This window comes from Chionomys nivalis, chromosome 1 (assembly GCF_950005125.1).
Source record: "Chionomys nivalis chromosome 1, mChiNiv1.1, whole genome shotgun sequence".
NCBI lineage: Eukaryota > Metazoa > Chordata > Mammalia > Rodentia > Cricetidae > Chionomys > Chionomys nivalis.
Genome location: NC_080086.1, coordinates 1,391,708 through 1,680,065, shown reverse-complemented (window position 1 = coordinate 1,680,065; position 288,358 = coordinate 1,391,708). Strand labels below are relative to the sequence as shown.

General features: G+C 42.4%; 2 protein-coding genes across 11 annotated transcripts; both read right to left on the bottom strand.

Moving 5' to 3' along the window:
* Positions 1 to 143,040: 143,040 nt before the first annotated feature.
* Ipo8 (importin 8) lies at positions 143,041 to 213,738 on the bottom strand. 3 transcript variants are annotated; one of them, XM_057774370.1, is made up of 25 exons: positions 213,482 to 213,738; positions 204,979 to 205,060; positions 203,370 to 203,526; positions 200,156 to 200,314; positions 198,753 to 198,909; positions 195,038 to 195,127; positions 193,705 to 193,799; positions 192,664 to 192,748; positions 181,971 to 182,105; positions 179,225 to 179,324; positions 175,706 to 175,782; positions 175,294 to 175,410; positions 173,890 to 173,979; positions 170,107 to 170,272; positions 168,785 to 168,945; positions 166,865 to 166,990; positions 162,135 to 162,201; positions 160,426 to 160,551; positions 159,382 to 159,479; positions 156,144 to 156,239; positions 153,820 to 154,040; positions 151,484 to 151,689; positions 148,692 to 148,889; positions 146,041 to 146,157; positions 143,041 to 145,103 (listed from the first exon to the last, which is right to left on the bottom strand). In XM_057774370.1, exons 1-25 carry the CDS (start codon positions 213,563 to 213,565, stop codon positions 145,081 to 145,083), a joined length of 3,033 nt encoding a protein of 1,010 aa, XP_057630353.1. In that variant the 5' UTR covers positions 213,566 to 213,738; the 3' UTR covers positions 143,041 to 145,080. The 3 variants fall into 3 exon arrangements, with proteins under 3 accessions (XP_057630353.1, XP_057630363.1, XP_057630374.1); XM_057774380.1 differs by having other exon boundaries at positions 143,041 to 145,100; XM_057774391.1 differs by having other exon boundaries at positions 204,979 to 205,031.
* Positions 213,739 to 230,496: 16,758 nt separating this feature from the next.
* Caprin2 (caprin family member 2) lies at positions 230,497 to 278,815 on the bottom strand. 8 transcript variants are annotated; one of them, XM_057778884.1, is made up of 19 exons: positions 278,721 to 278,815; positions 277,605 to 277,795; positions 273,250 to 273,312; positions 266,274 to 266,360; positions 262,886 to 263,124; positions 261,832 to 261,914; positions 258,126 to 258,281; positions 256,064 to 256,107; positions 254,598 to 255,254; positions 251,481 to 251,603; positions 250,259 to 250,328; positions 248,981 to 249,045; positions 246,174 to 246,275; positions 244,176 to 244,289; positions 238,343 to 238,511; positions 236,345 to 236,512; positions 234,531 to 234,631; positions 233,608 to 233,671; positions 230,497 to 231,388 (listed from the first exon to the last, which is right to left on the bottom strand). In XM_057778884.1, the coding sequence occupies exons 2-19, from the start codon at positions 277,764 to 277,766 to the stop codon at positions 230,823 to 230,825; spliced, it is 3,033 nt and encodes a 1,010-aa protein (XP_057634867.1). In that variant the 5' UTR covers positions 277,767 to 277,795; positions 278,721 to 278,815; the 3' UTR covers positions 230,497 to 230,822. The 8 variants fall into 8 exon arrangements, with proteins under 8 accessions (XP_057634867.1, XP_057634875.1, XP_057634881.1 ...); XM_057778892.1 differs by having other exon boundaries at positions 236,345 to 236,506; XM_057778898.1 differs by having other exon boundaries at positions 251,481 to 251,552.
* Between the last annotated feature and the right edge of the window lie 9,543 nt (positions 278,816 to 288,358).

Below are 288,358 nucleotides of genomic sequence, written 5' to 3'. Positions count from 1 at the left end.
CAAGCAATGTGACCCAGCTTAGTCATAGCACATACAACATAAAGTATACCATTAACAGCAGAACATGTGTGGTTACTTTAACCATCACAACAATCCATGGGGGAGACCCTACTGTTGCTCCTATTTTATACATGAAGATATCAAGGTTTAGAAAGGTTCCATGATTCAGCCAGGCAGTGGTGGTGCAAGCCTTTAATTCCAACACCGGGAGACAGAGGTAGGTGGATCTCTGAGAGTTTGAGGTAAGCCTGGTCTACAAGAGTTAGTTCAAGGACAGGCTCCAAAGCTATAGAGAAACCCTGTCTTGAAAGGAGGAGGAGGAGGAGGAGAAGGAGGAGGAGGAGGAGGAGGAGGAGGAGGAGGAGGAGGAGGAGGAGGAGGGAGAAAGATAAGAAGAAGAAGGAGGAGGAGGAAGAGGAGGAGGAGGAAGGGAAAGATAAGAAGAAGAAGGAGGAGGAGGAAGAGGAGGAGGAGAAGGAAGAAGAAGAAGAAGGAGGAGAAGGAGAAGAAAGAAGAAGAAGAAGAAGAAGAAGAAGAAGAAGAAGAAGAAGAAGAAGAAGAAGAAGAAGAAGAAGAAGAAGAAGAAGAAGAAGAAGAAGAAGAAGCAGAACGGTTCCATAATTCACCAAGTCACACATGGTAAGGGTGACTCCGTGATTCTCCCTGACCCAATGCAACCCTACCTCCTCAGAATCCTGACAGGGTAACCACAGGACACAGTTGACTCTCAGGCCCAGGATATCCCTGACCTCAAGCCCTCAGCCATGAGAATAACTCAACATCAAGCCACAGTCAACAGAAAGTACTTACATATGACATTTTATCTGTAAGGCCACATGCTTCCCTCAGCTCCTGTTACTTGTCTTCCCCGAGGAGAGGACACATTTTCGTGAGATTTCCTGTCTTCTCACACACTCTGTCTGCTCCTAGCTGTGACCTGCTGGAATCTACAGTCAGATTCCAGTGTGCTCCACATTCACCTGGACTGCGAAGGTAACACCACCTGCTCTGGTCATTTTCTCAGAGCCTGGGCTAATTGCCATCTGTCCCCTGCTTCCTTCACCCACTTCTTTGCCATTGCTTCCCTCAGGGAACTCCCCGTCCATCCATTCTGAAGACACAGGGTCCATCCTTCTACAGCAGTTTCCACAGAATCCTCAATGACATCTCTTTGGAGCCTTCTGTCCAGCTCTACCTTGGGCAAAATAATATCTCTCTAACCCAGGCTCTCTCAAGTATATGACAGGTCTGGGAATATATTTTGCATCAGCTGCTGCCTCCCCGAACAGCAAGGGCTATCTGTTTACATCATGATTACCATTGCTGACCCAGCTGAACCAGCTCTGGGTTACATTTGACACTTCAGGAGAGAGGAGGTGAGAGTCCACAGAGATTGTGTGTATCTTCTCCAGCCAATAAGGCCGGAAGGTCACACGCACTCCTCAAGAAGAGTAACAGATCTTAGTCTCCACAGGATCCTACCATGTGACATGCAGACCTGAACAAGAGTAACTGATCTGACCCTGTTTGCGACCCTAAGACCTAGCCTATGCATCCTGTGGATGAACCCCTCTGCTGCTCCAGGTTACCAGGACTTTTTAAGTTTTGCTCAGTTTCCAAAACCTCCCACAGGGCTGTCAGTCAGCAGGCAAGTGACCTGTGTCCATGAATGAGAAAACCGTAAATTGCAAACTAAGCAAGACATTTCAAATGATGCATTCGCTTTCCATCAATGGAACAATCTGAGACAAATCGACCTGAAGGAGGAAAAGTATTATCACTCATGGTGTCACAGGTTCCAGTTCAGTGTGGCATGGTCTTGCTGCTCTTGGGCTAATGATAAAACATCACATCACAGCAGGTGTGAGGAGCATGGGAACCAATCTACCTCCCAGCAGCCAGGAAACAGCAAGAGGAAGAAGGAAGTACCAGAGTTCTGAGACCGTCTTCGAGGGCACACTCAAATGGCCTAACTTCCTCCTTCTGGGTTTCACCTCCTAAAAGTCCCATCCTCTCAGGCACGTCAAAGCCTCGGGACCAAGCCTTCAACACATGTATTATTGCAGAACATTTCAGATCCAAACAATCACCAGCTGAATTCAAAAGGAATTGAATCATCAATCTTTTCAACTGTGACACGCTCCCCATGACATTCATGATGGACTGCTGCTGTCGGTATTTTTATGATTTCTTATTTAAATTTATTTTGCTTTGATTTCAGCAGCAATTTGCATGACTATTTCCTCTTGCGCTGCTGTCTGCCACTGAAACTGTTATAATAGCTATCTCTAGCAATCAGATCCCTCTGCCTAGAGGCATCTCATGGTTTCATTACAAGCCCTTTAAGCTATACTGTGATTATGAGGATTACCTAAGACTCCAGGGTTCTCAATTTTGTGTTAACATTCTCAGAACATTATTTGGTGAATCTGTGTGAGTTTGGTTCCTCAGATGTATTTGGTTCATGTTACAGCATTAGCTTATTTAGGGCTAGTTAAAAATGTGCATTGGTCTCTTTCAGATTTGGAAGCAAGAATCTTTATATACAGTCCAGGAAGGCCTCAAATTTAGGATCCTCCTGCCTCAACCTCCCCAGTGCAGAGATGATCACAGGTACATGCCACCGCCACACTCAGCTACAACAGACACATTCCTTGTCTACTAAGTATTTGAAAAGGTATTTAGTTTCCTTGGTCCTCGGGGGAAACACAAGTCACAGCAATATGAGATGTGGCTGAAGACTCACGCTGTGACTAAAAGTCACAAGGCACTGATGCAGCTACGAAAGCCCAGAGGAAAATTTTCTTCTGGTGGGAATGTGAACTCAGACAAGGGTATGTATACAAAAGAGGCAAAATACACATTTTTAACTAGCCCTACATGAGCTAATGGGCTGGAGAAATGGCTCAGCTGTTAAGAGCACTGCCTGCTTTTCCAAAGGTCCTGAGTTCAATTCCTAGCAGCCACATGGTGGCTCATACCCATCTGTAATGAGATCTTGTGCCCTCTTGAGGAAGAGACCTGGTCAGTCATCCTCAACAACTTAGACCATGAAACCCAATATGGACAAGTTCAACAGAACCGTCATATAGAGGCTGCCCATGCCTGCTTCAGCATTGCCAGGGCATAAATTTCATCTTTCAACTTTAAATGAGCGAATGCTGTGACGTGAACCAAATACATATGAGGAACCAAGCTCATACAGATTCACCAAATAACGTTCTGAGAATGTTAACACAGGGCTGAGAACCCTGGAGTCTCAGGAAAATTATTCTTGATAATCTGGGAGAGTCTCCTTTGCTCTGTTGAAAAGCTTTAGGAATAAACCTGAGGTTTTCCACTGGAAGTAAACAGCTTTGCCTGAGGACCATTCCCAGCACCCAGCCAAGAGTTTCCAGCCAGCTTCATTCCATATAGGCTGTGTACTATAATCTATTAAGGATGCACAGTTATAAAAAAGTCCTCCAAGGCTTTGACAGGAAGTTGACTCTTAGGACTGGAAAGATGGTTCAATGGTTAAAAGTGTATACTGGTCAGGCGGTGGTGGCGCATGTCTTTAATCCCAGCACTCAGGAGGCAGAAGCAGGTGCATCTCTGTGAGTTCGAGGCCAGCCTGGTCTACAAGAGCTAGTTCCAGGACAGGCTCCAAAGCTACAGAGAAACCCTGTTCTGTTCTTGCAGCAGACCAGAGTGTGGTTCCCAACACGTATGTCAATTGACTTACATATACCTGTAACTCCAACTCCAGGGAGATGTGGTGCCTCTGGACTCCACATTACACCTGTACTCACACACAGACACACATGGACACATAATTTCAAAATAATAAAAATAAACATTTTTTAAAAATAAATCGACTCTTGTTACAAGCTATATTTAAGCATTTAAAGGTCACCACACATACTAACTTAGTGTATACAGAGTCATTGCTCTCTGGGAGATACAAGACTCAGCCCTTGCAATTCTCTGACCATAACCCTTCCAACAGCTGACCAACCCGCAATCTTGTTTTAAGTATATTTCTGTCACCTAAAAACATAGACTTATTAAAAATAATTGATTTCACAGCCTTTGAGTGATTTAAAACCAGGGTCTTTGGGGACATTTGTGCTCCATGGCATCATCACACAAGCTAGTCTTACATCGTCTGAAAAGCTGCTCCTCCATGAGACCCTTCTTCATCACTTTGGCAGCTGCTTTTGGAAATTTTCAGCAGATTTCTGATTTGCATAATCTTCCTCGCATGTCTGTGTCCCACATATCACTTGGCACAGCTTTGGGGGATATGTACGTCAGCCAGGGCTGGTCCCGGGGCTGAGCACTTGACAGACCCTGAGTCACACAGCTGAACTTACGTTTCTTTGCTTTGGTCCTTGATGCTTTTATTCATCATTATCTCAGAAATATACAAATTCAGCAAAATTTAAAATAAAATATTTTCCTTATCCACATCAAAACTTACAAATTTTATTTGTTTGCTTGTTTGTTTTGTCTTATTTTTGTATTTTCCTGATGGCTTCCTGTATGAAATTGTGTGTTTCTTCTTCCTATAGCGAGAGGAGATGTAACATTGACTCGTTAATATTCCTAATGGTGGCTAACACATGGACTGTCCCGGAAGGCCCAACACAGCCCTAGGTTTAAGAACACCAGAGGGAACTTAGCCCAAGGCTTACAATCCACTATAGAGAGTGAAATACTAAAAAAAAAAAAAAAAAAAAAAAAAAAAAAAATTAAACAAAAACTTTAAGAATGAGAAAGAAAACCATAAAAAGGCACTAAAACACAACACACACACTTATACAGCAAAAAAAAAAGTGCTTGTAAGTGTGAGAGGTGAAAAAGAAGGCAGAGTGAGCCAGACAGATATGGTGTCATGTCTATAATCCCAGCAGCAAAGAGTCTGAGACAGAGAATTAGAATTACAATAAACTCAAGGCTACCTTAGGCTACACAGTAAATCCTGCCTCAAAATAACTAAATACATAATTAAATGATTAAATAAATAAAAGTGAGGTAGACTATAGCCATGTCCAGCCTCCTCTGGGAATATTTGGGTCAGCCAACTCAAGTTTTTCTCTGTTCTATGATGTAGGAGGGCCTTCTGTATATGTGTTGCTTTTATTGGTTAATGAATAAAGCTGTTTCAGCCAATGGCTTAGCAGAGTAAAATCAGGTGGGAAATCTGATCAGAGATATAGAGAGAAAGTAGGTCTCATCAAAGAGACACCATGTAGCTGCTGAAGGAGGCAGGGACCAGGCTGAAAACTTACCGGTAAGCCACAGTCTCGTGGTGATACACAGATTAAAAGGAAGGGGTTAATTTAAGATATAAGAGCTAGCTAGAAAGATGCCTAAGCTATTGGCCAAACAGTGCTATAATTAATGTAGTTTTTGTGTGATTATTTGAATCTGGGCAGCCAGAAAATGAATGAGCAGTCTCTGACTACATCTCTATTCAAGAGTAACCTGAAAACACCACAAGTATCAATATAAAGTTTATAAAAAAAAAACATGGCGAGGAGTGGATGGATTACCACAGAATCTGGGTGTCAAGACAATATGCACCCATATACATCGTATGTGTTCATGACTTGGGGGGGATAAAGGGGTGGGGAGAGTGTTTGTGGGCCCACCACTCTCCTTTCCAGACAGCACCCCTCAAGTACCCTAGGAGACTTTTTCATTGAAATTCAGTATTGTATCAACGTCAAATAAATATTTGTGATTCAGCTGACAGAAATGTTCAAGTTTCATAAAACATCCTGGCATAAAATATGATGTTAGCGAAGGAGAGCTAAGTCATGGATAGCTAAGACGCATGTCTCACAAAGTGAGCTGTGTGCTGAGAGTCACCACAGGCAGGGCGATCTCATAACAGTGTGGCCAGGAGAGCGCTATTCACCCCTTCCAGTGCTAAGACAGGAGAGATTGCCCCAGCTCACAAAACCAGAAAGAAAAAACTACCCCAAGTGGGGAATTTCAGACAGAACAATCAGTACAGTTGATACACAATGCTACATTCATGGGCTAAAGCTATAAAGGCAAGGATCTCCTAGAAAAGATGAAATTCTGACTCAAGGGAGATTGGGGGGTCTTCTGAGGGTCTGAATCTCAGGATCATCCCAAAGGAAATCCTTGTGACAAACACTGATACACTCGTTTTGAGGGTGTTGAGAAAAGGTTCTAGTGGTTTGGTAAAAGCATAAGCATTGAAAGAACTTCTTCGCAATATGCATCCAGGCTAACAATGACTCTGAATTGAGAACTGCAACTCTCGGAATAACTACAACCCAATGCGATGCAGTAGATAGCATTAAGCTTCACGCATTTTTGTTATTATAAGAGCACCTGAAAATTACAATCATCTACAGTGAAATGACAATGCTTTTAAATGTAGATGAATTTACCCAACCACCTTAAGAAACGTCTCACAAGATAACATTGTTTAAAAGGATGTTGGGTGTGTGGCTGACTTTTCACGTGACTGTGATGAAATGGCTGACAAGCCAACTTAAGGGAGGGTTGGTTCTGGCTCCTGGGTTAGCACAGTCTTTCGTGTTAGGAAAGTCACGATTGTAAGGCAGCCCACGTGACATCTACCAGCGGGAAACAGAGAGACATGGATGCAAGGACTACGCTCACATTCTCCCTTTCTCCTCTCCATTCAGGCCAATACTCCGGTCCCTATGATGGTTCCCCGAATCCACATTCAGGGTTGATCTTTCCTCTTCTGCTAAACATCTCAGCAAATATCACAGAAGGACCCAGAGGTGCATCTCCCAGGTGATACCAAATCAAGTTGACAATGAAGACAAACCATGATATTGTGGTCTAAACACATTTATCTCTCAGAGTGAAGGAAGATGGGAGGTGGAGATAAATTTGAGAAACAACACCTTATATATGGTGTGTAAATCGAAAGCCTGGGGAAAAGCATCAAGAAAGAGCTTGGGGACACAGTACAAGAAGGACTGCAAGCCCAGCATGGTGGTACAAACATGGAATCCTTGCACTCAGAAACCAAGAAACCTGCAAGTTCAAGGCCAGCTTGAGCTACACCGTGAGATTCTGTTTCAAGATAACAAGAAAGAGAAGGGTAGGAAGAAGAAGATGAGAAAAAAGCCTCTAAAGATCTTTGCTTCCTGGTACGTGTGCCTTTATGTAGTTATGTCCCATAATGAATGAGGGACAGCAGGTGAGACTGGCAGAATATTATAAAAGTGATCGTCATGACTTTCAAGGTCTGAGCATAAAGGAAACCACCACCTGCCCAGCTCTGTCTGCTCCCTGTGGGAGAGCCAATTGCAGGGCTATATCTACACTGTTTTCCTGCAGGGACAGGAAGAGAAATTGTAAGTGTCTAAAATCGTTCTTCCGGGGCAAGAGGAATATTTATGTTATTTATATGTGCGTTTCCCCTCTTTTCTGATGGGTAATTTGACCAATGGAAGAACGATTTTAAAATATAGTTGAAAAGAGAACAGCGTGTTCTAGGGTAAAGAATTTAAAAGATACATATAAACATAAAGATAGGGTTTCGGGACATTTCATTTCAAACAGGAGGCATACAGGGACGTGTTTACCCTTTCCTCTCACTTGAATTAGCTGCCTGGATTTTAAGAAAGTTTATGATATACCAGTTCACCACCATAAACTTCTGCAGTGAAACCACTTTACCCACACTGAATGCTTGTGTAGACATGCATTCACTTCTAAAATCCTGGCCAAAAGCCTGTGAAGTAATTATAACCTTGAAAAAGATCCAGCCCTTACAAATGTTGCACATAATTTTTTTCCGGAGGAACAGAATGATGTTAAAAAAAATCCATAAGCTATTAGGACCCAGGTTTAATTCCTCAGTGAGTTAGCACTTTACAGTCAACAGAAAAAAAAATGCTTCAGGAGAAGGTGGAATGTGATGGAGTTCCCACTTTGCTCCTGAGTTCAGTGGAGCTTCTGGAAATTGCTACGCCCAAGGCCCTGCACTGTGAACTTTCTCTGTTCTCCAACGCAATGATGATGTGGGAGAGACTTCAGCAAATTTTCAGTGTCCATCGTGTGCCATATAGAGGCCAAATCCACTCAGGACCCACAGGATAAGGAGAAAACGATGCTCTTCAGGGCTGCTGTATTAGGGACTTTTCCTTCTTTTGTCTTGCAATTTGTCGGGGACCACTCGGCACTGTGGGGAAAGCATAGCAGCGTAGCTACAGCCCCAGTCATGAAGCAGAGCGAGATGAATCCTGGAGCTCAGCTGGCTTTGTCTTTTTTACTCCATCCAGTTCTCCAACCAATAGAACGGTGCCACCCACATTCAGGGTGGGCTTTTTTCTTCCAACCAATAGGATGGTGCCATCTACATTCAGGGTGGCAATAGAATGTTGCCACATACGGTGGTGGTGGTGGTGGTGGTGGTGGTGGTGGTGGTGGTGGTGGTGGTGGTGGTGGTGGTGGTGGTGGTGGTGGATCTTCCTTCTTTAGTTAAACCTTTCTGGAAACACCAGCACACTCAGAGTTGTGCTTCTATGGTGGTTCTGAGTTCTATCAGTATAGTGGAGGATTAACCATCACAACTACTGAACATCCCAGCTGTCACGGGCTCAATCTCACAAATACAGGGCTGACAACACTGAAATCCAGGGCTAAGTTGAAACACCTAAGCTTCCTATTTTCTCAGTATGTGATGCCAAGCAAATTATACAACGTCCTGGAACTCTGCATTTCCTAGAGCAAGTGTGACCGGTGATGACTTTCAGAGCTGTGTGACAGCTAGAAGCTTGACTTTTCTGGTTTAACACAGATATTCTTAAGCATTTTTCTTCTCAACAGTGACAGGGAGATGAAAATTTAGCCCCAAACTCTTGAGAAATTGAAGAATGATGACGTCATACATTCACTAGACATGAAGTTTACCTGGGACCTTACCTCCAGTTTCAGAAAAGCTAGTCAACTCCACGAAGATGATTGCTCAACAACAATAATGGCGTAACCTATTTCTATGTTTCATTCCGTTTAGAACTTAAATGGAGCTGCCTCATCAGGCTATGATCTAGTATTCTCATTTTTGGAGTAGTACATCTTCTTATAGATAAAACTGACGCTTGAACCACATACTTCCAACTAATCAGCAAGCAATACCACTCCACCCGATGAAAGAAAGATAAATGAAACTCCGGGATCGCTTGTATACATCAGGACAGCCTTTCAATCATTATGCAACTTCCTTATCTGAAAATTATACCCTGTTTCTCCCCCATACAAGCCTCAGTTCTAAAAGACATGACGCCATACACGTTGCTATATCATCCTGAGCAAAGAGAGCTCTTGATGGACAAGAGATGCATCCTGATGCTATACTGTGCTTGCTACTTCACCTAAAGCAAAGACATTGAATTTCAGAACTTTGTAAGGAGCACGCCAGAAAAAATAAATGTCTATTGCTTCTGCTTATTTTCTTGGCCAGGAAAGAGCAATCTCTAATCAATCGCCTGTTCTAGCACAACGTTTGCCAGCTACCTGGATGTAACAGGCAGGAGTTAAATCTCACATCATGCAATTAGCTGAGCATTACAGATCAGCCAGGTATACGAGAATGATGTAGCAGATGCAGGCGGGTGTGCGCTCAGTAGATGGTCCTTGTTCTAATCCTCACCAGCAGCATCAATGAGATGTAGGCCCTGTTTGCTTTCCCTGGTCAAAGGAATTCAGAGGCATCTTCATCAACACAAATAATCTGCTATTTCAATCTTAAAGTTATCAAGATAAGAAAATAGAGACTTTGGAAACCAGCTATGTGTGTTGAATACAGACCTGAGAGTAAGGACCTAAGACATCATGCCACGCGTTCATTTTGTTTCTAATTATTACATTGAAGGGGCGAATGTCTCTTGGAACCCAGGTCTCAGACCTCACTGGTTAGTACTCCCATCTTCCAAATGCATCCAGCTGTAATTTTTCAGAAATGATATAAAAATCTCCATTAATCTTCATGTTCTTTAGGAGAAAATTGAAGTTTTCAAACCTGAAATCAATTACTAGGTATGAGTGACAGCCCAGTTCCTCCATCCCGCAGGACATAAAAATCAATCACGCCACAAAGGCTCCTGACACCATCTTTTAAATATTAAATTCCTTCAAAATACAAATAGATATAAAGCAACTCAGTTGAGATTATCAATAGCAAACCTCTACAAGTATGCAGGACTCAAATACGGTTCCTAAAACCCTCAGAACTCTTGCTCTGTTCTTCTAAAAGATATTAACATTAATATGAAAAGGCTTGAATATTTTGAATCTTTGCATTTAAATATTAAATTCTTTCTAACATATAATAACCTTTTTTACATGGGAATAGAACTCTAAGGCAACCACAACTGTTGCCAAAGACAAGAGTGCTCTTGGCGCTGCATCCAGCTCCTCCACCTCCAGGCTTGACACTGCCTGCAGCTTCTCTACCTGCTCTGGAATATGATTGTGACTGTAACTATAAGATGTGTCACATTTGTTTATGCTTCATTTGTTTAATTATGTAAAGATGTATTCCTGTTTCACCTTGCCTGCATCAGGCACCTGACTGGTTTAATAAAAAGCTGAACAGCCAATAGCTAGGCAGAGGAAGGGATAGGTGGGGCTGGCAGGCAGAGAGAATAAAAGGAGGCAGAAAAAGAGAAAGATGCCCAGGGACAGTCAGCCAGGTAGCCGCTAAACAGATAGACACGGGTTAGGACGTACAGAATGAAAGAAAAGTAAAAAGCCCAAGACAAAACATAGATAAAGAGAAACAGGTTGATTTACATTATAAGAGCTAGTAGAACAAGCACAAGCTAAGGCTGAGCTTTTATAACTAATATTAAGTCTCCGTGTCATGATTTGGGAGCCAGTGGTGGCTAAAAGAAAGCCTGTGACATCTACCACCACCACGCTTGGCACTGCCTTCAGCTCCCTCCACCACCAGGCTCCTGTTCATCTCCCCATCACTCCGCCTGAGTGGCCACTGCCACAGTCATTCATCCCCTGTTATGCTGGTTATGGTACTTCCTGCCTGGAGCCTTCCCTTCCCACCTCCCTTTAGCTGACTGTTCGAATCTGCTCCAGCTAAGCCTCCCCCGTTAGGTGAGATCCTGTGGGCTGTACTTCCCAGCGCTGTGCTTACACTTTTATCATTATACTTTGTATGGGTACCATTTTCCCATTACTGGGTAAGCAGCCATCCAAACCAGGCAGTCAGTCTCTTGGGTTATGGTCATGTCCATGGGAGGCAGGAGTGTTCCTTGGGAGTTGTCTTGAACAACTGAGCTATCTTCCCAGACCCTGTACTTCACTTCTCAGAGAACCATGCAAAGCTGTGTTGGAGGCCACTCTGCACTTGCAAAATAGGAAAGCCAGTCTCTGAAGATAAAGGAAATAAAGACCATCCAGATAAGAGGCAAAAAAGAATCCTCAGAGCCTAGAGGAAGCGTAGCATGTATGAGACTTTGTCCTCTGTCTATAAACGAGCACCCCACATCCAGGTCCTGTGAGATCTGCAATCTTCCAGTGAATCCTAATTTTTGCTTACCAATTTTGAAAGCATTTTAGTTTCTAGCAAGGCATTAATATGCAGCAAGGAAGTGATGAGTAGCTGTGTCTTAAATGAATGATCAGTGACTGTCTTTTGACATTTTAGGTTGGAAGAAAGATGGCTTCCCAGATCCTAACACCAAGGAGAGCCTCCACGTTCTCGTCTGCTATGAGAAGAACAGCAATGTTTCAAAGAACTGCAGTTCCGCAGTTTATAAAAATTTGTAAGAATACCAGAAGGAACTATGAGGGTAGCTTAAACAGAAATGTCCTTCCATTGCTGGCATTCTCAAGATGAAAAAAGCAGAGAAACAAAACCCTCTGGCCTGAGGCTGCATAGACATGCCCTTCTTCCTCCCCGACCTAAAACCCCTCACACATTTAAGTCTATACAAACAGGGAAATGCCTGCACCAGGACACTGGCCTTCAGAAGAGCACATCTGAGTAGTCCTGACTCATGAAGTTTCTAGAAAGTAGCACTGAAGTTAATAAGAGTGGTCCTTAAGACATTGCAGTGCTCTTGGTTTCATCGTGGTAACTCCCCTATCTTCTGCGTCAAGAATAAGAGGGCCTCCTGGCCTCAGCGTTTCTCTGGTGGTTGTTCACTTTTTTTTAAAGCTATACATTAGGTGACTTAGCAAAAACTTGTTGGAGTGAGGCAAACTGTATCGGAGATAAAATTCTGCATAAGAAATCAAACAATCACACTAACCAAAATGTGCATGGTTCTCACAAATATAGCCCCGATCATAATTCCTCCCATACTTCTAAGAAAAATTGCTTTAAAGCTAAAAGATAAGAAGAAAATCTCTGACAAAGATTGAAGTTATACAAATCTCTATTGACAAAGCTCTATCTAAAACATATTGATAACTCATTTGGCTTAGCTGGGTCCCCAGGCCATAACGTCAATACAGGGTGTGGCACGTGGCATACAAAAGATATGGTAAAACTTACCTCAACAAAGCTTCCTGTATGAAAAATAGTTTATCTATCTAAAAATTGGCAAACTATGAAGGCAATGAAATAGCTGAGTAGGTCTTTGTCATGCAGGCCGACAATTCAAGTTCAATCCCCACGAGCCCTGTTAAGGTGAAGGGGGAGAACTAACTCCACAAAGTTGGCCTCTGACCTCCACACATATGCTATGGCATGTGCATCACCTCACACACACATACACACACACCAAAGATACACGATAATAGTAATAATTGATAATAATAATAGATAATTTAAAATTAGTAAAATATGTGATTTTGTTGTTCAATAAACAAAGTGATCCCTAACATGGACCTGGAATGTCCCCCAGAGCCCCACACACTGAAGGCTTGGTCCCCTACTTAGTGTTTCTGGAATGCAGTGGAGACTCCAAGAGGCAGTATCTAGTAGAAGGTCCTTCCAGCACTGGGTGTGCCCTTCAGGGGACAGAGGGGTCCTGCTCTCTCTTCTCCCTCTTGCTCACTTCTCTGCCACGAGGAAAGTGCTTTTGCTCCCACAACATATCTGCCGCCACCCCCACCCCCAGAATGTGTCACTGAGCCCCAAAGCGAAGGAGCTGGTCATGGTTGAGACGGTGACTACGTCTCTAAGACTTTGAGCCACAATAAACCTTTGTACAGTGATCATTCCAGGTATTTGCTGTAGTAGCAGAAAGCCAACTATGTAAGCAGAGCCTGAAGGAGAGAGAGTGAGAGGGGAGGGAAGAAAGTGAGAGAGGAAGACAGCAGTATTTTTAAGGGTGTTGGCCACAGAAAAAGAATAAGTACAGCGAATGTTTTCCTCATCCATTAGATAAGCACGCCCTTCAGGGAGGACCTGGCATAAACACAGCACCCTATTCTAAACAACACTGATATTTACGTTATCCCGGCACATCTTTCCTTTTATTTTATATTTCTTTATGCTGCTTTTGTTTCCTCTCAAATGCCAGGAGTTCATAAAAAAGAAAGCAAATAATTTATATCATAAACATATCAAGCTAAGACTTTACCATTTTATCTCTTAACTTAAAGAAACAGGAAACACTTTAGAGAGAATCTACTTCTCAGCAAGAGTTCCTCGACTGTCATAGGACCAAGACAGGAAACCCAAACCTGAACCCTGACGTGACTTTTTATATTATGGCACTCACTCCTCTCAGCAGTCCTGAGGTGCAGGTGGCAGTGTGTCTGCCATTGCCTATGTGAGGAAACTGAGGTACACAGAGCTTCATCAATTCACTCAAGATTATCTGCCTGGGGGCTGGAGAGATGGCTCAGAGGTTAAGAGCATGGCCTGCTCTTCCAAAGGTCCTGAGTTCAATTCCCAGCAACCACATGGTAGCTCACAACCATCTGTAATGGGGTCTGGTGCCCTCTTCTGGCCTTCAGGCATACACACAGAATATTGTATACATAATAAATAAACAAATATTAAAAAAAAAAAAAGATTATCTGCCTGGTAAGCAGGACCAGAGCTCAGCCTGCTTGGCATAAATGTGTTCATGCTCTTAGCGACTCTAAATATTGCCTGCTTCCTGGGCTTTTATAAGAAAAACAAATCACATACAAAATGGTTACCGTTCTCTTGACCATAACAAGCCAGCCTGCAGCAGCTGCAAAAGTCACCATGCTGGTCACTAGGTTGATATTTATGAGTCACAATGCATATTGATGAATTATTTATTATTTTTATATTATTATTTATATTTTTAGAATATTTTTATATCTACCATCTTATTTTCTTCCTGCTGGAAAAAAAATTGGCTTCTAAATAATTCTTTGAGACTGCACAGATTTCTTTCTTGGCTTAAAATTATGTTCTTATGGAGGAGAACTATTTATGTGTCTCCTGTGTTTTCTCAATACAAAAATAATCAGATTGATACTTTTTGCAATTGTAGTCTTCTACTAAAAACAAGGAAGGAAACACACATATGCACAAGCACGCACGCGCTTGCATACACACATGCACACACACGCACGCGCGCACACACACGTGCACATGCACACATGCACGCACATGCACACATGCCTACAGCAAAACCAGAAGCATCTGCATCCTACAGGATATCTTTCAATATATGTTCCTAGAGATATATTAGGAAGTAACGCTTAAATTTGATTAGTTCCAACTGAGAAGGGGAAGAGTTTATCTTCCATTGATGGAAACTCACATGAGGGATGAAAAATTGCCAAGCCCCATTCAATCTACGTGAAGCAAAATGAGCCAAGAAAACAGTAGCCAGAGCCTCTACCAGATGCTATTTGTGAGTTAAAGGAATTTTATCTCCTTCACATGTGATATATTTGGAAGAGCTTTTAGTGATATTTCTAAGTGAAGCCAAGAAGCATTTTATTGAAATGAGGCATTTCAGTGCTGAGTTCAGTCGAAGCAACAGCCCAGTTTCAAACAAGCATTCAGCTGAATGCAGCAAAAAAAAAAATCTGTGCTTTTCTACACACACTGGAGACTCAACTAAAAGGTATAGCTACAGTCTTTCATATACACACAGATGGTAGATGATGATGATAGATAGACAGACAGACTGATAGAAAGATCTCCCATGCTCATGGATCAGAAAATTTAACATAATAAAAATGACCAACCTACCAAAAGCAATCTACAGTTTCAGTGCAATCCCCATCAAAATCCCAACACAATTCTTCACAGATCTTGAAAGGACAATATTCAATTTCATATAGAAAAACAAAAACCCAGAATTGCTAAAGTAATTCTGAACAATAAAAGAACTTCTACCCTTCCCCCACCCCCATGCTCCTAACTTTTGCCCGGCAATCTTGTTTGCTTCCAATTTCCAGGAGGATCTATATATGTTTTTCTTTGATTTCACCTTGGCTTGTCTAGGCTTCTGAACTATAGGCTTAATGTCCTTTGTTTATGGCTAGAGTCATACTAATGATTGAGTACATACCATATTTATCTTTTGGGGTCTGGGTTATCTCACTCAGTAAAGTGTTTTCTATTTCCATCCATTTGCATGAAAAAGTCAAGATGTCATTGTTTTTTACCGCTGAGTAAAATATATACTCTAATGTGTATATATTCCACACTTTCTTTATCCATTCTTCCATTGAGGGGCACCTAGGTTGTTTCTAGGATCTGGCTATTACAAATAATGCTGCTATGAACATAGTTGAACAAATGCTTTTGTAGTATGATTGGGTGTCTCTTGGGTATATTCCCAAGAGTGGTATTGCTGGATCCTGAGGTAGGCTGATTTCCAATTTCCTGAGAAACCACCACACTGATTTCCAAAGTGGTTGCACAAGTTTGCATTCCCACCAGCAATGGATGAGTGTTCTCCTTACTCCACGTCCTCTCCAGTACAGGCTATCATTGGTGTTTTTGATTTTAGTCATTCTGACAGGTGTAAGATAGTATCTCAAAGTTGTTTTGATTTGCATTTCCCTAATTGCTAAGGAGGTTGAACATGACCTTAAATGTCTTTTGGCCATTTGAACTTCTGTTGAGAATTCTCTGTTCAGTTCAGTGCCCCATTTTTTAATTGGGTTAATTAGAATTTTAATGTCTAGTTTCAGGGAGAGAGGAAGAGGGAAGGGAGAAGGGAAAGACTCGGGAGAGCTTGGGGGACTGGGAGGGTGGAGATGGAGGAAGGACAGATAAAGGAGCAGGAAAGATATGGACATTAAGGCAGCCATTTTAGGGTTGGCAAGAGACTTGGCTGGAGAGGGGATCCCAGGTGTCCACGGGATTGTCCCCAGCTAGGTCCTTGGGCAAAAGAGGAGAGGGTGCCTGAACTGTCCTTGCCCCACTATCACACTGATGACTATCTCGAATATCACCATAGAATCTTCATCCTGCGATGGATGGACATAGAGATAGAGACCCTCATCAGAGCAAGGAATGAGCTCCCAAGGTCCAGTTGAAGGGCAGAAGGAGGGAGAAGACGAGCAAGGAAGTCAGGATTGCAAAGGGTTGGTCCACCCACTGAGACAGTGTGCCTGATCTAATGGGAGCTCACCAAATCCAGCTGGACTGGGACTGAATGAGCTTGCAATCAAACCGAACTCTCTGAATGTGGTTGACAATGGGGACTGACTGAGAAGCCGTTGATAAAGGCACTGGGACTTGTTTTTACTGCATGTACCGGCTTTTGGGGACCCTAGTCTATTTGGATGCAAAGCTTCCTAGGCCTGGATGTAGAGGGGAGGGCCTTGGACTTCCCACAGGGAAGGGTTCCCTGCCCTTTTTCAAGCAGGGAGGGGGAGGGAGGAGGGTGAAGGGTGAGTGGGGGAGCAGGAGGGGATTAGGAGGAGGGGAGGGAGTGTAAATTTTTGAATGGAAAAATAAAGAAAGAAAGAACTTCTAGAGGTATCACCATCCCTAATTTTAAGCTATACTACAGAGCTATAGTAATAAAAATATCATTGACCAATGCAATCAAATAAAAAGACTCAGATATAAATCTCACACCTACGGACAACCGATTTTTGATAAGGAGGCCAGAAAGACACAATGAAAACAAAGATAACATCTTCAACAAGTGGTGCTGGCCTAACTGGATGTCTGCATGTAGAAAAACGCAATTAGATACATATTCATAACCCTGAACAAAACTCAAGTACAAGTGGACCAAAGAATGTAACATAAAACCAGATGCCCTGACCCTGATAGAAGGGAAGTGGGGGAATAGCCTTGAAAGCATTGGCATAGGGTACACCTTCCCAAGCAGAACACCAATGGCACAGGCTCTAAGACCAACAACTAATAATGTGATCTCATGAAACTGAAAATCTTCTGTAAGGCAAAGGACACTGTCAACAGGACAAAATAGCAGCCTACAGAATGGAAAAGATTTTCACCACATCTGATAGAAGGCTAATATCCAAAATATATAGAAACTAGACATCAACAAACCAAATGATCCAATTTTAAAAATGGGGCACAGATCTAAGATGAGAATCCTCAATAGGGGAATCTCAAATGGCTGAGAAACACGTGAAGAAATGTTCAAATATTTTTTTTATTTTTTTATTTTTTAATTATTTATTTATTTTTCCATTCAAGAATTTACATTTCCTCTCCTCCTCCCATTCCCCTCTCCCACTCACCCTCCTCCCTTCCCCTCCCTACTTAAGAGAGGGCAGGGAACCCTGCCCTGTGGGAAGTCCAAGGCCCTCCCCCCTACAAACAGGCCTAGGAAGCTTTGCATCAGAATAGACTAGGGTCCCTGAAAGCCAGTACATTCAGTAGAAACAAGTTCCAGTGCCTTTATCAATGGCTTCTCAGTCAGCCCCCATTTTCAGCCACATTCAGAGAGTCCAGTTTGATCCCATGCTCATTCAGTCCCAGTCCAGCTGGATTTCGTGAGCTCCCATGAGAACAGGCACGCTGTCTTCAAATATTTAGCCATCAGGGAAATGCAAATAAAAACTACTTTGAGATTCTATCTTATGCCTGTCAGAAAGGCTGAGATCAATAACACAAGTGACAGCTCATGCTGGAGAGGATGTGGAGCAAGGAGAACACTCATCCATTGCTGGTGGGAGTGTAAACTTGTACAGCCACTATGGAAATCAACATTTCCTCAGTTCCTCAGGACAGGCAAAGGCCTCAGAAAGTTGGGATTTGATCTATGCCCAGTTATACCATTCTTGGGCATATACCCCAAAGATGCTCCATCCTACCACAAGGGCACTTGCTCAAGTATGTTTATAGCATCCTTATTCATAATAATAACCAGAAACTAGAAATAAATTAGATGTCCCTCAACTAAAGAATGGATAAAGAAATGTGGTACATTTACACAATGTGGTATTACTCAGCTGTTTATACAGAAGCTGGTGTCTCAAAAAAAGACCTGCTACACTTAGGTGCTTCTGCTTTTTATTTGTTGCAATTATTATTTATTATTATTAATTTTATACAAGGGGGATTTAAAACTCAGAGAACTTTTAACAGTTAAGTGATATTGTCTTGAGAAAGTCAGTGTATCACAGTTAAAAGCACTTGAGAACTTGTGACCAGACTGTGTGTGTTCAAATGTCAGCTCTGCCTCTTAGAAGCCGTGTGACCACAGGCTGATCACTAGACTTTCTATATTTTACTTTTCCTATCTGAAATAAGACCATAAAAATATCCAAAATATTTTATGATGTTAGAATATTGGAGACACAGTAATTACTAAGTAGCTGATCTTTAGTCAATGAACAGAAACATTAGTCATTACTATATCTTATATTTATGTTTATATTGGTACATAAACAAGAGCCTCCCCTTTCTTCTTTGCTGATCTTACTAATACTGTTGCAGAAGTCCAAGAACTAAAGACCTCCTGACCTGTTGTTTGTGACAGATTTATCAGGTGGAATCATGAATCTATTTGCATACATATAAAGTAAAGGACGGTTCCTTTTTCTGCAGCCCAGGGAGGCCGTGCTGGCTCTTAGTTTCTGTAGCCATGGTAGCCATGTTGATTCTGTAATCACTAATGACAACCGAGGGACACCATAACAGTACTAAAGACACCACAAAGCACTGGGTCCCTTTCCTGCAGATAGCTAATGGCGCACTGAGAGACTCAACTACAGAACCACAGTTAAGTGAGGTATGTGCTATAGTCATCTCATAACATTGCCATGAGCATAGGTACAGATACTTTCTGGCATATTGATTTTGTCTCCCTTGAATATTGTGTTGGCTTCTTCTCCCATTGCTGTGACTAAAATGCCTGACAAGAAGCAACTTGATAAGGGACAGATTTTGTTGTTGTTGTTGGCTCAGTTTGAGAGAATGCCATCATCACAGCAGGGAAGGCAGGGAGGCAGGACCCTCAGGTAGCATGTCACATGTTACATCTGTAGTCAGGAAATAGGAAGTGATGAAAGGTGATACCCAGCCTGCTTTCTTCTTTTTATTCAGCCTGGAACCCCACACCATGAGATGTTGTGGCTCATGTCTAAGGTGGGTCTTCCTCTCTCAACTAAACCTTTTTGGAAATGCTCTCAGACATACCCAGAGACATTTCTACGGTGATTTTAAATCTTGCCAAATAGACAAGATTTGTCTGATATATACTACACAGTAGGATCATTACTAGACCACGTTGTAGGTTTTCATTTTTATTTTTAAGGAATTAATTATTATTTTCCATATTGTGTTCCATAATGACTATACTAACCTATAATAACATTCTAACCAATTATGTGCAAGTACTTCACAACAGCCAAAATATGGAATCAACATAAATGGTTGAAGATAAAGAAAATATGGTATCTGTGTTTATAGTAGAACACTATTCGGTCTCAGGAAAGAAAATCCCATGGTTTATTGCATCCTGAATGAACCTAGAGGACACTATGCTAGTGAAATAAGCTATGTGTAAAAAGACAGACTGTGTGATTTTACTTATAGATGTAATCTAAGATCTAATTCATAGACACAGAGAGCAGAATGCTGGTTACCAGCATCTGGGGACAGGAGGTAAGAGAAACGGAAGAAGCTGGTCACATTGCACCTGTACTTAGGAAACAGAAAATGATGAATGCTGGTCAAATTATACGAAAATTTATCAAGAAGAAATAATTTCAAGAAACCTACCATAGTCCCCTACTCTCTATTAAAGATACAGCCCAAGCCTCCAATGGGTGCCTGAAACCATAGAGAACAGTGCCTACTGGGTACAAGTCCCTGCATACATACCAATGATAAAATACAGCTTTAGGTTTTGAGAGTTAATTTTTAAAACCAGTAGTAAAATCAAACGACTATAACAATTAACTGTAATAAAAGGACTGTAATCTCTCTCTCGAAACAGTCAAGACAAATGATAGCATTCCCAGATGGCAGTTGACTGTAGGTACTTATGACAGATGGAGCCACAGATAAGGATTTCCATACTGATAAAGGAATCAGTTATCCAAGAAACACAGCAAGTTTTGATATGTATTCATCAAGTTGCTGAGTTTAAACATACTGATAGAAGAGAAGCTAGGATGGTTTTGTTAGTTAGGCTGCTTTGTGCCCTTCACGGAACCAAATACAGATGCAAATTACTCTCCCCTGGGCATCCACCACCATTACTTTCCTGAGTCACCAAGTTGTGACTTAGCATCATCATCATAAGGCTTACAACTAGGCAGGAGGAGACCTTCTACCTCAGAAGGAAATTAAAATATTCATAGCCTCCTAAGTCTCATGACATCCTTAAACAAAGACATTTCACATGAAAAGATTGGAAAAGTAACTGTTAGCAACACAGAGAAGCCAGGAGGAGGGAGTGGGGCACAATCTTTCCTGAAGAATTTATAACTAGACCCCGTGTCAAGACACCCACAGTCAGGACAATGCCTAGGCTTTATTCAGAGTCTTTTCATGTGAATTAGGCCTGAACTCTCATGGGGAGATATTAAAGGGAAGGGAGTCATCACCTGAGCAGAGATAAGTTGGCAAATATCAATGTGACATGGTGCTGCCTTTACTATAGAGACTTATCCATCAACCTCACGCCTTGTTCATGCTGACAGACAGCAGCTAAATGATGTCCCGAACTATCCGTGTGAGTCCAGCAGACAAGGAGAGGTTTGAAATGAAAAGAAGCAAGGGCAAGTGGGCCATTTCCTTAGCCGAGAAAGTAACGCTGTGTGAGCACGGTGTGACTCAGTCAGGGCTTTCTTCTAGGTGCAAATCTTGCAGCACTCGCTCACCAAGTCTCTCTCATTCCTGTGGGACGCTAACATCCATCCGAAGTACTCTTAGCCTCTCAAACTTTTGTATTGGACGAAATTTTAATTTGCTTTCAAAGATTCAGCAACTCGAGAGTAACTTAGACAATGTCTTCTTTGGCGTAAAATGATGAAGCACAGGACCCCCAACAACAGAACAGGCCCTGAAAGAATGAATCACCCATCCCACAGTGCCAGTTAAGATACTTTAGAGTTTCCTCTAAGCTCTTAATTTTACAGACCTTACAATTTCATTTCTATGCCATGGATAAAACCATTCTCAACCCAGCCCTGGCCCAGGACTTGGCCCTACTTGACTTGTACAATGGCATGATAATGGGGACTTCTGAGACCCATTGGGTGTGTTTCATCCACACAGGCAGACCACAGACTCATCTATGTGTGCAGGATTTTGTAGTAATCTTTCATTTGCATTTTAATAAATAAAGTTTGCCTAAAGATCAGAATGCAAAACAGCCACACTAGTCAGCCATACAGACCAGGCAGTGGTGGCACACACCTTTAATCCTAGCAACCACACACTAGATAGCCACAGAGGTTGGGTGGGGGTGGTACATGCCTTTAATCCCAGCACTAGAGAGGAACATAAGGCGGGATGAGACAGGTACTCACTTTTTTTCAGTCTGAAGATTTCACAGAGGTGAGAGCTCTCTAGTGGCTTGGCTGCTTTGCTTTTCTGATCTTCAGGTAGAATCCCAATATCTGCCTCTGGGTTTTTATTGATCATGCTACAGGGCTTTGCCCTGTTGACTGTCACATTCTCCCCATAAAGGATGGCACCTGGTCCGTAACAGGCACTCAGTAAACCCTAATAGAAGAGGGAATATAAGCGAGCTCATAAAACAGGTTTCTAGAGCAAAAATAACAATTGCCAGGAATTCTCTGAGCCAAGAGTGTAATAAGGAAGTCACTTGTTCATTTCCTGGATGCCCAGACTCCTGAAATAACCACACAGAAACTGTATTAATTAAATTACTGCTTGGCCTATTAGCTCTAACTTCTTATTGGCTAGCTTTTATATCTTAATTTAACCCATTTCCATTATTTTATATTTTACCATGATGGTTGTAGCCTACTGGCAAGGTTCCCACACATCTGTCTCTGGTGGCGCCTCCCTGGCTTCTCCTGACTCCACCTCCTTTCTCCCAGCATTCAGTTTAGTTTTTCCTGCCTACCTCTATTCTGCTCTGTGCAGGCCCAAGACAGTTTCTTTATTAACCAATAGTATTCACAGAATGAGGGGAATCCCACATTACAAGAGCTGTTTCAATGAGTTATGTGCTGTTGATCATCAAAATGTGAGCACACACACATAAGAGGAACAAAAGAAATAATCCAGGCGTGGGGTACATGCTGGTAACCCCAGCACTTTAGGGGTGAAGCTGAGAGGATTGCTGCACACTCAAGGCCAGACAGGGGTATCTAGGGAGACTAGTTCACACACACACACACACACACACACACACACACCTTTCATACAATCATAGGGAAACCTGCTACTGCAGAAGCTCCCTAGAATATATACTATATTATATAGACAGACGAAAGTGTAGGTGGGGTTACCCTGTAACAGGGCAATAATGCCGCTTCAAAGCACCAAGGGCTATGAGACAAAAAGTCCAGTGCCAGGAATGGGTGCTTCTTTTGGGGCTCTAGTGACCAGTCAAGTGAGGCTACATAGACCCCTGACATTACGAGCTATTTCCAATGCTCTTGGTCTCCCTATTGCTGAAGGTTTCTTTTAAAAGCAAAGAATTGGGAACTGAGTCTTGGTGCTTCTAAGACCCATCCCAGCAGTGTGGTTCCTTCTACAGCTTTAAAAGTTTGTCGAGACAGAGCTCAGAAATAGAAGCAAAGGAAAAGTTCTCCAGAGATGGAATGAAAAGCAGAAAAAAATGTAGGTGACAATTAACAGAGTCTGTAGACACAGAGTACACTAAAACACACAAAAGGCTTAGATGATCTGGACTGGACCAGTGAATACCAAGACACAGAGGATATTAATTCATAAGGAAAGCTTCGAGGCTCGGGACTGGGCCAGCAGAGAGAACACTTGCTCTCATCCATTTGTCGGTGAGAAAAGTAGAATGAAATTGGAAGACAGTTTTGTTTTGTTAAATTAATAGACTTAATTTTCAAAGGCATTTGCAGATGCGTAGCAAAGCTGTGGACACTGAGTTCCCACTGACCTCTTCCCTGTCCTCCAAGCCCGCACACCTTCTGAGGGTCACTGAGAAGGGGCCTTACTGGGCAGAACAAGGCAGAGGAGACTCTGATACAGAAGGTTGACCTGCTAGTGTTTAAATCACACTTTATTGTTCCATTAACTAAAAGGAGAGAAGACAGAAGATGCAGCATGTGACCAAGGGTGCTTGTGCTGGTGGAATTTGGGTCCCGGGTCACATGGCTGTAAAATCTATGCCGAGCTTGGGTTAAAGTCACGCTGGAGCTTTCAACCAGTCAGGGGGCTCCTGGGCAGGGGATTTATAGTGACTGACAGAGCATCGCTGTTAAACCATCCCCAATTATCAACTTCACAGGCAGGAGGATGATTAAAATTTAACAACATATCCCAGCTTGTTGCCACCCGATAGGGTTGCTGCCATCCTCCTGTCAATGGGGATAAAGAAGTGGGAAAGTTAAAAAGGCGAATATTTTTAAGGTAAAAGTCTTCCCTTGACAGGGTTGGAGAATAAATCAGCCATGCAAAGAAAAAGATCAGAAGTAATTTTCCCTAATAATGACTGACTTCGATTCTGCATGTCAAATGGTTACTATTTATGGATGTAATGGGAGAGAAATTCTCAGCTGGTACTTTAACTTCTAATCTGCTTAGTCACGACGTTCTTGCCGATGCTCCACACATTAAAATGGCCTACAATTTATACCTTTATTAAGCGAAATGAACTACTAGAGCTGTGCTTCCATTTTAATTGTATGTATTAAAATAATGTAACAATTTGCCTTTGGGGTTCGAACGGAACATCTCTGTAGCTGCAGTGACCAGGTTCCCAATAGTGCAGTATTGGTAGCTGAAAAGGTCCCAAGGCAAGGGATGCCCTTTGATGTGGATCACCCCGCTTGCACACATGAACTAAAATTCAGGTAGCTGTGCAAATGGAGCTCTACCCTGAAACGGCATGGGGGCTCTAAGAAAGTCTTTGAAGTCACGTGCACAGGCTCTGGAGATTCGCAGACCTGTAGGCACATAGCATTATGAGCCAGAAGCTAGCACTGTGGGCACAGCACTGAGATTTAAACTATAAATTACCTCTGTGTGATCACGAGACATGACAAACGCAATCGTCTCCCCATCTCATTAATAACCCCAGAGCAGTGTGACCCCAAGTTGGCTCTTTTGAGGTCTTCATCCTGGTCGTCATAGAAACAGACATCAGGGCAGCATCTGCTATGGGGAGCTCTGGTGTGGGCAGCTCTCCTTACTTCCTGTGGCCTCAGATCATTGCTGCAATCAGTGGAGTAGCTCTGTTTTTCTCTTCCCCATCCTCTTTCTCTATCTTAGCTTTGTCTCTATTGCTCTGATGAAAAACCATAACCAAAAGCTACTTGGGGAGGAAAGGTTTTTTTTTTAACTTTATATCTCTCGGCCCTTAGTCCATCCCTGAGGGAAATCAAGGCAAGAACATGGAGGCAGGATGTGACACAGAAGCCATGGAGGCATGCTGCTTACTGGTTTGCTCCCCATGGACTTGTTCAACCTGCCTTCTTATACAACCCAGGACCACTGTCCCAGGGGTGGAACCACCCACAGTGAACTGGACCCTCCTGCATCAACCATTAATCAAAAAAATATACTGCAGACTTGCCTACAGGAAATCTGATGGAGACAGTTTCTCAACTGTGGTAACTCTATTTTATATCAACTTATCAAAAAATCAACCAGGACAATTTCCCTCTTGTTCTATTCTCATCCTGTCCCAAAAGGCTGTTGGTGACAGTGGCATACAGTTCCTCATTCACCTACCTCACACAGGAGCTGCAATTCAGGAGAAGATTGCAGGGCTGTTCAGTACAGTGCTGTTAAACCATCACTGTGGTCACCATGCCACACCAATTGCTGACAGCCATTTGACAAAAGGACCATAGTGTCAAAGTTGCCCCTTCCTAGAGTAGCCAACAGTCAATCAATGGCTGATCCATGAGGTGTATAAAGGTCTTCGTCTCAACAGTATTCTTTCAAAAGTACCAGACAAGAAAAATTTCATTGTAGATTCTTCTGTTACAAATCCAACTCACAAGGCTTGGTAAAAGAAGCCATCCCAGAAAACAGTCTTAAGATGGAACTTTAAGCTGGATCTTGATCATTCCTTGTTACCTAGCAACAAGGACCCTCTAGGTGGTACTCAGTGAAATTCAGAGAGTGCCTGGCATAGAATGGAGCTCCATTTTAAAGCTTTCTGCGGTGGTCAACTAGAATGATGCACAGTGGAAGGAAATGCATTGGTGGGTGTCTGCAATACACAGAGAAAAGAGGAGCCACTCGGTGCATGAGTTATGTGCCTCACTGCTGAGAGAAAATACATAACAAAGGCAACCTGAGGAAGAGGGGCTTATTTTAGTTCACAGTTTGAGGGTATAGTCCATCACATGGTAGGGAAAGCTTAAGGCTCCTGGTCACATTGTACCCACAGTCAGGAACAGAGAGAGATAGATGCATGCTGGTGTTATTAGCCCAGGATCCTAACCTATGGAAAGTGCCACCCTCCTTCAGGGTCTTCTCTCCCCAGTTAAACCTCACTAGAAGAATCCACACAGGCACCATCAGAGTGTGTCTCCTGGGCAATTCCAGAATCCACACAGACACCATCAGAGTGTGTCTCCTGGGCGATTCCAGAATCCACACAAGCACCATCAGAGTGTGTCTCCTAGGCGATTCCAGATTCTATCAAGTCGGCAATGAGGATTTACTGTCATGCAGGATGATGTAATTGGTTGGTTATTGCTTTGACAGAAACTGCACTGGAAGTAGGGATAAAGAGTACTCACAGCCAAGATATTCATGACTGAGATAGGAGAGCCAGGGAACGCTTGATCCTTTCCAGAGGCTTCATTCTCTGCAGAAGATGAATAAAGCTGAGGACAAGACCCAGGACTTAACTACCAGAAGGGACTACTCTGTAAAATATGTCAACTCCCATCCACCAGGCCTACACCAGACCTTGGGTAGGGAGAAACATCTGAGTAGATGGCCCCTATATTTTGAACCCTTAGATCAAAGTCCCAATTACACTATGGATGCTATAGGAGCCCACTCCTCCTTATCTGAAAATGACCCTCCCCATCCTTGCTGGGAGAACTACTGAAGTCCTCCCCTCCGGATAACATGCAGCCTCTCCTTAGTTGTCAGGCTGTGCCCTAAAGCTGCTTCGAGACAGATCACCCAGTACCCACAGCAAAAGTACACATGGAGCTATATCCTGAGGGCCCTGATAGATGAAATGAGATCATTAATCTGTGAACATTCCTCAGGGAAACAATATCCAACATGCTTGGGGAGGAAACAAAGAAAGAGAAGCTGTGACCTTTCTGCCTTCTAGACTCTTAAGAGACACAGAAAAGGTCTGCGACAATCCATGACATGCAAGATGGAAATGTAAGAATTAGCTAATTGGCCCTGGGAAATGTTGAGAGAAAAGGCAAAGCAGCAAGGATATACAATGCAGAGTCTGGGAACCTACCAGATGACTGTGCTCTTCAAGAATGCCTGAGGACATACTAAAGCATACCACATGTCTTGAAGCCAGGAGTGACAGGAGGAAAGACCAGCATCTGCTATGCTCACTGACTGCAACGTGGAACGCATTGTCTCAGAGCAGCAGAGGCCACTGGGTAGCAACCAGCTGTCAAAATCCAGCTGAGAGCAATTACCATAATGAGCACCAAGACTGGACCCTGAGAACCTGATGTAGTTAGGAGAAGAACGTGTCCAACAGGCTAAGTAGATGGGCAGCCAACAAGGAAACTATTCAAGTTTGTACCACCGGAATAATCCATGGCTTCTCAGGAGTCTGAGGAGATCGTCTTCTACCCCCCTCCAAAAAAGTCAAGAATCCTTGCAGAATCATGAGCAAGTTCTACACAGAACCTACTGGTGGAGAAAAAGAGCAAGTGTGCGGAGGGACTCTCTAACACCCCATGAAGTGAACTTTAAAGGCTCATCTTGAAAGCTTCTCCCCAGGCTCATGATGCTGTTTGATTTGGGAGTGAGGCTTAGCTTGTGGAAAAGGAGTGAGTCTTTGGTACTCGGCAGTTGGGCCCAGGATTCCTGCTGTGCTAGCTGCTTCCTGGCCATGACACTCTCCGGCCACCATGATGTCCTGCCCAAGCTCTTGGGACCAAAAATCCATGAACTAAAACTCTGAAGCCGCAAGCCACGAGCCTTTCTTTCTTAAATTGCTTGGATGGTATTTTGGTCACCGTGATGCATAGCAAGTACTTCACCCTGTAATGGCATGGTGGATGGAGAGAGGGAGGAGACCACACTGATCAGTGTTCATTTCCTTTGGAAACTGTGTTGAGGGAAGATCTAAAGATTTTTTTGACCCAATAGGCATGAAGCGAAGTTGGCATCCACATAGTCTATGTAGATTGTTACAAATGAGAGCATGGTGTCAAATGGAAGACTAGGACTACAGTTTAAGGTGGTTCCACCAGATCCCCAGAACTGCCCTCTGACCACTTTCAAAATCTCTGGATATACTACTATAATAAATATATGTGGTAGGTGGATCCGTTACTTCTCCCGTTGCTGTGACCAAATATTTGACAATACCAACTTAAGGCAGGATGGGTTTGTTTCTGTCTTACAGATCAAGGGTATACAGTCCCTCATGGTGGGTAAGGCACAGTGGCAGCAGGAGGCAGCTGATTACATCCACAAGCAGAAGGCAAAGAACAGACAGGAAGTGGTGCTAGGTTAGAAAACCTCAACTAATGCAATCTCCACCCCGTGATCACACACACACACACACACACACACACACACACACAGACCCACCTCCTCCAGTGAGGTTCCACCTCCTAACTGTTCCACAACTACCTAAACAGTGCCACCAGCTGGGGACCACATGCTAAAACACATTAAGTCTGTGGGACATTTCACACTCAAGCCACCATAATAGCGTACATGCTATGATTAGTGTAATCTAAACAGTCATGCCCCAAATTCTTCTATTCCTCGTATTTATCTAGTATGATCTATTTTTTTATATTATTACAACTTGGAATCAGCTTCGTGGTTCTAGCTCCAGATTGTATTTATGTGACTGAAAAGGCAAAAAGTGTTTGGGGCATGAATATAAAATGTTATTCTACCAAAAATGAAAAGTTATCTATCCCTCTCCTCCCTCCCCTCTTTCTGTAGCACATTGTCTCTATCTCTCTGTGGACATGCAGAAAATATCTTTATTTACCATCATATATTCTAAAAATAAATAAAAAGGAGGCCCTTGAGTGGATCAGCGGGTGAAGGTGATTGCTGCCAAGGGTGATGACCTGAATTCAATCCCCTAGACCTTCATGGTGAAAGGAAAAAAACTGGTTCCTCCAAGTTGTCCCCTGACCTCCATGTACATTCTATATCACACACACACACACACACACACACACAGAGAGAGAGAGAGAGAGAGAGAGAGAAATTTTAAAACATATTAAAAGTAACTAAAACCCAGCATTAACCCAGATGAACCCATCAGCCATGACCAGTTGATTTTTGGGGTGAGTGCTAACCACTGAAACAAGAGGGATCATTTACTGCTGCCTCTCTGCCTGTGAAAAATCTCCCAGCTTTGCCCTCTGAATTAACTTATGGTCAGGAAATAGGTGTCAAAAGTGTGACCAGTCATTTACAAATGGCCAATTGCCTAAATCTGCCACAGTTGCTCTGAGAGACAACAAGAACAGCTTGGCTGACCAGGCTGCTCTCCAAATACCCAGGGGCCCCATCATGTATGAGGACAGCCTCACTCAACCATCTGATTTCATTGTTATTTGCTTAATGCCAGACCCCGAGGTCACAGACAATTTAAATGGTGCACAACTGAGTGCTCAATTACCCATCTGCTGGGCTCCTTGATGCTAAAGCTCCGCAGAAAGCCCTGTCATCAACACTTACCCATCCACTGCGTCAAGAGAGGGCAAGGGCATCTGTGGAGACACATCCCGGTCACCACCTCTCTCACGGACATTTGCAAAGACAGCGGCCTGCAACAGAGAAGGGCTTCTGGTTGGATGGTCTCTGAGTCATTGTCCCGTCCCTGAAGGTGTGCAGACCAACCTCCACCCCAGTTTCAGCTCTTAACTGAAATTTCCAGTTCTAAATAAAAGTAGAAATAGGATTTCTAATTGCACTAAACTCTGAAAGCAAGATGAAATTCTTGACTAGTCTTCGCTTATCTACTCTTAAAAGATTAAAATCTGACCACGAGTGGTAATAGTGTCTGTAACCAAAACACCTGGGAGGTAGAAGCAGAAAGGTAATACGCTTAAGGTTAGCCTAGACTACATAAGTGAACCTAAGGCCAAAGCAGATATAAATAACTTTTTATTGTTATAATTTAGGCTTTGTAACTATTTTTCCTTGTATTTCATGATACTTCAAATTTGTGGTCCTTCTAACTCTGCCTCCTAACGCTGGGATTACAGACATGCATCATCCCATTGGTCCAAATATTCTCAAGAATGGATTTTTCATCAAGCATTGTGATGCAAGCCTATAATCCCAGACTCAGGCGGCTGAGGCAGCAGGATCACTAATTTGAGGACAGCATGGACTACATTAAAAAAAATGGTAATAAGAAAACAACTGAAGGAAGTTATGTGCTGCTGAATCAGAAAAGTCCCTGTGTTTTCTCTGGATAACCTAGATTTTTATAACTTGTTGTGTAACAGTTTCCTCTGAAATTGAAACATTCCATTCTTCAGAGAAGCTCCTTAAGCAAGAAAGTAAACAACTCAAAATAGCTTCAGGAAGTCCCTGAAACTGACCACATTCACTAGGCCCAGCTGAGAGTGCCTGTCATTCATGCCAAGCTGCAAAGAAGACTCTCACTCAAGCAAGGCTGTAAGGAAGGAAGACTGAGACCAGACCAGCTGCCTTCAAGAAGTAGAAGCCAGTTGAACTGCTTGACAGAGATTTAGGCCAGTTGAGGCACTTGGGAAGGATAGTCTCCAACCTGGTGAGCTGTCTGCAGGCTGTGCAGTGAGCTTTCTGTCTGCAGGCTGTGCAGTGAACTCTCTGTCTGAAGGCTGTGCAGTGAGCTTTCTGTCTGAAGGCTGTGCAGTGAGCTTTCTGTCTGAAGGCTGTGCAGTGAGCTCTCTGTCTGCAGGCTGTGCAGTGAGCTCTCTGTCTGCAGGCTGTGCAGTGAACTCTCTGTCTGCAGGCTGTGCAGTGAGCTCTCTGACTGCAGGCTGTGCAGTGAGCTGTCTGCAGACTGTGCAGTGAGCTGCAGGTTTCCATCTTTGTGAGCTGTCACCCAGGCTGCTGAGGTGGGCCGTGGTGATGCAGCTGTCTTTGAGTCATTTCTGCTCCTGTAAGTAAGCCTCACCCATATTCCTGTAAGTAACCCCAACAAAATTCATGGTTCATCAAGTTGAACTTTTGTGGTATCTATGCTTTGATCTGTCCTGGTTTCCCTACCTGGAGTTAGTAGACGTGTGTGTTGCATCTCCCCAGGAACAGTTTTTACACGCAACATGTCATAAATGTCATACTATAGCTAAGTATATTTAAAATTCTGGGCTTTTCATGTCAGCTTCTATAAAACTGAACAGTTTGAGTATGAGTGACACTGAGGAACGTATTCTCCTACTGAATTTGTCTTCATAAGTTCTCAGTGCTAGTTAGTTGTGTGCCTATGAATAAGATTTTATCCTGAGCTCCGTGAACCTGTGAGCTCTTACTAGATAATGAACTGCCTCAAGGCCTGATGGCTCTAAAATGAAAAAAGATGGAGAATATTCCTGGCACAGCATTGCATGGGCCAGCAGCTAGGGCTGCACTCTGCTGGGCGGCTCTTCCATCTCATCCTAGTCGCTTGTGCGTCTTTGGGCTGCTGCGAGATCACTATTGCTGACTCAGGTAGACTCTCTCACAGGTCTGAGGGCTCATGGAAGGCCATCCGTCGTTGCTTCACATGGCCTTGTATCTTCTCATCCTCTAGCAGAATATCTGAGCTTGTTCATGTGGAGGTGTCAGGAAGAGAGGAAAATGGAAAAAAAAAATCAAATAGAGGAAGAGGTGTAAGAAGATTCTTGTACCCCAGGCTTGCCCATCCTCACTTTTCTTTTCTCCCCATGGTGCTGCGAAGTGAACACAGGGTCTTGCACGTGACAAGTGAGCACTCCATGCTGGGCTATGCCTCCAGCCCAATCATCACTTCTCCTGCATTCTACTGGCCAGAGCAGTGCACAGTCTGGCAGAAACATAAAATCTAGGAAAATAAAAATATCTTTGTGGTAAGGAAAGAATTTGTGGTTGTTTTATAATGAACTGTTTGTCTTTATTGTCTGTAAAGATTTTTTTAAAAAATAATCTTGCTAATCATGTTATTAAATGGAATCACAGCCGGTTGTGGTGGCGCACACCAGTAGGATTTGCTGAAGGAGGCAGAGGCAGGAGGATCACGAGTTCGAGGCCAGCCTGGTTTAAATGGAATCACTTATAAAAAAATCACAGAGTATTTTGGTAACTTTCAAACCAAGGATATGGAGCCCAAAGCAATGAATGTCCTTGGATGTCTTGTAAATGCCATCTGATTAACTGAAGGTTTAAATGAGTGCTGTTCAGGGCTTACTTTGATTATCTAATAAATCTGTAGATAAATACATTACACTTGACGTAATTATCCCAGCACTTGGAGGCTAAGGCAGAAAGAGTCCTGTTAGTTCTAGAAGGGTCTGGCCGTAGGACAAGATCCTGTCTCAAAAGACCAAAAGCAAGAGTTTAATTTCATGCTTCCGTTGCTCTGTCACCTCCAACATGCCCCTCTGCTGCGCTGTTTCATGGCTGCCTCCTCAGAAATTTGATCAAGGGTCTACTCTGAAGAGTTCCTGTTTTTCACTTCATGGTGTAATTTGATTTCTCAGACACATTGTCTCTCTCCCCTTTCTTCTCCTCTCCCACCCTCCTACAAAGGTCTTCTCGACCCTGCTCGGCTGAGCCAGGCTCCACCTCCCACTCCACTCTGTCCTTTCATGGTGTTTCCATGGATTCTTCTCGGTGCCCGCGTATGCCGGAACCTTCAAAGGTCCTTTCAGTAACAGAACATCCCCTTAGCCGAGACCAGTAGAATCCTCAGTTTGTGAGATGATGGCTGAGCTTCCTGTGCTTGGGTGCAGTTCTCTCTTCACGGGCTTTGGCCTGGGAAAGTAGCAGCCAGCCCAGTTTGTCTTCACTATTAGCACAGATTTTCTTTCTTTCGTTCTTTTTTTTCTTTACTCCCTACAGAGTTTTATTTTGCTGACATTCCATCTAGGGGCTAATGGCACAGAATTGCAGACCTCTGCTGTGACTGTTGTTTCTCATACTATGAATTTCCTACTTTTGCTTCGATGCTGAGCATCTTATGCTTTCCACATGGTTGGTTTCACTAACCAAGATCAAAGTTCTATGATGGAGGAGTTACTTTCATTGGTTAATAAAGAAACTGCCTTGGCCCATTTGATAGGCTAGCCCTTAGGTGGGTGGAGTAGACAGAACAGAATGCTGGGAGGAAGTGAGAGGCAATCACCATACCTCTCCTCTCTGGGTCAGACACGATGAAGCTCCAGCCCAAGATGGACGTACTCCAGAATCCTTTCCAGTAAGCCAGCACTTTGTGGTGCTACACAGATTATTAGAAATGGGTTCATCAAGATGTGAGAGTTAGCCAATAAGAGGCTGGAGCTAATGGGCCAAGCAGTGTTTAAAAGAATACAGTTTGTGTGTTGTTATTTCGGGGCACAAGATAGCCAGGCGGCAGCGAACAGGGCAACAGGAACGCAGCCCACCGCTTTTTCAACAGTTCTAGGCAGCGAGCAGGGCAGCAGGAACACAGCCCGCTGCTCTTTCAACAGTTCTAGGCAGCGAGCAGGGCAGCAGGAACACAGCCCACCGCTCTTTCAACAGTTCTAGGGTGAGTTATCTCCCAAGATACCTGCTAAGATTCTAACCCTAAGAGTCTCAAACTATCATATTTTAAATTGCCCAGTTAAAGGTTTAATTAAAGTTAAACTAAAGCACCAGGTTGGTAAAGATGGACTCTGGTTTAATGATAGTTTCTTTACAAAATTTGGAGACAGATGCTCAGAGAGATAAGATGACAAGAAGACACACAGAGAGGTGGTTACATAATTGAAGTATCATCTAAAAGCCAAGGAGTGCCTGCCTGCCTGCCTGCCTGCCTGCCTGCCTGCCTGCCTGCCTGCCTGCCTGCCTGCCTGCTTGCAGCTGAAGAGCCGGGCATAGCACATTTACATCTCTGGCAATATGAGAATATGGTTCCATAAACAGTGTTGGGCTTTGTTGCTGTTGTTGTTTTTTCTTTTGACCTTCAGATCTGTGATTCAATACACTTCTGTGACTTTTTTTTTTTTTTTTGGCAACCCAGTATGTGATAGTTTATTATAGCAATCCTAATAAAATCCATACTGAAAGGGTTTCTTTTCTTTGGCATGTATGAATTGCCGGCACAGATTTTTCTATGGGGAGAAAACAGAAAGATATTATGTATACAAATTCCACTGGACCCTTTATCAAATTTAGAATCACCCCCTTTGAACTTTTCTCCTCGTGTGTTTCCTAGAATGTTTTAACTGTATGCTAGATTTGGCTGTTTAAAACTGGTATTTTAAAGTTTTCATTGCAAGTTTAATTCATTGAAAAGAGGCCACTGTAGGAACTGTAGTAGGTCCTGGTGTAGCAACATGAAACAGTGGTTTTACTCTTTCTAGGTGAGGCAGGAAAGCATAGTGTGTAGCACAATTCATAAAAACCCAGAGACAGAAATTAAAGTTTATCCTGAAGGTCAGGAAGGCAAAACAGCCAGAAATTGACTCTTACCTCTACCTCAGTCTGAAATGGTGATCCTGCCTCCAGGAATCTCAGAAGGGGACTGTGTGAGAGAGCTGTCTCCTCCAATCTTATATTCCTCTCTAGGGTTGGAAGTAAAGGTATGCACCACTACCACCTGATTTCTATGGCGAACTAGTGTGGCTGCTGGAATTAAAAGTGTGTGTCACCACTGCCTGATCTGTAAGGCTACCAGAGTGGCTGTTTTACTCTCTGAACTTCAGGAAAGCTTTGTGTATTAAAATACAAATGAAATATCACTTCAAAAGTGTAAGTTGGCAACCTGGGACTCTACTTGACTTAAATTACCCATGTTGAAGGAGCTGCGGGCTGCGTTCCCGCCTGGCTCCCAGGTGCCTGCCTAGCTTATGCCCCGAAATAAGAACACATAAATTGTATTCTTTTAAACACTGCCTGGCCCATTATATCTAGCCTCTTCTTGGCTAACTCTCACATCTCGACTAGCCCGTTTCTAATAATCTGTGTAGCACCACAAGGCAGTAACTTACTGGGAACAATTCTACCCTACGTCCATCTTGGGCCGGAGCTTCATTGCGTCTGTCCCCGAGAGGAGAGGCATGGCGATTGCCTAACTTCCCTTCTTTCCAACATTCTGTTCTGTTTACTCCACCCACCTATGTTCTAATCTATCAGGCCAAGCAGTTTCTTTATTAATTAACCAATGAAAGCAACAGATTGATATATGACACTCCTACATCATACCCAAGTTTTTTTCCCAACATGGAAGCCTCCCCTGCCTTCAGCTACACACCCCTCCACTTCACTGGGACCCTTCCCTGCCCATAGCTCTGTCCACGCCCCTCTGCAAGCAACTGAGTAATTGACTTCTCCTCAACAGCACCCTAGCAATTCACCTCTTACGTTTACTTTCCATTCAGAAATATCCGGTAGCATACCTGAGAACTAGGTAGAGGCAGGGGCGAATCCAGCCTGAACAAGTCTGGGATGCATGAGAATAAGGCAAATGTGTCCACCAACTGAACTTTTAGGATAAATCCCCTTTGAATCACCTTATGCCTATGCATGATTGGGCATGCAAATCATTAAAATTGGGATAATTGGAACTATGTGCAGGAACACTTACATTACCCAAGGTTATCAATCAAAACAGATAACCACACACACTTAGCAACCAACCCCTTCTGGACACCCAACAAAGGAAAGCCTCAAACAGTAACCAGTACTCGTGAGCACTCTGGCCCAAGTAGCCTGCTATACTCTTGCCTGAACTGTGCTATCTCTTTAAATAAAACCCTTGCTGATTTTCCATTTATGTGCAGTTTTTTAATCCTTTGAGCAAAAACTACTCAAGACAACAACTATTACTACTACTACTACTACTACAAAGATATTGTTAACACCCACACCCAGTGGTGTCTAAAGACAGTAACAACCAAAGCTCTTGCCCTTTGATTTATAAAAATGTAAACAACCTCATCTTATATCCCCTCTTCTCCTGGAATCCACATGTATTGGACAGTTTTATGTCAACTTGACACAAGCTAAAGTCTGTTGTCAGGGTTTCTGTCCTGCCTGGTTCCTGCAGTCATTAAGTCCCAAAGAAATCACACAGAGATCTACATTAACTCTAAACTGATTGGCCCATTAGCTCAGGCTTCTTATTAACTCTTATAACTTATATTAGCCCATTATTCTTGTCTGTGTTAGCCACGTGGCTCAGTACATTATTCAACGAGGCAGTCACATCCTGCTTCTTCTGTGGCTGAGCCAGGACTGCTGAGAGATGGGCTTCCTTCTTTCCAGAATTCTTCTGTTCTCCTTGACCCACCTCTACTTCCTGTCTGATTGCCCCGCCTATACTTCCTACCTGGCTACTCACCAATCAGCATTTATTTTATTTTTTTTTCAATCAGCATTTATTTAAAATATAATTGACAGAATACAGACAACTGTCCCACACCAAAAGTCATCTGAGAGGAGGAAACCTCAGTTGAGAAAATGCCTCCATAAGACTGGGCTGCAGGCAAGCTTGTACGACATTTTCTTAATTAGTAATTGATGTGGGGGGCCCAGTCCATTGTGGGTGGTGCCACGCCTGAACTGGTGGTCCTGGGGTCTATAAGAGAAAAGTCTGAGCAAGCCAGTAAGCAGCACCCCTCCGTGGGCTCTGCATCAGCTCCTGATTCCAGGTTCCTGCCTTGCTTGAGTTTGACTTCATTTGATAACGAACAGTGATATGCAAGTGTAAGCCAAATAAACCCTTTTGCCCCCCAGTTGTTTTGGCTATGGTGCTTCATCACAGCAATGGTAACCCTAAGATAACACATAACCAATGTCCCTCAACATCACTCTATTTTAGCATAACACCTTTCCTTTGCTTATTATTTATTTATCTATATCAAAGTATACATACGAGTTAATTTTTCTTTATAGGAAAAGCTATAAAGTGTTTAAAATTATTGCAGATTAAGTTGTTGTTACAATTATAACCAATACATAAATGCATTATGATTTTGTTAAATATAAAATATATACCTCTTAATATGATGGTTGTAGCTTGTTATCTTCATCCATTTGCATTGTTATAACAAAATGCCATAGATTGGGCAATTTACACATGACAGAGATGATTTCCTACAGTTCTGGAGTCTTAGAAGTCCATGGTCAAGGTCCCATCAGATTCGGTGTGTGGGTTCTACTTTCTCATGAAAAACATCTTCTCATTGTGTCCTCACAGGCTTTTTATATACATGAGTGTTTTTCCTATGTATATACTCATTTGCACTATGCGTGTGCCCAGTGTCTAAGGTGTTCCAAAGAGGGCATCTGGAACTGGAGTTATAGTTGTGAGATGTTGTGTGTGTGCAGGGAACTAAACACAGGCTCTCTGCAAAAAACAAGTGCTCTTAGTGCTAAGCCATCTTAGCTCTAGAATCTTCTTTTTTAAAGGTACCAATCCCACCAATACTCTCTACCATCAAGATTTAATTACTTTTCCCAAGACCCCCCCAATTTAACTTTAGAAGTTCAGTTCTGACACACTCATTTTTCAAAACTGGACATTCAGACCATAGAAGGCTGTTTTGAGCATTTGAGAGTTTGGGGTTTTTTGTTGTTGTTGTTTGTTTGTTTGTTTGTTTGTTTGTTTTTTGCAGGAAGGGGGTATAAAGTACTTACTCTTGTATCCCAGGTTATTTTTCCTTGTCGCTATGAAAAGAAATCATGAAGCACACACTCTAATCTTGTTTTGTCTTTATTGGTTGCTCATGTGAACCAGTGAGAATTAGGAGGAACTACAGCAAGTCTTTAAACTCTCCATCTCATCTACCCCCAAACTGCACAATGATCTGCATTCAAGTGTGCATTCGTTGACATACAGGCCAACAGCTCAACAATCTGTCCATCTTGTTGAAAGTACATAGCTGAAATCCACCACTCTTGCTCAGTAACTTGATACCCCATTCTTAGTGTTAGTCCCCTTCTCTATTCCTGAGAAGGCCATGGGAAGCTTGTTGAGATCTAATTAAACAGTGGTGCTTGTTTCTCTCATCCTTTCACTAAAAGCTATGAACAATTACCCTATGAACAATTCAGAGAAGGGAGGTGTGTCTCTGAACCTCTCCTGTGGGAAACACTGCATCTGGCTTCCAAGGCTGTTTTCTGTTTAAAGCTGGCCTTTATTAAAAATAAAAAATAAAGCTTGAGCTATAGATACCATGAGATAGTCACAGAAACTGCTCCCAGTTAAGGTGCTTTGACTGCATTTTCACAAAGTCTTGGAACTGTGAATTAACTCACTTGATTTATGGTAAATAGCTTAACTGATAAATATGCATAGACTTTATAGTCATGGCCAACAAGACTTCTTTCTGTTTGAAGGGAAAGATGGATGGATGGATGGATGGATGGATGGATGGATGGATGGATGGATAGATGATATGGGGTGTGTGTGTGCGTGTGTCTGTGTCTGTGTGTCTCTGTATGTGTATCTGTGTCTGTTTTGTTGGAGATCAAACCCAGCACCACGCACACAATAAACAAGCACTCTACCACTGAACTACACTTAAGTTCTCTTCTTTGTGTTTCTTATTTTGAGACAGGATCTCACTATGCTGCCCAGGTTGGTTTTGAACTTGCTCTGTGGCCCAAACTGATCTTGAACTTGGATTCTTCCTGTTCTGTCTCCAAAGTAACTGGGATGACAGGCCTGAGCCATCCATCCTGGTTTAATTTGTATCTCTAAGAATCCCTGTAACCACTAAGTCTCTAATATATTCCATTACTACCAAAGCTGTTGTGGGTTGAAAGCCCCACTCCTGAGCCTTCCTCTGTACGAAGTAAGCATGGGCAGGCGACAGCAGAACTGTGCTAGTGGCTGCTGTCTTGATGCAAGGTGTCCTGACTCCTAGATTTCAGAACCAGTGCTGGGGTGCCTCCATAATTCTCGCACTTATAGCACAATACTTTTAGAGAGAGCTATGTCTCTTGCTTACAAACTGCATGAAAGTTGACTGTGGAAGAAAGGAAAACAGGAACCATGATAACTTCATAATCACAGGTCCATGACCAAGCAGTTGTAGGAAAAGGAGGCTGAAGTTTTGAAAATACGTTCTTCACAAATGCCAAGCGCACATGTCCTTGTAAAGCCTCTCTGTACCCAGCAGGCTCAGCATTAGTTATCCGCAGGCATCCTGCATGTGGCATTGACTTCCTACTGCTACCTTGGCACATGATCCAAGGCAGGTCACACAGCCAAAACATCCACACTTACTTGGGACAAATAACTCTGCCCACAGCGCAGCGGTGCTTGGATTTCAGTAGCTCTAAATATGTACCGGTCACATCACTCTTTGTAGTTTGAAGAATACCATGCTAACTTTCTTTGTTACCCATCAAAGAATTCTACATTCAAAATACTGACAATATAAAGGAAGAGTGATAAAAATACAAATTTAGAACAACATGGTAGGAAACAGAAAGGATGCTTGCTGCTTATTCTGTCTAGGGTCTTGTAATTTTAGAATAAAAGCTACGGTTCTTATTCTTACTTATAAAGATAACAGCAGTTAATTAAAAAAGAGTGGGTCCTAAACACATGATACAGGCAATCTTGAATAATAATAATAATAATAATAATAATAGGAAGGTACTACAAATATCCAACTAATTATTTACAAAGATTTAAAAAGTACCTTGGGTTGGGGGAATTCTGATCATTTAATACAATTTCAATTAAAGTAAACATTCAATTCTGAAAGAAACACAAGAATGAATCAGCTTTTATTGTGTGTGATCATTTATTCTATGTTCTCATCATATTCATTGCTCTAGTATGTGAACAGACAGCACTGTGGAGGCCCAAAAATGTCTGAAGGTCGGAGTTTGAGCTTGCTCCAAGTTGTTGGCAACAACTGTGGCTATACACCCTGACCTAGTGTGCTTACTTGGTGTGTTGGACGTAGTGGTAGATCCACTCCACCCTGACCAAAGGTCAGAGAATTCAAGTATGCCTCTACTCCTTCTTTTGAAATAGGAAGTTTGGCCTAGGGAGGGATTGCCTTTAGGATGGTCTAGGGTGGGTTTACTGCTTAAACAACATAATGTTTTTCTCAAGAAATAATGACTCAATGTCTCAAGTATTGGGGCAAGTAACTGTTCTAGTTGTCCTTCGTATCATGTTAAAGCAATCTTTTGCCTTCTTTCCCCTTTCGTATTGGGGTATAAAAGTGTATGGAAAAATAAAAACTTGGAATTCAGCATGCAGGATCCTCTGAGTTGCCCTCCCGACCACCCTATGTCTCTGTGACTCTTTCTTATCTCTTTTCCTCCTATCTAACATTTCTAACCTTCACACCCCTACCCTAGAGTGTATGAACTCACCGTGGCTAGGACTGTGGCAAAAGTCACCCCCCAAAAAGTGGCTCCCAACATATGGCAGCCCAATGTGGCACAGTACTAAGGCAGCAGTAAGTCTAGGGTCTTTAAACCAGTTTGATCTCAGCCATATGCTTGCTCAAGAGTGACTAGGCAACTGGCATATGGTTCTTCCTCTTCAACCCAGATAAAGCACCAACAACCAACCAACCAAAGAAACACTCTACACAAGTCCAGCTTGATGACCTGAGAGCATACTGGGATTCCTCACAAGAGTAGGAATCCACAACAGCCACATCCCTAAAAAGCCCACCCCAGCATGGGTGACATGTCACTAGCCACTGCTTACTGATTTCATAACATTGACTAGGGAGACCTGGGGGGCGGGGTGGCTTGTGACCTTGTGAACTCTGCAGTATACCTGAGTCTTATAAGCTTCCTGAGTCTTAAGAGTTCTCTCCTGCAGAAAATAGTTACACAACAGCAATGTAGATGATATTAAGCATACAAAACTCATACCTTGAAACAGAACGTGTGATCCTTAAAGTTAACCGGTGCCCAAAACACCATGAACAGTGCAAAGGACATCTTTCTTTATAAACACAAACTACGCAATTAATAAATTAGCCGTAGGCAGCTTCTGTTGCTCCACGTGTCTGAACAGACAGCCCTTTACCCCGGTCCGCCTGCGAGACTCACAGCAAAGAGAGTGCAGCGCTGTTCTGAGAAATGGTTTATGAACGGCCCTAAGCATATGGTGGGCCAGCTCCTTTCATTGCGAGTGAAGGGGACCCCCACACAGCAGGGGTCTCCCTCCCAAACCCCAGATTAGGCACAAATCACACCCAAACACCTGTATTCAAGAGAGATTCTTTATTAAAGTTAAAATGGCAGCAAATGACTTTGTAGTTGTAATTTTTTTTTATTATTTTTATTGAGTTCTACATTTTTGTCTGATTCCCTCCCTGCCTTTCTCCTTCCCTTAAACCCTCTCCTAAGGTCCCCATGCTCCCAATTTACTCAGTACATCTTGTCTTCTTCTACTTCCCATGTAGATTAGATCCATGTATGTCTCTCTCAGAGTACTCATTGTTGTCTAGGTTCTCTGGGATTGTGTTTTGTAGGCTGGTTTTTGCTTTATGTTTAAAAATCACTTATGAGTGAGTACATGTGATAATTATCTTTCTGTATTTGGGTTACCTCATTCAAAATGATGTTTTCTAGCTCCATCCATTTGTCTGCATATTTAAAGATGATTCAAAAGATTCCATCTTACACCTGTAAGAATGGTCAAGATCAAAAACACTGATGACAACTTATTCTGGAAAGGTTGTGGGGTAAAGGGAACACTCCTGCATTGCTGGTGGGAGTGCAAGCAAGTACAGCCCCTTTGGATGTCAGTGTGGTGATCTCTCAAAAAATTAGCAAACAACTTTCCTCAAGACCCAGCAATACCGCTTTTGGGGATATATCCAAAGGATGCTCAACCGTGCCATAAGGACATGTGCTCAACTATGTTCATAGCAGCATTGTTTGTCACAGCCAGAACCTGGAAACAACCTAAATGCCTCTCAGCTGAAGAATGGATAACAAAAATGTGGTTCATTTACACAATGGAGTACTACTTAGCAGAAAAAATAATGGCATCTTGAGGTTGTAATTTTAAGAGGAGGAAAGGGGGGGTCTGTGTTAGGATAGGGTGGTAAACAAGATAGGAGAAGAGGAGGAAGAGGAAGAAGGAGGAGGAGGAGGAGGAGGAGGAGGAGGAGGAGGAGGAAGAAGAAGAAGAAGAAGAAGAAGAAGAAGAAGAAGAAGAAGAAGAAGAAGAAGAAGAAGGAGAAGGAGAAGGAGAAGGAGAAGGAGAAGGAGAAGGAGAAGGAGAAGGAGAAGGAGAAGGAGAAGGAGAAGGAGAAGGAGAAGGAGAAGGAGAAGGAGAAGGAGAAGGAGAAGGAGAAGGAGAAGAAGGAGAAAGAAGAAGAAGAAGAAGAAGAAGAAGAAGAAGAAGAAGAAGAAGAAGAAGAAGAAGAAGAAGAAGAAGAAGAAGAAGAAGAAGAAGAAGAAAAGGGAAAGGGGGTGGGAATATTTGTCCAGGAGAAACAAAGAACTGCTTCTGGATAGAGGAGAGAGAGAGACAGTCATGGCACATAGGCAAATGGCGGTTTATAAATGCAAAGGTAGAAACTGCATGTTAGGATGAGGTGTTTAATTTTAACTGGGCAAGTTAATAGGGGAATCAATGAGGCCTTCTGATTGCTGGACTTTGGTATCCAGCCTCAGAAGGAAGAAATGCCAAAATAAGGGAATTGACCTTGGTGGCTAGCTTTAGGAATGTAATTTAATGGGCTTTTAGCAAGACGGATGTGGGAGAAGAGCAAGGCTGGCCAGAGCCATACGCTCTGGTACACTTGTGTCCCTTCAGCAAGTGTGATGCAGCTCATTTGGGTTGGGAAGGCATGAAGGTTCCTCATTTCTGCCCTCTGACATTTTGCATATTTTAAGGATTATTCGTTTGCTTGTAGACAGGGTCACCTGGAACTCACTATGTAACCAAGGATGGGTCTCCTGCCTTAGCCACCCAAGTGGTGAAATGACAGGCATGTGTCACCAAGGTGATTGCTAAGCCTTGGTGAACATCGTCACAAATGGTCAAGCTGTCGTGATGAGAAGGAACCTGCTGGTCTCTTGAAGGATCTTGTTCTTCCCATCCTTGAAGCTGCTCCCAACCCCAAAAAAAGATGTCAAACCTAGAGGTCACTCTACCCCCATCTAAGATCAGGACTACATGTCCTCTTGTGCAGAAACTTAAAAGATCTTGGGTACCTTTGGGGTACAGCCCAAACCTGCACCAAAGTGGCAGGCACCAAGAGATCAACTGTCTTCTAAAAGGCAACTTACACACCTCTAAGAATTTGTTTTCCCTTCCCCTCTGATCAGTTAGTCTGAAGGCCTCTGTAAACATACATCAAGAAAGTAAGGATGAGAAAATGGCTCCATCCGGCATCTTCCATATAAAGAAGAGGCTGGGGTTCTCCTGGTTGTTACGGGGACACTGTTCCAGCCCCATATCAGGGTGACAGCTTAGAAAGGCCTATAGCAGAAATGGACTATGGGTGGGACCAGGCTGTGGTTCATGTCCCCCTGTGTTAAAGGTGGGAAAATAAAGTGCATTGTGTTGGCCACACTCTGACGGAGACCTCAGTGCAGACCCAAGGGGCTCGGGGAGAAGTCTTCACCATTGGTAGCAATCAAATGGTAGAGGTGGTAGCCTAGGCTCATGGGACTCAGAGAATTCAAGTGCCAGAATGGTCCATTTGTCACCCAGAATCTGTCAAGTCCACCCATACGTGAGCTTGGGAGGATCAAAACGGCGCTGTGATTTATAACGGGAGCAATGGGCTCAGGATCCTGCTCACATCAGCAGAGGCAGCAGGCTTGTTTTGTGCTGGTTTACAGAGTTGAATGTTAAATAATCAGGAATTTTGAAATCCAGTGGTTAAACACAATTAATACCAAAAATTAAATTATATCAACTTATAGTTAAGCACATGCATTAAAAACAAAGGTAAGAAAGCCTTAAATTTTATGTCATAGTTCGATTGAACATTTCACTGTTGCCTGTGCATTCTTTCATGTCTAGGTGACAAAAGGAAGCATTTCAAAAACCTTCCACCATTGCAGAATTTCTGTGAAACCCCGAAAGCTATTATAAGATTGCATAATTCAAGAATTTGTGCTCCTGGAATACAGGCTATCCAGTGCCAAGTTCACAGGCCCAGTCTGCCTTGGGAAGGTAGTGCTTTATCAGGCAAGAGTTGACAGCTATTCCAGCTCTCTGTCTGCTTTTGACGAAGGCAGAACCTCAGCAGTATCGCCATGCAGAGGCTCACAGCATGCCCGATTCCACACAACACAGAATGCATCCCTGACCCTCTACAAAGCAGGGTAGGTGTTGGGTAGATTGTGGCCATGCGGAATGCTGGTATCATGGTACACCGTGCAGAAGCATCCGGTTCAATAAACACTGTGTGCACCCAATGGCCTCAGAGGTTTGAAAAGCTCTCCTTTAGAGACCTCAGTGTACTGCAGTAATTCCCAGCGGGAGGAGTACAACCACTCAGGAAGACAATGAGTGGAAGCATGAATCGTCCCACTTCAGTGATCCTTCACGCCCCGTGGAGAATTTGCTAACTCCTGTCCCCCAAACCATGAGTCCCATACGCTTAAAGGTCTCCATCTACAGACAAGGAACAAAGCAGAGGATTCACTGGCCAGTAAACACTGCTGTAGTTTAAGAACTGTCAGTTGAGAAATGGAGTGAGCCTCCTAACCAAGTCCATTGGGCATGAACAGGATGAAGACAGTTTCTCCTATGCAATGAGGCAAGTGGAACACTTGTGAACCCAGTGACTCACTGGACTTCCACATGCTTATCTCTGCCCAGCATGACCACGAGTGGACATGCACAAAAGCCCTGGCCCGAGAAGAATATAGTGACAAAAAGCTAATGGGCTCTGTGTGCTACATACCATCTACATTGCTGTGTGTCTGTTTTCTCCTAATTGAAGCATTCCCTGCTGGGGGACGAGGAGGCTACTAAGACTCAGTGAGGTTTTGAATCATACTGTCAAGCAAGCCACCCATGCCTACAGAGCTGACAATTAAGAAGAAATAACAGAAAACTAATGACCTTGAGCTAGGTCAAAGTGCTGCAAAGAGCCACAGTATGGGGATCCTTGTCCATCCTCCCAGCATCCACTCTGAGCTTCCTCTCAGGAAGCCTGTGGGGGCTGTGGCATTTGGCTCTACATAAAGTAATGCATGGCTACACTAGTGAAGCCACAGTGTCACCTTTGTCACCTTTCTCACTCAGCTCTCCCTAGGCTACCATGGGAAACCTGAGCAGTGGCACTTTCAGGGTCTCTACAGAATTGCCCGGGTTACCTTCTTCCTGAACGTGCCAGCCAGTGACCCCACAATGGGAAACTGGGGTCTGGCTGCTCCTCTAGCTCAGGACTATTCCCAACTGGGTTTTTTGCCCTGGAGCTCTTCACTGAATTGGCTGCGATCTTCTCAGCTCTAGTGTGTCTGAGCCTCTTCTGTAGCCACACCCCTTCTCCTTTCACGGTAACAGGTATGGTGGTCCCTGCTTTTTCTGTACTTTCTTTCATATACCTTTTCTTCCCACAATGAAGCTTCTGCTCCAGATTCCATCTTAGCATCTACTTCCTAGAAATCCAAAAATGACTCTTAGAATCAACTGGCTCATAACAAAGACAGCATAGGAGGGGAAAGACCATATTTTAAGTAAATATTTTAAGATCAGTAAAACATGGACCCAAGTTCCACTCTACACATAGAAATCAGTTCTGCGTGGATTTTAGATCTAAGAATAGGGGGTTTTAGAAGTTATTTTAAATAGGGACAAGAAGAAATGAAAAGTCTGACACATGGGTTTCACTTTATCAAAAGTAGCTGCTCATGAAAAGACACCATTGGGAAAAAGGAAAACAATGTCCAAGTTCCTTTTCTGCTGCCGTGGTAAAATGCCATGACAAAAAGTGACTTCAGGGAGAAAGGACTTATTTTATCTCACAGTTCCAGGTGACAGTCCATCATTTCGGGAAAGTCACCGTGTCAGGGACAGCCAAGAGCAAAGAGAGCATGGATGCATGGGTTCTCTACTCTGACACAGTACAGAGACCACTAGAACTCGCCTAGGGAATACAGCCGCCCACAGTGGGCAAGGTCTTCCCACATTAGTTAACTTATTAAGAAAATGCCCCACAGATGTGTCCACAGACCAGTTCAGTGGAGACAATCCCTCACTGAGACACTCTTCCCAAGAGATTCCAGGTTGTGTTGAGTTGACAATTAAAGCTAACCATCACAGATCCTAAATGAAACGAGATATATGAAATGTATGTCTCCTACAGAGATCCTATATCCAGAAAATATTAACTGCTTTGAACTAAGCTGGAGGAAGACAACTCGGCTTCAGAGTGAATTCTGTTCCGAGAGCTACTTTGACAAAGTCCCACACACCTAGAGCTGTGTATCAGACTTCCTTCTCTCACACAGCTGGAGACAAGTCTGAAAACGTGCCAAAAACTAGAGTTACGCATTGACACCGCATTGATCCTTCCGAGGACTGCATAGAGCCAGTCCTGGCATCTCTCCACTTTGGGAGACTGATGGTATCTCTTTAAAAAAAAAAAAAGATTTGCTTATACAATATTCTGCCTGCATGTATGTCTGCAGGCCAGAAGTGGACATCAGATCTCATTACAGATGGTTGTGAGCCACCATGTGGTTGCTGGGAATTGAACTCAGGACCTCTTGAAGAGCAGACAGTGCTCTTAAATACTAAGCCATCTCTCCAGCACTGATGGGATCTCTTGATATCCCTCAGCCTCCATCTCTGTGGCCATAGCGCCATCTCTTCTCTCCATGTGGGGCCTCCCCATCTTACCCTCTCTTAAACAAACACACGTGAGGCTGCTGAGGTGGCTTAGTCAGTAAAGTACTTGCCTTGTAAGCATGAGGACCTGAGTTCAATCCCTACATAAAAATTGCCTGAAAATATATATACAAGTTATATTACACAGACAGAGCACAATATATTTAGGAAAGTATGTGCATACATAGATGCATATAACACCAATTAATGAAAAAAGAGGCCATGCGTTTTAAAAAGAGCAAGGAGGGGTCTATGGTGCACGTACCCACATACACACTTGCAGACATGCACACACACGCACACACACAGAAAATAGATGAATAAATAGATAGATAAATAAATGAATATAAAAAATGTTAAAGGTGAACAGAGCCCAAGGAATGGCATCCTAGGTTATCCCCTGACCTCTACATTCTGGTGCACATGCACCCCACACATATGCACCCATATACACACAAATATGCACACACATACAAACAACATACAACAACCGGATAGTCCTAATGCTAATTCTTCAACTCATCACCACCTTATCACTCCTTTTTCAAGTCTCCCAGGTGTCTTCAGGGCTGTGATGCAACCCACATGAGAGGAAAGGATTTGAATTCCACTTCACGCAGAGGGTGTTCAGATGGCAGTCTGTCTGTTACGCTCTTAAACCCCCTCCAATTCTAAACTCTGTCATTCTATAAAAACAAGTGTTGGTAGCGTCACACACGGTAACCACCACAAGACAGTCTTTATTGCTGTATTCTTTGGGGACAATTCAGAAAGTTTTAGCCGTGAAGCTTACTGTTAAAACTGAGGTGAGGAAAAGAGAAAAAAGAATGAACTAAAAGCAGACGCTGACTGAGAAATGGAGTCAGGGGAGTAAGAAACGGCAAACACGGGACATACCTTCAAGATTTTATCACAAGCCAAGCTCTACAAACTTCCCAAGATGCTACCGTGAATGAGTTCATTTCCCTATTAGAGGTCTGACCATTACTTAATGTGATAGAATCCTGAATAAGACCAAAACCCACCGTCCACTGCCAAGTGGTGTAACCATGAACATCCCCCTAGTCCCAAGTATGGCTCTTGGGAGGAACCCTTAGTTTATATGAAGCAAAACATGTGTTATGTAAGATCAGTTCAATACAGTACAGGGCCCCAGAAAAATCTCCCTTTCACCCCCACCTTTCTCCATTCCTCTCCATCTTTCTCTGAATCCCTTTCTCTCTCTCCCTTTTTATTTTCTTCTTCCAGATTTCCCATATCTTTCTCCGCTCCTTCCAGCTTCCTCTCCTCTCTCTTCCTCTTCCCCTGCCCTTCCTCCTCTCTCTTCCTCATCTTCCCATCAAGATCACACCACTGAAAGAATCTAACACTTAACATAGGTTCCTCCCCTGCCACAAACTCTCACACTTACAATCTTAGCACTCTGGAAGCTGAAGTTGGAAGACTGCCACAAGATCAAGACTATCTTAGGTTACATCGTGAGTTCTACAGTGTGAGGCACCGCCTCAAAAAAAAAGAAAAAGGAAAGAGATGGGTCTCCCTGTAAATGGGAAGGTGTTTCTAATGAGGACTGTGATTATTGAGTAGACAATTCATGGATTCTCTTTCAGGGCTCAGTAAATGGGAACAGGAAACATCCAGATATACCCCTGAGTCCACTCATAAGCATGCTATCCATCTTACTGCTGCTCCAGAGATCTCACTGCCTCCACAGAGTAGGTCAGGCCTGAGAGCTAATAAATCATGGTTAGAAAATGTGCCGGGTGAGATGGGTATTAAATAGAATACAGCTCATTTAGGTTGCTTTAATCTCTCCCATTAGATAGTGGGTAATAACTGAGGAGACTTTAGCACATAAATTCTCTGATCTGTAACGTGAGGCATGCATGTGACCTCAGTGGTGGCAGGTACTTGGAGTGAGGCTTGCTGCTGAACACCAAAACTCTCCACAGAGGACTCCCACATCCTCGAGTTGAAAACAGAGGGGAAAGGTCTGTGGTCTAGAACAAAGAGACACTGCAGACCTCGGAGCTGGGGAATCTAGGCTCTACTTCTGGACCTATGTGCCCCACATGTATGCCAACGTTTCTTTATCTGTGAATGACAGGCTGGCAGGAGAGGTGTGCAGAACTCTGCCTCCTCTGAAACTTGAAATTACTCTGTTCTCTTTTTATTAAACAAGGTCTTGGTATGCAACCCAAACTGGACTCCAGCTTGTGATGCTTTCAGCCCAGTCTCCCTAGTGCGGGGATTATAGGACTGCATCACCACATCCAGATGGATGATCCAAGGGTGACCAAGAAAAATGCAATAGTAACACACAGCTTGTGCTGTGTCCGTCATTGAGCACGGAAGGCTGTAAACACCAGAGGGAGCCTCAGGCTCCTATAAGGAAGAGCAGGAATGAAAGCAGAAAGGCCTTCTGGGATGACTCCTCTAGAGTCCCAAATGTCTGGGATCACAAAGGAATTAGAGATGCAGCAACCCAACTCTGATGTCACTGATCTCCTCTGCATCTGTGTGTTTCTAAGTCCCAAATGTGGCACCGCAGATTCTTCCCAACAACAGAAAGAATATGTTTCCATCAGGCTGGAGCTCTCTGGTGACAGGCATTCTTTGAAAACAAGCCAATCACGCAGTGTTGCTCTGATAAATCATGCCACCCCTAGCATTTTATTGTTATATTTCATATATTCTTAGGGGTAAAAATTTTGCTTTCATTAAGTCAAAGGCCCAACTCTTAGTCTTTAAAAAAAATAACAGAATACTGTGCCCACACCAAGTGAATGATAATTTTGTCTTAATTTTCAAAACAGTTTCAACACATAAAATCTATTTTCTCCATTCTTAATCCACTAATTCTAATAGAGTTGTTTCCGTTATTGCTGTTTCCCACCTGTCCTTCTGACCTGAAAGACAAACACTGCTAGACTCTAATAATTGACTGGGCAGGCTTCGTGTTTTCCAGTATGTGATATTTTGGTTTGTTGAGTTTCATTTTCATTCTATTTTGGCTGTGTCTAGATTCACGATGTGATTAATGACTGAACTCGTCTTGGTCTCCCTGTGATTGTCTTGGAAATTTGCTATAGCAGATTTATTCACTTACTATAAATGCAAAACAGAGATGTGATTCTCAATGCAAATGTTGCCCTTAAAACACACAGATATTTATTACCAACTGCTTTTGTAATCAACTTCTTGGATTTTGCACACAGTATCGTAACTATTAACTTTTAAAAATAAAATATTGTCTCTGATAATTACCCAACTCATAACATTGCAAATTGGACTCCTTCTAGCTGAAGACAGCATCACAGAAGAACAGTCCTCTCGCTGTGTACACCTTGGAATTATGCCTAATAAGGGCCATGTGCTTGACTGACAACTAGTTTCCCCTAGGGGATAATGTTAACTAGAATTCCAATAATAAATGGATTTATAAAATGACTCTCACAAATAAATTAACCTCATGTTTGACCTGAGTTGATCATCTAGATGACAGACCTAATAAAGCACTAGACTTCTTCCCTCAGAATTCTCTTGGCGAGCCATTGGAGCATTGTTCTCTGAGTCAACAAAGATCACTGACTTTCCTGAGTGAGCAGTATTAAAAACCCACCTTACTGTCCAAAAACCACAGTCCTCCACACTGGTTCTGAGCCTGGCTCAGACTTAAATTGACTGAGTAGCCCCTCTCTTCTGTCTACTCTGAATTCCAAACACACAGAGACATTTATCACTTGATGTGTTAGCCAGCTTTCATCACTGTGACAAAATGCCAGAGTAAAGCATCTTAAAACAGAAAAGGTTTGATGTGGGATTCCCCTCTGTATGCTGTGAATACGCTTGGCGAATTAATAAAGAAAACTGCCCAAGCCTGATGATAGGGCAGAACTTAGGTAGGCAGGGAAAACTAAACTGAATGCTGGGAGAAAGGAGGCATAGTCAGAGAGAAGCCATGTAGCCCCGCCAGAGACAGACGCCAGAATCTTTAGCCAGTAAGCCACAGCCACGTGACAATACACAGATTAATAGAAATGGGTTAAATTAATACGTAAGAGTTAGGCAATAAGAAGCTAGAGCTAATGGGCCAAGCAGTGATTTAAATAATATAGTTTCTGTGTGATTATTTTGGTTCTGGGAAGCCAGGATGAACAAGCAGTCTCTCCTTACAACAAAGATTTGCTTTGGCTCAGGTTCCTGGAGTTTCAGACCACAGTCAGCTGTTTCCATTGCTTTGGGTGTGAGGCAAGACAGAACGGGAGAGAATCCGTGATGAAGAGGAGTCATTCCACTCATGGAAACCAGGAAACAGAGACAGAGAGAGGAGGAAACAAAGAAAAGATACACTTTTCTGCCATCTACCAAAAGTGCCATCAGATTACAACCCAGTAAATTCGTGGGTTGATAAGTCAAAGCCCTCATGACCCAGTCATTTCCCTAAAGCCCTTGACATGTGCCCCTCTGGGACATTTGGAGGTGGTGCCCTGTCTGCCACTCCCTTTCTTCCCCCACAGTGGGGTTGGCAGTGAGACGCAGAGCACAACAGTCTAGTCAGACATTAGAGAAGTCTCAGTCCTCAAACCAAAGAGGTACAAACTTTTCAGTGTGGTAGAACATACATCTGACAGCTTGTAGACGCTAATGCTGTTTGAAATTCACTTACCTGTTCCTGTTTTCAATTTTCATTTAACTTTTTAGCTCAAGAAAGGTGATTAGTGGTTAACAGTACACCTCAAGCTGCAGCTAAGGTAGCTTGCTCTAGCTAAGAGGAAAAAGCCTCTGAGGTGCCTAAAGCTGCAGATGCCTCTAGTTTTCATGAGAGCTATGCTTATCTTGAGTAAAAACTTGCATTTTTTCACGGCTGTGAATCTTCTAGGTCCTTAGTACCAGGCCGGGACTAGGCATTTCCTAGTAGATCCTATTTAGTCCCAGACTAGGGTATCCAGCCTCATTGACTAAGCACCTGATTAGAACTTCACTTAAATTCTAGCCTTAAAAGGTATATTGCTCTCTTGCTTTATTATTGTGACCGAGTATCTGACAAGGAGAAATTTAAGGAAAGTTGGCTTATGGTTTTAGGGGGACACAGTCCATCGTGGTGGAGAAGGCTTGGCAATAGAAGCATGAGGTAGCTGGCCTTGCTGCATTTCTGTAAAGAAGCTGAGAGATGAACACTTGTGCTTAACTCTCTTTCTCCTTTTTATTTCTTCAGTCCAGGACTCCAGGCCAGGGCATGATGTGGCCCATATTTGGGATGGGACCCCACTTCAATTAAATATTTCTGGAAACACCCTCACAGGCATATCCAGAGATAGCTTTCCCTAGAGATTTTAGATCTAATCAAGTTGACAGTGAAGATTGACTATAATAAGAGGCAGAAATCAATTGCTCCCGAATCACAGTCATCAATGTTCACTGAATGCTTGCCATGGCGCACCTTGATTAAAGCCGGGACTTTCGGGTTCACCTGCTGTCAGTGACATACATGAAGAGAGTGGTGTGGGGAGTGATGTGACGGTTATATCTTACTCCTAGTTCTCATGCATGCGTGATCCTCTCTGCTGAACCATCAACTCGTGCTACAGACTTTGAGTGCCCACGTTTCCCATGATGAAACTGACTCTCAAAGTCGTGCACACAGAATGGGCGGGACAAGGATCTGAAACAACACTCTGTGATTCCACATCCTAACTGTCCCACTCCACAGACACCGTGCAACTCTCACCATTCTGTTCTGGATATAAAACTCCCTTATGCTACTCTGGACTGTATGGCTGTGGGCAGTACCATCCCATGCTACACAAGGGCATGCTATAGTACAATGTCTTATTCCACACTAAATGTGATATACCATCCCACAGCCACATCACCACCCACTGTGCTGCTTGGAGACTTCCCCAAGGAACACTGCACATGGAATGCGCGTCTTTGCCAAGGTACCTTCTAGTTGGTTTAATAAAGAGCTGAATGGCCAATGTGTAGGCAGGAAGAGGCTAGGCAGGACTTCTAGGCACAGAGAGGACTCTGGGAAAAAGAAGGGCAGAGTCATCAGTCAGACACAAGAAGGAAACAGGAGGCACAAGATGGAAGAGAGGCAATTTCACATGGCAAAATGTAGATTAATATAAATGAGTTAATTTAAGTTATAAGAGCTAATTAAAAACAAGCCTAAGTGAGCTGGGTGGTGATGACACATACTTCTAATCCCAGCACTCAGGAGGCAGAGACAGGTGGATCTCTGTGAGTTCAAGCCCAGTGAGTTCCAGGACAGGCTCCAAAGCTGTAGAGAAACCTGTCTCTAGAAACAAAAAACAAAACAAGAACAACAACGAAAAAAAAAAAAAAAAAAAAAAAAACAAGCAAAGACCAAACTTTTATATAAATAATAAGTCTCCATGTCATTATTTGGAAGCTGGCTGATGTGACAGAGAAAGACTCATTACACATGTAATGAGATGATCAGAGCTCTGGACGGGCTCGCTGACCCCTGATTCAGCACAACTCCATGATCCTTAGCTCTGGCTGCTTCTGCAAGAGTCTGGAGAGTCTGTTACTTGGGAAAGATTAGTAGTTTGCTTGGGGAAAGTCACAACACTTAGCATGTAGGAGAAAGAAAGCCTACCCCAGAGCCACATTAGACAACTCGGATACTCAGAGTTCTCTCTGTGTTTCATAATTTTAGAAGACTATATACACAATTTATAAGTAAACTGCATAAATGTTTTATGGTATCAGAGGAAACTGATCTAAATTAAGAATACTTTAACAAAGTTATTTTTCAATAAGTCAGGTTTTTGTTTTTCTTTCAGTTAGTGTCCAAGTTCATATTTTTGCATGGTAAAATAATATCACAGATGTAATTTTGCATTCAGTTTGCATTATTCCTGTTGTTTTAAAAAGGGAATTTTCAAAGACAGAAAAAAGAATGTTTCATAGTTGCATCAAAGAACTTGGATTGTGGAGATACAACAGCCAGCGGTTCCTTAAGTTGGGATGCTGTGCAAACCTAGCAATTTTAAACTACAAAGAAGACAATAGCCTCGCCTGATAGAGTATTTCGTTTAAGTCAACAGAATTAATGCTATATTTATCTTGCGAGTGAGGGGAGCCAACAGAGCACAGCTAAGGGTTCTCAGTTCTCATCAAGAAACTTTCAGATTTTCCAGCGCTAAATGTGAGCCATTTATATGAAACTCTTAGTCACTCAATAACCTGGTAATATTCATAAGACAGTCTGGGAGCTGGCCAAGGAAGGAGGCTAAGGATTAAAGCTCCTGCCAAGCAGAAAAGGCGTTCCAGTAGTCAAGTACATGAGCTAAAGGGGAGATGGAGTTTAGACAAAGCATATAATCATCCTTCCAATCTTCAATAGGCAGAAATGAATACATAAATGAACCTCTGCAGCATTCAGAAAAGGCTGCAGTTCAAGTGTGTGCACATATTGTACAACACACAGTCATATGTTGACTCTTTAAAAATAGAATTTTTTAAGTATGTAAAGTGCATTGATGGACTGAGGATGTAGTTTGGTTGGTAGAGTTCTTGACTAGCATTCACAACATATGAACACCCAGTATCACATAAGCCATGTGCGGTAATGCGTGCTTGTAAACCTTACCCTTGGGAGCTGGAGGCAAGAAGATCAAAAGTTCAAGGTCATCCTCAATTACATAGCAAGTTTGATGCCAGCCTGGATTATGTAAGACTCTATCTAAATATACTATTTGATAGAAGATAGATAGATAGATAGATAGATAGATAGATAGATAGATAATAGATGGATAGATAGATGATAGATAGATAGATAGATAGATAGATAGATAGATAGATAGATAGATAGAAAGACAGATAGACAGACAGATAGATGATAGATAGTAGATAGATAGATGATAGATAGATAGATAGATAGATAGATAGATAGATAGACAGATAGACAGACAGATAGATGATAGATAGTAGATAGATAGATGATAGATAGATAGATAGATAGATAGATAGATAGATAGATAGATAGATAGATAGATAGATAGACAAACAGATAGATATAGATGGTAGGTGGTAGATAGATAATAGGTAGATATATAATAGATGACAGAAAAATAGATGATTGATAGACAAAGATAGGTCGATGATGAAAATTAGATAGATGATAGATAGACAGAGAGACAGACAGACATACAGACAGATAGATAGATGAAAGATAAGATAATAGATGGTAGATAGATAATAAGTAGATATATAATAAATGACAGAGAGAGATGAATAGATGATTGATAGAGAGACATAGATAGGTAGATAATGATAGATAAATAGATGGATGGATAGAGATAGATAGGTAGACAGAGAGACAGACATACAGACAGACAGATAGATACATAGATAGTAGACATAACGAGAGAAGGAGAGAGAGGAAAAGAGAGAGAGACTAAAACTGCCTGTGATAATGGGGAGCTTGAATGGGAGTGGACAATAACTGACTTGGGGCTGTCAGAGCAACAGCATCACCCATGGGTGCTGGTATTGGCCCAATTAGAATTCTGACAGCCTCCTTAATGATCTGGAAAATGGAATGAATAGCTCATTAGTGAAATTCAGAAGCCAAGGGGGATGATGGGTTGGCTGCAAGAAGGTGTTAATAGACCAAGGTGCAGCTTAGGGAAATGTTCACTCATCTAATAAAGCCAAAAGTCACTATGTGAAACTCATTTCATGGGAGCTGTGTATCCAGAAACCACCACTGCATGCAGAGACCAGCCAGTGGCTGAAAGAGGCAGAAGCTGCATCCCTGTGATCAGAGGTTCTCTTTGGAAAAGCACCAGGATGTTCGGCAGATGCTCGCATGTCTCCTGACCAGTATCCTGCTATCAGTTCACCTTGCCTGGTGACCAGCCCAGACCTTGCATTTCTGGCTGGGGAAGATGAATCCAACAGCTTCCTACGGATGCTCTACCCTAGAAGTCCATAGTGCTTAACACCATGATGCTTAGGGGCAGTACTGAGGTCAAGGACAGGGTGTAAAGTCCAAGCCTGGGACTGATGTTTAAGTATTTATTCCTGGATAGGCCTGGGAATTGTGTCTTAATCTCTAGCCTCTGCCTGTTTCCAGGCTTACCGTGGTGACGTTGGAACCAACCAACATGCTCTAACTACTTTCTTTCCAGAATTTTGGGAAGTAGATTGTGGTCGGGGGTTGTTTGCTGTGTGTGTCACTATCCTTGATTAACAGCAAAGCCTAGTAAGTCTGAATAAAATGTGCACTTGAACACGTACTCCTGCATAACCCTATGCTGATCTGCTCTCGTTACCTTCCTCATTAACGGCTGCTCCCATGAGTGTCTTCAGCGACTGGCTGCTTACTTGTTACTAACACTCACTTTAGCTACAGAGTAAGGAAGCTGTAAAAAAAAAAAAAAAAAGTCAGTGGCTCCTATTACTATGCATAAACTCAGTCCTCAACAGAAGTAAGCAGAAATTGCCTGGTGGTGGTGGCATACACCTTTAATCCTAGCATTCAAGAGGCAGAAGGCAGAGGCAGGCAAATCTCTATGAGTTCAAGGTGAGCCTGGTTGACTGAACTAGTTTCAGGACAGTCAGGGCTACACAGAGAAACCCTGTCTCCGAAAAAAAAGAAGAAAGAAAGAAAGAAAGAAAGAAAGAAAGAAAGAAAGAAAGAAAGAAAGAAAGAAAGAAAGAAGGGAGGGAGGGAGGGAGGGAGGGAGGGAGGGAGGGAGGGAGGGAGGGAGGGAGGGAGGGAGATACCTTGCAATTCTTACTATTTCCATCAAGTCAAATCGATATACATTGGGAAGATGATTGACATCTTCATTTACAAGAAGCTTGAAAGACTTATTCAATTCAAAAGAGCTGACAGAGGGGCTCTTGACTTGGGTCTATCATGACCACCTAGAAGATGACCTCATACTCAGGTTCCTGTCCCACCTCAATGACAGATGTCACGGCTATTTGCAGCCCCGCTACTCAAGGAATGCACTGCTTCTGGGACTGTATTGGCTAGCATGGCCATGGATCCTGTTCACGGCTACAGCGCTGTGGGTTCCATGCCCCAGATATCCAGAGAACCTTCTGTGAACCCATACCTTCTGTGATTACAATAGAGAAGTCTCCACCAGCCAACACTGGGATTGAGGGGGACGGGTAAACTGGATGCGCTCCCTCTTCACCTCTGTGCATCAGGTGGGGAAAGTGCTCTAACCTTGCCCCAAAGCAAGGGGTCTTATCCATCCCCTCCAGGAGAATGAACTAATCATCCCCTGGGTAAGACATTGGAAAGTCTTAGTTATCACGACACCCCCATCCCCATAGAGACGTTCCTAAGTCGTCAGTCATGTGGCCATGAATCTTTACCCAAGTTTAGGGCTTGCGGTTTTGAAACACTTCAAAGGATGAATGTGAGATCTACTCTATTCCTTAAAGTAAAACACAATGCAAATACATGACTTTGTTGTTGCCTCCAGACACCAGAGAGCGCAAGGGTGTGGTGATATGCAAGAGTTGAAAATGATGGGATGAACCAGGGAGTGGACTGTTACAAGATTCCAAGACAGTCAAGAGGAAATGGCAAGGGTAGGCACAAGCGACAATTCCACGCGTGTTAAGTGAGACGGTGTCCAGCACTCTCTGGCGAAGATGAGCTTTTCAGCTCACTGATGGCCACTCCACACCAACTTGGGAAGCTGAGAGGTCTCCACATCCTCTAAATCCAGGCCTCTTTCCCTCAGGCCCTGGGAGGACCTTGGGTCTAGGACACACCCTCTTCCTGCTTTGTGATGTAGAAAGACCCCATTTCAGGAGCAGCTCCCCGAGATCAGTGATGCTTGGTGCTGGGCTGTGTCTGATCTGGGCCAGTCTCAGGGACTCGCCTCGGTGAAAGTTCTCCTGGTTCACTCCTGCTAGAAGCAGTGTCTCTTGTCTGATGTCACTAGATTCTAGTCCAGCCACTGCAGCAGTCCAGCCACTGCTGAGATTACATTTCATGTCACCCTTAATTAATCCGACTGGATACAGCCCCACCCCCAACCCAAGACTGAGAGAAGAGAGGCTCAGGGAAAGATAACAGAATGGGCTTTTATGTTCCTGGCTCTTCTGCAGATAAATGTCTCAAAAAATTGCTATTTTATCTCTTTTATTATTTCTGGTGCCTGAGCTCATGTTTTTGCAGCCCAGTCTTGTCAGCTCACCCACCAGCTTTCACAGGGTGGAGACCCTTGCAAGACTGGGCCCCCTCAGCACAGGCCAGTCCTCATGCCTGGATGTGGTAGCCTTCCTGTTCAGTCCTGCTCCAGCCAAAAGTGACAAGAACGCCATTGTGAAGAAACTTTCTAGAAATCATGTGTGTGTGTGTGTGTGTGTGTGTGTGTGTGTGTGTGCATATATGCATTCATGAGCTCCAAGGGGGATCAAGACACAGCACTGGAAGGAGCAAATGAGGCTTTTCTGATGAGCTGTTTTCTCTGTGGAGTCTAAGTCTGCAAAAACAGGAGGACTAAAGTCTGGTGCAGTGGCAGACTGATATATCCCCTCTCATCTATGGTAGCATGCTCGCCTAGCAAACACAAATCCCTGAGTTTGATCTCCAGTGCCACAAAACAATAAACACACAAACAAATCAGTCTTTTTACTTGCCCACTAATTCCCACCAAATGTCTGAATTTCATGTGTTGTCCAGAAGACGATATTGACAACCTAGCTAAAAAAAAAAAAAAAAAAATCAGACTGGCTCCTTTTAAGTTCAAATATGTTGAGTATTTTTTTTTACAGATACATAGCAGATAATAGCCTGTTGTTTTTCTGAATGAACTTTCCCATTACAAAGCAGAGAGAATAGCTTCTTCTAAATTACTTCAGGTGTTTTACACAGTAACTATGAAATGTCCATGATAATTCTAAAATCAAAAGTTAAATAAATAAACTGTTAGTCTGGTGGTTGTGGTACACACCTTTAATCCCAGCACTCAGAGGGCAGAAGCAGGCAGATCTCAGTGAGGTTGAGGCCAGTCAGGTCTACAGAGTGAGTTCCAGGACTGCCAAGGCTACACAGAGAAACCTTATCTTGAAAAACAAACAAACAAACAAAAACCTGTTTAGGGCTGTGAAGAAGGCTCGGTGGGTAAAGTGCTCACTGTGCAAACATGGAGATCTGAGTTCAAACCCCAGCATCCACGAAAGAAGCTGGATGTGGGTGGATGTGTCTGTCAACCCAGTGCTTGGGAGGCAATGATAAGTGGATCCCTGGGAGCTTGCTGGATACTCGGCCTTGCCAAATCAGAGAGCTCCAGGTTCAGTGAGAGACCCTGCCTCAGAAACTCAGGTGGGAGGGGGTACTCAACATTGACCTCTGTGCCCCTCGTGCACATAGTCACATGCATGTGAACCTATGGGGGGACCAGGTGGGGTACTGACCGTGGTTTCTGTCCTGCCCACAGTTCCTGCAGTCGTTAAGTTCCAAAGAAACACACAGAGGTCTACATTAATTTTAAACTGATTGGCCTATTAGCTCAGGCTTCTTATTATCTCTTATAACTTGTATTAGCCCATAATTCTTGTCTGTGTTAGCCATGTGGCTTGGTACTGTTTTTGGCGAGGCAGTCACATCTTGCTTCCTCTTTGTCTGGGTGATGACTGCAGACTGAAACTTTCCTTTTCCCATAATTCTCATTGCCCAGCCTCTACTTCCTGCCTGGTCGGCTTCACCCTGCCTATACTTCCTTCCTGGCTACTGGCCAATCAGCATTTTATTAAAAATAATACAAGTGACAGGATAAAAGACCATTGTCCCACAGCAGGGGGGCTTAAATAGCTGTTTGGAAAGTGACCAAACACTTTAAATTTCATCAAAGAACGTAGCAGGAAAACATTAAAAACAAAAACCTAGAGAAACTATATTAAATTTGGTCTTTCAGGTTGTTGAAGCCACGTTTTCTGCTTTCTTGCGTACAAATGTAAACTTTCTTCTAATTCTGTAATGATATGCTTATGTATAGTCTATAACTATAAGGCACTGAGCACAGACAGAAAATTCCAGAAATAAGAATGTCATGCCTGCTTGTAGAATTCACACCAGCTACTATAATCATGACTCAGCACTGGTTTCTGATTTAAATGGATTACTTAAACTCTGTAAGTAACAGATTGCTTAATACAGTGTTTTGAAAGGGCAGCTTGGGGGCTGGAGAGGCGGCTCAGCCATACTTGCTGCTTTTGCAGAGGAAGGACCTCTCTCTGATTCCCAGCATTCCCGTGGTGACTTCTGATCCAGAGGATCTGATGCCCTCTTCTGGCCTTGGCAGGCACGTGCACAAAATGAAATCTTTTTAAAGGGCAACCTGATTTGACTTTGAAGTACATATTCACACTACTGAGAAGTTTTGAGTTGATCGTCCAGACACTTACAAAATTTTACATTTTATTTTTAATCAGAAAAAAAATTAAATTATAATTATCATTAATAAAATCAGACTTTCAGAAGTTTCTGAGAATGTTTTAGTTGTTGTAGGACATGTGTGATCAGAATCAAAAGCTACCAGACGAGAGAAATCGAACTTTACTACAGAAATGATGGAGGAGGGTCTCTGTGTTACTTTCATTGGTTAATAAAGAAACTGCCTTGGCCCTGATAGGACAGAAAATTAGGTAGGCGGAGTAGACAGAACAGAATGCTGGGAGAAAGAAGCCGAGTCAGGCAGTCGCCATGATTCTCCCACCCGACACAGACGCAGGTTAAGATCTTTCCTGGTAAGCCACCTCGTGATGCTACACAGATTGTTAGAAATGGATTAAAGCAAGATGTGATAGTCAGTAAGAGGCTAAAACTAATGGGCCAAGCAGTATTTAAAAGAATACAGTTTCCATGTAATTATTTAGGGTGTAAAGCTAGCCATGCGGGCGGCCAGGCACCAGGAACGCGGCCCACAGCTCCCCACTACACAGAAATGCTATCCTTAGAAGGCAGAAGGATTTGTTTGCATCTTGAGGCAGGGTCTCATGTAGCCCAGGCTGGCCTCAAATTCACTATGTAACCAAGGCCTGCTTGAATTTCTGATCCTCCTGCTTCTACCTCTTGAATGCCTGGATACAGGTGCATCACTCTACTGAGCTTCAAAAATGTAACAAGATTTCTTTTTAAATTTGAGCAGATTTAGGCAAAGAGGCCTATGAATGGGGAGTGGATATCCTTGTCCTGTGAAAATATTCTTCTCAGTGAGATACAATTTTATTAGAAATACTGACAAGTGAGGGAGTATAGATCATGCCGGCTGTGTCATTATTGTCATAGATATTGAGAAGCTGACGCTTTTATAGAGGCCAACAAAGGTTAAACCAGGGAGGGAAAGAATTCTGGGAATTTGGACTATAGCAGCCACCACGGTTAACAGAAAATCCAACCCACTATTTCCTGGAAGCCAGGTAAAATTTACCTAGCTCTTACCTAAGACCTACACAGACACCCACTGAAGAAAGTCGAGCTTTTTTATAAATGGGAGAGGATTTCTATACTGGTCAATTTTTGTTAACCTGACACAAACCCAGACACACACACAATTAAAGAACTGCCTCCCTCAGAATGGCCTGTGGGCGTGGTCTGTGGAACATGCCACCCTGAGGCAGGTGAGCACAGACAGGATAAAAACAGTAGCTGGTCAAGCCATGGAGAGCAAGCCAGTAAGTAGCGTTCCTCCACGGTTCCTGCTTCAGCTCCTGCCTTTGGGTTCCTGCTTTGAGTTCATGCCCTGATTTCCCTTCATGATCAGTTGTAATTTTTGTAAGCCAAATGAACCCCTTTTTTCTCCCAAGTTGCTTTTGGTCATGGTGTTTATTACAGCAATAGAAAATCAAACAAATACAAGCATGTAAAGGAAATTTCTAAGATTAATCCCTAATATTTATGAAGTGTTTTATGATCCATGCATCCTGCTATTGTGGATGGATTGTTGAAAGGATGCACCCGTGAGACTATGAAAAGGAAGAAGGTGGGGGAACCTGGAGCCCCAGTCTGCTACACTCTGCATAGAAGGAGAATTCTTCCTCTGTTCTCTGTGTTCACATACTCTCCATGCTGATTTGACTTCTAAAATATGCTTCCATGTTGAAAAGTCAATTTATTTTATGAACTGTTAAAATGACTTTCTGGTAGACATTAAAATAACATGTATGAAGCCAATTCCACCAGGAGTCTGTTGCCTAGAGGATCTGGCCAATGAAGCATGAATGTTCCAGAACTATTTAGTCAAGAGAGACCATTTGGGGACATTAGAAAGATGGTTTTTCACTAGTCCTCTCCTGTCCCAGTTATGGGTTCAGGGGTTTGTGAATGTATATGGGTTACATTCACAATTCTTTCATTATAATCCCTTTAGTCTACACACTCGGTAACACTGTGTGTTTTATTTGTTTGCTTGCTCTTGGATTTTTTGAGACAAAGTCTCACTCTGTGGCACTAGATGACTTAGTACTCATACTGTAGCCTGAGATGACCTGAACTTAGGGCAATCCTCCTGCAACAGCATTGCAAGTGCCGGGATAACGAGCGTGCACCATCACGTCCAACTAACACTACCTTTTTTGAAACTTAGATGGAAAATGTTAAGATAATAGCCAACCGCCAAAGGAAGGAAAGAATTGTTCATTGAACAGATGACTTCCCTATGAGTCAACAAGAGAATTTTAACAATGGTGTTCTGACATGGTGTCCACAGCAGCAAAAGTCTTCATGTTTAAACACTAGACCCAGCTCTTCAACTACAGTCAACAGATTATTCACACATGCTAGCTAGCGCTCTCTCTCTCTCTCTCTCTCTCTCTCTCTCTCTCTCTCTCTCTCACACACACACACACACACACACACACACTACAATACTGAAAATCAGACCTAGGGGGCCATATTTATGCTACGTAAGTACATTACCATTGAGTTATATTCCCAGCTCAAAATAGTCTACGAGTAATTGATGAGAATCAATCCACACTTTTATTTCCCCAGCCAACAAATTATTCAAGCAAGAATCTGAACACAGACACCTTCACATAAAATTGTGAATGGTAAAATGAATGACACAAATCTCTGTAATGCAAATGTAAGAACAGAAGTGACTCTTCATATCTCTATTGGACAAAACCTCTGTGGTTGAGAAGCGCTTCTACAACAACCAGTTTTCTGTAAATTGTGGGATTGCAGCATAGCTGAAAACCAGCAAAATATACAAGCCCATAAAGAACCAGATAACTTCCCCAAGAGACCCCACACAACAGCAAGGTCTCGGTGCAAAGAGGCTACAGTTCTTTGCCCTCTTTAAAGCCTTTTACTTTTTTCTTGAGAATTTTAATTTCCAAATTAAAAGATTTAGCAAATACACATCCCTGGGATATTTCCCAACAAAACCCGATAATAACAAAAATATTTATCTACCTCTACACTTTTCTTCTGCTGCTGTCATTACTATATTAAAGCTAAGTATGAAAGTCTGCTCATTAAAATATTAAATCTACATCAGTGCCTCTCATCAAAAAGGAAATCTTACTTTCATTTGGCATCACCTGACATGATTTCTAATTATCGTGTTGATAGCCTGAAGCAAAACTGCACCTCCTTGCATTGGAGTTTTAACAAGCAGGCTAGAAGGAATAATGAATTATTTTCTACTAATTGGTCTATTACAGTCTTTATCCTTTTCCCTGGTTCTAGGTCAAATGGCAGTTCACAAGGCTGAGCAAGGAAGACTTAGCTCCAACCGTCCCAATAATGTTGGTACAATTTTCCTTCCTAAGGAGTCTGGCACTTGGGATTTCTCCAAATCCAGTCCAATTTAAGCATAAAATACAAGCATGACTGTGTCACAATTAGCTCAAATCTGGTTATAAATAGAACAACCTTTGGGGATTTTAAAGATCGCCTAATTTAATACCTCTGTGATCAAACACCTTCCTCATGATTTTCCTGATGTGTGACATGTTGAGTCAAGGGGCTGAGGGCACTAGTCCCCGGTTGGGTGACTGACTGGGCAGCAGGGGAGGACCAGAGGTTTGGTGGGATGAGTACCAAGGAGTTGCTTGGTGGATTTGTGGGAAAGGGTGGGCATGGTGGGCAAGTTACTGCCATTATGTAGCCCTATGTCTGGAACCTGTGAGGTGCAGATGTCTTCTGGTCTTTTCCAGAACATCAAAATTCCTTAGACTACAATCGTACTGTATTTGCACTGTTTTCTTCACAACTGAGGAATAAACAAGAATCACACCCAAACTATAGACTGGCTGGATGCTGGAAATGACTTTGTACTAATTCATTGAGTAACTAATCAATAACCAATGGATTTTTTGGCATGGCTTTCTCTGTGGTATTCTAATTTTATTTATAATCTCTACCCATCTAGTGCAGACTCAATTATTTTGACATAATTTTGCATGGAAATTAAATGGTTTTTGACAAGCAAGAATCATCTCTGATTCCATGCAATTGATATGATCCTGTGTCCTGCTGGTTTTGAGCTCACACACACCTGTGACAAAACTGTTCTCAGAAATCATAAGCTTGCCTTTATAGTTTCTTTCTTGTTTTTGTGGGTTGGCGGTGGTGGTGATGATTCAGGGTCTCATGTGCCATAGGCTGGCCTCAAACCCACGCTATAGTGAAGCTGGCCTTGGACTCCTGATCCTCCTGCCCCTGTCTCACAGATGCTCCGATTACAGGAATATACCACCATGATGGGCTTGGAAATGGTGTGGTTCTGTGCTGTTTTTTTCTCTGTATCCTGTTCATACTGAGGAACACAGAAATAAGCACAAATTAAATAGATTTTTTTCTCTTTCTCTCCTTGAATCCAACAACAGCTGGTGAACAAGAATTAAAAAGCCACTAAAATATTTTGTTTATGTTTTATAAATAATAAAGTGTGTGTTTGCTTGACAGTCTCCCTTGGTGAGTGATAACAGTCGCTGCCATGAAGCATTCACGATAAACAGGCTTTTGAAGTTATTAAGCATCATTATTATCAAAACCGTGAAGAGCTATCATCTTGTACTGAGGAAAGCTGATGCCCCAAGGTGCTCAAAGCAGCAAGCACACATCAGCACCTGTGTGTGCCAATGCATTATTCCAGTTCCAAATTCATATCTTACCTTCTCTCGTCCTGATTTCTATTCATAGTCTTTATGATATAGAGTTGTGCAGAGTAAGAGCTATAAAGGTTAGCCTGGTATTTTTCACATTAGGATGAGTGACAGGGCAACCCACAAATCATACTCCATACTATTGCCTGTGAAGCCCAGTTAATTGTGAAAAGAAAAATATTGGTGTTAACCCTATAATGTACTCTGACTCTGAAGCTCTCTTCTTGTAAGGCACTGGACAAAAACGTCCTGTCAGTAACTGTGCAACAGGAAAACATAGCATCCAAGGACATTTTTAGAAGGACGGTTATGATGGTTTGATGTCTGCAATCCCAGCACTTGGGAGGTGGAAACAGCAAGATGAGGGTTACAGGGTCATCCTCAACTGTAGAGCAAGCTCGTGATGAACCCAGGCTCCATGAAGACAAGTCTCAAAGCACAGGAAAGGAAGGAAGGAAGGAAGGAAGGAAGGAAGGAAGGAAGGAAGGAAGGAAGGAAGGAAGGAAGGAAGGAAGGAAGGATGGATGGATTTAGGGGCTGTAAAGATTGCTCAGTGGTTAAAGTTTACCCCCACAAGTGTGAGAATTGGAGTTCAGATCCATAGGACCCACACAAATGCCAGGTGGGCATGATGGTCTGTGATTCCTGCTTCAGAAGACACACAGAGAATCCCCAGAGCAGCAAGCTCCCTAGTGAGACTAACCATAGGGATGAGGTCTGGGTTTGACTGAGAGATCCTGTCTTGGTGAAAAGCATAGAAAACCATCAAAGGTGACTCTCACCATCAATCTTGGACCACCACATGCACAGGTTCACATGTGCAAAACACACACATGCACACACACACACACACACACACACACACCTCCATGTACACAAAAACACAGACAGAAAAGGAAATAGGTCATCTGGTATTTTCCCTGCAGTCTGACTGCTTGAGTCCATGAATGAGACCGTTCTCAGAGGAATGTGTCTCACAGCCTTAACATGAAATCATATTAAGTCTAATCTGTTATTTCATAAAGAAGACCGATTTGGGTCAAATAGGTCAAGTGGCAGACATCATTCTTAGAATGCGTAAGTTAAACTGGAAGTCTTATTAAAAATACTAATTGTATTATATGTAAATATATAGTAAAACCATTTTATTTTAAGGTATCCTACACATCTTAAAGTCTTACTTGACAAATAAACTATGATATTCCCATTAATAACTGATTCTAACTTCTTGGGTTAAGCAAAATATCTCTAAGAGAATAATGACTGTCAGAGAAAATTCCTTAGACAAGGCAAAGCCTGTCTGTATGTTTCCCAAAAACTGGAAAGGAAATAACAACATGTTTCCTTTTCATGTTTCAGAGGTGTCAGGCTGTCCGCTGGCCTCACTGTTGGAGAACTGCATGTTCTAAGAAAGAACACCACGGAAGGTGTGCTTCCCCAGTGAGAGAGAGGCAGGCTCTGGAGTCCAGCAGCTCCCGCCAAGGGACGCTCCTATTGCATAACCTTCACTAAAGGTTCTACCACCAACAGCACCACCCTGGAACCAAACCTCAAAACACTGCATTTGGGAGACATCCCGGGTCTGACCCATGGGCTAGAGAGATGGTTCATCAAGTATGAGTGCCCTCGTAAAGAACCCGAGTTCAGTTCCAGTACTGTGCCAGGTGACTTAGAACTGACTGTAATTCCAGATCCAGGATCTAATACCCTCTTCTGGCCTCTTCCACCAGCTGCACTCGGGTGCACAATACTCTCTCTCTCTCTCTCTCTCTCTCTCTCTCTCTCTCTCTCTCTCTCTCTCTCTCTCACACACACACACACATATACACACACGCATCACAATCAAAATATATATATATTTATCCAATCCATATTGCAGGGTGATAAATCATCTTCTGTCAGGTGAGCGCTGAATGTTTGCTTTTAACAAAACAATTGAATGATCAGGGACACAACACTGAAAATAATCACTATTGGTTCTGGCATACCAAAGGGAGTCTTAACTATGTCATAATTTCCCCCTTTTGAGTGTGAAAAATCTATGAAGCGGAAACAGAATGTCTCCTGCAACAGGTAAGAGCTATTCAGGCATAAGCAGCAACCTCCAAGGTGCACATCTACAATTAATATTTAATTATCAAACTCTGTTTAGTGTGTGTGCATATATGTGTAGTGAGTAGTTTGATGAACCTTCTGTTAATAATACAGGAAATGATAGACTTAATTGAATTTTTTGACATTTAAAGCCTTGCGGCTATGAGAAATTAGAATTCTCAAATTTATATACATATTTATAATGTTTGGAAACAGAGCCATTAATAAGAGAAGAGGGTTTTTAAGTCTTATTCACAGTGAGCTAAAATGCTGAGGGAAACTGAACAGACATACTTGTTTCAGGAAAAAAGGAAGAATGTAAAATATCAAAGATATTAAGAAATAGCTTCTGGGGGTTGGGAAGTTAGCTCAGTGGTAGAGCTCTTGCCTAGCAAGTACAAGGTTCTAGGTTCAGTTCTCAGAGAGAGAGAGAGAGAGAGAGAGAGAGAGAGAGAGGAGGAGAGAGAGAGAGAGAGCTCCTGGGGCTGAGGGGATGGCTCATTAGCTCAGGAAATAGTTCATGCTGTGTGTGAGGTCTGAGTTCAGATTCCCAGCCCCCACATAAAAGCCATCTGTAGGCCATGTGTGCAGGTTCCCCCAGACTGGAGATGGAGAGATAAAAGCAGAAAGTCTCTGGGGCTTTCTAGAAAAAAAAAAAAAAGAGAGAAAGAAAGAAAGAAAGAAAGAAAGAAAGAAAGAAAGAAAGAAGGAAGGAAGGAAGGAAGGAAGGAAGGAAGGAAGGAAGGAAGAAAGAAAGAAAGAAAGAAAGAAAGAAAGAAAGAAAGAAAGAAAGAAAAGAAAAGAAAAGAAACAAACACCACAAGCCCAGGTTCAGTGTCCCCAGAAATAAGACAGAGATGGAGAAGAATGTATAGTGTCCTCTTCTAGGCTCCTCACCTGTGTGCATGGGTGCCCACACCTGCTAGCACTCTCTCTCTCTCTCTCTCTCTCTCTCTCTCTCTCTCTCTCTCTCTCTCTCTCTCTCTCTCTCTCTCTCTCTCACACACACACACACACACACACACCTGTGTCCTCTTCTAGGCTCCTCACCTGTGTGCATGGGTGTACACACCTGCTCTCTCTCTCTCTCTCACACACACACACACACACCACACGTGTACACACCTACATACACACACACACCAGTGTCCTCCAGCATTCCCACCTGTACGCATGGGTACACACACTTGCACACACACACACACACACACACGGAAATGAAATAAATCTCTTAAAAGAAAAAGCAAGCGTCTTCTTGTCCACATAAACGAGGATGGGGGTGCAGTTCCATATCTCAGTGGATTTAGATTCCACTGGGTGCACTTAAAACAGAGATAATTAAGTTTTACCTTAAAATATCGGTATATGTGCTGAACTAAAAACACTTCTATTTAAAATTATGTTGCAAATTTGATCTAAAAGACAAAGAAGATTGTTGGGAGCTGTGAATCCCCAGATCCTGAATTTCTTGTAAACAACTTGTTTTCCCCTGATCTGAGTGCCTACAGCTGCTCTGAGCAGGAGACCCTCAGGAGTTCCTGATGGCAGGAGAGTGGTTTCTGGTGCGTTTGGCTGGGGCGTGGCTATCTCTATATAAGCTGCCCCTGAGAACAATAAAGGGGGCATTCTTGGGGCACTCTGGCTTCAAGGATGATCCGTGTCTCTCTCTGTGAGTCTTTGTGTGTTTCAATCTCCAGCCCCTTGCCGGGTTCACGAACAGTATGGTGGCGCATAGAGCGCAGACGGGCGTCGTGGGCCACAGAAGATACATACATACATTGTTTAAGTTCTTGGAGGAGAAACAGTGAGATGGCTCTGCGGCACAGATGGAGTTTTACAGTCCAATCCATTTCTTCTTTAAAGTCAGCATTAAAGCTGACAAGGGTTTTTGTTTTTTTCCTCCAGTTGGAAATCCATGCTTGCAATTGTTGGAGACAATTGTTACAAAACAACAGTAAAACCATAAGAGAGGACACAGGTAGCCAACCCACGTCAGTGCCCCAAGAGAGCATGGCGCTGCAGGCTGCAGGTAGCCTCTGGGAGAGTGATCACCGCTGACAGAGTTCAGGCTGGATTCTACCAGAAAAGAAGGTTCTATTTGCAACATGGACGGAAATTTTCCCATCAGCCTCTACTGCTGGTTGATAGGACTCAGGGCAACAAGATAACAGTAGCAAAGCAGTCTGCCAGCAAATACTTTCCCGGGCGCAGGATGTGACAGAAGCCATTTGCAACTGTACAAAGATGGGAAGGGTAGGAAAGAGTCAAAGTGAAACTAGCTAGCTACCTTTTGAACTGAAAGAGTAAGCGGCCCCTCGCTCCATCCAAATACTGCAAAAAGAGACAAAGGGAAAATGAAAGACCCAGTCTCATTTTAAGTATCTAGCCTAGGGACCATCAAGATGGTTCATCAGGTAAAATCTCTCCCTATACAAAGACTCACAGCCAAAGTCAGCTCCTCATAATTCACATTAAAAAGCTAGATGTGTTGGCATGCACCTGTAATTCCAGCGCTTCTATATGCTATGAAAGGATGAGGCAGAGTCACCTGGAGTAGGCAAGAAGGTGGAAGGGACAAACCGGCTCCCAAAAGTTGTCCCAAGCTTGCCACCCCATCACAATCCACCAATCAGACCTCGGTACAAAGTTCTAATCAGGGAGAGGGGGAAAGATGCATTTTTGTGGGAAGCACGATGGTAAATTATGCCCCTGTTTGTCATAATCACACTGATAAAGTCTTTGTGATGATGAGAAGATTCCACGCTTCCTCCATGCCCTGCATGTTTTCCTCACTGCTGAACCTTCTCAGCAGGAAATCTACCCCTCTTTGCCTCTTCAGTCTCTTCTTTCTCCTAGTGTGGACACCAAGGCAAGGTGACCAGAAGACAGTGAGAGGCACATATGCTTGTAGCATGAATAATAAAAACCCAAAGTTAGATAATGAGTTTCACCTGGAAACCAGAAGATCAGCTAAGCCTCTAGAGAAATCTTACTCTACCAAGGCTGGGCGACCACAGGCTAAACAGACTAAGCGTCTCTCTCTCCTCTCATTTTATATTCCCTCTAGCATTGAATTAAAGGCATACGACTCCCTAGTACTGGGATTAAAGGTGTAGGCTACCACCACCTGGATTTGTTTCTGCATTGGTCTTGTGTAGCCCAGGGTGGTCTTGAACTCACAGAGATCCGTCCTCCCCTATCTCTCAAATCCTGGGATTAAAAGTGTGTACCACCACTACCTGACCTCTACTGACTTGCTTTGCCCTTCTGATCTTTAGGCACACTTTGTTTAATAAAACATAAATAAAATATCACTGTATATGCTAATGCCGAAGACAGCAATCATCAAGCCTATTAAAATCAACAATTAAATCAACTAGAATTCCACAAACAACTTTTTAGTCATTTATGAGCTTCAAATTAAAGAATAGTTTTATTTTTGCAATCATTTTCATGAAAAAAATTAAGCCTCTGCATATACTTGTAGGTACTTCATGAAGAATAATTGAGATGTGTTAGAACACATTGAAATTTTCTTCCTCAGTTATACTCATAAATAGCAGCTATTTGACAACCAGATGTTCTTAATGGCGGCAATTATAAGGTCCTGTCTTTTTTAAAAACTCATTCCTTTTGTGATGAATTTACGCTGAGCCTTGATAGTCCAAAAAAAATTACCTTACAAAAAATCTGAGGTTTTTTTTTTTAATGTTCTGTGTTTTATGGTTCTTGATATGAAGATGCCAAGTGTACTGATGATTGGCAATGAGCTCAGACAAGTGAAGATATTCTGAACGTCTTCCTGCCTGGCAGATGATCCTTGGGCATTCTTCATATCGTGGGTCTCTGACAGCCCTCTGTGGGTCAGTGCAAGGAGCTCTTAGCACTCCCACAAAGGTTCATGTCAAATGTGGGTGTCACTGCAACGGCTGGGTTAGTGCCCTGAAATTTGGAGGATCCAAAGTCCTGGTCCTGTGATAACTGTAAAGCCTTCCTCAGCTTTAGAGAACAACCTGGAGATCCCTCTTGCTTCTAGCTTGCTTCTTGTGAATACCCTTCTGCTTTTCCTCACTGACCGCCAAAGAGCCTGACAGCTGCCTGCAGGTATGTCCTGCACACGGTGCCGTCAGAGCTGTCCTGCAGCTCATATCCATGTGGTCTCGGGACTCCTCCAGCAGATTCCTCTGCTCATTTCTCTCCTCTTCATCCTGTCACTGCCAAGCCACATTTTTCTCAAAGAGGATAATTGGCTCTTTTGTTCTCAGAATACCCTTCCCTGACCTTCCTAATAGGTTAGCAGAAGTTCTGCAAAGGAGCAAGACTGCTGTCCTATAGCTGAGAAAACCGGTAATTCCCAGCACCAACTTCTGTACCTTTCAAAACAGTTTGCTCTTATACCCTACAACTTCATATATGGGGATATTCTTTCATCCATTTGTTAACTCTTATTTTCTTTCAGTGTGTATTCTGTGCCTGGAACACTCTGCAGGAAATTACGGACAAATCCAAGAACAGGTTAGGAATGACTCCCACCTCTAAAGACATCCTAGTGTGAAGGAGAAGGTGTACATGTCTCAGGGGTCACAGCCATGACACTGCGGATGGAAGGTTCACACGTGTGATTGTATGATGCCAGACATACATGACGAGAAGACGGACGAAGGGCACATTGTGGTTGCTGAGTACTGACCACATGCTAGTCTGACATTCTATTCAAACAGGGACTGTGTCTGTTTCCATCTCACAAAGAGGAAACTGGACATCAAGAATAACTAGCCCGGGGCCTGACGAGGTAGCCCAGCAGTTCAAAGCAGGCATTGCTCTTCCAGAGGACTCCAGTTCAGTTCCCAGCTCCCCACCAGATAATCCATATCACTCCAATTACAGGGTTTGACATCCTCTGGCCGGCATCTGAGGACCTGAGTGTGTGCAGGACATGTGCACATAGGCACACACAAGTGCACATGTGCATGCACACACATACACACCATTTAAAATAAATTTTATTAGGCAGCCCGTGAACCTATAACAGTTGTGGTTGCCAACCTTAGATCAAGCAGTCAACACACCAGCATGAATGAGTGTAGAGATTGTTCAGCAGCTGATGGTTGCTGAGAGACAAAAAGTCCATTTTCTTCAGGAAAACACAGCCACTGGTAGATTGTGCATGCTCCAGGGGATGGCCCTACACCAGTGGATTAAGTGGGTCACCAAAAATTAGTAAAAAGGGGATATGAAGTAGAGAAGTGTAGAAGGAGCTGTGGGCTGGCCTGGGAGCTGCGGGCCGCGTTCCTGCCGCCCCAGCTCCTGGTCGCCTGGCTAGCTTATGCCCCAAAATAACAACACACAAACTGTATTCTTTTAAACACTGCTTGGCCCATTAGCTATAGCCCTTACTGGCTAATTCTCATATCCCGATCAACCCATCTCTAATAATCTGTGTAGCACCAGTCTTACCGGGAAAGATTCAGCATGTCTGACCTGGTGGCTTGCTTCATCGTGTCTGCTCTGGAGTACAGCGGCATGGCATCTGCCCCAGAGAGGAGAGGAAATGGCATCTGAGCTCGCTTCCTCTTCCTCCCAGCATTCTGTTCTGTTTACTCCACCCACCTATGTTCTAACCTATGAGGGCCAAGCAGTTTCTTTATTATTTAACCAATGACCTTCCTCCATCAGAGAAGGGATGTGGAGTGAGTGGGAGGGATAGCAGGGTAGGGAAGTGTAGATGTGCTCAGTTATTCTTTGAATTTGTATAAAGTCCCAAATAAGTTTTTTAATTAGTAAAAAGGAATAACCCACCTAAAGTGGCACCGGCAGTGAGGAATGGGGTCAGAATCCGGACCTGCGTCTGCATAACCTCTCATGCTGATGTCGTTGACCTATAGGCATTCCTGTCTCCTGTGAAAGGAACTAAGTCCATGATCAGAGGCCGCAAAGTCTGGGCTGCTCTTCCACCATGGAATGCTGTGACTGCACCAAAGGGTCTTTGTGTTTGAAGAGTCACATGTCCTTGGGAAAAGTAAGGAGGTCACAATCCATAGAGACTCCCCTTGCAGGCAGACAAGATCTGTGTTCCCTGTAGCAATCTGGGTGCCCCTCTGTCAGATCCAAACAACAGAATACGGTAAAAGTTCCACTGTTAGTTCCAGGCTCGAGTCTGGAGGGGCCAACAGCTTGCACTCTGTGTCTTCACCACCCAAGAGAGAGTGATCACCCCTCCTTCCTTATAAGAGGTCATGTAGCAGAGGAAACAGGATGGGAAGTATAGAAATGAGGTAGCAAGCCTCAGGGAGGAACATAAATTTTAAAATATGAGTTAATTTAAGTTATAAAAACTAGTTAGGAATAAGCCTAGCTAAGGCCAAGCTGTTAAAATTAATAAATAATAAGTCATCATGTCATGATTTGCGGAGTGGCAGTCCTGAAGAGAACATACTACTGCAGAGAGAGAGGACTATTTCCTCTGAACTTACCTGTCTACCCTGGAACCTTTCAACATCTTTAATTTTATAATTCAGTCTATAACAAAGTACAGCAATGTCAAGAAACAATGCCAGATGTCCTTCCACATGGGAGAAGCATCTTCTCTCTAGATGAAACTCAGGCTGCAAGAATGGCACAGAGTCAATTTTCCCCACTTCCTTCCTTCTCTTTTACTTTTGAAAATATAACTTTGATAGAACCTAACAGAATAAAGAAATGATTATATTCATTTCTTCTCTTTCCACCACACACTCATCAAATCTTTTTTAGATGGTGTCTTATGTGTAGCCTAAGCTAGTCTAGAACTCTGGGCCCTTCTACCTCAACCTCCCAAGTGCCAAGATTGTAAGTATGTGCCACCTAGTCCTGAATTTATCAAATCTTGATACATTCAACTTATTTTAAAATTACATATATTTGAAATCTTTTTCCACTCACTCTTCCAGCCTTTCTCCTAGAAGTAACCATCATCCTGAGTTTGTCCATTACCATGCCTACCCCATGTAAATATAGACACAAATAAAAAGTAGCGTGGCTTGACTTTTCAAACTTGGAATCTACATTATCTCTTTATTAGTTACTTTTCTATTGCTGTGATAAAGTACGACTAGCTGGATGTAGTGGTTCATGTGTTTAGTTCCAGCACTCAGGAGGCAGAGACAGGCAGATCTCTATAAGTTCATGGCCAGCCTGGTCTACATAGCAAGTTCTAAGCCAGCCAGGGCTATACAGCGAGACCCTAGGAAGAAAAAGGAGCCCAGTGTGACCAAGGCATAATATTTAACTGGGCTTACTTTAATTGGTTCCAGAGGGTTTGAGTCTATGATGGAAGCAGGAACAGCTGAGAGCTCATATCATCATAAACAGGAGGCAGGCAGCACATTGAGTGTGATGGGAGTCTTTTAAAACCTTAAAGCCCATCCCCAGTGGCACACCTCCTCCAACAAGGCCACACCTGCCAATCCTTTCCAAACAGTTCTATCAACTAGGGACCAAGTATTCAAATACATGAGAATAGTCCTATTCTTACTCAAATCACCACAATTACCATGCCCCCTCAAAGAACTAAAAAATGTATAAATTGTAAAATAAAAATAAATTATACCCCAGGGGTCCCAGAGCTACCCAGCTAGCAAAACTAATCAAAACAACGAGCTCTGAGTTTGATTGACCACTCTGCCTCAATGAATAAGGCAGAGAGTAATCCAGGAAGATTCCTGATATCAACTCAGGTGTATATGCAAACACGCATGTAGTCACATACACCTCCTCTAGAAAGAAAAAAAGCAAGAGAACCCCTCCCTTTTTTAGGAGCCACAGTTATAGTTTTCCCATGTCACATACTCAATGTGGCTCTAATGAGGTGTTGGGATGAATCATGTGCATGCGTGTGCATGTGTGTGAGGGTGTGTGTGTATGCACACGTGTGCACGTGTGTGAGTGTGTGTGCATGTGTGTGAGTATTGTGTGCGTGTGTGTATGCACGCATATGCATGTGTGTGAGAGTGTGTGCGCGCATGTGTGTGTGCTCACATGTGTGTGAGAGTGTGTGAGTATGTGTGTGCGCGTGTGTGTATGCACGCATATGCATGTGTGTGAGAGTGTGTGCGCGCGTGTGTGCTCACATGTGTGTGAGAGTGTGTGTGCATGTATGTGTGTGCATGTGTGTGTGTGTGTGTGTGTAGCCTGTGCCACCTCACAAAGCCCTCCTCACCTGGAAAAATGAAGCCCTGAGTCTTTGTGACCACTTCTGTTCCCACTGTTTTTTCTGCCGCTCCATTCCTCCAACATCTAAGATCAAATTTAAAAAAAAAAAAAAAAAGAATAGCAAGAAACACTCATCTGGCTTCAGGGTGCTGAGCTATGTTCTTGAAGCAAGTGTGCTCCTATTTCCCTGATGGAAGATACCCCAGCTGGGCTTAGAGAGCAGATGCTCAGCTTTGTGTGGCTACTTCCTCCCTGTTCTTGGTGTCTGGTATGAATTTATTATGACACAAATATGAGAAAGAGCCTGGGGGACAGAAGAGAAAGGAGATGATTTTAGGGCATGGGAATTTTCAAAGCCTTTGTAATGTTTTGCTTTCTTTGACTCCCAAATTCAGCAGCATCTTGTAAATTGGGTGTACAGCCATAGGCAAGTTAGTATTCTAATAACCACAGAAACTGTTTGTACTGTGGATATTTCTATTCTCATCTTCTGTTCAGTCCCAGCAAATGCTCTTCTCTGGGCCTTGCTCACAGTCATTCTCTGTCTGCCTGTCCATTCATATACTCATTCCAGCTCAGCTAATAGATGCCAAGTGTCCATAATTTCTCCAGCACTCTTGTAGAACCAGAGACATCATGGTGAACCATGGAGACAAGATGTGATTTCCTTTCCAGCTGAGCAAGACAGTGATGGAGTGTGAAATGGGAGACCACAAAACGGAGGGAGGTTCAGCCAGGTTGGGTGGACCTCACTGGGCAAAGTCTGAGCCAACACCCCACACCCTGTGAATGGCAGCCAGTTCTGCAGGGCCCTGCCAAAGGGCTCCTGATTTGAGGGCAGTGTACAGGTAGGGGGTGGGAGAAGGGTCGGGAGTTAGCCTTAAAGCCCAGTGAAGGTTTTCTCTGAGTGAAATGAGAAGCCTTGGGTTTGTTAAATTTTGGGGGTGCCTGCTGCTGACAACCTGAGCTCAATCCCTGGCCACTTGGTGGAAGGAGAGAACTGGTCCAGCAAACTGTCCTCTGACCTCCACAGTCACACAGATATGTACAATAAATAAGCGTAATTTCTATTGTAATAGTCAATGGCTGTTTGAAACAAGGAAGCAGGTAGTTATGATGCCAGTGAGAGATGAAAGATCCTGGGTCGTGACAAGGACAATGGGGACTTAAGGGTGCATTTCTTTTATGGAATGAAAATGATCCAATAATGGACAGAATGAGGGAGAAAAAAATTCCAGCGTTCCTGAGTGTGAGACTTAATTGTGTATATATATATATATATATATATATATATATATGAAAGACTAGAGAGAAATTTTCTGAAAAAGGCTTAAGAGATGAGAAACCTTCAAGAAGGCATGAGATTTGCAAGAAATAGCAGAGGATTTATGTATTTCCTCAGAAGGGTGGAGAAGGAGGAGAGGCATCAGTAGCTTGATGCTTGAACAATCCACACAGGCTTGTGTGTGAACACTTCGTGTCCAGGGTTTTGAGTTGGCCCACCCCAACATCTACCCCATGTATGACCTGCTGGAGCACATGAAGGAACTGGTCCTGTGGAACCATAGCAGCAGTGTCTTCATGAGTTGGGACAACAGGGTTACACTGCCAGCCTATTTACATGTATGTTACATATATGTTCTTGCTGTGGAATAATCCTTTTGTACACTGTAAAGATTTGTCATTTGAATTAATTCAATAGAAGACTGGCTGGTCTGTAGCTAGACAGGAAGTATAGGCAGGACAGCCTGACACAGAGAAGGCTAGGAAGGAGGGTAGAGTTGGAGGAGTTGTCAGCCAGATGCAGAGAGGCAGGACAAAATAAGGTAACAAGCCATGAGCCACATGGCAACACATAGATGTGTTGTAATAAGAGTGGCAGAGCTGTGATCCGCCACCCGGCTGCCTGCACGACTAGCTTATGCCCCGAAATAATTACATGGAAACTGTATTCTTTTAAACATTGCCTGGCCCATTAGTTCCGGCCTCTTATTGGCTAGCTCTTACATATTGATCTAACCCATTTCTAATATTCTGTGTAGTACCACGAGCTGGCTTACCAGGGAGAATCTTAACCTGCGTCTGTCTGGAGTGGGAGAATCATGGCGACTCCTGACTCGGCTTCTTTCTCCCAGCATTCTGTTCTGTCTACTCCGCCTACCTAATTTTCTGTCCTATTAAAGGGGCCAAGGCAGTTTCTTTATTATTTAACCAATGACCTTCCTCCATCATTTCCCCTTTTTCTGTTTAAACAAAAAGGGCTTTCACTTTAACATAGTAAAATTACATATAACAAAACAATTATAAAGCAAGAATTACAGTTACAATACTTATATCTATTTTATCTTTTATCATAACAATGGAAAACTGTAACTATAACTAACCATTCTTCAACTCCATCAAAGACTCCAGAAGGATATAATATTACCTAAGCAAACAAGAGATCCAAAACTCTAGAAATGACAGAGACATCTCGCTGCCTGGACAGTCACTCAAAGTTCCTCTGTACCGTTGGGGCATCCATCTTCAGCCTACAGGCCCATAGTATCCAGCAGACATTTCCATGAAGCAGGAAAATTCAAAGACAGTTCAGTCACTTTTTGCTGTGTCCTGCAGAATGTCTCGCAGACTCTTTTAGGAGTCAGGAACCCCAAAAAGCCATCTCACCTTTAGGCAAGTTCAGCAGTCCTCTCTGTGGGTTCTTTGTGTCCAGTTTATGCATCAGTCCAGGCAAGAGCAGTTTCTTGCCCAAATGGCTATAAAACTCCTTAAGGAGCCTCTTCGGTGCCCATCTTCCTCTTGAAGTAGATTGGTGCTGCCAGGAGCAGACGTGTCTCATTGTCATGAAAAGCCCTAAGTTATTAAAACATTAAATGCCATATTCTGCAGTCTTTGAAAGATATGAAGAATGCCTATCTAGCTGAAATATATCTATGCACATCTATAAAATCTAAATAACATGACTACAAGCTTGACTATTATTGATGATTATCCATTAATAACCTATATTTCCTATTTTACATTACATTTTTAAATGAACTACACAATCACAATACCTTAATCAAGATCAGAAATACATATACATATAACAAAATTGACCTTATAATCCATACCAATGCAAATTATTTATATCTATATCATACCCCCCTTTAAATGTAAAAGAACATTTATAAACCATATTTGGGAACATGGGCGCAGTTTTTCTCTCCAAACTGCTTCCTACTCCGCCTACCTAATTTTCTGTCCTATTAAAGGGGCCAAGGCAGTTTCTTTATTATTTAACCAATGACCTTCCTCCATCATAGATGAATAGAAATTGCTTGATTTAAGTGTTAACAGCTAGTTAGTGATAAGCCTGAGCTATTGGCCAAGTGTTTGTAATTAATATTAAGTCTCTATTTGGTAATTTAGGAGTGGGCTGATGGGACAAGAAAACTCATCTATATATTCTTCTGACTGACTTCACTTTTGCTGGATAGTAGCCAAAATACACAAAAAGCAAATGTTTTCATTTTGTTTTATTTTGTTTTCTTGGGACAGGATCTCACTCTGTAGCTCAAGCCTCCCTGGAATTCACTACGTAGCCCAAGATTACCTCAAACTAATAGACAATCCTCCTGCCTCAGCCTTCTTAGTGCTGGGATTACCAGTATGGGACACCATGCCTGTTTATAGTAAACAATTTTTTACTCAAAGAACTAACTCTAATAATTTGTGGATACTTCTCTCTTTTTGTTCAGTAGCCCACTCAGTAGCATCAGTTATATTTAATCAACAAACTCTTCTTGAATATTTATGACATGCTAATCACCATGCTAGGTGCTGGGAGCCAGAGCAGCCCACAGAACAAAGCACAGCTCTCAGAAGTTAGATAGCAATCACCACCAATTTGCTTAATTTTTTTTCCTATGTGGATGAGACATGGACTCTCACTCAGTGACTCTAAAAAGTCTTATAATTACCTTTACATACTCAAGTAAATCAAGACATTAAGAGAGGTTAGAGAGCAGAGAACAGCTTCATGCTGGGTACTAAATTAAAACCATAGGGTATTTAAAATTCAGGAGACTGAAGCAGGCCTATAAATACTGTGACCTTCACTGGTGGAAATGCTTAGCTGGTGTTTTTAAGGATCATTTTAACATTTCGTTTTCACAGGCCTTACCTTGAAAAAAAAATCCTGCAAGATTTGCATAGTCATGCTTAAAATATCCAAGGTGAGCTTCTGAGTTTTCAAGGCAAACATGGTAACTAAGGTTGGCAAAGTCGCTGATGTCAGCCATGTGTTAGTGTTGAGAGGAAATCGATGAATTTTTGCATGCTTTCCCCCATGGCTGATCCTGGGCCATCTCAGTCTCACTTGACTGTAACCTTCGATGAACTGACTATATGAACCAGATATGAGGGAGATGATAGAACCATCAGATATAGAAAGTATCCAATATTATAGGCCTGTGTTAGTCTAACTGATAACCACCTACCTTCCCCTACTGTCCATCATAAGTAATCAACCATCTCGGAACTCGGGTTAGCCAACAACCACCATGCTACTCTCATAGTTTCTGGGGTGGGGTGGAGGTGAGGAACTTAGAAGAGGTACCCCAAGGAAGCATCTTCTTAGCTCCACTGTCTGACTAAACCCCATCTATGATGGCTGTGTTGTGAGAGATAAACTTGCTGTTAATGGGTGTAGGTCACTTCCATATTCTTCACTGGAACGGGGATGCTAGTGTGAAATCACATCTGGGCTGAGAAGTAGAATGGCTATGTAGGGTATCTCTAAGATGGTGCTGTACAGTGTCCAGACTCCTTCTACAGTGCCTCGGTTCTCCGGAGCGAATGTCCCCAGCAAGTGCAGTGGCCACTGCTGTCTTAGTTATCATGCGTCTCCACAGCTGTGCTACACTGGCTTAGGCAGTCACGAGCTCACCACAGTGGAAGTAGACAGACCCTGCCTCTCCATGAAGGGGCATCAAAGAATCTACAGTCATGTTTCAATACCCACACACCCCATCATTTTCAATACCTTGATAAAAATTAAACCTAATAGATGAGTAGATACCAAAGGGAAGAGGGCCCGCCAGTTATTTATGTTTATTTTTTGCAATTGTGTAAGGGATTAAGATTCAATCAGGCTAGGCAAGGGCTTTACCACTGAACTGAACCTCAGCTTTGTACTGCTTTCCTTAGACTACATTTTTTTTTAATTTTGCAAATTCCTCTTCTTTTACCCTCAGTTCCTTTAGTGTTTTCTCACATGGATGTCCTTTGTTTAAGAATATTGGAGGTCTTCCTTTTCCTGTGTTGTAGGACTGTGTGGGTGTCTCACATAGATCTCACGGTGGCTATACCTACTGTAACTGGGATCTTTGGTGGAAGGAAAGTGATGATGCTGAAACCTGAAGACACAGCAACTTCCAGGCAATATTTAGCATCCAAGCAACTGTTTCCATTGCCACAGAGCAAGTTTATGTCATTTACACATGATTCCATCATCTGAATACACTTCCCATTTCCTCATACCCTTTCCAGATCTTCAGTTCCAAATGCACCCAATTCTTCTGCACCGTTTACAAAAATGCATCTGTTCAACTAAGAGGAATGAAGATGGCTTCTGCCAACACCTGGTGTCCTGGAATATAGACGAGACTAATGTGTGCTGAGACAGTGAAAGAAGAGTTGGATGATGGGAATATCTTACTGGGTAGGAGGACCAAATTCTCTTGTTTTGTCATAGAAGAGACAGAAATGATAGGGGCTATTGTAAACTATTAAAAATGGTTTGTATTAGTGTGGCCTTTCTGGCTTCTTTGTCTTTGTTTGTAAGAACCAATAGCAAACAGGATTGCAAAAAAGACAAGATCTCCTGAGTAAATTGGAAGTGTGGGGATCATGAGAGAGGGTAGAAGGGGAGGGGGGGGAGAAAGGGAGGGGAGCAGAGAAAAATATATAGCTCAATAAAAACAATAGAAAAAATACTGAGGGGGGAGGAAAACAGGATTACAGCTGGGTGGTGGTGGCACATGTCTTTAACCCCAGTACTTGAGAGGCAGAGACAGGCAGATCTCTGTGAGTTCAAGGCCAACCTGGTCTACAAAGCAAGTTCCAGGACAGGCTCTAAAGCTACAGAGAAACCCTGTCTCACAAAAAGAAAGAAGGGCCGGGCGGTGGTGGCGCATGCCTTTAATCCCAGCACTCAGGAGGCAGAGGCAGGCGGATCTCTGTGAGTTCGAGGCCAGCCTTGTCTAGTAGAGCTAGTTCCAGGACAGGAGCCAAAAGCTATGGAGAAACCCTGTCTCGAAAATCAAAAAAAAAAAAAAAAGAAGGAAAAGAAAGAAAGAGAGAAAGAAAACAAGATTGCATCCTACAAAGTTACCCAGACCTTAAGATTCTATATATTAATTGATTTACCCAAATCTGAATCTCAATTTGCAATTTGCTTTAAATGTGCAGAACTTTCACAGAGAGCTATTCCTTGTCAAGGCTACAAAGCTTGAGAGAAGTTTTAGGGAAGTTGACGTCACCGTCATTCCCTAACATTAGCAGAATATTTATTTCCTTGCTGAAGCGGTCCCAGAGAAGACACATCCATGTGTTTTCTGAAAGCCTATTGAAAATGGCTTTGATGGCTGAACTGAGCTCAATATTAAAATAGATCACCGTAATAAAAGTCCTCTTGGCTTCTTCCAGAACTCAGCACTAAAAGCCTCTTCCAGATAAATCACACGCTAAGACGCAAATTCCTTTTAATTTATGGACAGTAGTTGGCTGCTGGTGTTCTTGGATCACTTTGCTCAGAGTTGGTTGGGAACTGCTGCTTAGCAACCTTCAGGCCCCCACGCAAATCTCAATTAGAGGCTTCTCTTTCAGTCAGTGCTCCTTCAGAGACTGGGCAAGGGGTGGGGTCCACAAGAGCTTTTCAGCACTATATTATTGACTTTTCTTATTGCCGTGACCACCTATCTAACAAGAAGCAACTTGAAGGATGGTTCACAGTTCAAGGGATACTGTCCACCACATCAGGAATGGCAAGGAGGCAGGACTAGCCCCTGCCTGCAGTGGTAAACTTCTTGTTCACATCTCAACAGACCAGGAATCATTGAAACAAGAATGGGGTTCGGGTGGCTTTGTCCTTTTTCCCTTATTAAATCTGGGGTCCCAAGCCACATTCCTGATGGGTGTCATACACCACCACTTTAACCCTCTCTGACAACAACCATAGGCGAGCCTCCCTGCGTCCTAGGTATGTCTTAGTCAATCAAGCTGACCGTCAAAATCACCTTCACAGATGTGTCCTCAGAATGAAAAGTCTTCAGTGAACTGTCTGCCTTTGTCACTTGGCTGATCTTGCAGTGGCTGAGCAAAAGCAATAGTGGAGGAAATTGCTCTTGGCCCAAACCAAGGCAATGACAACCGTTGTGTGTCCTCACTGTCAGGAACTTGCAGGGGGAATGTTGGTTTTATTAAATCTCTGCCTCTAGTGTCTTTCATCTTTAGTGGGTGATATCAGATGTATGCACAAAGCACTCTCTTCACGGCTTCACAAGACAGGTGCCTGCAGAGGAAAACGCTCCTGGGGTAGCTCAGGAAAACCACACACTCTCCAGGAAAGTCTTGTTTGAAAGACTGGCTGGCGGATTAGCTACGCACTGTGTGTTGACTTTACCTTAGGGCTATTACATGGGGTTTGGTTTGACTTTTCGGGTCACGGTCTCGCTTGCCTGGGGCTCACTATGTAGACCAGGCTGGTTTAGATTTGATAGCATTTGCCAAGGAAATGGCTGACAGGTGTTCAAAGAAAACAGCTGATAGCATTTATTGACCAAGGCAAATTTTGTCCTTTCAACTGAAAATTAGAATCTTGGAAAATCTGCACCTGTACCAAGAACTTCCTAATCCTATAAATATTTTTTGGCAACATAGACTGAGTGCTAATGAACATAAACTTTGACTTTATGTAATGAAATGATTTATAATTCAGGGAATTTGTATAATTAAGTGAATCAATGGTTCACAAATGAAAGGTGACATAGCAGAATTGTGAATAATAAAAGAGCTAATATTTCAATATTACAGATGTCAGAGGTTCATTTAGTAGGGTTCCAGAGCCCAAATTTCCTCAAATCTTCAAGAAATGGCCATTCATCCAATCAGTGAAATATCAAAGAAAATACTTGTGTATTTGTTGAGACACAGTCTCATTCTGTAGGCACAGATGTCCTGCAGCTCATCATGAAGCCCAGGCTGATATCTGATCTTGCCTCAGCCTCCCAAATATTGTCTTATAGATGTGAACTACCATGTCTGGCTCAAGAGGTGAAATCTTTAAGAAAAATCTCCAAAGTCACTTTTTTTGCATAAATTTCTGCTCTAAGGTGATTCTTTTTAACTGATACTCATTTCCTAACTTACATATAAATTACTGCCATGTTTGGTGCAGATGTAAAAAATATTAAAGATTTGTATGGTCTACTCACAAGAAACAAAATTTGGAGAAAAGCAAAAATGTTCAATTGGGATTACTGGAGGCATTTTCACAGACTGTTTATACACGTGAATAGGCCAAGACAACGGATTGCTAGGCTTTCCTCTCAGGCATGCAGGGGAAAGGTCAGAAGGTGGTTACTACACTGGAGGAAGCTCCTGTGGAGAAGAATGCATTGAATGAGCAGGGACTGACACAGACTTCAATATCCTCCCCACCCCACCCCACCCCACCCCACCCCACCCCACCCCACCCCAGATTCTTAGAACCTAGTCTGTTACTAACAGTTTCTTCCCCGGCCTAAAGCATCTCCCAGAACCTGCCTCCCCGCCTTTGTACCTCTGAGAGTCCTGCTTTCCGATCCTGGTAGGGTGGCTAGAGATAATAAGTAAGTCTGACATTCAAGGGACGCTCTTTCTTCCAAATCTCACTGTAATTTCCACAAGAAACTATTTGTTTGTTTGTTTGTTTGTTTGTTTGTTTGTTTGTTTGTTTGTTTTGAGACAGGGATTCTCTGCAGCTTCAGAGCCTGTCCTGGAACTAGCTCTTGTAGACCAGGCTGGCCTCGAACTCGCAGAGATCCACCTGCTTCTGCCTCCCCAGTGCTGGGATTAAAGGCCTACGCCACCACCACCCGACTAAAACTATTTGATCTCTATAATCAGAGCTCTCATATTTTCACCATTCCTTCATAATTACATATATATATATATATATATATGTTGTGTGATGTTTTACTCTTTTGACTCTTTTGGGGAGTCCACCACCCAATTCCCAAATAAATCACACACAGAGGCTTATTCTTAGTTAGAAATGTCTAACCTTAGCTTGACTTGTTTCTTGTCCACTTTTCTTAAATACCTTTATTTCTTTCTCTGCTACTTGCTGTGTACTAGGTGGCCGGCCCCTGACGTCTTTCTCCCCTGGTTCTCTTGCTTGCTCCTCTTCCTCATTTCTCCTTCTATTTATCATCTCTGCCTGCTAGCCCCGCCTATCCTTGTTCCTGCCTGGCTATTGGCCATTCAGTTCTTTATTAGCCCATCAGGTGTTTTAGACAGGCAAAGAATCACAGCTTCACAGAGTAAACAAATGCAGCATAAACAAAAGCAGCACACCTGAAATCATTACCCAACACACACACATACATACACACACACATATATACACACACACATGTATACACACACACATATATACACACACACATATATACACACACACATATATACACACACACATACACACACACACATATATACACACATATATATAATGCACTTTGATATCCCACCCCCATTATCTCCTTGTTTCACACACACACAGCAAACCCCATTCTTTACCCAACAAATGCCCCCTTCATGCCTTTTTGTGGCCCTTTGCATTCCGTTAGCGTTGCTAAAATGAGTAGGGGTGGAAGGGCAGCGTCCAGTGACTGCACCTCTAAGGACTGTGATTCTATTCCACCCATAAACTGTTAACTGCTTATAAGTCCTTGGGAGAGGGGCTTCCTTTTCTCTTTCCTTCCTTTCCTTCTCTATCCCTAAAGACAAAGTCTCCAGTATCCCAGGCTGACCTTGAACTTTCTACATAACCAAAGGTGAACAGGAACTCATTCCTGATGCCTCCACCTCCAACTACTGGGATTATAGGTGTTTGCTTCCGAGCCCAGTTCATGCGGTGATGTCTGAAACCAGGGCCTCATGCATACTAGGTAAGCAGTCTATCATCTGGGCCACATTCTCAGATTGTATCACGTGGTTTTGGAAGCATTTTTAGATGACCCAGAACTGTGTCTGATTTTTCTCTTCCTTCGGAGCTGACGCTCAGCCACTCAGTCAGACGCAGACTCCTAAGTCAAATGGCTCTGCACATGACCACGCTGGTCTTGCAAAAGACCAAAAATTCAGAATGGAACTTATCTCCTTTTATAGGCAATATACCCTTCAGATTCAAGTCATTTCTTTCAGAAACCGCCGGCGTGTGGAGAAGACACAAATGCACCAGGGGGACATCAGTCTTCGGAAGAGATAGAATAACATTTCAACTGAAATATTGGGTTCTCCAAAACGGGATTTAGTGTTGGGTGTCCCCCACCACCAATGGCACTCCGTGTCCCATCGATGACGTGAAAGATCAAAATCTTCACACTCAATCACTTCCCCTCCACAGGTCTCAGCTAATTATTATTCAGGATGAGTAACATGTTCATAATACCTCGAATTTACCCCATGCATTATTTCATTAACAACATCATTCATGCCTTTCAGTTCTGCCTTTAGACAGCTTCATCACACTAATCTAAATGAGGACATTTCACAATTGGAAAAATAGGCAGGTTTAAATTGAGTTTCATAAAGGTTTTTACGTTGTCATTGATAATTTTAAAGTTTTTTTTATTTTTTATATTTTATATTTTATATTAATTAATTTATTTAATTATTAAAGATTTCTGCCTCTTCCCCGCCACCACCTCCCATTCCCTCCCCCTCCCCCAATCAAGTCTTCCTCCCTCCTCAGCCCAAGAGCAAGCAGGTTTCTCTGCCCTGTGGGAGGTCCAAGGACCACCCACCTCCATCCAGGTCTATTAAGGTGAGCATCCAAACTACCTGGGCTCCCACAAAGCCATTACGTGCAATAGGAACAAGAACCCATTGCCATTGTTCTTCAGTTCTCAGTAGTCCTCATTGTCCATTATGTTCAGCGAGACCGGTTTTGTCCCATGCTTTTTCAGACCCGGGCCAGCTGGCCTTGGTGAGTTCCCGATAGATCATCCCCATTGCCTCAGTGTGTGGGTGCACCCCTCGCGGTCCTGAGTTCCTTGCTCGTGCTCACTCTCCTTCTGCTCCTCCCTTGGATCGTGAGACTTCAGTCCAGTGCTCCAATGTTGGTCTCTGTCTCTGTCTTCTTTCATCGCCTGATGAAGGTTAATATTCAGGAGGATGCTCATATGTTTTTCTTTGGGTTCACCTTCTTATTTAGCTTCTCTAGAATCATGAATTATAGTCTCAATGTCCTTTATTTATGGCTAGAAACCAAATATGAGTGAGTACATCCCATGTTCCTCTTTTTGGGTCTGGCTTACCTCACTCAGGATAGTGTTTTCTATTTCCGTCCATTTGTATGCAAAATTCAAGAAGTCATTGTTTTTTACTGCTGAGTAGTACTCTAATATGTATATATTCCATACTTTCTTCATCCATTCTTCCATTGAAGGATGATGGAGGAAGGTCATTGGTTAAATAATAAAGAAACTGCCTAGGCCCATTTATAGGCCAGCCCTTAGGTGGGTGGAGTAAACAGACAGGATGCTGGGAGAAAGAAGCCGAGTAAGGAGTCGCCATGATTCTCCCACTCCAGACAGACGCAGGTTAAGATCTTTCCTGGTAAGCCAGCTCGTGGTACTACACAGAATATCAGAAATGGGTTAGATCAATATGTAAGAGCTAGCCAATAAGAGGCTGGAGCTAATGGGCCAGGCAGTGATTAAAAGAATACAGTTTCCGTGTAATTATTTCGGGGCATAAGCTAGCCATGTGGGCGGCTGGGTGCCGGGGACGCAGCCCCGCCGCTCATATTACAACAGAGTGGCACCCAACGTGCTAATGAACTCCACGTAAAACCTGAGAGGGCTTAAAAAGGACACAGAGAGAATTTAAGACAGCTTTTTGCTGTTTATGGGTTGCGTGCGGCAAAGAAATTGTCCTGACTCAGCAACAGGAAAAAAAATGGCTATTTTAAAATGCTGGCTTTCTGGGCTGTGCCGCCATTGCGATCTCTGTCTGGCTACTGCAGGAGACAGAGCTTTTGAATAGAGCATTTGGAATAAAGTGCTATGATTTGTTTGATGGCAACTAGACTCACTGTATGCCTCAAAGGAAGTCATTTTGTGCTGCGGCTCAGAGGCACAAGCAGCTCCACCACGCTACTGGTGCAATGTACAAGGATCAGAGGCATGAGTGGCTCCGCCATGTTGGACTGGGCGGGGCAAGCAGGCAGTACCTGTTTTTGACCTAGGAATGTCACAGCTTAGATTCTTAAGCGCTTAGCGATTTATAAGCACAAAACAAAGTGCTCCTGGATACTAAAAAAATTACAGATTCACAATAGTACTGATTCAGACACTGTTGGATAAATATACGTAGGCTTGAGAGAGACAAAAATATATATATAAAGAAAAAAGTTAATGTCTTAAAAAAAAGGGTAAAGTCTTTAAAGAGACAGAGTACAGATAGTTATAGACTAAAAGAAATAAAAAAAATAAGCCACGTAAAAATGGAAAATTCACAGAGAGTCTGGATTCTTTGTATTATTGTGTTTTCTTTAAAATTTTTGACTGTAAAGGAGCTAAGTGCAGAGAGACATTTCATTATATGGGCTGCCAAGCTAAACCAGAATGGATATAAGGGTATTATGATTTCAGAATATGGGTCTAAGGATATAATGCTTTGGAGAGGGTCTTCTTTTGTTTTCACAGAGGATAAGACTCTGTGGATTGCGTCTATCCCGATATGGTATGATAGACCACGCCCTCCTGAAAGGTTGCTCTGAACACCTTCAGAAAATTACTTCACTCAACTGCCGACTGAGATGACCCTGACACACAGGTTACACCATGAAAGATCTGAATACAGCGCCCCCATTCAGCAGGAAGCAGTTTGGAGAGAAAAAACTGCGCCCATGTTCCCAAATATTGTTTATAAATGTTCTTTTACATTTAAAGGGGGAAATGATATAGATATGAATAATTTGCATTGGTATGGATTTTAAGGTTAATTTTGTTATATGTATATGTATTTCTGCTCTTAAGGTATTGTGATTATGTAGTTCATTTAAAAATGTAATGTAAATATAGGTTGTTAATGGATAATCATCGATAATAGTAAAGCTTGTAGTCATGTTAGTTAGATTTTCTAGATATGCATAGATATATTTCAGATAGGCATTCTTCATATCTTTCAAAGGCTACAGAATATGGCATTTAAGTGTTTTAATAATTTAGGGCTTTTTATGACAATGAGACACATCTGCTCCTGGCAGCACCAATCTACTTCAAGAGGAAGATGGGCACCGAAGAGGCTCCTTATGGAGTTTGATAGCCATTTGGGCAAGAAACTGCTCTTGCATGGACTGATGCATAAACTGGATGCAAAGAACCCGCAGAGAGAGGACTGTTGAACTTGCCTAAAGGTGAGATGGTCTTTCGGGGTTCCTGACTCATGAAAGAGTCTGCGAGACATTCTGCAGGACACAGCAGAAAGTGACTGAACTGTCTTTGGAATTTCCTGCTTCATGAAAATGTCTGCTGGATACTATGGGCCTGTAGGCCGAAGATGGATGCCCCAACGGTACAAAAGAACTTTGGGTGACTGTCTAGGCAGCAAGATGTCTCTGTCATTTCTAGAGTTTGAAGTTTCTTATTTCTTGTTTACTTAGGTAATATTGTATCCTTCTGGAGTCTTTGATGGAGTTGAAGAATGGTTAGTTATAGTTATAGTTTTCCTTAGTTATGATAAAAGATAAAATAGATATAAATATTGTAACTGTAATTCTTGCTTGATAACTGTTTTGCTATATGTAATCTTACTATGTTAAAATGAAAGCCTTTTTTGTTTAAACAGAAAAAGGGGAAATGATGGAGGAAGGTCATTGGTTAAATAATAAAGAAACTGCCTAGGCCCATTTATAGGCCAGCCCTTAGGTGGGTGGAGTAAACAGACAGGATGCTGGGAGAAAGAAGCTGAGTAAGGAGTCGCCATGATTCTCCCACTCCAGACAGACGCAGGTTAAGATCTTTCCTGGTAAGCCAGCTCGTGGTACTACACAGAATATCAGAAATGGGTTAGATCAATATGTAAGAGCTAGCCAATAAGAGGCTGGAGCTAATGGGCCAGGCAGTGATTAAAAGAATACAGTTTCCGTGTAATTATTTCGGGGCATAAGCTAGCCATGTGGGCGGCTGGGTGCCGGGGACGCAGCCCCGCCGCTCTTATTACAACAGAAGGACATCTAGGTTGTTTCCAGGTTTTGGCTATTACAAACAATGCTGCTATGAACATAGTTGAGCATATACTTTTGTTGTATGTTTGGGCATCTCTTGGGTATATTCCCAATAGTGGTATTGCTGGGTCGAGAGGTAGGTTGAACCCGACTTTCCTGAAAAACCGCCACACTGCTTTCCAAAGTGGTTGCACAAGTTTGCATTCCCACCAGCAATGGATAAGAGTGCCCCTTTCTCCACAACCTCTCCAGCAGAGGCTATCATTGGTGTTTTTGATTTTAGCCATTCTGACAGGTGTAAGATGGTATCTTAATGTTGTCTTGATTTGCATTTCCCTGATTGCTAAGGAAGTTGAGCACGATCTTAAGTGTCTTTTGGCCATTTGAACTTCTTCTGTTGAAAAGTCTCTGTTCAGCTCAGTGCCCCATTTTATAATTGGATTGATTAACCTTTTACGGTCTAATTTCTTGAGTTCTTTATATATTTTGGATATCAGGCCTTTGTCAGTTGCGGGGTTGGTGAAGATCTTCTCCCAGTCAGTGGGTTGCCTTTCTGTCTTAGTGACAGTGTCCTTTGCTTTACAGAAGCTTCTCAGTCTCAGGAGGTCCCATTTATTCAATGATGTCCTTAGTGTTTGTGCTGCTGGGGTTATACGTAGGAAGTGTTCTCCTGTGCCCATGTGTTGTAGAGTACTTCCCACTTTCTCTTCTATCAGGTTCAGTGTGTTTGGACTGATATTGAGGTCTTTAATCCATTTGGACTTGAGTTTTGTGCATGGTGATAGATATGGATCTATTTTCATTCTTCTACAGATTGACATCCAGTTTTGCCAGCACAATTTGTTGAAGATGCTCTCTTTTTTCCATTGTATACTTTTAGCTCCTTTATCGAAAATCAGGTGTTCATAGGTTTGTGGGCTAAAGTCAGGGTCTTCTATTCTATTCCATTGGTCGACTTCTCTGTTTTTATGCCACTACCAAGCTGTTTTCAGTACTGTAGCTCTGTAATAGAGTTTGAAGTCAGGGATGGTAATGCCTCCAGACGATCCTTTATTGTATAACATTGTTTTGGCTATCCTGGGTTTTTTGTTTTTCCATATAAAGTTGATTATTGTCTTCTCCAGATCTGTGAAGAATTTTGATGGGATTTTGATGGGGATTGCGTTGAATCTATAGATTGCTTTTGGTAGAATTGCCATTTTTACTATGTTGATCCTCCCAATCCAAGAGCAAGGGAGGTCCTTCCATTTTCTGGTGTCCTCTTCAATTTCTTTCTTCAAAGACTTAAAGTTCTTGCCAAATAGATCTTTCACTTCCTTGGTCATAGTTACCCCAAGGTATTTTATGCTATTTGTGGCTATCGTGAAAGGTGATGCTTCTCTGATTTCCCTCTCTGCCTCCTTATCCTTAGTGTATAGGAAGGCAACTGATTTTTTGGAGTTGATTTTGTAACCTGCCACATTACCAAAGGTGTTTATCAGCTGTAGGAGTTCTTTGGTAGAGTTTTTGGGGTCGCTTATGTATACTATCATATCATCTGCAAATAATGAAAGCTTAACTTCTTCCTTTCCAATATGGATCCCCTTGATCCCCTTATGTTGTCTTATTGCTATTGCTAGAACTTCAAGCACTATATTGAAGAGGTATGGAGAGAGTGGACATCCTTGTCGTGTTCCTGATTTTAGTGGGATGGCTTTGAGTTTTTCTCCATTTAATTTAATGTTAGCTGTCGGCTTGCTGTAAATAGCTTTTATTATATTTAGGTATGACCCTTGTATCCCTAATCTCTCCAAGACCTTTATCATAAAGGGGTGTTGAATTTTGTCGAATGCTTTTTCAGCATCTAATGAAATGATCATATGGTTTTTTTCTTTCAATTTATTTATATGGTTGATTACATTGATAGATTTGCGTATGTTGAACCAGCCCTGCATCTCTGGAATGAAGCCTACTTGATCATAATTTTAAAGTTTTTATAAACATCATTTTACTTTATAACCTTTGACTGACTCTCCAATATTATTTTTTTTTTGCTCTTTCACTAAATCTCATTGAAATATTAAGGGAATGAGAAAGAATTTCTGCAGAGACTATATAAAGTTTAAAGAGTGGCAACATAGCATTCAGAAGACTGAGGGAGGAAGATAAGTAACCCCACTGGGCTATATGTCAAGACCTTACCAAAGCAAAGGAGAAGAGAAGAGGTTGGGGAGGAGAAAGCAGAAGGAAAAGGGGAAGAAATAAAGAAACAAGCATCTTTGCATTCTTCTCTGCTTCCATAATTCTCTTCATTGTTTCCAGAAGGACATTCCTCATCAGTTGCCATGTTTATGCCTCTAAACCTCACACAGTTTAGTTTCGTATGTTGCTAAATCGATGGCAGACTGATAGGTGGACAGGTAGGTAGACTATTGTAGTGTATTTTACTGTTTTGGCTTCTTAAGGGGCCCACCACCCAGCTCCCAAATAAATCACAAGGAGGCTTATTATTACTTATAAATACCCAGCCTTAGTGTGGCATGTTTCTTGCCAGCTTTTCTTGTCTTAAATTATCCTGACTACTTTTTGCCTCTGGACTTTTATCTTTCTCTATTTTTGTATACCTCTTTTCTTATTTCTTTCTCTGTGACTTGCTGTGTAGCTGGGTGACTGGGTGGCTGGGTGGCTGGCCCCTGGCCCCTGATGTCCTCCTCTCCTTGTTCTCTTGCTGCTCCTCGCTGTCCTCCAACTCAGGTCTCCTATTTATCCTCTCTGCCTGCTAGCCCTGCCTAGCCTTACTCCTGCCTCGCTATTGGCTGTTCATCTCTCTATTAGACCATCAGGTGTTTTAGACAGGTACAGTGACACAGCTTCACAGAGTTAAACAAATGCAGCAGAAACAAAAATCATACACCTGAAAATAATATTCCCCAACAGTAGACCAGTTTTCTCAGTTCGTGTTACACCCTGAGATTTACCTATATTATTTATGTAGCTTCAACAAATTACACTTCTGATGGTTGTACTCAACACATTTAGACTATACCATTTGTCTAGAGTCCCATAAATTCTATATATCTCTAATAATCAAGTCTCTTTTCACAGAAACACTCATGGGAGTGTTATTCAGCCACAATATTTCCTAACTTGATCACTCTACATATTACCCTACATCAGCTATAATATTTCATAACTTGATCCCTCTATATATTACCCTACATCAACAAAGAATGTGATAAGAGGTGTTGAAAATATGATGAAGTTTGGAAATATCACAAATCTGGCAGGTATAAAGCATTTTCTGGCTGTGGTTCTGCTTGTTATCAAGAATCCTGACGATACTGTGTATGTTTTCAAATGCTCAGCGTTGCCATCGGATCCACTTCTACATGAAGTGTGTTTTTCCTCTTGGCTTACTGATACACTAATGAAAATTCTTATTCCAAGAACTGGACAGTCCAATCCGTTGTTATAACTGCAGACACTCCCGTAACTTGCACAACCCAGAGAATACCGAATCTTCCTCAGTGTTCTCTTGCGTTCTTTACTTCGGTGATCCCATACTCCAGAAACAACCAGATTTCTATTCTCATGAATTTTACCTGTGTGAGAATTTCAGCTGAAATTGTATGGTATTGTTTGGTTTTGTTGTTTGATTAGTTTTGTTTTGAAATAGGGGCTCACTTTGTAGCCCAGGCTAGCCTCAAAACCATGACAATTCTCCTACTTCAGCCTCTCAAGTGCTGGAATTACTGGCATGAGCCGCTACGATAGTGACAGTGTACTCTTTAATTTCCTGCCTCTTATTACTTACGGTAAGAGTTTAATATTCCTTAGCATTGCTTCACATTGAGAATTTGATTTTTTTAAAGATTTACTTATTTTTATTTATTCGTTTAGATGCTTCGCCTGCATGGACGTCTATGCACCATGTGCATTCAGTGTCTGCGGAGGCCAGGAAAGGGAGTCAAATCCCACAGGATGGAAATAATACATGGTTGCCATGTGGGTGCTGGGAATGGAACCTCGGTCCTGGGAAAGAACAGCCAGTGCTCTTAACACTGAGCGTTCTCTCCAGCCTGAGAAAGTCGTTTCTTTCTAATTGTCTGCTTATCCATCTGTGTGAACACGCTGTTTTCAGTATTCAGCTTAGGTGACAAGGTTGCTGGGACACACTTGCAGCGTCTCCGTTGCCCTTCAAAAACTAATAACACAAAGTATGGCCTGTAGTAAGGAGGAGCGGGCCTCCTCCTGACACCTGGCTAGCTTACCCCTGAAATAATCACATAGAAATTGTATTAATTAAATTACTACCTGGCCCATTATATCTAACCTCTTGTTGGCTAACTCTCACATCTTGATTAATCCATTTCTATTAAATCTGTGTATCACCACATGATTGTGGCTTTCCGGCAAGATTCTAACCTACGTCCATCTCAGGCAGGAGATTCATGGCATCTGCCTGTCTCTGCTTTCTTCCTCCCAGAATTCTGTTCTGTCTTCCCCACCTACCTGAGTTTTGCCCTATCAACTAGGCCAAGGCAGTTTCTTTAATAACCAATAAAAGCAACACAAATACAGAAGGGCCTCCTACAATGGTCACCAACTGAATCAGAGTCAGGGGGCCATGGGAAGAACATAGGGTGCTGACTACTCATCTTGTACCCCTAATCTAAAACTACAGGGTTCTAATCAGAACTCACCTCCAAATCCTGCCTAGAAACAATTAACATTTGCCCATCAGAACTCTAACTATATAAGACCCAGCCAGTACCAGTTTATCCCGTAGACTCTTTGGCCCCCATCCCCTTTCTCTCTGTAGTATGGACACGGGAGGTAGACTTGGTCTGTATGTGCTGAAGTCCAACCTCTTATTAGTATTCCCAAATAAACCCTATGTTGGAGATTCCTCAGCAGAGGAATTATTCCAAGCTGACAGCTAATTCTAGCACTGGGACCAGTTCTGAGCTGGTTGTAACTGACCCTTTTCTGGACTGAGGTCTGTGTTTTCTTCCTTGGCCTGCAACATGGCCTCTGATCAGAGGCCAGACAGACTTCGTGAAAGTCACTTTGTTGGATGATGGAAATGTTTGGATGCTTTCAAACTGTCCTGGGCTTTTTTTCTACTATGTAGTTAAGTAATTGGGATAGTTAGCTGCTTCTAGGTCTTTTAGGACCTGGAAAAGTAGTTGGACATTCTGAAATGGTGCCCAGGCCATGAAATTAATTTTTCACTATTGAAATATCTCCTGAACACTTTTCCCAGTCTCTGGGATTTGTGAGTCTTTTTCCAGTCTGGCTGCTAGAAGCAGGCTTTATTCCCAGCCCTGCTTGGCAGTCTCTCCTCCCTCTATCCCTCTGGGGGTCCTTTCCCGTACAGTTTCTTCACTCTGCCCAAGTCTCTTAAGGGGCTCCCTCTTCTGTAAAATGTGTGCCATACACTTCAAGATCTGCAAACAACCTCCTAGGAATCCAAATAGGTCATACCAAGGAGATTTGAGGCCCAGGTTACTGACAAACATGAGGTGTGAGGTTCAACTTTATTGTCAACCAGAAAAATGGTTCCTCTGACTGCAGAAAAAAGAGTAGCTATAGACCAACTGACAGGCATCAGGATCCAGAGAAACAGGGACTTACAAGGGATGGCTGTGTCCTTCTCACAGGCCTTGACACAGACCCCAGCACAGTAGGGCAGGCTGGACATGGCATAGTGTATCAGAAGGTATGAGAGACTGTCCAGTTGTTGGGAAGGAGAGATGAATGAGAGAAGCAGAAAGCAACTACAAACTCCTTGCTTTACTAAAAGGAGGTGTCATTAACTCTAGATTGAAAAGCTTGTCTGCAAAAAGACCAGCCTGCTGATTACCCTTCTTGCAGCAGCTTAGGTCCAGATGGAGATTTTCTTGTGCTGTGTGGGCTGTACCTCGCCTCACCCCATTTTCTTCCTATTAATACTAAAAATATATTTTATGCTTTGTGGATAGCATATCATTAGAAAACCAGGACACTCTTATAAGCAAAGACACTAGAGAATTAAAGTTATTTAAAGCATTATTTCTTTTTTTAGGGAATCCAATTTTTTTTTTAAATTTTAAGGCCATTTGGAAATCGGGCAAGTGTCTACAAAAGGATCCCCTGTTTGTAACTCAGCATCTGAATTCCTCTGATAGTTGGGTGTCACTGCTTGCCCCTGCCCCGGGCTTTACTTTTATGCTTTCCTTTTGGAACTCTGTGACATCTTTCCTCGAAATTTTCAGCTCAATTGTTGTGGATTGATGAGACGTGTTTGGGTATCATGAGATGTTTTCATGATGGTTAATTCTGATGGTGAAGCCGATTGAACTAATGATGTGGGAGTCTTCTGTTTTGTGTTGATTTCATTGGTTAATAAAGAAACTGCCTTGGCCCTTTGATAGGACAGAAAATTAGGTAGGCGGAGAAAGCAGAACAGAATGCTGGGAGAAAGAAGCCGAGTCAGGCAGTCACCATGATTCTCCCATTCCAGACAGACACAGGTTAAGATCTTTCCTGGTAAGCCACCTTGTGGTGTTACACAGATTATTAGAAATAGGTTAGATCAATATGTAAGAGTTAGCCAATAAGAGGCTGAAACTAATGGGCCAGGCAGTGTTTAAAAGAATACAGTTTCTGTGTAATTATTTCGGGTAAAGCTAGCCATGCGGGCGGCTGGGCGCTGGGAATGCAGCCCGCAGCTATTACTACAAACTAAGAAATGCCTAAGTTAGGGTTCCGGACTGGATAAAAGGGAGGAAATGAGACTTCCAGTCACATGTGGACTAACGCCTCTCCTTCCTGATCTGCGTAGGTGTGAACAATCCTCACGCTTCCATCACTACAGCGGGGGGGGGGGGGGGCGACATGGATGACACACACGCACCCCCCCACCGCCACATCTGCCTGCCACACCACAGCTGGGAACCCCTCCCCCACCATGTCTGCCTACCCCACCATAGCCGGGAACGCCTCCCACCACCACGTCTGCCTGCCCCACCACAGCTTATGGCCATGCTGCTGCCGAACTGACCTGCATCCAAACTGCCTTCCTTTTTTAACTTACAGCAACAACAACAAATTAGTTAATATACCAATGTATTTGGGGTTTATTTTTTTTTGGTTTTGGTTTTGAAAGATTTATTTATTTGTTTGTTTGTTTATTTATTTATCATGCATAAAGTGTTCTGTCTGCATGTATGCCTGCACACCAGAAGAAGGCACCAGGTCTCATTACAGATGATTGCAAACCACCATGTGGTTGTTGGGAATTGAACTCAGGACCTCTGGAAGAGCAGCCAGTGCTCTTACCCGCTAAGCCATCTCTCCAGTCCTGTATTTTGTTTTACATGGAAGCACACTGCCTGCTCTCTCACATCCCCTCGTGCTCCTGCTTGATGATTTCTACATGAGGCAGGCAGCGTGCTAAGCACGTTGAATGAACTATTACACCTCCTCTCCATCCATGTCACTCTCTCCCATGTTGCATTAAACAGAATGAGGCTCGGAGAATTTGAGAGACATTTGAACAAAGACATAAAGAAAATGAAGGAATTAGCCATGTGGGTACTTGGAGAATGTATTCCAAGTAAAAGGAAAATAAATACCAAGGCCCTGAGTTGTGGAGAACATTCCAGTTGTGGAGAACAGCAAAGAGACTGCCACAGCTGGTGGAGAGTGAGTCATGGCTGGGTGTAATGTCTGGAAGTGTGCATGCATGTGTGTGTGTGCGCACACGCGCATGTGTGTGTGCGCACACGCGCATGTGTGTGCATATGTACGCATCTGAGTGCATGTGTATATGTGTGTGCATGTGTATGTGTGCATGTGTATGTGTGCATGTGTACATGTGTGTGCATGTGTATGTGTGCATGTGCATGCATTGTGTGCATTGTGCATGTGTGTGTGCATGTGTGTGCATGTGCATGCATGTGTGTGCATGTGTGTGTGTATGTGTGTGCATGTGTGTCCGCATGTGTGTATGTGTGTGTGCATGTGTGCACATGTGCATGCGTTGAGTGCATTTGTGCAAGTGTGTGTCCATGTGTGTGTGCGTGTGTGTGTGTGTGTGTGTGTGTGTGTGAGAGAGAGAGAGAGAGAGAGAGAGAGAGAGAGAGAAAGGAAGTCATGAGAGGGAAGAGGTCTAAAGGGCGGGGAAAGAGAAGGAATGGAATACAGGTGGTATCAAAGCATATGTGGACTCAGCAGGGGAAGGAAAGGAACAGCAAAAGATCTCAGAGGAAGAAGGGAATGCAGTGGGGTGGGGGTGGGGTGCTCAGGTAAGAACAAAGTGTAATGATATAGATACAAAAATGCCATCATGAAACCTATTACATGGCATGCTAACTTAAAAATTAATTTAAACATTTTTAAAGAGATGGAGGCTGCTCCCAACCTGGGCAACCTTGGCTCTCCGTTACCCACCTGCCTCCCCTCCATTCCTTCTCTGGATACACCAGGGCCAGATTCAACTTTACTGGATGCAGAAATGTGTTTAGAAATTCACTATTGAACTAAGTCCATTGTCAATAATGAATTTTAAGATGAACTAATTTGCTCTCGATGCTTGTGATTAGAATAATCACCCCAGTGGAAGGTAAGCACAGCAGACATAAACAGTATTTAAGCAGTGAGGGCTGCTTATTCTATTTTCTTGTGAGCGGTTAGTTTACACCCAGGAGGAACACAGGCTGAAGATGTACTTGAGTTTCCCTCCTGGCTCTTTCAGAATTAAGCTGGACGAGGCATGCTGTTTTGCAATAAAGGTTGACATAAATCAGGAAAATAGCCGGCCCAACGTTGATTGTTTAAGAGAATTAATGCCATCGCTTCTATTTTTTACAGTTCCATGCCTCTGTGTTCTGTAATATAGCTCCCCTGCACCACTAGAAGCCGAGTCACTGAGCTTTATTGATGAGCAGTGTGTTTGGAACTGACTTCCATCACATGCTCACGGACTATCTTGAGATGAGGTGTGCCTGTAGATGCAGAGCCTTGGATGAGGTTGTGGGGAGAGAAGATCGGGCTTGCCTGGTTATGACCCTACATCTCTCTGACAAAGATCACCAGACAGACAGACAGTGCTTCCCTGGGCCCAAATACATCTTAAAGAGAAAATGAAAATAGAATATAGAGTGCTATTATTTTATCTGTTGTTTAAAATATGAACTTCGTGGATGAAAGGAGCACACATTTATTACCTACAGCCTCTGTGGGCTAGGAGTCTGGGCACTGCTGCGGGAGGACCTTCTGCTCCTTCAGCCAATGGGCTCGTACTTCAGCGGCTATTGGCTGAAGGAGCAGAAGGTCCTCCTGCAGCAAGGCACAGTTATCTGGGTCTATCTGCAAGGCTTTGCATTGGTCAAAGGCTTGGCTGGGATGGTCTGACTTCATTCACTTCCTGGTAACATTCATGTCCTTGCTGCAAACTAAGTCCCCAAAGTCTTGCCAACTGCTGTGCTGGGTCCCTCTCATTGGTGACAGCCTTCTTCCAGTTCCTTACTACACAGGCTGTTTTACAACAGGACAGCAGCCTTCTCCAAAGCCAAAAAAGAGACATCCCCTAACAGGAGTCCACAGTACCCAGATGAAAACTCACACAGTATGTGGAATCAGAGGAACAGAAACTTTCTCCAGAGGCTAAAACCTAAGAAGGAAAAACACAAAGATAGGGACAATAGGAGGCAGGGGCCTTAGGTGACAATGGGAGTCAGCTAAGAGTCTTTTCACCCCACTGCTGCAAGAGGATTCCTTATTTATTGCTTTAATAACTCATCTTGATCCAGAAAGGATTGATGACAGATAGATAGTTCAATAAAACAGGCCACTGTACTGCAAAAGTGTCGACAAGAAAGTGAAGAGGAAGCTGGCATTACTGCCAATCCAGAGAAATCACTCTCAAAGCCTAGTGGAATAGGCACCATGCTCCAGTGTACAGAGAGGAAAGTAAGGTTGCGTTTGGGAAAGTGAAGCGGGAGAGCATCGAAGGGATCTGCAGTGGCACCACTGGTACTTCCCCACTCGCTCCATGCACCACGCTCTCCTCCCCTTCCTGAACTCAGCAAGAATATTAATTATAAACTGCTTGGTCTATTAGCTCAGGCTTATTATTAACTAGCTGTTATAGCTTAAATTAACCTGTAATTCTTATTTCTGTTTAGCCACATGGTTTGGAATCTTTTCTCAGGCATTCTCATCTTGCTTCCTCTGTTTGACTGGTGACTGACTCTCTGCCTTTCCTCTTCCCAGAATTCTTAGTCTGGTTGTCCCAGCCTCTACTTCCTGCCTGGCTACTGGTCAATCAGCATTTTATTAAACCAATACGAGTGACAAATCTTTACAGCATACAAGGGCATTCCCCACAGCACTCTCCCTCATGGTTGCTGCTGTGATGCAGACTAACTCAGCTTCTACTTCTCTTCCATGTGGGCTCCCTCCTTCTACTCACAGCTGCCTGTGTCAGGGGCACCCTTGCCACTGCCACAACCATCCTCCCGCCTTTTCCCCCTTGCTCTGTAGACAGCGGTGTCACGCCATCGTCTTTCATCTCAAATTCCCCTTTCCCCCATCACTCTCAGCCGATGGCTTGGCTTTCTGTTTCACTGGGAATGGAGACAGCACACTCCCACCCATAGAGCTCCCTGCTCACCCCCGCAGTAACCATCCACTGAGGAAAGCAGGTGACGATGAAGGGTCAGGAATTGTCGCACCCATGTCTCAGCTCTCCTGGCCTCACAGCACTGACCCCTGAACAAGCCAGCCCACAGTGACCAGACACAGTCCCTCCCGCTTGTCACTGGCTGCTGCTGAGCCTTCACAGAAGAGACTTCAAATTAACACTAACAGTCAGATACAGCGCTAATATCTGTTATCTCAACACTTGGGAGGCCAAGGCAGAAGGAGTTCCATCAATTCAAGACCATAAAGCTGCACAGAAAGACCCTGTCTCAAAGGTTTTATCTGTTTTAATTAGCATTAATTACCCACACAGACAGCCTCTGCGGCTTCTACCCCTAAGTGACGGGTAAGTATGATTTAGGAAGAAGCCTATGTGGGGGCATTCCCAAGGGGCAGAATAAGACTGGAGTGAGATGAGAATTAAGAACAACAGCAACTAATTTGAGTTCCTACAAGCAAGCTGGGGTGGCGTGGGCCATCCCACACTCAGTGCTGAGTGGAGCGTTGACATGCGGCTCCCGAAAGTGGCCCCAAAGTCTTGCATGAGTGCTTGTCAGTCACCTCAAGTTTCCTGGACATGTCACCCGCTGGCTTTCTGCCCTGGTGTTGTAGGTCTCGGTCATGACTCATTGCCTTGTGAGCAGACCCAGGAAATTGCCTTCCCACAAAACCCTGCTCCCTGGCTCAGACACTCAATAACTCCACATGCCCAGGAGATAACATCTTTCCTCCACACTTGGTCTTTCTTTCCGGTGATTTATTGGCACGCATACTGTACACATTACCTCAGAGCCACCGCTGCAGCCTTCAGCTCAGGGACTGTGTGGTGGTTTTCCAATCCCCCTTTCCAGATACTGCCTTTGAATGCTTAGTGTATTTACTGTGCCTGCTGCTTTTCTTCCTTTGCTTCAGAAAGGAAGGGGATACATATTCCTAAGAAAGCTCTAGGAACCTGCCCCTCCCCAGTTCGCAATCCAGTGTGTCACTTTGCGATTGATTTCCTGCAGAGTTCCTTTTTGGATACTGTCCTACTTTTATCTCTGCTGCTGTGGTAAAATATCCTGGCAAAAAGCAAGTTAGGGAAGAAAACATTTAATTCCACTCACAATTCTAGGTCATGATTCATCATTAAAGGGAAGTCAGGGCAAGGACTCAAGGCAACCCGTCTCATCATATTCAAGAACAGACAGCCATATCCATTCAAATACACACCTCCCATTCCTTGAGTCCCTTCTGCATGTCAGTCTCCTCTAGCCCTGATTTCTCTCTTCCCGCCTTCATTCCCAGCAGTGTGTGTTTCCTTGGTTACAGAGTAAAGGAACTGGATTGCTGGCCAAGAGCCCTTCCAGCTCTGCAGGAAGCAGACTTCATCTACCAGTGTCCCCAGAAAGACACCAGAAAGCGAGTTTACACCAGCTCCCTCTTTGATGAGCCCTGGTGTGCGTAGGGGGAGAACTGCCTCAACTCAAGATCTAGGTCAAATGTCCTGTAACTGGAAGGAGGGGAGGGAAGGTCTGAGCTGGAGGCCAGGCTCTGCAGCCGGCCAGTGGTGTGAGCTCCCGGCCCCCAACCTTTCTATACCATGCTGTGAGGTCAGAGAAGGGTATGCCATGCCTTGGGATGCTCTCAACACAGTGGCCTTCATGGTGTGTCAGGGGAGCACTGAATACACACCCGCTGCTCACAGAGTCTGGCTGTGATCCTTGTCGTGGTCACAACCTCCTCAAAGGGCCACAACTCAACTCCAGGAACACATCTTTACAAATGCCAGGAAAGCAAGAAGGAAGGCAGCCCAATTGGTTAGCCTTTTAAATTGTGAATTTCAAGATCCAGATGTGATCCAAATATACATGTGGTGGTGAAAATTAGCACAGTGCCTTCTCCTCCCCCAGTTTGGATCCGACAACATGAAACCCTATCCTGAAACTCAATACTGATGGCATACTTTGAGTTTTGATTCTTATGCTTCAGTTGGGATGATAATATGTACAGATGTATGTAGTGGGAGCTGCGGGCTGCGTTCCTGCCACCCGGCTCCTGGCTACCTGGCTAGCTTATGCCCCAAAATAACAACACACAAATTGTATTCTTTTAAACACTGCTTGCCCCATTATATCTAGCCTCTTCTTGGCTATTTCTCACATAATAATTTGGCCCATTTCTAATAATCTGTATAGCACCCCAAGGTGTGCTTACTGGGAAGATTCTAGCCTACGTCCATCCTGGGTTGGAGCTTCATTGCATCTGCCCTGGAGAGCAGAGGCATTGAGTCTAAGCTCACTTCCTCTTTCTTCCTCCCAGCATTCTGTTCTGTTTACTCCACCCACCTATGTTCTAACCTATGAGGGCCAAGCAGTTTCTTTATTAGCCAATGGCCTTCCTCCATCAGATGTAACAGAAGGACAGGATGATATCAAACCTTCCTGTTAGAGCTGAAATTCTGATAAAGTGTTACAGAGTTGAGGGCCCCCAGGAAAAGACCACCAGACTTAATTTGCTTTATAATTACTCAAAGTTATTAAAAGTTGTAGCAGGGCCACAGTCTCTAAGCCAAATCAGAAGTGCGCTTAGTAAAGGGGGCTGAGGGGAGGGTTCTTAAAGGTGAAACACAGAGAGATCTTGAGTACCCATACAAGCAAACCAAGAGCTGTTCTGCTCTGCCAAGCTTGGATAGAGAAGGCAACCTCAAAATAGTCTTTGGCTGTCTGCATAGGCGGGTTTCAAAAGCCAAAAGAGCAGGTGGTCAGCTCTACATTTCTGGGTGGGGGTCACTGACTCAAAGTTACTGGGGACTTATCGCTTTGTCAGAGATAGAAGACCTGTGGGTGTCAAGATGGATGACTAACATAGCATGGAGTTTCTTTAGTCATCTCACAGAAGGGTTGCGCTTGCAGGAGGCCCTGGGTTCTACACAACAGCACTCAACATACACAGCTCATGAAACCAAGAATGGGGAAAATGCAGTGACTTCCCTGAAAAACAGACTTGCAGTCTCTGAGTACACGCACAGAGGGAGGTATTGTTTGTATTTTTTAAAAAGTATAAGTTTAAGAAAAAAACAACCAGGAGACAGGAATGATGTAGCGCGCCACGGCGCTGTCATGTTCTCAGGGTCTGGCACTAAGCCCATTGCCGTCATTTGCTAGTTGTCCCTAGTTAGTAAACAACTTCTGCACACGCTCGCCTCTGCCCCAAGAGTGGTTTGAATTCCACCAATCAATTGCTCACACGTCTTGCTCACGCGATCGCCTCAGTGTGGGCCGAGCCAATCAAGCAATGACACATCATAGGCGGACCAGGCACTGTATATATTCCCCCAACCACCCCCCCACCCCCACATACCACCCCCCCACCCCCCGCGCGGTCGGGCTCAGGGTCTTTTCGCCTCCATCTAATCTTCAGTCTTCTGCGTTCCAAGAAGAATCCTGTTGTGGTAGTCTTCTCTGCTGGCGGAGTTGCGCGCCACAGAATGAATCAGTCTGGGGTTTATCATCAGATCTGTTACAGGTTTCCCAAACCCCTCAGTCATAGGTCCCAAGCAAAATGAACACTAGAAATTCAGCTTTGCATTCCTGAAAGGCAGAAAGTCTGTAAAGTGTTCCTTTCCATCAACAGTGAACAGGAGGTCATCAGTGAGATTATTCTCCTGTCTGGGGCTCAGCCTTACGCAAATCCCTCTCCTAAGGCTCTGCACAATACGGCATCCTAGAACCTGGAGCAGCACAGCACGCATTTATTATTTATTTATTTGGATTTTTTTTTTTTACTTTTTTATTTGACTTTATAGATATTTTCAAAGTTTCTAAAAACTGGGTGGTTTGTGTGAACTGCCTCTCCTGTGTCATCCTCACCCCTCGGCCATAGAAAACTTATTGGCGCTAACACTGAGTTACAACCATGTGTGTTAATTAAAATCACATCTACAGCCAGCTGATTGGTATAAACATAGCTTACCTGGTGTCTATGCCCTCGAGGGCTGCCACGGCATTTCCAAACTGCTGTCAAAATACCAGGGTCAGAGGTTTATCAGGGTGAGGAGTGTCCGGAGGTAATTTTACACCCATTAATTTGGTAGTCGTCAAACTGGGGACACCATCACCCTTGGATGGAAGAAAGTGGAGACTGGTCAGGGCCATGAGCTAGCTCATCAGCCTCCCTGCACTGAACCCAACCCTGCCTGGTCTCCATCCTTCCTGAGGCTCTGAGCCCAGTGTGACTGGAAGAGAAACCATTCCTCGGTGGAGATGTATAATCATTCTCAGACACCCTTCTGTGTGAGGCAGGGGAGGACAGCCATTAGACAGAGCAGGGACTGTCTGAGCTTGCAAGAACAGATGGTGTAAACCTCACTTTGTACTTGTTTGCTAATAAATATTTGTACTTCCAACTGCATTTTATTCAAGTCTTGATTTCTGCGTTACAGCCCATCTGGCTCCCAACACCACTGACCAGCAGTGTTTGTGAAGGTCACGCATCTCAAGGCAGCCAGGGCAGTTTAAGTGAATTCCCAACATGAGGACTCCAGTATTTGGGATTTACAATAACCCAGTGACAGGACTATTTTGTAAATCAAACTTCCAGGACCACTGGAAAAAAAAATCTAGTCATTCAAATCTACTAAAATTGCTTTTGACATTAGTAAATTTACCCAGTGGACACTAATCATCTATGTAAAGATATTACATAAAGATACAAACCTTGCCGGGCAGTGGTGGCGCACGCCTTTAATCCCAGCACTCGGGAGGCAGAGGCAGGCGGATCTCTGTGAGTTCAAGGCCAGCCTGGTCTACAAGAGCTAGTCCCAGGACAGGAACCAAAAACTACGGAGAAACCCTGTCTCGAAAAATAAAAAAAAAAAAGACACAAACCTTATTTGACAGGGAGGGGAGTTCTTTGGTTCTTTTTCTTTCATTCATTCATTCTTTGTCTGTGTAATAACTCAATGCCATCCAAGTGTTGAAATTTTTCAGTTTTTTTCCTTTGCTTTTAGTCAAGCATGTTTGTTTCTACCATCTTGAAGGAATTTCTATGAAAATTTTTATGAAAAAAAACCCTCACGGTGTGTTCAGTTCTCATTGCCTCTTTATCGTGTCTTAAAACTTCATAGGGATTGTGTAAAGTTGCCTCTCTTAATACATTTTAACATTTAATTTGATACCTTTTCATGGGACCAGGCAACATGGCTCAGTGGCTAAGAGCACTTGCTGCTCTTACAGAGGACCCAGGTCAGTTCCCAGCACCCACATCAGGTGGCTCACAACTGTCTGTAGCTCCAGCTACTCTTTCTTATTTTTTTAAGTAAATAATTTTTAGAGTGTTTTTTAATTTGTTTTTTCCTTTGTGTGTATAAGTGTTTAGCCTGCACATGTCCCTGGTATCCATGAAGGTCAGAAGAAGGCATCAGATTCCCCCGAAACTGACGCTATAGATGGTTCTGAGCCACCGTGTGGGTACTGGGACTTGAACTTGAATCTTCTGCAATAGCAACAAGACTCTTAGCCACTAAGCCCATCCAGCCCTCTTTCTAATAAACCCCCTCTGGCCTCTGTGGCCAACTACATTCATGTGCATATACCTTAGATGGAGACATATGTATACACATACCACAAAAAAAATAATTTTTTTTCAAAAAGTGATAGATACTAATTTATAGACGTCTTTTTCTGGGGCATCTTCCATATCTTTGATGTCATGTGTGGTTTTTTTCTTTGTTGCCACATATAACATGTTATGAATCAGTTACAATCCGTCTGAAGTGAAGAGGTAAGCTGCCCTCATACATGCTTACTTTGATGGAAGTGAGTTGTTCTTATAGCAATTTGTGAAAGTAGCTTGCTTGGTTTCATTTATTTATTTATTTACATGGGTTCTTTGGTCCAGGCTGGCCTCAAACTCCCTCAGTAGCTGAGAATGACCTTGAACCTCTGATCCTCCTACCGTGCCCAACTTAGGCAGCATTGGAATTGAACCCTGAACTTTCTGCAGGCTGGGCAAGCACCCTGTCAACTCAGTTCCCTCTCCAGGCCCTACAAGGACCTTCTTAAACTCTTCTTCAAATGTCACATAATCGACAACACTTTCATTACCATGCATCTCAGTTGTAAGACACAAGGCTTTGCCCAAAGAGAGGCAACACGTTTTGATTACAGATTTTGTTTTGCGTGAATACAGTTGGACAGCAGTAATCAAGTCCACTATGAAAGTGCCTTTCCCAGAAGTCGTTTACACAAACATGTCTTTATCTCCTCTTTCAACCATTAAAATGGAAACTTTCAGGATTTATTGTTTCTTTCATGTGGCTTGAAGTAAGCCAGGAATTAGCATCTTGTTGCTGGAAAAGATTTGTGTAACTGCAGTGAACATTTGGAAACCCAGTTTTTAAAGGATTTATGTCATTTGGGGTAGTTTTTCCTTATTAATTTCAGATTGCAAAGCTAGTACACTATTTTCTATGTGGTAGTCAATAAACAGAAAAAATGAGGTGTGTTTGGAAACATAAGTAATCTGATTTTAATTTGCATCTGTTGTAATCTCTTGGAGGAAAAGTTTGGACTCGGAAAAGTGTTCTTTGGAATTGTCTAAAACAACCTCCCGGGGTCTACTTTCTCATTTAAACTTTGTCAGTCAAGTTTAGAGCCAAATCAGGCCATGAGCCCCAGGCATGGTACTCTGCTATGGAAACCTCTAAGCCATCATTTCTTCCAACTCAACTTTGTCCTGTCGCTTTGGGAATACATAATATGTGGTCCTCCACAGCTCTGTGTTTGAGCCAGGTGTGGCCTGTGCTCACGTGGCTGTGTAGACCTAAACGTGGGTCTCAGCCAGAGGCACAAGCATTTAGCTGTGGCGTGAATAATCTAACTTCCTAGAAGGAGTGTCCGACTCTTTAATCTGCTGCCTCTGCACGGCAGTCTGAGTATTCCAGTTTATACATTTGCATCAGCCTGTTAATCTGCATCTCTCTTTGCTTCCTTGGCTGTATGCCAGACTCTGGAGGCTGAGCTACATGGAAGACAGATAAAGGAGCTTCCAGGACACCAGGTGTGGACGCTATGACTCATCTCTGGTAATCTGTAGCCTGAGAAAGGCTGCTGCTCTCCTCTGAGCTATTTAGCAACACGTGTGACTCACTCACACTTGGTCGCCTTGGAGACAGTAGCAAGCATGCTGAGAGAAAAGGTCAGCCCCTGGAGGTTCCTGGGGATGCCTTCCTGTAACCTCCCAAGGAAGAAAGGAAAGTTCAAGCCCAGCATTCCAGCCACAGGGAAAACACTAGCACCTTCCAGCTCTAGCTTCATCTCTGCTTCTATGTTAAAACATTTTGGCCAAAACCAATTTAGAGGACAAAAGGGGGGGGGCGGGTATTTCGGCTTATGGCTCAAGGTCCATCACTGAGGGAAGTCAGAGCAAGAACTGAGGCAGAAGTTTGAACAAAAACCAGGAAGGAAAGGTCTTTGCAGGCTTGCTCATGGCTTCGTGCTCAGCTAGGTTTCTGACACGGCCCAGCACTGCCTGGCCAGGGAATGGCACTGCCCACAGTGAACTGGGCTGTCCTATGTCCATCACCAAGAAAATCCCCACAGATGTGGTCATAGCTCAGTTTGATCTGTTCAATCCTTCAATTTGTAATAATAGCAGTAAAAGCCCAATAAAGGAAAAAAAAATCCTTCTTGTCAATAAAATAGAACCTCTGGCCAGACAGAGATCTATTTTTTTTCTATTCTTTCCTTCCCAGAATCCCATACCCCTGGCTACGCCAGCACAGTCCCTATAAGCCACCAAGGAGGCCCAGCTAGGTCTGTCCACCTTTCTGAAGCCTGAGTCAGAAATGCAAAACCTTTCTGTTTTCTCTCATTCTTTCGGGCGCTGGCCAGGACCTAAGTAAGCTTTCTCTGATACTCTAGGCTTCCAAATCTCTCCTAAGCCTCCCTCCCTGCCATATAACTGCTTATCAGCCTGTGTCTGGCTAGTTTAGAAAGCATGACCTTTTTCCCTCTCTCCTCCACACAGTTGCTGAGATTTACAGCTTGCCTGGATCAGGGTAGGAGTTCTTTTAAGCTGATTAAAAATTATCCTCAAACTTCTGTTTGAGGCCATGTTTTAAAAAAATTGACGTGTGTGCACGTGTGTCTGGGTATGTGAACATGTATGTGTGAATATACAAATGTGTTCCCACGGAGGACAGAAGGTTCTAGATGCCCTAGAACTGGAGTTACAGGCAGTTGTGAGCCACCAGTGTGGGTGCTGACAACTGAAGTCTGTTCCTCTGAAGGGGCACCAAGTGCTGAGCCATCTCTCTAGCCCCTGGGTGTCCTTTTATTAATTAATAATTAGTAATTCTTTTATTAATGAGACTAAGAACCCCAGGAGGGACCTTGCTTTTGTGTTTTTAGAGGTTCTGGTCCATGATCAGATGCAGCAAGGCAGCAGACTAGAGAGAAAAGTCAATGCTGTAGAGTCCACTCTTCGTTGTCATTTGACAAGACTTAGAATCGCCTGGGAGACACCTGTAGGTGTGGCTGTGCCCCCTACAGAGGTTCACTGAGTAGAGACAACACAAGTGTGTGGCACCCCCATGGGCTGGGGCTCCAGATTCAATGCTCCAAAAATTCAGCTCCAAATACACAGATTGGTCAAACTTTGGGGTAGGGTGTTTGCAAGGTAACCAGTGTTGGATGAAGTTATAGTGAAATCTGTAACTTTGCCAGACAAGGAAGACAGACAAGCTACAGGATTGCTGTATTATGGAACAGCAAGAGGGACAGCAAGATGCTGGCCCCGTGTATCTTTGGGGCTTCCAGAATCATGAGAAGGTGTTTTCTTTATATTTTACCCAGTCTGTTGTATTCTGTTGTGGCCATAGAAAATGACCCAGGATCTCACTGTTTAGTCCCAGGGTCAAGACTTTTATTGGTAAAATATATGAGAATGATCCCTATTTCTGGTGACAAGAGCTGCCTTGCAGGCGTCCTCTGTGAAAAGGCAGGCATTATGACATGTTCACTCCATTAACTGAGGCCCTAATTTTAATCTAAGGAGACATAAAACTTCAGATCTTTTCCTCGGGATTTTAGCTATATTTCAAATGACCAACATGTCTTACAGTTGAAAAAGTTGAAATGGCAAGAAACAGCAGAGAAGCAACAGATTCTGATGAAACACCCACATGTTATAAGACAGTTCACTCTTTCCGGTATTAAAGAGGAACTTCAGGGCTGGAGAGATGGCTCCAGCTGGGAGGCTAACCACCGCCTGTAACTCCAACTCCAGGGAATCCTGGGCCTCTCATCTTCTGCCAGTCACATGCACTAACCACACAGAGACATACGCGCGCACACACACACACACACAGTTAAAATAAATCTTTCAAAGGAGAGAGGAAGATGATGCTGAACTAATAACAACACAGTGTAGGTTGGAACAGGGAGAAAGTCAAATTTACGAAAACAGATGTCATGACTTAGAAAAGAATTTAGACTAGCAGAATGCAGACAAAGAGCTTTTGTAAATATTTAGGGAAAGAGGAAAAACTAAAAATAGTCACCATGAAGAGGGGTGGTTCCTACCATGGGGCTCCAAAAGTGAAGACACTTGAAACATAATGAATTTTAAAATTATTATATTAAGTCAATAATTTAATTTAAATTATATCTTCAATAGAAAATAACAAAGAAATTTTTAATTTAGTTTAATTACTGCCATATTATGGAACAGCAAGAGGGCAGCAAGATGCTGGCCCCATGTATCTGTCTTTGGGGCCTCCAGAATCATGAGAAGGTGTTTTCTTTATATTTTACCCAGTCTGTTGTATTCTGTTATGGCCATAGAAAATGACCCAGTATCTCACTGGCCCCTTGTATGTATGGGCATCTTGTTGCCCCTCTTGCTGTTCTATAATATGGCATTAATTTAATTTAATATAATTAATTTCTTTGTTATTTTCTATTGAAGATAAAATTTCTAAAGATATTTATCAACATTAAATGAAAAATTATGGATGGGGGCCTCCCTGAAAAGGCAGCCCTGGTGTTTCTTTCTTGAGATAAGACATGAGGAATGCCACACCTGGCATGTGGGGTTCATTTTGCATCTGCGTGTTAACCTCTGCTATCTGGGAGATGTAGAAAAAAATAGTGAATTAAGAATGAGCCCAGTTTTTGTCAAGGTTAAAATCAACAGGGAGAGTTTTCATGTGATCAGAAACCGAGTTTGCAAATGCGGCCCAAAGAATGCCAATCTGGTTCTTTACCTTGGAAAATAATTGGGATTTGGCTCACTGCCACACTCTGATCTATAAAATGAGGGCCAGTCTTCCACCCTGAATGTTGTTTGAAGGAAAGGACGGCTGTGGACTCTCAGTTCTTGACAGGGTTCTGCACATCTGTAACCAAACGGAAATTAGCAGACAATGTCATGGATTCTTCATAAAGCTAATTTGTGCAGTTTCTAAATTATTAAATTATGTTTGTTTCAATTTAGTGCTACGAGAGTGTTGTTTCTCTTACAAAATAATAATGAGGGTAAATGATATAGTTGCTTTATTCATTGATATCCTTACATGACAAAATTAAGATTAAATAAAATAATGATTTAAATCTTTTCGTGACAACACTCGTGTTCTCTCTTCCTCTTCTCTCTCCTCCCTTTCTCTCCCTCTTCCTCTTCTTTCTCTTTCTCCTTCTTCCCCTCTTCTCCCTCCTCCCTTTCTCTCCCTCTTCCTCTTCTTTCTCTGAGTCCCCGGGGTAACTCAGGGCAGAAGGAGGCCTCCTGTGACACAGTGCTCTCTAAAGGGGCCACGGTGGTAGGAAGAAGTAGTCTGAAAGCCACAGTGTAGGCTGCACTGGGAGGCAAGGGGTGTCCTGATCAGGATAAGTTCACCTGGATGAAGACCAGGGGAAGCATATGCAGATGGGATATGAGCTCCAGCCAACCAGGGGGTGCAAGGTAAGCACCACCAGAGCAAAGTTCAGGAGGCCCAGAAGTTTAGCAAGAGGCAGCTTGGCTGCTAAGAACAGGCCAAGGTTTACCAGCTGACAAAACGTCACCGGGTTCCGGAGCTGGACCATAGCCGGATGGTTAAACAAATAAAAACTTCTTAAAATAAATAATATCCGACAGAGAAGTTGCCTTTTTAAGAACATTTTCAGAAAATCTTAAAAAGCAAATGATTACCCTCTAAATTAAATGAATTGGGTAAATCATAACCGTACCAGGCTTTTTTCTTTTGGGTCACCAACCAGCTCCCACATCATGACACAGAAACTTATTAGTTATGGATGCTTGGCCTAGCTTAGGCTCGTTTCTGGCTAGCTCTTTTAACTTAATTTAACCTGTTTCTCTTTACCTACCTTTTGTCTCAGGACTTTTTATTTTTCTTTCCTTCTGTATCTCCTACCTTCACTTCTTTTCATGTCTGGCTGGCTAGTGACTGCCTGGTGACTGCCTGACCACTCGCCCCAGGCCTATCCCTCAATTTCTCCTCTCTTCGTCCTCTCATTCTTCCCACCTAGATTATTCTCCTATTTGGTCTCTCTGCCCACCGACCTCACCTATCCTTTCTCCTGCCATTCAGCTATTGGGCATTCAGTTCTTTATTAGACCAATCAGGTGCCTGAGGCAGGAAAGATAAAACAAATACTACACATCTTTTCATAATTAAACAAATTCAGCAGAAACAAATAAAACACACCTTTACACAGTTAGAGTAATATTCCACGACATAAACAAATGTGACACGTATTTACATAGTTAAATATTCCAAAATACGTAACTGTCATGAGTGGGGTTTGCTCTATACATATTCATGAAACTTGTCTTGTTTCATGGACACTGAGCTGGCAGAGTGACAGTCCCCAAGTTCACAGCTACCCTCTTGGCTCCACCTCTGACTACACCACACCTGAGAGACAACAATAGTCACCTGACATTTATTTCAAGTACTCTGATTACAACCCTGTAAGGTACGAAAACACTATGTCCTCTTCTCATCTGGCATCGGATGCCTGGGTTGGTTTGGCCAAAGCCAATAATAATACTATGAGCTAATTGTAAAGCATTTTTACATTCCTACTTTGATGACTCTATTTCTAAATTTTGACGAACTGTAACTGGAGGTTTCTCTCCTGCCCACCAGTTCTGGAACAACCACTCTGAGGCTTAATATTAATTTTAACTGTTTGGCCTATTAGCTCAGTGTTATTATTAGCTCTTACAACTTATATTAACCAATTTCTATTATTCCGTTTTTTACCATGAGACTCGTGACTTGTTACCTCACATTTTGCAGCTACTGTTATCTCCCCAACTCTGCCTTCTTTTTCCCTGTATCTTTGCTTGAATTTCCTGCCTAGCTCTATTCTGCCTGGCTATTGGCCAAATCAGATTATTTATTAGCCAAGAGGGTATTCCACATCAAAGAACCATCACACTGTCTTCCTTAGTGACCATTTCACAGTCTTTCCAAGAGAGCACACAGCTTCTAATTTTTCTGTATCTCTCACCGATAGCACTTGTTACTTTCTGATCATTAGAGTTTTGGATCAGTACTGGTTTTATGTTTGTTTTGTGACAGTGACCATCCTACTGGCTCTTTTTATTTCTATAGTTTTATTAAGGTATCATTCTCATATTATATAGTTTACCCATTTAAGTCTCAAAGGCAATGACAGTTCAAGCAGTCTAACTCTGCAGCTACTGTTGTGTCTTGTTCCAGAATATTTTCATCTCCACCTAAAGAGTTTCCACAGCAGCCACCACTCTCCCTGTACAGGATAAGTTAATAACTATCTTCTGTCCATAGACTATCTATTCTTAGAAATTCATCTGAATAGAATATAGGAAATACAGAAGCATGGAGCTGACTTCTTTTGCTTCATGTGTTTTCAAGATTCCCTCTCCTTATAGCATAACCTCAACACCTCATCCCTCTTCATAGTTAAATAATATTCTGTTGTGTGTATGGACATACCATGTTTTATTCATCAGTTCACAGATGTTTGGGTTCTGTGCATTTTGGGGCATCATAAGGAAATGAAGGCTCACGAGAAAGAAATCTTTACTTTTATACACAGCTCTGCAGGAATAGGGTAGACAAAAAAGATTTAATGATAATAAGATCTCCACATATAGGCAGAATTTCCATCACAGGAAGATCTTCAGGGTATATCAGAGAGTTCCATTCCTGGTTTCATGACCTGATTCATGAAGAGAGGAGCAGAGGCGAGAAAGGCTTCCCACTGCCCTCTCAGCCTCCTCTGTTTCTAATAAACAAGTCACAGGAAAGACATGTGAGTGCTACAGAAGCTCACTCCCCCTACTCACAGCTGGGTCAGTCGCTCTAGTTAGGTGGTCTGTTTAGTTGTTTACTTTGGTTTAGTTGGAGGTGTTGTTTGTGATAGAATCTTGCTATGTAACTCAGACTACTCTAAGGGATGTTGTTCTGCCACTCCATGCTTTAAAGACATCTTTAAAGCTTTGCTAAACTATGTTGATTTGGATCACAGTTGTGCAGGAGATGCAGAATCTAGTGGTGAGTTGTCAGAAACCATCATGTTAATAACTGGGGTCATCACAGTCAGAGGCCCCTTGGAAATGTACCTCAGCCATGTGCCCCTCTATTGAACTGAACTGGAGCCCAGCCTGTAGCTTGCCAGGTTTTGGGCTGTCCGCTGTCAGTTTCAAGTGGCTCCTCTGTAAAGTCTCTGCTTGGCAGCAGGTTCATCCATGGACCAGGATGGAGGAAACTGGCCTCTGGCTTGATCTCCATGGAGACCAGAAAAGTACCTGGTCTCTCAATCTGTTCAAAAGAAGGCTGTGCTGTGCAGGTCACTATGGTGAGAGCACATCTCAGCTCACCCATGTACGTCTTTTCAAATGGCCAAGCATCTTAGATCCTTAGATGTTCTGATCATGTTTTTCGGTAACTGGATCCTTACCGTGGTTCCAGCTCCAGCACAGCCACTTTATGTGGGCTCCAACTTCCTTAAGTGATGGCAGTGGAGACAATCACAGATGACAGGGTCCCCTTCTTCTCTAAACTTCTCTAAGGTGTCTTAATATGGATCTATTAAATTTATTAGAGATTCCTCACATGAGGCACCAAAACACGTTGGTTAAAATGTTAAAGACAGAGGCACCAAAATGTATTGTGGGCACTAAGGAAAGAAAGCTCATCACATCCCCTGGGATTAATTTGACCCAGGGCCAGCACAAGTTTGAATTCTCAGCTTCACTCCCTGTGTTTTCCATCTGTCTGTAGCTTGTGTTTTCTCAACTTGTCTCTAGTATATCTGCTGTGTGTCTGTCTATGCCTGCCTGGTGTCTGACTGTCCCTCTTCTGTTTGTTGAATGCTAACCCTAACAAACGGTTTTGCTCTGAATTTGTTGGGCAGCAGGAAAACAAGACATGGGGCATATGTTAGCGATCGTTTACAGAAATCTTTAACAGAGTTTTCCAAAAAATTAGGCTATTTACTCCAACTGACCCTAACTTGTAGGCGGAGGGTGCTTGTTCGTTCCTGGCTGCCCAGACCCGAATAGTAACACAGAAACTATATCAATTTCAACACTGTTTGGCCAATAGCTTGGGTATATTTTTAGCTAACTCTTACATTTTAAATTTATCCATTTTTATTATTTTATGTTTTACCACGAGACTCATGGTTTACAGTCAGGTTCTGGGGTCTGTCTTCTTCGTCAGCTATATGGCATCTCCCTGACTCCGCCTACTTTCTCTCCGCATTCAGTTTTCCCACCTGGCTCTATTCTACCCTGCCACAAGCCAAAGCAGTTTTTTATTAACCTATGGTAATAAAACATATTCACAACATACAGAAGGGAAATCCCACATCACTAACTGACCCTGAAGCATTCAGTATTGCAAACATGCCATTTATCAAGCAATATCTGTATGCAGGATCCAGCATTTACAGTGGGTACTTGTTGTATAAAGTTACTTGCACTAGGTTACAGCCATCAGTAATCCCCCTTTCTGTCCCCACAGTTTGGTCTATTCTGTACCTTGATATACTGAAATATATAGTGCGTTTGGTTTCCTCTGCTCAACACATTTTCTGGGTTCATCTATGTTACAGCACATATCAGTACTTCATTCCTGACTGACCAAATAATGCTCCATTGTGTGGATACCACATCTTTATCCATCTGTTGGTGGACACCGGAGTGCTCCCACTGTTGGGCTACTATGGATACTGCCTCACGTCAGAGTTTTGGTATAAATGCCCTTCTACTTCTCTGGTGTAAGTGTCTAGAGATAGAACTGCTGGGTGTACCATTTTGAGGAGCTACAAAACTGTCTTCAAAGTGGCTCTCTCTGTAGGTGTTCCCCAGCGTTCTGTAGGTGTGGCTTCCACTGTAGGTGTTCCCCAGCATTCTGTAGATACTCTGATTCCTCACATCCTCTCAGGCACTGCTCCTTGTCCAGCATTTCACTGCGGCTGGTCTAACCGGCCATGTATCACTGTGTTTCTTGTGGAGTTTGTCTAGTGAGCATCTTCTCATGAGCATTCGGCCATCCATACTTCTTGTCTCATGAAGTGCTCACTTACATCTTTTGCTCCTTGTTTAACTGGCTTATCTTTCTCCATTGCACTGGAAAAACCCTTCACGGATTTTAGAGGCTATTATCAGATACCTGATTTGTGATAATTTTCTCCTGGAACCAATATTTTGTGAGCTATCTTTTCACTTTCTTGATAGGTATCCTTTAAAGCACAAAAATTTAAATTTCTGTGAAATCCAATTTTCCATAACTCTGTCTTTCTTCTTGAGCTTTTGATGTCACATGTAAGAATTCTTCACCAAATACCAGATAGGGAAGAATTTTGTGTGTTTTCTTTTAAGCCTTCTGAAGTGTCATACTTCATCTCTATGGTCCACACTTAGTTCACTTTTGCCTGAGGAATGAGTTGTGTGCTGGAATTTTTAGTTTTGTGACTACAGGTGTTATTATTACAACACAACATACTGGAAACGTTATCCTGGTCAGGCAACATGGCTCTGGTAAAGGCACTTGCCATTAAGCCTGACAACCTGAGTTTCATCCCCATCAACAATCACGGATTATTGGTCTTTTGCTTGGAAACCTAGCTAAGTTGACTATTTGTAATTGAGTTGTACTTGTTGAATTGCTTATACAATACTGGCATTTTTTTTATATTTTGAAGCCATCTGTAGATAAGGACAAGTTCACGTCTGCTTGTCAGTGTGCATAACTTTAAATTTTTCTTGTCTTGTCACACTATCTGGGGCCTCCAGTACAATGTTAAGTTGCAATATTTGCCTTTTTCCCAGTGTTAGTCTTTGACCATTTTCTTAGTTGATTCTGATTATTATTGAAATATAAAAGTGAAATATAACAACTTTATTTCTCATAGCTCTTAAGTCTGGGAAGACCAGTGCCAAAGCAGATTATATGTTCAGTGCTTTCTTGCTTATAGATGACTCTTGTTATGTCTTCACGGTGTAGGAAGGACAAACTCTCCTGAACTTCTTTATAAGGATGCTATCTCATTCATGAAATCTCTTTCATCATGACCTAATCACTTAATGGGCCTAACCTCCTAGCCCCTCTCCCAGGGCTTTCAGCTTATGAATTTAGAGGAAATGCAAAGGCTTGGGCTGTAGTAACCACAAAAGCTCATTTTGTCACAAATTTTCTGTCAATGAGCAGGAGTGTCATTTTCAATACTTTCCATCCAATCATAGAACGCTTTGGTATCAATATTAACATACATTATTAATGTTGTGTGAGCTTATATAAATTATACATAATAAAGTTAGAGAGACAGCTCAGGAGCTAAGAGCACTTGATACTCTCACAGAGGACTCAGCATCCACACGGCGACTCACGACCATCTGTAACTTCAGTTCTAGGGGATCCAATACCCGCTTCTGACCTCTACAGGTCATGCATGTAGTGCACATAGATACATGCAGACAAGACATTAATGCACATAAAACAAAATAATCTTTTAAAATAAATTTAATAACATTATTACATTTTCACACCTATACAATGCATTTCAATATATTTACCCCATTGTTCTCCCTTGTCCTCCTGCCACGTAATTCTTCCCAACTGGTCTGCCTTTGCTTCCATGTCCTTGTGTATATGAGCACGTGATTGATTAAAGTGGTTTGTAGGTCACAGGTCAGAGATTCACAGGAACACAGGCAATTTACCAGTTATGCCACTGGTAATTAGCTGTTTGTAGGTTGGGACTAACTTCCCCGAGTGTGCTCACCATGGACACAAAACTAGCATTGCCTCTTCTGCAGCCCACCCGTGCACAGCAAGTGATTGCTTCAAAGATTTGGCAAGTTTGAGAGAACTCAAAGCCATTGATGACAAGGTTGAGACTAAAATTACTGCCAGCTACTAGATGAGGTCATCTCCTTGTCAATGTCTCCTTACACAGAGGCATGGTCCACGGGGGAGAGTGACTTACTCCGCAGTAAGAGGAGCCTCCAGGCTGCCTCACAGGGCCCAGTAACGACCTGAAGCTTGACTCTCGGGACAAAGAAAGAATGACTGGCTTCCTTTCTGATTTCAGAACTGAGTAAAGTTTCTCTCACCACCAGCACGTGACTGGATGTACAACCTTCAGAGAATCCCCATAGATGGTGTCCGACTGACAGCATCTGCTCTGAAGAAACCCTGCGCTAGGTGTTACATGTCCACGTTATTTCCCAGGGATGTACTTAGAAAAGTTATTAGTTTATCTCCATAGTTTTGTTGAAGAAAGAAAAAGGACCCTATGATAGATCTGCCTGGCCTAATCTTTTTCAAATGAGAAACCACAGCCCAGGGAGTTTGTGTGGCCCTAACTCAGCTTTTAGAACCAGTTGATGGCAAGCTCTGGACTTGCCTGTCGTAAATAATCAGTGACTGTCACTGTCACCAGGGCTGCATTCAGCACTAATTCGCTTACAACATAATGATCCTATTATAGATTCCCAGCAACCAAACTCAAGATGTTCAGTTAGAATAATCCAGCTCCTAATCTAGTCATTTAGAATTAGTATGAAATTATATTTTAGGGACCAGCAAGATGGGTCAGTGGGGAAAGGCACCTGCTGCCAGGGCTGACATCCTGAGTCCCATCCCCAGGACCCACTTGACACATGAAGAGAAGTAGGTGTTACAAGTTGTCCTCTGACCTCCCTCTACACAGTGCGCCATCACAAATGAACACATGCTAAATAAATCAATGTATGTTTAGGTATCTCGCTGGTCCTTTAAATAAACAAAAGGTGAAAAAAACACTTGATAATTTTTTTAAAGAAAGTCAAAAGATATGTCTATAGAACATCTGATATTTTTGCATGTTCTTGTGACAGTCTGAGCATGAAAGGGACGCCACTTCCTTCTCTCTGCAGTGTGGATTTAGGCTGGAGGAGGGAGCCACAAAAAAGCAGGCATTCAAAAAAAATAGTCTTCCAGTTCAGATCTTTCCTGCAGATGCTGAGAGCTGACTGCCACCAAGTGGCTTGTGAGATCCATTTGATTCTCTAACCAGTGCTTCTTAAATCCTACTAAAGATGGTGTTAAGCCTCTTGTGGGGCTTAGAAGATAGTAAATGTTTGATTTGCAAGCAGGGGGACCTGAATTCAGCCCCCAGAATCCATGTTTTTTAAAAAGCCAGGCTTGGTGGCATCAGTGTGTAATCCCCAACACTCGGAAAGCAGAAACAAGAGCACCCTTGGGGCTCCCTAGCCGGTCAGCCTCCCTACTTGGCAAGTTCCAGTCCTGTAAGAGGTTTGTCTGAAAAGAGCAGGGATGACGTGTAAGGAAGGACAACTCAGGTTATCCTTTACACACCTGTACACACAAGTACACACACACCAGCACACACACATGCTCATGCATACATGCACACAGCACAACACCCTTGTAAGGGCAAGTTATCCAGCCACTTAAGCAGGCTGACAAATTTATCTATGAAAAAAAATATATAGGGGTACTTTAGACATCTTGAGACCTGGAGCTTGGACATCTTGAGAGAAGTAACCTGGTTGTGGAAAATTTTTTTCTATTTATTTTGTTTACAGTGTTATGTCTGCATATTTGCCTGCAGGCCAGAAGAGGGCACCAGATCTCACTGTAGATGGGTTATGAGCCACCGTGTCGTTAATGGGAATTGAACTCAGGACCTCTGGAAAAACAATCAGTGCTCTTAACCTCTGAGCCATCTCTCAAAAATTTTAAGTGCTTCAGGGAATTCCATAATGTAAAAGAAAAAGCCTAGGATCCTCCATTAGAGGACACTAGTCATAACCTGAGAGTCACTGGACACAGGGAACTACAAAAGTCTTTCTTCAAGAACACTGGGATTGCCCGGCAGTGGTGGCACACTCCTTTAATCCCAGCACTCAGGAGGCAGAGGCAGGGGAATCTCTGTGAGTTCGAGGCCAGCCTGGTCTACCAGAGCTAGTTCCAGGACAGGCACCAAAAGCTACAGAGAGAACCTGTCTCAAAAATCAAAAAAAAAAAAATTAATAATAATAATAATAATAATAAAATAAAAATAAAACACTGGGATTGACCAGACATGGCATGTGCCTCAAGAGGCAGAGGCAGGTGGATCTATGTGACTTAAAGGCTAGTCTAATCTACACAGTGAGTTACAAGACAGCCAGAGCTCTGTAATAGGGAATTTTAAAACCCCAAAACAAGATGGGAAAGATTGCTCAACAGTTAAGAGCACTTATTGCTTTTGCAGAGGAGTCAGATTGGGTTCCCTGAACCCACACGGTGGTTTACAGTCATCTGTAACTCCAGTTCTAGGGGATCCAACTCCTTCTTCTGACCTCCTTAGGCACCAAGACATACACGCAGGCAAAACAGTCTCACATAAAATGAATAAATAAATCTTAGAATTAAAATAAAATCCCTAAACAATTCTCCCCTCCAAAGCAAGGTTATCCTGGCATGCAAAGTTCAGAAATCTCACACTTAAACACACGACAAGTCTTAATATTCCTATATAAAACCAAATACTCAAGGAGGTCCTCCCGCCTCCCCTTTGAGACAGGAAGATGACATCTCTCAAGGTTTTGTGGGGTTTAATTATTCATTTGTTTTCTGTTTATAGTTGTTTTATCTATATATGTATGTGCAAACCGTGTAAGTGTCTGGTACCCACATATGTCAAAAGAGGGCATCAGACTTCCTGAACTGGAATCACAGACAGTTGTGGGTTGCTGTGTGGGTTCCTGGAATCAAACCTGGGTCCTCTGGAACAGCAGCAAGTGCTCTTAACCACCAAGTCATCTCTCTAGCTCCTTTCAGGGTTCCTTGGAGGTGTGGTTTTGGACTTTGGTGTTTATGGAGGACTCCAAGCATTTAAATTTGCTAACTTGTAAGAACATTACTCTATGAGACTTGATATAGAGACTTACAGAGTTCCATTTGAAGTGGAAATAAGGAATATTGAAAATACACCTCCTTAGCAAGGTTGGACTAACACCTGAGTCCAACCACGCTGTGTTCTAAGAGACATAATTTCAACCTTGGTTTCCTGAGTTGAAGATCCTTCCTTGGAACATAGAGAAGATTGTAGACTAGACACTGTCTGTGCAACTTAGAGACGCAGGAAGGTCAGGATAAGAAAAACTAGGTTCTAGGGGCTGGAGAGAAAACTCAATGGATAAGAGCACTTACTGTTCTTCCAGAAGGCCCAAGATCACTGGCAACTGCCTATAAATTGAGCTGCAGGAGAATCCTCTTCTGGTTTCTTTGAACACTGCACACAGTTTCTCTCTCTCTCTCTCTCTCTCTCTCTCTCTCTCTCTCTCTCTCTCTCTTTCTGTCTCACACATACACACACACACAGAGGGAATCTGAGAACAAGGAACAATCACCAATTTAAAGAAAAAATAAATCTAAAAGAGGGAGAGTGATGTGGGAGGGTCTTCTGTTTTGAGTTGATTTCATTGGTTAATAAAAAAAAACTGCCTTGGCCCTTGATAGGACAGAAAATTAGGTAGGCAGAGTAAACAGAACAGAATGCTGAGAGGAAGTAAGGCAATTGCCATGCCTCTCCTCTCTGAGCCAGATGCAATGAAGTTCCGGCCCATGATGGACGCAGGTCAGACATGCTGAATCTTTCCCGGTAAGCCACCACTTTGTGGTGCTACACAGATTATTAGAAATGGGTTAAGCAAGATGTGAGAATTAGCCAAGAAGAGGCTAGATATAATGGGCCAGGCAGTGTTTATATGAATATGGTTTGTGTGTTGTTATTTCGGGTGTAAAGCTAACCATGCGGAAGCTGGGCAGGATGAAAAACAGGCCTGCCCGCAGCTCACTACAGGAGAGGGAGAGAAAAACTCTGTTCCAAAGAGAAAAGAGGAAGAACTTCGGAAAGTCACAAGAGAAGTAACAGAACAGCTAAAAACTTCAGAGAAACAAATACCAAAAACAAGGAAACTGAGCCAAACAGATCTCCAGGGGGTGAGGAGAAACCAAAGATTCATAGAAAAGGTGATGTAAACATCCCTAGGAACAATTCACAACCCTCAAAGTCTTAATCCAGTTGTGGGTCTTGCTGAGATGGTGACTTCTCCAGCATCTGGGTCAGCCAGCATGGGGAGGGATACTCAAGGTTCAGAAGGCTGTGCCCACACCATCTTGAGAGGGAACCTATTTTTTGAGAACTTGGGTGGCAAGGAAATACAAAGTCAACATGCCACAGCCCAAGAGGAGAGACGACCCTAGGACACAGCCCAGGAGGAGAGACAACCCTGGGACACAGCCCAGGAGGAGAGACAGCCCTGGGACACAGCCCAGGAGGAGAGACAGCCCAGACACAGCCAGATGCTGACGGTTCCGGAGAACTGTATAGGGAAGAGGAGAACCCCACCCTCAGAGCTGACTCTCATCAATTAAGGATATATCTGGAACTGACAGCCTTGAGCCAGAAGCCAGCAAGCAGGCTGATACTGGAGATAGCTAGAAGCAGACAGGCCCACCACTGTGGAGTCTGAGGACAGTGGAGCTCCTAGTGAGTTCTTATCATCCCCAGATCCTTCCCTCCAGCAGGAGAGTTCACACCTAGATGACAATTCACACCTACTACCAGAACAGATATCAGTGCTGTGTGTTAGGTATATTCTTAAGACAAGCCTCTCCACCAACGCAAATAATTCCCATCAGACCAAATTAGATCCAATAAAAGATGCCCACGTTTAATGCAGCGCTCCCAGATGGCCTGAGAAAGCATGGCGAGGGGAAGAGAGCAGAAAAGATCACGCAAAATCAGAGACCACGTGTTCCTTTTCTGGGCGGCACCTAAATAGCCTGTGGGAGTGGTCCGGACCCTCCCAGGGGCAGGGTCACTGCTTGGTGGGCTTTCTAGGACGTGGAGTCCAGACCAAGGTGACTCCCAGGGAGGGGGCTTGAAATGGAGCCTCCTGCTCCATTGGCACTTCAAGGATGAATGCCAGGAGCATTTCCAATCCAAACATTGTGGTGGCTTCCTTCCCTTCCAAAACACTTGAAACATCCTATGAAGTACAATCTAGGGAGTCTCACGAGGGTGTGAGATGCATCCTATTGCTGGCTAAGTGTAACTAAGAGAGGTTCTTCCAGTTCAAAAGAAAGAAGATGCTAGAGTAAGGACTGGCAGACCTCAGACCTGTCCTGGGGAGCGGTGACTTCAGTTAACAATCATACAGAATACATTTGAAAGCAGAGAGATGCAGGTGCAACTTGATTATAAACCTGTAACTTTAAAACCAGAAATGGGCCAAGATCATGGCAACCATTACAGTCATCTCCCTGAGAAACTGCCAAGATCTGCACTTCACCAAACCCCACACAGTGCAGTTACAAAAAGTGTGAAGTCATTTTGGAAGAAAAAAAAACACAGTTTTCCAAATGTGTCATGGCAAATGGCTCTTGAGATGAACGGCCTGGGAATAAGCTTGCTTGGGTATCACAGCATGAAAATTCATAGAATCAAACTGAGAAAGCTCCCTCAGTTTGAGAATATGCTGCTGAAACCAGCCCTCTGGGGACCTTAAGAGAACGCTAGCTCTGATTCCAGTGCAGCCCAAGCTCTACGTAGGAAATGAGATCCAGGCAATGAGGATACATGGGTAAGATAACCCAAATGTGAAGATGAAAATTCACATGACCTGGAGAGTGGGTTTTTCAGTTAAGAACCAAGAGTCAAGGACACAACATCAGGAAAAGAGACCCCAAAGAGCACTGACTGAGGCAGAAATTCCTAGATGGTCACACTTGAGTCAGGGTAGAAAGGGAACTGTCTGACAAAGAAGAGCAGAAAGACCACACTGGAGTCCAAATTTGAAAATGACAGACAGATAAGAGACAGCCAAGGTAAGTCTATGGGGAAAGAAATGTTTGGGGTATTGGTGGATTGCTCAATACATTCTAACCACAAAAGCTGAGCTCAGTTTGTGGCAAAGAGTATGGCACAGGTAAAATCTACTGTAGAGAATTTCATGGGGTTGGTGGAGCATAAGATATTAAAACATAAAAAAGGTCAGAGAGGGGGTTTGCTGCTCAGTAACAAAGACCTGAGTTCAGTCCCCTGCACACAGACAGGACATCTCACAACCACCTGTAACTCCAGCATCAAAGAATCTGATGCCCTATTCTGGCCTCCACAGGCACCTGGAGACACATGTGAACACGAGAGCATACACACACACACACGGAGCGCACGGGTGAGGGGAGTGAGTGAAAAGGGGAGGGATTATCTCTAGAGCAGAGCCCTTGGGGCAGTGGTTCTCAAACTGTGGATTTTGACCCCTTCAGGAGTCAAATGATTCTTTAACTGGGGTCGCCTAAGACCATGCTGCATATCAGATATTTAGGATTCCCAGCAGCAGCAAAATTAGTTATGAAGTAGCAACAGAAATAACTTTATGCTTGGGGGTCACCACAACATGAGGGACTGTATTCAAGGGCTGTGGTATTAGGAAGGTTGAGAACCACTGCCCTAGAGGTCTGTGAAGACATGAGCAGTCAAAGTAGGTCAATGTGGAAGAAAGAAGGAAACAGGATCGAGTTTCAACCCTGATTTTTTCTTCCCCAATTGCACAAATAGAGATATACAGATATTTTTCCCAGTAAGGAAAAGCACACGCTAAACACTCATATGCCACCTCCTACTTACACAGGGCAGTCATCATTCTGCTTTGTTTCCTGCAAAAACTGTGGTGCCAGGCTCATTGGCAAGTATGTTGTTATATGTAACACTGTGATACCGGTAAAAATAATGTTTCAAGAGTTACTTAAGTTCCTTGGTGTTGGTCATTTAGATTCTTTTCAGTTTTAAATACATTTACATTGTGGGTTTCCCAAAGTCTACATTGAATTAATTTCTTATGACAGATTCCTAAAATTGAAATGCCTGAATAGACAGTATGAATATATTTCGTGGACTCAGGTTATTAGTTTGCTTCCAGGAGAGGGTACCGATTCCCACTCTCACTGTCAAGGCATGATGATTGGGTCTGCATTAGAACGGGACCTTTATATAGTGATGGCAGCTGGATTGTTTGAAGCGAGATAAATTGGATCTAGAAATCACATGTAGGATTTTCATAAATAGATTAAAAAAAGCAAACCAAGCCAAAGGGGGAAATGTTGGATTTGGAGGGAGTATTTCTTATCACAGGCTGTCCTCTGAGCCTCCTTCAGGTCTGAGAACCAATCATTAGCCAGCTTCTCGCAGTGATTCATAACACAAGCCGCTTGCTTCTGCCCCATAGTCTCATGCAATAATATTAAAAATAACAAAACTTTTCTGTGATGGCTGTCTGTCTTATGGCTGACTAGCCCCAAGTTTGTGAAGTGTTGGAAAACCTAGAAGAATTAACAGCTCATCTAATTGGATATTTTCCTTGAATGCATTTTGGTGTTTGTCTTTACCCAGCACATGGATAAAAAGAACATTGGGTCAGGTTACAGAAGTTTTCAGAGGTGAAGTCTTGCTGGAGAAGATATGTCACTGGGTATAGGGTCTGAGGATAGCTTCACCCCATTTCCTTCTCTCCCTTTATCTCTCTCTCTCTCCCCTCTCTCCCTCCCTCCCTCCCTTCTCCCCCCCCTCTCTCTCGTGTCTCTGTCTCTCTTTCCCTCCCTCGCTTCCCCCTCTTTCCTCTCTCTCCTCTCTCTTTCTCTCTCTCCTCTTTCTTCTCTCTCTCTCTCTCCTCTTTCTTCTCTCTCTCTCTCTCTCTCTCTCTCTCTCTCTCTCTCTCTCTCTCTCTCTCCCTCCTGTGTAAGGATGAAACATGGTCTCTGTTTCTTCCTGTCTCTGCCACCATGTTCTGCTTGCTCCCTCTGGAACTGTAAACTAAAATAAACTCTTCCTTAAGGTTCCTTTCGTTATGATATTCTACCACAGCAACATAAAAGCAACTAATACATTGTTCTTGAACTCACAGTAATCCTCCGGCTTCAGTCTCCAAGTGCTGGGATTACATGTGAGCCCTATACCTGGCCTCTTCATGGATCGTAAGAGTAGCTCTTTGCTCAATCAGTTTATACCTGTGAGAAAGAGAAAGAAGTCCAGTCGCTGGCAGCGCTTGTTCCTGCAACACTATTTTATGGGCACTCTTGAAATTGAAGCCATGGGAGAGATTATTTACCCCTAAAATGCATGATCACTCTGAATACTTTGTTACCTTTTCGTGGTCCCAAAAGTTGAAAACTGGACAGGTAGTGGCGGCACACACCTTTAATCCCTGCACTTGGGAGGCAGAGGCAGGTGGATCTCTGTGAGTTCGAGGCCAGCCTGGTCTACAAGAGCTAGTTCCAGGACAGGCACCAAAGCTACAGAGAAACCCTGTCTCGAAAAACCAAAAAAAAAAAAAAAAATTGAAAACTGTCCCTCAGATATCCATAAATGGAGCAAAACATTTTAGTTTAAAACATACAATATATGCCACACATTTAATTCCAGCAGTCAAAAGGCAGTGACAAGTGGCTCTACGTAACTTCCAGGACAGTCAGAGCTACATTTTTACATGTTTGGGAAATGAAAATTAAACTTGATAGTTTCACTATTGTTTTCTGTTATATTTTACTTCTTGAAGGTATGGTATTAGAGAGTTAATTTTAATGTATCTTTTCAGGAAAAATCAATTTCAATGTGTGGTGTGAACTGTGCTCTTGAAATCCCAGGTCTCTTCAGATTATTTTTAAGCTCTCTGTTGAAGAGATAGCATCGATGGTAACAGATGCAGAAGGTAAAGGTGACATTTAGATCTTGACAACACCTAATGTGAATTTCTAACACATCTTTATTCATGAGCTAGAGGTGTTATCTCTGAGAATGTGTTAATTTAATTTTCACTCTTCGTTCCCTTTTCATTTTTCTGGTTGAATACTCCATAGTAGCAAGTTGTCATCTAGTAATGAAAAATTCTCCGAGCATACTGAAGAAAACATTGCTGGAGGCTTATGCTGCCTCAATGCCTGGACTTGACCTTCGGAGTTACATGAGGAAGTAGCGGAAGTGTTGAATTAAGATAGAGTCTCAGGAGTTTAAAAATTACCAGTTCCCTTCCACCAACTATAATGTAAAAGTAAAAACAATTCTGGCAGACGATCTTTGTTTATAAATGTGTAGTGTGAAATCTACAGGCTTATGGCATTATTGTTCTTACCTGATTGGTAGTACAGATCAGGCACAGGGTGCTGTGTCTATATTCCTTTTCTGCAGAGCACAATGTTCTTTTGAGGAATAATAATTAAAGCCCCTCACCAAGAGGTCGGTGGTCTCAGGTGACTCACAACATGGATCTTTGACTTGCTTCCCATTGGAGCACATTGTCCTGCCTCAGGTTGGTATAAAAACACAGACCAAAGTGGCATAGACAAAATTAAAAGAACCTAGCTAAGTCAGAGCTACCCAGAAGGCTTCCTTAAAGGGACTCAAAACTTCCTCTAAAAAGCAAATTAATCCTGTGCAAGGTCTTAGATTCAATCTTGCCATGGTTAATTACTGTCCACGTGGCTGGATTTGAAGTCACCTAGGAGAAGCATCTCTGGGCATGTCTGTGAGGACATTTCCAGAGAGATTAAACTGAGGAAGGAAGGTCCAACCTAACAGGGGTGGCATTGTTCCACAGGATATGGTTCTTGACTGAATGAAAAAGAGGAAGAGGAGAGTACTAACATTCATCATCTACTTCCTGTTCTACCAACATGCAAGGACTCAGTCTCACAATCCTGCTGCCAGGGAGCCCCTGCCACTTTGCCCTCCCCAACATAATAGACCACATCTGCTCAAACCACAAGTCAGAGCACACTCTTCCTCCATTATGTGCTTGTTAGGTATTTGTTTGCAGCAAGGAGAAAATAATTCATAGAAAACTCCAGTTCTGCCCCCCCCCCAAAAAAATAAGAAAGAAGAAAGAAAAGAAAAACCACTTAAAAGTGAATTAATCAGCAGGGGTAGCACACTCCTGAGACTATGATTTAAGGGAATACAAGCACAGGCCACTCCTGCAGAACCCTAACTAGAGATGGGTTAGTGACGGGCCAAGGTTTCTGTTTATGTGTGAGGGTTTGAATTAGAAGAGATTAGATGTTGTCCTGTGACTTTTTAGGCTGTGAAAAGCCCAAAAGCAGGTAGATACTATGAACTAGCATAGTAGTTTATCAGCAAGAAGACAAATTTACTTGGTTGTTATGTGGTTCATCCAACAATGAGTTTGAAGCCTGGGAGACTCCCAGTTCCACATGTGAATGCCTCCAGGCTGCTAATGAACTGAGCTATAGATCGTTGTTTAATCTAACGTAGTCAGCCCGGTTCACTGTGTCTGTTAAACAACCATGAGTCCTGGAATGCCAAATCTTCCAGCTTTTCAAAAGGAGTCAAAAGGCTAGTTCCATGAAAAAATCTAATGTTTACAACTGATTTTAAAAGTTAATTTATGTTGCAAGCCAGACTAACTAACCACAGTACATTTATTTCTGTGCATTCTAACCTAGACAGTGTGATCATGGTCCAGTTCTTCCTGAAGAGATACACATCAATAGATATCACATGAGCTAAAGGCAACAATGCTGAAGTTCACAGTGGTGATGTGGGATTCCCCTCTGTATGTTGTGAATATGTTTCATTACCATTGGTTAATAAGCTGTTTCAGCCAATGGCTTAGCAGAGTAAAGCCAGGCAGTAAATCCTAACAGAGATATAGAAGAGAGTAGGCGGAGTCAAGGAGACACCATATAGCTGCCAAAGGTGACAAATGTCGGATAGTTACCAGTAAGCCACAGCCTCATGGCGATACATAGATTAATAGAAATGGGTTAATTCAAGATGCAAGAGTTAGCTAGAAATATGCCTGAATCATTGACGAAACAGTATTGTAACTAATAGAGTTTCTGTGTGATTATTTGAGTCTGAACTGTCAGGAAACGAATGAGCAGTCTCCGTCTACACAGAGGGACAGTGATGCCACTCACTCAGATGGACCCACTGGGGACCTGTGTCCTGCCCAGAGCAGGGGTGGGAGTAGGGGGAATCCAGGTTGGCCATTTCAAGAAGAGATTTTAGTGTGCTGCCAACACAGAGCTGTGGAAATGTGGCAAAGTAAGGAAAACACAAAAAACCTTATCCATAATCTTCATGAACTTCAGTGGGCCCACAATCTTTATGCTGACCGAGGTTTCTGTCCTGCCCAGTCCCACAGTCATTCAGTCCCAAAGAAACACACAGAGGTCTACATTAATCATAAACTGGTTGGCCTGGTCACTCAGGCTTTTTATTAACTCTTATAACTTATATTAGCCCATAATTCTTGTCTGTGTTAGCCACATGGCTTGGTATCTTTTTAAGTGAGGCAGGCACATTTTGTTTCCTCTGTGTCTGGATGACAATTGCAGACTGAGCCTTTCCTCTTCCCAGCATTCTCCTGTTCTTGTCACCCCGCCTCTACTTCCTACCTGGTCGCCCCACCTATACTTCCTGCCTAGCTACTGGCCAATCAGCATTTTATTAAAAATAATACAAGTGACAGGATAAAGACCATTGTCCCACAGCACTTCCCCCTCTTTTTTAAAAAAAAGAAGAACTGTGAATCAAATCTCCTTTGTTTAGCTTTTTGTCCAGGCCATTTTCCATAACTTCTTGTAACCAACACTCTAAACAAAGATAAATATCCATAATCCATTTTTTGGGAATATGGGCATAGTTTTCCAGGATACTTCCTGCTGATTTGGGGGTGCTGATAATCTTATGGGGACCTAAAGAAAATTCAGAATTATGATCAAGTCCTGATTGGAGTATTCTGTGAGGCTTGATAATCTCAGCCAGCAGTCTTGAGGCCATTCTGGACGTAGAACTCAGACATCTGGGTCATCCACTCAAATCAAAGATTTTTTCAGGGGGGTTTCCTTGATCAAACCTGATTTTTCTTAGCCTAGAATGAATCCACAGCCTCTCATTTCCTGTGGAAACAAAAGCAAAACCTCTTCTCCAAAGTAATATGCCTTTTGACTTAAATTTTGAAGTCTATATATGTTGGATTAATCCAGCAGCATTTATAATCTTGTTCCTTTCTCAGTCATCAAACAATTTAAAGACAACACAATAACATACAGTATCCAGACTCTCTGTGTCTTTCACTTGATGTGGCTTTATTTTAAATTCTATTTCTTTTATTTTTATTTTTAAATTTTGACTTTTTGATATACAGGGTTTCTCTGTGTATATTTGGTTGTCCTGGCACTCACTCTATAGACTAGGCTGTCCTTGAACTCACAGACATCTGCCTGCCTCTGACTCCCAAGTGTTAGGATTAAAGGTGTGTGCCACCAAACCCAACTACACTTTTTCTCTTTTATTTTAAGGACTTTATCCTTTTTCTTTTCTCTTACAAGCCTACATATATTTTTAAACACACTGTAAACCATTTAGAGGTTTTCTTCATTTGAATCTATCTTTAATGTATATTTCTCTTTTCCTGACCACATGAGTCTTTATTTTGCTAAGCAATATGGCTAGGACTAAAGCCGTGGCTTTGATAGCTGGATCCAACCCATTTTTTAGCTTTCTGAGAGCCTAGCTTCATAGTAGAGGTACTGGCTGGAGCCAAGTTTATTGCCACAACTCTATGGAGTTTCAGGGTCCCTCTACCACCAAGAAGCATGTTGTCAGCAGTTCATAAGCACCATTTAAGTGTTTGGTGGCAGGGCCTCTTAAAAGAGCTGCAAAGTTTCACAGCTAAAGCTGGGTCAGGAAGCCTCTCTTGAATGAAATGCACTTGCCTCTAGCAAAGAGAGCAAACCTGAGAAATTGCTGCTACCAAGAAGCCATGCTTAACACTGTTATTTTGTGTCTAGAATTACTCCCCAAACTCTCTCAGGTTTATGTGGATGCAGTTGTGCATGTGGGTACCATTTGTTGACAGAGGCTTCTGTCCCACCAGGTCCCACAGTTGTTCAGTCCCAGAGGAAGCAAAATGTGACTGCCTTGCCAAAGAAGGTACCAAGCCACATGGCTAACATAGACAAGAATTATGGGCTAATATAAGTTATAAGAGTTAATAAGAAGCCTGAGCTATTGGCCAACCAGTTTATAATTAATGTAGTAGACCTCTGTGTATTTCTTTGGGACTGAACAACTGCACTGTGGGACCAGGCAGGACAGAAACCTCTGTCAGCATCTTTATCACACACAGACACACACACACATACACAAAACCTTCATGAGATACACACATACACAGGATCTCCAAGGATGAATCTCAGTACAGATTTATGGAAAGATGACCAATAAGAACTATAAATAGTTGATGTGTATTGCATGAGGTCTTAGTACATGGTCAGATGTCTGTCTTAACCAACCTAATTGATGCTCAGTTACCTCCAACGCCTACCGCTGTTCTGGTTTCTTCTGTTTTCAGAGTGAGAATACTGGAAATGTGCTCTTAGTTTCAAGAATGCATATGTTAACTAGAGCAACCATGCTAAAGCCTCCAGAACTATTCATCCTGAGACACTGAAACTTTGTGCCTCTTGACCAACGTCTAGCCCTTCACCGAACCATCCCTGGAAACCACCACAATGCTCTCTAATTCTAGATTCATGCTTTTAAGTTCTGCAGTTAAGTGGGATCTGTAGCGTTGTGTTACACTTTAGGCTTGTGCGATTTACAGATGTTGTCATCCTTAAATGTCTTTTTGGTTCCAGCCCCAGGTTACACTCTGAAGAATTTAAACAGAGACAGGAAACTGCAAGTCTGGTCACTCGGTCAGATGGGAGATACGGCACAGCAAAGATAACACCAGTGTTGCTCTTTTGGGAATAGTTGCTACCTGGGGTCATCTTACCCATCAGGCAAAGTTATTCTTTTCTCAAAACAGAGAGCTGGGAGCCTTTACAACATTGACTGTGACCCTGAGCTGTCTCCTTCAGCTTCCCGTTAGAGGCATGTTCTTTGGGGACAGGCCTAATGACTAATCAGTTATCGTGAATCTTGCTTATCTCTAACAGCCTGGTGAGCAGACTACTTATCTTTGGGGTGTCTGTGGGGATAGTGCTCCCTTAGCTAAATCCAACTTTATGTGATCTAATGTCTCCTAAACAAATCTATTAGCAAATTCTTTGTAACACCAATTCTATTAAATTAGATTTCTCCTTCACCAATATCATGTTTTCTTTATGTGTTCATCCACAAGGGTATAGCTGAGCCTTTTCTATATCTTGAATCTGGCCAATGATTCCCATTAGCAGTTAGACTGCAGATCACTTCAGCATGGTGGTGCCTGTCCTTTAATATCTGCCCAGAAGTGGGGTTGCTGCACTATCTATAAGTCTAGCTCATCTTTCTTTAAGGAACCTCTGCATTTCCCATGGTGTTGTAAGAAATATCAAACATAAGTCTTTTCTATCAAATACTTTGTAAGACATTGATACAAATATTTCAATCCCCCACACACATACAAAGTAAAACCTTTATTTATATAAAATTCCACTGTTATATTCCAGGAATTTGATGTCTGGAACAGTGACCCCTTTTCTCCTTGGAGTACTGATTCCTTTCCCCACCCTTCATTTCCTGTGAGCCAATTTTTTTCATACTAGCCAACCGAATTAAGACTGTGAAGGCAGACCCCAGTCAATGGGGAAAAGACAGTCACCACCTGAGTTAGAATAAAAACCAAATGCACCTTCTGTCTCTCTATGTTCCCTCTTCTAAGTACAACCTCTTAAGACAAGAGTGGTAGCTCATACCTTTAATCCCAGCACTCAGGAGGCAGAGACAGGCAGATCTCTGTGAGTTCAAGGCCAGCCTGCTCTACAAGAGCCAGTTCCAGGGCAGGCTCCAAAGCTACAGAAAAATCCTGTCTCAAAAACAAACCAACCAACAAACAAAAGAGTGGTGGTCTCTTGTCTTTGCAGTCCTCAACTTTCTAACAGCAAGTAAGAAAGAGGTTCATTTCCACTAAGAAGGACATGGGTTCTCTTTCTCCATATCCTTGCTAAACATGACATTCTTTGATTTACAAGACAGGGTTCTCTGTGTAACAGCCCTGGCTGTCCTGGAACTTAACGCTACCCTTCAGACGGAAGGAATGATCCTGTTCTCAGACTGTCTCCTCAGACTACAAGAGCAATTCTCAGACTGCACTGAGCTCCTGTCTCCTCCCACCTAATATTCCTGTCTCCACCTCCCTGATGCTGTGATTAAAGGTGTGAGATCCCAAGTGCTGGAATCACCTTTGTGTGAGTTCTGTTTTTCTTTTAGACAGATTCAATCTCATGTAGCCCAGGGTGGCCTCGAACTAACAGAGATCCCTCTGTCTCTGTCTCCCGAGTCTTGTAATTAAAAGTGTGTGCCAGCACTATCTAGCTTCTAGTGGCTTAGCTCTACACTCTGATCTTCAGGTGAGCTTTATTTGTTAAACAAAATATCACTACATGTTTACAATTCTTTATTAAGCATTCCAGCATTGACTTTTCCTCAAGACTGTGTAATTGGAGATTTCTTTCCTGCCCATCATTTTCTGAATAAGCACTCAGAGGCTTATATTAATTATAAATGTTTGGGCAATGGCTCAGGCTTATTACTAGCTAGCTCTTATATTTAAATTTAAATTAACCCATATTTCTCATCTATGCTTTGCCATGTGGTTTGTGGCTTGTTACCTCATTTTCTACATGTCTTGCTATCCTGCCGTGTCATAGGCCAAAGCAGCTTTATCAACCAACGAGAGCAATGCACATTCTCAGCATACAAAATGATCATCCCACAGCGAGCTGTCATAAGAATATGAGAATCACAGAAGTGATTATACAGATTTCATAAGTACTGGGCTTCATCTTATGGGTTCCTATCTATCTTGATGAGACAGAGGATACAGTGAGTCCCTTGTCTATTTGAATCTCTAAAGTCCCTGTGGTTTCAGGAAGACTAGCAGAGCTGAGGGTGGCATTAAACACTGTAGGGGCACAACTCCACCTCTGCTGAATTTTAACACAAGACTTCTAGCCCATGCATGTTACTACACGCACAGAACAGTACTTTCTCCCTTCATTCCCCAAAACCTTCTGTCAGGGGTCTACCAATAAAGAAGTAAATCATTTCTTCAACATGAACAGAATGATAACTTACACTGCGGCTTCTTGCTACCAAAACTGCACTTCTGAACCTCTGAAGATGAAATCATGCTGCTTACCAGAAACAAGGCAAGATCTTCATTCCAATAAAAATGTTAGCACTATCAGCATCTTCCGGCTTCTTAAGGACACACTGAAATATTCTGAACTAAAGAACTCTTTGATGCCTCTTCAAGATTAGGCTCATCAAAGTGCTACAGACTTCCTTTAAAAAAAAGATAAGACATTTTCATGGCTTAGTGATCATTGCTAGGGCAGTGATTTCAAAGTCTTACGAAGTGAAGCTTCTCTTAGTGTGTGCGTGTATGTGTGTGTGTATGTTAAGAGCATGAATGTGTGGGCATGCATTTTGTGTTTATTTGTGGAGAATAACCTCAGGTATCATTTTCAGGGATAAAATTCACCTCCTTTAAGACAAGGTCTCATCTTGGCCTGGAGTTCACTGACTGGACTAGTTGGACTGGCTAGCTGTCAAACCTCAGGGATCCACCTGCCTCTACCTCCTCAGCACTGAGATTGCAAGCACACATGACCCATGCATCTTTTACTCATGTGTTCTGGGGACTGAACACAGATCCACATGCTTATGTAGCAAGCTGCTTACTGACTGAGCCGTTCGTACCCAAAATGAAAGTTCTAAATGACAATAACTTTGTGGTCCTAGAGGTGATGGTCCCAAATCCAGGTGTAGTCTGTTAGAACCTTCTGGTTCCATGTATCTCTCCTCATCTAGAACTCTGCCATCAATTTGTAAATTTCTCATTTATTAAGGTATAATACACACACACACACACCAATCTCTACATTTATGTTTACATGGCATTCTATTTGCTGCCAAATTTCTCTTTCATATAAGGATACCAGGCATTAGAATTGGTATGTTCCTCAGTAACCTAATTTCAACCTCACTCTCTGTGAGTCTTCTTGCCTCAATGAGATCACATCCTGAAATATTGGCTGAGAGGGCTTCAATTTATTTGGGAAGCAAAGCTTATCCCACAATAGTGTCCTATTTTGGCAAAAACTTATCATAAGCTATAAAAAGTTAATTGATTAATTGATGGCATCAAAATTCTACTGTTCAAAAAACACTATTGATCCAGGCACAGAGGTATGTACTTGTAACAGCAAACCTTGGGAGGTAAAGGCAGAAGGATCAGATTGAAGCTTGCCCGTATCAACATAGCATTTCAAGCTGTTCAGGGCTACATGGTGAGACTCTGACTTACAAAAAAGAAAAATAAATGTCACACTCAGGCACATATTTGATAAATAATTTGCATCTGTAATATGTAACGAAATCTTAATACTGACTAAATAAAATAACCAACACTACCAAGTGTGAATTTGAAGCAACTGAAACTCTCACAGTCATCTTAGATAGTGTCTGACTTCTTTCTCTGAGACTAATTGAAGAAAATCACCAAGAAACTACACTATTCTCCATGCTACTGATCATTTTTTTAAAAGATTTATTTATTTATTATGTATACAACATTCTGCCTCCATGTATGCCTGCAGGCCAGAAGAGGGGCCAGATCTCATTACAGATGGCTGTGAGCCACCATGGGGTTGCTGGGAATTGAACTCAGGACCTCTGGAAGAGCAGCCAGTGCTCTTAACCTCTGAGTCATCTCTCCAGCCCCTATTACTGACCGTTTTAAGTGACTTTCCCAACTCGTCTCTTACGCTGTAATCCTGAGTGGTGCTAGAGTTGTGCACTGAAGAAACAAGAGTCACAACCGCAGGCTGAAATTGTGGTACATGCTCCCCGTCATGCTTCTAAACACTAGAATTTGACAATGTCAGTCTTTTCTCATAAAGTTGCAGATCATTAGGCGTAAACTCAGTGGTAGCATCTCTAAAGACAGCTTCTCTGGGGTAAAAACACACAGAGTGACGGATAATTTTTTAACGGCACAAGCCCAAGTTTTGTGACAGTAGAAGGCACAGAAACTTGAATAGAAGTTTTTCAGAAGCAGCTAAGTTCAGCAGAATACTTCCGGACTAAAAAGGAAATGACAGGGTGATAAGAAGACAGAGGGCCAGAGCGGCCAACCCATCTCTGAAGGAGACCCTCTCCTCAGGAGAACTAGTCACAAAGTATCTTCCTGTCCTCCCACTTTCTAACGAGCCTGTCTATTAGTAGACCACTCTACCTCATCTTTGTATGTTACATGGAGGTGTGTATATGTGTGTGTGTATGTATTATGCAGAAAACCTCTTAGTTCTCATGTCTCTACATCAAAAATCAGCACAAACCATTTTTGCATGTGATGTCAATTATAAAATGATGAGACTTCAAGGATCTTGGGAAGAAGTGAATGTATTTTTCATGGAGAAGGGACTGGAGCTACTAGGGAGTGCCGACAATGGTGAATATTTACTGTAATAGCTCCCAAAAACTGCAGCAGCCTGTGCCCACACTCTTGCAATGTGACTTTCTTATTCACTCATCTTCTCTCTTTTGTCTGAGCTGGGCTTGGTTTGTATGGTAAATTATAGCATGAGTGATCCTTAGATGATGTAGGATTCCCCTCTGTATGCTGTGAATACCATTGGTTAATAAAGAAACTGTGTTAGGCCTGTGATCAGGTAGAGTAGAGCTAGGCGGGGAAAACTAAACTGAATGCTGGGAGAAAGAAGGCGAAGTCAAGAAAAGACATGTAGCCCCACTGGAGACAGACGCCAGAACTTTACCTGGTAAGCCACAGCCTCACGGTGATGTACAGATTAATGGAGATGGGTTAAAGTAAGATGCACAGTTAGCAAATAAGAAGCTAGAGCTAATGGGCCAAGCAATGATTTAAATAATATAGTTTCTGTGTGGTTATTTCAGGTCTGACCTGCCGGGCGGCCAGGAAACAAACAAGTGACCTCTTACTACACTTAGACGTCAGTGGTTAGACCACAACATGATGCAGCTTTTCAGTTTAGACTCCCTCAAAGCTGCTGTCACTGTGTGGAAATGTTTGGACAGGTAAGGTGGTACACACCTGTATCCCAACACTTAGAAAAAGTTAAGCAGGGAAAATTCTAGTTCCAGGCCAGCATGGACTACACAGTAAGACCTGTCTCAAAAGGGGGAGGATAAATGATCACAGGGAGAAAGAGGTGTAGCTGGCCCTGCTGATCCCACCCCCAGGAAGCCAAGTGGCTTCCTGCAGGTGTGAATGAGCCTGGATTAGGCAAAAGAACACCACCTAGCCAATTCAGAATGAATAAAAAGGGGTGATTTGTTTTTATTTTAATATTTATCTAGTTTATGTGCATAAGTGGCCGCATACATGTGTATGCACTGAGTGCATGCCTGGTGCCCCAGGAGGCCAGAAGAGGGCATCAGATTCTCTGGAACTGGAGTTACAGTTATGAGGCACCATATGGGTGCCGGGAACTGAATCCAGATCTTTGGCAAGAACAGTAAGCTCTCTTAACCATCTCTCTCCAGCCTGAAAATCTTACTTAAGCCATCAAATTAAACCGACTGACCGAAGCAATACATGACAAAATTCCCGTTTTTATAATTGGTACTTAGTTAAACCCTGCTTAAATTTTCAGGTTAATCCACAAATACTGCAATCATTAAAAACTGTTCTTTAAAAACCAAGGGGAAAATGTGCCATCCTATTCTCTTCTTTAATTGTATATATAAACAATGTATTTGTTATCTATAGCAGCATAACCAGTTGCCCTCAAATGTAGCCACTGAGACACCATTCCTGAGGGCTAGAAGTCCATGGTGCATGGTGTCTGATCATGATTCAGGGCTATACACTAAGCAGAGTTTCTGAACTCTTGACAAGGGACAAAACATACACCAAACTCCTGTGTCCATCAGCAGTAAGCTGATGACTTGAGCTAAATGGACTTCCTCATAGAGCTGCTTGTGACAAGGCTCCAATCAGAGCAAATTATACAACATAGAGACAGGGAGAGAACACATCCATCCAAGATGGAAGTCACAGGTTTAAATGACAGAATCTTTAAAATACTGCGCTGCAAAGCCTCCTGTTTGCCATTAACATTGCCGCAGAGATATAAGGCAATTGGACAGGATCATTGGCAGTCATCTTAGAGGCATGGGATCCATTCTAGAATCACAGGGTCTTAGGTCAGGGGACATCTTGAAGTCATGGAGGCAATCTTAAAGTTATGAGGGCCTGATGGGGAACCTCCTTCCGCCAATGGTCTTTGAGAGGCCAGACCAGGTTGGGCGTGGCCTTGGGTACCAAAAAGTGCACATTCAGTCTGCTTCCTCTCTCCTCCTCCTCTCTCCTTCTCAGTCTACAGATTGGCGTGCCAATGTGTGCCAGCTAAATCCACATAAAACTGAGAGCGCTTGGAAAGAAATTCTAGACACAGAAAAATAAAGTTTAGCAGAATTTTTTTTTCAGATAAACTCTGTTTGCTGGCAGCGAACAAGGGTGCTACAGCTTCTATCAGTATTAGCAGCAAAAAAAAGAAAGAAAGAAAGAAAGAAAGAAAGAAAGAAAGAAAGAAAGAAAGAAGAACTGTGGGGGCTTCTTGGTTCATGCTGCCAGCATGAATTCTGGATCTTTCAGGAGGTCAAAAACTTGAATGTGATAGCAAGTTACTTAGTGGCAGCATGGGCCAACTGCTTACCAGAGTTGAGGTGGTGAGCATGGCTCCCTCCTGGCCATCCCAGAGCTTGCAGTAAATTACCTCAGCCATGTTAAAAAGCTGTAAGAGGTGGAGCCAGCATCCAGGGCCGCTGCAAACAAGCTGCTTTCCATTTTAAAAGTGCTCCTGGCCAAAATAGATTACAGATACACAATGAAGACAGATTCCGACAGAAATAAACCGCTAAATGGGTCACACTGTGTTTAGAAAATGTACATAGGTTTGGGAGAGAGAAGAAAAAGAGTATAAATAGAAGTAAATCATTAAAAAAAAAAACCAAGTATTTAAAAAGACAGAGTGCAGACAGTCATAGATTAAAGGAGAAAAGAAAAATAAGGCATGTAAAGATGGAAACTACACAAAGAGTCTGGATTATGCATAATTTTGTGTTTTCATTGACTTTTTTGACTGTGCATGAGCTAAGTACAGAGGGACATTTCATTGTATGTGCTGCTAAGCTAAACTAACATATATACTTTAAAGGTATCTTGACTTCAAAATTTGGGTCTAAGGATATGCTGCTTTGAAAAAGAAGTTCTGCTTTTGTTTCCACAGAGGATGAGAACCTGTGGATTCCTGCCAGACTAATGTGGTTTGATGGACCAAGATCCCCCAAAAGGTCTCTGTGAACTCCCCCAAAAGAAAATACTTCACCCAACAAAAAGCAGGAAGCAGTTTGGAGAGAACTATGCCCAAATTCCCTAAATGATTGTTTATGAACATCTGTTTACATTTAAAGGGAGATATGTTATAGAGATGAATACTTTGCATTGGTATGGATCTTGGTCTATTGATACAAATTTAAGGTCAATTTGTTATATGTATATTTCTGCTCTTGATTAAGGTATTGTGTGTACAGCTCATTTAAAATTGTAATGTATAATTTAAAAATATGGGTTAATAGATAGTCATCTATAATAGTAAGCTTGTAGTCATGTTAGGTGTTTCTAGATATAAAGAGATATATTTCAGTTAGATAATCTTCAAGCCTTTCAAAGACCTATGGAGTATGACATTTAAAATGTTTAAAAACTTAGGACTTTTCATAATAATGAGACACATCTGTTCCTGGAAGCACCAATCTACTTCAAGAGGAAGATGGGCATCAAAGAGGCTCCTTATGGAGTTTGTTAGCCATTTGGGCAAGAAACTGCTCTTTCCTGGACTGCTTGATGCTATGCTATATGAACTGGACATGCAGGATGCACAGAGAAATAACTGCTGAACTTGCCTATAGGTGAGACCATCTTTCAGGGTTCCTGCTTCACAAAAGAGTCTGCCAGACATTCTGCAGGACACAGAAGAAAGCAACTGATGGACTTTGTCATTATAAGGCAGAACAGATCTTCAAATCTCCTGCTTCATGGAAAAGTCTGCTGAATATTATGGGCCTGTAGACTAAGACTAGATGCCCCAATGTTACAGAAGAACTTTGGGTAACAGTCCAGGCAACGAGATGTCTCTGTCAATTCTAGAGTTTTGGAAGTTGCTTACAATGCGCTTTCTGTTTACTTAGGTAATATTATATCCTTCTGGTATCTTTGATGGAGTTGAAGAATAGTTGTAATTATAATTTTCCTTAGTAGATATATATATATTGTAACTGAAATTTTTGCTTGATACCTGTTTTGTTATATGAAATTTTACCATGTTAAAGTTAAAGCCTTCCTTTTTACTTAAACAGAAAAGGGGAAATAGTGTAGGAAGTCCTTCTGTATATGTGTTGCTTTTATTGGTTAATGAATAAATCTGCTTTCGGCCAATGGCTTAACAAAATAAAGCCAGGTGGGAAATCCAAACAGAGATGTAGAGAGAGAGTAGGCAGAGTCAGGGAGACACCATTTTGCAGCTGCCAAAGTAGAAAGATGCCCAGGAACTTTACTGGTAAACTACAAGCCTTGTGGTAAAATATAAAATAATAGAAATTGATTAATTTAAGATATAAGAGCTAGCTAGCAATACTCTTAAGGTATTGGCCAAGCAGTGTTTTAAATAATATAATTTCTGTGTAATTATTTCAGGTCTGGGCTGCCAGAAAGAACAACCAGCCTCCACCTACAAAGGCCATCTTGGAATCAAGGAACATCATATAGTAGACAGCACATGCCCTAGCATTGGTAGTAGGGAAGACAAGCAGATACTCAGAGCTCACTGACCAGCCAATCTAGTCAATTGATGAGCTGTAGATTTAGAGAAGAGACAATGTCTTAAAAAATAAAGTAGGGATCAATTGAAGATCGCCAGTGTTAGCCTCTGGCTTCCACATGCGTATGTAGATGTGTACATGCATGTACATACACAAGTCTTCCAATGTGAACATGGAGCACCTTTCTACGTATGTGTCTTCAGTTTCTTTCATCAGTGGCTTATCTTCATTACAGCTTGCTTGCCTTCTCAGTTAAATTTATAGGTTTTGCATTATATTTATTTTTGTAACTCTTATTCTCTTGATTTTCATCTAGTTTATTATTCATGTATGGATAGGCTAATTTGATAGGTAATCTTACATTCTGCAACTTAACTGTCAGTCCTAACAGATTTTTAGTTGTGTCTTTTTAGATTTTTCTTCATAAGATCATTCTAAGCTCCCAACATAGCTCATCAGGTAAGGTGATTTCTGCCAAGCCTGAAAAACTGAATTTAATCCTAGAAACTTTATGGCAGGACACACACACACACACACACACATACACACACTAAGTATAACAAAAAAATATTCTAGGGAGGTTCTGGGAGGAATTGGAGGGAGAGAAAAGGCATAATGAGAATATACTACACTAAAAAATTGTCAAAAAATATCCTATAAAACTTAAAAATTAATGAATAAAAATTTAAAAACCATGCTATTTGCAGAGATAGAGTCCTCTTTCTGTGAACCTAGTACCTTCCTGGACAACACAGTAGAGCTGACCCTATTGATAGCGGTGACGGGAGCTGGCCCTGAGAATATGAACACAGACCTGGTCCCACTCTTCATTTGATGTGTGGTGGTGTGGGTGGGGAAGGACTGCCTCCCTCACCCCTCAACACCCGTGGCAGGTGGAGAGCTGTCCCTTCCCCTCATGGCCCGCAGCATTCTGGGAAATGGCCCCTGCACCTCACCTGGGCCTCAGTAGAACTGGTTCTGGACTTGTAGGTGTGGGAGAGCCAAACCTAATGACGTGAAAACAGTAGAACCGGCCCCGCCCCTTGCTCATCACTGCAAGGGATGAACTAGCTGGGGCGATGCTGCAGAGCTCATCCTGGCGGTAAAGACAGGGCAAGAGCTGGTGGGCTGACCAATCCTGCAACTATCCATGCCCAGAACCAGGGCTATGAGCTGGCCCATCCCAGCATCCACCCATCTGGATCTGCTGGAGCATGTGAAGGGGCCTGACCTGCAGACCCAGAGTTGCAGGATCTCCATGACACAGGGCAACAAGAGACCCAAGAGGAATCTGGTGGTGAGGGCCCAGCATCCACAGTGTAGCAGAAACCAGAGGCCTCCAACCAGACCAATGACTCTTTGCAATGAACATTTGCAAGTAAAGATGTATGGATAAAAGGGTTTACTGTGTGACTGTGTTGCACTACAGCTTCCACGATGAGATTTTTTTTAATTTTTTTTCTCAAGTTTTATTTTATTGGGGTGGAGGGTTGGTTTGCAAGGGCCGAGGGCGGTACAAAGAGGTGGGAAATGAATGGGATTGAGATGCAAGATGTGACAAAAAGTCACAAAAAATAAAAAGAAAGCTAATAATAATAAAGAAGAGTCCTCTTTCTGATCTGGGTGCCATTTCTTTCTCTTGCCGAATTTCTCAGAACTATAACAACAAAGCTAGAACCTTGTCTTATTCTAGTTCTCAGAAGGCAGGCTTTCAACTTTCCCCCATTAATATGGTGTTATCTGAATATATGAATATATTATATGTTATCTGAATATATATTATAATATAGTGTTATATTATATATGAAATTATGTTGAGGCGAATTCTTGCTATACCTGACTTTTAAAGTTTTTATTATTGGAGGATGCTAAATTTTATCAAATACTTTCACAATACTGTTTGAAATGACGACGGTTTGGTCCTGCAGGTATGTTTATATGTGTCAAACCATTCTCAGATCTCTTAAGATGAATTCTGTGTGACCACAGAGTATAATCCTTTTCTGGTGTGCTATTCAATTCAATTTTTAATATTTTAAATTCTTATACATTTATTTTTGAGCTAGTCATACATCACCCAGGCTGGTCTCTAACTCACCATGTAGGTGAGGATGGCCTTGAATGTATGATCCTCCCGCCTGCTACAGATACGTGTCACCTTGAACGGCTCTAAAATACAGTGTAGGATGACCTCAAACCCGTGATCCTCCTTTCTCGTCCTCTTTAGCATCTGCCTAGCAGGACGCACTCCCGTGGCCCGCAGTACTCTCACGCTCACACTGTTCACGAGGAGACCGCTCTCCCATCGATACCAACAGCCCTCTTGTTCCAGGTTCCTGGAAGTCAGGAAAACGTGCCAACGAGTTACCAACTCCACACCCCAGAAAACAGTCACACAGCAGCAGAGTTCAGTTGGTGGGAATTAGCCCACACTTTATTTTACAGTACATTCATGTAAGTTCCTGCATTTCCAAGGTAACCAGATCACATTCCGGTTAGCACTTCTGGTAATAAAATCATACAATGACTCTGGCTTCAAAAACAAGGTGTGGTGGCGTGCAGGAGTCTCTGTTCCCTTTACAACTGCAGATGACAATCCACCACAAAGCAACATCTCTAAAACCCATGCGCCCCCGAGATCCAGTGTGAAGGCATATTACCTACGTTACAATTAAACTGTATGAGACATGGGGGAAACCAAACAATTTCAAAGATCTAAAATCCCCCACAATGCAATCTTTCTCTTCTAATTGCTGGGGGTCATGAAGCTTTGGTGCCCTGAAAAACGAGGGGTGGGAAAATGCAGGGCCATTTCACTCTGAAACGTATGGCTTTTCAATACTTCTTTAAAAAAAAATTAAATAACCTAAATTTTAAAATAAAATATATGAGCAAGGGTTGGCAATTCAGGAAGCATCCAGAAAATTCTGCCAGCTGCTGATGGAAATTTACACTGTAGGCATTTCACAGAAACAAAATTTGTATCACATCCAGAAATACATCAAGTCCTGATGACATTTTCATTTTGCTAAATAAAAGCACTGTGGGGTTCATATTCGGCTTTTGAACAGTTCAGGAAAAAGTCATCTACAATACTGACATCACTCACCTGTAAACCCAGCTGACCAAAAGACCAACCCTTGGAGAATTTTTAAAAACCAACTGAGCCATAATAGAGAACAAGTTAAATCAGGCTGGAGAAATTTCAGACTCTGAGAAAGCAGGTAGTGAGATCTGCTGGGTCACCTGAAGTGGGCCATAACTCCAATCCCTGGGAAGCTGAGGCGGGAGGACTGCAGCAAGTCTGAGGCCAGACTAGGCTGAGGAGAATTCCAGTCCAGCCAGAACTGTGAAGCAAGACCCTGACTTAAAAAGTTAAAATCAGCTGGGCCTGTCAACAGCAGTCAAGAGGGATGCAACTTTGGGGCCAGCCTGAGTTGCATACAGAGCAAGACTCTATCTAAAAAGAAAGGAGGGAGGGCCAGAAGGAGAAAAGAAAAAGAAAAAAATTATAAAATGCTTTGGACCCTGCCCAACGTGGCTGGAATGGTAAGTAGCGACCAAGTCCTCCCCCAGAAATTGCCTTCTTAAAACTTTAATGTGCCTTCGTATTTGGATGCCCCCAACCAGTACAATATAGTTAAACATGTGATTCGTAAGAACTTCAGTCCTGCTGCTAAGCCCAGTGACTAACAGGCCCCTGCTGCTGGTGCCCAGAAGTGGGAAAAGCCTGAACTTAGCAGGTTACCGACGTAATCAACACATTTGTGATCCTGAAACATCACCCCATTCAAGAGGGAAAATGTGACGAAAAAGGGAATACAGCAGTTCTCTGGAAAGCCATGGATGTCTTATGAAGAGCCAGTCACGGCCTAAGCTCCGACCCCTGAAGAAAGTCGAAGGAGCAAGGGTGTTTCTGAAACCAGAGTTAGACTCACACTAACTGCCTGACAGTTGATGCAGAGGAAAATGAAGAGTGAAGTGACATACAACCAAGGTTTACAGGATATCTAGAAATATGTTTTGTGATTTAAAAAAATTGCAACACACTCCAAAAAAATTTGTTTCTGATAATTCATGTACAACAGAAGGCACTGTTATCTGCATAAATCCACTGATTCTGCAAGGCAAAAACCTGAGACCCATGCGCCGATTCCTAACTCTACCCTCAGTGTTTGGCCTTCAGACCAGATGCTTTGTCCTTTCCACTCAATGACTCTGCTTTTCTTTAATTTCATACATTACAGTAGGCATTGAAAAATACATACTCAAGGGAAGGGCGAGCGAGTCCGTGGCTGCCTGATGCCGACGACACGGCCCCTTGTTTCCCTCTTGGCCCTCACGCATTCCGTAAAAGCAGCAGCGGCGATGCTGGTCGGTGAACGGTGGACACGCCTTTCAGTTGTTGCTGGGCGCGACCCCAAAGTTAAACGCAGAGAAGATGCTCTTGTCCTCAGATGTGAAGCCTCCCTGCTACTGAAAAGAGGGAAGGGAAGACATAAAAGGGCGCTTAAGGCAAGAGCACTGATTAACTTTAAAGACTTTAGACTCACAAAGATAGGATAGATGATAGTGTATTTTTCTAATTTGCCAAATGTAAATGGACTAAATATTGTAACTACAATTCTTGCTTGATAACTGTTTTGTATATATAATTATACTATGTTAAAGTTAAGATCTTCCATTTTATTTAGACAGAAAAAGGAAGGTGATGTGGGATTCCCCTCTGTAGGCTGTGAATACCATTAGTGAATAAAGAAGTTGCTTTGGGCCTACTGCAGCGCAGAATAGGGCAAGGTGGGAATTCCAAGCAGACAGAGGAGGAGAGAGTAGGCGGAGTCGGGAGATGCCCTGCAGCAGCTGGAGGAGAGGGATGCTGGAACCTTGCTGGTAGGTAGGCCACAATCTCATGATGATGCACAGATTGATAGAAATGAGTCAACTCAAGATGTAAGAGCTAGCTAGAAATATGCACAAGCTAATAGGCTAAGCAGTGATGTAATTAACATAGTTTCTGAGAGATTATTTGGGTTTGGACTGCCAGGAAACAAACAAGCAGCCTCCACATACAAATCATCCCAGGAGAAGGAGCACATACCAGTAACTCTCGCACACACATACAGATCAAAATAGGAGGATTACAAGTTCAGGGAGGTCTAGGCTGCACAGCAAGAGCCTGTCATGAAATCAAAGCAAGAACAGCCACATGGCAATGGAATTCTTCATTATCATGAAGGGTTGCTCTTCAGCCAACCAAGCGAGGCGGATGGTGGCCCCCAGACAACCAAGCGAGGCAGATGGTGGCCCCCTGACAACCAAGTGAGGCGGATGGTGGCCCCCTGACAACCAAGCGAGGCGGATGGTGGCCCCGACAACCAAGCGAGGCGGATACAGTGTGGAAAGGGTGGCTGACCTCCCATCGCCCTCCGATGCTCCGCCAATGTGTACACCTCCTGCAGCTTTCTCTTCTGATCCTCACTGAGGGGCGCCACCAGCAGCTGATACCAGGCAGCATCCCGATTCTGCACAGCTATAGCATTTCAGGGGGTTTGGAGGAGAAAACGTAAGAAAGCCAGTGACCATTATTATCTCAGGAAAAGTAGGTGGTATGATCAAACCTTAATAAAATTATTCCAGACAATAAGAGACAGGGTGATGAAACTGATCATCACAGACAATTGTTTCAGACCCCATTTACCAACTAAAGTCCCCTTTACAAATCTGTGGTTTCCCCGAATTTTGAAGTTTTCCATCCTAAAATCCTGACCCCGGGAAACACCTGGACTCACTGTTACCATTCTCCTTGGACTCTTCCCTAAGACCTTCCACAATAGCTGTTTCTACACTGAGGATCGAAATCTGCAGCCTTGTGCAAAATCCTTCCCTTCTCTTCCTGGACTTTTCCAGCTAAACCCTTCAAATTTAACACAACTGAAACAAAGTTTAACATTTTCTTTCTAAATGCTCTCAACTTCCCATTTCACTTACTAGAGCTCTACTGGTCTCTCAGGAAACCACTGCGAAGCCTTCCCACCCCACATCAAACCCTCTGCCTGTCTCTTAAAGTCCTCCACCTACACACTCTTCTCATCGATTACTGTTCTACTCCTGATCTAACAATCTCACATTGTCTGGGATCCCGGAGATCTTGCACTTCAAACCTAATTACTCCCAGAAGTAAAATACCATAATAGGTCAGCAGCTTAGAGCCACTCTGCCCTGGGCAGAAAGAGCCCACGTTCACAGCAGTCGCCCGCAGTCCTATGTCCCCCTTCCCAGAACTCCTCAGAGGCTCCTTAGTGGTCTAGTCGAGTTTGTCAACAGATAGCTGTGCAACCCTCGAGAGAAGCGTCTCGACTGTCGAGCATGTTCAGGTTGTACGGACCCGAGAGTTCCTGCCGAGGTCAGGGTGCCCATCCTGGAGCACACTTTCCTATTTCTAGCTCCACGGCTGGCTTTGACAGCAATCCTGCACTGTCAGAACCAAATAATGCTGGTGTATTGTGTTGGCATTGCCTACTTGGCAAAAATAGGATGCACACATGAGAATTTTAAACATCCAATAGTAGAAATGAAAGAGGTCCAGTTGAAGGGCAGAAGGAGGGAGAAGACGAGCAAGGAAGTCAGGACCGCGAGGGGCTGGTCCATCCACTGAGGCAGTGTGCCTGTTCTAATGGGACCTCACCAAATCCAGCTGGACAGGGACTGAAGGAGCATGGGATCAAACCCGACTCTCTGATTGTGGCTGACAATGGGGGCTGACTGAGAAGCCATTGATAAAGGCACTGGGACTTGTTTTTATGGCATGTTCTGGCTTTTTGGGACCCTAGTCTATATGGATGCACAGCTTCCTAGGCCTGGATGTAGAGGGGAGGGCCTTGGACTTCCCACAGGGAAGGGTTCCCTGACTTCTCTCAAGCAGGGAGGGGAAGGGAGGAGGGGGAGTGGGGGAGCGGGAGGGGATTGGGAGGAGGAGAGGAAGTGTAAATTTTTGAATAGAGAAATAAAAAAAGAAATTATAGAACTTAAAGATAAATATAAAGGTACAGATATACAAATAAAGAAATTTTGTCTTAAAAAAAAAAGATAACATAATCACAGAACTACTATTTAACCATAAAGCAAATAACAGACATTAACTAAAAATTGTTTTCAGTATAACGGTTAGATTAATAATTTGCAAAGGATTTCATTCGCTTATTCTTTATTTTTGTAGGAAGCAACTGCAGCTCTGGATTGAATGCATGTTGTTGCCATGAGCTAAGTCAAGGACCCCAGTGCCTCGGTCCCATGGGAGTGGCAGTTTTCCCCAGATGAGGCTCGGAGAACGGCAAAACTTTCCTGGGGCCCATGTGCCAACACTGACAATGTGTGCAGACAGTGTCTACCACAGCTCCTCCCAACTCCTGCCACCCAGTGTTTACAGCCATATACAGTAACCCCTGGTTTTTTGAGACAGGGTTTCTCTGTGTAGCTTTGGAGCCTGTCCTTGAACTCAGAGAGATCAGCCTGCCTCTGCCTCCTGAGTGCTGGGATTAAAGGCATGCACCTCAACCAATAAAATCTCAGCTGTGAAAGAGAAAAAAAGGCCATTCTTGTCTGAGACCAAGCACAACATGTAGACACTTGTGCCTAAAATGACGTCTGTGAATATGGGTGGCAGGCTCAGCCTGATGCTGCTGCTACGGCAATGGGAGTTTAGGGGGGCTTTCGGGTTCCTGTTCTAACCTTTATGTGTTTGGATATTTCTAAAGCCAAAGAAAAAATCTTAAAGAGTCTATACCAATATGGGGGCAGATACCAAAACACCTTCTAACAGGAAGAAATTAAAGATGTTTAAAAAAAAGTCTTCAAAGCCAGGCGGTGGTGGCGCACGCCTTTAATCCCAGCACTCAGGAGGCAGAGGCAGGTGGATCTCTGTGAGTTCGAGGCCAGCCTGATCTACAAAAGCTAGTTCCAGGACAGGAATCAAAAAGCTACGGAGAAACCCTGTCTCAAAAAATCAAAAAAAAAAAAAAAAGTCTTCAGGTTTGAGGAACGGAGGTGGGGGAGGCGAAGACATACTCAGTAGAGCGTGTGTAAAGAACTGGTACTCGTCCACACTGTTGTTGAGGTCCAGCGGGGTGCTGAAGCCCTCCAGGGCCGTCTCCTCCAGCACGTCTTCATCCCAGTCCTCGTCATCCTCCTCCTCGCCTCTGCCGGCGTGCGACTGCATGGCTGTAGCTGTGACGTTCGTCTCCTCCTCCTCACTGGAGATCTCCTCTGGGGATCCAATCATATAAAGAGTGAAAACAAGGACAATGAAGTAATCCAGAAATTTGAAACTAGCACAGGATCTATCTAAACTCTCAACTTCTCCTCACGGTAGCAGACTGATTGCGTCTCCCTCTTAAACCCAGCAGCTCAGACCCTGCTGAACTGCAGACTGCCCTGTTCTTCTCATGGGAAGAAACGCAGAATGGTTCCCATTCACAATGACTTCAACTCTCAGGTCTGGGGTATCCCCAAGACCATACTAGCTATGAACCAATAAATAGGTAAGAAAGTAAGAAATTATAAAGAAGCAAAGATTCTTTACTGTTTACTCCAATGATTCTTCAATGATGGAGGAATTACTTTCATTTAATAAAGAAACTGCCTTGGCCCATTTATAGGCCAGCCCTTAGGTGGGTGGAGTAAACAGAGAGAATGCTGGGAGAAAGAAGCCTAGTGAGTGAGTCGCCATGATTCTCCCACTCCAGACAGACGCAGGTTAAGATCTTTCCTGGTAAGCCAGCTCGTGGTACTACACAGAATATTAGAAATGGGTTAGATCAATATGTAAGAGCTAGCCAATAAGAGGCCGGAACTAATGGGCCAGGCAGTGATTAAAAGAATACAGTTTCTGTGTAATTATTTTGGGGCATAAGCCATGTGGGCGGCCGGGTGCCGGGGACGCAGCCCCGCCGCTCGTATTACAACACTTCAAGGTCAAAGTACTTCTAGAAAAGTTATCACTCTAATGTCTACCCCAGATACAAAAGTACATCTTTCAGGAATCAGTTCCCTCCCTGACATGTGGGTTGTGGAGCCTGAACTCAGGTCATAAGGCTCGGCAGCAAGCATGTTTACCCACTGAAATATCTTGCCAGCCCTGTGATTCTTGACTGACTGAACTGCCTGCATTCATCCATTTTATGCTAAATTTGTTTAAACCTTAAACCTCTCGAAATTTTAATTTTTTAGATAAATTACCCAAGAACCATTTTTTTAAAATCTCTATAAAACTCTTATCCTGAGAGTGTACACCTAATCTAGGGAGTCAATCAGTTAATGGTAGCTACTTTCACTGAGCTTGTCAGTATATACAAAAAAGTAAGTCTTCAGGTGCTAACTCATGGTCAAGACCATCTGATTCTCATATATATGCTTTTCAAGGCAAAACAACACCTACGAGGCTTCACTTAGAAGTCACAGAGTTTTAAGCATCAAGGGGCACAGATCTAAACATACTCCACACGATAAAATCTGTAAGTCACGCAAGGCCCAGTATAAATGTGTCACAGGCCAAAGAATATCAATCTGTTTAATGATCACAAACAGGCTGAAATAAAGGAAGCACATTCCAATCAAAATCCAAGTCAGAAATGACAGTGCACACACACAGTCCTAGCACACAGGAGACGGAGGCAGGAGAATCGTGAGTTTAAAGCTAGTCTGAGCTACAAAGCAAGACCTGTCTCAAAAAACAAGAAAGCAGAGGCCAGTGAGATGGTTCAGTGAGTTAGGTACTTGCCTCCAAGCCTGAAGATCTGAGTTCAATCCCAAGACCCAGTAACCTGTTTTCTGACTTCCACACACATGCACACAAGTATAATTATAATTTTTTAACATTTTTAAAGCAGAATCTGGGGCTAAGCTCAGTGGTCCTCTTGCAGATGACCAAAGTTTGGTTCTCAGAACCCACATGGTGGTTCAAAGTGATCTAAATTCAGTTCTAGGAGATCCAACACCTCCTTCTAGCCTGGTTCACAAATGATCTAAATTCAGTTCTGTTGCTTTCATTGGTTAATTAATAAAGAAACTGCCTAGACCCATTTGATAGGCCAACCCTTAGGTGGGTGGAGTAAACAGACAGAATGCTGGGAGAAAGAAGCCAAGTCAGGTGAGTCGCCATGATTCGCCCACCAGACACAGACGCAGGTTAAGATCTCCCTGGTAAGCCACCAGATCATGGTGCTACACAAAATATTAAAAATGGGTTAGATCAATATGTAAGAGCTAACCAATAAGAGGCTGGAGTTAATGGGCTAGGCAGTGTTTAAAAGAATACAGTTTCCGTGTAATTATTTTGGTTCATAAGCTAGCCATGTGGGCGGCTGGGTGCCGGGGACGCAGCCCTGCCGCTCATATTACAACACAGTTCTAGAAGATCCAACGCCTCCTTCTGGTCTCGTTCACAATGATCTAAATACAGTTCTAGGAGATCCAATGCCTCCTTCTGGTCTGGTTCACAATGATCTAAATTCAGTTCTAGGAGATCCAATGCCTTCTTCTGGCCTGGTTCACAGTGATCTAAATTCAGTTCTAGGAGATCCAACGCCTCCTTCTGGCCTGGTTCACAGTGATCTAAATTCAGTTCTAGGAGATCCAACGCCTCCTTCTGGTCTCGTTCACAATGATCTAAATTCAGTTCTAGAAGATTCAACACTTCTTTCTGGCCTCCACAGATGCCAGATATATATAGTGTACACGACCATGCCTCCTGGCAAACACTCATGCATATAAAATAGTTTAATTTTTATAGTAACAAATTAATTATAAATTATTTTTACAAAGCAAAATCCACTATAGTACAAATCGTAAGCAGGCTTTACCATCTTCCTCCATGTCGGTTTTCTGTGCTTTTGCGGGATCTCCACGGCTGACCATCTGCCGTGTTGCACAGACCTGCTTCAGGCCGAGGAACAGGAAGAGGATGGAGGGCAGGATCTGTGCAGCCACGGCGTCCACAGCAGGAGGTCGGTTCTGCAGCTCCAAGAGGATGCTCAGTCCTATTATACACATCTTCCGGTCGTGGTGTCTGCGAGTGTTGAAAACCATGCAGATGCGGTCACACAGGGCAAACTCTAGAGGCATGGTTCTCAACCTTCCATAGTGCCGTGACCCTTTAGTACGGCTCCTCGTGTTGTGGGGACCCCCAAACATAAACTAATCTCACTGTTATTTCTTTTTTTTTTTTTTTTTTTTTTTGGTTTTTCAAGACAGGGTTTCTGTGTGGTTTTGGAGCCTGTCCTGGAACTAGCTCTGTAGACCAGGCTGGTCTCGAACTCACAGAGATCCGCCTGCCTCTGCCTCCCAAGTGCTGGGATTAAAGGCGTGCGCCACCACCGCCCAGCCTCACTGTTATTTCATAACTGTACTTTTCCTACTGTCATGAATCATTATTTATTATTTTGGAGATAGGGGTCAGTCAAAGAGGTTGTGAACCACTGCTCTAAAAAAACTAAAACAAGTAAAATCCTTATAAACCAAATTCTACAAACAAACCAATCAACCAGCTCTTACCACAAAAAAGTCTGTCAAGGAGGCAGGTGTGGTGGATCATACCTATAACCACAACACTGAGGAGGCTGAGGCAGGGGTACTGTAAACTCCAGATAAATCTCAACTATAGAGCAATTCCAAGGCCAGCCTAAGCTCTATAAAAAGACTTGATTTTTATAGGGGAAGGGCGTATAGGAGTCATCTTGCTTTAATGCCACTTATGATTAATGAAAGAACTGTATCTGAGGTTGTCAGAGCTATACAACGGGAGAAATGAAGGGCTCTCCAGACAGTGCTCTCTCTGCAGAGATGCTCCATCCACACCAACCCCAGGTGCCAAACCGTATTTCAAAGAGTCAGCATGCTAGGTGACTACATCTACCGACAGATAAGAAAATTATAATTCCAAAGGTAAAAATGATTGGTTATTTTATGTTAGACATATCTTTCTATGAAATTATTTCCTTTGTTTAAAGACATCAAAAATTAAGACAAAAGTTGGGTGGGGGGACTCAGTGTTAAGAGCAATTGCTGTTCTTCTAGAGGACTTGAGATTGATGCCCAGGACCCACAACACCAGCTCCAGAGGACCCAACACTTCTTCCGGCCTCTGAGGGTACCCACCCTGCATAGTATACACACGGTAAGCATCCACAGAGATGCACACATACACATGACTCATACACACGGTAAGCATCCACAGAGATACACACACACACGACTCATACACACGGTAAGCATCCACAGAGATACACACACACACACATGACTCATATACACGGTAAGTATCCACAGAGATCTCACACGCACACACACACACACACACATGACTCATACACATGGTAAGCATCCACAGAGATCACACACACACACACACACACAAAACTCATACACATGGTAAGCATCCACAGAGATGCACACACACACGACTCATACACATGGTAAGCATCCACAGAGATCACACACACACACACACACACACACGACTCATACACATGGTAAGCATCCACAGAGATGCACACACACACATGACTCATACACACGGTAAGCATCCACAGAGATGCACACATATACATGAATAAAACTGAATCTTACGAGCCCAGTACTCAGAAGGTAGAGGCAGGAGGATCAAGCATTCAAGGCCAGCCTGGGCACATGAAACCTGTCTTGAAAACAAAATTAAAAACAACTATTCTATATTATATACTATATAATGTATCTTTCCATCAGGTTATACTTCAAAACACATTCCTAATTTTCTGGATTAAAGTGATGGATCAGCAGGTAAAGGTGCTGGACCCACATGATTTAAGAACAAAATCACTCCTAAAAGCTGTGCTCAGACATCCTCTACACACACGCATGACACGTTGTACCCACACACATACACTGGCACAGATACAGAGTATCTTTTTAAATATTCCTAATTTTCAAAAATTTAAATAATAATACACTAAAAATAGTCCCCAAGATATAAATATATCCCTCAACACAACCCTGTTTTAAAAACTAAACTTCCCAAAACATCAAGGCCATGTAAAACCAACAGGGCACACACATACCCAAGGAAGTAATCCGTGTTGTTCATGTAAAACCAACAGGGCACACACATACCCAAGGAAGTAATCCGTGTTGTTCATGTAAAACCAACAGGGCACACACATACCCAAGGAAGTAATCCGTGTCGTTCATCCACTGGTTTATGAACTGCGAGGTGACAGGTCCCGGGTTGTGTGGCAGCTGGACTTGCTCCAGAGTGTGGAACAACAGCTCAGGGCTATAGTAGAGGGCAGCGATCGCCACCTGGAGACACATCGTACGCAGCTCGCTGGTCTTGACCCCACGGGTCAGTCTCTCCAGAACAAGCTGAACGAACAGCGGGATACACTGGAGGGTGGGACAGAAGCAAGAGTCACCCACACGCTGCAGCCAAGAGCCTTCCCGAAGGCTGATGCTGGCTGTGTCCCCAATAAATCTGTCTTTGTGACTAAATAAAGTGCTTATTTCAACTGGGTGTAGGATATTTAAAGACATATATTCCCAAACCAAGAGACTAAGTAGACAAAAAGTTGACAGTCTCATTCCCTTTTATGTCCACACTGCAGCCAGCAGGAAATAGCTTGTGAGCTTCACCTTTGAAACAGCTCCTTCACTCAGCCACTTCCATGTTCAAGGTAAATGACAAACGTAGGGTTGATGCCAATTTGGAAATAAATGAATGCGACTATGACATGATCCATTTGTCTCTTGAAAAACAAAATCTTACTGCTACACATGAAAGCTCAAAAATGATGGGAAAACAAAGACACTGTGGGTCCCTGACTACAATGCTAACTCGAGCATGTATTTCTCATTTGGACACTCACTGTTACTGGACTGGATTGTGTCACACATGTCTGATATCTACATTAGAATCACAAGTCATGGTGAAATAATTATTTAAAAATCAGTAAAATCACAAGGAAAGCCAGCCATGGTGGTGCATGCTTTTAATCCTAGCACTCAGGAGGCAGGGGCAGGGGGATCTATGAGTTGAGGCCAGCCTGGTCTACAGAGCAAGTTTTAGAAAAGCCCTGTCTCAAGAACCTCCCTGCTTAAAAAACAAAAAACAAAAAACCAACTTTCTGACATGTTTCAAAACTAAAGTTAACGAATTTACTATCATATGTAAAGCCATATGATAGTTAAAGAAACCTTTAGGTTTTAAAATTAATATAACAATTATCCCTTCCATTAAATTAAAAGAAGACTGGCGACTTAGGAAAATATATTCATAGAAATACATTATCCAATAAGAAACGAATAAATAAATAAATGAATGAAAGACCAGCAGCAGCAGCACTGGCATCCCAGAGGAGATACACCAACCCTCCCTCTAGCTGACAGGAAGCCCAGAGGAGCACTGTCCAGGCCTGGCTGAGGGTGCTATGCGGTGTCCACACCAACATTCCATCAACTACAGTCCTCAGCTCGCTGGCACAGTCATGAGCTTCCCTCTGCAGCCCAGGACTAGCACACTCACTGTATTACGCTGCAGACTCTCGCTGACTATACAAGGTTGGTCCAGATGAAGGCACTTATCCAGCTCCTTCCTACTTACCACACCCCTCCAAACTGAAGCTGTCACCCTTTCCCACCCAATACAACTCTCCTAAGTTCGTGATGAGATAGTCACCGGACAGAGGTTTTCACATCCCATCTTTCTATATCAAGACAAGTCCTTTCAAGACAATCAATAGGCCCTAGGGTTTAGAAAGCAAAACCATTCCACAGTTAACTTGGAAACAATATAAACCCAGCTTCCTAGACACTCTCCAGACAATCGCACAGCAATGGAATCTGTCGACTTTTGTGTGGCTCATCTTCCCTAGATTTGGCCCTAGAAAACTTGTTTAATGAACATCTATGACCACCTGCAGGCAGTAAGTGTGGGTAGCACGGGCCTGCTCCTACCTGCTGCTGCCCGTGGCCTCCTTACCCAGGACAGGTTCCGCAGGCAAACCAAGGTGTTTGCCCTTACCCAGCTCTCACCTAGTGCCTTCTACAGGAGCCCCTGCTGCAGATCCTGCTCTTCCTTTCCCACTGCTCTCCCCAAGCCTCCTCGCTCATCTACAGAAGACCCGCTCATTGGTAGCACACTCAGCAACCGAACCCCGGCCTTTGCCCTTGTCCTTTCTCTGAGCGAGGGCTCTGTTTAACTGCTCGGAGCAGGAGCTAGCCCACATGATCCCTACTCTCTATTGCATACGCTCTATTGCATTATTGTTATTGTAATGTTATTGTTATTGCAATGTTATTGTTATTGTAATGTTATTGTTACCATTGCCATGAATGTTTCTGAATCTTTTTTTTCTATCATTCAAATAGGATTTGCATCAGCAAACACACACTATGGCTGCCTTTTTACCTTTCCATCAAAATATGAGTATCAGTCAGGCATGGACATTTGTACATAAGTGTCCAGGAGAAGGCTTTTCTAATATGTATCACCTGGTCAATTCCCCTTCCTTTGCACTGGAGGATGATGACTTCCAGGAGTTTGGCGGCATGGCACTCGGCGTCCTCTCCCGAGTCTCCACACAGGACCTAGAGTGACAAGTTAGCTCAGCATGGGTGTCAGAGGAAGCAAACCCCTGTGAATTCAGACACAGAAATAAGCTTTTGTTGATTTTTGAGACAGGATCTCTATGCAGCCCTGGCTGGCCTGGAACTCACTGTGTGGACTGCCTGCATCAGACTCAGAGAACTCCACCTGTCTCTGCCTTTCAAGTGCTGGGATTAAGGGCCCATGCCATCAACCCTGCAGGGATCACAGTTTTTACAAAAGAAACTGGCTAGGCGGGTGTGGCAGTGCACACCTTTAATCCCAGCATTGGAAGGCTGAGGCAGGCAGTTCTCTCTGAGCCCAAAGCCTGTCTGATCTTTGTTTGCAAAAAAGGTAATTTACAAACAGGCTGTGGAGCCACAGAGTTCAAACTTGGATCAACACAGAAGCTCTGAAACCTGGTTACTAAGCAGCAGCCCAGTGATAAAAAGTGGGGTTCTCGAATGTCTTAGGGCTAAATAGGGTCAAAAAGCCCAGAATTGTTGCTAAGGAAGAGATATTTTCTTCATAGGTGTAGCCATTGGCAAGACGCCAGTGCTCGTGTACACAACCCTAAGAAAACTGACTGGGTCACAGAAAGGGGAGCAGGCATGAACGTTCAAAGGACTGAGGTGTGGGAGGACACAGGACACCAGTCTGGAAGAGAAGGAATCACAGGGAGTTGGAGCCAGACAAGCGGGGGCAATAATGAGCAATTATGGCTGACATACAAGTGCATGTATGAAAATAATGTTATAATGAAACATTACTATGAATAATTAATTCATGTTATCAAAAATATTTTTAAAAGAGTCTGACATGGTGTCACATGCCTTTAATCCCAGCATTCAGAAGGCAGAGGCAGGTGGATTTCTGTGAGTTCCAAACCAGCCTGGTAAACAAAATGAGTTCCAGGCCAGTCAGAGCTACACAGTAAAACCCTGTCCCAAACAGAATATTGGGGAGGGGGGGGGGACGGCCTACAGAGATGTCTCGGTAGTTAAGAATGCCCTGGCAGAGGACCAGAATTTGGTTCCCAGCACCCACACTGCGAGACGCATAACCACTTATGACACCAGCTCCAGGGGACCGGATGCTTTCTTCTGGCCGCCTTGAGCAGTACAGTCTGTCTGTCTGCCTGTCTGTCTGTCTGTCTGTCTGTCTCTCTCTCTCTCTCTCACACACACACACACACACACACACACACTTAAAAATAAATATTTTTAAAGCACACAGGAAATGCCTGATGCATTGCAGGAGTTCTTTAAATATGAGCTAGTATTAGAACTAAAAATGAGCTACATGTCACCTACTTGACAAGAACCTGCTGTGAACACTGCCTGGCCTTTGCTGCAGGAGCAGCTGAACTGCGATGGTACACACAACTGCTCTACTACAGCTCTCTGTCCCCCTTTCCTCAACACCCTACAACTGAGGGCTAAAACCTGAAGACCGACAGGTGGGAGTGCAAGGGGCTATCACAGAGCTACAGAAGGTTTAAAATCTCAGGATAGATAAGACATCTGTACAACTTTGTAAGCTCTTTATAATCTAGCTGGGACCTAAACCAGATACACTAGTTACCAGCTGAGCACTCTCTCCAGCCCCGAATACACCTCCCTGCTAATGAGAACATGGGCTACATTATAGTTATTTTCCCTCTAATTCTACAGTCAAATTTCTTGGTTTCTGACTAGTTGAACTTTCCACAATCTGCCTGCCAGCTTGATGTAACACAAGTTTACACAGACACACTTACCTAAAGGAGGTAAACATGACTTAGTCATCAAAAACTTCTTAGGATATAACCAAATGAGGATTAAGTTAACATAGTGGACAATTATATCTGTGTATAAGCATCAATGAATTATCACATACTGAACAAAGTATGCTCTTGTAACTTTTATCATTGTTTTATGGTGCTTATGTTCAAATTAACTACACATAGGTACACAGGTGGCTTCCAGTATACAATTAATTGAAGGTAAAGATTGGTACCATTCTGTCACAGGTTGGCAAACTGTATCGTTAGTTTTCCCATCACTTTAATTATCCACAAGTTTATGTTTTTAAATTTTCTTTTTATATTTATTTAATTTTATCTATGTAAGTGTATGGCTTTCATGTAAGTATGTGCATCATGTACATGTCTGGTGCCCAGAGGCCAGAAAAAGGCATTCAAATCCACAGGGACCGGAGTCACAGACGGCTGTGAGCTACCATGCGGGTGCTGAGAACCGAACCTGAGTCCACAGGGACTGGAGTTACAGATGCTGTGAGCCACCATGTGGGTGCTGAGAACCAAACCTGAGTCCACAGGGACCAGAGTCACAGACGGCTGTGAGCTACCATGCGGGTGCTGAGAACCGAACCTGAGTCCACAGGGACTGGAGTTACAGATGCTGTGAGCCACCATGTGGGCGCTGAGAACCGAACCTGAGTCCACAGGGACTGGAGTCACAGACGGCTGTGAGCCACCATGTGGGCGCTGAGAACCGAACCTGAGTCCACAGGGACTGGAGTCACAGACGGCTGTGAGCCACCATGTGGGCGCTGAGAACCGAACCTGAGTCCTCTGCAAGAGCAACAAGTGCTCTCAACCACTGAGCCATCTCTCCAGCACCCACAAGTTTATATTTTTGAAAGAAAAAAGAAATGGAAAGAAAAGTAGAGTGCTGGCCCTCCAAACCACAGGAGGTGGGTTCAGCCAATCCCAAGTCAAATGTTTTCTTAGAACTCGGATCTACACTAAATTTGTAGATTCTTTTGCTGTCCTGATTCTCTGGCCCACGTGGTGTAACGACTCTTCACATCACACTCTATTGTACTGGGTGTTATTATACAAGTGGGTTGAGATGCACGGTGGCTATGGGCAGATACCGTACTTGTCAGTTATGAGACTGGAGGACCAGAGTCTGACATCCACAGAGTCTCCATGGATACAGAGAGATGGCTGTATTTACTTAAAATTTTCAAAGTACATAAACACGGAAGTGACACTCATAAGTAAAACGTATAACACATTGTGAAACTAAAATTACAACAATCACAAACTAATTTTTAAAATGAAACTGACAAGTCTATTCCGGTAAACTAAACACCAGACGTTGCGAAGACTCACGTGACAGGAGAGGCTGCACCTACCTTCCTGCACATGGAGAACAGGACTTCCAAGTGCTTTGGATTGGACAGCAGCGTGTTGGTGTCTACTGTCACGTAATTATGCAGAAGAGGCATCATGTCTGGAGAAAGATCAGAAGCCCACTGAGATGTGTGCAACAGGAACAGAAATGAATGTTCCCACTGGGGCACTGCTGTAGCAGTCACACACCATGTCTCCCTCAGCATTGCTGCAGCACTCAGACACCGTGTCTCCTCAGCATTGCTGCAGCACTCAGACACCGTGTCTCCTCAGCATTGCTGCAGCACTCAGACACCGTGTCTCTTCAGCATTGCTGCAGCACTCAGACACCGTGTCTCCTCAGCACTGCTGCAGCACTCAGACACCGTGTCTCCCTCAGCATTGCTGCAGCACTCAGACACCGTGTCTCCTCAGCACTGCTGCAGCACTCAGACACCGTGTCTCCTCAGCACTGCTGCAGCACTCAGACACCGTGTCTCCTCAGCATTGCTGCAGCACTCAGACACCGTGTCTCCTCAGCACTGCTGCAGCACTCAGACACCGTGTCTCCTCAGCACTGCTGCAGCACTCAGACACCGTGTCTCCTCAGCACTGCTGCAGCACTCAGACACCGTGTCTCCTCAGCATTGCTGCAGCACTCAGACACCGTGTCTCCTCAGCACTGCTGCAGCACTCAGACACCGTGTCTCCTTAGCAGCACGACCCGACACGCTGCCAAGGTTCTCAGTGGTTGCCTTTAGTTCACCCTTGCCAACCCCCGATGACCCAAGAATGAAAACTAGAGAAGGACTCAGCTGTTCACTGCCGGATGGCTGGGTTGAGAGCAGTGCTTAGAACATAGCTGTGTTCAGAAATATTTACTCGATGAACACATGGATACATGCTCTGGCTGCAAATGAACATAAGAAACGAGACATACAAACCCACCTCCTCTGACTGTCTAAGGGCTGGAACAGTGCTATAAGCACCCCACGTCTGATTAGTACTAATCCCCGATTGCTAAGGGAAGCATGGCTAGAAAGAACTGTAGTGTGATCATTACGTACCTGTAAAGTACTCAAAGGAATCCTGCTGGAAAACTTCATATAAAATGCCCAGGAGCTGCCACATCTGCGGGGAGACGGCATGGCAGGTTAAACTGTATGCCAGGGAGAGGATTTCCTCATAGAATTCTAGAAGGGAAAAACCTCTCGTTAGAATGGGAGGAAACAGAGATCAAAGGGACCACACAGAGGACTGAAAACATTGCTCCCATGAGCCACAATCTTCCTGAACAGCTTCCTCAGGAGCATAAACGAGGCTGCCTTCAACTCTAAAATCAGTCCTCTACTCAACAAGGCAAAACGACAATCTGCTCATAGTACTGAAAAAACAACAACTTGGAATTTCTTTCTTTTTTTTTTTTTTTTTGGATTTTTCGAGACAGGGTTTCTCCGTAGCTTTTGGTTCCTGTCCTGGAACTAGCTCTTGTAGACCAGGCTGGCCCCGAACTCACAGAGATCCACCTGCCTCTGCCTCCCGAGTGCTGGGATTAAAGGCGTGCGCCACCACCACCCGGCTGGAATTTCTATTTTATAGTGGCCTGTAGTCCCAGCACTCTGGAGGCAGGGGCAGAGGCAGGCAGATCTCTAAGATCAAGGCCAGCCTGGGATACACAGCAAGTTCCAGGCAAAGCCGTGACAACCTGTGGAGAAGAAAAAGAAGTCAAATTTCAGTCAGGCATAGTAGCACACATCTTTAATCCCAGTACTCAGGAGGCAGAGGCAGATGGATGTCTGGAGGCCAGCCTGGTCTACAAAGAAGAGTTCCAGGATAGCCAGAGCTATATAGTGAGACCCTGTCTCAAAAAAACAAAAACAAAAAACCAATAACAAGAAAATCAAATTTCTATTTTATAGCATAAAATAGAATTTCTATCTGTAAATTCATATTGCAAGTATATAGGATAACTGTATTAGCATACCTCTATCATGTAAATTTAAAATGTATAAGCTATTAGTAATTTCTGGAGAGCTTAATGATACAGAGATAATATACATTACTATCTCGTTTATAGTTTTACTAATAATTATAAAAGAGCATTTTCCTCAAGTTATAGAACTTGCAGTTTGAGCAGTAATCTTTTTTTTTTTTTCCCTTCGATTTTTCGAGACAGGGTTTCTCTGTGGTTTTGGAGCCTGTCCTGGAACTAGCTCTTGCAGACCAGGCTGGTCTCGAACTCACAGAGATCCGCCTGCCTCTGCCTCTGGAGTGCTGGGATTAAAGGCGTGCGCCACCACCGCCCGGCTTGAGCAGTATTCTTTATTGACCTCAGAACACTTTATACCCACTATAAGAGGCCCAAAGAAATGTTATGTTTTCATACGCACTATCATGAACTCAGGCAAGTCCCACCCACATGGGGGTCTGTTGGTGCTGGGAACAAGTCCAGGGCTTCCTGCCTGCCAGGCAAGCCCTCCACCAACTGACCTGTATCCCCAGCCCCAGCCCAGTTCTGCTGAAAATGTAGACATTACATTCACCATCCTTTAAATTTCCTAAAAACAAAAATTCTTCTCTGGACACATTAGGAGTTCACCACTGAATGAGAATATACCTAGCTAATATCAGAAAGCTGAGCCTCAAGTTTAAAGAATGCAAGTTCCACTCTCTCAAAACTGTCTGCCCAAGTTTAAAGAACCAAAAGAGTACACTTTTGAGTTCATCAAATTGAAAAAAAATCTCAGTTTACCTCTTCTCTGACCTCTGAACTTACCAATGACATGCTTCTGTAAAACAAGATCGATGATTCTCAGGCAGATGTTCTCCAACTGCTGTGTGATCTAAAGACAAATTTTAAAGAATCTAAAATTTACTGTAGTCATTCTAAGGTTATTGTGTAAATTAATATTATATTAATAAAATATCCAGATATTTGAGAGAAGTTACAATCTTCATGTAAAAATTATATATGTAAAAATACGAGAGAATTCTGAAAGCAGACCAATGATAGGAATGAAAGTTAAATCCATGGAAAATTAGAATTAGATACGTCCCTACCTCATATTCTAAAGCAAATGATTCCTAATGGATCAAAGATTTCTATGTAAAAAACTTAATATAAAATGTACCAGAAAAAGTAAAAGAATTCTTGTATAACCCTAAGGAAGTAAAGAGAGTCACAGCCAAAGTAAGAAACCACCTGACTGCAACACTGTCAAGTACTTCCCACACAGGGGCAGGAGCAGATCAAGACAAAGGCACATAGACTGAAACAGTCCAGTGGTATCGCAAACAACATTAAATTCCCCTTATATACGAACTCTAACAACTTGACAGAAAAGCAGCTAAGCCTATAAAACAATAATAAAGAAGAGCCTCAAGCTCACGAAGAGACTGTCACCCTCACACATGACGACTGACACTATACGGCTGTGTCAGAAGTGAGGGGCAGGACGACAGGCGCTCTGATCTCAGGATTGCACACTCACATGCTTGAGTTTTGCAGTCAGGTGGTTTCTTACTTAGGTTGTGACTTTCATTACTTCCTTAGGGTTATGCAAGAATTCTTTTACTTTTTCTGGTATTTTTTTAAGTTCTAATTGGTTTTAATAAAAACTCTGAGTCAGATATAGGGATAAACGCTGAAAGATCAGAGAAGCAGAGCAGCCAACCACTAGTTCTTACTTCTACAAAATCTTCAGATTTTGTCTCTACAAGTCCTCAGACTGAATGCTCAGATGCCTTGAACTCCTGTCTCCTCCCGCCTTATATTCCTCTCTGCCCAGCCATATCCCGTCCTGTCTCTACCTCCCAAGTACTGGGATTAAAGGTGTGAGCCACTATCACCTGGTTGTATTTCTCTTTGACACTGGATCAATCTAGTGTAGCCCAGGGTAGCCTTGAACTCACAGAGATTTATTTGCCTCTGCCTCCCCGAGTGTTGGGATTAAAGGTGTGTGCCGCCATGGCCTGGCCTCTATGGCTAACTAGTGGCTAGGTATGCACTCTGAGCTTCATGCAAGCCTTATTCGTTAGATCACAAACACCACACATCTCCTCGAGGAAGTCACCACAGATACTTCTCACTCCAGTGACAGGCCATGGATAAGGCCATTCGGCGCAGCAATATCTGTGACAGCAACAACCAAATATCCATTTAGCAGAGAATGTCAGTATCTATTCGTGACGGGCTGGCTGTGTAAATGTGACACGCACACAAGAGAATACTATTAAAACTATATGCTTACTGACTGATCGGGAACAATCACGAGATACAATGAGTGGAACATGTCAGTTAAAACTACTGCACAATGTGTTGCTATGCAGCTCCACCTCCTGAGCAGAACAACTCCCACCTTCATCATCAGCGGTGTCTACAAGTCAAGAGTCCACCAGGAGTGGTCCTGCCAACTACCAACGTTCCTCAGAGGAGGGTATGTGGCAATCATTGGACCCAAACTTGAGAATCCTTCCCGTCTTTGCTTCCAGAGACTAGCTGCTGTATCAGATAAGACCCCTAAGACAGGGTCTTACTCTATCTCCAGTTGTTCCTGGAACTCACTCTGTAGAACAGGCTGGCCTTGAACTCACAGAAATCTGTCTGCCTCTGCCTCCCAAGTGTTAGGATTAAAGGTGAACGACACTATTCCTGTATGATACTATTTTGTATTTTTTTAAGTGAATAAAAGTTAAAATCAGTGGTGAGATATACTTTCATGTAAATTTATAATTCAACCTTAGAACATAGTCTAATACTCTATTTTAATTTCATTTTGGGTATTTTATTTAATTGAAATAATTTATAGGTACAGTTTGATAATCTGATATTTACTAAACTATTATTTTCAAGTTCAAATAATCCAAAATCTGGACTCTACCAATATCCTTAAAACATCAGATAAAAATGAACCTGTTTGAGTACCCATTCTGGATTTCCAATTTTGCCCTTTCTAACCAACAATAGGTGTGTTCTTCTTTGAGAGAAGTCTGGCTTCCAGAGTTCACCTTCACTACATGGAAGTTCAAAGTTAATGAATGGGGAAGGGGAGAGGTCTCAGCAGTCAAGAGTGTGTGAGAACTCCAAGGGTCCAGTTCAGCTCACAGCACAGATGTTGAGCAGAGTAACTCCAGTTCCTGGGGATTTGACACACCTATGTGCACATACGCACACACATATAACTAAGATATACACATACCCACGTGTAGACACACGCACACACAAATAACTAAGATATACACATACCCACGTGTAGACACACGCACACATATATAACTAAGATATACACATACCCATGTATAGACACACGCACACATATATAACTAAGATATACACATACCCATGTATAGACACACACACACACATATAACTAAGATATACACACATGCACGCAACAATTGATGAAAGAGAGGGGAGCATATGGGAGGGTCTGCAGGGAGGAAAAGGACCAGAGAAACGATAAAAGTAAGAACAGGTGACCAGGAGGCCAGATCGCAGCCAGGGTTGCCTCTAATTACGCTGAAGGTTTTATATTTTCATCTCTAGGCAGGAAGGCAGATGTGATTTGCTTAATGTGTCTCAACTTTAACTCATACCTCCTTTGATGATTATAGTTGTTAACTTTGAATGCTCAACATTACTTGAAGTTCAAAAATTAATATCAAGATCAAAAAGATTAAGCAAAAGACAAAGAGTTATTGTTTCTAAAATAATCCTGCGGTTTGCTCTCCTCACCATACCATACTAGGAAAAACTGGGTCAGTGACTTCCTAGGTCTCACGAGACTGAAAACACAGAGAAGGAAGTCTGGCTGGCCTAAGCACAGCTACGCTAAGTTAATTTGGTCTACCGCACTGTCACCAAGACGACCAGATTTTCAACATGAAAACACAAAATTAAAATACTGAATATGGAAATTAAAATTTTACATAAAGTCCTGAGGTGCAGGAAGGTCTAGCAGAGTAACACTGCACTGGTTCAGCAATCTGGGTGCCTTACGAGCATGGGATGAACGTGTAGTCACATGGCTAACAGTGCTTCCCAAACCCTCACTGAGCAGGACAGGAGGATCTGGAGTTCAAGGCCATCCTCAGCTACAGAGTAAGTCTGGGGTCAGCCTGGGTGGCATGACACACAGTCTCAAAAAGTTAATTCTATAGCTCAGTGATCCTCTGGGATCTGGATGTCATCAAGTTCTTGCTTACTCCTTCCCATCCTTACTGTACCTTCGGCATCACAACCCTGCTCCTTACTAACCCGCCACTGTAACTGAAAGTTCCATCCTTCTCCACAAAGATTAGACTGTGGGTTCCTAGAAGGCAAGTCCCCTGTTCTGTTCAATCTGGAATTCACAGAAACCTAGCCTGGCACACAGGAGATATGATGACCTAGACTCAGATTAATACAAAGGTGTATGCAGGTTACTTTCAATAAATGTGTAAGTTCCCTCCTTGATCATCTTAACACATTACTTTAAAATTTGAGAGAAATTCAATTTATTTGTTTGTGTGTTTGGACACAGGATTTCACTACCAAGTCCTGGTTCCTGTACAAATGCTCAATTATGAGGACAATTCTTTTTTTTTTTTTTTTTTTTTTTTTTGAGAAAAAAAGGGTTTATTTGACTTACACTTTCAGGTAACAGTCCATCACTGAAGGAAGTTAGGACAGGAACTCAAATAGGGCAGGAACCTAGAGGCAGGAGCTTATGCAGAGGCCATGGAGGAGTGCTGCTTACTGGTTTGCTCCCTATGGCTTACTCAGCCTGTTTTCTTTTCTTTTTTTTTTTTATAATTTTATTGATTTTTATTGAGAGCTCTACATTTTTCTCTGCTCCCCTCCCTTCCACTCCCCTCCCCCTTCAACCCTCTCCCCAGGTCCCCATGCTCCCAACTTACTCAGAAGATCTTGTCTTTTTCTACTTCCCATGTAGATTAGATCTATGTATGTCTCTCTTAGGGTCCTCATTGTTGTCTAGGTTCTCTGGGATTGTGATTTGGTGAGGACAATTCTTAAAACTTACCAATACAATAAATACAAATCTTTAACACCAAGACTTTAGGCTGGTGAGATGGCTCAGGAGGTAGAATCGCAATGGTTAAAAATGCTTGCTGCTTTTTCAGCGAACCTGGGTTCCCATCGCAGCACCCATATCAGGTGGCCCACAACTGCGGATAACTCCAGCTCCAGGAAATCCGAGGCCCTCTTCTGGCCTCTAAGGATACCCACATACGTGCATACATTCAGTATACACACAACAAATATATAAATTTTAAAAAAAATTAAAGGGAAAAAATCATTTACCACAAATGCCTGGCCACCTGAGTTCAGTCCCCAAAACTCACAATGGAAGAAGAAAACACAAAAGCTGTTCTCTAACTTCCATACACACGTGACGGTGAGCACACCACACACAGACACCAAACTAAAAAGACAAGAATTCATAACCACCAGTCATATAAATTTCAGTTAATATAACCACTATAATAAAACACGAGGAATCCCACCTCTTGATGATCTTCCACAACTGTTAGGATAGTGTCGATAGTATGCAAAATTCCCATAGCCATGACAGTTTTGTCTTCAACTTCTTCATATTCATCACTTTGAAGAACTTTACCAAATATCTCAGCCTGTAAAAATTACATTAGAATACTCACTAGCTGGTATCATTGCACCATGGCGGAGGGGCAGGGCAGTGCTGCACCCAAAGGCCAGCATTTCTCAGACACTACGTTCTACACTTTGTTGACTGAATCACCTTTTCTCTTGCAATGGTAGATCATGTCATGCTTATATGAACACCCTTCTGCATCCGTGATAGTCACTGACATGAACCACATATGAGCTATTATAGCCACTGACTAATATTTATTTAACTTCTAGTAATCTTTAGACTAAATCATGTTGCGGGAGGTCCTTCCGCTCCTCCAGCCAATAGCCGCTGAGATACCAGCCCATTGGGGCGTGGCCTCTCTCCCTTTAAAAAAGCAGCCACTTCCCTCCTCGTTCTCTCTTACTTCCTGCTCCACTTCCGGCGACTAGACTCCCTTCCTGATTGCGCAGAGGGCTGTTGTCTGTGACGGTGATCTGTAAGTTTTTTCCCTTTTAAATAAATAACCATTTTATTAATCATAATTCCAAACTGGTGTTTGTGACTTACACCTTCACCTTCAAAATCAAATTCTAGAAACACTGAAAATAAGTGTTTCTAAAAGGAAAGATATAACAGAACATTTAGAAGATGAAACCAAAGATCACTCGGAAGATGAAACAAAAACAGACACAGAAAAAAAGAGAAGAAAGCTATGGGAGGCCCCAGGTGCGGTCTGATATTCCACATCAGGAAGCACAGGAGAGGAGAAAACAGCAGGAACATTTTTATCAACAGAAGACACTCTCCTGGACTGGCAAGACGGTTCTGTGGGAAAAGGCACTGGCCACACAAGGTTGGTAACAGTTCAATGCCCAGGACACGCATAAAGGGGGAAGAAGAAAACCAATTCTATAGAATTGTCCTCGAGCCTCCACGTTCTGCATCACACACACACACCAAGAACGTATACAATAAAAATAAATTTTAAATTTTCCAAAGAAGGAAAATGAAATTCCAATTCCAAGTGCAAGAGTTCAAATGACTCATATCAAAAGTGTCGTTATGACATTTCAATACATTGCAGGTGGAAGGACTGTCCTGAATGGGGTTAAGGCTGATCAACCCAAACCCAAGAATACCTTATATTACTAAGGCAAATGCTGTCATGTTAAGATTTTATATATAAATAAAACTCAACTCCAGATTCTGGAGTTTAATTTATTTGGGAGGGTGGCCTTATTTAGACTCCTCAGGGCTTTTATTTTTAATGTGTATATATGTTTTGCCTTCGTGTATGTTTGTATGACAAACACGCACATGGCTGATGCCATCTGGAATTACAGACAGTTGTGAGCTGTCGTGTGGGCTGGGAGTTGAACCCAGGACCCCTGGAAGAACAGTCAGTGCTCTTAACCACTGAGCTATCTCTCCAGCCCCCGTTAAGGGTTCTTTACAAAACTAGTACACACTTAGCTCATTCTTACTGTTGCTATGTGGCTATTTCTTCTTAACGGGAGTGAAGGGAAGAGAAGATTCAGAAAGCAAACAAACCTTACAAGATTCACAGAACAGAATTCACAAAATTCTTAGGATTCACAAGGCTCTTCTCCAAATCATAACGACAGTAAGTACTGGGGAAGAGAGTGAGTTGCCTGGAAGTTACACAGGGAGCTCCAGAGATGCAGCTTCCAGTCACCCATGTCAGAATAGGCTTTTCAATGACACCGCTGCCTTGGACCAGCCACTCTCCTTTAAGTAACCCCAATAAGCTCACTGGTTCACTAAGCTAGGCTTGTCCGCACCTCCCCAGTGGAAGTCATCCAACACTTACCAAGTGCTGGGTGGTGTCGACAGCGATGGAGGTCACCTCATGACTGTACTCACAGATCATCTTCTGGATGACGTTGGTGACATCATCATTCTCCGTCTCTCTGACGATATGCAGCAGCTCCTGCATGATGGGCCTCACGTGTGGTTTCATGTGCTCCTTGGCTAATGCAGGCAGGTAAATGAAATCAGCAAGAGCTGGACACTCACACACTGTATCTCTAGATATGGTTCTAGATGCTGCTGTGTGTGCTGAGCCAATGACAAAGCTGTGACCCTCCTAGAGTCACACAGCATCAGGATGTAGTGCTCTGCCTAAGGAATTCTAGTTACACAAATGTTGTGTCATCAGCCTGACTGTGTACCCACGGACAAGTATGGGAACTCCTGCCCACAGACACCATGGTCAGCACTGATTGCGGCTGTCACTGTTCTGACCCATCTCTACCCAGAGATTCTATGGTCAGCTCTGATGGGGCTGTTACTATCCTGACCCATCTCTACCCACAAACACCATGGTCAGCTCTGATGGGGGCTGTCACTATCCTGACCCATCTCTACCTACAGACACTATGGTCAGCAGTGATGGGGGCTGTCGCTGTCCTGACCCATCTCCACCCACAGACACCATGATCAGTTCTGATGGGGGCTGTCGCTTTCCTGGCCCATCTCTACCTATAGATTCTAGGGTCAGCTCTGATGGGGACTGTCGCTGTCCTGACCCATCTCTACCCACAAACACCATGGTCAACACTGATGAGGGCTGTCGCTGTCCTGACCCATCTCTATCAATCCCATCCCCCAGCAGATCTTTACACCTCATCCAGTCTTCCCACTAAAACAGGACACAAGTTCATGTTCTCATGAAGCTGAACTTAATTGCAAAGGTTACTTAGATCTTTGTGAACAAAAAATACCTATGTCACTGCCCACTGGAAATATTACTTGCTAATTTCTGAACTGGTAGAACCATAGAGACCCTAGAGCTGAATCTTGGTGCTGTCCACACTAACTTCTTAAACTGAGACAGGATAAAGGTTTAGAGCCTTGTCAACTTTGTTAAGCTTCAGAGAGAAGCCACCAGATGCCTTCCCCACTTCATGCAGCCAGACAAGAGAGCACCAAAGCTGGTCCAGGTGTTTTAAGACCCAGCTTACCCCAGTATCCACAATTTTTAACTGGAAACCACACTAACAGAGCTCCTAAAACAGGTAGAATAAGTACCTATAAAATTCAGAATGGGACAAGAAATCGAAACTGGATCCTCAGACTTAGAAATCTCCTTCTTTAAGGAAGGAAATGAATGATTTAAAAAGGCAACATCACCTTGGGTCTGGTTAGAGATCAGGGACTGCAGTGCAAGCGCAGCTTCGACCTTGACGGGCATCTCCTCATCTTCAATCAGGCTCTTCTTCGCTAGTTCAACAGCATTTCTGAGGTTGAGCTCATTATGAAACTTCAGAGAACTAAATGCGTGCAGCACCCAGCAGGACTGCAATGAAAGAAGGGGTAGAGACTGGGGTGACGGTACTCTGTGACAGTGTCAGGACAGAGACGCGGTGACGGTACTCTATGACAGTGTCAGGACAGAGACGAGATAACGGTACTCTATGACAGTGTCAGGACAGAGACGGGGTGACGGTACTCTGTGACAGTGTCAGGACAGAGACGCGGTGACGGTACTCTGTGACAGTGTCAGGACAGACAGGATAACTGTACTCTATGACAGTGTCAGGACAGAGACGGGGTGACGGTACTCTGTGACAGTGTCAGGACAGAGACAAGATAACGGTACTCTATGACAGTGTCAGGACAGAGACAGGGTGACGGTACTCTGTGACAGTGTCAGGACAGAGACAGGATGACGGTACTCTGTGACAGTATCAGGACAGAGACAGGATGACGGTACTCTATGACAGTGTCAGGACAGACAGGATGACTGTACTCTGTGACAGTGTCAGGACAGAGACGCGGTGACGGTACTCTATGACAGTGTCAGGACAGAGACGAGATAACGGTACTCTATGACAGTGTCAGGACAGAGACAGGGTGACGGTACTCTGTGACAGTGTCAGGACAGAGACAGGATGATGGTACTCTATGACAGTGTCAGGACAGAGACAGGGTGACTGTACTCTATGACAGTGTCAGGACAGAGACGGGGTGACGGTACTCTGTGACAGTGTCAGGACAGAGACAGGATGACGGTACTCTATGACAGTGTCAGGACAGACAGGATGACTGTACTCTATGACAGTGTCAGGACAGAGACGGGATGACGGTACTCTGTGACAGTGTCAGGACAGAGACGGGGTGACTGTACTCTATGACAGTGTCAGGACAGAGACGGGGTGACGGTACTCTATGACAGTGTCAGGACAGAGACGCGGTGACGGTACTCTGTGACAGTGTCAGGACAGAGACGAGATAACGGTACTCTATGACAGTGTCAGGACAGAGACGGGGTGACTGTACTCTATGACAGTGTCAGGACAGAGACAGGATGACGGTACTCTATGACAGTGTCAGGACAGACAGGATGACTGTACTCTGTGACAGTGTCAGGACAGAGACGCGGTGACGGTACTCTATGACAGTGTCAGGACAGAGACAGGATGACGGTACTCTGTGACAGTGTCAGGACAGAGACAGGGTGACGGTACTCTGTGACAGTGTCAGGACAGAGACAGGATGACGGTACTCTATGACAGTGTCAGGACAGAGACAGGGTGACGGTACTCTGTGACAGTGTCAGGACAGAGACAGGATGACGGTACTCTATGACAGTGTCAGGACAGAGACAGGGTGACGGTACTCTATGACAGTGTCAGGACAGAGACGGGATGACGGTACTCTGTGACAGTGTCAGGACAGACAGGATGACGGTACTCTATGACAGTGTCAGGACAGAGACAGGGTGACGGTACTCTGTGACAGTGTCAGGACAGAGACAGGATGACGGTACTCTGTGACAGTGTCAGGACAGAGACGGGGTGACGGTACTCTATGACAGTGTCAGGACAGAGACGGGGTGACGGTACTCTATGACAGTGTCAGGACAGAGACGCGGTGACGGTACTCTGTGACAGTGTCAGGACAGAGACGAGATAACGGTACTCTATGACAGTGTCAGGACAGAGACGGGGTGACTGTACTCTATGACAGTGTCAGGACAGAGACGGGGTGACGGTACTCTGTGACAGTGTCAGGACAGAGACGGGATGACGGTACTCTATGACAGTGTCAGGACAGAGACGCGGTGACGGTACTCTGTGACAGTGTCAGGACAGAGACGGGATGACGGTACTCTATGACAGTGTCAGGACAGAGACGGGGTGACGGTACTCTGTGACAGTGTCAGGACAGAGACGAGATAACGGTACTCTGTGACAGTGTCAGGACAGAGACAGGATGACGGTACTCTATGACAGTGTCAGGACAGAGACGGGGTGACGGTACTCTATGACAGTGTCAGGACAGAGACGAGATAACGGTACTCTATGACAGTGTCAGGACAGAGACAGGATGACGGTACTCTGTGACAGTGTCAGGACAGAGACGGGGTGACGGTACTCTATGACAGTGTCAGGACAGAGACAAGATAACGGTACTCTATGACAGTGTCAGGACAGAGACGGGGTGACGGTACTCTGTGACAGTGTCAGGACAGAGACGGGGTGACGGTACTCTGTGACAGTGTCAGGACAGAGACGGGGTGACGGTACTCTGTGACAGTGTCAGGACAGAGACTGGATGACGGTACTCTGTGACAGTGTCAGGACAGAGACAGGATGACGGTACTCTGTGACAGTGTCAGGACAGAGACAGGATGACGGTACTCTGTGACAGTGTCAGGACAGAGACGGGGTGACGGTACTCTGTGACAGTGTCAGGACAGAGACAAGATAACGGTACTCTATGACAGTGTCAGGACAGAGACGGGGTGACGGTACTCTGTGACAGTGTCAGGACAGAGACGGGGTGACGGTACTCTATGACAGTATCAGGACAGAGACGGGATGACGGTACTCTATGACAGTGTCAGGACAGAGACGGGGTGACGGTACTCTGTGACAGTGTCAGGACAGAGACAGATAGCTGTACTCTGTGACAGTGTCAGGACAGACAGGATGACTGTATTCTGTGACAGTGTCAGGACAAAGACAGGATGACGGTACTCTGTGAAAAGTGTCACCCATGAACAGGGCACACATGAACAGTATCGCCCATTAACAGTGCACACATGAACAGTGTCGCCCATTAACAGGGCACACATGAACAGTGTTGCCCATGAACAGGGCACACATAAACAGTGTTGTACATGAACAGTGTTGCCCATGAACAGGGCACACATGAACATGGCACTCATGAACAGTGTCACCCATGAACAGTACACACATGAACAGTGTCACCCATGAACAGGGCACACATGAACAGTACACACATGAACAGTGTCACCCATGAACAGGGCACACATGAACAGTACACACATGAACAGTGTCGCCCATGAACAGGGCACACATGAACAGTGTCACCCATGAACAGGGCACACATGAACAGTACACACATGAACAGTGTTGTACATGAACAGTGTCACCCATGAACAGGGCACACATGAACAGTGTTGCCCATGAACAGTACACACATAAACAGTGTTGTACATGAACAGTGTTGCCCATGAACAGGGCACACATGAACATGGCACTCATGAACAGTGTCACCCATGAACAGTACACACATGAACAGTGTCACCCATGAACAGGGCACACATGAACAGTACACACATGAACAGTGTCACCCATGAACAGGGCACACATGAACAGTGTCACCCATGAACAGGGCACACATGAACAGTACACACATGAACAGTGTTGTACATGAACAGTGTCACCCATGAACAGGGCACACATGAACAGTGTCACCCATGAACAGGGCACACATGAACACATCACACATGAACAGTGCACACATGAACAGGGCACACATGAACACATCACACATGAACAGTGCACACATGAAAAGTCTTTGACCAAATCATCACACTTCACAAACTACACTACAGGTGAGATCTTAAGATTCATAACAGGTATGAGAAGAAGAAATACTTACTCTAGCTCGCAGATATCCCAGGTTAGACAATAATAATGGAAATACATGGTTCTGTAGGAATAGCTCAATTTGGTCCTTGAATAAACTCTTCTGTTAAGAACAGAAAGGGAAAAGAACAGAAAGTTAATGTCAGTGGCCAGTGATTCCACCATATGTAAGAGCCACGTCCCGAAAGTGTTTACGATGACCTGCAGTTAATGTCCAGTTTTGTAGAACTGATCTACATCTTTAAAGCAAGTCAGAAATAGGATCTTAGAACGGTTTTATATTAATTGATTTTTGTACAAAGAAGAAATTATACCAAATCCTTCCAGATCTTTTTTACAGAGCTATAGTTCCACACAGTTAGGAAAGTGGGAAACAGAGCTGGTGAGATGGCTCAGCAAACAAAAATGTCTGCCTCAAAGCCAATCCCTAGAACCCACACAGAGACAGGCACGAACTGACTCCCAACCCCCACACGTCTTCCTCTGACCTCCACACCTGTGTTATGGGGCACATATGCAAAGGGACAGGCACATGCACTCAAAATTAGGAAATAAAACGCAATAAAAGCTCTCCTCCTTTTGTCAGGGGGGAGAAATCAGAAGGGTGGCAGTGGACTGCGGGGGACTGGGAAGTGAGTGTGATCATGGTACACAATATAAAATACCCATATAATCAATAAAAATATTATGTTGGAAAAATGTAATAAAAATACTTTTAAATCCCAAACAGAAAAATAATAACTACATATTTTTAAATGTATGTAGGCTATAATGGAAAGGATATTTACAGTAAAGAATTCAGCAGAATTGGTCACCAAGAACTTTCATGCTTATATTGGCTTGAACATCACAGCTTTAAGTTAAGTGTTGATAATCTGAGCTGGGCAAACGGCTCAGTTGGTGAACTGTCTGCCACACAGCATGGGGACCTGAACCGAAACTCTCAAAGCGGCCAGAGTAATGGTGTACCTGTGCATATCTGTAATCCAAGCATGGGAGATCCCCAAAGCTGAATGGCCAGTCTAGCAATTTTAAGTTCCAAGCTAATGAGAGACCTGTCTAAAAATAAACAGCAGCTGGAGAGAGAGCTCAGCAGTGGAGAGTACTGGCTCCTTTTCCAGAGGACCCCGGTTCAGTTCAGTAGTCACATGGCACCTCATAACCATCCGTAACTCCTGCTTCAGTGAGTCTGATACCTTCTTCTAGCTGTTCAGGCACCAGGCACACATATGTGCACAGACACACATTCAGACAGATACCCATACACATAAAAGTAAGTAAAGTAATAAAAATAAGGGGAGCCATAGAGAAAGGCATATCACTCTGGCCTCCAAACCACATGAACACACACTATCACAGAAACACTACACAAATACCTTCCAACATATGAAAAAAAAAAGAAACTGATAGTCTTAACCTTCAACAAAATCTCAGCCAGGGAACCAATCACATGCAAGGCTCCATCTTTCTTCCTAGGGTCAAAGTTCGGGTCTGTTAGTATTTGATAACAGAACGCCATCATTTTTGGCAACACCTAAAGAAATAGAAGAATCCATTTCAATCTGCATGAATCTCCATCTTATCACCACCATGATAAATACAATGTACATTTTCAAATTTAATTTTCAAAATTAAAGTCATTTTACTGTGTTTTATTCATCAACTATAAGCTCAAAAAGAAAGGTATCAAAGATATTTCAATCCTTTACTTTAAAAAACTATTTAAAGTGATAAGTTGTAAGTAATAATGATATAAATTAATAAATATTGAGGACATGTTAGAACGCCAAATAATACAAGCTACTTTTCGGTTAAGAATGACTGCATACCTCTTTCCTTTTCTTCGCAGCTGTGTACAAGAGGGTTTGGGCTGCGGTAGTGGGAGATGCATAATCTTCAAAAATATCTAAAATGTCAAAGTAAATGTTGTTAATAAAAATACAACTCTTTATTATACAGATTTAAACCTGTCCAGTGGATTGCAGAGTAAAGACGTTAAGGCTGTGATCCCATGGTTTTGATGCATAATCTAACTTATGATTTAGCATGTTTAGCAAACACCATGTGCTCATCCTTCCAAGAGATAAGACTAAGGAAAGCAGTATGTCTCAGGTATCTATTTTCCTGAACACAGGGAATGTACTTCACCTCTATCAAAATGCAACAGAAACTTATTCAAAGTGTTCTATGCCAGGCACTGCTCTAGACTCTAGGGATAAAGGATCGAACACAGAAGCTTACATGGCAAGAATTAAGAGACAGAGGTTACATGAATGGACTACAGCAGGTAGGCAGAGGGAACAGTAGGGGAAGAATTCTAGGAGGGCCTGGCCCTTTACATATTCGACAGATTCTGTGTTCAATGGGGAAGTTCTTAAATACTACATAATACCATGGAAACTTCCACAGTTTCACAACAGGCTGTATCATTAAGAATTTGAAAACTTGCTGTTGGTGGAGCACGCCTTTACTCCCAGCACTCAGGAGGCAGGGGCAGGTGGATCTCTGTGACTTTGAGGCCAGCCTGGTCTACAGAGTGAATTCAAAGCCAGCCAGGGCTACACAGAAAAACCCTGTCTCCAAAACCCCTCCCATACCTCCCCACTCAGTACCACTCCATGCTGAGTACTGTACTACAACTTTACACTAGGATTCCAGTTCCTTATCAGTCTTCACAGTATTTGTATCCTGCTCACAGGTGAAAACACTGCCTCTCACAGAGGCTGAGACACAGGAACACAGGGATGCGAGCTTGTGGTGCTCACCTCACACTTCCACGGCATCGAAGCCTGAGCTCAGATTATTCTTGGGAACTGGACAAATATGACTACAGAATATGATAAAAACCATCAGTTTTAGTATTAATCAATACATTTAGACAGGAATGTAGTGACTTCTTCCCTGTGGTCATTGTTGAAAACACAGCACCTATGTCAAATGACTGGAAGGACCTCTTAATCATTCCAGGAGAGAATAACCAAGGGGGAAGCTCCTCGGTGACTGTTTTCAGTTGCCAATACTCTTCTAACCAACTTGCAATTAAAAATAAATTATATGTGTATGAGATTTTGCCTTCATGAATGTCAGTATACCCCTCATGCTTGTTGTCCAGGGAGGCTATAAGAGGGTGTCAGACCCCCTGAAACTAGAGTTACAGATAGTTGTGAGCCACCTTGTGGGTGCTGGAAATTAAACCTGGATTCTCTGCTAAAGTATCCAGTTCTCTTAACTACTGAGCCATTTCTCTAGCCCTAGTTGGTGAAATTCGTAATTACCCACTATAGCAAGCGGCTGAGAGCAAACATAAGAGGGTTCTTTTATTGTATTAAAGCATAAAGATACTAGAACTATTAGTTGTTATATTTAAAAAAACAAAAACAAAACAAAAAATGAGGATACCATTTTACCAAAACAAAGAATAAATTAAATAACGTTAGGTTTCTAAAAGTTAAGTAAATACACTGTACATTACAAAACCAAACAGGGGCTGGAGGAAAAGGCAAGACGTTGGGCACAGTGGCACACACATATAATCCAGTGGTGGGGAGGCCGTGCCTAGATTGCTGCAAGTTCAAGGTAATCCTGAGAACACAGAGAGACTCTCACCAAGTCAAAAGAAAAGAAGGGCTGAAGGAATGGTTGAGTAGTTAACATGGGGTAGAGGGACAATTGAGCAGTTAACATGGGGGAGGAGGGACGGCTGAGCAGTTAACATGGGGGAGGAGGGACGGCTGAGCAGTTAACATGGGGGAGGAGGGACGACTGAGCAGTTAACATGGGGGAGGAGGGACGGCTGAGCAGTTAACATGGGGGAGGAGGGACGACTGAGCAGTTAACATGGGGAGGAGGGACGACTGAGCAGTTAACATGGGGGAGGAGGGACGGCTGAGTAGTTAACATGGGGAGGAGGGACGACTGAGCAGTTAACATGGGGAGGAGGGACAACTGAGCAGTAAAGTTGGGGCTGGAGAGATGGCTGAGCAGTAAAGTCGGGTTGAGAGATGCCTCAGTAGTTTAGAACACTTGCTGCTCTTCCAGGGGATGCAAGTTCAGTTCCCCAGCACCCACATCAGGCAGCTCACGGTGACCTCTCAGTACAGCTCTAAGGAATAACACAACACTGTCTTCTGGCCTTCTCGGGCTTCCACACATTCATAGATAAAAATGTCTTAAAAATAAAACAGAAAATGCTAACCATCTGAAGAATGCTCTAGGGTTGGAGGTTAGCTCAGTGTAGACTCAGCACACATAGAGTCCTGATTCAATCCCAGCACACCTTTCCAGGCAAGATGGCATACACCTATAAATGCAGCACTCAGAGAGTTGAGCCATGAAGACTGTCATAAATCTGAGCCCAGCCTACATAGTAAGTTCTGGGCCTGACTGGACAAGTGAGTGAGAACCTATCTCACAAAGCCTTAAACAGAAGGAAGAATGACTTCATTATGCTGTCAAAGCAAACTAGGAAAGGGGAGGACACGAGGAAGAGGAGGAAACACAGGACAAGGACGTTTCAAAGGAAATGGCAGAATGGAGAGAGAATGGAGACGCCCAGTGCTGCTCCTTCCCTTGCTCCCCTGAGAAGAAGAAATGCTCCTGGAGTCAGCATGCTGAGCTCTGTCGCTCGAGGTCCCACAAGGTGGGCCCTGGCAGGAGTTCAAGCTGCAATATGGAACTTTACACTCCTGACTCAAACCGTAAAACAACTTTCTCACAGCACCTTCAACATACCTTAGTTGTGCGGATCAAGACCAGGAGAATACAGACATGAATGAGAAAGGAAAAAAGAATATAAAATAAAGCAAATAAATACGGCAGCCTTCCTGCTCCCACATACCTCAGCTATGGGACACAGATTTACACATAACAATATCTGCACAGGGCTTTACCCAGAGAAAGTGAGAGTCATTACCAAGCAACCTACTCAGTACTACAGCTTCCAGAAAGATGCAAGCCATGTGAGGCTGATGAAGGAAATCCTATTCCTCATGGAATATGTAGTCCAAAGGAGGGGAAGCAAATCAAGCTGAGGTGCTTCTGAAAACAGCACGAACCACAATTATCCCAGAATGAGTGCTATGTGGTAACACAGCCCAGAAAAGCTGGTCCCTCCATTTCACTCACAGTCTACATAAGAAACCATTCAGCAGGGGCCTCAGCTCTGATGGAAGAGTTGAATAAGGCTTCTTTCATCTCCTGCACCCAAAAGCATCAAGCTCCTTTGTGCAAAATAACATCAAACTTTTCTGAATTTTGGAATTCACCATACAGAGCAGACTGCTTGGGAATATAAATTTAGTCATATTTATATATTCAGGAATTGATGAAGGAAAACTCATCTCAATTACCAAATTTCATCCTTATGTACTCATATGGGTCTTCTTGCCACAGCTCTTCATCCTCGTCTTTGTAACACATCACAGAAAAGATCACATCTTCAGAGATATTCTAAGATGAGAAACAAACAACACAATTGAGTACGGCCATTCCAGCAAGACTCATGACATTAGATTTTCCAGAGTTACAGTAATCCTTCTCAGCCTGCATTCACATCAGCGAGGACAGCAATAGCTGAAGACTCAGACAGACTAAACACGTAGAAGCCGGAGGCTAGGAGCAGAGAAAACCAGTGATGTACCTTGAAGTAAGGACAGGAACAACAGAACTTCACTAACAGATCAACATTAAAAACACCTTGAGTTCTTGTGGAAGAAAAATGTTACCAGGGTTATATTTACTATTGTTATAGTTCTCACTTTGGAAATGCTTCATGTGTCCATGTTGGTCCCAAGCACCAATACAACAACATTTGTGCCTTTCTGCTCCATCTCCAAAGCACCAGTGCTCTACTGCACAGCCATGTGTTCCAGAGAGGAAGTTCCCTATGCAGTCTGCACAGCAGCTAAGCTGAAGCAGGCCCTTTGTATTCTAGTAATTACTCACATAAAAACATGGCCTGGGCTAGCAGAATGGCCTGGTAATCTTCCAGAGAACCTGGGTTCTATTCCCAGCACCCACATGGAGGTTCATAACCACCTCTGACTCCGGTTCTAGGGGACCCAAAGACTTCTGACCTCTGTGGGCACCAGGCATGCACACAGTTCACACACAAAAATGCAGGAAAACGTCCATACAAACAAAATAAAAATAAATACATCTTTTCAAAAAAGGATCAATTCTTATCACTTAGTTGAAATTCAGTCTAAAGGTCAGTATTTTCCTGAAACTTTCTATGTGAAGAAATATAAAAATAAGTCCAAAGGAAAAGATGCTATTTCATACTTCATGTCACCCTTACAATTACAAGTATAAAGGAAGCAAAATGAAAACAATATCTTTTTTTTTTTTTTTTGGTTTTTCGAGACAGGGTTTCTCTGTGGTTTTGGAGCCTGTCCTGGAACTAGCTCTGTAGACCAGGCTGGCCTCGAACTCACAGAGATCCGCCTGCCTCTGCCTCCCGAGTGCTGGGATTAAAGGCGTGCGCCACCATTGCCCGGCGAAAACAATATCTTTATTGCAAAGAAATTACCACTACTTAATCACAGTACATAGGCAAATAGTTACAAAGAGCCCACAGTTCACAAATTTAAAAGATACTACAGGGGGCTGGAGACACGGCTCACTCAGTGGTTACGAGCACTGGCTGTTCTTCTGGAGGACCTGGGTTCAACTCCCAGCACCCACAAGGCAGCTCACAACTGTCTGTAACTGCCACCCTCACACCATTGCACATAAAATAAAGTTAAGTTACTTTTTAAAAGTCTTATGTATGTATGTAAGACTTGTGTTCAGATAATGCTAACCAAAGCTGGGTATAGTAGCAAATGTAGTCCTAGCATTCAGAAACTCTATCCTAGATACCATGAAAGTAAAGCAACTGATTTTCTTGTCATATACCAACTTACAGAATTTAAGAACAAGGGGCTGGGGATGTAGCTTAGTTGACAGACCGCTTGCCTAGCATGAGGCTCTTGAAGCCTTCAGTTCAATCCCCATCACCCCACAGAGCAGACATGACAGGTGCAGTGGTGCATGCCTGCAATCTCAACCTTTAGGAGGTAGGGACAGGAGGATGAGAAGCTCAAGGTCATCCCGATCACACAGGAAGTTCAGTGTCAGTCTGAGCTACTTTTCAAAAGACCGAAAAAAAAAATTTTAGACCCAGCATGGTGACACATGAATTAATCCCAGCACTTAGGGGGCAGAGGCAGGTGGATCTCTGTGAGTTCAAAGCCAGCCTGGTCTACATAGTGAATTCCAGGAAAGCCAGGGCTACACAGAGAGACCTTGTCTCAAAAGGGGAAAAAATGTTTTACACCAAGAACTCAGAGTTTATTGGAAGTGGAGAGCCAGTTCTTAATGTCTTTAAATTACCCAGATATCCATGTGCAAATAAAATGTATATATTCCATCATTTTCCATTCTGATTTGTTCTTTAATTTTAACAAATAACAATGCTGAATTCTATCTTTAAAAAAAAAAACCCAGTTGGTATTAAAAAGCAGGGTTAGCTGTTACCAGTTTTAACAAAACTTTTTAATAATAAAAGTAAAGCTATTTTTAATAAAACAAAACTTCAACTTCTCTGAATCGAAGAGATGAAGGGAGGGAGGGAGGGAGGGAGGGAGGGAGGGAGGGAGGGAGGGAGGGAGGGAGGGAGGGAGGGAGGGAGGAGGCAGGCAGGCCAGCCGCCAACCTTCTGGTGCTTATCCACAAAAGAAAAGTCATTTATCAGGCTTCATCTTCTGCAAAATAACACTCCCTTTGTAAAGCCCTGCTGGCAGCTTTCAAAATGTTTTCACACAAAGGTCAAAAAAAACATTACAATCTGCCTTAACAGAACAAAAACCAAGGCTAAATGAATGACTGAATGACACCTGACGCCAACCCTCCCAATTGACAAACCTGAAGATCTCTCTCTTCTGAAATGCTTAAACTTTGGAAGCCCTTCATAATGTAAGATTGCACTTGTTAGAAATCGTTGTTAGTGGAAACAGAGATTAAACAGAAACCATAGGAGTAAACAACACCTGCTTTCACCAGAAAAACCAAACTTGACTGGCCATGGTTTAGAGAGCCACCACCAACACCAACCTGTATATGCGGCTTCATCTGCTTCCAGGTCACAGCATGGACAACGCCTTGGTTGAGATAGTTGAATGCTTGCTGAAGAACACGGGGAGCTACATATTCTTTCTGTCTGTATTGGTCTAAAATTTTTAGTAGTACCTGTAGGAAAATAGGTGGGGATTGGAAGGGATGAAGATAGAGCAAATTACTATGTTAAAGAGAAAATGAGTATTTGAGGCATGGCATGGAATACTGTACAAACAGACGGGGGATATTGTGAGAAAGCTCACTCAGGCATTTTACTATTTAGATAGGCCTGTATGTTACACTGAGCTAAGAGATGCCTCACTGAATTTTAGGCATTTGTTCTTCTAACCCATATGCTGTTCAGAATAAGTATATGTTCTAGTCCATGGCTAGTGTGGTGGTGGGAATGAACATGGGTCCCATAGGCTCATAGGTGTAGCACTCTTAGGAGTGTGGCCTTGTTGGAGGAAATCTGTCACTGGTGGAGGGCTTTGAGGTTTCAGAAGCTCAAGACAGACCCAGTGCCATTCTCTCTTCCTGCTGCCTGCCAACCCCGATGTAGAACTCTCGGCTCCCTCTCCAGTACTGTGCCTGCTTGAGCGCCACCTGCTCCCTGCCATTAGGATAATGGAATAAACCTCTGAACTGTAAGCCAGCCCAAGTAAAGGCTCTCCTCTATAAGAGTTGCCATGGTCATGGTGTCTCTTCACAAAAGAACTTTGACTAAGACAGCTACTTTCTCCTAGTTTCAGTAAAATTACAGATCTGACTAAGTAAATAAACATTTTAAAATTTTTATATAACAGCAGCACCAAAGCTCAGACCTTAACCAGAAGATAAACACTATTCTAAACATAGTTCTCTTATCACCAATTATCCTTTGAAATAATTAGATTCTTAACTAACCTTCATACCAAAATAAACTCCAGATAGGTAAACACTTTAGCAGTTAAAAACCCTAAGCACCGAGTTTCTAGAAGAAAATGTAGGATATTTGTATTTTATAATCTTAGGCCACAGACAATCACTGTAAAATAACACAAAGTTAACTTTTCTTATGGGCCGACTACAATCGTGTTTATAAGAAAGAACCTTGAAAAGCATCTATGACTCAAGGGCCTACAGAGACAGCACAAGGCTCCTGCCCATCCTATATCCTGGTCCCCACCATGTCACTGTGTCAAGCTTATGACAGAGTTGCTAAATCTTTCAAAACAAGTACAAAATTTATAAACCAGAATATGAATTTTGCCCAACCACCTAAAAATCTAGGTAAACAAAACTGGTCTGAGTGCAACTCCACCTAGAAGCTCCTGTGATGGCAGCTGGGAGGATGATACTGAACAGGACTGTCCTGATACAGCTGGGTGCACACAAGTGTGGTGGTCATGTCAGAGGGGCAGCAGGTGACAATGACACCAGGGATCAGTCCACCAGCATGCAAGGCCCCGAGCACCTCAGCCCCAGAATGTCTCTTGCTCCTGCTGTGTCATGTTTGCCACTGACATTTTTCTCTGGTATCTGTGCGGTGTGAATGGATGTAGGGAGATCCCCACTGTCTTTAACGCAGTGGGTTTATCTCATGGACGATCCCATGTTTATCTCATGGATGATCCCATTCTACATTTTTAAATATGAATTATTATGGGGATGATTTCCTCCTAAGCTGAACTGTTTAACTGAAGCAATGACTTTATACAATAATAGTATTAGTTTAAAGAAGACTTTGATGATTGAGGGTCTTTAATAAATATAGTTAGGGATTATGACAAAGGTTAGCTTAGTGGGAAAATTAATATAGATAAAAGCAAGATACAGTGTTGCCCTTGCCCTGCCCCTGACAAGGCAGAGGCTGTAGAGGACAGAAAACTAGAACAAGTAAATGTATGTCACACAGCCAGTTTTTCTTGAGGAGCCATATAGACTGTGGTTTAGATTAATGATTAAGAAAAACAGCTGAGAGGCAGGCCCGGGTGGCGGAGGCACCGGCAGTCAGGCCCGGCAGGCAGGCCTAGGCGGCGGAAGCACCGGCGCACAGGCAGGCCCAGGTGGTGGAGGCACCGGCAGGCAGGCCTAGGCGGCGGAAGCACCGGCGCGCAGGCAGGCCCAGGTGGCGGAGGCACCGGCAGGCAGGCCTAGGCGGCGGAAGCACCGGCGCACAGACAGTTCCGGCCGGCGGAGGCACCGGCAGGCAGGCCTAGGCAGCGGAAGCACCGGCGCACAGACAGGCCTGGGCGGCGGAGGCACCAGCACGCAGGCAAGTCCGGGCGGCAGAGGCACCGGCGTGCAGGCAGGCCCAGGTGGTGGAGGCACCGACAGTCAGGCCAGGCAGGCAGGCCTAGGCGGCGGAAGCACTGGCGCGCAGGCAGGCCCAGGAGGCGGAGGCACCGGCAGGCAGGCCTAGGCGGCGGAAACACCGGCGCACAGACAGTTCCGGGCGGCGGAGGCACCGGCAGGCAGGCCCGGGCGGCGGAGGCACTGGATACAGGATAGTGCGGGCAAGAAACAGTGAAGCCTGCACTGAGAACAGATTGCCCCGCTACAATTAAATCAAACCCAATAGATAGCATCGGTAAGAGGAGATGGGCAGACGCCAAGGCAAGAATTCACCCAACAATCTGAAAAACAACATGAAAACACCAGAACCCAATGATCTTACAACACAAGGACTTGAACACCCTATCACAGGAGAAGAGGAAAAAACTGACTTTTTGAAAGCAATAGAGTCCCTTAAACAACATGTAAAAAACGCCCTCATAGAAATGGATGAGAAGTATAACAAAAAGTTTGAAGAAATGAGTAAATACGTAAATGATACCCTGGGAAGCCAAGAAAAAACGATCAAACAGGTAATGGAAACAGTCCAAGAATTGAAAACTGAAATGGAAGCAAGGAAGAAAACACAAACTGAGGACCAGCTGGATATGGCAAATATAGGTCAACGAGCAGAGACTACAGAAACAAGCATAATCAATAGAATACAAGAGATAGAAGAAAGAATCTCAGATTCTGAAGACAACATAGAGAAAATAAACGGACTGATCAAAGAAAACACCAAAACCAACAAATTCTCATCACAAAACATTCAGGAAATATGGGACACAATAAAAAGGCCAAACCTAAGAATAATAGGGATAGAAGAAGGAGAAGAGGCACAGCTCAAAGGTCCAGAAAACATTTTTAACAAAATTATGGAAGAAAACTTCCCCAACATAAAGAAAGATATTCCTTTGAATATTCAAGAAGCATACAGAACACCAAACAGACTGGATCAAAAAAAAACGTCCCCTCGCCATATAATAATCAAAACACAAAATATACAGATTAAAGAAAGAATATTAAGAGCTGCAAAGGAAAAAGGCCAAGTAACTTATAAGGGTAAACCGATCAGACTTACACCTGACTTCTCTATGGAAACCATGAAAGCCAGAAGGTCCTGGATAGAGGTACTACAGAAACTAAGAGACCATGGATGCAAACCCAAACTACTATACCCAGCCAAGCTATCGTTCACTATCAATGGAGAAAACAAGACATTCCAGGATAAGAACAAATTTAAACAATATGTTGCCACAAATCCAGCCCTACAGAAAGTAATAGAAGGAAAATCACAACCCAAGGAATCCAACATTGCCAACACTGCCTACAATAACCCAGGCATCTAGCGACCCTTCAACAGCACAACTCAAAGAAGGGAGACACACAAACTCTTCTACCAAAAGCAGTAAGAATAACCGGAGTTAACAACCACTGGTCATTAATATCACTTAATATTAATGGTCTCAATTCACCAATAAAAAGGCACAGGCTAAGAGATTGGATACGAAAACAGGATCCAACAGTCTGCTGTTTGCAAGAAACTCATCTCAACCACAAAGACAGGCATCTACTCAGAGTAAAGGGTTGGGAAAAGGTTTTTCAAGCAAATGGTCCTAAGAAAAAAGCAGGTGTGGCCATACTAATTTCTAACAAAACTGACTTCAAACTAAAATCAATCAGAAGAGATCGACAGGGACACTTTATACTCATAACAGGAACGATTCAGCAGGATGAAGTCTCAATCCTGAATATCTATGCCCCTAATATAAAAGCACCCACTTATGTAAAAGAAATACTACTAAAACTCAAGGCAGACATCAAATCACACACACTAGTAGTAGGAGACTTCAACACACCTCTCTCACCAATGGACAGGTCAATCAGACAGAAAACTAAGAGAGAATTAAGAGAATTGTTGGAGGTAATGAATCAAATGGACTTAACAGACATCTATAGAACACTCCACCCAAATAGGAAAGAATACACCTTCTTCTCTGCAGCTCATGGAACCTTCTCGAAAATTGACCACATACTTGGAAACAAAGGAAACCTCCACAGATACAAAAAAATATCAGTGTCCACCTGTGTCTTATCAGATCACCACGGATTAAAGTTAGAAGCCACCAACAAAGCTACCCCCAGAAAGCTGACAAACTCATGGAAACTGAACAGTCAACTACTGAACCACACCTGGGTCAAGGAAGAAATTAAGAAAGAAATTAAAGTCTTCCTTGAATTTAATGAAAACAAAGAGACAACATACTCAAACCTATGGGACACGATGAAAGCAGTGCTAAGAGGAAAGTTCATAGCACTAAGTGCCCACTTAAAGAAAACGGAGAAAGCATACATTGGGGACTTAACAGCACACCTGAAAGCTCTAGAAAAAAAAAGAAGCAGACGCGCCCAGGAGGAGTAGAAGACTGGAAATAATCAAACTGAGGGCAGAAATCAACAAAATAGAAACACAGAAAACAGTCCAAAGAATCAATGAAACAAAAAGTTGGTTCTTGGAGAAAATCAACAAGATTGACAAACCCCTATCCAAACTAATTAAACGACAGAGAGAGAACACGCAAATAAATAAGATCAGAAATGAAAAGGGGGACATAACCACAGACTCAGAGGAAATTCAGAGAATCATTAGATCTTACTACAAAAGCCTGTATGCCACAAAACTGGAAAATGCAAAAGAAATGGACACTTTTTTAGATAAGTACCATATACCAAACCTAAACCAAGACCAGGTGAACGATCTAAATAGACCTGTTAGTCGCGAAGAATTAGAAACAGTTATCAAAAATCTCCCTTCCAAAAAAAGCCCAGGGCCAGATGGTTTCAATGCAGAATTCTACCAGAACTTCCAAGAAGAGCTAATACCTATACTTCTTAATGTATTTCACAATATAGAAACAGAAGAGTCATTGCCAAATTCCTTTTATGAAGCTACAGTTACCCTGATACCAAAACCACACAAAGACCCAACCAAGAAAGAGAATTACAGGCCTATCTCACTCATGAACATCGACGCAAAAATTCTCAATAAAATACTGGCAAACCGAATCCAAGAACACATTAGAAAAGTTATCCATTATGATCAAGTAGGCTTCATTCCAGAGATGCAGGGCTGGTTCAACATACGCAAATCTATCAATGTAATCAACCATATAAATAAACTGAAAGAAAAAAACCATATGATCATTTCATTAGATGCTGAAAAAGCATTCGACAAAATTCAACACCCCTTTATGATAAAGGTCTTGGAGAGATTAGGGATACAAGGGGCATACCTAAATATAATAAAAGCTTTTTACAGCAAGCCGACAGCTAACATTAAATTAAATGGAGAAAAACTCAAAGCCATCCCACTAAAATCAGGAACACGACAAGGATGTCCACTCTCTCCATACCTCTTCAATATAGTGCTTGAAGTTCTAGCAATAGCAATAAGACAACATAAGGGGATCAAGGGGATCCGTATTGGAAAGGAAGAAGTTAAGCTTTCATTATTTGCAGATGATATGATAGTATACATAACCGACCCCAAAAACTCTACCAAAGGACTCCTACAGCTGATGAACACCTTTGGTAATGTGGCAGGATACAAAATCAACTCCAAAAAATCAGTTGCCTTCCTATACACTAAGGATAAGGAAGCAGAGAGGGAAATCAGAGAAGCATCACCTTTCACGATAGCCACAAATAGCATAAAATACCTTGGGGTAACTCTGACCAAGGAAGTGAAAGATCTATTTGGCAAGAACTTTAAGTCTTTGAAGAAAGAAATTGAAGAGGACACCAGAAAATGGACGGACCTCCCTTGCTCTTGGATTGGGAGGATCAACATAGTAAAAATGGCAATTCTACCAAAAGCAATCTATAGATTCAACGCAATCCCCATCAAAATCCCATCAAAATTCTTCACAGATCTGGAGAAGACAATAATCAACTTTATATGGAAAAACAAAAAACCCAGGATAGCCAAAACAATCTTATACAATAAAGGATTGTCTGGAGGCATTACCATCCCTGACTTCAAACTCTATTACAGAGCTACAGTACTGAAAACGGCTTGGTACTGGCATAAAAACAGAGAAGTCGACCAATGGAATAGAATAGAAGACCCTGACTTTAGCCCACAAACCTATGAACACCTGATTTTCGATAAAGGAGCTAAAAGTATACAATGGAAAAAAGAGAGCATCTTCAACAAATTGTGCTGGCAAAACTGGAAGTCAATCTGTAGAAGAATGAAAATAGATCCATATATATCACCATGCACAAAACTCAAGTCCAAATGGATTAAAGACCTCAATATCAGTCCAAACACACTGAATCTGATAGAAGAGAAAGTGGGAAGTACTCTACAACACATGGGCACAGGAGAACACTTCCTACGTACAACCCCAGCAGCACAAACACTAAGGACATCATTGAATAAATGGGACCTCCTGAGACTGAGAAGCTTCTGTAAAGCAAAGGACACTGTCACTAAGACAGAAAGGCAACCCACTGACTGGGAGAAGATCTTCACCAACCCCGCAACTGACAAAGGTCTGATATCCAAAATATACAAAGAACTCAAGAAATTAGACCGTAAAAGGTTAATCAATCCAATTATAAAATGGGGCACTGAGCTGAACAGAGACTTTTCAACAGAAGAAGTTCAAATGGCCAAAAGTCACTTAAGATCATGCTCAACTTCCTTAGCAATCAGGGAAATGCAAATCAAGACAACATTAAGATACCATCTTACACCGGTCAGAATGGCTAAAATCAAAAACACCAATGATAGCCTCTGCTGGAGAGGTTGTGGAGAAAGGGGCACTCTCATCCATTGCTGGTGGGAATGCAAACTTGTGCAACCACTTTGGAAAGCAGTGTGGCGGTTTCTCAGGAAAGTCGGGTTCAACCTACCTCTTGACCCAGCAATACCACCATTGGGAATATACCCAAGAGATGCCCAAACATACAACAAAAGTATATGCTCAACTATGTTCATAGCAGCATTGTTTGTAATTGCCAGAACCTGGAAACAACCTAGATGTCCTTCAATGGAAGAATGGATGAAGAAAGTATGGAATATATACATATTAGAGTACTACTCAGCAGTAAAAAACAATGACTTCTTGAATTTTGCATACAAATGGACGGAAATTGAAAACACTATCCTGAGTGAGGTAAGCCAGACCCAAAAAGAGGAACATGGGATGTACTCACTCATATTTGGTTTCTAGCCATAAATAAAGGACATTGAGACTATAATTCGTGACTCTAGAGAAGCTAAATAAGAAGGTGAACCCAAAGAAAAACATATAAGCATCCCCCTGAATATTAACCTTCATCAGGCGATGAAAGAAGACAGAGACAGAGACCAACATTGGAGCACTGGACTGAAGTCTCACGATCCAAAGGAGGAGCAGAAGGAGAGTGAGCACGAGCAAGGAACTCAGGACGGCGAGGGGTGCACCCACACACTGAGGCAATGGGGATGATCTATCGGGAACTCACCAAGGCCAGCTGGCCGGGGACTGAAAAAGCATGGGACAAAACCGGTCTCGCTGAACATAATGGACAATGAGGACTACTGAGAACTGAAGAACAATGGCAATGGGTTCTTGATCCTATTGCATGTAATGGCTTTGTGGGAGCCCAGGTAGTTTGGATGCTCACCTTAATAGACCTGGACGGAGGTGGGTGGTCCTTGGACCTCCCACAGGGCAGAGAAACCTGCTTGCTCTTTGGGCTGAGGAGGAAGGAAGACTTGATTGGGGGAGGGGGAGGGAATGGGAGGTGGTGGCGGGGAAGAGGCAGAAATCTTTAATAATTAAATTAATTAATAAAAAAAATCAGCAAGAAAAAAAAAAAAAAAGAAAAGAAAAACAGCTGAGTCCCAGAAGCCCAGGTAGCTCAAGTAAGTTCTTGTAATCTTAATGTTGGGAGGTGTGTTCACAGGTTTTTGTGTGCATCATAGCTAAAACAGAGCTTTAAAAAAAATAATTTAACATTAGATTAACATGTATTTGTTAATGGTTTTCAGGCTAAAAAAAATCTTGGAAAACGATTTAAAGGCATACTTTTAATAGCTGAACAAGGAACTCACTGAGGTCAGGAAACAAGAACAACGGCAGCCTGACTGTTTTTAGATGATGAACCTTTCTTGTTAGGCTGGGTTGGTAATCAAGGGTAACATTAATTCCTTACACCCATTTCTGCCCTCCTAATATAAACACTGTTGATGAGTGGCATGCACCCTGACGATTTAAAGTAGAGCTGACTGCTTCCCATATATAAAAGTCTAGATTTGTGATTCCTTTAAGATTTTTTTTTACAAGATTACCTTTTAAGACAAATAATAAAATTGATCTTTTCTTTGCAACCACAAAATGCAGCCTGCAAGCAAAAGAACTGACTGAGAAAAATACCTTGCTTGCTTACACTCTGTTAATCTATAACATGGACATGATGTATGTGAGTTCTTGGAACAACTTGTTCCGAGTTGAAAGGGATATGAAAAATATGTTTTTACTTGTATTCATTGTAATCATTCATTTGAAAAACAGTATATAAACACACAGTAATTTTTATATTCCTTGAAAAATTTTGCTGGGATATATGAGCTTTAAGGGAAAAAAATAAAGACATGAGAAAAGGAAAACACCAGGAAAGGTGTAGGAGGAGAGCTAGGGGACAGAGAGAAGAGAGACACCAGGAAAGGTGTAGGAGAGCTAGGGGACAGAGAGAAGGGAAGCATCAGGGTAGAAAAACAGCAGAAAAGGAGGAGAGCAGAACAAACGATAAGAACAGTAAGATGAAGAGCTAAGCTCTGGCTCTCAGAAAAGTCCCCATGTGCCTGTTTGTCCATCCAGTCGTTCGCCTGCTCCGCATTGCTTCAGTGTCTCTGACCTACTGATGGCTTTCTCTTCATCAGCAGTCCAGGTGAGAGCCTGACACGCTGGAGGGGTGTATGTGTGTGTGTCTGTGTATGTGTATGTGTGTGTGCGTGTGTGTACGTGTGTCTGTGTGTGTGCGTGTGTCTGTGTACATGTCTGCATGTGTCTGTGTATGTGTGTGTGCGTGTGTGTACGTGTGTCTGTGTGCATGTCTGCGTGTGTGTGTCTGTGTATGTGTGTGTGCGTGTGTGTGTCTGTGTATGTCTGTGCATGTGTGTGTGTGTTTGTGTAATGTCTCTGTGTGTGTGTATGTGTGTGTCTGTGTGTCTCCCTTTTTTGATGGTCCCAGAAAATTAAGTTCTACCCACTCAGACAGAAAAGCCAAGGAGACCTGACTGGTTCTCCAGCCCCACTGGACCCCCTCGATCCATGAGCTGCTGTGGGCTGGTCCTCACGGCAGCAACAGTGCAGATTCAAGACAGCAACCAATGACAGTTTTGGCAGGGAAACTAATTTTAAATATCAAGAGGATATGTCTTAGGTAACATTTCTGGCAAAGACACATGGACATGGAATTTATTTTTTTAATACAAGTATATGCAAGTATGTACACATGCATGCTTAAATAACAAGAAAATTGTAAACACACTTCAAGAGACATCAACATTAAGACACTTCTTGATGTTTAACAGCAGCACAACAGAGCCAAAGACACAACTGATTCATTTCCGGATCAGGCTGGTATCTGCTTTGAATATCTAGACAGAAAATTTCATTTTTTTTTATTTACTAATTTCCTCTATAGAGTACCTCATGGGCACCCTATCAAAGCACCTTTCAGAAACCCTTCCACCTGAAATTCTTAATTTCACATTACCGAGATATAATGAAAAATCTATAGACACTTTCTGTATCATTGAAGTCCTGGCTTTCCCACAAAGGCCCTGGCACAGCTAATTACCAACTCACTTAAAAAAATGGCAAACATATCATGATTCATTTGGCAATATTTGGTGAACCAATCAGAGTCCACCGTCAATTTTTAGTTTTCAAGTATTAACATCAACAGTCTCATGAGTTCCACGTTTCCCTCATGTGGAATGGATGCTCCGACTTCTAGGAACACATGTATGTTCTTAACTGAAAGTCTTCATTCATGTCTAAGCTTGGCTACTCCTGAAATAGATTTATTCATAGTATAAAAGTCTTCAAATAAACAAGGGAAAGCTCAAAGAAATACGAAACTTCTAAGAAGACAGAGAGGCTACATCAGCATCTGAGGCTTCCTTCCAGGTCAAAGAGTCATGAAGGCAGCTGGGGTGGGAGCGGACGGAGGACACTGGGTTCTCAAGCTAGTTGCCCTGTATCAGCCTCCACAGCTGCCATTTCGTCCTCTTTAAGTGTGCAACGAATCACCATAAGCAAGCTACTTTAAAACACATGGAAATAGCACTCGGTAATAACCATAAGTTTATTACCTGCTGAATCCCGACTGCATATGTTTTCAAAAAAAATTCAGAAAATTCGAAGTATTCTTTTGTGACATTTCCCGGGCTTCCATACCTGAAAATTTGATAAAGACACATCTAAATACTGTAAAGTTTAAAAACAAAGCATCCTTGCTAGTTTAAACACAGATATTAAACGATGTATTCTGGGCCAGAAAACTAACACATTCTCTTTTTCCACTAGACACAATACATATCAGGAGGGACTCCCGGGCTCTACAGCACAGTTAACACTTTAGACAGAAACAACTCCTAGAAGGGAAAAGAAAAAAAAAAGTTATACCTGACATGCTTTTCAATAAAGGCTTTTAAAATTAAATTTGACTTTCTTATGGAGCCAAGTATCCATGTGCATCTTAGATAATTTCTGGATATTTCCAATGGTTAAAAAAAAAATGTTTTCCATGTTTTACACAGAGCAGAAAAGAGCCAGGGAAGGCTACACACTTTGTAACGATTTCTAAGACAGTGGGCACAGGCCTACTTTGAACAGTTGGTAAAGCTTTGCCCTCTGTGTGTTTTTTGATTTGGTTTGGTTTTTGGCTGTACGAGGCAGGGTCTCCTATAGGTCAGGCTGGCCTGCAACTCAGTACGTAGCTGAGAACGACTTTGAATTTGTGGTCCTCCTCCCTCCGGTTCCCTAAGAGAATAAAAGTATACATCACAATGCCCAGCTACTTTCTGTATCTTTAAGGAAAAGGAAATCATATTCTGGTTGTCTTTTTTTTTTTGTTTTGTTTTGTTTTGTTTTTTTGTTTTTTTGTTTTTTCGAGACAGGGTTTCTCTGTGGTTTTGGACCCTGTCCTGGAACTAGCTCTTGTAGACCAGGCTGGTCTCGAACTCACAGAGATCCGCCTGCCTCTGCCTCCCAAGTGCTGGGATTAAAGGCGTGCGCCACCACCGCCCGGCGGAAATCATATTCTGTAGAACATCTGGGAGCCACTCAGTTCTAGTATACCCAATACCAAGATGCCATCCGCAACATCGTCAATATAGTAAATGGACTGGTACCGCTCAAAGAGTCGAGCGACGATATGCAGAGCCCACTTCTTACACTTCCACCACACCAGCTCTGGCCGGTCATCCTCATCAAATTGAAGAGTCTCCTAAGGGGGAAAAACATCCAAATCAGACTGCTTTCCCTAGGTTGGTTTACAAAAACAGCATAAATATTGGTATAGATCAAGCCACAGCTAGTTAAGAATAAAGTAAGTTAAGTAAATCTTTCCAAGCAGTGCTGGCGTTCGCACTGATCTTCAAGGGAAGCAAGTAGGCAGAAACAAAACACAACCAAGCCATTGGAGGAACTCTGAGAGGATGAGAAGGTTCTGAGTTTTGAGGTAGGCAACACAAAAAGACTGTTGGCAAAACTCACTGCACTGTGTATTGCCTGTATGGACATACTAAAACTTGAAATAATTTGTTTCAAATGTGGACAATGGAGAAGATGAGGACAACAAGGAGCAGTATGATTAGCATGTGAAAGGCCCTGAACTCAACCTAAATACTTAAATAAATAAAAGATATGGACACAAAAAGAATAGCGAACATTTTCAAGCCAACTCAAGTTTTTAAAATAAAAAGATTAATTTGACAGATGAAAAGGTACTGTTGCTGCTACCACAGACCACACTGAGATACTTTTTCTACCTGTCAATCCAAGTACACGCCTAAGCCCTGTTTCTGCTTTGCACAGCCCACCAAAAGCCCAACACTTTCAGGAAGCAACAATTCTGCCACTGAGTTCCACTCCAGGGAAGCACAGTCGAGAGCCAGCAAGATGTTCAGTAGGTAAAGGCGCCTACTGCCAACCTTGATGATCTGAGTTTGAGCCCCAAGAACCACAAAGTAGAAAGAAAGACCCACAAGGTCCTCTGACCTCTACACATACACCATGGTGTACTCCCATACAACATACCACTTATACACACTCACACACACACACAAAAAAAAATTTTAAATGTAAAATAAAAATTAATTTTAAAAAAGTTATAACCAGGAAAGTATTAATATATATAGTTTTTTCATTTTTGGCAAAAAAAAATATGACGGAATAGCTATGTACTATTTTTATAAGTAAAATTCTAAATATACATGCAGGAAAAAAAACACTAGAGAGATATGTAGCAAGGTTTAAAATGTTTTAACCAGTTTAAGTAAACAGTTACTGTTTTAATATTCTTGCTGATCTGACTTTCTAAAAGTGAACATTATAAATTATGTATTATGCTATTTTTATTAATTAATATGACAGTGGTTTTTGGTTTCCAAAGAGCAAACTGAGCAGTGAACCAGCGTAAGTACTCCAACCCATCTGCAGGCTTTCCTCAGAGCCCCGGCATACCGGAGGGACCGTCCTATCGATAATGGTCCGAAAGATCTCCATCCAGGTTGTCATGGTCTGGTGAGTCACCAGCTGAAGAGGCAGCGCATACTGGAAAACAGAGCAGCAGTAGAAAGTCATCCCTCCTGCCCGTAAAGTCAGCACTTCATATCAGAAGGTTAACATTAGCCAGGCGGTGGTGGCGCACGTCTTTGATCCCTCGGGAGGCAGAGGCAAGCGGATCTCTGTGAGTTCGAGGCCAGCCTGGTCTACAGAGCTAGTTCCAGGACAGGAACCAAAAGCTACGGAGAAACCATTAACATATACAAAATAGCTAACATTTGAGCAAGAAACAGCAATTTGTGATTCAACCTAAAATTTAACTTTAAAAAAATTCATAATCAAATATATACTTTTGGGCGATGGGAGGCAACAAGTGCTCACATACCCCAGGCTAGCCTCAAAATCCTCCAAGGAGGATGACCTGGAACTCCTGATCCTCCTGCCTCCAGCACAGGGGACTGACCCCAGGGTTCCTACATTCTAGGTAAGAACTCTAACACCTGGGTTACTCCCCAGATTCTTCTTCTGTTTGTCAGGTTGACTGCTTGGATGCATTTTGAAACAGGGTCTCCTGTAGCCCAAGCAGGCTTCAATGGAGCCAAAGAGAGCCTTGAGATCCTAATCTTCCACCTCTGCTCTGCAAACAGGAGGATCACAGACACGTACAACATACCCCAGGCTTTTATACATACATCTTTTAAATTCAGAAATACACATATTAGTTGTTTCCCTTGTCTACCTTTAAAAAGAAAGATTTACTATCAATAATGTCCCATTTATTTCACATAATATCTTGGGTTATTTTACTTCGTGTATCCAACTTTTAATTATAAGCACTCTGATGAAAACCTTCCCTTCATGAACACACATGAAGCTCTTTTTCAATTCCCATCCTCTAGTGTGTGGCCCAACACCGACAATGACTATTGCTTAGGCTTCCATCACCCCTGCTATGCGGTGAGCTGTGGAGACTCGCCTCCATGCTGACTGTTCCACTGCCCCCAGCTAGGAGCTGAGGACATAACCATGAGCTGAGGGGACTCGCCTCCATGCCCACTGCTCCACCGTCCCTAGCTAGGAGCTGAGGACATGACCCTAAAAGAGACATCGCTGCTGTCTCACACAACTCACATTGCAGATGGAAAACCTGAGTTCAAGAGCAGGAGGGGCAAACAGTGAAGGGGAGAGAGGCGACCACGGATGTTAAGTTCACACTGACAAGTCAGGCATGGTGGCTCACACATGTAATCCCATCACTCAGAAGGCTGAGGCAGGAAGACTGAGTCTGAGGCCCACCTAGACTGTGGGATCCTGCCTCAAAAGAGAAAGGCCATACTTCCCTCTAAACGCCACACGGGAGTGAGGCATTTGGCCTTGAACAGGGTCCAGAGGAGGCGCAGGCAGGGGGTTAGGCAGAAAGTGGTAACTCCCAGAAAATGTTTGGAGGAACCAAGTTTGTCTACACAGATAAGTGCTGCTTAAAACAAAATCAGTCTCACGGAATTAGACATTTAAGAGCGGTTCATCTGGGCCTTCTAGACCCCAGCCAGGCAGTTCTCCCTCACATCATGATTACAGTTTCGCGGCTCAATTACTTTTAATTTTGCCTGCAAAGGAGCATACTGCTGTATTTATAAATGGCAGATTACCAAAACTGTTAAAGATGTTAGAGCAGTTCGTCTTTTGTTTTCTTTTTATGTGTTTAAAAGATTTTTTTTCTTTGTCCTATCAATGAGCCAAATAGATAAAACCACCACAGAAAACTCACTCCAGGAGCCTTCATGTTACCGACCAGTGCCTGGGCTCAGTTTACCCAACAGGAAAGGCACATGGACTATTATTGTTGTTACAACGCCCCAGCATAAAGAAGGTTTGCTGGGAGAGAACTCTAACACTAACTCTACAAGACAGACATGCAGCTTTCCTCCCAAACACTTCAGAAATGTGAGGGAATGTATTTCCCTGACAGCCTACTTTCTTCTCTCTTGTGAGAACACCCTCCTTTTGTCCTGGGGGGGGGGGGATCTGCCTTTATTAAACAAGTATGAGGCCAGGTGAGGTGGCCACACTTTTAATCCCAATACTCGGGAGACAGAGGCAGGCAGGTCTCTGAGTTCCAGGACAGACAGGGCTACACAGAGAGACCCTATCTCAGAAAATCCCCCCAAAAAAATTTTTTTTTAAGTTTATGAGAGAAGACACCCAAGTCAAAATGAAATGAGCAAGTCCAACCTCCCCTGCCGCCCTAGCTAAACTAAACCACCCTCAAGTCACAAGGAATTATCAAGAAAGCACAGAAAAGAGCCTTTAATCCATCATCACAATTAGGCTGACCCCAATGCTTCTTCCCAGGCCAAAATCATTTACTCAAGGTTTTCAAGGATTCATTGTTAAATATTCTCAAATTTTAAAGACATTCCATCTTTATCTTCTAATTATTTTTAATTACCATATTAGTATCCCTTATAGTTTCCACATAAGAAAAGGGGATTGGCTTAAATCAGAGAAAATATGTGGAGGGCAAAAAGGCCTTGTGCACCCAGATAAGCACTGGAAATACAGGGAGCTGATCTCTCCAAAGGGAGTAAATACTTAGCTGTTTCTTCTGGAATGCTGGAGGCAAATACAGTTTACAAACTGACAATCCTTTGCTACCTGCTGAGACAGGTTCCGCCTGTAGGCCCCAGACTTTGTTTATCCCAGACTTTCCCCCTGAAACCTTGAGCTTTACTTCCAAGCCAGGAAACATCCTTGAGAGATGTCGCTTGTACTTTACAACAGCATACGTGACTTCTACGTTATCCTGACTCCTGCAGGTGCTATGTTGACCTCAGACACCCTTATCCTGAGCACTGTTTCTCAGACAACAAGAAACCATCTTGGGGATGAAGTCATATGTACTTTGCTAAGAACGTCAATGTAAACATGTCTTAAGCTTTGTCATACTCATGGGGCTGAGTTAATTGTTATCTGGATACTTTTTCCAAAATTGTGCTGTAATTAAATATGACAAAAGTAAAATGATCTCGGTCAGACTCCAAGAAGTCTTAGCCCATCATTGGTTACCAAAACCGGGCTGAGTCAAGTTTCATCCTTACCCACCATGATTGTTTCTGACCCACCTGCTGTAAAGCCTACAGGGACCCTCCCACAAAAATAAGCAGCTAAATCTGTATTGGCTTAAAGTTGGCCAAAGAAGAGAAAGGCAATCAATCCATGTGATTTCCCATGAAGAAGAACTCTGTGTCCTCCTCCTCCTATAACCACAACTGACCTGTAGACGGGCACCTTGAATTTAAGCTCAGGCAACACCTGGGTTCTGAGAAAACAGCCCACAGACACCAGACTGAACCTTGGATACTCGCTGATCGTGGCTGAGTTAATTTCTGGGAGCCTGATTCTCCTAAGGTAAAAATATATTCTTGGGACTTGAGAGATGGCTTAGTGGTTAAAAGCACTGTCTGTTTTCCCAAAGGACCTAGGCTCAATTCCCAGCACCCACACAGCAATTCACAACTGTCTGTGACTCCAATTCCAGGGGATCTGGCACCTTGAGACAAACACATATGCAGGCAAAACACTAACGCACATGAAATAAAAATAAATAAACCTTAAAATGTGTGATTCTAAATAATGACAATGCTCCATGTTTATCTTCTGAAGTAGAACTGACCTGAACGAGCGCATAGAAGATCTTCAGAATCTGTTTCTGCAGCGACACGGAGTAATGGGAGGCATCGGGAAGTAGCTGCAGGATTTGCTGCTGAATTCGAGGCAGAAATATCTGCATGGCTGCCAGGAGGGGCTCCCTTTCCTCTGCTTTCTTATATCTGCATGAGCGAAGGAGACAGAATAAAGAAGGTGGTGACTTCTCTCCTTCCCAGTGAGCTTAAACAATGATGAACCACACGAAACCAGAACCATGTAAAACACGAGCTTCAATTTTCTATGTAGTTGCTGCAATAAGGTTGAAAGGAGAAAGTCTTGGTTCAGGCAGACACAAAATCCTTCTTAAAAGGTTTGGACTAGTTTAAGGGTCTCAAACTGAACACGTGCGATCCCAGTTCTTGGGAGGTAAAGTCAGAAGGATGACGACTTCAAGGCCAGCTGAACTTGTAAAGCAAACCTGTCTCAGAATGCCAAGAGCTGGAAATGTGGCTCCCATAAAAGTCCTGGTTTGGTTTGCTGTGCATCAGTGAAAAAGGAAGGGACGGAGAGGAGGAAGGAGAGAGAGAGGTGGGGAGGGAGGGAAAGAGAAAGAGAACATATCATGAAGTAGAACATACTTTCTTTAGCGGCTCAGACACAGAAATCAGATAAAAAGTTAAAGTTCACGGGGACGTTTCCATGAAAGTTGGGGTGAGGGTATAAGACTTGGGTGGCAGCTAATGAGAGAGAGAGAGAGAGAAGAAAGAAAAGTCCAACTATCTAGTAATTTTATATGGGAAGTTTTCTAGTAGTTAATATCAAACCATAATTCATTCTATAAAATGAAAACTGATCTGCCAGTTTAAACGTGATACTGTATAGCAAACAACAGAGAAAACTTTCTCGTATCATCCTGGTGCTCGCTAGCCACTTCTAATGCTGCCAATCTAAAACATTTTCTAAACAGAAATCCTATAAAACTTAAAGAAGGAAAACTACCTGAGTGGTAACGTCAGCACTCAAGAAGCTGAGGCAGGAGGATGGCTGTGAGTTCAAGGCCAGCTGGAGCTACCAAGTAACACCCTGTCTCAAAGCAAAGGAAAATTACAGGATTGTATGTGCAAAAGCAATGTTCATCTTAACCCTCCCCCCAAAAAATATAAAGAAAGTATGCGCTCACCACCTCAGAAATCAGCAGTGTACACCAGAAAACCTGAGAGCCACAGAACTATTGCAGCAAGGGAACACAGTCACATGCTGACTCAACATCTCCCACAGTGACGAAGGTCGCTCTATGAGCCTGAGTCCACAGGACACTGGCTCTCTCAGGCCAGCATCGTCCACAGTGACTGAGCCCCACAGGAGGTCACTCTATGAGCCTGATTCCACAGGACATCGGCTCCCTCTGGCCAGGAGGGATGAACTTACTCATAGGTCTTCACCAGCTGATACAAGCACAGCAAACTGCCAAGCCAGTTCCCACTGTTGGGTGACCGTAAGTAGTAGTCCATCTTGTCGACCACCGCAGGCCAATGACCAGGAAAATCGTGCTTAATGATGACCCGGAGACACATGGTTAACTGGACTCTGTAAGGCGGGAGAGAAATGTCCACATGCAAGCAGTCAGGAGTATCGTCCACGAAAGAACTGCAATACTGTTATCAAGTTCTGTAACTCCCTTTCCCTCTGTTATTCACCTACAGTCAGGCACCACTGAGCATAAACAACACTGAGAAATGTGTCATTAGTAAGTTCAAACTTGTGTGAACACCAGAGCGTGTCTTTATAACCTAAGATGTTCATCTAGATGCATCTAGAGGGATGTAATCACAAGGGATACAATGTATATATTGTAAACAGAAACTACTGTATACGTATGTGGTGGAACGTAAGGAAAAGTGATCTTATTAAAAACCTCACTCTACTGAAAATAAACAGAATTGGGGAACTCCTCAAATATATGAAACCTTCGTCTTATCCTAAAGGTATTTTTTAATGAACTTAAAAAATAAATTCAAGCCGGGCGATGGTGGCGCACGCCTTTAATCCCAGCACTCGGGAGGCAGAGGCAGGCGGATCTCTGTGAGTTCGAGACCAGCCTGGTCTACAGAGCTAGTTCCAGGACAGGCTCCAAAGTCACAGAGAAACCCTGTCTCGAAAAACCAGAAAAATAATAAAATTAATTAATTAATTAATTCAAGGCCTGGAGAGATGGCTCAGTGGTTAAGAGCACTAGCTGCTCTTTGAGAGGTCCTAAGTTCAATTCTCAGCAACCACATGGTGGCTCACAACCATCTATAATAGGATCTGATACCCTCTTCTGGCAGGCAGTTATACAAGGAGAGCACTCACACATAAAAGTATAAATAAAATTTTAAAAATTAACTAATCTAAAGACTATCAAAAAATCAAAGTATGCAAAAATCTATCTCAACTCTGTAAAAATTGTTACTTATTTTATATTTGGGTCTTCATATCCAGAAAGAGAGGCATGTATAGGGTCTTGGGTCTGATCTATAGCACACACACACAGAGAAAGACAAACAGAGACAGAGACACACAGAGGGAAGGAATAATAAGATATAGATTATGTATACACACTCAGAGATAGGTGATATACACAGACACACATAAATATATACAGAGAGATATGCAAACATATCGACGATGGATAGACAGACAGGCAGGCAGGCAGGCAGGCACCCAAATACAGACAGATAGGCAGACACACAGATACACATATATCTACCAAATGGGCAGGCCTAGGGCTGGTGTGTGGCTCATTGGTAGAGCACCTCTCTGAGTACAAGGTGTATGTATACACATACACATATCTATCAAGTGGATAAACATAGTGAAAACACATGCTAAATTTTGTACTTTGAGTAAAACAAATAAGAGATTTGCTAGGGAATTTCTGCAAAGGGTAAATCTAGGAACCACCTCCAAAGAAATAAGTGGGGAAAAAAAATCAATCAAAGAAACAAAACAGAAAGAGAGGAATACCTCCTCCGCTTTGACAAAATGCTGTCCCACGGCACTGAGTGCAGGCATCACCTCTTCAGTGCGATTTCATTTGTGATTGATATTGAGAAGATAACGAAGGGGAAACAAAAGTGCCCCTTCTACAAGTGACCACTGCTACTACCAAGTATGTCTACATGAGGCTATTTGATTAGAAAATTAACCTGACAAAATTAGCATTCCAAACTGGAGTTTTTGGCGGGCTGTTTACTTGTGAGAAGGTTTTATGTAGCCCAGACTGACATCCAATGCAATATGTAGCCAAAGATGACCTTACACTTTAGACCCTCCTGCCGCTACATCTCAAGCGCTGGGATCCACACATGCACCACACCACTGTACGCAGTGCTGGGATCCACACATGCACCACACCACTGTACGCAGTGCTGGGATCCACAGAGCCCAATGCCTCACGCTAGGAGAGCCCTGCACCAGCTGAGCTACACCCTCAGTCCCAGGATTCCAAATTGAAAAAATAAAAATGATAAACTGGTGTTCGGTTGAACATCCAATAACTTAGATCCACAACAACCAGAAAAACTTAAGCAGCATATTCTGTCTTCCTTATGGTACCAAATCAGTTTTCTCTGCAATACTTTCAGACAAAATCAGACAATAAGAACAAGCGTCTTCAGGGGTCTTTAGGGCGTCGGAAGAGCAAAGCCTCAGAGGACTGTCTCAGAGCAAACAGGGACCCCTGTCCACTACCAGCAGCTGCTCCTTTAAACAACAATGGCATAAAGCATAGCTAAAAGTTTTCCTTTTTTTTAAGATTTCACCTTGAGATGGGCCTCATGGTAAGTGTAAGACTGGCAGGAGAAGCTACTGCTGTGCGTCGCTGTAGGAACACTGGGAGATTCTGGAGACCAGGAAACAAGCGTCTTCACAGATAAACATACAACGGTTTTGAGAGGTTCCTGGAACACTACTGGCCTGTAGGCAACCAGTGAGAATAAGGAGGTTTTCTTTAGTGCACACACACCTGTGTTCCCTAGCTGAGAAAATAACTATACCACAATTCAACACCTGTTCTTCCGTCACCACCTCCCTCAAGTTTCCTTTCTTTTCCTGTTTTCATCATGATTGTACTTAATATCTGATATTAAACAACCTTATGCCTCACCACCGTTTCATCTGTTGACCTCCCCTCCATTTGCAGAGAAAACTACTGGATCATATGCTGAGGTAAATTTATTTCTATTTTAAGATTGCAAGATGCTTGACTGCACAGCTAAGCTCCAATACATGGCACTGAAAACTTATTTCCTGGGTTGGAGACGTAGCTCAGTTGGTAAAAACTTGCCCAGAATGAAGCTCCAACTCCACATATATCCATCGTACACCTGTAATTCCAGTACCTGAGAATGGAGACAGGAGGACTAGAAGCTCAAGGTCATCACTGGTCACGAAGCACACTTGAGACCAGTCTGGGATACAAGAGACCTCTCTCTCTCTCTCTCTCTCTCTCTCTCTCTCTCTCTCTCTCCCTCCCTCCCTCCCTCACACACACACACACACACACACACACACACACACAGTGCGGAAGAGTACATCCAAGAGTCAGTTCCAACCAAAGAGGTCAAATGCCTCCTCAAATCACAGACAGGGCATGGCCTACCTCACCAGATCCGGAGACCGAATTATCCCCTCCACAATGTTGTCACGTATCTGCTGTCGGTCGTTCTCGTGGATATTGAATGGAAAGATCGCTTCTCCTGGGGGAGGCTCCCTGTCCGGCCAGTACTGTGTCACCATGTTCTTCAGGTAGATGGCAGCTGAGTTTAAGAGAATCAGAAAGACCACTTCAACTCAATCTCAAGGAGCTCAAAGGCTAAACAGCCTTCCATGAGGAATGCAATGTCTAACAGAGATGGAAAACCTTACAGGTACAAAAAGTCAACTTGGGAAGGGGAAATGGGAAGAATTCAGAGTTTCATATGGGAGTCAAAGCGGCAACATTAAGTTGGAGGACATCCCTAAATGACACAGAAATGACCTGGAAATCATAAACATGTTTTCAGACTGAGGATAAACACATGACATCGGGAAATTGTTGTGGAATAATCTTAGGGTACACTGTGAATATGTGCCACTCTGACTGTTGAATTAAAAAGCTGAACAATACGTAGGCAGATTTTCCAGGCAAAGGACACTGAGAAGAAGGGCGGAGACACCAGGAGACGCAGTACAGAGTGAAGGTAACCTATCCATGTAAAAGGACACAGATTAAAAGATATGGGTTAATTTACATTATAAGAGCTAGTTAGAAACAAGCCTAAACTATTGGCCGAGCTCTCATAACTAATAATGTCTCAGTGTCATTATTATGGAGCTGAGGGTTTGCGAAGGAAAAAAATCTAACCATGGATAACGTATACTGAGCAATCCAACCATGGATAACGTGTACTGAGCCATTCAACCATGGATAACGTGTACTGAGCAGTCCAACCATGAATAACGTGTACTGAGCAATCCAACCACGGATAACGTATACTGAGCCATTCAACCATGGATAACGTGTACTGAGTAGTCCAACCATGAATAACGTGTACTGAGCAATCCAACCATGGATAACGTGTCCTGAGCAATCCAACCACGGATAATGTATACTGAGCCATCCAACCATGGATAACGTGTACTGAGCCATCCAACCACGGATAACGTGTACTGAGCCATCCAACCACGGATAACATATACTGGAGCAGTCCAACCACGGATAACGTATACTGAGCAGTCCAACCACGGATAACGTGTACTGAGCCATCCAACCACGGATAACGTGTACTGCTGCTCATATCTGCCCACACTACTTCCCTTCAACTCCTCTAGGGACCACTATGACATCACCCTCCCATCTTCATGTCCTCTTTATGTTCTGCTGTTGTTATTATAACCCCGAGCCTAATTAGAGATGCCCTATGAGCATGGGTGTGTGGACATCCAGTGAGGCACGAGCAACTTAACAGAGCCACACCCCCAAAGGAGAGTGATTCTCCTCAGCAGCCACCAACTGCTAGCAGCTCTTCCACTAGGGGAGGGGCTTTAAGGATCGTCCCTGCATCTGTGCTGGAATTTTGACTGTCAAGATCTTGTACAAGTCTTTTTTTTTTTTTTTTGGAAGGTTTTTTTATTATTAAGTAAATGTTTTCATTTTGCAGGTATTGTACAGTACATTTAACTATTTAGATTTAAAGTGAAACCCTCATTGACTTGAAAAGGCAACTTACCTGCCTGACGCACTGGGAACTCCACATGGTCGGAGACTATGATCCGAAGCAAGCTGGGGGCAAAATTAATAATCTTGTAGGACTGAAATTACAAAGAAATGTTTTGTAAAAATAGGGCACTCAGAATAGCTACTAGCACCATTACAGAATATATTACTGTCGCCGGGTGGTGGTGGCGCACGCCTTTAATCCCAGTACTCGGGAGGCAGAGGCAGGAGGATCTCTGTGAGTTCGAGACCAGCCTGGTCTACAAGAGCTAGTTCCAGGACAGGCTCCAAAAACCACAGAGAAACCTTGTCTCGAAAAAAAACCAAAAAAAAAAAAAAAAGAATATATTACTGTCCAAATAAAAGAAAAACTGTAAACAATTAGAGAAATTCTGAGGTAAAATGAAGGTTGTGAAAATACTTTAAAGAGGAAAAAAATTCTTATAACTAACAAAAATGTGAATACTTTTATGATGTTCCCCACAAAGCAGTCTAGGTAACCCTCTAACACCTGCACAGGAGTGCTCATTCCTACCTCAGGAACCCTGAAACTTTAAAATCTTATTACTATTTTAACAGATACTTCCTCTGTTACTCAAGGTCTTTCTGTTGACCATTCATTTCTTCTACAAATTTCTTACACCCTTTATCCTCTGAAAGGAGATATTTCACTTTTTATTGATCAACTCTAAGAGTTACTAATGGATGGATTTACAATCTCAACCTTTTACTGGACCTCTGTGGGAGTCAATATTGACAGTCTTCGTGACAGAATCAGCCTCAGAGACAAGCCTCTGGACATATCTGAAGGAACCTGTAGTTAAGTTCATTGAGACGGGAAGACACTCCTTACATGGGCTGGGGTCCTGGATTGAAGAAAAAGCAGCAAGCCAGCTTGACACCAGCATTTAGCTCTTCCTTACTGTGGACTGCAATGTGACCAACTGTTACAAGTTCTCAATGCCAGGCCTTCCCCCTCATAATGGACTACACCCTCAATAAACCCTTCCTCCCTTAAGTTGCTTGTATCAGGTATTGTGTTACTAGAAGAAGAAAAGCAACTAATATAACCTACTCACCACAGATTATCTGGGATTTAATTTTCTTGATATGTACTTTTGACAAACAGAAAACAAAACAAAATGTCATCTTCAGAAACCAGAAGCCCCAGCACAGGAGAAAAAGATAAAACACATTGATAGTGAATTCCACGGGCTATAGAGAGAGGCTGGTCCAGAGAGACAGTGAATTCCACGTGCTGTAGAGAGAGAGAGGCTGGTCCACAGGGACAGTGAATTCCTCGGGCTATAGAGAGAGGCTGGTCCACAGGGACAGTGAATTCCTCGGGCTATAGAGAGAGGCTGGTCCACAGGGACAGTGAATTCCTCGGGCTATAGAGAGAGGCTGGTCCACAGGGACAGTGAATTCCACAGGATATAGAGAGAGGCTGGTCCACAGGGACAGTGAATTCCACAGGATATAGAGAGAGGCTGGTCCACAGGGACAGTGAATTCCACAGGATATAGAGAGAGGCTGGTCCACAGGGACAGTGAATTCCACAGGATATAGAGAGAGGCTGGTCCACAGGGACAGTTAATTCCTCGGGCTATAGAGAGAGGCTGGTCCACAGGGACAGTGAATTCCACGGGCTATAGAGAGAGGCTGGTCCAGAAGGACAGTGAATTCCACGTGCTGTAGAGAGAGGCTGGTCCACAGGGACAGTTAATTCCTCGGGCTATAGAGAGAGGCTGGTCCACAGGGACAGTGAATTCCACGGGGTATAGAAAGAGGCTGGTCCACAGGGACAGTGAATTCCACAGGATATAGAGAGAGGCTGGTCCACAGGGACAGTGAATTCCACGGGCTATAGAGAGAGGCTGGTCCAGAAGGACAGTGAATTCCACGTGCTATAGAGAGAGGCTGGTCCAGAAGGACAGTGAATTCCACGTGCTGTAGAGAGAGGCTGCTCCAGAGAGAGACAGTGAAACACGGACAGCACAGAGGACCGACATTCCCAGGCACCGTCTTCTCGATATCACAATGCCTCAAGAGTCCATGCTAACAGCTTCCTGTTCAGCCTGCTGCCTGGGCCTTTTCATCCGTAGGTTGTTTAATCTGATCTGCTTCTGGGTCTGGCCATGGGCACAACCAACATAGAACCCCATTCCTTCTGACCATATTTCTGCATAGATGTCTAGTATTGAACCATCCCACGGCTCTGCATATTCCTGGAGTTCTGCTTGACCTGCCCATTGACATTGCTAGAAGCCTCAAAAATTCTCAAGGAGAGAAACCAGACCTTGAACACTCCACAGGGTCCATTCAGTTTGACGGCTTCTAAAGCCTATGCAGGCAACATCACCCTTTGAAACACAGGTAGGCTAGTACAGCCGCTCATTTTTCTCAAATATATATATTCTTTCTCTCTCTCTCTCTCTCTCTCTCTCTCTCTCTCTCTCTCTGTGTGTGTGTGTGTGTGTGTGTGTGTGTGTGTGTGTGTATGTGCGCGCGCGCATGCCCATGCTGAGGTCAGAAGATAACCCGTGGCGTCTATTCTCTCTATCTTTACATGAGCTCTAGGGATCAACCTCTGGGCATCAGGTTTGGAGGGCAAGCACTTTTACCCACTAAGTCATCTTGCTGCCAGCCCATTCAAATTTTTTTAATCTATTTTTATGTGTATAAATTCTTTGCTTGGGGGCTGGAGAGATGGCTCAGAGGTTAAGAGCACTGCCTGCTCTTCCAGAGGCCCTGAGTTCAATTCCCAGCAACCACATGGTGGTTCACAACCATCTATAATGAGATCTGGTGCCCTCTTCTGGTCTGGTGGCATACATGCAGACAGAACACTGTATACATAATAAATAAATAAATCTTTAAAATAAAATAAAATAAAATAAATTCTTTGCTTGCATGCATGTCTGTGCACCACGTATGTGCCTGGGCTCCAAAGAAATCAGAAGAGGGAATCAGATTCCCTGGAATTGGAGATACAAATGGTTGTGGGCCAATGTGCGGGTGCTGGGTATTGAACTCAGGTCCTCTGGAAAAGCATCCAGTGTTGTTTTTAAGAAGATGTCAATCATTCAGTTTTAACAAGGACTCGGGAGCCAGATGCTAGGGTCAAAGTTTTCTAGCACAGAAAACGCACTCAGGTGACCTTCCTCCTCAGTCAAAGTCCCAGAAGCCTCTCACTTCTACTACTCCATCTCAAAATACCTCTTTAAACTGAACGTCTCTCCCTTCTACTTCCTGTGAGTCTCTCTATCTGTCCTCCTGACTCCCTCTTAATCTCTACGGTTTTTTTCTTAATATTCATATCCAATATTCACTTTCTGTCAACTGGTTGCCTGCTCTGTCTCTTGATCTATGGTTGACTTTATTTAATCCTGTTCACAGTATTCAATCAAAAAGCTCTTGGATAAAAGGTGCGTGCTAGGGCTAAGCCACACCACAACTAGAAAACAGGTTTTTCCAGTAAATATCATAATCTCAGGGTTCACAGCGTAATCAAATATCCTGCAACAGCTCTTAATTGCTAATCTATCTCTTCAGGCCCCACTCAATTTTTTTAAAATGACTTTTCCAACTAGGTGCGGTGGTATACACTTTAATCCCGGCACTCATGGGGAAGAAGCAGGTGGATCTCTGTCATTTTTAGGGCAGCCTGATCTACAAACAAGTTCCAGGTCAGGGAGGGCTACTCTATCTCAATCGATCAATCAATCAATCAATAAAAGGATACATTCCTTTTAATTCATAATTGAAACTACAAAAAAATTTTAAGTAGTTTTTTAAAAGCAGGTATGGGAGACTGGAGGGATGGCAAGTGCTCTTCCAGAGGACCCAAGCTCAGTCACCAATACCCACATCAGGTGGTTCACAAACATCCCTAACTCCAACTCCAGGGTAGCCAAGACCTTCTTCTGGCCTTCTCAGGACACACACACATGTCATACACATAAATAAAAATGTTTAAAAACAGCTTTGGTGAGAGAGCTCAGAAGTAAGAGCAGCTACCACTCTTTCAGAGGATCCAAGTTCAGTTCCCAGCACCCGCATCAAGTCGCTCACAGGTGCCTGTAACTCCAACTCCATGGGTTTTGGTGACTCTGGCCTTCACAGGCACCTGCATATACCCATATACATCCACAGAATTTAAAAAAATAAACTTAAATTAAAATTAAATAAAAACAGATTTGTTAGCCTGAGTTACATGAGATCCTGTCTGAAAATAAACAGGTGTGGGAACATGGCCATCAAGAGTGCTCGGTGCCCTTGCAGTCACCTGAGTTCAGGCTCCAATACCACGCTAGGTCGCCCATAACTGCCTGTAACTCAAGCTCCAGGAGCTCTGACGACTCTGGCCTCCACAGCCTGCATTCACGTGTTCATACATACCCATACACGTTATTTATGTATATGCATTCTTAGTTATACATACAATTAAGAATAAATCTTTCTGTTGGGTTCGGGAGCACATGACTTTAATCCCAGCACTTGGAGGCATAGGCAGGTGGATCTTTTTGAGTTTAAGACGAGTTAGATCTATTTAGCAAGTTTCAGACCAATCAGAGCTATACAGTGAGACCTGATCTCAAAAAAGTCTTGACTTGAAAAAACATCTGTTTTTAACAGCAGTTTGTTTGGTTTGTCTTTTGGTTTTTTGTTGTTGTTGTTGCTGTTGTTTTTTGTTTTTTTTGAGACAGGGTTCACTGTTTAGCCCTGGCTGCTGGAACTCACTCCATAGACCAGGTTGGTCTCGAACTCACAGAGACCCACCTGCCTCTGCCTCCTGAGTGATGGAATTAAAAGAGTACACAACCATGTACAGCTTAACAGTAGTTTTTATGGGGGAAATTTTAATATGAATTTAACTCAGTCTTCTATAATTTCAATATATATGTTATTAAAATAATTTAGGTTTATAGCTTTTTGAAAAGTGAAAGATCAAATCAAAAATAAACATCTATAGTTTATTATAATCATAAAAACTGACTTCAGTTTTTTAGTTTTGTTTTTTGCTGGGTTGGTTTTGTTTTTGTTTTTTTGGTTTTTCGAGACAGGGTTTCTCTGTGTAACAGCCTTAGCTGTCCTGGAACTTGCTCTGTAGACTAAGCTGGCCTCAAACTCAGAGATCCACCTGCCTCTGCCTCCCAACTGCTGGGATTAAAGGCATGCACCACCATCACCCCACAATTCTTCAAACCTGTTATACACACAGAAAATAAACTGCACACTTAGACTGATGCTTCTTATTAAAACTGTGGCCACTGTACACATTTCGGAACCCCTATTTTGCAACCGCTGGCCATTTTAAGGAACTTTGAAACATGGACTTCTTTGCTGATTTGACCCATGCGAATTTGGCAAGCTAAAACGTCAGGGCAAATGCACTTCCCTCACAAATCATACCCCATCAATGTTCCTCTTTGGGCTCCAAGTTTCTAACAAAAAAGAGGAGTCGTTTCTCAATGACTTCGTGGGTCTATCTGCTTTGTATCTGTGAAGCCTTCTGAACATAAACTGTTGTGTTTCTTACTTAAATCCTAGGGTTTATGAACACTCATACAACGCCAAGACTTGAGATTCCTGGTCTCTGACCCCAGCTGGTGGGGTGGATGGATGAAGCGTTTCTCAACGTGCTGTACCCTCTGCTCCTGCCCTGTGCTTGGCCTGCCTCTCTTCTTCCAGCCTCCCGGTCTCCAGCAATGCCGCCCTTAGAAAGTGACCATCCCATCTATTTATCCCCGCACACTTGTAAACTGCTCCCTACAGAACTCATAACCTGTCTCCAACTTGCTTGTGAGCTCCTGAGCAGAGTCTCATACCAATGCCTAGAACACAATTCAGCAAGTAACTCGTTATTCCTAAAAGCAAACTCCTTAAGGGCAAAGAAAATGATGGATCCTAAGGATGTAGCTTGGGGTATGTCTCACCTGTGTGATCTTGGGATCAATAAGCACCACCACAAAAAGATAAAAAAAATACACATCTATAAAGTAAGGATTATTCCAGAACTTGACAATGAAAGTAAATGTCTTAAGGCTGAGAATAAGAGTTCAGTGGTAAACGGTTGACCTAGCATGAACAAAATCCTGGGTTCAAACCCCTCTCCCACCAAAAGAAACAAAAAGCCAGGTATGACAGTGCACACCTATAATAATCCCACCATACAAGAGGCTGAGGTAGGAGGACTAGGATACATGGAAGACGCTATCTCAAGAGATGGGGGAGAGAAGAGGAGGAAGAAGAGGAGTAAATATACAAAGAAAAAGCAGATGGGGAGGAGTGTAGTTCAGCTGGCACAGTGCTTGCCTGGCATGCCCAAAGCCCCAAGCTCCAGAGGCAGCACCACAGGAACCACACAGTAGTGCAGCACTCGGGAGGTGGACACGGGAGGATCAGAAGTACAAGAGCATTCTCAGTTACACAGCAAGGTGGAGACAGTCTAGTCTGGGGGGAGGCTGGACATCAAAGAGCTGAACTCTAATCCCTTACAGCAGATACTTATCCATCCGTGCAACAAGACAGGATGACACAGGGGTGCTAAGGGACAAGCATGCAAACCCAATACCAAAATCACATGAACAATAAAATATATCGCATCTAGTCTTTCTACTCCAAGTACAAAAACTTATTGAAGGCATATTACAATCCAAAACGTGGATTGTACAAGATATAGACGCTCAAGGAATGGCACAGCAATGCTACCTTGTTGTTTTGGTTTGATTTCTGCGGTGCTAGGGATAAGCCTGGGGTATCACACTTTAAAATACAAGTAACAGAGAAAACGGTCTCTGGTGAGATGAATAGATATGGAGCAGGGAAGAGTAAAGACAGAATTTGGATTACTATGAAGAGAGCATGGGATCGAACCTCTCCCGGTTCTGCAGGCTTCAAGCCTTTTCTGCTTTCCAAACAAAGCTGCACTTATATGCTGGCAAATCGGAAGGCAAGGTTAGGCTATGGGCAAAAAGCATAGCATAGCATCAAAGTTATGTTCCCTCTTATCACTATCAAAGGGACCTCTTGCTCTGTGGTGAGAGCAGTGTCAAACAGGAAGCCTTCTGTGTGCGCACCAGCAAGCTGCAAGTCCTGCCCTCATGGCATTCTTACTAACATGTAGCTAGTAAGATGTACTAACAGTCCCTAGGATGTACCTAACGGCTGTTGCTCCAGACAGTACTCTACAAAGTCTGGGACAGGCACTGACTTTGTGACTCTTACTCTAGGGTGACTGTCATGCTCCTTTTTGAAACATCACAACATCCTTCTTAGCCTTTCATTCAACACAACTTTGTGTGTGTTAGGATTACAGGCTTGAGCAGGGCTGGAAACCAAATAGGGCCTGCCTCAAGAATTCTTGAACAGTCTACAGCAGAGCCAAATAGATAGTAACAGAATCTCAGCTTTCCTTCTTATCTCTTGGGGATCCTGGACTCACATGTACGGCAAACTTCACAGAGATTTTCAGTTAATAGTATCACTTTCAAAGATTCGAACAGACGTGCTTTGAAAACTCAACTAGAACAGACACACTGACCTATACTTTTAGGAGGCACAGAATCACCTTGGGGGAGCCAGTAAAAATACAAACCTGTTACCACTCCCAGCTTTTCAGAGTCTTTGCATCATGGATGAAGCCCCATAATTCGCATGCTCAGTTGTTCTCAGAGAAGCAGAGGCTACTGGTCCTGGCAACCCCTTAAGATAAACTAATTAAGTAATATCACTCACACTTGTAGCAACCTCAAACAATTGTCAAGTCATGCAAGGAGATTTTAATTTGTACTTTTTAGTAAGGGACCCATGGTCCCTCTTATATGTGCAGAAACGGAGCTTATGACTATTACAGTCTTCAAGTGTTGGGCCAGATGTGGTAGCACACCTTTAATCCCAGAAGTCTAGGGGCAGAGGCAGAAGCAGCAGGCGGATCTCTGAGTTCCAGGCCAGCCTGTTTAACTACATAGTGAGACCCTGTCCCCGCAAAGAAAGAAAATGACAAAAAGAAGAAAGGAAAGAAAGGGAAAGTAAGGAAAGTAACACACATTTCAGCACTGGAAAGAAATGCCTCAAATGTGTATTATAGTCCGGTCTTTGAAAGGGTACGTGGTACATGGAAACCGCGTGCTCTCCCTAGAAGCCTCTCTGACAGCACTGCCCAGGGCTCCAGCAAAACTCTGCCCCAAGCCAGCAGCAGGCGAGGGACCGGGTTTCCAACAGCAACACCTGAAAAGGGCGGGTCCGGAGAAAAGCTAGCTCAGCTCTAGTGAATTTTCCCACCGCGTCCCTGCGTTAAGCGCGCTAAGGAAAAGAAATCACACCCAAAGAACACTGGCAAGGATTTCATAGCTTCTTTGTGCTGTACAAGTGGGCTGGACAAGCGCACCGAGAAAGGACCGGATGCCCAACAGGTGCTCCAGCAGCTCCTCAAGGGTCCGAGTCTCAGGCTGCGGTGGGAGGCTGGAGGCAGGGAAGGGAGAAGAGGAGGAAAAAGCAGGCCTGCTGCTCACCTGATTTAGCTCCGTCTCGGCCGCAATCCTCAGCTTCGGGTCTATGGTGCCCTTCAGCGCCTGGATGATCCGGTTGAGGTCCATGGCCCCGGGCGGGGACTCCGGCCCAGGGCCAGCAGGCCGGGTTGCAGCCGGGTTATCTCCTGGCCCTTTCGGGCCCGGACGCCACAGGGAACCACCTTACCCCAACCCCCTGCCGCCGACACCGCCGCCTGCAGCTACTTGCTGCGCCACTCTGACTCCGCGCCCCCTGTCCTCCCTCCTTCGCCCCCCCCCACAACTCTCTCTCCATTCACCCTTTACGACAGCCGGTGGGAGGTGAGAGAACAGGAAGTGGCGACTCCTTTACGACCGCCTCTTCCCTGGCGCGTGCTGCGCTGACCGGTTCCTCAGGGGGACGCCATGCTGCTGTACGGAAAACGCTCTACGCTTTGTCAGTAGCCGACATCGCATTGTTGTGCTCCTGCAGGATGCTGACATGGCTTTGTAGGAAAGGCGCTCTGATTCGTTCCGCCCGCTGAACTCCCGCAGACGGCCGCCATTATGCCGTACGGAAATCCTAGCCTGCCCGCCCACCAGTGTAATCAAAGTAAGTTACATGGCCTGGCATCTACTTACAGATGCTGCAAATTAGGCATATCTAAGTGGAGCGGCACCTCTTGTTCAAGACCTCTGGGGCATCACAGTTGAGCTGTTTCAAGACAATCTTGCTGGGACCTTGAAATCATAAAACCTCCGGAAAAGGTTCCTTCAATGTATGAGAGACACCCTTAATCCTGCCATTCACTCTTTGAACATGTTTTTAAAAAATGTGTTTTCAAACAGAATATTATAATATTTAGATATCATATTATAACAAGACGAAATTAATGCAAGTTTGTATGGAAGAACTCACCATCTAATAGAAAGGTAATCAAATGTCCATATGTAGAAAAACCTTATGACTAAGAGTGGCAAAAAATGTCCAGACTTTCAACGTTAAAGGCAGGAAGAGGGGGTTGGAGAGATGGCTCAGTGGTTAAGAGCATTGCCTGCTCTTCCAAAGGTCCTGAGTTCAATTCCCGGCAACCACATGGTGGCTCACAACCATCTATCTGTAATGAGGTCTGGTCCCCTCTTCTGGCCTGCAGACACAGACAGAATATTGTGTGCATAATAAATAAATAAATATTTTTAAAAAAAAGGCAGGAAGGGTTACACTATTTCCATCCGCAACTGCAACGCATACAAATATCAGCAAAATTTGCCTCCGGTGAACCCAAAAGAGGGTTCTAAATACACACAGTAAAGATGACTGTGGGATACTGCTGAGAGGCCGTGATCCTCCGGGAGCAATAATCAAGACATATTGGTTCAATTAACTGGGTTTGGCACATGACTTTAATTCCAGCAATCGGGAGGCAGAGGCAGGCAGATCTCTGAGTTTGAAGCCAGCTTGGTCTACAAAGTGAGTTCCAGAACAGCCGAGGCTTCACAAAGAAACCATGTCTTGAAAAACCTAAAGAAGATACAAAATGAGACAGAGTGTGTACGATATGGGGACTGCTTCCAGCATTGCCCATCTCAGTCCTTTATGCACTCAGCCATCAGAATGAAAACACATTTTCAGTTTGAAACACTGCCTTTCCTACCCCAACCCTCAATTTCCTTTACTTGTGAAATCTTAACTCTTAAGAGACTTTTCTCCCTATGTTTTGATACACTATCTCTCTTCATAGCTGGTCTCAAACTTTTGGCAATCCTGTTGCTTCAGTCTTTCCAGTGCTGATATTTCAATCCTGAGCCTCACTTCAATGTTCTCCTTACTACGTAAACCTGTTTGTAAGTGGAGGCTGCTTGTTCATAACCCCACATCACCTGTTCTACCTTCCCTTAGAACACTCACCTATTCTTCAACTCCCTTGTCCCTTAGTTCTTGAACGGTTTCTTGCAGACTACACATCCTTTTCTGCTTTGTGTCCTCCTCCGACCTACTGTGCTTGTTGACACAATTCTGTTCCTTGTCTTCAACAAATACTACCTCTTGTTCCTTCGGTAGCTGTTCTGGATCACAGGGATGTTCGCAGGTACCCCACTCTGTCTTAGAGAGCACTACAAAGATGAGCAAAATCCCTGGCAGCAGTATTCACTCACCCCCAAATTCACCTCTGTGTACCTCTGCACCTCAATCCCTACATCCTGAACAGAACCTCTCCCATATCCTCCAGAGCCTGGCTCTGTTTTGCTTTTTTTTTTCATTAAAATAAATGGGGGGAGCTGGAGAGATGAGTAAGTAGTTAGGAGCACTTGCTTATGGAGAGGACCCAGGATTAATTCTCAGCTCCCACGAGTTGGCTCACAACCACCCATGGCACTGGTTCCAGAGAATGCAAAGCCCTCTTCTGACCTCTTCAGGCACCAGGCATGCACAGGGTGCAGTTATACTAGCAAGAAAATCACTAAGATATGTAAAATAAATCTAAAAAAATTTAACATAAAAATAAGTCTGTGGTACTTATTAAATGTTCTTTGCTGACAAACTGTAAGACTTTTTCCTCTGAGATATCCAGCCTCTTTCTCCCCACTAACTAAAGTTCAGCCTAAAAGCTGGGTATAAGGCTTTGGTGAAAGAATCACCAGCCTGGACAACATAGCTAGATCCCATCTCAAAAATTAAAAAAAAAAAAAAAAGAAAAGAAATAGGGAAAAACATAAAAACGTTAAGTGATACTAATTCTTAATTCGTATTCAAATTTGTTGCAAAGAATGCTCTTCATTTTCTATTTCTCCTCTTTCTTTCCATTTATGTGTCAAGCAGGCATCCCCAACTTTCTGGCCTTGATTCTCTTGAAACTGACAAAATCAGGACTGGCCCCTTTAGAGACCAAGTGCAGTAAGTCCTTTTATTTTAATTCCTCTTACTAAATTGTCTTCCGCTGGTTGTAGCTGTGTTTTATTCTGTTGTTATCTTTTGTTTTTTCACATGCGTGTTTTGATTGGATGTATGTTTGTGCACATGATGCACAAAGAAGGCAGAAGAAAAAATTAGTTCTCCTTTGTGGCAGGTATCTGATCATACTGTAAACCTCAAGACTGCATTATTTACCGGAAAAACCTGTGCAGACAAATTTTTCTTTGGGCTTTCAGCTCACAAAAAACGACACAGAAACTTATTATTAACTATGAAAGCCTGGTCTATAGTTTAGGCTTGTCCCACTTCCTTTTATGATTTAAGTCTAGCTAGATCAGTCAGTAGTGCATGATACTCCTAGTTTCAGGGTCGTGGGTTCTAGTCCCACTTTAGAAACCATTTGTAGTCAGATTTTTTTCATCAGTACTGTTCACTCCCCTATAATGACAAGGACTTATTAATTATGAGAGCTTGGCCCATAGCTTAGCCTTGTGTCTGACTAGCTCTTATAACTTAAATTAACCCATATCTTTTAATCTACTTTGCTCTATATTGCCCATACTGCTTTCTCTGCATCTCCTGGCTTCTCCACCCTTCTTCTTCCTAGCATCCTCTGTGCCTGGAAACCCTGCCTAGCTATTGGCCAATCAGCTTTTTATTAAACCAATCAAAGTGACACATCTTCACAGTGCACAAAAGATTATTCCACAACAAACCTGTTTTCTAGTTGTGGTATGACTCAGCACACACCTTTAATCCAAGAGTTTTCTGCTCACTGTAAAGATTTAATAAAGTTAACCATAAGTCAAGAGGCAAAGCAAGCAACCAGTGAACAGTGCTGGGAATATTTTAAGGTGTGTTGTTTCTGTTTATGCTGTGGAACATTTGTTTAACCACGTAAAGATGTGCTGCATTTGTTTAACTCTATGAAGCTGTGGTTCTTTGTCTGTCTAAAACACCTGATGGTAAAATAAAGATCTGAACAGTCAATAGTGAGGCAGGAGCAAGGATAGGCGGGGCTGGCAGGCAAAGAGAATAAATAGAAGGAGAACCGAGGACGAGGAGGAACAAGATAGAACAAGGAGGAGGACGTCAGGGACCAGCCACTCAGCCACCCAGCCATAAACAGAGTAAGAGTGAAAGTAAGATTTAAAGAAGAAAAGGGGAAAATCCAGAGACAAAAGGTAGTCGGGATGATTTAAGAAAAACTGGAAAGAAATAAGCCCAGCTAAAGAAGGGCATTCATAACTAAGAATAAGCCTCCATTTGTGATTTATTTGGGACCTGGGTGATGACACCCCCCCCCCCAAAGCCAAAAGAGTAAATAAAACATCACACAACAGACAGGAAGTGAATAAGAAAAACCAGAGAGAGTAAGATGGACTCAGGAGGATGGAGAGAGAGATGCATAGGAAGTAGAAGGGAGGGACATTTTAGTTTGAGGTGGGTTTTTTTTAACTTTTTTTTTAATTGATTTTTGTTGAGCTCTTTTTTCTTTGCTCCCCTCCCCTTCAACCCTTTCCCAAGGTCCCCAGCTCCCAATTTACTCAGGAGATCTTGTCTTTTTCTATTTCCCAAGTAGATTAGATCTATGTAAGTCTCTCTTAGGGTCCTCATTGTTGTCTAGATTCTCTGGGATTGTGATTTGTGACCTCGTTTTTTTTTTTTTTTTTTTTTTTTTTGCTTTATGTTTGAGTTTTGGTTTGGTTTTTTTGAGATGACAGAGTACAGGCAGAGTTTTCATCAGAGACCATCTGCTCCCCAATAATGACATGGAGACTTATTAATTAAGAAAGCTTGGCTGATGTTTAGACTTGTTTCTAACTAGCTCTTATAATTTAACCCATTTCAATTAATTTACTTTCAGCTTGTGTCTTTATTAACTCATCTCCAGAGTGCCCATACTGCTTGCTCTATGTCTCCTGGAGTCTATGCCTTCTTCCCAGCATTCTCTCTGCCCTGAAAATCCTGCCTAGCTATTGGCTACTTAGTTGTTATTAAACCAATCAGAGTGACACACCTTTACAGTATACAAAAAGATTATTCCACAACAGCAGAGGAATTTCAGGGACAATGATTGAGGAAGAAGGGCAGCTGGGTGCTTTCTCGGCCTCCCTGAGCTAGCAGGCTTTCACCCCAGCATCTGGATCCCAGGTCTTCATTAATGAAATTGGACAACTGAGATTATTATAATCTTGGCTTTACAACATGTGTCATGATCACAAAGACATAGAAATTGTGACAGCTGCAGATAAAAAGAAAAACCTTTCCCATGTTAAGGATTGGAAATATCATAAAATAGGTCCCTGTATAATGCTACAGTTATTTATCTTTTTATTTTCTACTTCTGTTTTAAAGGGAATCCTTACCCTTTCTGAAGAGTGGATGGGGGTGGAGGGAAAGGGTGGAACAGGAGGAAGGGAGGGAGTGGAAACAGGGATAGCTATATAAAATGAGAAAAGAATGTACTAAAAATTTCTTAATAAAAAATTTTTAAAAAGAAATAATATCTGAGATTTAAGGATGTGGTCATTTCATACAGTATGTATGTATGTATGTATGTATGTATTCACCACATATGAAGCATATATTAATTTCATAGGCAAACAAGAACAAAACTATGCCCAAAAACTGGAAAGATTTGGCAACAGCAATATTGGAAGATGTTCCTCAGTTACAGTGGTGAACATGGTGGAAAGAGGAAGCTAGGGCCATGGAACAACAAAATAGGGCTGGAGGCATTAATATTTCCCAATATCTATGTGAAGGTCAATATGCCGAATTACAAAGGCAGCTTCAGTTTGGTGACCAGACCTTGGCACTATATGATTTTAGCAGCTTTAAATGCTTAGGACAAGTCTGAAGACAATCTTTGTGTATGCTGTGAAGATGTGTTGCTTCCATTGGTTTAATAAAGAGTGAAATGGCCAATAGCTAGGCAGGAAGAGGTTACATGGGACTTGCAGACAGGAAGAGAACTCACTGGGGAGAACAAAGATGGCGTCACCAGTCAAACAGGAGAGGAAAAAGGAAGATGCAAGAGGGAAGAGAAGTAATGACACAAGGCAGAACATGGATTAATATAAATGGTTAAAAGAGCTGGGTGAAACAATCCTTAGCTAAAGGTCAAGCTTTCATAATTAATATAAGTCTCTGTACGGTTATTTGGTAGCTGTTGGTACAGAGAAATACAAATGCAAATGAACTGGACATTGTAAATGTAATTTTTACCTGATAATTGTACTTATTATTTATAGCTTTATTATGTTAGAGTTAAAACCTTTCCTTTTGAAATCAAGGGGATACAAATGGGGAAAAGAAGAAGCCAAACTCTCATTATTTGCTGATGATATCATAGTTTACATAAGCGACCCCAAAAATTCTACCAAGCAACTTCTACAACTCATAAACACCTTCAGTAATGTAGCACAAAACAAAAAAATCGTAGCCCTCCATTACACAGATGATAAATGAACTGAGGAATAAATCAGAGAAACATCACCCTTCGCAATAGTCACAAATAGCATAAACTATCTCAGAGTAACCCTAACCAAACAAGTGAAAGACTTGTATGACAAGAACTTTGAATATCTGAAGAAAGAAATTGAAAAAGACACCAGAAAGTGGAAAGATCTACCATGCTCTTGGGTAGGTAACTTAACATAGTAAAAATGGCAATCTTACCAAAATCAATCTACAGATTCAATGCAATGACCATCAAAATCCCAGCAAAATTCTTCACTGACCTCAAAAGAATGGTACTCAACATCATATGGAAAGGCAAAAAAATCAAGATAGCCAAAATTACCCTGTACAATAAAAGAACTTCTGAAGACATCACAATTCCTGACTTCAAACTCTACTACAGAACTACAGTACTAAAAACAGCCTTGTATTGGCATAAAAACAGACAAGAGGACCAATGGAACCAAATCAAAGACCTGGATATTAATCAACACGCCTTCGAACACCTGATTTTGGACAAAAAAGCAAAAAATATTAAATGGAAAAAGCATATTTATTTTTTGTAGATATATATTTAGTGACTTTATTGTGCTCTACATTTTTCTCTGTTCCCTCCCTGCCCCGCCCCACTTCGAACCCTCTCCCAAGGTCACCATACTCTCATTTTCCTCAGGAGCTCTTGACTTTTTCTACTTCCCATGTAGATTATATCTATGTAAGTCTCTCTTAGTGTACGCATTGTTGTCTAGGTTCTCTGGGATTGTGATTTATAGGTTGGTTTTCTTTGCTTTATATTTAAAAACCACTTATGAGTGAGTTCATGTGATAATTGAGTTTCTGGGTCTGGGTTACCTCATTGAAAATTATGTTTTCTAGCTCTATCCATTTGCCTGCAAATTTCAAGCTGTCGTTATTTTTATCTGCTGTGTAGCACTCCATTGTGTAAAATAAAGCTATGCACACGGACAAGCAGAAATGAAGTTGTCCTTATCTACAGACGGTTTCAAAATATACAAGAAATCCCAAGTATTGTATAAGCAATTCAACAAGTACAACTCAATTACAAATAGTCAACTTAGCTAGGTGTCCAAGCAAAAGACCAATATTCCGTGATTGTTGATGGGGATGAAACTCAAGTTGTCAGGCTTAATGGCAAGTGCCTTTACAGAGCCATGTTGCCTGACCAGGATAACGTTTCCAGTATGTGGTGTTGTAATAATAATACCTGTAGTTACAAAACTAAAAATTCCAACACACAACTCATCCCTCAGGCAAAAATAAACTAAAAATGGATCATAAAGTATGACACTTTGAAAGGTTTAAAAGAAAACACACAAAAATCTTCCCTATCTGGAATTTGGTGAAGAATTCTTACATGTGGGGCTGGAGAGATGGCCCAGTGGTTAAGAGCATTGCCTGCTCTTCCAAAGGTCCTGAGTTCAATTCCCGGCAACCACATGGTGGCTCACAACCATCTGTAATGAGGTCTGGTGCCCTCTTCTGGCCTGCAGACATATACACACAGAATATTGTATGCATAATAAATAAATAAATATTTCTAGAAAAAGAATTCTTACATGTGACATCAAAAGCTCAAGAAGACAAAGTTATAGAAAATTGGATTTCACAGAAATTTAAATTTTTGTTCTTTAAAAGTCACCTATAAAGAAAGTGAAAAGACAGTTCATAAGATATTTGTTCCAAGAGAATGATCACAAATCAGGTATCTGATAATAGCCTCTAAAATCCGTGAAGGGTTTTTCCAGTGCAATGGAGAAAGATAAGCCAGTTAAACAAGGAGCAAAAGATGTAAGTGAGCACTTCATGAGACAAGAAGTATGAATGGCCGAATGCTCATGAGAAGATGCTCACTAGACAAACTCCACGAGAAACACAGTGATACGCTGGCTGGTTAGACCAGCTGCAGTGAAATGCTGGACAAGGAGCAGTGCCTGAGAGGATGTGAGGAATCAGAGCATCTACAGAATGCTGGGGAACACCTACAGTGGGAGCCACACCTACAGAAAGCTGGGGAACACCTACAGAGGGAGCCACTTTGAAGACAGTTTTGTAGCTCCTCAGAATGGTACACCCAGCAGTTCCATTTATACCCTTACACCAGAGAAGAAGGGCATTTATACCAAAACTGACATGAGGCAGTATCCATAGTAGCCCAACAGTGGGAACACTCCGGTGTCCACCAACAGATGGATAAAGATGTGGTATCCACACAATGGAGCATTATTTGGTCAGTCAGGAATGAAGTACTGATATGTGCTGTAACATAGATGAACACAGAAAATGTGCTGAGCAAAAGAAACCAAACACACTGTATATTTCAGTATATGAATGTTCAGAATAGACCAACCATGGGGACAGAAAGGGGGATTACTGATGGCTGTAACCTAGTGCAAGTAACTTTATACAACAAGTACCCACTGTAAATGCTGGATCCTGCATACAGATATTGCTTGATAAATGGCATGTTTGCAATACTGAATGCTTCAGGGTCAGTTAGTGATGTGGGATTTCCCTTCAGTATGTTGTGAACATGTTTTATTACCATAGGTTAATAAAAAACTGCTTTGGCCTGTGGCAGAGCAGAATAGAGCCAGGTGGAAAAACTAAATTGAATACTGGGAGAAAGTAGGCAGAGTCAGGAAGACGCCATATAGTTGCTGAAGAAGACAGACTCCAGAACCTTCCTGGTAAACCATGAGCCTCGTGATAAAACATAAAGTAATAAAAATGGATAAATTTAAAATGTAAGATTTAGCTAAAAATATACCTAAGCTATATCAAAAAACAGTGTTGTAATTAATATAGTTTCTGTGTTACTATTCGGGTCTGGGCAGCCAGGAACGAACAATTTTTTGGAAAACTGTTAAAGTGGTGTGGGACAATAGTCTGTATTCTCTCAATTATATATATATATTTTTGGTTTTTCGAGACAGGGTTTCTCTGTGGTTTTGGTTCCTATCCTGGAACTAGCTCTTGTAGACCAGGCTGGTCTCGAACTCACAGAGATTCACCTGCCTCTGCCTCCCAAGTGCTGGGATTAAAGGCGTGCGCCACCACTGCCCGGCTTCTCAATTATATTTTAAATAAATGCTGATTGGCTAGTAGCCAGGCAGGAAGTATAGGGACAACCAGACCGGAAGTAGAGGTGGGGCAATGAGAACAGGAGAATTCTGGGAAGAAGGAAGTCCACTTCAGTGGTCCGTTACCCAACCGCAGAGGAAGCAAGATGTGACTGCTTCGCTGAAAAGGTACCAAGCCACGTGCCTAACATAGACAAGAGTAATGAGCTAATATAAGTTATAAGAGTTAATAAGAAGCCTGAGCTAATGGGCCAATCAGTTTACAACTAATGTAGACCTCTGTGTGATTTCTTTGGGACTTAATGACTGTGGGAACCGGGCAGAACAGAAACTCAGACATTAAAGATTTCTGTAAACTATCGCTTATATATGCCCCATGTATTGTTTTACTGCTGTCCAACAAATTCAGAGCAAAACCGTTTGTTAGGGTTAACATTCAACACACAGAAGAGGGAAAGTCAGACACCAGGCAGGCATAGACAGACACACAGCAGACATACCACAGACAAGTTGAAAAAACACAGGCTATAGACAGATGGAAAACACAGGGGGCAAAGCTGAGAATTCAAACCTGTGCTGGCCCTGGGTCAAATTAATCCCAGGGGATGTGATGAGCTTTCTTTCCTTAGTGCCCACAATACATTTTGGTGCCTCTATCTTTAACATTTTAACCAATGTGTTTTGGTGCCTCATGTGAGGAATCTCTAATAAATTTAATAGATCCATATTAAGACACCTTAGAGAAGTTTAGAGAAGAAGGGGACCCTGTCATGTGTGATTGTCTCCACTGCCATCACTTAAGGAAGTTGGAGCCCACATAAAGTGGCTGTGCTGGAGCTGGACCACGGTAAGGATCCCGTTACCAAAAAACATGATCAGAACATCTAAGGATCTAAGATGCTTGGCCATTTGAAAAGACGTACATGGGTGAGCTGAGATGTGCACTCACCATAGTGACCTGCACAGCACAGCCTTCTTTTGAACAGATTGAGAGACCAGGAACTTTTCTGGTCTCTATGGAGATCAAGCCAGAGGCCAGTTTCCTCCATTCTGGTCCACGGATAAACCTGCTGCCAAGCAGAGACTTTACATAGGAGCCACTTGAAACTGATGGTGGACAGCCCAAAACCTGGCAAGCTACAGGCTGGACTCCAGGTTGGTTCAATAGAGGGGCACATGTCTGAGGTACATTTCCAAGGGGCCTCTGATTGTGATGACCCCAGTTACTAACATGATGGTTTCTGACAGCTCACCACCAGATTCTGCATCTCCTGCACCACTGTGATCCAAATCAACATAGTTTAGCAAAGCTTTAAAGATGTCTTTAAAGCATGGAGTGGCAGAACAACATCCCTTTAAGCCTGTCAGTGAGAAAGAGTAGCCTGGGTTACATAGCAAGATCCTATCACTAACAACACCTCCAACTAAACCAAAGCAAACAACTAAACAGACCACCTAACTAGAGCGACTGACCCAGCTGTGAGTAGGGGGAGTGAGCTTCTGTAGCACTCACATGTCTTTCCTGTGACTTGCTCATTAGAAACAGAGGAGGCTGAGAGGGCAGTGGGAAGCCTTTCTCGCCTCTGCTCCTCTCTTCATGAATCAAGTCATGAAACCAGGAATGGAACTCTCTGATATACCCTGAAGATCTTCCTGTGATGGATATTCTGCCTATATGTGGAGATCTTATTATCATTAAATCTTTTTTGTCTACCCTATTCCTGCAGAGCTGTCTATGAAAGTAGAGATTTCTTTCTCATGAATCTTCATTTCCTTATGATGCCCCAAAATGCACAGAACCCAAACATCTGTGAACTGATGAATAAAACATGGGTATGTCCATACAACAGAATATTATTTAACTATAAAGAAGGATGAGGTTTTGAGGTATGCTATAAGGAGAATCTTGAAAATACACGAAGCAAAAGAAGTCAGCTCCATGCATCTGTATTTCCTATATTTAGATGAATTTCTAAAAAATAATGACATCTTGAAATTTGCAGGCAAATGGATGGAGCTAGAAAACATCATTTTGAGTGAAGTAACCCAGACCCAGAAAGACAATTATCATACGTTCTTACTCATAAGTGGCTTTTAATCATAAAACAAAGAAAACAAGCGTGCAAATCACAATCCCAGAGAACTCTAGAGAACAATGAGTACCCTAAGAAAGACATACATGGATCTAATCCACATGGAAAGTAGAAAAAGGAAAGATCTCCTGAGTAAATTGGGAGCGTGGAGATCATGGGAGAGGGTTGACCGGGAGGGGAAAGGCAATGAGGAGCATAGAAAAATGTAGAGCTCAACAAAAATCAATTAAAAAAAAAAAAGCCCTTTCCTTTTTATTTAGACAAAGAGAGAAAATTGTGAAATAATCTTTTTGTACACTATGAAGATTTGTCATTCAGATTGATATAATAAAAATCTGAACAGCCAGTAGCTAGACAGGATTTTCAAGGTAGAGAGAATGCCATGATATCAAATTTGATTCAAGCATTCCCTATGAGAAACTCATCCATAGAGCAATTAAAATATTTAATATCTGTTGGAAAAAAAACAACATTGCTGTGGGATAATCTTTTTGTACATTGTGAAGATGTTTTACCTCATCTACCTAAGGAACCTTCTGATTGGTTTAATAAAGAACAGAACAGCAATAGTTTATGCAGGAGAAGATAGGCAGGAATTCCAGAAAGAGATAGAAACTCTGGGAAGGAATCTCAGAGGCAGAGGATTCACCAGCAAGGTGGAAAGGAAGTCAGTCCTACTGTACTGAGGAGAAATAACAAGCCATGTGGCAGAATGTAGATTAATATAAACGGGCTAATATAAGTTTTAAGAAATAGTTGGGAACAACCCTAAGCTAAGACTAAGCTTTCATAATTAATAAGAAATCTCTGTGTCATTATTTGGGACTTGGTGGTCCTGGTAGAAACACTGCTCTGGATGTAATAAAGGCAGAACAGCTTCAGTATATAAAACAAAAAAAATTCAGGAAAGACCAGAAAACAAGTATTTTGAAAACTGCTATAAATGACCTGAGACCAAAGCTAAAAATACAAATAAATGGCACTAAATTTGAAGATTTAGACATAGACACAGGTGTAACAATAATTTCAACAAAGTCTTGGCATCCAGATTGACCTCTTCAGGAAATAAATCCCTAGCATCTAGGGACTGGAACTTTATCTCAGAGACTAACAACAAATACTCCAGAAGCAAAAGATTTCAGTTTATAAAAAGAACTAATTGGATTCTTCCTCATATAGTAAAAGGGACACCAATTTCTGGAGCTCTTAAATTCTATACTGATGCAAATAAAAGTGTTAAGGCAATTCAAGAAAATTAAGTACTGTGACTCAAAACCCTTATGGTTCAGTTTAAAAAATCAGAGCTGTATGTCATTCTTATGGTGTTGTTAGGTTTTCCTGAATCTCTTAATATAGTTACTGAATTCAATATGTAGAATCTTTTTACACAGTGAAACCACTGAAATTATTCCAGATGATTCAAAATTAACTCCACTATTTATTCAACTACAACCAGTAATCAGAAACAGAAATCATCCATTGTATATATCACCTATCAGATCCTATAGGGGTCTATCAGGTCCTCTAGCACAAGGTAATGACAAATTTAATCAGCTATTAATAGAAAATGCACTAGAAGTCTCCTAATTTCATAAGAAACACTATGTCAAAGCAAAGATCTGAAGGAAGATTTTTCTATCATTTCTGCCCATTATGGATGGCAATATAGGGGATCCTGAACTGTGTGAGCAAAGAAAGCAGGCTAAGCACAAGAATGTATGGATTTTTTCTCTCTACTTCTTGATAATGGATGTGACGTGGCTAGAGCTTTCAAGTTCCTATTGCCAACTTCCTTGCCTCTTCTTGCCATATGGACTGTAGCCTGGAACTGTGAGCTCACATAAACCCTTTCTCCACCACGTTGCTTTATCAGAGTATTTTATCACAGAATGGAACTAAGACACAATGAAACAGACAGCAACCTGAACACATGTGCACAGAACTGTATGTAGATTGTATTTATATAATCCCCTAAGAATTATTAAAATATCTTAAGTTTCCAAGAACATGAGAGAGGACATAAGGAGGAAGTAGGTCTGTGGTGAAAATGCCATCCTGTCCGTGCTGGCATCCTGGCTGTGATGCTGGACTGCCGTTTCACAAGACGTTGTCGAAGGAAACTGGGAAAGATTTCATGGAATGCATCTTATTTCTAACAACTACACGTGACCCTACATTTGTCTCTAAATAAATAATTTAGAATATATCACTTAAAAGCCAATTTTCCCTATTTTTTGGACAGACTCCAAGTGATAGTTTTTAATCAAGTTTACACAAGCTCGGGTCATCTGAAAAGAGGAAAGATTGATGTGAGAAGCCCAAAGGCCCAGCCCACAGTAAATAGTGCCACCCTTTGAAGCCAGTAGGCAGCATTACTCCATGGTCTCTACTCAGTTCCCGCCTCTAGGCCTTGACTTCCTGCACTTACTTTATGATGAACTTTAACCTAAAGTTGTAAGAGAAAATAAACCCTTTCCTCCCCAAATTGTTTTTGGTCAGAATTTTTGTTACAGCGATAGAAAGCTACTTAGAATACTCATTAAAGACAATGTTATTAAAGGTAGCCAAAACAACAGGAAGTCAGCGTAAAACAGGAAGCTAAACTTTGCTCTCGAATGTCCTTACATTTAAAGTGGCTTGCCCTCAGCTATAACTTATGGTTATATCTTATGGTTCATTATGACTCATTATGCATCCCAATTTTTTATATTACTTTGCATAAGAGGCTATCTGTTTACAGATGCCCTCGCTTTGTTGGCCTGGATATCTTTTATTATGATTTGCATATATACTTCACCTCTGAGCCTGTTTTCTCCATCCTCTGGGTTACCTCACTCAAAATAATGTTTTCTAGCTTCATCCATTTGCCTACAAAATTCAAGCTGTCGTTATTTTTTTTCTGCTGTATAGTACTCCATTGTGTAAATGTACCACATTTTCCTCATCCATTCTTCAGTTGAGGCTGCTTTTCAGGTCAGCTAAGTGCTGCAGTTTCAATTAGAGACTTTCACTGAACAACTGGAAAACCCACATTCCTACAAGAGTTGGCAGGGGAAGAAAAGTGAATGAAAGGCTAAAGTCATAAAATAAGACAGCTCTATACCCAGGGAAGTCACAAGGACAACCTACCAGGGGATATGGCTCAGAGTGAGAATTATCTGGCATAGTTTCTGCTTGAAATATCAAAGTAATTTTTATCTAGACACTGCCACTATGGCCTTTTTAAAGATTTAATACCTTAGCTGTCCAAACAGAATATCACACAGAATAACTACTGTACAATCAATCTGTAGACAGTAGCTCATCTACTAATCTGTTAGTAGTTCATACGGTAGAGAGAAAATGAAAGCTAATAGCCCAGACCTAAAGACTACCTAGAGCCAGGCATGGTGGTGCAAGTCTATAATCCCAGCACTAAAGTGATAGAAACAGGAAGATCTTGAGTCCAAGGCCAGCCTCAGGTACAGAGCTACTTTGAAGCCAGCCTAGCATACATGAAACCCCGTCTAAAAAACAATAGCCTATTGCCACAACATCCAGAATGCACTTGATCCCGTATGATTAAAAACCAACACATAAATCTCATCAGTTTAACAGAGCACATTTAAGCCATGTTAAGTCATCTGTCAGTGAATGTTATTTAGCTTATTCTTGGGCACCTCGATTCTAAGAGAGCCTATCTTGGCAGGGCTCTGGATCATGGTGCCTAGTGAGAACATATAAATAGTTTGTAAATTTAAAAAAAATAGTACTATATTAATAAATGATAGTGATAATATCACTCACAATAGCATGAGTTACCAGAAGCCCTGAGCAGCCTTTGCCAAAAGAATGTGTCAGACTTTCTGGCTAAAGAAGGCATCTGGGCTGGAGAGATGGCTCAATGGGTAAAGTGTCTGCTACTCAATCATGAGAACCTCAGTTCAAATCTTTAGTGCCAAGGGGAAGCACAGCCTAACCTTTATCACTAAGGTCCTAACCTAATCACTGAGGTCCAGGTTTAGTGAGAAACTCTGTCTCAAAAAAAAGGTGGAAAATGGGGGGCTAGAGAGATTCTTGCTAGTTCAAAGCACTTACTGTTCTGATAGTTCCCAGCACTAACATGCTGGCTCACAAACACTTGTAATCCAGTTTCAGGGGAGCCAATGCTCTCTTCTGACCTGCTGGAACTCCGGCATGCATGTGGCACACACGCAAAGTACCTTTTTTTTAAAAGGCAGAGAGTAGTCAGGCATGGTGGTGCACTCCTGTACTTGGTAGACAATGATAGGCCAGCCTGGTCTATATAGGAAATTCCAGACAGCTAGGGGACAACCTAGTGAGCAAATCTATTGTTATAGGACTTAACCGCAGAGGATAGAGTTGCCAACAATACTGTAAATACATTTATTGTATGGCGAAATTGAAGGCTAAGCTAGAGATTCAAAGGCTTGAGAAAGCCCCGACCTGATAACTACCTGCTCCTGGGCGCTGTTCTGCCTTCAGGTGTTGTTTAATAATATCAGTGTTTCTCTATGTACTCTGTGTTCTGGACATGAAAATCAAGAATCAAAACAGGCAGGCGGTGGTGGCACACACCCATAATCCCAGCACTCCGGGGGAAAGACAGGCGGATCTCTGTAGTTCAAGGCCAGCCTGGTCTACAAGAGTTAGTTCCAAGGCAGCCTGGGCTGTTACACAGAAAAACCCTGTCTCAGAAAAACAAAACAAAACAAAATCAAAATAACTTTCTGCCTTGGAAGGTGAGTTGCATCCGTGTCATTCTTTAACCTTCATATATTCCTGAGTTTATAACAAAGTAGTTCCGGAAACAACTCTTTATAGTAACTGAGAAATAAAATATGTAGTGATAACTAAGAGATTTCAGTTTAAGCTATGAAATATGAGACAATGCTGTCTAAATGAATGCCAAAGGTACAGTAGCTGCTGAACTGTTTCAGACTGTGAACACATATCCACAAAACCCTAGTTTTCAGAATGGGGGGGAGAAAACTATAGCACTATATATACATATATACACATGTGTATTATGTATATGTATATATATTCATATATATGTGTATGTATATACACACACACACACACACGCCGGGCTCTGTGTTGGTTACATGTTTAGATATGTCCTTAGTAGAATTTCACAACTGATCCTGTTTTTCATGGAGAAGGGAAGAAAGAGAGCTCAATCCTAGAGGTAAAACAGCTAACCCAAGGGTAGTCAAGAGTAGGAGAGGCAGGATATAAACACAAAGCTTAAACTTTTTGATTACTCAGCACTTTGTCTATGCAAATTAAACCCAGCATCTTACTAAAAGCAGAGTACACATGTACACCTAGTACACGAAAGGTCTTTTAAAATAACCCACGAACCCTTCAGTCAATCATCATTCCAGAGTTGTCAGTGATTAATTCTTACCTCTCAAATCAAACGTTTATGCACACAGAAACAGCTGGAGGTGCAGTCTAAGTTTTTATTGAGGCACAACAAGGCATTGTAACTGGTCTGAAGTTGAGGCAGTCAGGACGCGGACCATTAACACAGCTGAGGGCTAAGTGCAAACGATACACATTCACTCTGTGACTAGCAAGGCTACATCACAATTTGTAAAGTGCCAGATTGGTGCTAATTGTAATTCCGCTTCAAAGTTTTCACATAAAGAGGAAAACAAAAAAGTAAGGAACTCCTTCTTCCTCTAGGAACAAAATATTCTCCCCAACAGCTAATCACCAGGGCAAGGACTACTTTTCCTTAGACCCACTAGTGAGAACTTCATTCTTTTACTCTGAACTGAATTTCAATCTTGATAAAGAAGATAGCCTGAAAATGTAGAGTATTTCCAGCTACTCCCATAAATTGCTCCCCTGTGTAAGCGCAACCATATCTGGTCTCCCTGCAGGAGCTGGAGAATGGCATGGTTGCTAGCTGTCTCGTGGTCTGGAGCACCATCATTGGCATAGGCTGACACCAAGACCTCCTCATTCTTCATGAGGTTGACATACAGAGGCACATTCACGGCCAGTTTCAGCATGTGGAAAATGAACACATACGTGCCATTGACTGGGCAATTGAATCTACCGAGCTGAAGATCAAATGTCTCTCCCAAGTTGTTCAGGAGAAGGTCAAACACAATAGGTTGGTCTAAAGTTCCAGGAGCCAAATTGGATGTTCTGGCAGCTGAGAAGGCAACTCGCATTTGCTGAGGCAGGGGATAGACGTGTATGGGAAAGATGGCAGCTGCTGGGCTTGTCACTGGCACATCCACAGGGGTCATGCTCCGGGAGTCTCCTTGCCCAGAGTCTCCACTGTTAAAAGTCTCACGGTCTCTCTCTGGGCTGCTCACCTGAGAGGAGTCGCTCCACCCTGTTGTTCATTAATAACAGTGAGTTTTCAGTGAGGCATTAGCTTTGACAGGACATTTAACATTAATCAGCTCATGAAAACACAAAATTTCAAAACAAAAGCAATACTGGAGGGCTAGAGAGATAACTCAATGCTTTAAGAGCACTGGCTGCTCCTGCAGAGAACCAGGGTTCAGACCCCAGCACCAACAGGGCAGCTCACAACTGTCTGTGACTCCAGTCCCAGGAGATCTGACAACCTCTTCTGGCATCTGTAGGCACTGCACTTACACTGAGGAAAACTACTCATAAATAAAAAAAATAAGTAAAAAATTTTAAGTACTCTATTACCTACTAATTATAAATGGAAATGACAAAGAGAACAGAGAAAAGTCAAAATTGAGTCCAGTTTGAGTTAAATATTAAAAATTAAAAATATTAGAATAGATCCTAAGATATCTTCTGTCAATTGCCTTTTGTCTTTTAAAAGGTCAAAAAAAGCCGGGTGGTGGTGGCGCATGCCTTTAATCCCAGCACTTGGGAGACAGAGGCAGGCGGATCTCTGTGAGTTCGAGACCAGCCTGGTCTACAGAGCTAGTTCCAGGACAGGCTCCAAAGCCACAGAGAAACCCTGTCTCGAAAAACCAAAAAAAAAAAAAAAAAAAAAAAAAAAAAAGTCTTTCTCCCCAAACTGAGTAATTTACCAAAACTCATTAATATCAGTAACTGTCACTCAGCTAATTTTTCAGTAACCAGTCTTCCACACAAAGTAGATAATATAAAAGGGCTCAAGAAAATTCAAGATTAGTTAAAAGACATCAGCTTTTAGAACTACTAACTGCAAAGCAATTCAGCAATGTTCTGACAGGAAGACTAAGCCCCAAGGTAAAGGCTTCATTCTCATTTCCAAGTTAATGTTACAATGTTTTAAAATATGTGTGTGTGAACATATATGTGCATAAGAAGTCCAGAGGTTGATATCTCACAGTTTCCTCAGTCTCTCTCTACCCGCCCCCTTTTATTTATTTATTTGTTTGTTTGTTTGTTTATTTTGAGGCAGAGTCTGTCACTGACCCTAGAGCTCACCAAGAGCTAAACAAAATGGCCTGGCAAGCCTCTAAGATCTGCCCACTACCATTAGGGGTACCAGCAAATGCCACAGAACCCAGCTTTTTACATGAATGCTGGGAATCTTGACTCAGGTCTTCATGCTTCCATGATAAGCACTTCACCCCACACAACCACCTCCCCAGACCCAAAATAATAATGTTTTAGGTACTGTGTAAAAAACACTGCTCAATATGAGGAAGAGTATTATAGACTCTGGCCATTTTCTCAAAATAGGAAGACTTCTTTGCTTTGAAGAATGTCTCAGGGGCTGGAGAGATGGCTCAGCGGTTAAGGGCACTGACTGTTCTCCCAGAGGTCCTGAGTTCAATTCCCAACAACCATATGGTAGCTCACAACCATCTGTAATGAGCTATAATAGCTTCTTCTGGCCTGCAGGCATACATGTAGGCAGAACACTGTATATATAACAAATAAAATTTAAAAAAAAAGAAACCCTGTGAAAAATGTCTCTGTAGTAACTCTTTTTCAATTACACTGAATCATTTAATGGCCTTGTCTCGTTTTAACAAGAGTGATTAAGCACACTACCCTGTGTTTTAATTGCTGCTTATTAAAATCTACCACTGTCCTATATCATTTATACCATGTATCAGTGGTATAAACCATACCAATTATTTTAAAAGCCATCATTCTGGGAGCTGGAGAAGTGGCTCAGTGGTTAAGAGCACTCGTTGCTCTCACAGAGGGCCTAGGTTTGGCTCTCAGCACCCACATGGTCGTTTCACAACCTCTGTAACTCCAGTTCCATGGGATCAGATTCCTTCTTGATACCACCAAGCACACATATTGTTTAGAGGTATACATGAAGGTAAAACATACACAAAAGAAAATAAATAAATCTAAAAAAAATGTCATCATTTAGAACCATCAGACTCAACCTAAAGTTAACATGGGGAATTGTGTCAAGGGTTAAATAAACATACACAATTAAATTGACAGTTTCCATGTCCTTCTTGGTAGTCTACATCCTCATTCAATACTTTAGAATTACAGTTAAACAAACTGAAACTTCAACAGATAAATGCTGAAGGCAATATGCTTTACGGAAGTTGACAGGATACAGTGAAGTACAAGCATGCTTTCGTAATTTTTACAGGGAATTACCCTTACCTCTTGAATTTGCCTGAAGACCATCAGATATCCCTGATCTGTTATAACATTGCTGGAAATTATCCTAAAATGAATACATAAATATTTAACTTGGCACCAAAAGTACGGATTAACTAGCATTTAGGGAACACCATACACAGTGCAGAGTAAGGATGGAAATTCAGAAGCAGAGATGGCCTCTGTCATTCACCTTAATATAAAAGGGCATAGTCACATAACTTAGTTAATATGATCCAGGTTGTAAATCAATGTAAAAATTAGGGTCAGCAAGAAGTCTTAGTAGATAGGACACACATCACCAAGCCTGATTGACCAGAGTTAAATATCTAGAACCCACCTGATAGAAAGAGGTAATCAATTCCTATAAAATATCCTCCAGCCAAAATACACACACATGTGCACACATGCATTCACATATACATCCCCACACACACGCAAACAAGTAAATAAAGTTTTTTAAAAAAAATAATGGTGTAACCCATATATAACCATGACAGAAAGTTATTAAGGTTTGCTAAAATGTAATATCTAAACCCCAATCAGTTTTTTTCAGATATAAGGACAAAAATTAGTTGAATGATCAAATCGGAATAAACAAAACAGTTTCATTTGTAAAGATGAACTCTGCTATATATTACATTAAGTTAAGTTGAAGGTAGTTTGGTGACACTAAGGAACACAAGCTCTGAAGTTTTTAAAAAAAAAATTTTTTTTTCAATGTAATTTTTCCTATTTACTTGCTGTATGACCAAACAACAAAGAATTCAACCTCTGGACCCTTCGATAAAGTGGAAGAGGAAATGAGCTTATGTGGACATGTAAGGTCCTTTATACCTTCTAAATTTCATCCTCCCTTATGACAGGAAGAATGTTCACCAATCTAACATCCACAACTGTCCCACAATTCAGTAGCAATAACTTACCCCTTGGGTACAAGGTATGCCAGGATATTCTGTAGCTTGCAGCTGCAGTTGGCTGTAATTCCCATTAGAAGCTGAAGGGGGTCCTCTGCAACTATCAAAACCTAATGAGTAAACAAACAACATGCATAAAATGATGGGAAATGGAGCTCACTAAACTCTCTGACTCTAAGAGTTAAGCTGGACGGGGACAGCTGGACAGCTCTTACAATGTCATCATTAGATGTATGTCTTCTCTGTTTTTAAAGAATATGAAACTTTATTACTGTGTTCCCACTGTCGAAATTTGTGGACTTGGTTGGTATTTCCTTCTTGCCTTTGTACAGGGTCAATGAAGAAACACTGGCTACTTTAACAACCTTAAAGCAGACTCCAAGAATAACACCTAAAACATGACCTTTTTGTTTTGTTTTGTTTTGTTTTTCAAGACAGGGCGTCTCTGTGTAGCCCTGGCTGTCCTGGAATTTGTTTTGTAGAGCAGGTCGGCCTCAAACTCATAGAGATCTACCTGCCTCTGCCTCCCGAGTGCTGGAATTAAAGTGTGTGTCACCATTATCCAGCACCCAGCAACCAGAATGTCATTTTCCTCAGTGGAGTTCAAGTGACTATTTTCAATGAGTCACACCCTGACACGCTTCCTGATAACAGAATTTGGCTATCTGGCTTTGACCCCCTACTTTTTCCAGCACAATTCCCTTTGCATGAGAAGCACCTCCAAAAGGATCAGCCTCCAAGTGGGCTTTCTTGTATTGTTCATCACACCACTTCAGGTCCTGTCAGAGACTGGCATAAGGAGACCACAATATTTGCCCATCTTGTTGGCACCATGGGCCAGAGTGAAAGAGATGTGCGCCTTATTTAAGGGAAATGTTTCTACAGTAAAATACCGTAATTCTGCTAGCAATTTTTTTATTTTTGTTTTTTGAGACATGGTTCCTCTGTATAGTCCTGGCTGTCATAGAACTTCCTCTAGACACAAGGCTGCCCCCAAACTCAGAAATCCCCCTGTCTTGCCTCCCAAGTGCTGGGGTTAAGAGCATGCACCACATCTTCTGCTGACCTCTAACACTGCTGAAACATGAGTTGGGGTTGGGTGAGGATGGGGCTAATGTAATTGGTACTTAAAACTTCAGCATCAGTCCTTTCGCTAATATCAAGCTGCCATCACAATATTTGAAACCATAACTAAATCTAAATCTTAAGAATCCACTATGTGGATTCAAATTCTCTTGTTTTTATCTGCAATATACTTTGGAAATAACTTGAAAATGAGCCTTTTAAGAAACATTTTAAGAGTTAATTATGAAACATTTTAAGAGTTAAATCAATCATTAAGAAATACCATTCAAATATGAAAATCAAAATCCCCCCTGAAAACCAAACTGATCAACCTCCCTTCAGTAAGCCACAGGATTAATCTGCTTTGCAGACAGCAAGTTAGGTCTGTTGCAGAGAACAGGTATATTAAAAATACTGGAGGACTGGAGAGATAACTCAATGCTTTAAGAGCACTGGCTGCTCCTGCAGAGAACCAGGGTTCAGACCCCAGCACCAACAGGGCAGCTCACAACTGTCTGTGACTCCAGTCCCAGGAGATCTGACAACCTCTTCTGGCATCTGTAGGCACTGCACTTACATTGAGGAAAAATACTCATAAATAAAAAAAATAAGTAAAATATTTTTAAGTACTCTATTACCTACTAATTATAAATGGAAATGACAAAGAGAACAGAGAAAAGTCAAAATTGAGTCTAGTTTGAGTTAAATATTAAAAATTAAAAATTAAAATACTTTAGCACACTAGATCTAAAACATACCTTTGTAGCCACAAGACGGCCAGCAGGGGTTCATTAGTAACCTCCCTCCACGTGTGCATCCTCTGATGGACGGCTGAGCAGGTCTGGGAAACACACTCGTGGGTACTGGGTAAAAGGTGAGGCTGCCATTGCTTACTTGAACAGTTCCATCAGGATGGTAACCTGCAGCTTAAGAGAAAACAATTTAAAGTCCAAGAGTTAAGTGGTATCAATATATAACAAAATATATTTTAACATATATGTAATATATATAAACCTCTAACCTGTATTTTCTTCCTTTAAAAATATATTTACAATACATAAATACATATATATGATAAATAGAACATTACTCAGTTTATAGAGAAAGGAGAGCTGGCACATGTCACAGTACGAATGAGCCTTGAAGGGGATATGTTACATGAACCAGGTTACATGAACAAGTATATGATGCCAGCTCAGATGAGGAAGCCAGAGTAGTCAAATGGTTGATTCCAGGGGCCAGTGGGAAATGAAAAGGAGTTAGTGATAAACAGATGCAGTTACAGCCAGTGACGGGGCGATGACTACGAGATCAAAGAATTCTATGTGTAAGAATGACACCGAGTATGGCGATATATGCCATTAAATCAGCACTTGGAAACAGAGGCAAGTGAATCTCTCTGGGTTTGAGACTACACTGGTCTACACTACAAGTTCCTAATCCACTAGAGCTACATAGGGAGAGATCTCAAAAACAAAACAAAAGGTTCAAATTTGGGGGAGGAGGGGGACAGGGTCTTGTGTAGCCCAGGCTGATCTTAAACTTCTTTTATAACCAGGGATAATCATGAACTTGCAATCTCCAATTCCCAAGTGCTAAGATCATAGGCATCTTCCATTATGCCTACTTTAGCCAGTGTGAAAAATAAAACGGAGGACCCCTAGCACGTTAGACAAGCACTTTATAGCTGAGCTATATCCCCAGGCCATGAATCCTAATCTTACTAGAATTCAAAATGGAGAAGGCCTATAGTCAAAGCATCTGTTATGTAAACTGCCCTATATTTCGGCAGTGACAGCATCAAGTGCCTCCACATCAAGATCTTAATTCACTTTGCCACTGAGGAAGGAAGGAAGCACCCAGAGTCTCAGTTATTTTTTCAGCACATTGAGGGCTGCAACACCAACACCACAAACCTACCAGTATTAAGAAGGTTAAAAAAAAAAAATTAATGAAATTTAAAAATTTTTTTTAAAAAAAAAGGTTACCTATGCTTTCATCATTCAAAACAGCTTTAAAAGATCACAACTGTCCTCATTCTCTGAGCTAACAGTACAATAACATTCTACATAATCTCCTCATACCAGTTTTTATTTTTTGTACAAGCCATCATCTGTGCTTACAGGGTAACACAGTGTAACACATGCTTCAAAATCTTCACCAGAACAGCTAGAGTGCCCCCATCTATCTCAATCACCAGGTAACCAAAACAGCCAGACTTCAAAATAAGAGCCAACAAGTCTAAAGCAGACATTGAAGTTCTACCTCTTCAAGTTCAAATCAGGGCAGGTGAGATGGTTCAGCAGTTAAGAGCACTTGCTGCTCTTTCAGAGAAGCCCCAGGACACACATCAGGCAGCTCACAACTACTGCCTGGAATGTCAGTTCACGGAGATCCAATGCCCTCTTCTGGCCTCCATACACATGTGGTATACATACACACATAAATAAAAATAGGTATTTAAAATAATAATTCAAGATACTGGAGAGATAGCTGAACAGTTAAGAGCACTAGTTTCTCTCGCAGAGGACCCGGGTCCCATCCCCAGCACTATGTGATAGCTCACAATTATCCACAACTCCAGTTCCAGGGAATCTGATGCCTTTTTCTGACTTCTGAAGGTATCAGGACATGCAAGCAAAACACTCATAAAAAGTGTTTTTTGTTTTTTGAAAATTCCAGGGCCACAGAGGGTACTTCAGTAAAGGGATGAGTTAGCATGTGATACTTATGCAGAATATACGCAGAGGTCTTACCAGTATCTGGAGGTTGGGCTGTCTGTTCTATGTGTATGGCTGGGAGCTGGCATTGGGATATTGTCTGCGTACTTGCTGAAGTAAAGTTTTGATTGTAGCCAGGTGAGTAAGGGCATTCTTTCACTTCTTGTTCTTCCCGTGGAGGCAGAGGTGCATTAACATTAAACACCTTAAAGAAAGAGCACACAAAGACACTGGGTATGGTTCAGAGGAAATGCCTCAAAAACATCTGTGCAACTCTACCAGATTCTAAGGCATTAGATGGGCAGCGGATTTGAACAGACATTTCCCCCAAAGCAATAAAACAACTAATAAGCACTTGAAGTCGAATCATCACTAGTCATCAGGAAAATGTAAACCAAGAGATACCACTTCATAGCCACTGGGCCCACCACTGTCACAAGACGAAAAACAAGACTAGGCAAGGAGGAGGAGAAACTGGAACCTCTCTGCTGATGGAAAGGTAAAATGGTACAAGCACTGTGGAGAAAAGATAACGGCTCCTTGTGATGGTAAATATAAACCCACCAGTCTCATGCGTAGGTGTCCACCCAAAAGAAGTGAAAGTTAAGACTTGAACAGATAGACTATGATCTTACCAACATTTTTCCTAACAGTAAAAAGTAAAAGAACCTGAGTGAAATGAGACACATACTTTAAATATTACTCAGCCACAAAACAGAATGAAAGTAAGATGTGTAATACATAACAAAAACATTATGTTAAGGGAAACAAGCTGGGAAAGAACCAACTCCACACAACTATCCTCTGAGTCCACATGCATGCTGTAGTGTGTACCTGCTCTGCACATGATGATAAATCATACAAGCTGGGAGAGAACCAACTCCACACAACTATCCTCTGAGTCCACAAGCATGGTGTAGTATGCACCTGCTCTGCACATGCTGATAAATCATATTGGTTTTGAAAAGAATTAGATGCTTTTATTTCTACCTAGAATAAGTAACTAGAGGCAGAAGTAGAATAGAGGTTCAGGAAGGAAAATATTGGGAATTACAATCTAGTGAGTGTTCGATCTAGTTTGCTTTCTGTTGCTGTGATAAAACACTCTGATCAGTGTTTTATTTATAAAGGATTTATACGGCTTACACTTCCAAGTTACTTGAAAGCAAGCCTGCTTGCTATTCTATGCAGCATTACCTGTCACCAAGGAACTCAATCACAGACAAGGAAGTATGGTAGAAACCATAGAGGACTGCTGCTTGATGGCTCATTCTAGAAACTTAGCTTTCTTATTCAGCTTAAGACCACCTGCCTAAGGAACACACACACAAACATACACAGGGGATGGGGGAGCAGGCCACCTTCATCAATTAGCAATCAAGACAATGCCCCACAGACAAGAGTGCAATAAAACTAACCAGGCTGGGCATGGTAACTGCATGCCTTTGACCTCAGAACTTGGGAGGCAGAAGCATGTGCATCTCTGAATTCAAAGCCAGCCTTGGCCTAAGTTGCAGGTCAGCCAGGGATACAAAAATGAAACCTTGTCTTAAATAATTAAATAAACAGTAAGTAAATATTGCAGTGCCCAGCCAAGGGATATCTTGGTGTGAGTTTCTGGTCAGTAGGCTGCAAACAAACAGGGTATTGTCATTGCTCGTGGGTGCCGATTAGATGTAGGACCCTACTGCTGAAGACAGCACTCACTTTGGATGCAGGACAGAGAAATCAACCTGACTAGGCAACTCTCTCTCTTCTGGCTGGTTTACATAGTGCAAGAAGAAGGTGCTACTGGAGCTACTAGAGGAGAAAAGACATCAAGTCTCACCCTGTCATGGACCCTGCATGTGAAAATACTAATCTGCCAAAATAAGCCAACTGGTGCTAGATTGGCAGGATAGTTTTTAGGGTAACCAGCTGCTTTCCGACTGGCTATGAGGCCTGTACCACGTAATAGTTATCAGGGTAACCAGCTGCTTTCCGACTGGCTATGAGGCCTGTACCACGTAATAGTTATCAGGGTAACCAGCTGCTTTCCGACTGGCTATGAGGCCTGTACCACGTAATAGTTATCAGGGTAACCAGCTGCTTTCCGACTGGCTATGAGGCCTGTACCACATAATGATTATCAGGGTAACCAGCTGCTTTCCGACTGGCTATGAGGTCTGTACCACGTAATAGTTATCAGGGTAACCAGCTGCTTTCCGACTGGCTATGAGGCCTGTACCACATAATGATTATCAGGGTAACCAGCTGCTTTCCGACTGGCTATGAGGTCTGTACCACGTAATAGTTATCAGGGTAACCAGCTGCTTTCCGACTGGCTATGAGGCCTGTACCACATAATGATTATCAGGGTAACCAGCTGCTTTCCGACTGGCTATGAGGCCTGTACCACGTAATAGTTATCAGGGTAACCAGCTGCTTTCCGACTGGCTATGAGGCCTGTACCACGTAATAGTTATCAGGGTAACCAGCTGCTTTCCGACTGGCTATGAGGCCTGTACCACGTAATAGTTATCAGGGTAACCAGCTGCTTTCCGACTGGCTATGAGGCCTGTACACAGGAGGGATTCCATGCCCAGTACTGTAAACCTGGCCAAAAGCTACTGTTATTGTTTTATAGTCACTTTGTTAAACAACTTCCCAAATATTTCTGTTATACCCAGAGATTTATGTTGCTCTGAACTTTGGTCAGAGAAGCTTCTTCATTTCATTTCTTTTCTTTTTTTTCTTTCTTTCTTTTTTTGTTTGTTTGTTTGTTTGGTTGGTTGGTTGGTTGGTTTTTAGACAGGGTTTCACTGTGTGGCCCTGGCTATCCTAGAAGTCACTGGCCTCAAACTCACAGAGATCTACCTGCCTCTGCCTCCCAAGTACTGAGATTAAAGGCATGTGCCACCACTACCCGACATTTCTTTCTTAATGCAGACACTAGCTGAGTTTAAGTAACTGTGGCACTCAGATGTGGATAAATCATCTTTATCAACCTCCCCTCATCCAAGGAACAGAGAACATGACGGAAGAAGGTGTAGACAGAAGTAAGAACTGGTAGATGAGAGCAGGAGCTGTGGAATGATGACTTTTGAACATGACATGGTTGTTGCACACATAAACTCACAGGAGGTGTGGTTTCCTCCACAAAACTTACACAAAATCAAGCCAGTCAAAATTCATGGAGGAGAGGTCCCCAGACTCCACCCTCAACAGAGGAACTACTGGCAGTTGATGGCTGTGGAGGAAGGGACAGTCACCCTCCTTTAGGAATGTGACCACTAGCACATTCCTCACATCCCAGGGAATGGTCCCACACCTATGCTTATAGAGGTAACAGTAAGTGGACTCAGGATTATTACTGATACTAGCAAAAAAGAACATGGCATTAGAAAGGAGTTAAAGACGGGGGTCTTAGAGGAAGCTGGGGAGCAGGTAGCAGTAAATGGATATGAAGTAATGGTGAATAAATATCATCAAAACAGATGGCATAAATGTATAAATATTTTCAAAAAATCTTAAAAACATCAAAGGCTAAACTCTTACCTAGTATATATGCAAGATCCTAGGTTCAATCTCCATAAAGAAAAAAGAAATCAGTTATCAAATTTTTACCAAACAGGAGTTTTCCAGACACCTAGCCACAAGTCATGAGCTAATACTTCTGTTTCCCTCTGCCTTCCCTACTCTGGAGTTTCTGTGTATAGCACACATAACCGACAGGAATCACTGTCTCTTTTCTCTCAAACCCTCTCCATTCCATAGTAAAAGATCAATTGCCAGAAAGACTTTAGTGGTTTGTTTTGTTTCTCATGTCTACTATACCTCTGGTGAAGAAAAATAATTCCTGAGTCCAGCGTGGTGGAGCACACCTTTAATCCCACCAGTTAGGGTGCTAGCACTTCTCTTTGAATTCAAGGACAGTCTGGTCCACAGAGAGAGTACCAGACTATCTGGAGTTACTTGGTGAGGCCTTGTCTCCAAAACAAAAATAAAAACAAAAACCCTGTCTCAAAACAAACAAAAAAAAGTGCCTAGCTGAACCTATGTGAGTTCAAGGTCATCCTAGTCTACATAGTAAGTTCCAGAATAGCTGGGTTAGATTGTGAGACCTTGTCTCCAAAACAAAGCAAACAAGCAAAAAAAAAAAAAAAAAAATCAAAAACCTGGTACAAGATTTTAAGAGTTTGAGAAAAGACTCAGCTTTTAAGAGCTGGTACTGCTCTTGCAGAGGACTACAGTTACAGGGTGGTCTACTGCCTCTGGCCTCTGAAGGCACCTGTGTTCATATGTAAATATCCACACACAGACACATACACATAATTAAAAATAATAAAAAATAAGTCTTTAAAAATAAATAGTGCTTAACCTCCTGCTAAATAAAATGAATGAGTGAGAACCTGCTTGAACTGGGCAAGCTGCAAAGAGGAACAGCAGACATAAAGCTATCAACAAAGAAACACTTGGACAGAACAGAAGACAAGCAAGTCCAGTGGACTAGTCTGACAGGTTAGACAGGACTTCAGTCGTTCAGGTGAAGGATTTTATTTCATCACGTGATGAACCACTGTCTGCTTTTAATTAGGCAAAAGAAAAAATAAATTTGAGTGGCAATATTATAAGGCTGCCAGGGAAAGAAAAAAAAAAAAAAACAAGGAGAAAAGCCCCCCAAACTGTGCAGCCAGAATAGGAACATCTATGGATTCGTGCTACCGAGCTCAGCAGCCCTGCTCTACACTGCTGGCCCACGGCTCCTCTCCCTTGCAAGGTCCGGGTATGAATCACGAAGCACCAACAGGAACGGCACTTACTGCTTCATTGAATGGTTTTCTTCCCCTGGAAAATACTCTTTAAGCATTAATCCACCTCTGCAGGCCCTGTAATACTCTCTTTTTTTAAGTTTTAGACTACAATTTGTAGAGGAATACACATTGAGAACACATACACACAATTCTGAACAAACCTAAACCCCTATGAACCAGAATGAGACTAAAATAAAATTAAATCAATGTTTCAACAATGATACAACTAACTCATATATGCATCTTTTATTTCAAGGAACTGAAGCTAGGACCCTCAGTAATGCAGAATCAGCAATGATTAATAATGAGTTGTTAGCAAAACAATGTGTTTATCACCCATATATTCCTTTTGTGGGGAGGGAGTACTGGGGATCACCACACACATTTTATATGGGTCCTAAGCTTTGTCTATTAATTTTCAGAAAGGAAACAAAGCTCTGATAAAAATATTCCTTGAACAAATCACTCTTAAGGGTGATTATTAGGCCCCATGCCCAGCAGAAGATGGCCAACAGAAAGCAAACTCAACCTCTTTGAAGGTTTTCTGTCTCATGTTAAGTCAGAACTTTTTTCCTACTTTACAGGTCCTTTGCATATATACTATGGTTTCCAGTTTGGGGGATTCTATGGGACTCCTGTGTCTCTGTGTCTACATGTATTTCTTGTGCTTTTTCTTTTGCTCTTTTTCTTGTTTGGTGTTTTGTCATATTCTGATTTGGTTTTTTATTGTATTTTATTTTACTTTATTATTATTTCTTAGATGCCTGTTTGTTTTCTGAAGAGAGACAGAAAGGGTATGGATCCAGACAGGAGAGAAGGTGGGGAGGAACTAGGAAGAGGAGAAGGAAGGGAAACCATAATCAGAATATACTGTATAAAAAAATCTATTTTCAATAAAAAGAAAAAATACTTCTTGAAAATTCTGGAGGTTATAGATTTAATACTCTGTCACAAACATTATTTCCAGTGGACAAATATTGGCACAGCAGCCCAAATAGGAGCAACATGAAGGCAAACTTTCCATCCAGTACCAAAGACCACGGCTCTTCAACAGCATCTTTTCCCTTCATACTCACTGTCTGCATGGCTTGAAAGGGCACTGTGCTAACGACTGCTGAGCTTCCCCTTGCAGGAGGTAACTGGAAGCCTTTTGACAAGAGAGGTGCTGGCTTGCTGGGGGGAACTGTCATCTGTGGAGGGGAAACGCTGCGTCAGCCATACTTTCCACATGACGAGGTGAATTTACACTAAGCCCCAAGCTGGCACAGGTCAGCAAGTTCTTTAGACTGACACTGGAACACAGGAATGCAGAGAGCAGCAGTGACTGCTGAGGAAGCACACTAGCACTTGCTTTTGATAGGGCGCTGACAAAGTGATAACACACAAGGGGCTCTCAACTTTCTACTAGCACCAAGCTCTCTGCAAGCCCTGAATTGCTATTTTCCAACTTATAATCTAATATTACTCCAAATATATGCAAAGACTGAATTTAAGAAAAGCTTTGGGTTAGTTCCTTAGTGTTAATTTTCTATTTTAAAAAAATTAGTGGATTTCTCAATTCTCTGCCTAAAAAAATAAAACAACTTTGATATAATTTAAGCAATCCTTACCTATAAAGCCAAATTAGTATGACACAAACCCAATCCCAAGAAGATTATAAAGCAGATCACTACGGTCATGTGGTAAAAATCACTTCTTCCTTGTCATAAAGAAGCCCACTATCTTAGTTTAAACCAAATGAGCACTATAATAACTAATCATCATCTATACTTTCTTACAGTCTGTCATGAATTCTCATTTATTAGTTCACTCAAAAATCTAACCTAACAGTTATTGAATTGCCCCAAAATTCATCCTATCCATATCTATCTAGTTCAAGGATTTGTTCAAATAGCAAAGGCTGAAATTTAGAACTACACGCACAAACCTCATACTATCAAAATGCTCCTTGTTTGTTTGTTTGTTCTTAGAGTTTCTCCCTATAACCCCAGATGTCCTGGAACTAACTTCATACACCAGGCTGACCTCAAACTCACGAACCCACCTGTCTCCCAAGTGCTAGGATTAAAGGCATGGGTCATCACCTCTGGCTTGCCAAAACACTTTGATGAGCCAGAGAGACTGTAACTCATTCCAACTCAGTGCTAATAACACTACAAAAAAACAAATCTTCAGTTACAAAAATATTTTATCCTAATCCTACCTAAAGATTTTCTCTTTTTTATATTAAAAATGCCATAAGGAAACCTAATACTTTGTTATTATAAAGATTTACTTTATTTTTAAGTATGTGTATGTGCGAATATCTGTATTTGTGCACGTAGTACAAGTGAAAGTCAAATGCCTCAGATTCCCTGAGGCTGGAGTCACAGGGAGTGGTGAGCTACCTGCTGTGAGTGCAGACTCAAGACTCAGGTCCTCTTCAAAATCAATACATGTTCTTAATCACTGAACCAACATCTCTCCAGTCCTGTATGCTACTTATTAAAATAAATTAATAAATTGACTAAGCTGGGCCATACTCTACTGTAATCTCAACACTTGAAAAGTGGAAGCAAAAGGATCAAGAATTCAAGGTCAACCTGAGCTAGAGGAGATCATCTCAAAATAGTATTGCGGAGACTGGAGAGATGGCTTATCAATTAAGAGACATTGTTGCTCTTGCAAAGGACCTGGGTTCAATCCCTAGCACTTATATGGTAGTTCACAACCATCCTTAACTTCAGTTACAGGGATTTAATGACATTTTCTGACCTCCCTGGGCACCAAGCACCATGTAAAAGCACAAGCACCATGTAAAAGCACCAAGCACAAAATAAAGAAATTTTTAAAACTTAAAAATAATAATTCTAAAAAATATATTTATTACATCAGGTAAGGTAAGTACTATTAAACCTACATACATGGTAAAGCCAAAATAGTGACCTGTATATGTTCTTGGACCACAACATCTAAAGAAAGTAATGCATTAATAAATACAAACATTATAATTCCACTAATCATGCCAGTAATTCATAAACTCATTCTGCCATTCTTTGAAGACACAAAGAAAATAAGACCATGGGTCTCATTACCTCAGGGGTCTCTGAGGTCATAAATTCTGTTTCAGTTCCTGAAGAAGCCTGATCAGTAGTAGCCAAGCAAGCATTTGAGCTACAAGTAACTGAAGAAGCCACCTAGACACAGAAAGACAGAAAACACTGTCAACACATGCTGTAGCCACTTCTTATTTCCTGGATGCTGGACTCCTTGATTTGTTGCTTTTACTAGCACTCAGTGGCACAGGCAGTATGCTAAGTGCATTAAATATATTAATACACTTAATCCTAACAAACTTGTGTGGTAAGCACAATTATCCTTATTTTAGTGAAATCAAGAAAAAGCAAAGAATAGTTGGGCAGTGGTGGTACACACCTCAATCCCAGCACTCAAGATACAAGAGATTGATCTCTGGATCTCTGAGTTAGAGGCCAGCATGGTCTATAGAGCAAGTTCCATGATAGCCAGGGCTATACAGAGAAACCCTGTCTTGAAAATAGCCAAAGGGAAAAAAAGAAGCAGGAGCAAAGAAAGGTGAAGTAATCTGCCCAAGATTAGAATAAAGTTCAATAGCAAAACAATTAGATTCATACACTGCCTTTCCAGGACATACCCCAGCCTTGTTGACCAAGATTCTTGGCCCTGAAAATCTGGAGCCAGATCTGTAATGTGACTGATACTTCACAATGCATACTGGCAAGCTAGGCACAGAGCTAACCAAGTTTCTGGTCTGAAGACTTTTCATGCCTTACAGAGGTAGGCAGAAGTATAAAAAGGATGGACAAGTGTTACAAAAAATCAAAATAGTAGCAAATTTCTAAGAGAAAATTAAGAGTTAGAAGCAAGTGAAACAAGCACAAAAGGAATTAAGGCTGTGACAACAATGAATCACCAAGAGCAGTTTGGTAGAAAACCTATGGCACAAAAAGGTATTAAAATGTAAGAGAAGCCTAAGGGGAAAAAATCTAGCAGTAATGATAGAAAAATGTGCGTCCAATTCTGCATCCCAATACTTTTTTCATGGTTCTCAGAAGCTCCAGTAATAAAGGTAAACCAGAAATCAATGAGTGGTTATCAAACATCAGAGCAGTGATGTTTCTATAACCTGCTCCCAGCACTAGGGTGGTAGAGTCAGGAGGGTCAAGAGGTCAAGGTCATCCTCCTCAACTACACTTAGTGAATTCCAGGCCAGCCTGAGCTATAGTTGTATAAGACTTTGTCTCAATAAAACAGAAAAACAGGAATAGGCACACGTGCGTGCGTGCACGCACACACACACACACACATTTTCACACCAGAAAGAGTTTGATAGGCCAGCCTGGTCTACCAGGCCAACCAGGGCTACATAGCCAGACCCTGTCCATTTCACCACCACCCCCAAAGAAAGAGTTTTAAAGAATTTTTTTAATACTTTACATTTTATATACTAAACACATATGATTTAGAACTAACCAAAATATTAGATTTATAAAACCTTTAAAACAATGTTTTCAGTACTTTGAATTAAAATAATATGCCAACCCATAATAACTGGGTCTGGCTGCTGGTGAGCTATACTTGTGTACAAGGAAACCCACAGACACTAAGTTAATCTTCCTTTGTCCACTCTTTTTTTTTTATTTTCTCTTCATTCATATGAAGATAAATGCCCATTTTTATTAGGAGTTTGAAGATTCCATGATTACAAATAATTCCAGAAATCAGAATGCAGCATGTATCTTCCTCACAGATGTGCCAATGCCCATGCAGAGCTAACTAATCTTGACACCTGTATGACGTCATTCCCAGGAACTGTGTTACAGTTGGCCTTGTAGTTTGAAGGCCAAAGGCAAGGTATAATTTTTAGCATGCTATCTAGAGAAAAGCATTTTGACCTAAACAGCATCCTAAAGCACTTTATCATAATCATTACTGTGTAATTAATATATCACATAGGAACTTAAAGGACTGGAGAGGACAAGTCTTAGAGTGAGTCCCCACTCCACACTGTCTCGGGGTCCATGCTGTTGCCATAAGACTCTGACCAAAAACAACTTGGGGAGGAAAGGGTTTGTTCACATCACAGCTGCAGCCCATCATTCAAAGAAGTTCAGTCTCTGCCCACTTATTAGTTAAGCTAAAAAGACTTTGAAAGTCGGTGCCATGGAATGTACCTATTATCCCAGAGCTAGAAGAATAAGGAAACAGAAAGATCACAAGTTCAGGACCACCCTGGACTACAAAGCAAAATCCTGACTCAAAATACAAACAACAAATTTTACTTAGAAGTTTCACTTACTGGGATTGCAGATATAACTCAGTGGCACTTGCCGAGTGGACAACCACAGAAGCTAGGTTTACTCAATGTCTAGCACCACATTGGGCAAATGAAAAAGTTTTATTTAACAACAACAAAATCTTTAATATTAATATTCATTTATAAGTTGCAATCACTCTTGCTTCTAAATTATCATCACATTAAGTAGAGTAGCCAGAAGTAGCTTTTCCTTCTAGTAAACATGGTGTTTGAGACCAGTGGTTCTAAATGTAGGTATGCAAACTCACCTACAGAGGTTATTAAAAGCACATTCTACTAGCATGCTAGCAAAGGGCAATATCCCAGCACTCCTGAGGCAGGAGGATCACAAGTTCTAAACCAATCTAGGCTATGGAGTGAGTTCAAAGCCAGCCTGGGCTACATTAAGAGACATTCACACACACACACACGCACACACACGAAATCCTCTTCTAGTAGGTCTAAGATAAAACCTAGAAAAAATTTTTTTCAATTATTCTTTGCCAGTGTAAGAAGTCTTCCCCTTGAAGCAAAAAAGAGCGTAAGACAAATTAATCCAGAAGTTACCCGTAATGGCTCTTGAATAAAATCACTTTGATTGGACACGTTTTGCTCTGCAGATACTGTGGAGACTAAAATAAACAAACAAGGGGAGAGAAATGTTAATGCATCAACTGGACAAAACAAAGTTTACTCTTCACAAAGTATCAGCTGGAAGAACGGGTTCCTACAACTTTGAAGAAAGTAAACTGTATAGTTAGAAACACTAATTCCATCTACGGTATATGGTGATGTGGTTTTTCTTTTTTGTTCTTGTTTTTAATATTTTTATTATTATCTGTTTACGTGCACATGTGTGTATGTCTGTATATGGGCATATATATCTGAGGTTAGGACCATCCCCTGGAGCTAGAGTTACAAGCAGGTATACACTGCCTGATGTAGGTGCTGGGAATTAACTCGGGTTTTCTGCAAGAACAATACATGTTCTTAACCACTGGGCCGTCTTTCCAGTCCCCTTGGTGATGTTTTAAGGCTATATGGGTAAAAGCAGCATTTCAAAGATTCCAAAAGCAAAGAACTATGACTTTCAAAAAAAAATCACTGGGGAAAATAATCTGGAAGACAAAGACTAAGCCACTGATACATACAATCTTCAGGGTAAGTCTTAGTTGATCATCTGTTTGTTTAAATGCTTCCCCAGTAGTTATACGTATTAACATACTTTTTACAATTACGTAGTTTTCAGTTTGGTTTCTCTTATTAACATCAGTCACTTCTGCTAACTATTCTGTTTCACCCAGCATGAGAGCATCAGTCTTTAGCAGGTGTCCAGTGCTTACCACAGTTGGACAATGGCTTGATCATGTCATTCCTTACCTGAGAGAAATTAGCACAAAGCCAGAGGCTTAAGCTTTGAGGCATCACACCAGTTTTTTATTTAGGCTCTATCATTAGTTATCATGTTATTCATTGTTCTAAATATCAGTACCCAAAAGCCTCCACACTAGATTCACAGTTCAAAGGTCAAGTAGGTTCTAGTCAGAAATCACCCCAGAAAGACCATGGAAAACTGCGAAAGCAGCTATTAAGTATTCTACTTGCTCATCTGAGAACTTTTCTCTAACAAGTGTAAACATTCCTGAAGTATACTACGGCCTAATGATAATTTATCCCTATGCAACTCTACTGACTGATGCATACAACTAGAATAAATTAACAAACACTCAAGCTATCTGGAATGAATGATTCATAAAAGAAATAACTTTTATAACAACTATAAAGCTGTTTAAATCTTTAAAATTACTATTCTCAGAAAACATTATTATTATTGTACTGGGTTACCTGGAGAAGCTGAAGGTGGCTGTGGTGACGGAACTGCACTTGAGGGTTTGTCAAGATCTAGGACAGACTCCTGAAGACAGGATTCAAAGCAGTGAGGAAAACAAGTGATTTATTTAGAACAATTAAACAGTTCACTGTACTGACTACAACTTTTACTAAAGGTGCAGGCATCTAGCTAATTCCTACCTTGTGGTTTTTTGGTTTTTGTTTGTTTGTTTAGTTTTTTTAGACAAGGCTTCTCTGTAGCCCTGGCTGTCCTGGAATTCTCTCTGTAGGCCAGAATGGACTCAAACTCACAGAGATCCGCCTGCCTCTGCCTCCCGAGTGCTGGGATTAAAGGTGTTTGCACCACTACCATCTAGCTCAAACTGCCTTCTAAATACTTACGTTATACCCACAGATTAGTACTACTCTGAACCCTGGGCAGAGAAGTCTTCTGCAGTGGACAGCAGTGAATGAAGAGACTCATAACTGGTCAAAGGTTTAGAGCGAATGTTGAATGCTCAGCTCTAAAGGGACATACATATCAACTCCTTCAAAGCTCAAGGAATGCCCCAGAGGCGAGCACAGAAAGAATGGAAGACTCAGAGCATGAAACGCTCTCTCTGGGATATGACAAAGCTCTTGCACTCATGAACTCTCAGAAGCTATGATGACCTACAAAAATTCAAGCCAGTCAATATCCTAGTATGGATGACATAAGAGATTTATGAGGCTCCACCCTTAGCTGAAGAGCTATCAGCAACTGACAGCTGCTGGAGGTGCTGGGATGGAAGGAGCACATAGCTTTTCTTGTGGTTGCCAGATTGCTTTTCTCTGGTAAATGGTTCTACACTCATATGTATACAGGCAGCACTAACTAAATGCTGTGGATTTTTGTTTTGTTTTTTTTTAGGTTTTTGTGGCTTTTTGAGACAGAATTTCTCTAGTTTTGGAGCCTCTCCTGGAACTTTCTCTGTAGACCAGGTTGGCCTCGAACTCACTGAGATCCACCTGCCTCTGCCTCCCAAGTGTTGGAATTAAAGGTGTGCCCACCACCATCTAGCTGCTGTGGTTTATCTTTAAAAAGAGGATGAGAGTATGAAGGCAGACTGGGAAGTACTAGGGGCTGCAAGAGACAATGGAAAGGGGAATATGGATTGGATATGATCGAGACACACTATACATGTAAGAAATTGTCAAAGAATAAAAAATCCTAAAATCAAAACAAAACAGCTCATACTTGCATGAAGTTACAAGTTCCTTGAATCTGGGCCATGAGGTCTTGCAGTTTTTCTTTCCTCAACAGCGGATCCTTTGGAAAGGGAGAGGAAGAGTCTAAAGGCTGAGGTACGGACCTAGGCACCTACAAGACAAACCCACCGTGTATGAGTCTCAATCAGAAAGCTTACATTACTATTACATCTTGAAGAATCAGATGAAAATACTATTTATTAGACTTATCACAGTAAAAATTTTTACATAAATCCTTTTTCCCAATTAATTTTTCCCCTTTCAAAACAACTTTAATGAAAATCTTTCTAAAAAAAAAAAAAATGAAGCATTCTCTTTCTAAAAGGACCCAGATTAAAGGCCCTTCCTTTAAAAGTATTTCATTATAGATAGTTATACCATTTGTTCTCTGTGATAAGCCACTGACTATGACACATACCAATACTTCTCATCAAGGCAAAAATTACTATTATTGTATTAAATATGCATCTAATTTTTAAGATACATATTACTTCAGTTATTAAAATATTTATAAATACATATATATATCAATATACATATATCCATATGCAAGATACATACAATAGGATTGAGGAAATACTTTATTATATTTAATTTAAAAGGATACTCTTGGAGGTGGCTACTGTTTAGAAGCTCTCATGATAAGTTGATAAACACCTTGAATTACCCTAATTAACATTTACAGTTCTTGCTTTTTTGTTAAATCTTTATGTGTATGGGTGTTTTGTCTCTGTAAGTGCATGCATGTGTGTGTGTACCACGTACATGCTTGGTACCTACAGAGGCTAAAAGGCATGGGATAGCCAGAACTGGAAATTCAGGTGTTATAGGTGCCATAAGGGTTCTGGGAATCAAACCACAGTCTCCTCTGGAAGAATAGCCAGTGAGTACTCTTAACCACTGAACCATCTTTCCAGCCTTTAGCCATATTTTTATAGCTGAGATCAGATATTCATAGAGAAGTGAATGCCCTCTTAGTTACTGAAAGAGCCCAAACTTCAACATAATGCTGCCTGTACCATAAAAACAAATTCAAGAGCTTGTACCAATACTGAGGGGACTTAAGAGAGCCTTCATCCAGCAACTGATCGAGGTAGAGGCAGAGACTCACACTGGAGCACTGGACTGAGCTCTCAAAGTTCAATTGAAGAGTGGAAAGAGTGAGAATAAGAGCAAGGAAGTCAAGACCACGATGGAACCCACTAAAACAGTTTGCCTGAGCATTATAATGGGAGCTCACCAACTCCAGCCAGACTGGGAAGAAACAAGCATATGACCAAACTATCTCCTCTGAACGTGGTTGACAGTTGCATGGCTGGAGCAGACTGAGGGGCCACTGGCAGTGGCACCAGCATTTATCGCTTCTGCATGTACTGACTTTATGGGATCCTATTCTCTTTGGATATATACCTTGCTCAGCCTAGATATAGTAGGGAGGACCTTGAACCTTCAACAAGACAATGTGCTTACCCTTTCTGAGGATTAGATGGGGGTGAAGAAGGAATGGGAGGTGGGGAGGGAGTGGGAACTTGAATTGGTATTTTTTTTAAAGTCTAATAAATTAAAAAGAAGGAAGGAAAGAAGGAAGGAAGGAAGGAAGGAAGGAAGGAAGGAAGGAAGGAAGGAAGGAAAGAAGGAAGGAAGGAAGGAAGGAAAGAGAAGCCTTTATAACAGAAGGATTTGGGTCTCTGTATAATATGCTAAACAGTTTGAAATGGAATAATTAAATGAAAAGCTATCTAATTTAGACAGAAAAAAACAAATTCAAGATATTTAAACCTTTATAACTAAATAGCTCTAGTTTTCAATACCATTCAATAAATAGTATGAGATCAATATTCTAATATGGTAAAGGTTCAAATATACCTAGCAGATTTGCAAATTAGGAGGGACTTGTGGGCTTTTTTGGTTTTCTGGGGTTTTTTTAATATTTATTTATTTATTATGTATGCAATATTCTGTGTGTATGCCTGAAGGCCAGCAGAGGGCACCAGACCCCATTACAGATGGTTGTGAGCCATCATATGGTTGCTGGGAATTGAAGTTAGGACCTTTGGAAGAGCAGGCAATGCTCTTAACCTCTGAGTCATCTCTCCAGCCCCCTTCTGTTTGTTTTTTAAGACAGTCTCTCACTATGCAGCACTAACTGGCATGGAACTTGCTATGTGTAGACCAGGCTGGCCTCAAACTCTCAAATTAGAGTTCTGCTGTCTTACTGTTTTATTGGGATATTAAAATGAAGTTTTTAATATGCACCTCAAAAACAGCAATCATACAATTACTACTAGATGTTATTTATAAATTAATGATGTGTGGCTGTCAATCTTCTACAAGGGCAGAAATAAAATAAAGATATCAGCACTTGAAGAAAAGAAAAGGAGAGAAAAAATTTTAGCATTTCAAGAGAGAAGAAGAAAAAAAAGCCAGGCGTGGTGGCACATGTCTCCAGTGCCAGCATTTAGGAAGCAGAAGCAGGCTGATCTCTATTAGTTTTAAAGCCAGACAGGTCTACATAACGAGCTCCAAGCCAGCCAGAGCTGCATAATGAGATTTTGTCTCAAAAACAAAAACAAAATCTGGGTGTGGTGGCACACACCTTTAATTTCAGTACTCTGCAGACAGGTAGACCTCTGTGAGTTCAAGGCCAGCCTGATCTACAAGGCAAGTTCCAGGACAGCCAAGGCTATTACATAGAGAAACACTGTCTCAAAAAAGAGAAAAAAAAAAAAAAAAAAAGACAAATAATTCTAAAATTCTTTCTATAAGGCAGCACTGATAGGCATTTGTTTATTTACAAAGCAATGTCTTGACCTCTCCAAACAAAACGATTCTTCGCAGTATTAGATGACCAAAGACTTGATCAGAACATTCCTGAATAAAAAAGCAAGTGGTTAAAGGAAAACTACTAAGTTGGGGTGGAAGTTGAAGCGAAGTCTTCAGCAAACAAAGTGATGACATGTTTGCTTTATAAGCAATATTAAATAATGTAGAATTTAAGAACAAGCAATAGTAGCCGAGGTTATCCAAGGATCATTTCTTATAAACTTCACATCCTAGAGAGAGATTTATCATCAATAGGATGAGGCAGACATAGAAATCTACTCACATCTTTGGGTTTTACATTTAACTTCCTGGGCAGGAGCTGGTCATTTGGTAACAGGTCAGCTGAAGCTTCCCCCCAGGACTTTAGAGGAGTCTGTGACTGTGGTGCTAAGGAGTGTTTCTGGTTCTCAGCACTGTGTTCCCAGGACACTGAAGTTCGAGGCTTTGTTGAATCCCCTTCTCCGCACACAGGAGTGGTCCAGGACCTGCCGCTGCTCTGTTCACTTTGCACAGAGACTGTCCAGGATCCAGAAGGTACCTTCTTTGGATCTTGTTCTTTCTGAGGCTGAACCACCCATGGCTTTGGTGTATCCTGTATGTTCTGCTCTTCTTGAGGGGTGCCCACTTTGGACTTAGAGGTTTCTGGCTTCCAATGACTGACAGGTGTCATAGAAATCTGTTGCTTCTGCTCTTCCTGCAATGTTGACCAGAGGTTCCCCTGATCGAAGGAAACCACAGGCTTTGATACCTCCTGGGACTTAACAGAAGACTCCCAAGACTCCAAGGACTCCTGCTTCTTCTCTTGACCATCTGATTCAGGAAGCGTATTCCAGCATTTGAGGAGATTTGGTTTTCTAGCATAATCTGCTCTCCAAGGTCGTTCCTCGTTTTCTTGTTTTCTTGAATGATTTACTTGTGTCATATAGCGTCTGTTCAGAAACTAAGCCAGAGAAATAAACAATGTGCTTCAGGCTTAAAATATATAGACTTTGAATGTAATGTTCAACTCTATTAGTATTCCTTTATCTATCAGTCTCACACGAAACTATGTGACATGACATGACTCTTATCCTTACCCAAATGAAGAAACTATTTTGTAACTTAAATGAAAACTTTGACACTTCAAAAGTAGAAATCTGTGACCCATTTAAGACTAGAAGGAACTACATATTACAGTACCATAATCACTTTATGTAGTCCTTTCACCTAAGCAATTCTGTCTTTGCCAGCCCAAGGGTCTTTCCACACAACTATAACCATCCTTTCAAAGTCACAGCCAGAATAGTTCAATCACAGAAGTTATACTGTTTAGCTGTATGTCTCCTCAGTTCCCAGGTTTTTCTCTATTTCCCTCACATATCTATTATATTATACATCTGTTTCTTCAATTCTTTTCAGCTTCCACAAATTTTAATGTCACTTAAAAAGAGTAAGCGCTGTCTTCTGCTACCAGTGTAAATCTGGTAACAAAATTCTATAGTTCCTTAAAATCTAACATAAGGGTTGAAAACAGCAATAGCTAATGCTAAAGAAGATACTGTGCATCAGACTAGCCCCTTTAACCCTCACAGTGATACCAGATGTGATCCTAGTCTTCACGACACAGAGAACAATCCAGCCACACACTAAGTTAATAAGCTAGAAGGCAGGATTCAAGTTCAGTCTGTCTGCCCAAGCCTCAGACTCTAAAACCACAGTAACAGATGAAAATTGTAAACAACTTCAGCAAACGACCTGCTCACTTCTTACCTCCTGTGGTTGTATTTTTGGCTGCACAAGTTCCACAAGAGATTCTGAGAAAATAAAAAAAACATAAATAAGGGCTGGAGAGGTGGCTCAGAGGTTAGGAGCATCGACTGTTCTTCTAGAAGTCCTGAGTTCAATTCCCAGCAACCACATGGTGGCTCACAGCCATCTAGAATGAGATCTGGTGCCCTCTTCTGGCATGCAAGCATACATGGAAGGAATGTTGTATACATAATAAATAAATCTAAAAAAAAAAAAAAAAAAAAACTAAAAAAATAAATAAATAAATACAAATTCTAAGTTTTTAGCCTGATTATAGCTGTAATTCATTCCAGCAATGAATTTCAAAGGACTCAGAACAAAAAATTAATACAATTAAATATACTCATAGCAGGACTATTCCAGCTACTGTTTACTGGTCAGAACATGTAGCTCAGTGGGAGAGCACTTGCACAGCATGCACAAGGCCTGAGGTTTGATCCACAGCACAAAAGAAAGGAAAAAAGAGAATGGGTTCTAAGAATAATTGTAACTGAAGCTAGTATTTTATGAGATATTTACTGAAGTCCCAAGTTTCTTTTGCTTTTCTTAATTAATTAATTTTCTTTTTAATAACAAAGTTTCTCTGTGTAGCCCTGGCTGTTCAGGAACTCACTTTGTAGTCCAAGCTGTCCTCAAACTCTCAGAGATCCACCTGTCTCTGCCGCTGGGATCAAAGGTGTGCACCACTAAATCCGGTAAAAATTCATTTCTTTAAGGATGGGGTCTCACTGTGTAGTCCAGCCTGGCCTCAAACTCTCAATATTCCTGCCTCAGTCTCCTGAATGCTGGGATTCAAGTGTGGACCATCATATCCCGTTAAAAAAATTTTTTGTTTGTTTGTTTTTTCAAGACCATGTTTCTCTGTGTACCCCTGGCTGTCCTGGAACTCGCTCTGCAGACCAGGCTGGCCTCAAACTCATAGATCCACCTGTCTCTGCCTCTTGAGCAATGGATTTAAATGCATGTGTCAACACAACCTGGTTTTAAAATTTTATTCATAATTAAAATAAATCTCCTTCCACCCACAAATATCCTTACTAAAACTGCAATTACAGTTAAGGTGTACAAGGACCAATCAGTAATCCCAGCTTGAAATAGAGCCTCCACCAAACCATACTACAGTCAAGAGAGGTGTGTGAGGGAGACACAGAAGCACTGAACTTAGCACTAAGGTGAAGCAGGACTAGGGAGGCATCTCAGCTGGTTGCTTCTGCCTAGCATACACAAAGCAGGGGTTCCCAGGCATGGTTCTTAATACAGCATAAACTAGTCATAGGAGTACAAACTTAATCCCAGCATTGGGAGACAGAGGTAGTAGAATTGAGAAGTTCAAGGTCATCCTACATTACATTTATGTACACAGTAAACTTGAGTAAGGTCAGCCTGGGATACATGAGACCCTGTCAAATAAAAACATTTATTTTTCATTTCTTCTTTTCTTCTTTTTTTTTTTTTTTTTTTTGTGGTTTTTCAAGACAAGATCTCTCTGTATAGCTTTGGAGCCTGTCCTGGAACTCACTTTGTAGACCAGGCTGGCCTCGAACTCACAGAGCCTCCCGAGTGTTGGGCTTAAAGTGTGCACCGCCACCGCCCAGGTAACATTTTTTAATTTTAAAAAAGGGAACGAAGGAAATAAATGGCTAATCAAGAAATAGATTTCAGTCAGGAGGTGGTGGCAGTAAGAAATGCAACCTTTATAATGGAATATGTTATGAAAGCAGAAAGGCACCATCAAGAGGGAGTACAAGCACTATTAAAAACAAAGTATCATGATGTATGTACGAAAATGAAACTGTCACAGTGTAACCCATTTCTTTGTATGCTAAGCAAAAATTTAAAAACAAAACAGGAGTCCTGGTACAATCCTATTTATTTCAGCACTCAGAAGAAGGACAATCATCCAAGTTCAAGACTAGCCTGCTGTACACAGTAAGTCCAGCCAGCCCAGGCTACATAGTTATACCCTGTCTCCCCAAAATAAAAATATATAGCTAGCTAAAGAACTTCAAAGATTACAACAAACCTGACTCTTTGATAGATTCAGTCTTCAGTAACTGTTTCTTCTTTTCTGATTGTATTACCATCTCTTCCTCTTTTTCCTTAGAATTTTTGAGAACTGGGACATTTTCAAAATACCCTGAGTTCAGCAGTTTAGACAGAAGATCTTTCACATGTTTGTCTAAAAAAGAGGGATTAAGACTTAGCATATAACCTAAGAGTTCATTGAAAACTATGGCAAACAAGAATCTCAATGTTACCCTGCTTACTGTCAACCATCACAAGAGTGGATGGTGGGGAGAGACATTGGAATTGTCTGTGCCAGCAAAATAAGAGTAGTTCATCTTTACAATTCATGCTGAATCAATACAAACAGTAATGATGACACTAGATATTTAACAAATAACTGAAGTTTCTCTGGGTGTCCATTTTTATCATTTGAAAAATGACGAAAAATCAAAGAAGCTAAACAAGGAGTGTGTCAAAAGCACACATTTCCTGAATTGAAACATTTTTTCTATCTACCTCCAAGATATTATAACTAGTAACTATTCTATGTTGACCATTAATTAAGAACTTGTAATAAACAAAAGCTAGTTCCTCCACCATAACCAATAGGAAACCTTATCTTTTAACACTCCTGTTTTTATTGTTGGTCTATTTGTTTGGTTATATGGAAACCAACTCTCACTAAATAACCCAGGCAGTCTAAAATGGGTTATTCTCCTACCCTGGCCACCTCCCACCCTCCAGAGGCTGAGATTTGAGCTGTCAGAACTGGCTTAAGCACTTTTAAAAATTACAAAATTCCTTCATTAGATTTCACTCAAGTTATGTTGTATGCCACTCCTAACAAACTGGCACTAAATTGATGGAGGAAAGTCATTGGTTAATTAATAAAGAAACTGCTTGGCCCTGATAGGTTAGAACATAGGTGGGTGGAGTAAACAGAACAGAATGCTGGGAGGAAGAGGAAGTGAGGTAAGACGCCTCAGACAGATGCCATTTCCTCTCCTCTCTGGGGCAGATGCGATGCCGCTGCTCTCGAGAGCAGATGCGATGGAGCAAGCCGCCAGGTCAGACATGCTGAATCCTTCCTGGTAAGACAGGTGCTACACAGATTACTAAAGATGGGTTAGTCAAGAGAGTTAGCCAAGAAGAGGCTAGATATAATGGGCCAGGCAGTGTTTAAAAGAATACAGTTTGTGTGTTGTTATTTCAGGGCATAAGCTAGCCAGGCGGCTGGGAGCTGGGTGGCAGGAACGCAGCCCACAGCTCCCCACAACACTAAATAGTTTTTTGAAAATTGTAAAATTAATGTCAACGTTGCATATTTTTTACAAGTCTTAAAAAAAAAAACCAATTCCAAACCAGGCAAAACAACCATAGCCTGTGCCTATTGTTCACTGGCGTATTATAACATTGACTCGTTCACTTTTATTTTTCCTGAGGGTTTCTCCATATAGTCCTGGCTGTCCTGGAACTCACTCTGTAGACCAGGTTGTCCTCACACTCAGAGATCCGCCTGCCCTTGCGTCCTGGGTATTGGGTTAAACATGTGTGCCACCACCACTCAGCCTGATTCTTTTTAATCAGCCTTTTTTCTTTTTCTTTTAAACAGGGTCTTACTTTGTAGCCCAAGCTGACCTCAAACTCACAGCAATTCTCCTGCCTCAGCTTCCTAAATTCTGGGATTACAGGTTTGTACCACCATGGCTATATTTTAGTCATCTCTGAAGTATTACTTACAAACAACTTTTCACCCATTTCAAGCTCATAGCTTTAACAAATGCAAAATCATGCAATCACCAAAAGAACCACATTTTTAAAGCATTTTTTTTTTTTTTTGATTTTTCGAGACAGGGTTTCTCTGTGGTTTTGGAGCCTGTCCTGGAACTAGCTCTTGTAGACCAGGCTGGTCTCGAACTCACAGAGATCCGCCTGCCTCTGCCTCCCAAGTGCTGGGATTAAAGGCGTGTGCCACCACCACACCCACCAAATCCCTCAAGGCCCTCCTGAATTAGTTGCTTCACCTGGCAATATAGTGGTGACCTTTTCTAGAATTCCATATAAATAAAGTCACACAACATACATTTTCATGTGTCGTCTGGCTTCTTTCACTAAGCATAATTACTCAGATTCCTCCATGTTCTTGCATGTTTAATGATTTTTTGTGGGGAGGGTTTGGTTTGTTTGTTCTGAAATAAGCTCTCACTATGTAGTTAGAATTTAGAACTGACTTATAACTCTCTGTGTAGATAGATCAGGCTGGTCTCACACTGGTAATGATCCTCCTACCTCGGCCTCCCAAGAGATTACAGACATGGGAAGCAGATACAGACATTTCTTAATTGCTAAATTCTATTGGATGAAAATATCATATTTTGCTTATCAATTTACTGCTGTGCATCTACACTAACGCTAATTGAGAACTCCTAAGAGGTACTCATGTGAGCACTTGTTTTCATTTCTGTTGGGTTCTAGACATGTAACTAATTGGCTATACAATAAGTATACAATTAATTTGATGAGGAAGTGCCAAACTCTTTTCCAAACCACTTTTTTTGTTATTTTTTGTTTTGCTTTTTCCAAGACAAGATTTGCCATGCTGTTCAGGCTAGCCTTGAATTCTTGGGTTCAAACTACCTTACTTCAGTCTCCAGGACTAGAGGACATTCTACCATGCCTTAACAGTTTTAAACAGTTATAAATCTTTATAGTTATACATACATGGCTTATTTTTCTATAGATATATGTACTTATGTGTGGTTGCATGTGCACATACTCATTGATCAGTATGAGGAGTCTTCTTCAATCACTCTCTCATTAAATCTGAAGTTTGCTGATTCAGCTACACTGGCTGGGCAGCAAGCTCCAGGGATCCCCAGTGATGGGATTTCAGCCACTGCATGCCCAGTTGGGTTTTCTTTTTTTTTAAATAGATATTAGATCAAACTCAGGTTTCGTGCTTAAACAACAAACACTTTACTAAGTCATATTCCAGGCCTTAGACTTGTATATTTTCTAAAGAGGAAGAAGTTAACTAATGATGGAAATATTTATTAGCTTATAGGGAGTTTTCCTGATCCTAAGATGTGTTCTTCATATTTCATGTCTGGCAATTTGAATGTGGCCATTTGACAGTCCAACAGACTAGACGGACCATTTGTCATTTCTTACAATGACCTACTAAATAAGTCTTATATTAACAATGTAGGGATTTAAAGATCTCAAATAGAACAGGTACCACTATTCAGAACAGGAAACTGAACTCAAAAATGATTAAGCTAGTATTGAAACCAGTACTAGAAATAAGCTTTTGTTCCCAAATCATATTGGTTGTCACATGAAAATTTGCTTAGTTCCCTTTCAGCAAATAGGAATATACAATAGCTTCTTTTAATATAAATAAAGTGGTCAGCTGAGCGGTGGTAGCGCACACCTTTAATCCCAGCACTCGGGAGGCAGAGGCAGGCGGATCTCTGTAAGTTTGAGGCCAACCTGGTCTACAAGAGCTAGTTCCAGGACAGGCTCCAAAGCTATAGAGAAACCCTGTCTTGAAAAACCAAAAACAAACAAATAAATAAATGTATCATTCTTCCAATAAATACAACAATGTCAAACATGTAAATTCTGATGGACTGACACAGTTTAGACCCTCAATATCATACTAAACTTATAGACAAAAGGTTTACTATTTACTGCCTAAGTCCAGAGTACAGGAAACTCACATGTCGTTCCTACCACTGCTTTCTCACTACCTTCCAAAAGGTCCCAAAAGTACAAGGACGACTGCTCCATCTGGTCTTCAACACTGACAAGGAAAAGCAGCAGCAGAACAGAATGGCTTTAGACATACACAAATACATGAAGAGCAGAACAATGTGCATATGAAATATAACCCATCCAGTCAAGATATGTAAATATGCTAATTCTATCCTTTTACTATTTGGAAACACAATATTGAATTTTATATATATTTACCAAAAATAAATGTCTTCCTTAAAATGAATAAAAAAAGATTTTACCAAATACAGCTATCAAGGAATAGACCAAGCTGCCAGTGAAGTATCATGAGTTATCAAATGTGTCTCAGAAATAAAAATGAAACGGAAATGCTCAAAGCTTCATTTAACTTCACTTTATAGAGGGCAGCTATTTTTCAACACAAAGTTTCATTCCCTGAACCAGCTGAAGTGAGAAGGTGGCAACCAACAACAATGAATAGGTGACAATGGAACAGAGCATCAGCACGGAGTAAGGCATGCAGCTCTCTTCTTCCCTACACCAGGCTGATGTTTTAGTAACAGATGGGCTCTTCTTGGCTCTGCCTTCACAGCTAACAAAGAGTTGGACCAACCCATACTGAACAAAGCAAAGCATAAAGATCTGTTAGCTGATATATTTCGGTACAAAAATAGTAGCTAACTGGGGAAGAAAATCTTAAGTAGCTTCAATTTTGCAGTTTTAAATTATCAGTTCATTTGTAATTAGTATCACAGTTAATATCTGCATAGGGTTAAGACAATGATCAAGCTGTTTTGTTTTGAAAGAAAGTCTCACCATACCTGGCCACACATTATTTTTAAAACCAGTGTTACACGAAAGACAATGTCAATGAGGACATTCAAACTTACTGAATTCCTGAATGATCTGTCAAACATAACTAAGTTTCCCATACTGAATTAAATTAATATTTTTTTTTAGTTAATTCCTAACTACCTACAATAGAAAAGCTAAAAGTGCTACAAGCTCTATTTCATGAAGATCATTTCTCTGACTTACCTCAGACTTCCATTTCTTTCAGGGCAGGTCAGTTTTGAGAATTTAATGAGGTAGTCGAGTTCTTTTGAAGGCAAATACATTGCACCATTCAAGCCCCCTTTGAGGTCTTTTTGTACATGTTCTTGTGTCAAGCTCTGTAACACATACTGAACTTGAAGTATAGTTCGAAGTTTTTTCTTCTCAGCCTCAAGTTTTAGCATGTGCTCCCTTTTCTGGGCCTTTTTCTGTGCTTTCAGTAGCTGTTATGTTAAAACAAACACAGATTCACATATCTCAACTACCCATGTTAGCAATTTATATATAACAAAATCTAACCCAAAATAGCTGGAATTAAATGATACATTTTGCAACTAAAGAACTGAACAGAGGCTGGCTGTGGTGGTGAGCACCTTTTTATCACAGCACTTGAGAGGCATAGGCAGGTAGGTCTCTGCTTGTTTGAGACCAGCATGGTCTACAAAGTGAGTTTCAGTAAGCCAGGACTACACAGAGAGACCCTGTTTCAACAACAACAACAACAACAAAATATCTGAAATTGAGTACCAATGTGAAATTCCACATCTAACCCCATGTAAGGGGTCACAGTCAAAACTGTAGGTATCCTGGGTTAGGGAGACGAATCAGGGGCAAAGGCACTTGACTTCAAGCCTGACTACCTGAGTTCAATCTTAGACTCCATATACTAGAGACACAAGTGGCCCTCTGGTCTCCACATGTGTGCTGTGGCATGTACACACCACCATCACCCAATACACACACGCAAAATAAATAAATGTAAAGTTAAATATGAAGCACACTAAAAGTAGCATATAAAATTACCCTCAGGTTATATTAAATATAAATATATTTCATATTTAGAATTAAGCGTCATCCCAAAATAGTTCATTTTATATGTGTAATTAATTATTCCAAAAACCAAACATTTCTAACCACAGTCATTTAAGACAAAAACACAACCCTTTTTTAAAATTCCCACAGTAAGCCGGGTGGTGGCGGCGCATGCCTTTAATCCCAGCACTCGGGAGGCAGAGGCAGGGGGATCTCTGTGAGTTTGAGATGAGCCTGGCCTACAAGAGCTAGTTCCAGGACAGGCTCCAAAACGACAGAGAAACCCTGTCTCGAAAAACCAAAAAAAAAAAAAATTCCCACAGTAAATGTGTTGTGTCACCCACTTCCACCATTAAAGTTTTTAATTGATTTAGGGTTTTTTTCAATTTTTATTTTTTGAAAATTCCATTCATGTATAATATAATAGGAACCTTGGTCATATCCATCCCCCAATCCTTCCGTCTATCTCACCCTACCCGCCCACTCACCCAACATATCATATCAACTTTCCCAACTTTTTATTAACCTTTTTTTTTTCTGAGACAGAGTTTCTCTGTATAGTCTTGGCTGTCCTGGAAGTCACTCTGTAGACCAGGCTGTCCTCAAAATCAGAGATTCACTTGCCTCTGACTCCTGAGTGCTGGGATCCACCCAGCTCATAACTATATCTTGAAGCTTAACATGTTATATAAGCAAGGTGACATACCATTTAAATAAAAAGTATATTGCTAGGCATGATGAGACATGTCTTGAATCCCTGCACTCAGGAGGCAAAGGAAGGTAGATTTTTTTGAGTTCAAAGCCAGCCTGGTATCCATAGGAAACTCAGGACAATCTGGGCTACATAGTAAGACCCTACCTCAAAAATAATAATAATTGGGGGTTGGAGAGACGGCTCTGTAGTAGGGTGGAAGGACCTCCCGCAACACGGCTCAGTAATTCTTTATTTATTTTATTATTTTTTTTTTTTTTGGTTTTTCGAGACAGGGTTTCTCTGTGGTTTTGGAGCCTGTCCTGGAACTAGCTCTTGTAGACCAGGCTGGCCTCGAACTCACAGAGATCCGCCTGCCTCTGTCTCCCGAGTGCTGGGATTAAAGGCGTACACCACCACTGCCCGGCACAGCTCAGTAATTAAGAGCACTTGTTCTTGCAGAGGACTCAGGTTCAGACCCAACACTACATGGTGGATCACAACTTCATGTTACCCCAGTTTGAAATTTGATATCCTGTGAACTCCTTGAGCACCAAGCACATACATGATACACATACACACATGCAAGTAAAACATCATAAGCTCGGAATCTAGTGAGCAGGACCCAGTGGGTGGAGAAAAAACAGTCCAGCGGTACTGGATAAGACAGAGAAAAGCCTTCAGACTATAAGGTGTTTTAAGGGTTTATGACATTCTGAAAATTCTCCAACAAAGTATTTGTCACATCAAATAGTCATATATGGGAAGGGGGAGGTAAAGGGTAGGGGAGAGATCTATAGCATTGGCAGCAAGTAAAAATGCCTTCATGGGTGCTGGAGAGATGGCTCAAAGATTAACAGCGTTGGCTGTTCTTCCAGGAGACCCTGGTTCAAGTCTCAGCACCCACATGGCAACTCACAACAATTAATTAATTTAATAAAAAAGAATCATCAAAAAAAATGCAGCTGGGCAGTGGTAGTGCACACCTTTAACACCATGGTGGAAAATACATGAGTGCCCTAAAAAAAGAACCCATCTTTCAAGGGATCCAAGAACCCAAGGTCACATCCTGGTTCTGTGACTTACTGGCCACTATTTTTAGTAAATTCCATCTGTCTTGGGTCTCAGATCCCAAACCTATGAAACAGGGCTATATATCTCCAACTACTCTGCTGGAAACGATCTAGTGGAACTACACAGACAACTAGCAGCTGTTTTTTAATAGTTTTAAAAAAAACCTGAGAAGACATGGCTCGGTTGTTACCTGGGCTCAATTCCCAGCACCCACATGGCAGCTCACAACCATCTGTAACTCAATTCCAGGAGATCTAACACTCTCCCCTGACCTCTATAGGCACCAGGAGTGCACATGATGTATATAATATACATTGAAGCAACATTCATACACATGAAATAACTAAATCTTAAGAAAAGAAAAATAAATGACCATAGATGAGGGGAAAAAACCCGAGTTGAAACTAAAATATGACAAAGCAGCTTTAAGAAGATGGAAAACAAATATATACAAATATATATATATACGAATATACTTCTATCTATCTAAACAAAAAGGTATGAAAAATCTCTTCAGAGTCAAGTATATCAAATCTAATTAAATTTAGCAAAAAAAATTAAAAGTAGCCAAGAGCCGAGCATAGTGGTGCACACCCATAATCCCAGATACCCAGGCTTGTCTGGGTTATCTTCAGTGAGTTCAAGGACATTCTAGGCAACTTAGTGAGACTTCCTCAGTATACTGTCAACACGGTATCAGATGAATGACAAGCAAATACCATTTTTAGGTAGTTGCATATTCTTCAAGGTCAGTGGTTAAAGTGGTTCTAAGAAATGCAATGAAAACACGCTCACATCTTGGCTCAGCACAGAAAAGGTTTTCTGAAGCTCCTTGGCGAATTCCAAATTATGCAGAACCTCTTCATACTTCTCCACTGCTTCCTACCAGACAGAATGAAAGACAGCAAATCAGAGGTAAGCTCAGCATCAGTAAGTGTTCCTTAAATTGTTAAAGGGCTGGAGAGATGGGTTAGTGGTTAAGAGCACATGCTGCTCTTTAGGGGATCTGAGTTCCCAGGCACCACATCAGGCATGCCTGTACTAGAGGATCTGACATCCTCCTCTGGCCTCCACTACACCTGCATACACATTTGCATACACAAACAGACACATACGAATAAACATAAATCATTTTTAACTGATAAAGGAAATAAGACTTTATAAGCTAGAAAAGTATCTACAAGTTATATAATGTTCAAAAGTCTATTTTAATGCTAGAACTTTTATTTGAGACAGGTTCTCACTGTATCTCAGGTTGGCCTAAAACTCATATGTATTCTAGGCTAAACTCAAACTTGTGATTCCCCTGCCTCAATTCCTCAAGCATATCTTTAGATATACTACCATGCCTGACCTCAAATTTTATATTAGAAATCAGAGTCATGGGGCCATTGAGATGGTTCAGTGGGTAAAGGTTCTTGCTGCCAAACCTGAAGACTTGAATTAGTCCTTAGGATCCACATGGTACACAGGGTAGGAGGAGAGAACCAACTTCAACAAGTTGCCATCTGACCCACCCACTCACACACATACATATAGCAAAATAAAATAGAAATCATATCCCTAACTCTACCCTATCTATAACGTCCAAGTTAGAGATAGCTATGGGTTTTAAGAACAGTAAGCCATTAAGATTCCTCAGTCAACACCATTCATCACTCAAATAAACTATAGGAATAATACGTATCACATAGAACAGCAACTGTGAAACATCTAAAACATGGTGGGAAAAATGTGTAAATACCTGTAATAGACGTTGTAAGTATTATAACAAGCACTATCCTATTGAAATTAAAGAAGTATTTTTTTTAAGATTTTATACCATGGCAGGAGGTGATTGATGCACACCTTTAATCCCAGCACTCAGGAGGCAGAGGCAGGTGCATCTCTATGAGTTTGAGGTCAGTCTGGTCTACAGAACTAGCTCCAGTAAAAACAAAGGCTACACAAAGAAACCTGAGGTGGGATTACCCTCTGAATGCTGTGAATACCACTAATGAATAAAGAAACTGCTTTGGACCTATAGCATGGCAAAAATTATCTAGGCAGGGAAAACTAAACTGAATGCTGGGAGAAAGAAGGAGGAGTCAAAGAGAAACCATGTAGCCCTGCCAGAGCTGGATGGAACTTTACCCAGTAAGCCACAGCCACACAGATTAATAGAAATGGGTTAAATTAATATGTAAGAGTTAGCCAATAAGAAGCTAATGGGCCAAGCAGTGATTTAAATAATATAGTTTTTGTGTGATTATTTCAGGACTTAGCAGCCGAGAACCAACAAGTGGCCTTCTTCAACAAAAACCCTGTCAAAACATACACACATGCAAGAAATAAATAAATAAATAAATTATTTCTTTATTTTGTAATCACTTTATATGTAAGGGCATTCTGCCTGCATGTGTATATGTCCTCCTGCGTGTGTCTGGTGCCTGTGGATGTCAGAAGAGAGTGTTGAATCTCCTGGAGCAGGAGTTACAGATGGTGTGAGCCATGACATAGGTGCTTGAAATAAACCCAGGTCCCCTGCAAGAGCAGCAAGAGCATAAGTGCTCGTATACCTAAGCCATTTTTCCAGCCCCTCTAGTATGAAATCTTGTGTGTGTGTGTGTGTGTGTGTGTGTGTGTGTGTGTGTTTGTGTTTTGACAGGGTTTCTGTTGAAGGAGGCCGCTTGTTGGTTCCTGGCTGCTAAGTCCCGAAATAATCACACAGAAACTATAATAAATAACATATAAAAGATTTCATACTCAAACAAAACTGGTAATCAAAGAGGAGTTTGTCTTGGTAATTTAACTGTTTGTGGAGAAAGACAAAAGTCATTTTGAGCCGGGCGGTGGTGGCGCACGCCTTTAATCCCAGCACTCGGGAGGCAGAGGCAGGCGGATCTCTGTGAGTTCGAGACCAGCCTGGTCTACAAGAGCTAGTTCCAGGACAGGCTCCAAAGCCACAGAGAAACCCTGTCTCGAAAAAACCAAAAAAAAAAAAAAAAAAAAAAGTCATTTTGAGACCAGCTGATGAGATGGCTCAGTGGGTAATAGTAGCACTTGCTGCCAAGCCTGACTACCAACTTAGATCCACAGGAATTACAAGGTGAAAGAAAAGAACTAACTCCTACAAGTTCTCTTCTGACCTCCACACCATACAAATAAAACAAATAAATAAATGTAATTTTGTTTTTATTTGTTTTGTTTTTGCTTGCTTTGTTTTGTTTTTGTTGTTATGGCTTTGTAGCTCTCTTTGGTCTGAGAGGGTATTTGGGTCTTTTTTTTTTTTTAGACAGATCTTACTATGTAGCTCCAGTAGTCTGGAAACTCACTATTTATACCAGGCTAGCCTCACACTCACAGAGATCTATACATGCCTCTGCCTCTTATCCTAGGATTAATAGTGTATGCCACCATGCCCAGCCCCTTTTTAATTTAAAATGGATAAAAAACAAAGTCCATTTGGAACAGAACAAGTTAGTAAACTTATTCAAGCAGTTAGAGCAATATTGGAGTCTCAGTAATTAAGATAGTGTAGTAGGATCAACAGATTGCTTGGTGGATGAATGTATTTGCTGCCAGAACTAACAGCCTGAGTTCAATTCCTAGAACCCACACCGTAGGAGAAAAGAAAGGACGACTGTAGGTTGTTCTCTGACCTTCACATACATTCTATAGCAAAGGAACATCCACAAAGTAAGTAAATAGGCTGAAAAAAACACAACATATATTTACAGATAGTGCATTATTCTACTCGTAGGTATCACTCAAAAGAAAACATATCTAGATGAATGTGCATGTCAATAGACGGTGAAGGACTATTCCTGGGGCTGGAAAAATGGAAAACATTGGATGCTCTTCCAGGAGCCAGGTTCAGTTTCCAGCACCCAAATGAAAGCGCACAACTGTCTGGATCTCCAATTCCTAGGGATTTGATGTCCTCAAACAGACAAACATACAGGAAAACACCAATGCATATATAATAAAAATAAACAGACCATTTAGAAGGATTATACATAATAGACCCTAATAAAAACCCAACTTCCAGAGAGTGATAAAACATTGCCACACACTAAAACGCAAACCTCTAAAATATTATGCTTATTAAAAGAAACCCAACAGAGTTCTGGGATATGGTCCAGCTGGTAAAATATATCGCCTGAATCTTTGGGGATCAATCCCTAGCACAGTCCCAACTAAAAAAAAAAAAAAAAAAAAAAAATTCCATAGCTATATTTAAAGACAGAGTCTAGATTCAAAGTCTTTATTTTGGGGATTCAAAAATTAAGAGCACTGGCTGTTCTTCTAGAGAACCCCAGTTCAATTCTGACTACCCACATGGTAGCTCTTAACCCCAATTCCAAGAGATCTAACACCCTCTTCTGGTCTCCAAGGACACCAGGACACCAGGAACACAGTGTTACACAGACATACATGCAGGCAAAACGCTCACATACATTAAAGTTTTTTAAAGATTTTTTGTTGTTGTTGTTTTTAGGCAAGGTCTTTCTATTATGTAGCCCTGGATGTCCACTCACTATGTAGACCAGGCTGGCCTCCTTGAACTATCTACCTGCCTTGGCCTCCCAAGTGCCTGGCTATAAAACAAATGTTTTTAAGTCTTTACATGAAATGTCCAGAAAAGGAAAATTTATAAAGATAAAAACAAGGCACAGGATAAAAGGGAACATCAGAAGTTGATAGAATTTTCCAAAACTGGACTGTGGTAAGAATTGCCTGACTGCACAAATATGCTATAAATTAATTTGTATAATTAAATTTCCTTCGTGACATATACATTATAGTTCAGTACAGCTGCCAGAAGAAAAGTTTGACAAACTGGGTAAGCAGAGTACTAACCTAGCAAGAACAAGGCCCTACACTCAATTTCCATGATAATAACAATAAAATTCTGGTAATAGTTAAATCTCTATAAATACGTAGAAAGAGGAGGAGCTACTAAATACCCACCACTGTAAATGAATATGATGATTCTAAAAATCAGACATTTTTATCTACAAAATTAACTACAGATGAACTCTATAGACCACTGGTTCTCAACCTGTGGGTCAAGACCCCGTTAGGGTAGTATATCAGAAGATATATACATTATGATTCACAACAATAGCAAAATTACTGTCATGAAGTAGTAGCAAAATAAGTTTATGGTTGAGGGTCACCACAACACAAGAAACTGTATTAAAGAGTCACACAGCATTAGGAAGGTTGAGAGCCACTGCTATAGACCAATGATTGATGTGTTCCCTGAAAAAAAGTCTTTCACCTATCAAAATATGTAAAAGTGATGAAAGCTGAACTGTTTCAGCTGTCAAAAACAAAAGCAACTGAAGTGTTCATCTATTCATACACAGGAAGTAAACAAAAAAATAGAGCTACTTACATTAATAAAAATTGAGTGAACAGTTCTAAATAAAGACAAACTAAAATATATAGCAATTGATCATAAGGTACAAAAAAACAGTTCTAATAAATTTAATAGGAATAAACAGGTGTTATTGAAAACAAAAGCAGGGGCTGGGCTGGAGAGATAGCTCAGTAGTTAGGAGCACTTGTTGCTCTTGCAGAGGACTCCAGTTTGATTCCCAGCACCTATACGGCGGTTCACAACCATCCAGAACTCCAGTTCCAGAGGATTCAGTATCCTCTTCTACTGTTTTTCTGTTGGCACAGTGGCTGCACCCAAATATACTGCTGTTTCAGCCAGTAACTGCAGCTATGAACTTACTGGCCCGCTTCTCATGCAGTGACCTGGTGGGACTTGTTTTTAAAGTGCCAGCAAAGACCCATCGGTGATGTGTGTATGTGTTACTTGAGTCAAGATGAGCACTTATGCTTGTTTTATATCCACTGGAACTTAAGAGTAACTTTTTGTCAGAACCATATATTTCATAATAGAAAAGACAAAGAAGCTCCCCAGCTATATGAGCAGAAAATGTAATGACAGCACATAATCCTCAGAGGGCTATAAAACTAGAAGGAATCCCATTCCACACCCTCTCTCAAGAGGCAGCAATAATTAGTCGGATAGTATCTCAATTTACCAATGTGTTCCACTCTTCCTTCTCTTCACCCAGTAATGAAGGATCCTACCTGGTTCCTAGACCAAATTCAATTCTACCTTCATAGGAAACCTTACTCTGTGATTCCTATTTAATGTTACTGCATATATGTGTGTTCTCATGTAAGTACATATATACGGAAGCCAAAGAGAAACCTCAGATATAATTCTTCAAACACTGTCCACACTCATGTTTTTTTGTTATTATTTTGTTTTGCTTCAAGACAGGGTCTCCCTGTGTAGCCTGGTTTTCTGGAACTCATTGTGCAGACCAGGTGACTCTGAAACTCGAGAGACCGACTGTCTCCACCTCGAAGTGCTGGGGTTAAAGGTGTGCGCCACCTAGTCTACATCATTGGTGCTTTTTAGGATTTTTTAATTTTGTTTGTTTTTTAAGACAGGGTTTCTCTGAAGCTTTGGAAGTTAGTTAACAGAGCATGAAAACAAAAACAGGATAAAATGCTCGCTAAAGCCAAGCCCCTTCACCAGCTGGAGGGTACACCATGCTCAAAGGTAACACAACACAAAGCTATGCCTCAATAGAATCTAATTTCTACACCATAGAACTTCTGAGTCAGAGATGACAACACAGCAAGGAAACAAAGTTTTGAGTGTCTAAAATCTATAATACAAAACCAAATTTTAGATAAAAGGTCAGATCAAATAACCATGCTGGAGGGACAGTCCAGTAGTTAAAAAGCACTTGCCGCTCTTTCCAGGGGATGTGAATTTGGTTCCTATCACCTACAATGGGCAGCTCAGAACTGTCTGTAACTACAGCTTCGGGGGATCCAACGCCTTCTTCTAGACTCCATATGCACCTGCACTAACATGCACATACCCACACACAGACACACAAGCATACACATACATTTTAAAAAATAAATCTTAAGCTAGGTAGTGGTGGCACACACCTTTAATCCCAGCACTTGGGAAGCAGAGGCAGGCAGATCTCTGTGAGTTCGAGGCCAGCCTGGTCTACAGAATGAGTTTGAGAACAGCTAGGGCTGTTACACAGAAAAATCCTGTCTCAGAAAATATAAATGAATGAATGAATCTTAAATAACTTCAGGCACATTTTGTCTATTAAAAGGCAGGAAATGTGATCAGGCAAAAACAGCAAATAACAGTAAAGATTTTTTTTTTAGTCCATATTGCAAACACTCTCCTTCACAAATTAGATAAAATCTGGAATTATCAGGTATACCATGAACAGGCCAAACATGTTTCATAGGGTGATGCAGGAGTACCACTATGGAGTTCATAAGAAAAAATGTATTGTCAATATTCATAGTGAAGTTAATTTTTAAAAGGTTAGAGATGTAGCTCAAGTATGAAAGAAACTGAAAGACAGCAACTCAGAATCATGAGACAAAGCTACAAGAAACAGACAAGGATAGAAAGATGCCAAGTCCATATTAAATCAGTAAGAGCTAAAAACTTGGGCATACTCAGTCTTCCTAGCATAAATTAAATTCCAATGTATATGGTAACTCATCTAATTTGTTCTATTTAACCTATATCCAACCAATATCATCTAATAGTATACACAAGCAGACCTCTAAATTCCAGTCCAGCCTGGTCCACACAGTGAGTTCCAGGGCAGCCAGGGATACACAGAGAAACCTTGTCTCAAAAAAAAAAACCAGCAAACAAAAAGAGGAAAGAAAGCAGACCAGTACATCTGACAAAGGCTCTCAAGCTACTTACCAGCTGGTCTGGGTTAAGCTGCTCTCCATTATTCAGGCGGTCTTTATAATCTTTCAGTTTGAGCTACAAAACAGAAATATGTGTTTAATGGTATAGTCTGATAGAAAAAACTGAAGCAAACAAGATTCTTGAAATAAGATAGCATGCCAGACTATAATTTCATTTAGGCAGACAGTAACCGTAGGAGTTCCAAGTCAGGTAAAAAAAAACAAAAAACAGCAGTACCGGTCTGCTCTTTGCCCCATGTAATCAGTCCAGCAGATTCCAGGTAAACTTACCACAACCTGGTAGGTATTTCAGGTCCTTGACCAATGCGAAAAAAAAAGAACTTCCACCCAACCAGAATTTGCCTTGTGCTCCAAGAATTTGTCTGCATCTCAAAAATGCAGCTGAGGCTGAGCTTACGCTGCTAAGAATAAGCTGAACACTATAGTTATATACCACTGTACTTGGAATGCACTGGATGCACTGGTGCTGGTATTTCAGCTACCTCAAAAGTCTCCCTATTCTGGGAACAGGAAATGCCTCTCAGAAGGCAAACCTGCCCAGCAGTTAAAGTAGAGGGACAGGGCGTGTGGTGACAGGGCAGTGTGGCAGATGCTCCATTCCCCACTCACTTAATAGTCACAATTCTGAGATAAGCACTAGTCTTTCACTTGGATATATACTATTTAAAAAAAAAAAAAAAAACGGCTAGAGGATTGAGTTTTTGCCATGTATTAATTAACTCAAAGAATCTCACAGGAATAACTTTCTACGTGAACAACAGAATTCCTAGAAATCTGGTATCGCAATTAAATTATCCAACAGTTAAGCCTCATTTGGAGGAAAGACCCATAGTAGTACTATTAAGAATGTAAGCTCTACTGGGTGGTGGTGGTGTATGCATTTAATCCCAGCACTCGGGAAGCGAATCTCTGTGAATTTGAGCCCAGCCTGGTCTACAGAGCAAGTTCCAGGACAGCCAGGGCTGTTACACACAGAAACACTGTCTTGAAAAACCAAAAGAAAAAAAAGAATGTAAACTAGATGGGCTGTGCTGATTCATGCCTTTAATCCCAGCAGATCTCTATGCGTTCAGGGTCAGCCTTGTCTACAAAGTAAGTTCCAAGACAGCCAGGCTACACAGAGAAACCTTGTCTTGATAAACCAAAAGAAAAAAAGAAAAAAAAAAGTAAGCTCACTATATTTATTTTTTTTTTAATATTTATTTTATTTATTTATTATGTATACAATACTCTGTCTGTGTGTATGCCTACAGGCCGGAAGAGGGCACCAGACCTCTTTACAGATGGTTGTGAGCCACCATGTGGTTGCCGGGAATTGAACTCAGGACCTTTGGAAGAGCAGGCAACGCTCTTAACCGCTGAGCCATCTCTCCAGCCCCTAGCTCACTATATTTAAAAGCATTATTGAACCTGAAGTTTCCCAAAAAGAGGCACAAAAGCAGGTCAGTGTGTTTGGGGTTTTTAATGTGTGTAGTATAATAAGGTGTGAAAGGGGTTAAAGGATTACATTGGAGTTACCTAATTAGAATATGAAAATATCAGCACTGATGAAGAAAATCTTTATATTTATTGGCAAATAACAAGATACACAGAGCTGTCAGCATGCTAAGTTCACTATTATAAACTAGTATGTAAGTCTTATAAGTCTAATGATTTTTTTCTTTTTTTTCTGTTTTTGTTTTCTTTGGTTTTTCAAGACAGGGTACCTGTGTAACCCTGCCTGTCCTAGAATTTATTTTATAGACCTGGCCTTGAACTCAGAGATCTGCCTGTCTCTGCCTCTTGAGTGCTGGTATTAAAGGAACAATCCACCATGCCCGACTTATTTTAACTATGTGTATCTGTGTGAGGGTGCATGCAAGTAAGTGCAGGTGCCCCAAGAGGCCAGAGTCATTACTGAACATTGCTCCACCACCAGCAAATGGAGTTACAGGTGGTGTGTAAGATGCCTTATGTGGGAGATGGGGATCAAACCCAGGTCCTGTTGTTGGTGAGACAGGGTCTTTCTACATAGCCCTGGCTGTCCTGGAACTCATCATGTAGACCAAACTGGCTTTGAACTCTGAGATCTGCCTGCCTCTGCCTCCTAAGTGCATGGATTAAAGGCATTCACTACCATGCCCAGTTTTCTGTACATACACTTAACCTCTGAGCCATCTCTCCAGCCCCGAATCTTATTAAAATTATAAGTGTATGTGTGGAGGGCAGAGGACTTTGGGGAGTTGATGACCTTCCACTGCAGAATCCTGGGGCTGAACTCAGGTCATCAGGTTTATGCAGCAAGCAGCTTTACCAGCTAAGACACCTCAACAGCCTGAATTTTTTTTTTCTTTTTAATGGCTTCTATTTATAATAAGTCTACTTAAATAGGGTCTAAAGTCAACCATAGACCCCAACCTAGAGGTGCTCAGCCAGGGCAATTCATTCCAGGAGATATTTGAGGTTATCACAAGTTGCAGAGTCTAGAGATGGACAATGCTTCTGGCATCTTTTAAGCAGATGCTCAGGGCAGTCTCTCACAGCAAGGAATTATCTAGCACAGTGGTTCTCGATCTGTGGGTTGCAACCTCTTTTGGGGTCACATTTCAGATATTTACATTACAATCCATAACAGTAGCAAAATTACAGTTATGAAGTAGCAACGAAATAATTGTATGGAACATGAGGAACTGTATTCAAGGGTCACTGACCTGGCACAAACAGCAGTAGCATCATGGCTACCTCTACACCAGTTCATGCTTGCTTATACTGCTAGTTGTTACCTGTTGAACTATGTGGCATTTTCATAATGATTAACTTTCTAACAGAAGGACCAAGATATTACACTGTCTTTCATACTAAATTTGCTATTTAAGAAAATACATTAAAAATTGCATTTATTAGTCCCATAATCATGATATAAACCACAGCATTTTGCAAGCTCCTCCTACACTGGTTTTAGGTCTTAAAATGTTTTCCTAGAAGCTGGAAACAAAGGCACTGGTGGTAGCAGATAGACATTCAGAATTAAAGTGTTACAGTTTAGCTGGATAATACAGGAATACACATATTCAGCTTCTCCACTAGGAAAGTCACTAATGAATCTCCACTAACAGACACTGCACTGGCTAGCTCAGTGTTAAGGAACCTGTGCTGACCCAGGCACAATATTCTTGTCACACTAGTAATCAAATGCATTCATCCAAAAGATGCATGGAAAAAGTAATCAGAAACTACCAGTCGCCAGCCCTTCTACAAGGGAAGATATATTCAATAAAACTCAAAAATCTCTTCATATCACTCCACTAAAAAATAAAATAAAAAGGGGGCTGGAGAGATGGCTCAGTGGTTAAGAGCATTGCCTGCTCTTCCAAAGGTCATGAGTTCAATTCCTGGCAACCATATGGTGGCTCACAACCATCTGTAACGAGGTCTGCTGCCCTCTTCTGGTCTGCAAACACACACAGACAGAATATTGTATACATAATAAATAAATATTTTAAAAAACTTTCCTAATGTTTCGCTAGCCTTCAGCACACATTTTAAGAGAACGTAGGTCCAGATACTTATTCAGCCTTACCTGTCTGAAGCAAATGGCAATCACAACACAACAGTGCATCCAGAGGGACAGTTTCACAGGCTAAATGACTCAGGAAATGAGAAATTATCTGGATCTTTACCATGCCACTTACTGTAATGTCAGGCTGGTAAGAATCCAAATCTCTTTACAAAGCTCTCTACAACACTTTTATGAACCAATCTTAAACCAGTGGAAAAAATAATGTTAAAACATTTCTGGACCGCGATAAAATGCTTCCAATGTCCGCAGCAGCTGTACTTGATGCAACTACAAGGAGAATGAACTAAAATATCAAGCTATTCTTTATCTAAAGAAACAAAGAAGCCGGGCGGTGGTGGCACATGCCTTTAATCCCAGCACTCGGGAGGCAAAGGCAAGCGGATCTCTGTGAGTTCGAGGCCAGCCTGATCTACAAGAGCTAGTTCCAGGACAGGAACCAAAAGCTACGGAGAAACCCTGTCTCGAAAATCCAAAAAAAAAAAAAAAAAAAAAAAACAAAGAAAGAAAAAAAGAAACAATAATATAACTCAAGAAATTAATCAGACCTAAAACAGTAAACTTTCCAAATATTTCAAAAGCAGTATGTGTAACAATTTTACTGTGAAGAATATTATTCAGCTACGTTGGCAAATGAAGCAAGCATTTAGCCTAGATGCTTAATTATTCCCAAGGAACTAGATCTCAAGGTCAGTTAAATTTCTTGGAAGATCTGTGTTTTCTGATGATAAAGAATATGTCAGCTCCTTCAGGTCATGCACATTCAGGACTTGGAGGGGGTAAAAAGTTACCTTCTTTTTCTCGATGTTTCTAATTTTGTGTTTAAGGCATATGAGTCCATTCTCGATATAGGTTTCATAGGCCTGGGAAGGAGATGAAGCAGAACTGAGAGTAGATGGCTGGTGGTCTTCCCCGTGCTGATTGTGGTTCGCATGGGTCTTGGTTGGCTTCATATTTCCCACTCTTCCCTCCTCTGAATGGCCTGAAGGTGATTGGTAAACCGAAAAGAGATGAAGAGTTGCACCACTGAAACAGAGGACGCTGAAGGGTTGGGGGAGGGAGGACGGCTAAATACCAACGTAAGTAAACAAAAGGAGCACAGCGAGCTTTAACTTCTCTGGAAAGTCTCTTTCACAGAAATGAACTCAAAACACAATGGTGCTTGGGACACCATACTTCCACTCCCCTACTAAGGTAATTGGCCGCAAGCAACGGCCAATAAAGACAGCCCATACGCAGGCAAAATTTACACTATAGGAACGTTTCCAGAAGTTCTATTTCCCACACGGAGAAGAATGCCAAGCAAGCAAAAGGCTTCTGACTCCTCATTCTGAATAATTTCTATGGTCATCACGGGGGAGGGGGGCGCGGGACAACCACTTTCCACAGTAGCACCTCTTTACCTGAGCCTTTAGCCCCAACTTCAATCTACCTCAAAGGCTACGTGAACCAAGTTTCTGGAACAAGAATGTAACCGTCTCTTTGGCTGGCCCAGGGCCTAGCCAAGTGCATCACCCCCCAGACACCGTAGCGAACCAAGTCTTCTCACAAACTGCATACCGAGGTGGCTTCCGGTAGTATTTACACTAACTCACAATCACCCACTCCCGTACCGGCAAGACTTCCACAGCTCGCACCAAAGGACCCAAGACACCAAGGTGTCGGGCACTTCACCTCCACCCGGGGAGCAAAGCCAAAGCCGGACAGCTCTTGCACGCCCCTGCTCCTTTGAGTGCCCTCAGCGGCCAAACAGAGGCGCCTCAGCCGGGCTCGCAGGTCCAAGGGCCCACGCAGCTCCCCCGGACGCAGAGAGCTCTGCAAGGCCGCTGAAATAGCCTGAGGCACCGCAACCCGCCCCCCCACCGCCGACCGCGCAGACCAGCCCACCCCGGGGCCCTCAGCATCACCTCCCGGGCTGCTTCCGAAAGCGCGCGGGAGCCGGTCGCGCTGCGACGCCAGCCGACGCCACCCCGTACTCCGGCAGCCGACGGAGCGCGCAGCCAACTCCGCAGCTCGCGCCCAAGTTCGCCCCGAACGGCGCGCACGCAGCTTATGTAGGCCGCGCGCCGGGAGGCCACGCCCATACGCCGCCCATTTCCTGTTTTCTGCCCCGCCCCCCAGCCCTCGAGGTCCCCTATGGAAACTTCGCCTTCCGGGTGTCCCCGCCCACCCGTTACCCCGCCCCCTCTCGTGCTCCCGGCCTCCTCAGCCCGCCCCCTTTCGGTGCCGTGGGCCCCCGTGGGACGGGTTGTTCCCGGAGCTGCTCTGCGCTGCCCTCCGCTGAGCACCTCCGGTCCTGGCGCTTTTCTGCTCGTGGTGGCCTAGGTGGACCCACTCGTGTCAGCCAGCGCTAGCGGGTCACGTGACCTTGTGCAGACGGTTGCAATCCCTGACAAAGAGGCAGAAAGGCGTGTGCAGAATGACCAGATAAACCACTCTCCAGGCACACTGATGGTTAGGTGGGCTCTTTTAAAATACAAGAGCATCTTTGCCCTCGCTACCCCATGATTTTTTTTTCCACTGTGAAATGAAGACCGTTTCCTCTCCTCTCCGGACTCAGCCTGTAAGATTAGAACGCTCTGGGACAGCCCTACCACAAAAGCAGAGCCGATGACTGCAGCGGTTGTAATAGGCAGGTGTGTGACAAGGCCGTGTGTAGCAATGAAACAATTCATTTCATTGGCCCTGAAAGAGCTGATAAAATTCTCGACTTGCATAAAGTTAGTAAAAAAAAAAAAAAGGACCATGTATATAAACTTCTGAGGGACTGGTGATGTTTCCTGTATCAAAAGAAGCTTTAGTGGGGGTGGCTTACTCCCTAATCCTAGGAAGGCTGGGACAGGCAAAAACTAAATAAATGAAGTAATAAAACTAATAAAAAACAATGACTTGCCCCCAACTTGTGTCCCCTTTGTTTAGCTTTTCTACTGACCATTATCCATAACAACTTGTTTCCAACATTCTAAACAAAGGCAAACATCCATAATCTATTTTGGGGGAAAATGGGCATAGTTTTTCCAGGCTACTTCCTGCTGTTTGTGTGCCACTATACCTTAAACTCAGGAGGTCTGTCTGCCTCTGCCTCCCAAGTGTTGGGATTAAAGGTGTGTGCCACTACACCCAAATACTAGAATAGATTTTAAGTCCCATTCATGGGGGCAATAATTATTTAGAACAAGACATTCAAAAGAATCATAAAAGTCAGTAGTAAGCCAAGGCACAAACAATTTATTTTTATTTTTTTAAATATTTATTTATTTATTATGTATACAATATTCTGTCTGTGTGTATGCCTGAAGGCCAGAAGAGGGCACCAGACCCCATTACAGATGGTTGAGAGCCACCATGTGGTTGCTGGAACTCAGGACCTTTGGAAGAGCAGACAGTGCTCTTAACCTCTGAGCCATCTCTCCAGCCCAGGCACAAACCATTTAAAGTCTAACCAAGACCACAAAAGATCTTTGGCATTTCTTGATTCTGTGTTTTGCAACTTACCATTTGATTTCATCCTGGTGGTATTATATACCTATGTTTATTTTGTTTTATTCTATTTTATTATGTGTACGGATGTTTTGTCTGGATATTTGCCTGGTGCCAGAAAGGGGTGTTGGATCCCCTGAAACTGGTGTTAACAGAGAACTACTTGTGAGCCATCATGTGAGTACGGGGAATTGAACCCAGGGCTTCTCTGGAGGAGCAGCCAGTGCTCTTAACCACAGAGCCATTTCTCCTCCCTCTCCTGTTAGGTACCTTAATTTTGTGTTTTAGCCTTGACTCTCGGAACCCCATATGTGTCTTGAACATTAGACAAACATTAATCTGTCAGTTTCCTCTTTATTTATACCCAGGATAAACTGAGAGAGGGAAAACTAAGACACTCACCTTTAGCCATGGAGAATGGACATGAAGCCTGTGATGAGGACATCCTGGGAAAATTTAACTGACATATTTACATTAGCATTTATGCCTTTGTTAGCCTATGCAATAATGAACCTAAAATTAATATTCCAACCAGGGGTGGTGACACACACCTTTATAGGCACACACCTCTCAGCACTCAAGAGACTGAGGTAGGAAGATCCCAAGTTTGAGGGTAGCCTGGGCTACACACTCTGCCTCCAACTTACATGTTAAAATGTAAGCTCTTAGTTACTGCTCCAGTGCCATGCCTGGCTGTCTGGCTGCGGCTATGTTCCCTACCATGATGATCATTGACTTATTCTCTGAAACAATAAGCCCCAATTAAATGATTTTTTTTATAATTGCCTTGGCCAAGGTGTCTCTTCACAGCAATAGAACAGTTACTAAGACAGATAGGAAGAAATTGCTGCTATAACCACAAGTATACATGTAATCGCTGCTTTAGTTATAAAAAGTAATGGGTTTCATTATGGCTTTTTCATAAATACATGTCATTAAATTTGTTTTCCTTTTGTTTTGTTCATTTGGGAGTTTGTTTTTTGTTTGGTGTTGAAGGAAGTGGGGCCCCTTGTTCCATCCCGTCCGGCTAACTTACACCCGAAATAATCACACAGAAATTGTATTAATTAAATTACTACCTGGCCCATTATTTCTAGCCTCTTATTGGCTAACTCTCCCATTTTAGTTTAACCCATTTCTAATCATCTGTATATCACCACAAGGTCATGGATTACCGCGAAAGATTCTAACCAGCGTCTATCTCAGGCAGGAGAATCATGGCTTCTGCCATACTTCCTTTCTTCCCAGCATTCTGTTCTGTCTACTCCTCCCACTTAAGGATTGCCCTATCAAAAGGCCAAGGCGGTTTCTTTATTCAACCAATGAAAGCAACACACAAACAGAAGAACCTCCTACATCAGTTCAGTAATTCTGGCTGCACTGGGACTCCATATGTAGACCAGGCTGCCCTCAAACTCACAGAGATCCTCCTGCCTCCGTCTCCTGAATGGTGGGATTAAAGGCATGTGCCATCATGCCCTGCTAAATGTTGTTCTTATTCAGTACCCCCACTGGTCTTTCCCGCACACCTTCTCCTCTGGTTGGTTCCCGTCCTCTCTCCATTTAGATTATTTTTGAAATAATTTTTAGTTTCTAACTAATTGTGGTGGTTTAAAAGAAAATGACTCCCAAGGGGAGTGGCACTATTGGGAGGTGTGGCCTTGTTGGAGGAAGTGTGTCACTGGGGAGGTGGAGTTTGAGGTCTCATATATGCTCAGACCACACCCAGTGTCTCAGACCACCTCTTGTTGCCTGTGAGTCAAGATGCAAGATTCCTTCTCTAACACCATGTCTGTGCGGCTGCCTTGCTTCCTGTTATTATGATGAAGGACTAAACCTCTCCTTTGTAAGCGAGTTGCTGTGGTCAGGGTGACTCTTTGCAGCAATAGAAACCCTAGATAAGGCACTAATTCATCCAATCAATGAATACACAGCCTTGTCTGGCATATAACTTGCTGTGTAGACCAGGCTGGCCTGGATCTCAAATTCTGGGACTAAGGCGTGTGCCATGACACCCCGCTAAGATTGATGTCTGAGGGCTTATACTTTCCTTCAAATTATAACATGTCTCAGTAGCTTATTTCTGCTGTTTGTGAGACTGGAGTGAATACATGATGCTTTGTCATTCACCCCTTGACGTCCCTTGGGAGAGCACTGAGTAGCTGCTGGCTACCTGACATGCTCTGTTTTGACACTTCCCTCTTCCCCTTCTGGTATCACCTCCAACCTGCCCACTTTTGTTGGGCCAAAATTATCTCAGGGCCTGTACCAAGGCCTGTAGGACGGAGAAAAGCCTGGCTTGAGTTTGAGGGAACCAGGTGAGGATGAGATAGCAAAATATAGGTAGCTGCCCCTCCAGCCAGAGGGAGGGCTTGGCTGTCTCTCATTGACTGGAGGTACCCCCACATCACACAGTGTCACTTAATCTATATAAACTGACACAGTAATAAACTGAGTTCCTGCTTTGATTTGACGCCCTGTCGCATCTGATTGTCCTGTGTTGCAGGGCTGTGGATCTGATTGTCATGCATCTGGGGATGCAGAACAGGCGGATAGCACACTGACCTTTCCTTCACGAATAAGGCTAAGGAGGCCCAGCACACTTTGAAGTTCGACTTTGATTCTTTTTGTGAATACTCTATTAGGCAGCCAGTTGTAGCACGGGCCTCTAATCTCAGCATTCAGAAGGTTGGGTAGGACAATCTTTGCAAGTTGGAGGCCAACCTGGTCTACAAGGTGAGAAGCTGTCTCATAAAAACAAGCTAGGAAAATGGCTCAGTCAGTAAATGCTTGCCACACAGGCATGAAGACCTGAGGGCTTGGATCCCCAGAGCTAGTATTAAAAAACACAATATGGTAGTATGTGTCTGTAAACTAAGCAGTAGAAAGGCAGAGACAGAAGCCTTGGAGCTTGCAGGCCAGCAGTCTAGCTGAAGTGATAAGGAGTTCTCTTTCAGCAAGAGACTCTGTCTCAAAAAATAAGATAGGGGGCAACTGAGGGTGTAGCAAGCCTTTCTCTGTCCTGCCAGCCCGCTCCCAAATCGCTACATGGAGACTTATTATTCATTATAAAAGCTCGGCCTATAGCTTAGACTTGTTTCTAACTAGTTCTTATATCTTAAATTAGCCCATTCCTATTAATCTGTTTTCTGCCACATGACTGGTAGCTATTACCTCTCCTCCTGCACATCCTGCTTCCTTTGTGTCTAGCTGGTGACTCTGCCCTTCTTCTTCCCAGCATCCTCTGTGACCCAAAAATCCTGCCTAGCTATTGTTCAATCAGCTTTTTATTAAACCAATCCAAGTACACATCTTCACAATGCACTAAAAGATTATTCCACAACATGAGGGAGTCACCCAGTATTGATCTCTGGCTCACACACACACGCACACATACGCACACAAATAAATGTATACAGACACTACACATCACAATGCAAGAATTAACTAGATGAAGGTGTGCAAGCAAGTTCTATCCCCCGTGGCAACTGAGTTTTTGATTCTTTGAAATAAATGACTCTCCATTTGCCTCATCCATCATAATTTTATTTTTAAAGATTTTGGAAATTAGCCTCTTTTAAATCAGGCCACACTCGTTAAAGCTTTAAAGTGAATGCCTGTACCAGAATAAATTCAGTGAATTATTGGAAAAATAATATTTTGTGTCATCTCATCAGGAATTCTGAGAGAATGATATTCTTCCTACGAGCTAGCAACCTACAGGGCACGGAAGATAAAAGGAAACTAACATGTTAATTTTCATAACAAATGGAAAAATACACAACCCATGAAAAGTTCTTGAAGGCAGCCCAAGGAAAGGACATGGGTCCCTATATAGGAGGTCATAAAATAAGACATCCCCTGTGGTGGTGTGAATGAGAATGACCCCCCCGCCATGGACTCATTTATTTGAACGTTTGAGTCCCAGTTGGTGGACTGTTTAAGAAGGACTAGTAATTGGGTCACTGGGGGTTATGTTTTGAGGTTTCAAAAGCCCATGTCAGGCCTACCTAGTCTCTCTTTCTCTGCTTGCTTCCTGTAGATAAAATGTAAGCTCTTGACAAGTGTGGTGCTGCATGCCTTTAATCCCAGCCCTTAGAAGGCAGAGACAGGCAAATCTCTGTGTAGACGGAGACTGCTCTTTCATTTCCCAGCTGCTCACACAGAAACTATATTAGTTACAATACTGTTTGGACAATAGCTTAAGTGTATTTCTAGCTAGCTCTTACATCTTAAATTAATCCATTTCTATTAATCTGTGTATTGCCACGTGGTTGTAACCTGCTGGTAAGGTTCCATCAGGTGTCCAGGTGTCTCCTGGGGCAGCTACATGGCTTCTCCCTGACTCTACCTACTCTCTCTCTCCCCCTCTATCTGCTTGGAATTCCTGCCTTTCCCTATTCTACGCTACAATAGGCCCAAAGTAGATTCTTTATTAACCAATGGTATTCACAGCATACAGAGGGGAATTCTACTGTGACTTCAAGTACAGCTGGTCTACATAATGAGTTCTGGGACAGTCACAGCTATGAGAGAGAGAGAGAGAGAGAGAGAGAGAGAGAGAGAGAGAGAGAAAAGGTAAAAGTTCTCAGGTCATGGTGTCTCTTCATAGCAAGAGAGAAGTAATTAAGACAGCCCTCGTCTTAGGAGAGCACAGATCCCATGCACATGTTTCCCATGCTGGAGGTACCCAGGCTTCTGTACAAAACCCAAGGAGATAGAAGAGATGGTGCCTCAGGGACGCCGGCCAATGTTAGAGTTCAGTCTTCTCCAGGACAACTGCTTTTGGTATCCCTACCTACTTAACTGTCACTGTATTAGTCACTTTCAGTCGCTATGACAAAATGCCTGATATCAATCTAGAAGGATTTACGGTTTGTTTCGGCTTACAGTTCCAGAGATTCCCTTCCACAGACCATTGGCTCTGTTGCTGTGTCTGTTGGGCCTATGCGGATTGCAAGGCAGGGCTTCTTCCCTCAAGGCAGCCAGGAAGTCCATCATGAAAGACAGAGCAAGGACAAGCTCCAACCATGAAAGCCAGGGAGCTGACACGCTCCTATCATCTCAGTACTTCAGAGACATAAGCAGCAAAAGCATCCCAGATGTCAGAGGCAAGGAGGTCCTTGGGCTCACAGATAAGTACTGGGGGAACCTGGATTGTCAAACACGCAGAGTTGTTCCTACGAAGGAAGTGATGCATAACCTGTTATCTACCCAGAAAGTAGCCTAGAACCTTTGCGCTGTTTGGCCAAGACCACGCCAGATCCTCTCCCAGACACTTCCTGCGAGCTTGTTTTTCTTAACCATCCTATAGAACCCATCTTTATGGAAGGCGCCACACGCACTTTACAAAGACTCTCAATGTAGTCATGTTCAGTCTGTATTTTATACTTTATTGTACAAATGGGATCCAGTTAATTATCATCAGCAAAGTTTTTGCCAACTTGTGCTGTGCTTAAATGTGAGTAAAATGAACTACTCAGGGTTAGACTCCAGAAGTTTGAACCAACACCAACTACTTAGTCCTGTTGAACCAAACTACCTTCTTGCATCCCTTGGATTATTATTCTGATGGCTTTTATGGTAACAGAGACCCCTGAAACCAGAAGTTTGAGGCAACTCTTAAAATATATATATATATATATAATATTTTTTTTAATTTTATATATCAATCCCAGTTCCTCCTCCCTCCCCTCCTCCTCAGAGGCTTCCACTGGGGAGTCAACAGGTCTGTCACGTCACACTGAGACACAACCAATGCCCTCCCCCTAGTATCTAGACTGAGCAAGGTATCCTTCCATAGGGACTGGGCTCCAAAAAGCCGGTTCATGCATTAGGGATAAATCCTGATCACACTGCCAGTAGCCCCACAGTCTGCCCCAGCCACACAACTGTCACCCACATTCAGAGGGCATATTTCAGTCCTATGCAGGCTCCCCAGTGGTCAGTCTGGAGTCAGTGAGCTTCCACTAGCTCAGGCCAGCTGTTTCTGTGAGTTTCCTCATCATGGTCTTGACCCCTTTGCTCATAATATCACCCTCCCTCTCTATCTTTGATTGGACTCCAGGAGCTCAGCCCAGTGCTTAGCTGTGGATCTCTGCATCTGCTTCCATCAGTTACTGGATGAAAGTTCTATGATGACAATTAAGGTAGTCCTCAATAGGGGAAGGCCAGTTCAGGCACCCTTTCTGTTGTACTTTCCTGTCCCTTTAAGGGACAAGCCTAGGTTACAGAATAGGGTTAGAGAAAATTAAAACGCAAAAGGCACAAATTAGGCGAGACCGGTTAAAGACTCTTAATGACTTCCAAAGATTGTTAGGAGACATTTCCAGTCTACGACCAGCTGTTGGGATAACACCTGATCTAATAGTTCATTTAAACAAAACCTTAGATGGTGATAAAGATTTGAATAGTCCAAGAAAACTGACAGCTGAAGCAGAAAAGGAACTGACAATGATTGAGGAAAAATTACAGGAGGCACATGTGGATAGGGTGAACCCAAATCTTAGCTGCATCCTAGTCATATTGCCTTTCAGAATTTCTCCTACAGGGATTCTAATGCAGAGGGAAGATATTATTTTAGAGTGGATATTTATACCTAATAAACCAAGTAAAAAATTAAAAACTTATGTGGAAAAAGTTTCTGAATTAATTATAAAAGGTAAACTGAGGCTTTGTCAACTAGCAGGTATAGACCCAGCAGAAATTATAGTGCCTTTTACTACTGAAGAAATAAAAAAGTTATGGGAAGACAATGAACCATGACAAAGAGCTTGTGCTAATTTTTTGGGAGAAATTAATAGCAACTATCCCAAAAGTGGTAGACTTAACCTCATAAAGAGAACTTCTTGGATTCTTCCTAGAATTGTACGTGATGCTCCAATAACTGGAGCCCATACATTCTATACTGATGCAAATAAATCAGGGAAAGCAGGTTATAAGTCAGATGAATTAAGTAAGGTGGAACAAAGCCCTTATAATTCTGTCCAGAAGACAGAATTATATGCCATTCTTATGGTGCTAAGGGAGTTTAAAGAACCTCTTAATATAGTTACAGATTCACAATATGCAGAAAGAGTTATCTTGCATATTGAAACCGCTGAATTTATACCAGATGACACAGAGTTGACTTCATTGTTTATCCAGGTACAAGACATAATCAGGAACAGGCTTTGTCCGATGTACATAACACACATCCGGTCCCATACAGGTCTGCCTGGTCCTCTAGCACAAGGCAACGCTGAGATTGATCAATTATTGATTGGAAGCGTGTTGCAGGCCTCAGAATTTCATAAGAAGCATCATGTCAATAGTAAAGGCCTAAAGAAAGAATTTTCCATTACATGGCAACAAGCTAAGGACATTATAAAGAGATGTCCTACTTGTTCTTTCTATAATCAAACACCGTTGCCTGCAGGGAGTAACCCAAAGGGTACTAAGAGAAATGAAATCTGGCAGATGGATGTGTTCCACTTTATGGAATTTGGTAAATTAAAATATGTACACCACACCATAGACATGTATTCAAGTTTTCAATGGGCTACTGCCATGAGCTCAGAAAAGGCTGATTCAGTAATCACACATCTATTGGAAGTTATGGCCATCATGGGAATACCTGCACAAATAAAGACAGACAATGGTCCAGCATATGTATCTAAGAAAATGAAACGCTTTTTTGCTTATTATAATATAAAACACATTACAGGTATACCACATAATCCCACAGGTCAGGCAGTTATAGAAAGATCAAATCGTACTATAAAGGATATGCTGAACAAACAGAAAGGGACCGAAAATACCCCCAGAAATAGATTACATAATGCTTTATTGACCTTGAATTTTCTTAATGCTAATGAGAAAGGAACAACAGCAGCAGAAAGACATTGGATAATGGAAAAGTCTGCTGAACTAAATCAACCAATTTATTTCAAAGATGTGCTGACCTCTCAATGGAAGCCAGGAGATGTGCTACATTGGGGAAGGGGTTTTGCTCTTGTTTCCACAGAAGAAAAATTGTGGATACCATCAAAATTAATAAAAGTTCGATTTGAAGAGGAGAAACCTC

Excerpts from the sequence above, each read along its gene's own strand:
- Ipo8 (XM_057774370.1), bottom strand. The coding sequence starts at position 213,565 with ATGGACCTCAACCGGATCATCCAGGCGCTGAAGGGCACCATAGACCCG. Across the intron at positions 175,411-175,705 it reads CTGCGAAGAAAAGGAAAGAG|GTGTTGCCAAAAATGATGGC; the intron begins GTATGCAGTCAT and ends CTATTTCTTTAG. Across the intron at positions 148,890-151,483 it reads AACCGACATGGAGGAAGATG|AGGAGATCTCCAGTGAGGAG; the intron begins GTAAAGCCTGCT and ends TTGGATCCCCAG.
- Caprin2 (XM_057778884.1), bottom strand. The coding sequence starts at position 277,766 with ATGAAGCCAACCAAGACCCATGCGAACCACAATCAGCACGGGGAAGAC. Across the intron at positions 266,361-273,249 it reads AGCTTAACCCAGACCAGCTG|GAAGCAGTGGAGAAGTATGA; the intron begins GTAAGTAGCTTG and ends TCTGTCTGGTAG. Across the intron at positions 244,290-246,173 it reads TGACCTCAGAGACCCCTGAG|ATGACAGTTCCCCCCAGCAA; the intron begins GTAATGAGACCC and ends TCCCCTCCACAG.